The sequence below is a fragment of the Gouania willdenowi genome, chromosome 6 (assembly GCF_900634775.1).
Source record: "Gouania willdenowi chromosome 6, fGouWil2.1, whole genome shotgun sequence".
NCBI classification, from domain to species: domain Eukaryota; kingdom Metazoa; phylum Chordata; class Actinopteri; order Blenniiformes; family Gobiesocidae; genus Gouania; species Gouania willdenowi.
The window spans coordinates 20,787,864-21,076,221 of NC_041049.1; the positions used below are offsets into that span (position 1 = coordinate 20,787,864).

At 38.6% G+C, this 288,358-nt stretch overlaps 5 protein-coding genes across 11 annotated transcripts in view; 2 read left to right on the forward strand and 3 right to left on the reverse strand.

The window, feature by feature from the left end:
• Positions 1-2,163: 2,163 nt before the first annotated feature.
• On the reverse strand, positions 2,164-54,508 carry etv6 (ETS variant transcription factor 6). Of its 5 annotated transcripts, none has more exons than XM_028449820.1 (8): positions 54,160-54,508; positions 43,351-43,400; positions 19,037-19,201; positions 12,599-12,733; positions 7,789-8,364; positions 5,078-5,220; positions 2,784-2,884; positions 2,164-2,681 (listed from the first exon to the last, which is right to left on the reverse strand). In XM_028449820.1, exons 2-8 carry the CDS (start codon positions 43,385-43,387, stop codon positions 2,576-2,578), a joined length of 1,263 nt encoding a protein of 420 aa, XP_028305621.1. In that variant the 5' UTR covers positions 43,388-43,400; positions 54,160-54,508; the 3' UTR covers positions 2,164-2,575. The 5 variants fall into 5 exon arrangements, with proteins under 5 accessions (XP_028305621.1, XP_028305620.1, XP_028305619.1 ...); XM_028449819.1 differs by having other exon boundaries at positions 43,351-43,477; XM_028449818.1 differs by having other exon boundaries at positions 43,351-43,480.
• Positions 54,509-58,677: 4,169 nt separating this feature from the next.
• On the forward strand, positions 58,678-82,679 carry LOC114466033 (protein mono-ADP-ribosyltransferase PARP12). Its single transcript, XM_028451467.1, has 12 exons — positions 58,678-59,070; positions 62,648-62,783; positions 66,570-67,266; positions 67,349-67,399; positions 67,498-67,624; positions 68,376-68,541; positions 76,923-77,040; positions 77,115-77,205; positions 77,760-77,832; positions 79,153-79,280; positions 80,399-80,550; positions 80,785-82,679. Exons 1-12 carry the CDS (start codon positions 58,793-58,795, stop codon positions 81,327-81,329), a joined length of 2,562 nt encoding a protein of 853 aa, XP_028307268.1. The 5' UTR covers positions 58,678-58,792; the 3' UTR covers positions 81,330-82,679.
• Positions 82,680-92,383: 9,704 nt separating this feature from the next.
• Positions 92,384-228,500, forward strand: syn3 (synapsin III). Its single transcript, XM_028449245.1, has 14 exons — positions 92,384-92,519; positions 115,424-115,879; positions 132,969-133,026; positions 145,177-145,268; positions 161,224-161,380; positions 163,230-163,319; positions 205,497-205,559; positions 212,083-212,225; positions 213,721-213,795; positions 213,885-213,987; positions 223,519-223,650; positions 225,601-225,619; positions 226,241-226,397; positions 227,232-228,500. Exons 2-14 carry the CDS (start codon positions 115,482-115,484, stop codon positions 227,353-227,355), a joined length of 1,611 nt encoding a protein of 536 aa, XP_028305046.1. The 5' UTR covers positions 92,384-92,519; positions 115,424-115,481; the 3' UTR covers positions 227,356-228,500.
• Positions 165,785-187,948, reverse strand: LOC114464744 (metalloproteinase inhibitor 3). Its single transcript, XM_028449246.1, has 5 exons — positions 187,715-187,948; positions 177,432-177,514; positions 173,783-173,894; positions 169,061-169,182; positions 165,785-166,150 (listed from the first exon to the last, which is right to left on the reverse strand). The coding sequence occupies exons 1-5, from the start codon at positions 187,833-187,835 to the stop codon at positions 165,953-165,955; spliced, it is 636 nt and encodes a 211-aa protein (XP_028305047.1). The 5' UTR covers positions 187,836-187,948; the 3' UTR covers positions 165,785-165,952.
• Positions 228,501-259,109: 30,609 nt separating the features above from the next.
• The window catches only part of rerg (RAS-like, estrogen-regulated, growth inhibitor), a 53,229-nt gene continuing 23,980 nt past the window's right edge, over positions 259,110-288,358 (reverse strand). For all 3 annotated transcript variants that reach the window (XM_028451538.1, XM_028451539.1, XM_028451540.1), the window contains exons 3-5: positions 274,280-274,336; positions 264,250-264,323; positions 259,110-260,012 (exon numbers count right to left, since the gene is read on the reverse strand). In XM_028451538.1, the coding sequence (XP_028307339.1) occupies positions 259,602-260,012; positions 264,250-264,323; positions 274,280-274,336 (542 nt within the window). In that variant the 3' untranslated portion in view covers positions 259,110-259,601. The remainder of the gene's footprint in view (positions 260,013-264,249; positions 264,324-274,279; positions 274,337-288,358) is intronic.

The following is a 288,358-nucleotide window of genomic DNA, read 5'->3' on the forward strand; positions in this document are numbered from 1 at the left end:
GATTTAACATAAGGTTAACTTTTATTAGGTTATTTATTTCAGGCTCAGTATTTGTGATTATTGTAATTGAGCTTTAGTAATTGAGAATGTAATTGTAATTGGCTTTCTGAGGATAAGAAATAATAGAAAATGTTATTGTAATTGGAGAAAAAAAATTGTGGTAACTGTAAGCGTAATTGAATTGTAATTGAAAACATAGTTGTAAGTGAAAAATGTAATTGACCCCAACCCTGAACTGAGGACTATAGCATACAGTGTTTAAACAGACAGTAGGTGGTGATTGAGCACATGTAAATATCAATATTAAGATGTGAATAGGTTTTTACCCTGATATTGTCATGTAAAAGCCTTATGAAAAGTGGTCCACTTACGCCATCTAGTGGTTGAGTGAAGTACGAGACAAAACATCTGAACCATCTCCTTATACTGGTGGTTCTCCTCAAACCATGCACCTTCATGGACCACCAACGGTGTTTATTAATGGGTTGTGTCACTTTTTCATGCTTTGTAATATATTAGATGATCCAATGCTAAAACTTCCACCTTCTTTTTAGTTTTTTTTCTTTTTTGAAGATAAAATTAAAGCTGCTGTAGACGAGGCAGTGTTTCTCAAATGGGGGTACGCGATGGCCATAAGGGGGATGTACTTGAGATAGAGTGGAAAATTAACAATTAAAAGCATTTCAAATATGGGGATTTTAAAATGTGTATTTTTTGGCTAAAAATTATCATCATAATAATGATGATGAAAATGATCTTGATTAGAACATCATCTATAATAATATAATTCATATATAATACATCTATACAGGAGCCATTAAATACTGTTTTACTAATTTACAACGTTAGATTCTTTAAAACGAGTGTTAAGACTACATCATTTTGCTCATTAGCTGTTGTTTTTTTAATAGTATTTTGAGGAGGATGTATATTGACAAAGGGGGTACTTAGATTCAGAAATCAGAAAATGGAATACTTGAGCCAAAAAAAAAAAAAAGAACCACAGCTGTAGACGATACTGAAAAAAAAATATTGACAAAGACATACTAAAGGCCTCACAGATCAATATATCAAACATCATTTGCTATAAAACATAAAATAAAACAAAGATGTAAGAGGTTTGTTTTGGTCGCCTCTGTTAACATTCCGTTTGACATTTTCAGAAAAGTTGTACGCTTTGTATTGTGGGTAATGGAGTCCCTTAGATGGATGCGCAGAAGTGTTTTTACATCATTCTTACGTTGATTTCTTGAGTTTTCCCCCAAAATCTCTGCCAAAGTGTTTCACGAACTGAAAGTTGAAATGTTTATTTTTGTGTTTAAACAGAAACATCTGATTTCAGCTCAAAATTGAATGTGTGGTGGAGTGACGTGATGTCAACACGGGGGACAATCTAGAAGAAAAACGGCGTGAAGGGAATCACTTTCCTCTTTGTCTGGTGAAGAAACACAAGTAATCACCGTAAGAATAAAGTAAAAACAATTATATGCATTGGTTTATGGGACTCTACGTCAACAAACAACTTTTTACATCTTTTTTCAAGCAAATCATGTTTGGTTTGATGATTTAAGGCAGGGTGTCAAACTCATTTTAGTTCAGGGGCCAAATACAGATTAGTTTGAGCTTAAGGGCCACAGATTTTTCTGTGGGGAAAAAGAGCAAATTCAACATTAATGTGCCCTGGTTTGCACTTCCACGTATAAATGATAAAGTATGTGAGTATATCAGTCCTCAAGGGATCTTACGTTTTCAAAATTTTGAGAATTTGTGGAAGTTTCGTGGAATAATTTGAAGAAAATTTGCCAGACTTTGAAAAAAAATATTTAGAGTTCTTTCAACAATTTGATATTAAAACTGACAGCTGTCCTGTGATGTAAGAACTGGAAAACTGAGCTCTGCAAATATTGTGGATTATTTTTTTTTGTAGTTGGAGGGGCTGAGAAATCTATTATTAGTTGGTAACATACAAGTAGTTTTTTATTCTATCATTTTTAGTTTCTCGAGCGGGCCGAATATGATGCTCTAAAGGGGCGGATTAGGGCCCCCGGGCCTTTTGTTTAACACGTGATCTAAAGCCTACACTGTCTTTATCTGATTTTTAAACAGTCGTCTCCAGCAGCTTATGTTCCCCAACATGACTAAACACTAAACCTTGCAAACAGAGAGTTTAAACAAAACTATTTATTCCATTGTGAAAACCCTTCTGTCACACACACACACACACATGCACGCGCACACACACACACACACACAATTTACAGACAACTAAACTCCAAAGCGTAATGAATGTGAAAAGGCCAAAAAATCATAACAATGACACAAACAGAGTGATTGGCAGCAGAGAAATAACGATATCGCGTCCGAGTCCTTTCAGCAGTGTCCGTCAGAAGAACCAAAGCATTTCATTCGTCGTCAGAAAATTATTGTCCTAAGGCAACGTTGGGAGAAGCTGGATTTCACACTCCTCCCTGTGAGACTGGTAGCAGTGGGAGTCCCACTGGGACGTTTCCAGCTGTTCCTGAAAGGCATCAGTGACTGCAGTAGTAGTCCATGGACTCCTCCTCCTCAGGGTTCCTCAGCATTCCTCCTTTATGTAGATTTGTTCGTCTGTCTCGTCGGCCTCCAGGTGCTCCAGCCGGTCTGTCTGTCCATTCATGATCTCATCAGGCGTTTTCATGAACCTAGAGAAAGCAGCGGTTTTTGATCCATTATTCAGGACAAAGACATTTCTATGCATTATCTAAAATGATAACTGATGATGTGTTATTAGGGCGCTGACGTACCTGAACAGAAGCCTTTGTCCTGGCTCTTTCCTGATAATGTTCAGCTTGTAGTAGTGTCTCAGTGCTCGTGACATCTTTTCGTACGTCATGTTGGTCCGATTCTGTTAGTTAGAAACAAAGAAATCTTCAATACGAGAGCAGTGAAAGTCACGCGTAAAACTACAACTAGATTATTTTCCTCTTTTTACAAGACAACATCCAGGGCGACAAAACCTTCTCTTAAAGCAAGAGGCTGGGCGTTATGGACCAAAAATCATGTATCGACGTTTTTCCTCAAAATGGTGATGTACGATATAAATTGTATGAATAGTTTTTCTCAATGCAGTCCTACTGGAAAGAAAATGTTGGGTCAAAGTCACTTGTGTGTTTATTAACAAACAGCTGCACAACGAGCACTGTTGGCTTTTTCTCTCATAGGGGTGTCTGTGTGTGTGTCTCTCTGTGTGTGTGTGTGTGGGTCGGTCTGTGTGTGTGTGTGTGTGTGTGTGTGTGTGTGTGTGTGTGTGTGTGTGTAAGAGACAGACGGTGAGAAAATTATTATTTTAAAATAAATACAACAAAATAAACTATTTTTTTGTTATATAGTTAAAGATAATGTAATTTTCTATATCGCCTAAACCGTAACTCTTGATATATCGTACAGGCAGGGTCGGCTTTGGGTCATTCAGTGCACTAGGCAAGAGTAAAATAAAATAAATATAAACATGGGCAGAAGATTAGCAAGCATAGTTACAGACTTTTAATATTAATATTCAATTAAGAGAAAACATGTACAGTGATTGTAAAGGGTGTGTTTCATGTTTCATGTTTAATTTACCTTTTTAAAATTATTATTTCAAAAAAATAAAATTGATTGGTGCAATTTGGCACCCCTCCAGCAGATGCCCCCCCAGACGGCCACCTGGGTTGCCAGGCAGGAAGGCCGGCCCTGCGTACAAGCCTCCCCACAGCATATCTACTAACAGGAGAGTGGATGGAGAGAAAACTGTTACCTTTACTTCATAGATGTCAAACACATTTTAGTTTGGACCAGTTTGAGTTTAACTTGGTTACAAATTTTAGGTGGGAAAAAGAGCAAATTCAACGTGAATTTTGCATATAAGTTTGCACTTCCACGTATAAGTGATGTATAAATAATAAAGTATGTGAGTATATCAGTCCCTGCAGGATTTTTACTTACATTTCCCCGATTTTGGGGAAATTTTGTTGAATATTTTGGGGAATCTTTACCAGATTTTGAAAACATTGAGAGTTCTTTAAAAAAAATGAGATAAAATAATCAATGCTGTCATGTGATATAAAAACTGGAAAACTGAGGTCTTTGATTGAATATTTGTATTTGGAGGGACTGAGGTATCTACACCTGAATTAGTTGGTAATCTAAACAAAATGTTTCATGTTTTTTTCTATCATTTTTACTTTCTCAAGTGGGCCAAATTTGATGCTCTAAGGCAGGGGTGAAGAACTAATTTTAGTTCACGGGCCAAATAAGGAGCAGTTTGATCTCAAGTGGGCCACAGATTTTATGTGGGAAAACGAGTAATTTCTACATTATTGTGCCTTAGTCAACACTTCAAAGTATACATAAAATACAAAATATGTAAGAAACAGACAATATCCAAGCAATAAGTGATAAATATCAGTCCTGATAGAATCTTCACTTTAAATTTCCTAGATTTTGTGACCAATCTCTATTTAATTACGGGAAATATTGTGTAATATTTTGAGAAAAATTCAAGGACTTTGTAAAAATGTTGAATTTTTTCCAACTGTTTAACATTAAAAAAAACAAAAATAATAATAACTTTATTTGTATAGCACTTTTCAATATAAATAAAAAAGTGCTTTACAGCATAAAATATCAGCACACAGTCAAAATACATACAAATTAAACCATTCTATTAACTGCATGATTACAGTCATGATTACAGTCAATCTAAACAATTGGCAAACAGTGAGCCCCTGTATATATTGTTGAGTTTCATTTATTCATGTATTCTCTGCCATTTTTGCTTTCTACTGGGGGCTGAATTGGATTCTGGCCCCCGGGCCATGAGTTGGACACATGTTCTTTACCTGATTGGATTTTTTTAATTTACCACTAGGTGTCAGCAGAGCTTAACAACACATCAAAATGCACCTGAAGGGCTCATTAATGCCCATATCATTTTTATTGTTGTATAGATTGGAATGTTATGAATTATGATCATGTTTTATTAACTAAATAATAATGTGTTTCAGGTTTAGTCATGCACAACTTTTCATAAGAACGTAGCTCCTTCCTGCTAGTCTACCTTATGGTTTCCCCAAAGCCTGGCCAGGCCGTTTGGGTCCATGATGCGGAAGACTTTGCTCTCGGGATCCTCCCAGCGGATGTAGTTCTCGTACCTGCTGTCTGAGAGGAGCTGGTAGACGTAGTCCCAGAGAAGTCTGCAGTCTGGGAGGAGAGCAGGGAAACACATTAACTCAGGTGCAGCAGGATGTGTGTGTGATAAACGGCGCCTCTGTTGCTCATTGATATGTAATTCCAGGATTCTCTCCAGGTCAGTCCTGGTCAGACTGCCCTAAGCAGGCCAGATACCATCACACACTGATATCATTCACCAAGGCCTCTGCCTGAGGAGGCTCCACTATGTTATGACCAGAGGTGTAAAGAGTACTGACATACAGTATACTACTCAAGTAGAAGTTCTGTCACTTGATTGAAATTTTACTCAAGTACAAGTACAAATAAGTCATACACAAATTCCTCAAGTACAAGCAAAAAGTAGCTCAATTAAATAGTACTCAAAGTAAAAGTTACTAGTTACTTTCACTCCCCATGTTTATTTTTGGTAATAAATCTTGCCACGTTCCCTTGCATACAGTAAACATCTCATGTATAAACTTAACTCCTTCAATGCCAGCCATTCTCAGATTTTCTACCCCCCTCAGTGCCAGCCGTTTTTGAGCATTTTGACTAATTTTAAAGACCCACAGAATATTTTCTACTATGACTATCTGAAATCTGATACCAGATTCTGAAAGATTGAAGCCTCTACTTTCAAAACTCTCATTCTTTTGTAATCAGCCATTGAATAGAGCAAGTTTTACACAAATCTTCAGTTTCAGAGCATAAAGCTGAGAAAAAAGCAGTTTTGTAAAAAAAACCCTTTCAGTGACTTTAAAGCTTTTTTTGTTTTCGTGACAGCTCTAACATCAGAACATCGTTTCCTTATGTAAAACTAAAAAAAAAAAAACACACAGACCGGGCTTTTGATGGCAAAATTATTTTTATTTATCTATCTGGGTCAGAGTTGAATAGATTTCTTACTGTATTTTGGCGTCCTCCACCTTTCTCTCCCATCAGTCTGCACACACATAACTTCCTCTTCCTCCCGGACATGCAGAGGGTCACTGCTTACCCCGTTTTTTTATGGTTTTATCTCACAATCGCCACATTATCCATGAGTTCCACACTTGCTCTGGTCGGAGTGTGCGCTGCTGTGCGCTGCTGGGAACGTCAGCTCTGCACGTAGCGCCATTTTCTGTCTTGTAAACTACTTTCCTCTCTCCCTCTTAGCTCTGCTGAGCATGGATGATCTCTCATCCAAAGGTGCGCTGCTACCTCCTACATGTCACCTATTATTTTGCTATCTGGCTCACAGGCTGGGGGTATTTCTGAAATCAGTACCATACTGTGGTTTAAGGTACCAATTTTATTAAAGGAGCAAAATTCATTTTAAGTAATTTAATTGATGATGAAGCGCTCTAAACCAAAGAGAATGAGTCCACACATATTGCCTTGGACAGATTGTGATACATTTTGCGCTGCTGTTCTGGGCGTGAATTTCCGGCACAGTTCTGTGGACGTGAAGTCAAATGATGCTGGTGCGCATTCTCGACGGCTTGGAAATAAAGAAGAATGAGAAGAAGACGGTTTGGAGACTGAAAGAAGACAAGCACGGTGGACTAAACTACTGTTTGGTTGAACAGATGTACGCAGAGGCATGTGCACAGGTCTTGCAGTAAACAGTCACATGAACGGCGAGTAAATAAATAACCGTGTCACAGTTGCTGTGCGGATCGGGCCGCATTTTCCCGTCTGAGTCCAACCCAACAGCGAAAACCTCATTTTTTCTCAAAGAAATGACATATTTGTGTTTGTTAATAAAATCGGTGCTTACCACTAAAACAAACAACTGTTAATATCAACATCAGATCAGAGCACTGGTAACAAGTAAAACTATAACAAACGGGCGCAGTGCACGCAAGAGACCCATCGGATCTATTAACATAATCCATGTATCAAAGATACGGATAATCCATGTTATTGTGCAGAAAAAGGAATGTTTCATCTGTGTATACCTTTATAATTGTCCTCTGCTCCATCCTCCCTGCCCAGTGGATCACTGCTCTCACTGTTAAACAGTTTAAGATGCATTCTTTAGGGCTAAAATCAGCTGTGGTAGGAAAGGAAGAACGCTGCGTGCAAATGACACTATGTGACCGAACCCGAACACCACTTCTAAATATCTGTCCGAACCCGGCCCGTCCGTGCCGTCAGTTCCCGTCAGGGTTTGGTCGGGTATCCATCCTCTTGTATCAGCTGTAAACAGCTGATGTGCACCCCCCATCATGCATCACGCAATTACACTAACCACCGTGGTGTCACTACAAAGTCTGATTTCTAGATCCTGCCCTCGGCCGCTTTCAATAATTTACTCGGTAACGGTTGGGTGTAAAAATGTAACAAATTACTTTATACTCAAAAAAGTACAAGTACCCATAAAAGCAACTTAATTACAGTACCGTGAGTACGTGTTATGACTATTGCTATCAGCAACATACATAACCCTGAGAGCACTGAACAGCAGCAGATTCACTGAGGCACACACACTGAAAACTTGTTTACCTCTGAATCCCAGATCAGTCTGTTCCCCAAAACCACATCTGACCAGCAACCCTAAAGCTTGACTCCGTCTCATTCATCTAAACCACCACGACACTCATCACTATGTCTCACCTGCGATGCGTCCGATGGGCATTTGCTGCTCCTCAGGAGGAGACACGGGCATGGTGACGTGATTCCTGTAGAGAGCCTCTTCTTGCTGCTGCAGTAGATGCTGACTCAGCTGAAGGTGGGCGTGGACTTTTCCCTCTCGCCCGTTCTCCAGTGTGGCCTGAGACAGGGCCCCGCCGCGGCCATGCCTGAAGTCCAAGCCGGCGCCGCCCCTGCTGGGGCTGAGTAGCAGAGGGTTCATGATGGTGCTGGGCATAAGCTGGATGACACGAGGAGGGCCCGTCTCCTGGCCCAAGGGGCTGCCCGGACACAGGGCCTCTCTGGGTGTGGCGCACCGCCCGTTGGGGGCCGTAGGTGACACTGACAGTGAGTACATGTCATCAGGAAGGTGGTGGTTGCTGTCAGGTAGCTGGGAGAAGCTTTGGTGTGGGTCCTCGTTGTTGGGGTGAGGGTGGGTGGGCTCGGGTGGAGAGCGCCGAGGCGTGGAGTGGTGAGGGGAGCGGGGCCGGTGCCGCAGCTCAATGGTTGGTGGATGCTGGGGGGTGGGGTCTGTACCGCGTGGGCCCCGTCGTACCGTATCTAAGGAGAAAGAAGATATTACAGTTACATCAGTAAGACATCAGACTTATTACAATAGGCTGAGTGGAGCATGAGGAGTTTACGGGTCATGTGATGGACTGACCATCACATGAAACCAACACATATTCTACATTAACTCATTGACTGCCAATGACGTCTATAGACGTCAATTATGTTTTTCAGTGGGAACGGGTGCAGTAAAGCCTTATGCAACTTCCATGTAAAGATCTTACATGTAGACAATATTTTATATTACACAGAAATGTATTTATCTATTATAAATTATAACCTTTATTATCATCTACTTTTTCCACTCAAAATAAAAACAAACAAAAACTAGAATTTTTAAAAACCAAAACAATTTCTTTTTAAAACAGACAGATTGATTTTCTCTCTTACAATTACCTGATTACAGGTAAAAAAAAATTTAAATATAATATTTTATCATCATTATTATAAGGATGTGATCATCTGGGTGCAGCTTTATAAGAGAAAAGAAAAATGAGTTTTTATCTCAAACATTTCTTAACAGGAGAACTAAAAACTGCAAAGAATTCAATATAAAATAAGAAATTGGCTCTGAAGAAAAATCAGCGCTAGACTTTATGGCTCTATTTGTACAAATAATTAATTAAAAGCTAATAATTGTCCATTAAATTAACAGAGGGGTTCATGTATTCATTGTTTTGTTTTGAAATTGTACTTTGACTGAGTAGGACAGCAGCACTTAAAAATGCATGAAGTGAAGTGAACCCAAACAATTAATACATACACTGTAAAAAAAAAATAAAATAAAAAAAAAATCTAATATAAAAGCTTTACATTATAATTTCTAATATTCAAACCTAACATGCACATTTTTTAACCAACGTGCCACCATGAATCCTTAAGTGACCTGCAGATGGCAGCGAGAGGTGAACTCCTACATCAGTGAGATGTTTGACTCTGGAGGAAGTTTTCAGGCTAAAATATTAGATGAAGATTGAAGTGCAGAGGTTCTCAACCTGTGGGTTGGGCCCAAGAAGTGAGTCTTAGGCATGTTTTCATTAGCCTTGGCAATACAAAAAGTGAAAAATAGCTTGTGTGTTATTTAAAAGTGGATTTGCAGCCAACTATCATCTCTTTACACCTAATGGTTACTATTTTCCCCAAACCCATCCAACTTCAGAATCAGAAAATAAGTCGATTGTATTTGTTTTGTTTTTTAATTGAGTTTTTTTTAACTGCTTGTAAGTTGTAGATGAAGATGGCGGCTTATGCTCTGTTACTGTGTCCTTTAAAAGCTCATTTTTGGTCACAGTTTGCTAATAAGAGACAACAGTGAGTCCTGGAGTCAAACCAATTTAAAAACATTCGAGTGCTTTTGACATCTTTCTCCTGTGGTCACAAAATATACTGTAACGTCTGATTACAAATGAAACACCGTCTGACCTCAGTTCTCCATCCACTATAATATGTGGGACTAATTGGAATGGGATTGAAAGGCACATTGAGTGCAGAATGCATTAGGGAACCGAAATAAAGGAAATGAGCAGTCAATGTTTCTTTCAGTGAGAACAATTCAGCCAATCACGAACAAGTGTTGGGTCTCAACAAAGCACCGGAATTCACCTTCAGGGAATTGTAGTATCCATAACATGGGAAACATGGTATAACTGGAAATGTCTGACTAAAGCCACAACCCAATAAGTAATAAGTACATTTATCCTTTTTAATGAATGAATTCTATGGAATTGAATGTCACAAAGAAAATGTGGCCTAACAAGTGATTAGTGTTAAAGAAGTGATAATTATAAGGCTGCTGTGACACTGGTTTACCATCATGATTATTTGCACAATACATAACTAAAGGTGACAAAGCAGGACGCGGCTTCCATATTATCACACGCACACACACTAGTTTTCCTGCTGTTACATTGACGGAAGTTTAAAAAAAAAAAAAAAAAAAACACTGATACCCTGAAGTAAAATAGTGAGAGCTGCTTTACCTAAAACTACACTTTAGAATCTTCAAACAGATTCCTTTTATTCAAAGTATGCAGAAATAAAATTGGCAGAGGAACAGCAGAACAACGAAGGCGGCGATTTAAAATGCATTGTCTGGTTTGAATAAAGCAGCCGTTTCCTTGTGGAGCAGGTTCTGCCGTCGATATTTGAAGGCTGCGCGGTTAGCGCTGCGTCTCATCTGACGGCCGCTGCCTTAGATCAGAGCCAGGAATCAGTCTCAGGTATTTCCCCGAGCTTTATCACTACTTCCTGGATCACAACAAACACGGAGAGAGCTGAGCTGAGTAAACACATCAGCGCATCAGGGAGAACGCAGAGAGGCAGGAGAGGCTCCAGGGCTCATGGCACTCAGCACCCACAAACAAAGCAGCATTTCAACCTCCCAACAACCCTGTTCATACAGGTTTCATTGGATTACTGGGAGGGATTTTGCACTGCAAAATAACAGCAATTTTTTATTTTCACTGTTGCCACTTTTTCTGTCAGTCGGCACAAGCAACTACTTTCATTATTTTATCAGTTTTATTAATGTATTGTAATTTATTTAATAGCATTATTATATTTCATTATAATATCACTTACAAAATAAATGAATCAAACTTTATTGACAAAGCATCCCAGATAGCAGATAGCACGCATACGTCTCGCCGATGTCGGCCTAAGATCGTGCGCCAGCATTCTACTCCTAATGTGTCTTTTGTGTGTTTTTTCCTTCCAAATCGGTGATATCACTTATAAAATAGTAGAACTGTAAAATGTCACTTCCATGAAGCTGTTTTTGTGCTGGGGCTCTTTTGGCTATGCTGCTGAAAATACATTTTTTATCATGAACTGTGTGTCTCTTTATTTTGTTCACACATAATAAGCTATTTAGTGGTAGTATATTGTTTTTTGTTGTTGTTGTTGGTGCGATTTTGCCTAATAAAAAAAAAATTTGAGTTTCGATTCTATTTTCGATTTTTTTTTTCCCATTGCACTTAAAATGACTGCAGACATCAGATATATTGTCAAAAGTGCAACTTTATTGCAGGTTTAAGCAAAAGTGCAACAGCAACTTCACAGTAGCTTAAATTTTCTGATTAAGAAATCAGATAACTACATATTATATAACATTACAATAAAAAAAAATTTAAAAAAAACTCTTCCCCTAGCTGCTCAGCATAGTGTGAATAAAAAAATTAAACATGCCTATGGCACACATATAGCCTACTCAAAGGGTAAACACATGTAAACAAGGAGGGGGCTGGCTCACATCGCGCTACGGTAACCCACAAGGATGCAAGGACGGAACGCGAAAATGACATGACATTTAACATATGTATCTTGCAGAGTGACCATAAATAAAAGACAAGTGTCTAGTAGATGTAATTACATAATTATAGCGCAACATGAATTTGAAATTGCAAAAAACTTCTTCAAGAATATTGTGTATTAAAGCTGCTGGAGATAAACATTTTCTAATCAGATAAAGACAAAGTGTCGGCCTCATAGATCAATAATTAGAAGATCATTCGCTCAAAAAGTCGGTAATTCTTGCACACTTGGACTTGTTTAAACTCTCTTTTTAATCTGCATAACCATGAAACACATATATCAGCTTCTATTTAATACAGGTAGCCAATAGATAACGTTACAAGCTGTTCGTTAACAATTTATAAATTATGTGTTAACTGTATGTTAATGATTTATAACTATACCTTATAAATTAGTAATAGATCATCAAGAAACTATTAGTAAACTACTTATCATGAGTTAAGTATCAGTTTAAACTTTAAATATGTCATTGGGATGTTATTCTAAAGTTGCAGCTATTCCTCATTTATGAGGAATAGTTATAAACACTTAAACTGTAAATATTCAAGAAGCAATTTATAACTAATTAACAAACAGTTTATTCATGATCCATTACCTACTTATAACATATCGTTATTATAAAGTGTTAGCAAAGTTACTAGTGAGATGGATGGAGGGATGGATGGTGGGGTGGATGGATGGATGATATTGGATGGATGGGTGGGTGGATGGATGATGGATGGATGGATGGATGGATGGATGGGTGGGTGGGTGGATGGAGGGATGGATGGATGGATGGATGGATGGATGGGTGGGTGGTTGGTTGGATGGATGGATGATGGATGGGTGGGTGGATGGATGGAGGGATGGATAGATGGATGGGTGGGTGGTTGGATGGATGGGCGGATGGATGGATGGAGGGATGTGGACTAACCTTCGAGCTTCAGGTGCTGGGCGGCTCCTTCAGGCAGGGAGTGGAAGGAGTTCCCGGGGTAGTAACTGGACGAGTAAAGGACGTGGGACTTCCTCTGCTTTAGGATGTGCTGCAGCAGCTCGTACAGGACGTCTCCTGTTGAGACACAAAGGTCAGACATTAGCATAGGGCTTCTTTTTTTTTATGCAGTAGCATTTTTTTCCACATCTGTCTTTGGTAGGAAATAAGCTTTGGCTTTGTGGAGAATCTGCTTCATGTTATGTTCCTTTATGCTCTCCAGGCAGAGGGCAGCTTAGGCAGGAGTGGAAGACTCTGCATGGAAAGCACCAGGGACAGGGAGGCCGAGGTGTTTCTGTCACAACTCTTTGATTAGCATAAAGAAAGCAAAATGATCTAAATGCCTTTGTTCTCCTGTTGGCAGGAGTCAATGGGCTGTGGTGTGTGTCTCAATCATCCATTAAGTGCTTCTGCTGTTGTGTTGACACCCGACATAAAAGCCGAGCAGGAAGTCCACTCAATGATTCACAGCAGTTTGTTTTGCCTCGACTCTCAGACACGGGCTGCTGACAAACACATGCACGGGTAACGAGTGGCCACATGACGGAGCACCTGTGATGTCACCTGAGGCCGACAGCGCGCATTATGAGAAAAACTCTTTTACCAACTCCTGTTTGTTCTTAAATCTGTGGCACAGAGGAGAAACAGGTCCTGCCTCTTTAAGCTTTGGTGTTGATTCTGTGTTCATCAGTTCCCCCAAATACTGACATCGCTGCACAAAGAATCCAACAATAATGTTAGGTTTAGAAATACAAGTGACAGAAACAAAGCTGACATGATCACAATCTCAGACTTTCCCCTGGACTTTTCTGGGCAGGATGTGAAAATGTGAGGACGGAAACATATCCTCCTCCACGTGAGCGTGAACACTTAGTAGCAGCTACACATCATTCCTGACAAACGGAACAGAATCTACCAGCATAGAGAAAATTCATTTAGCTAAACGGAAGCGAAGGAGGAAACCGCTAGCTGATTTATGGAGAAGTGACTCACTGGGTTAATTACAGTTTATTCTGAAAGTGCATGAAAGGCTGAGAAACTGAATCACAGCAATTTAGAACATTAATAATCACATAATAAATGTTATTGTTGGTAATTACTCCTTAAATCATTCAAAAGTGGAAAACATAGAAGCGATGAGGTAATTAGAGACAGAGAAAATCAGCTACAACATCATGAGCTGGAAGAGTTTTTCAAACTAAAAAGCTCCAGCACGTCAGAGAACAAAATCTGTCAGACCTCTTAGGTGTGCTGTGGTATCTGTCATTAAATCATTAGATCCTGGTGTCTTTTTTTATTATTTTATTTTCTAAAATGAAAATAAATGAAAAAAATGATGAATAGGAAAATAATTAAATGTGTTCAGGTTTTTTTTCTTTAAATCTTCTAAAATTGAATAATTAATCATATGAAATGATTAAAAAAAAAAAGAGAGAGAGAGAGAGAGAGAGAGAGAGAGAGAGAGATGGGGCAAAAGAAAAGTGTCTTTTTTTCTCATTTTTAAAAATGAAACAGTCGATAAAAAAAAAATAAGAATAGGAAAAAATAAGTGGTCTTCTTCATTTCCTAAAATAAAAAAATTAAAATAAAAAATAAAAGTGTTAAGGTCATATTTTTTTCATTTTCTTAAATAAATGTAAAGAATTTTTTTTTTTTAAATCTAAGAGAAGGAAACAAAGTGTTTAAGTCTTTTATTTTCTAAAAAGAAAAAAAGAAGAAAAATAGTGGGGGAAAAAAATAAAAGGTCTTTTGTTTTCTGAATTTTTTTTAGACATATTTAAAATTAAAAAAAGACAATTAAAGGTAATTAAAGTGTTTAGGTCTGACCCCGTTAATCTGATACGTGTGATGAGATGTGAAACTTCAGCCAGCTTGTTGTTGTGTTTCCTGAAACCAGTAACACTTTACCCTCACAGTGGTAAAGTTCAGAATTAGTTATTCTGAATGAATCATTCGGAATTAAAGTGTTCTGCTTCGTGTTTACATGGAAATAGTCAATCCCAAACTGAGGTTTACATGGAAAGCCAGTTTATTCGGCTTTAGGTCTGGGGATTGGGAAAGCTCTGATTGGACAGGGGGAGAACATGACGCATTACGTCTATCAGGAGAAACACACAACAAACCTGGAACACAGACGACCACATGAGAACTGCTCTCACCTTTAGTTTGATTATAGTTTTGACAACACACTTTGGTCCATGGAGCAGAAAGGAGAACTAATCACCAGTAAATAAATAGTTGCTCCCTGGTAAAGACAGCAGCTCTAACAACTGCTACAATGATAAACTGGTGATATTACAGCCTGTGCAGCAGTACAGGGTCTTAGTATCACCCGTCTGATGAAGCCTGTTCCGTTTGTTGACTTGTGTGTTTAATAAGTCCATGTGTCCGTGTTAATGTCTGCATGTCTATGCCTCCGTCCATCCCCTTTTTTCATTATATCCATGTCTTTTAAGGCTCTCATTAAATAGTGTCGACTCTATTCCGGGCTGCCGCCATGTTGGATCATGTCATCACCCAGCGCGTCATTGCTGCAAGTCGCACATACAATAACCTGAATTAACTTAAAGTGGAATTAAGTGTTGCTAAGGGTATACAAGAAATTCGGGATTAAAAACAGAATAAACCAGCAACCTAAATCAGAATTAAGTTTAATTCGGAATTAAACTAGCATTAGGAATGAAGTGTTTACAAGGTCAGGTTAAAGAGGAATTAACTTTTATTCCGCTTTAAAGAGGTATTAAAGCTTTAATTAATACCTTGCTTTTTCTAAGGGTAACAAACTCAAAAACCTACTGAAGTGCAGCACACCTTTCACATATTTAACTCTAGACAATTGTATTTGTGATGCATTTACTGTCTTAAGAATAAGATTGGTCATGTAACATATCTACTTGTGAGACTTTTGGCATTCCCTGTCAGAAAAAAGTTGTGCTCGTTTCCCAAACATAGTGTTTTTTATCTAAAACGTCCAACTGCAGCTGAGCAACAACACACTAACATCTCACAGCATCAAACTCTTTCATCAGACACATGAGAAATCTTACATTTCTGTATGAAATGTAGTTTGCTCCACTAACGGAAAACAATTAGTAAATGTAAATAAAGGGATGATGTCATCGGCAGAAATGACAAACACTACACATTTAAAATTGCAGCTCCCTTTTCCATGATGGGGTGTAAAAAGCATTCAATTTAGCATCAACCTTCACTTTTCCTTTGGTTTAAATAGATCTGACACAGATTAAACCATGTTTTAAGCAGGATATGAACATTAAAAATCCCTAAAACTGAAAAAGAAAACGTTGAAGATCTGAAAACTGATGAAATCAACAGTAGCTCATGACCTTACTACATTTCAATGACACCTTTCAGCCCAGCTTACACAGCTCCGTCTCTTTTGACTTTGTTTGATGAATGTGCGCCTGGCCACTGGTGTTGCCGTGGTGACAGCTGTGGTTGCTTTGTACTTCCTGATCAACCGTCACCAACTTCCTCCCCCGGCAGCGTCGCTGTAAAGGCTTCCTCCCTCCACTGTCGCCTCACACCACCACCTTCCTTCCTCTGCTCTAGATACCGTTAACCATTTCAAGCCTGGATCTCTTCAGCATCGTTTAGGGCAGTCGGTGGTTCCAAAATTTTTAGACGTCCCGTGTACCTCCCCCCACTTTCATATCATAAGTACCCTCTCTATAATTTCACCTGTTTTTTTTCATTTGTGGAACAGCAGTCTCTACTAAACCTCTACATGTGTCTGTAACATTGGTTCCCTTAGGTTTAATCTACAAATTCAAAACAATGAGTGTAATTTAGAGTGTCATTTATTTATGTTTTTAAATTACCAACGCAACATTTATGTAATTACTTCACTAGTCAGTAAATATGGCCTCCAATGTAAAATGTGGCAAATTATTGTCTCCTATTGTCAGAAATGTGATAAAATAAATTACAAGGAAATATATTATTGAGCAATAGTACTGTTAATTTGTCAAAAAAAAAAAAAAAAAGCCTATACTAAACTAAAAAAAAATGAATTGTTAAATCTTCCTGAGTACCCCCTGCAATTTGCTCATGTACCCCTAGGGGTATGCGTACCCCTGTTTGGGAACCACTGGTTTAGGACAAAATACTTTATATTTATACTTGTAACACATTTATAATTTATCATCATATCGGTTGCGCCCCGATGTGGTTCACCTACCCATCTTCAGTGACCATTTACAAAGTTAGGATAATTAATATATACAGTATGTATATATTTCAGATGTAGAATTTTTAAATCTATATAATTTTTCACTCTTCAGCTGTTTAATTCCTCTCTAGGATAACCAACTTTTAGTCAATCAAATGATGCCTCATTATCGGAAAGTGATAGTGATTCCCAGGATCAGACTGGTCTTCAACCCAGAATGGGGTTATTTAGTTTGAAACGTTCACTCAAGATAAACTTTGAGGTAAATTGAGGTCATAGATTTTTTTTATAATGTCTTCTCCTTTTTTTAATGTTTATGTGACAACAGGAGGAGTTTCTGGGCTGAGGTGCATCCATTCACTCTGATTTTCCATGCTCTACTTCCATCTTTCCAATAATACAGCTCCTTAACTGTCCTAGTTTTCAAGTGTTCCCAGGTTCCACTCTGCTCTTGTTGGAACTATGAAATGAAACCAATGAATTGCAGACTGAAGATGTTGGTTCCATAGCAATAAATCAGTGATGTAAAGCAGTTGTTCTCAACCTTTGCAGCCCGTGACCCCCAAAATAAAGGTTACAGAAACCAGGGACCCCCACTGTACCTGAAGGTGGTTGAACACAGACATGAACATTGAAGAACAGTAATGTGAATACAGGGCCATCTATAAAGGGGAATAAAGGGAGGAGCTTTTTGGGGTTCATCCATAAAGTCAGCAAAATGATGGTCCATTGTTCTATGAATCTGTGATAAACACATTCATTTATTCGTCTGAATAATATCCACTGTTATCCAAGAAGTTTATTATTATTTGCACCATAGCATATAGTCATCTTAAAGATGTAACTCAGTTTAATCAGAAATAAAATGGGTTCAAACTGACCAAAAATGGTGGAAAAAGTGGTGAAATGGGATTTTAAAAATCACAGAATTTGGTTAAAAGTTTCAATTAGAGCGACAAAAAAACGAGCAGAAAAAGTACAAAAGTGTTCAAAGTGTCAATATTGGAAGAAATAGTAGCAACAATTAGTTTAAACTGGCAAATAATAGGCATGACACGTTGTGCATGTGGTTAAATTGACAAACAAAAGCATGAAACATGGTGAGGCTAAGAGGTTAAAAGTGACAAAAATAGGTCAGCATGTGTGACATCAGGTGGGAAATGTGGTGGAAAGGGTTTATACGTGTTTAAATGTCTTGAAAGTGGAGAAAATGTGCAGAAAAGGCATTGAAATTTGATGGAAAAGTGGCAGAAATGGGAGTAATGTAATAAAATGCATTAAAAGGAGCCAAAATATGGCAAGAAAAAGTGATGAAAATAGGGAATATATATCAAGTTTGGCGTTGTTGCTGAAAAATGGTAAAAATAATCAAAAATGGGCTCAAATTATGAAATAAAATTCTTAGTTTCCCTAAGGCCCAGGTTCCCAAAGTGGGATACTGGGTACACAAATTGTCATGGGGGTACTTTAATATAAAAATGAAAATTGTAAACTTGAATTAAATTACACAATAGCCGACTACCCATGGTTACAGATTATTATTCTTTTTTTTTTAATTATTATATGCTGTTCCTCAACAGGATAGGTTCAATTCAGAGACAAATTTCATTGTATGTGACATTACATCAGTGGTTCCTTTTTTGGGTTGTGACCCCATTTTAATATCACCAATTTTTGAGACTTTTTTTTTTCTTTCTAGAATTAGCTTTTGATAATGTTTGTTGCTAGCAGGAATAGTGTACAAAGGGATGCGCCAACTCCGATATTTTCTATACTACATTTTATTTGAACTACATTTATATTTCAAAGAGTGAAAGTATAGAATACAGTTTTGTTTTGTGTGTGGTGTTATAATTTGAAAAATAATATTAATTAAAACATTTTAAAATTAGATTTTTGATCAGTATTCCTTTATTATTACAAATTATTAAACATTTCAGGGGATCGCATTCGAATTCCAGGCGACCGCACATGGGGTCACGATCCCATGGTTGAAAAACGCTGCATTACATTCATATGTTTTATAAGTGTGCAGCAGTAGGCTGCACACTTATAAAAGTAGCCATGTACCGCCTTCAGGTTAAATGTCTGAAGGGGTACAGGACTGGGAAAAGTTTGGAAACCACTGCTCTAAGGCATCTGGCGACCCCAAGGTTGAGAACCCCTAATCTAGAGAAAGAGATGAGTACCCGAGTGAGGGGATCGGTAACGGAAGTCCTCCTTGGTGAGCAGCAGCAGAGCTTTGCCATTCATCTGGAATGAGCCGCTAGTAATGGGCCGCAGGGCGAACTCTTTCTCTGCCCATCGCAGCCACTGGGAAACGTCCTCCCTGCTCCAAAAGACTGGCTGCAGACCTGCAGGTGACGAGAAGAAGAAGAGGTTCTGTCAACAAAATGGAGAAAGTAGAAGGACGAGCAGAAGGACGGGGGTGGAGAGGAAGGAAGACAGAAGGAAAGACAGGAAGGAGAGGAGGGGGAGGAGGAGGGGGTGGAGAGGAAGGAAGGAGGTGCAGGCGGTAAAAAGGATATTGAGGAAGTGCAGATAAAAGCCAAAAGGAGGGAGTGATTACGGGAACGGCAGCAGCGATAAAGGAAAGAAGAGGAAGGGGGAGAGGGAGAGGAGGGAGGTTGGAATCAAAGATTACAGCATGATAAGTTTGAGGAAAGAATACTAAACGTATACGAGCTTAGGCCAGAGCGACTGCTCGCTCAGTTTGACGTGTTCTACTCTTTGCTCTCTGAGATCCACACGCACACACCCAAAGTCCCAGCATGTGTTGGTTTGTGTGTGAAACAGAGAGGGGGAAAAAACCACCAGTGTCACTATGCGTTTCCCTCCCTATCAAACACTTTAGAAATGTGCTGTTCACTGCCGTGGGAACATAAGTGCAAAACATCTGCACTGATGAGCGAAAAACACTCGGAGGCAGCCAACAAGTCACATGGGAATGAAAGACAGCTCAGTCTCTTTTAAATGTACGCTGATCGTTTCTGGTCAGAGAAATAATATCCTCAGCTGCTCCTGCTCCAGTTATTTGGCTGAATGTTGGAATATAAAAGTGTAACAATCTGAAAACGGTACAGAATGAGACTGTAACACCAGGCCTTATATATCAGAGTGACACATCTGTAGCTCACACACATTTAAAGGAGATCATGGTGGTTTAGAATTAGCATTTTTATTATAGAACTTGAGCGATTAATGTCTGTCCATGTTTACCACTTTATTTTTGATTGGCTTTTCTTATTTATCAGTGGTTCTAAATTCCTCATAATGACGGTGTTACGAGGTCATTAAAGTTCCTTATTTTTACGTTAGTAGTGTTTTGCTTTTTTTGTCATGAATCATTAGGTATAATAAGAAAACTCACCTGTTCAAACTAGCTTTTCCTTTCCTTTTCTTTTATTTGTATTGTTATTTATTTCTGTATTTGTGTTTGTCCGATGTAAAGCAGCTTTGACTTCCCAAAAAAGCACTACATAAATTTGATGCAATATTTTTATTATTTTTATAGGATGTACATCAATGTTCTTCTTTCATCCAATGGCTGATACATCAGATATTGTTTTTTAAAGCCTCTAATATCAGGTTGGCATTGGCCTCAAAAATCCCATATTAGTTGGGCTCTAATTCTACTATTGTGAACGTTCACTTAAAGTTTGTTTAATAGCACATATAAGCAAACATTAGAGCGTACGTGTTTTTGTTCATAGGGGTATGACATGTAAAATGCAACAATAAAGAGCATAACGCGCCATTTGTTCATCCTTATAATGTTAAATACAACATGTGGGACCTTTTTGAAAGCTTTAGAAATGGCATTAAACTTTGGATTTTCTTGTCAAATGGTTTAGCTCAGTGTTTCTCAAATGGGGGTACGCCAAAAGAACTACAGGGGGTACTTGAAAAAGAGAGAGAGAGTGGAAAATGAACAAAATAAAGTGACCGGAAGTATAAAAAAAAACTATCAAAATAAATCTATTCAGGCACCATTAAATCAGTGTTTTTCGACCTTGGGGTCGGGACCCCATGTGGGGTCGCCTGTAGTTTAAATTAATTAATATAGATTTTTGAATTGTTTAAATTTTTTTATTTTATTAAAACAATCTTGTATTTCTATACTTTCACTTTGTCAAACTAAAATGCAGTAGGGGAAAAAAATATATATACATATATATATATGGGGTCACCTGAAACTCTTGATATCAAAATGGAGTCACGATCCAAAAAAACAAACAAACTGTTTCTTTCCACTTACTTACAATATGAGATTCTTTAAAATGTGTTCATTCGTTCATTCCATCAATATGCTCTATAGTTGTTTTTAAATAGTTTTCTAAGCAAAATGTTGGAGTCAGACAAAGGGGGAGCTTGAATTAAAAAAAAGAGAAATGGGGTACTTAAGCCTAAACATTTTAAGAACCACTGGTTTAGCTAATTGTTACAGATGTTATCATTTAATAAGACTGAAGTAGCATCAATACTTAAAATCAAGTCCACATTGTTTGGTGAGGCTGTAATGAAGAAATGCCACCATGGGACTAATAAAGTATATTTCTATTTATCTATATCTATCTGAAAAATAATCCAACCTAAAGCAGCACATCAGAACATCCCTGGGAGCCGCTACACAGCACATCTACTCATTTCTTACATCTTACTTATCGCTCAGCCTCAAACACTTCCTCGGGGAGTTGGACAGCTGTTATCTTTCTCCGCCAATGTCACTGTCAGACCAGTAATAGGAACCTTGTGCCTGCTGTCAGGTCCCCCGTCCCTATTCCTCTTCTAGCCCCCCCTCCCCGTCCGTCAAACAAAGCACGTTTTCACCGAGTGCAATCAATATAAAATGAAACCCTGTCTAGATTGTCAGTTTCCCATTTTGCCTCTTCCCTTCTGGTGCTCTGTATGTGCTGTGCAGTGGAAGCGCCACCGATAAGCCTTGGAAGGCCGAGGTTATCTGGAGCATGGCTCATGGCCTGTCAAACACTGACCCTCAGCTTGTCAACAGATATCTGAAGAAAGTGTCAAGGAATAGCATCCCAGTGTTTCACAACCAGAGGAACAGATAAGGAGCAGAAAGTTCTACATCAGGGTTTACCAATATGGTGCCCACAGACACCAGGTAGCCCTCATGGACCATGTGAGGGCCCCTCAGGACCTCTCGTCACCAATGAGCTCCATCTAAAATCTGATTTACTTTCCAGGATTGAAACTCACAAAGATAAAAACATTTAAGAGACGTGTTTAGTGAAGTTAAATACTGCTGATACATTTTCAGTATTAAATCAACCATCTTTAAATGGTTATTTTCACTAAAAGATTGTGACAAATGGTTTAAAATGTTGCAGGTCTAGTGTATGGTCAGTGGCATGTTATATATAATATGATGTATAAGATCTGTTTAAAAACGGAAGGTGAATTTTCTATTTCTATTTTATGAAAATGAAACAATGGCATAAATTAGGAAAAATAAAGTGCTTCATGTGAAAATCTCGACATTTTCTACCTTTAATATGCTATGGTTTGATTTATTCAGACAACTGTTTTTCAGGAAATTTACTTTGATTTCCTGACATGTTTCGACTGTCAACTGCCAGTCCTCTTCAGAGGTGTCTGCTAATCGCTTTGATGTTTCCTTGACTTCCGCGTAATAATTCCAGCAAGTTCTTTTTGTCTTCTTTTGAACAATTTTAAGGTTTCATTTAATCAGACAACTGTTTTTCAGGAAACGTACTTTGATCTCCTGACGTGTTTCGACTGTCAACTGCCAGTCCTCTTCAGAGGCGTCTGCTGATTGCTTTGAGGTTTCCTTGACTTAGGCGTAATAATTCCAGCAAGTTCTTTTTGTCTTCTTTTTGAATAACATTTTAATATTTCATTTATTCAGACAATTATTTTTCAGGAAATTTACTTTGATCTGACATTTTTGGACTGTCAACTGCCAGTCATCTTCAGAGGGGTCTTCTGATCGCAGTGATGTGAAAAACAGTACTCTGAATAAATTAAAACTTTCATATTATTGAAAAAGAAGACGAAAAGAACTTGCTGGAATTATTTCCTACCTTTTTAATTTACTGCTAGCCTTCCTTATTATTATCCTACCCTCTAATTAAAGTGAAAGCGTGAAAATTTAATATTTAAGAAGTTATTTCCTAACTGGTAGCCCGTCGGACTATACAGTACCAAGAAGTAGCTCACAGTTTCAGAAAAGACCCCTGTCCGACATAATGTAACATAAAAAAGAATAAGTAATAATAATAATAATAATAATAATAGATCTACAAGTTGCTGGGTTGTGTTCCATTTTTAACTCAAACAATGTCTTTATTCTTTAATGAAATTACACAAAACAACAGGATGGGATCCAGGATTCACCGGAGATCATCAATATTGAATAAAGCTGCTGTTTCCAATGCCTCACCAGCTGCTTATGGTTTTGTTTTTGGCAGTTTTGTGAGAAATCTAATGCCATGGTGGGCAACAGTGCAGCCCGGGTCGTGCTCTCCGGGGCCGGAGAGAGGTGCTGCTCTGTAAAACCCCCTCTGAGATCCGGTCTGATGGCCTCAGCCATCTGTACAGGGCCCAGAGGAGGAAGCAACAAGGGGAGAAGGAGGAGGCGGAGGAGGCAAAGGAAGAAGGAGACCCAAACAAATGTGTCCCCCAACGCACTTTGGCAGGAAGCAATCCAGCATGGGCTCCGTTTCAACACAGGAAACTTCCCGCTGTAAGGTTAGCGAGCAATGCTGGGAGGTTTATTAACCAAGAGCAGCATAACAGAGAAAGAAAAAGGAAGAGTGGGAACAGAGGAATGACTGGTGAGCATGGTAACAGAGAGTATAGCCAAAAGCAGAGGATAGATTAAGTCGAATGGAAAGTGAAAAAACTAGAAATGGAAAATACCAGGAAGTAAAATTGCAGCCAAGTACAAAATTCTGCTTTATATTAGATTGTATTGTCTATTTGAGTATAAATCTTTCAGTTTCAATAGTTATTATCGGTTTTCATCCGGTTTTCATTATTGTTTCAAATTCATTGAAACTTCAGCTTTTTTTTTTTTTGCCAAATACTAGTAAACCAAGTCTGGTGTTTGGCTTGTGTAAAGATGGTTTGAATAATTAACTGTATTTTTCAGAGTAGTTTTATTCCACGTCTCTTTTCTCCCGGCCCTGGAGTTTCCTGAATCATCTGCCGTGAGCTTTTGTGGAATTTAGGTTGTGTTAAAGATCCTCAATCCAAAGTAAAACAAAAATGATCCCATAATATCACCTTTACTAGTTGGAATGAGAGGTGATATAGAAGCTGCATATGCAATAAAACATACTTCAAACACACGCTTGTGGAGGTCGACGTGTTTGACAAACTGTGACATAGTGATTACTCAAGGAAATGCTCCATTCATGAAACTGGATTGATGAGCTTACAGACATCTAATGGTGTCAATGGTAGCATACACTTCCCTGTTTTAAAGTGTTTTCCCTGTTCAGCCGGAAGGCATGCGTAGCAAGCAAGATGACTGAGTGGCATCCAAAAGCTGCACCCAATGGCATTTTCAAAGTCATATTTTTGGTTTCCTGGTGATTGCAACGACAAAATCCTTCCACCGTAATATTCCTGATCTTCTGAGATATGACATCATAACATCCAAGGACTTGAATGACACGGAGCTAAGCAGAAAATACTTTCTCTGGTAGCGGAAATACAAATACACCTGATGAGACGTCACAATATGCAAACTGCTGATTGGCTGAAATCTCTAAATTACGTGTATTTGATGCGCAAAGTTGATATAATTGAGTCCAAAGACACTTCTGACACAAATTAGTAGCAATGTTTTATTATTCATCTTCAAACTGATCATCTGAAGTGCATTCATGTGATGGGTTGAGTATCGCTCTGTCATTCTTCTGTTCTTCTATCCTAGCAACCCCCATTAATCAAATGATTCCTGTTCTTTACCTTTGGTTCATTGAAATGCTTTAAGTGTTTGTTTATACATCACCCCCACTTTGTGCTGTAATGTGTGTTTTTAATCAGTCATAGTAGAACGATCATATACATACACCGTGTGTTGACAGACGGTGATTTAAACATTTAAATAAGCCTGTGAATACTGGAAGGATGGAAAGCAGCAAACTAAAACCAGAAAGCAAAGTTTGGTGAAGAACAATTAAAATAAAACGATTGATTTTATTTCACACTATAAGCAGAAATCTATGCTAATGCTCACAGGCCAAGTCTGATGGGCACTCCCCTTGTAAATGTACCCTGTAACCTATTTAACAAAATGCACCTTAAGCAGGGTATCCGCAATAATCGGGTTGTTTGTCCCAATTTTCCCCCTTACCGACAAGGTCCAGTGAACACCAGATTATCGTGTGTTTTATAGGATTATCCTATTAGATTATCCGGTGCTCTGACGAGTGTTAAAGCTGATATCCAGAGTTTCTGACAAATCTACATTTATGCATCATTTTGTTGAAATGCGAAAAAAATACCTAACTAGTCTTTTACTAAAGTCTACTGCCGGTGGTCATTCATTTTTATTAATGTATATAAGTCCCTCCTTCATCTTAAAGACCCCTATAAAAATGGAAACAATCGCCGAGCGCTCCCAGCCAATAGGCTTCGACTTCCTGTTTTTGAGACTGTCAATCAAAGTGAATGTGGAACTGTGCACGGAAACAAGGCCGCGCGTCACAACAGCAAACAGGTAAATATGATTTTGGCTCTGACCTGACCCATAGACATATATCAATGCGACCCGATGTGACCTTATTATGTTCTGCGATGTGCGTGCAGAAAAGTAGAGGCGTGGCTTCTGGTAGATTGGCAGAGGCAGTGGGAGGAAGTGAGGCTGATTAGGGCGGGATATCTAGACGTTTCTCAGAAACTCCGGATATCAGCTTTAAGAATGAATTTGTACTAATAACTGGCTCTGAAATGGGTTGGGAGCCATAATCGTAAATATTAATCTTGTTCTACTACCATAAATCTATGTGGGGAAAACCGGTGACTTGGGACTCATGACCGTGTGATTAGTAACGTGGAAAGGAAAGTAGCCAATCAGGAAGCAAGATTATTAGCAAACAAGGAAAGTGGTGTAAAGTTTAGTTTGGTTTTCGGAGCACACACACACACACACACACACACACACACACACACACACACACACACACACACACACACACACACACACACACACACACACACACACACACACACACACACACACACACACACACACACACACACACACACACAGTACTATCAAAATTGTTATATGTCTGATTTTCTTTAATCTTCATCAGTGGGGTCTGTAATAGATAATTTATCTCTTCAGATTTAGAAAATATTTACGTGTGTACCCTGTGTGTACCCTGCTCTGTGTTGGCTCCAAAATGAAACTAGTGTCATACATTTACACGTTACAGTCTTATGATAAGTAGCTGAACTATCAACTGGCATGCAGTAATAAACAGTCATCAACGCTAAAGGGAGGTTATTAATATTTTATGTTATCCAGTTAAATTTTACAGTTGCTCCACTATGACAGAAAAACGACTGTCGTAAAGTAAAGTTTACTGACAAACACTACCAAAAAGCTTCACTCAAACATTGATTTCAGTTTGGCTTTCCCGTTTCCTTTCCACGCATGTTAAGCTGAAAAAAGGCCTACCTCTGCTCATCTGTCAGTGTAAAACCTTTCTAAATTGGATTCAAGTTGCCATTTTAGGGTTTCTGTACATTTCCTATCAGTGTGATGCAGACAAATCCCAACTGTGAACCTGACAGCAAACTCTTTGTTTCATGAATGTTGGTGCACATCCTTAGCTTACTCAGAGGACGGACGGTAAATGAATGTCACGGATAGGAAGTGAAAGACGAATGGGCTCCAACACGCTTCCTTCAACACACTCGCAGTGTCCAGAGATGATAAATTTGTCCTTCCTGAACGCTTTCTGTCATTCCCTCAGAGCATCTGCCACCGATATGTTAGAGGAAGAAAATCAATTCCAGTCTTCCTCTTCATCTGCCTGCTTTTATAGAAGCATCTCAGGTTCTTGGTGTTAATGAGAGAGACAGCGGTTTTTTACGTGTGCGTATTTTTACATTAACTAAAAACCTGAACCACAGCAGCAGCCGGATCCCACCCAACCCTTGACTAAACCGTGGGCTTCCTAATCCTGACACATAATTGACACATAATTTTCACTCTGAGGTTTCCCGAGCCCCCGCTAATGCTCACCAACACACACACACGCACAAAGCGCTACTGGTTGCCATGGCAACACATAAGCGCCAGGGATGAATGAAGGGAAGAGGAGGATGAGATCACCGGTGTCGTGTTTCGTTGTTGCGGTACAGAAGGCCGTAACTTCCCATCTCAGCCAGACGAGCTAATGAGGTTTGTCCTGCTGAGGCGCTGAAAGGCCAGACCAGAATCACACTTCCAGACTTCCAAGCTTATCCCATCTATGCTTTCCTGACCTCACTCTTAACCAATTAGTGATTCTAGTGAACCTCTTTTTAAAGCAGGTGCTCTGCTTTTTAAGATCAAATACAAACCCCAAATTGTGATTATGCCAATTCTTGCAGATTAATGACCGTCCGTCGAGGATTTTAGGCCTTATCCTAGATTATCTATCAGTGAAAGTGGTGCAAAACATGACCAATGGCCATTTATCGATTGCAAGCTAAATACTTAAATTTATCACACTATTGTTTAATGAATTTTAGAGGGTTCAAAGATTCAGTTGAATTTATTCCATCCATTTTCAGACCCGCTTGTTCCTGTTTTTTAGGGTCGCGGGGGTCTGCCAGTGCCTATCTCCGGCTCACACTGGGCACTAGGCGGGGGTACACCCTGGACAGGGCGCCAGTCCATCACAGGGCAACACACAGACAGGCACTCGCATTCACTCCTACGTGCAATTTAGAGACTCCAATCAACCCTTTGATTAGTCCAAAATCTGCTCTTTATAGAAGCACAGAGTCAAAAATATCACCGCAGGAACGCACGCAGCTTTAGACTTCCTTAGTGAGGCTGTCAATCAATGCTCAAGTGAGGGCTGTGATTGGAGGAAACCCTCTCTCTCCTCTCAACTTTTATAGGAGGGGCGGGCCAACAGTGAAAGTTGATGACGCAGGGGAATCTTAAAGAATCCGTTTCAGCTAATAGCAAAATTCACTTGTAATAGCCGGCGTCCAACCCTTAGTGGCCAGTATATCTGACATTTCGCAACTAAATACGCAAAATTAAAATACTTACTTTTACTAAAATGTGAAAAGTGGGACTAGGATCAATCAACAGCACTACTTAATACCCAAATACATCTATATATATATTCATAAAGAAAAAGTTGGTTTGGGGTGTACTTATTCTTTAAATCTGTTGTATCTCTCCAACTTTTTCTTTATCTTTTTTGCTTTGTGACATTGGTTATCTTAGAAAGGCCAACACTATTCCAATGCCCATATGGCCATTGCTGGTGTTTTGTAACCCTATAAAATCTGTTTTATTTTTTTTCCAAATTCAGTTTTTTCCACTTTGATCTTTTAAATTCCGTTTTTTTTTTTAGAAATATTTATCATTTTTTAAAGAAAATACTAGTTTTTAACTCCTGTGAGGAAACAAACAAATACTAATAAAATTTTTTTTAAAAAAAGCTCATAATTAAACAAAAATGTATGTCAAACATACAGCAAAATACAATAAAAGTCATAGTGACGTGGATTATTCTGACTGCTCCTTTTTAATGATTTATATGTCATATAAAGATGTATGAGAACAGCATTAATGTCACCATATTTCCTCTCAGGGATCAATGATTTACTGAATCTGAGCAGGTTTAATGATTAAGTTTTGATCAACTTAGTTTAAATTAACCTAATTTAAATTATCCTAACTTCTGTAGCTCTGATGAGATGTTCGAATGTAACATTCTAATAGCGTTGCTCCAACTGACTTTTATTTTTTAAACCGAAAGTTCCCACTCAAACGGCTGCACTTGAAGGAGCTTGCTGACTGTGAATGTGTACCTACGAAGCACGGACAAAATAAAGAACTAAATTATGTATCACACGAACTGAGTTATTCTTAGTTAACCAGGCGCAACAGTTCAAACACGTTCTCACGGAGCACCGCTGCGCTACACAAAAAACGGGTTGAGCTTTAATTACAGGCACAGCAAAGTTAAACGGGGACTGATGGCTCTGTTTAGGAGTCAGTGATGATTTGCATTGTTTCAGAGGGTGTTTGTGGTGGTTTAATATGAGTTTAATGCAACCAGGACAGGAGGGGGGAGGGCAGTGCACCTAATAAGCGGTCCCTGGAAACATTTCCCCATTAAAAAAAAACATCCCTTGCCCCACAGTGACGGTGTTTCTTGCCGATTTTGTCCATTTCCACGTTTAACCGTTTTCATTGGTCGATTCCGTCCGTGATTCTGTTAACGTGGATTTCATAGGGCCCTATTTTTGGATAGTGGACAAAGTTCTGCATTGGGAGACTAATAGCTTCTTGCTATATCCAAGTTTCTGTGTAGTTTTGCAGGTTCTGCTTGTGCTTGCATGGGTGCTCTCTTCTCAGGCCTTAGTCATGGTTGTCTAAACGTGTGCACAACTTTAATGAGAGCAGCTCTGTGCATCAATGAACCTTGGCCAACAACCCTGCTGTTCCGGCTCCTTTCACTGATGGTATAACTGGTGATAGTTACTGACCACTGTGAGCTGGAGACACCCCACACAAGCTGAGTTTCTGACTTAGTCATTGAATGTCGTTTTCAATTAGCATATGGTTAAAGAAACATCACAGAAAAATCTCCACACCTTTTCCATAATCAATCTGGTAATATCAGAACTATAGTTCACCACAGGTCACTTGTGTCTAACTATTTCCAAACAGCAGCCATCCAAAGTAGCTCAGTGGTTGTAGTGTGTCATACATTTCTGAGCAGTCGGTTTCCTTTCTCTTTGGTTTGTAAAAAGTATGCATGTTGAATTTTGACTCATACTGGGATCTGAAAGTCAAATCAGATGATTTCTGTCAGAGACCTCACAATCCAAATATACTCAGTTATTACTGAATTAAGTACTGTTCAAATAAAGGATTTCAACTTGTACTGACCTAAGTACAGTTAAAACAACAATAATTCACTGCAGCTTCAGGAGGATGGGACTTTGCTCTGAAACCTCAGAAGCTCCTTAGTCACCCAGTCCCTCAGTAAATGTTTGCCTTTTCTCTCAAAGCAGATGTAGGCGGATATGGCTTTTGCTATCTCACCAGAGAAAAGGTTTTTCTTTTTCCCGAAAGAGGAGGAGGAAGAAGAAGGAAAGAGGAGGAGGGCTCATTTTGACCTTCTGACATTCTGACTCAGAAACATGTGGGTACAAGAGCGACACATTTCCACATCTAGTCCATGCCGCACACTTTAAATCTCCCTTTTCCTTTGTCTCTCTCTGCACATTGATTCCCTGTCAGGCAGAGGAAAATGCACCACCACACTTTTACTTTCCAGTTAAAACCTCCCCTCTTCCACCACCTCCCTCTCATATTCATCCACTAACTTCCTCCACCAACATGCACGTGCCTGTCCCCAGCCGCCAAAACTGGACTCCATCCAGTCAAAACAAACATAAAACAGATCATCAATCACAGAGGGGGTTTATGGCCAGGAAGTAGCGCGACCTGTTTTTGTGCCGGAACGAGCCAGCTCTTGTAGGTTAGTTCCTGAATCCGGCATCAACTGCCACTCTTCCTTTTGTTTGGGAGCCTTTTTTAATTTCCCCTTTTTAAAACAGCAACTTCAAAGGCATTTGTTACGCGGCCCGTGCTTGTCAAAAACCTCTCCGGAAATTTTTGTGCAATCGTAACCTGGTTCATCTTAGTCTTTTTTCTCCTTAGGATAGCTCTCTTTTTCCATCAAGGGTTATTACTATAGAAATGATCACCTCATTTACCTGCCTTGATGGCTTTTTGCCCACTAAATGAAGTCATATTTTGTCGCAAGTAGGCAAATTGCACAATCAGGCCACGCTGGTACAAGAATTTTGGAATCTGACCCAATGATAATGCTATAAATTTCATCTCACCAAACTGTGATCATTTTTTTTAATACTGTCAGCCTAATGTCACCTCAGTGGTTTGTCAGTTTAACAATTTATTATAGAAAACTTTGAGTCTATAGCCTTTGTAGGAAAATCCTGTTTTTGTTTCTGTGCATCTCTAAAATACCGACACACACTCATCAAGTACGACAAGAAAACAACAAAACAATTAGGGGGGAAAAAAAACGAAACTCGACAAAACAAGTGAAGTTTAAGAGAAAACCTCCAGCAAGATCAATTGTATATATTTTGCTTTCTCAATAAATCTGCAACATTGTAGTGTCTAAACATTACACTGGAATGTTCATCGTCAAACACAATATTATTGATGAATTCAAACTAATTACAGCACATAATGACTCCTAGCCAGATCGTATCTCTCTTGGTAAGTACAAGCCAGGACTGGCAAAATGTGATATTATTTGGGTGCTTTCAAAACACGTCTACACAGCATTACATTAAAAACTATAAAGACAAAGAGGATAAAGACTCCCTACTACACAGTAAAAACAGTTGAGGAAGTTTGAAATGCTGCACATGACTTCAGCAGTTTTAATACAAATCTATCAGTTACATGTGTACAAATAGGCACCATACATGAGTGTAAAAAGCTATAGGAAGGTTGGATAAAATGCTAATAACCAAGTGATTCAAAGCTGCTGGGGACAAAACAAACATTTTCAAAAGACAGATAAAAACATAGTGTAGGCCATATATCAATAAATAAAAAAAATCTTCCAAAATACAGGATAATTTACTCACATAAGTTGAAATTGACACTCACAAAATTGTTTTTGACTCAATTACAAACATTGGGTTTATTTACAAATGCTCATGTGGCTTGAACTTCGGAAAGGTTTTACACATTGCATTGTGGGATTGGGAATCCTGTAGACAATTGCAAAGAAAGCTCAGAAAGATTCTTTAAGAAGTGTTTTTTCTCCTTCATTATTACCGGCATTTTTTGTGTTTCCTCACCAAACAAGAAAGACAGTTATACCCTTGACGCCATTTTTGATCTGGTTTTCTTTATGGTGTTCCGTGTGTTATGACGTCACTCTGTGAAACATTAAATCTGGTTTTCTTTATGGTGTTCCGTGTGTTATGACGTCACTCTGTGAAACATTAAATCTGGTCGTATTCAGCTACTTCAATTAAGAGCCACAATATTTGGCTAACTTTTAATCCACGAAAGCACCAGAAATGTCACTTTGACCGTGTTTTCTGTGGAAACACTGGCATCAGCAGAACAACTTTTGAAACTAAACTAAAGTTCAAAGTCAAATACAGTGTAGCCAAAAAACAATTGTTCATGATTTTGCTTTGATTAAAGCAAGGTGCACGATCATCAAATTCTGCTACTATGGTGATGTCACAGGGCATGCACCATGGCAGGGTAATTTGCTCAGTAACAAGACACAAAGGAGTTTAGCTGCATCAGCCAGGTCTCTGTTCGACAAACATTTGAAAGCAGATAAGGAGTTCTTGATATTTGGGCAATATGGACCAAAACTCATGTCTCGATATTTTTCCTCAAAATGGCGATGTACAATATTAATCTCAATATTTTTAACTCAACAAAGTCTGATCAGTAGGACAATTCTGGGTTAAATTTGCTGATGCAAAATGTCTCACAGACACATTTATTAACAAACAGCTGCACAATACAGCGCCACTTTTGCCTTTTTCTCCTATAAGGGACAGCATGTGTGAGTGAGTTTAGTAGTGTGGCTTGTTTAGAGGAAAGTTTGGGTAAAGACGCACTCGGAAATCCATCTAAGTGTGCTTTTAATGCTGCTCTGAGAAGTAGCAAAAGAGGCGACTACTAAAACGAGTGTCGTGTCTATGTATCTCCAAACTATGGAACAACTGGTAAGGACACAGTTTGAACTCTATGAATAATAGTAAGTACTTGTATGATGTGATTTGTCCTGTTTGATCGTATATAAATAAAAACCAGTTCAAAAAGATAGATATATCTTGATATACTGTAGGAGATATTGTCATTTTCGTTATCGCCAAAATAGTAAACTTGATATATCTTGAATCACAATGTACAGTATTGCCCATCCATGTTTGGAAGCAACACAACAATTTTGTGACATTGAAGATTGTGGACAAGCAGTTTCTGACCTGACGAGGTCTTATCGTGAGAAGTCCTAAAGGAAGTGAAGCATGTGGTCAGCATAAATGGCCTCCTGAAATACAGGCAAATACTATCCATCTATATCATAAGGGAGAAGTCTGACTGGTCCCAAATTCACTTTACAGCAGGGGAATAATCCAAGCCATGCAGCCAACAGTTATTGAGAACCATATTTAGCTAAAAGAGCAGGGAGATCTGATGACACAGGTCCCAAAGGCAGATTGTTCCTAAAAAGATGGACACTGTTGAGGATTACATAAATTATGGAGTTAGAGCACAAAAGTTATTGAAAAGAACGTTGCATCAGATATTTTCCCTGTATTCTCTATAGGTCACTAATTGGGGAAAAAACGGAATTAACAAATAAAGTGACTTGAGTCTAAGCATTTTTGTCACATTCCCAAAAAACCTGCAGTACCAGCCCACAACCTTAAAGTATCCCCTTTAAAAACCAGGTCTGGACCAGCCTCAGGGTCTCTATTCATGTCTCGTTGGTTCAACCACACACACAAAAGAACATCCTGAAATGCACATGAAGAGCTTTGAAATTCCTTTCCATTTTTCCAGACCGCATTAGTGTCCCTCTGTCTAAAAAGCCATGCAGAGTGTGTTGTCAGCAGGAAGAGGAGAAGGCAGAACTCTGATGGCATGTGAAAACAGTTTCCCTTTTAACTCACACAACTTCATTTATTCAGGAAGCACTGTCTGCCCACTCAGGAAATGCCTGAGGACAAGAGCAGCTTCCAGGGGCAGGAAATTTCCCTTCAAAAGGGCCAAACACCAAACGCACACAGACAGGAACAACCCCCACCCCGATAAAAACCAGTAACAGAGAGAGAAAGCGACAAAAAGAAAAGAAAAAACACACGCTGCACACCTACAGCACATCTGGCAGCTATGCACAAAGCCACCACATTCATCCGCCTACTTTTGTAAGCTGGTTCACGTCTCTTACCATCTTTATATTAAAGCAGATGATCACCATTGTTTAGTTCAATAATCTACTTCTGTTAAGACCCTTTCATTAATCTCACAACTTTCACTCACCTGTAGGAAGTGATAGAAACAACAGTGACGCTGCAGATTGTGTTCATCTGTTTAGAACTGCATTGTTGACAACAGTGATTCTTAACTGATGGGTTGGGACCCAAAAGAGGGTCGCGGACCTGTACTGGGTGGGTCGCGGATGGCTGGTCAAAAATAAATGGCTGCCACCTTTGAGTCCGGTTCTGCTGGAGATTTCTTCCTGTTAAAAGGAGTTGTTTCTTCCCACTGTTGCTGATGCTTGTTCATGTGGTTTTGTTGGGTTTTTTTCTTAACGTTTTATGTTTTAATAGCGCTTCGAGATGACTATTGTATTGTATAAATAAAGTTGAGTTGAAATGAATTAAATTGAATTACATTAGTAAGTAAATACTTAATGTCTCTCATGTTGGTCTTTTATTTTGAAAGAAATGCATGTTGCACAGGAAAATATATACATTTATGCTTTAAAAACGATTAAAGGCATTGTGGACAACGTTATTTTGGCTTCAACTTCCACGTGGATCATTTTAACTATTGGTCCTCCTAATTGTCAATCCTTCTGACGGTGTGTTTACGTAAGGTCGTCGTACGTGCTCATGCCCAGTGCACACCGGGTCCTTTGAAAATGGATTTTCACTTACTGGTGGCGAGTCTAATATAGTGGGAAAAGTGCAAGGTAAGCTGAACCAGCAGCTTGTATGAGCGATGCCGACTCCAACGTGTAAACAGAGCTGTGCACGAGGAAAACTGGGTTCGTGCACGCTCTTTGGCACACATAGGCATTCCCTCTTGGAAGCAGGTGGAGGGTTGCGCATGTGCAAGAGGGCGTTTCTTTTCAAAACTTGGGGAAAATCAACCTCTATACCTTTAAATATGTGTTTTCATCAGCTATTTTTGAAAACCCAAATTTGGTTGGTTGAATTCTAAAAAAAGTGGGTCACGATTTAATGACAGTGGCAAAATGTGGGTCCCAGCAGGGTGAGTCCAGGTGAGAACTCCTGATTTTGCTTTTTACAAATAGAAGTTGAAAACAAAACTAAACATGTGTAAGTGACAGCACTTCTTTGCTGGCTGTCAGGCTCATATTAGCCCACAATAAGCGGATTAGACAGAACAGATATGTCGGGGTGTTCCGATACAACTTATTCACTTTCGATACGATAATGATTTTACAGCTTTGCATTTCGGCCAATCCGATATCAGCACAAATCATGCACTTTTATTGCTTATTTTATGGTGTAAAATGTTAGAAAAGCCTCGATCAAGTGATATTATTTAAACAGAAAACAATAGTCAGCAACAGTAGGTATAAGAAAAACTGACCCATTTATTAATAACCAACGATGCAGCAAAATTACGGCCACCAAAAAATTTCGGCCAAAACTAAACACTTCTCTTCGTGGGAAAAAAAACAGACCGAAACAGGATGCTGTGATGACGCACTGCATTGTTGGAATGTCAGTTCTAAATAAATGTTTTCTTATTTTTAATTGATTTATTCTTTAAAGAATGTATATTAATTCCTACCATTGCAATGTTCTAATTTTAGTAAAGTTAGTACACATTCAAAGCCATAATGCAATGCGACTAATAATTTGCACAATAATTGATTTTGGTGTTTCGGTTTTCGGCTTTTGTTTTTGGTCAAGAATTTTAATTTTGGTGCATCCATTTCACCTTAACATAATAATATTCTGCATTTAAATTAAACAAGATCCCCCGCCAGATTGGTTGTCATTATAACTCTTAACCTTTTCCTAAATGTCATAAATCTAAGAACTTAGATGTATACATAAGAAAATATTATCACATCAGAATATAAAATTACTAACTATCTTAAGATGCCTCGAACAGAGTAAAAAAATGTAACAAGGGCAATAACTCCGGAAAAAATTATTGCGCGCTTCTCATTTTCGAACTCCATTAAGGTATTGATATCCTGAAGCCACACACCGAATTATCCTATCTTAAACAGTTTCTGAGAAAAGTTGTCCTCTTTCGGACAGACTAACGCACTTAACTATAAGAATATTCTACAATTGAATAGAACAAAAAAATTGAAAGACCCTGGGAAATAAAACCTCAAAAACTATTTTAAAAAAATTATACTTTTAAAGTGCAAAACAACAATTCAAGTTCACTACAGTTATTTTCTTTACTGTCAGTATTTAGTTCTGTCTGCTGCTGGATAGAAGTACTGGAGCAAAGTCTAGAATATGCTGTACTTGCTTGTAGTAGAGTGCTTATATTTGAAATGCAGGCTAATATAATAATGTTTGCCCATATCGGACCGATATGTGATCGGGACACCCCTATTTTACTTTATTTTTAAAGGCTTTGAATATTCTCTAATAATGGGCCTCTTACATAAACTATTGCATTTCTGGAAGAAGTTGTAGGAGGAACTTTCAGGTCAGCACCTCAAACAGAGCCCCATAAACAAGTTGCCATGCCTTCCTTTCACACAGGCCAACTTCTTCTCTGAGTGCATCAGCAGCCTTCACCCTTGAGTTTACTGTAAACTAAATTGGACAACATGTCATTTGTTTGATAGCTTCCCCATTGTCCACGAGCATTGAAGTTATTGAGTGGATAAATGTATGTCACCTACTGAAAGTAGAGGAAAGCGTGTCAAAACTAAGGTAGATGGAGGATTACAGATGTGTCCATAGAGAATGACACACTTTCAGGGAGTGAGTGGCTGCAGTGTGTCATGAAGGCTTCAGTCTAAAAGGGTTAAAAATGGAGCCCGGTGGCATTCTTTAGTGCGAGGAGCAGGCGGTGACTCTCCCCGATCTAATCCACTTCCTCCCCAGGAAATGGAGAAGGTGGATTTCTGCCCACATTGCAATTTCCTCCCTCATTCTTTTTCTTTCTGTGCTTTTTTTTTTTCTCTTCCCCTCCTCCACCTCCCCCCCCACTCCCCCTTTGTGTCTCTTCTTTCTCTCTCTCTCTCTCTAGAACAATTTTGTGTGTGTGCGTATGCGTAGTTAATGGACAGTTTGTTTGCAACACATGTGTCTGAACAGTGCTAAAGTGTGTTTAAGGGTCCTGAGAAAGATATGTAGCAGTTTATGAGAAGAGTGCAGGTTCTCCTCCAAACACTGAAGAACAAGAAGAGAAGAAAGCCACCAAGTCTTCCTGCAGATGTGAGAGTAAATGTCTGGCAGGGGAACTGTGCTTGACATTCGATTAAAAAACAAACAAACTGGGACTTCCACATGTGTGCGGATGTAAACTAACCGGCCTGTTGCTTTTTCTGCTCGACAGGAAACCAAACGCGGACCTCGCGAGTGTTCTTCCTTTTTTCTGCAACAATGAAAAAGAGGAAGCGGGCTGAGGGAGTTTCCTGTCCTCTTCTCCTCCGACTTCAACCAACACCCGCGCAAAAGCCCTGAACTTCACACTGCCTGGAAACAACACGTACTGTATCTAAACCCTGGTTAAAGTGAGATTGCTGAGGGTTAATGTTTAAACTGGGAGCCTCACCATTCTGGCACAGGTTTAAACCCCGCCCTCTGTGATTGGGCAACTGTTGGGTAGACAACCAGAGGTGTAAAGAACACTGACACATACTACTCAAGTAGAAGTACTGCTACGTCATTGATATTGTACTCAAGTACAAGTAAGTCAAACATAAAAATACTTAAGTACAAGTAAAAAGTAGCTCAACTAAATTTTACTCAAAGTAAAAATTACTAGCTACTTTCACCAACCATGTTTATTTTTGGCTATAAATCTTGACACAGTTCCCTTGTATACAGTAAACATCTCATATATAAACTTTAAAAGGAAAAGATGAAATATTTTCACAATTTCACAAATTTCAACACTTAATTTATTTTCAATCAAGGCATCTGTATTAAAATGTTTTTAAAAATGTACAATGTACAAAACAAATGAATTCAATTCAATTCAAAAAAAAAAAAAAATTATAGCAAAATTTATGAACTCTAAAACTGAAAAAAATACCCAGCATTCAACGTTGTTTCGGCACCGTGCATTACATTTAATCTGATTGGTCGGCTATGATGTGACGCATTTGATTGTTGTCTGGTCTTTTTGTAGTTTCACAATGTACGCTGATCATTTTAAAACCAAAGATTTGAATTTACTCAGTAACGGTTGGGTGTAGAAATGTAACAAAGTACTTCACTTCTTTTAAAACGCACTTTTTTGTGTATATTTCTAAATCAGTAATTTTACAGGTACTTAAGTACAAGTACCCATAAAGCAACTCAGTTACAGTAACGTGTTACTGTTACCTCTGAAAGCAACAATCAGTTCCTCACAGATATGGAGGCTGGTCATTTAACCATAACCCACTGTGATTTCACTGCTTCTTCTTACCTATGTCCTTTATGAGGAGTTGGAAGGGAAATAATACAAACTATGCAGCATCAAGTAGATCCACCTCAATTTGCATAACATTTGTGAAAACTGATTTAAAACAAAACTAAAGTTGGTCAATTGGATTGGTGAACTGTTGTGGGTGTACTGCCCCATCACTGCCCTCTGATGATCGATGTAAAACCTTAAAAACCGTCATGCAGACCACCTAAACCCTAATAATAAGGTGCATGTATGAATATACTGTAATTCAGCCAACAGTGGCTTAGTTAGGCATGTTAAATGTTATTATGCAAACACCTGTTCAGTCTGTGGTATTGATGGGAGTTGCCAATGCTTTTGTCTCGTTACGCACGCAATCTCTCATATAGTCAGGCTGGAACTTATTCTTAGCACAGCTCTGGAACCGAAAAAAATCATCGACACAATTAAAATACACTGAATTTTATATAAACTGCAGCAAGTAAATCACATTAAAAAAAGTAAATGGAACTAAATTTCTCGGCGTTATACTAGACAACCAAATTAGTTGGCAACCGCATATTAAATATGTTCAAAAAAAAAAAGATTTCAAAAAGAATAGCTATAATCAACAGAGCAAGACGTGTTAAATTATAGCACATACCATACACTTCACTGTTCAATAGTATTACTGTATCTCACATACTGTGCAGACGTTTAGGGAATGTAACTACAAAACAAGATTACAGCTATTAGTTTCACTTCAAATACGTTATGTTCATAACACAGGACATTTGGACCACACTGAGCCACTTTTCAATACATCAAAATTGGAGCTTTTCATTCAAATAAAAGAGCATTAAAAGCACAACAAACACTTCTCCCTAAAAACCTTCAGAAACTATTTACTAATAACTTAAGAGACTAAATGAACTCTGTCACTACACGCACGGACAACAAAAAACAAGCTTTTGTGTGTCCGTAAATTTGTGTGTTGAAATAAAAAAAATGTCTGAATTTAAAGCAATTTAAACATAAATACATAACGTTTATCTTCTCAAAGCATAAGTGTTAAAGGGAAACAGGTGTGTATGTGGACAGATAAATGTATTGTGGATTAAATTAATTGTATAATGATATAGTCATAAATCAATGAATTATGTATATATATATATATATATATATATATATATATATATATATATATATATATATAGTCTTTGTATATTGTATAATATAAAAAGACTAAATGTATAGTAGTAGATATTATAAGGGGTAGGATCATATAAGTTTATACTTCTTCCTACTCCTTTTCAAACACGTACACGCTTCACGAGCAGGATTTTGTAGCCATTTGTTCTCACTTTGTTCTGTTTGATTTATTTATTTTTTTGATTAATATTATTATGGTCTGAAGACCATTATTATTACTCTAAAATCCCCTTTGCTAATTTGACCCCCTGAGAATGCCCGAAGTCTCACCAAAATTTGCACGCACCTCAGGCCTGCTGAAAATTTTGATAGTTCGGTACAATGGAAAAAAAATAAAATAAATTAAATAAATAAATAAATAAAAAATCTGTAAAAAAATTATATCATAGACGCCAAAAATGCAATGGAACCGCACAACAGGCAGGTTTGTCCGATTCATACAAAATTCACCACATATATCCGTAACCCCAAGATGATCAAAAAGTTACATTATGACCACGCCCAAAGCCAAACAGGAAGTCAGCAATCTTGAGTCAAATGTCAAAAATGGCGTTTCGCCCTGGAAACGCATTTGCGCAAACTAGTCTGAGGGGATTCATCTGATTGGCTTCAAACTCAGCCAGAACACTTAGGACCCACTGAAGGTTAAAAACATTCAAAGGAATTTCCGTATCTCTAACGGTTTAGTTGTGGCGCATCCGCAAAGTTGTAATGCTAATTTTCAATAGCATGCCACAATTTCAAAATCTCTATAACTCTGACACACAAAGTTCAGTCAGCCTCACATTTCACACAAAGGACATTTGCCAAAGCCTCATGACTGCTTTGATACATTTCCCATCATCATTTGCGTTTTTGACTGGCGCCATTTACGGTCTTGTTCACTGTGAACAACTAGAGCACGCCATAATAGAAAAATGCATATAACTCTAATATACAAAGGTCAAACTGCCTCATATTTGACACACATGGTGGTTGTCCAGCCCTAAACAAGAATCAATGTAAAAATTACCCATCAAGCTTTGCGTTCTCAGATGGCGCCACTATTAGTGGCGTCTGACGCTAACAGCTCTAGCGGAAAGACGATTTGTCGTGTTGACCTCTAAATACTGTTGGATGAACCTAGACAGATGGGAGCAGGTCGCTGATGGAGAAGAAACTGGCTGTGATCAGTGGGAGGGGCCTATGATGTCACCGGAAAATCCTTCGCCATTTCCTTGCCATCACATTCATCAAATTTGCTGAGAGTGATTTTTAACTGGTTTTCTCTTTATACTGGGTTTATAACTAATATTGCTGGGTAAACGGGTCTTTTATTTGGTTTTACTGGTTATACTGTTTTTTCGTGTTCTACTGCAATATCATTGCTATTGATAGGATAATGCTAGGTTTATGCCAATGCTAAGCTGTTGCTAGCTAATGCTAGTGTCAAGCTAATGCTATTGCTAGGCAAATCTATTAAAATGCTATGCCATTTTAAATGAAATATCTCAGCTGTTTTTCCACCAATTTGTAATAAATTCAATCAGACCGAACCTCGATCCCAACATACGGATACACGACCTTGGGTTACCGACCCCGGCCACTTTAATTATCATTATTTTTTTCATTGTGGTAGATACACTGCTGTTGTGTTCATGTTCAAAGTCAAATTAAATCAATCAATAGTCCCTACTCTGCTAACATGCAAGGAAAATGCCCTATTAATGCAACTTTAGTATGGTATCTTTAACACAGATGAACAAATGTAATATAAATCCCAGTCGATACATTAATTACATCACTGTTCAATCGTTTTCAACAGTCTTAAAGAAACTGAAACAAACTCCACTTTCCTACTAAGGGGTTGGGATTTTCTTACAGATTCATAATTCGTAACAAACAAAATAGGATGAGCTTAAACTTTCGTGATAGTTGTTAGAAATCCAAAGCAGTTATATATAATAATATTACACAGTAAATGAATACCAAGCATAGGACCAATGGTCACAGTAAACCCAAAAGCTGAGTATTTTTTCTTCTTATTAGATAAACTTCTATATAATGAGAAATAAAATGTGTTAATGTTTGAAAAAGTTAAAAGTAATTTCTTCCATAACTGTTACAGTTTAGATTATCCATGCAGGTGTAAATATGTTACATTACTGGCTGATGACATTTTTCTAATGGTTTGAAAAATATTTGTTTTGAGCTTTTTATTCTTCTTTATCAATCTGACTCACACTGTCTATCCTTTGCTTCATTCTAAACAGCCCTGTAATAAGCACTCACTGCTGAAATGATTGGACCAGTTCTCCCTAATAATACCTCACAACATTAAACTTTTTATTTTTTTTCTCCCAAAAAATTCCACAATCTGTATTTAGTTACGACTCGACTCATCTCTACGGTTCATGCAAATACACGAAAGGACTTTATTTTGTTAAATATTAAGAAGAAAGAAAGAAATGAAAAATTATTATATTATAAGACCTTTTATATAAGTACTGAGCATGTCAGGGTTCTACAGCTTTAGTCAAATTAAATTAAACACTTTTTAATACTTTTTATTGCTATTTGAAATTAAATTTAAGACCAACTACACAGTAAACATATTTGGGGGGAAAAATGCCACATCAATTCCATAGCGGGTTAGGGTAATTTTTTCTAGTATCTAGTGCAGACGTGTAAATGGCGGCCCCCAAAGTAAACACACAAAAATACAACAAATGAGCGTAAAATACACACCAAAAAAAAAAAAATTCAAAATCACTCCAAAAACACAAGATGACTACAAAAATAGCCCGAAATCTATAAAACAACAACAAAAATACAAAAAATAAAAACAATTTAGAAAAACCCTTGAGAATAAATTTTGTTGGACAGGCAATATATGTTAAATTTACATTTTCCCATGTTGTTTATACATTTTTTAAAAAACAACTGTTATTATTTATTTTGATATGTGAGACTGATTACAATCAAAAAAACATACTTGTGTGTTAAAATTTAAGGCTTTCGAAACATTGATTTAAGATGAATGAATTTAATGCCTTTTAAGGATCCGTGGGAACCCTGCATGTACTGAGCCTCCAGTCACAGATAAGGATAATGCAATTTTACTGATTATAGATTTGATCTTAAAGATCTGTCTTCTATACCAGATTATCTAGCACCTGACTAGAAGAACTTTAGAACCAATCCTGATTTTAGCAGATGAAATTTCAATTATATTGCGTTTCACACTAAATTTGGAAAAAGAAAGAATTATTCTATCTTTAGAAAATTCTGCTTGTCTAACAAAACAATTATTGCAGAGTTAACCAAGTAGAAATAGATGGTAGGACTTTATCCAAATCAATAAATTAATAATCAGTTAAAGTGGGGAGGATACAGTGCACTCCACGCTGAGAGTCAGTGTGTGTGTTTGTGTGTGTGTGTTTTTTAACAGTCAAAGTAGCATCGAGCAGTGTTTTGATTCATTCAGGTTCACATTTTGTTTGCTCTTCTCCACTAACAGGAGCTCACGTGTGTCAACAGGCAGGAAAACCAACAATTCACTGTCCCGCCCACCAGATGACCAGATAAACAGTGGATTTCCCAGATCAACATTGACACAAAGATTCATGGCTGAAAACACTGTAAAGATCCATCAGTAGAGTTCAGATGACTGAATTCTCCGTGTGTGTGTGTGCGTGCGTGTGTGTGTGCATGACTCACGCAGGTGTGCAGGCTGCCTGGCAGGCTCGTCCTCCATTCTGCTGGCTGGCCTGGCGGCGGGAGCATGGACGGGGGAGGAAGTGGAGTTTGGCAGTGAGTTCACGGAAGGACTGAAAGAGCTCCTCTCCTGCTATGAATAGACAGAGACACAAAGCGTGGCTCACAAAGCTCCACCATGGCCCCGAACCCTAACTGCCCTGAATCCCCCCCCCATCCCATCCTACCCCCGGCTACACCTGGTAACAGCACAAGAGGAAAACTGATGCAGGGCAAGCTTTGACCTCGCCCTCTGGCGTGAGCCAAATATAATGGATGCCATGCAGGCTTTGAACGTGTTACTAGGCAGCTCAGCGTAGCCCCAAACCAAGCCAGGAGAATCCAGAGACTGAATTACATGTGTGGGTGTCATAACATTCTGAGATGTAACCTTTTACTTCTCCAGCTTGATATGAAGAGTACTCCAAAAAAACATTTTGCAATAATAAAGGGAAATCATTCACCATTAAAACAAAAGTGACATAAAACAGATATGAAAAGCTGAAAATCCTATGATTGGATGTTCATGACAAATAACAAAAACACTTAACTCAAACATTGAAGAACCCACTGAGGTTTAGTGTAATACAATAAAACTGTCACAAAATCAGAAACATGCCTTATCTCCATCTTCTACCTACAGAGCATGAACTAACTGGAATGGTCTACTTTACTATCTGCATCATATTGAAGGTAAACAGGAATTTAAATCAAATTTCAGAATGGCTGTATGTTGAGTGGCTCTGTTTTGTTTTTAGAAAATCATTTTTATCCATTTTTTTTATTATATTCATGAGGATTATTTAATGTGTGTTTTAAAGTTTCTTATTAGGTAAGTTAACTGTATTTGTAACTGAAATATTGAAGTTACTACAGTATCAGCTAATGGGGATCCTTAATAAAAACAAAAACATACTACTGTGATGTTAATAAATGTTTCCTATAACAGAATCCTTTTCATTATTTTCACAAATTCTGATCATTTTTCTTGAATTTTTGTCTTTAGGTATCTGTACAGAACTTTCTGGACTATAAGTCGCTCTGCAACATAGGTCGATTTCAACTATTAAACCAAAAGTGGCATAAAATAGATGTAAAAAGCTGGAAAAACCCATGACTTGATGTTCATGACAAACAACTAAAACATTTAACCTAAAAATTGAAGAACCCACTGAGGTTCAAGGCTGTGTAAAGCAATTTCAGCCATTTTCATCTAAACACATTAAATAGGTCATAAATATATTCCCTAAAACATGTAAAAAGCCATTCAACCATTTATAATGTAATTGTGGAGCTAGGCTTCACAAACTGTGTTTCAAATTTCTGTGTTCAGGATTTAGTCGCGTTGCGTAATGGAGCCGTCATTAGCATAAACACGCCCCTGCTGCTGAAGCACACCAAACTTCTGCGGCCTCCAGCGGGTGCAATTCAGCCCCTAGCCAAAAACAAACCACGTATTCGGACTCGGAGGAATAAAACGCGTCCGCTGGTGCCACATTTTCCATGACATGAACACATTTTTTTGCACTGCAATTATGTGTTTCACCTCGAGCGGGCGCAGTTCTGACTCTACCCGGGAGAGATGCACATATTCGGACGGACTCGGGCCGAGCAGACCTTTCCACCCGATCCGAGCACTTCTGGAAGCACTATCGACGCTGAAGCCACTTTCACACTGCTCTCTCCCATAGACACAACACAGAGGTGGAGCTCTTCCTGCGCATGGCGTGGTTCCAGCGCCTCTAACTGACACGCCCCCAGCGTCTCAGAACAGAGCGAAGTGCTTGTTTTCCCATGATTTTTAAATAGTTAACGATTTTTTTCATCTTTTAAATTTGGCTCAGTGGTCAGTGACACGTTTCTGTGGCGTGACAAACTCATAACAAAAATTATTTCTGCTTTACACAAACTTTAAGTCTATGTAATATGATAAAACTGTCACAAAATCAGAAGGATGCTGACATCTACTGCTGTGATATGTTAAATGTTTCCTTCTCTGCCGCAAATGTATGAAAATGGTAAAGACTTATTACAGAATCCTATATGGTAATCACGCTGTGCTTTGTGTGTTGGAATTGTGATAGATCAGCTGCATTCTGTAATTAATTTGACCCAAATCTAGAGCTAAGATGGAATCAATCAGTCAACGATTAAAATAATAAGCTTTCCCACACTCAAGTTTTATTTTCACAAATTCTGATCATTTTTCTTGAATTTTTGTCTTCAGTTATGAGTACAGTACTTTCTGGACAATAAGTTGCTCTGTTACATAGGTCCATTTCAACAAAATTTTGCAGAAAAATACATAGTTAAGTCTCTCCGGCCAATAAGCAGCATGACTGAATGTTCAATCACACCTGTACAAATTAATGTCATCATTCAGGCCATTTATCAATATATTTTTTAAACCTTATTCTGTTTTCTATTTATCTGTAAATGTGTAAGAGGTGTGACGCATGTTTAGAATGTATTGTTAACCGTCCACTCACACCTGTGCTCGAGAAGCCACTACGCATTTCCAGGGACATGCAATTCACCCTTTGCTCAATAGATGGTGCTGTTGGAGAGAAAAACCCTAGCTATAGTATTCTAGAGTAGCGATATATAGAGTTTTTCACCTAAAAAACTAACCTAAAAGCAGCTAAAATGAGAGGTATAGCAGACATGTGACATATCTACCTTATTTCCTGTAGTTTTTGCTTGCCAATTATGGGTGCAAATTCCTGAGATGAAGCAATAAATACAAAATGGCTACATTACACTAAACAGATGGCTGAAGTATCTGTATCGGTGTACACAAAGCCATATTAAAGGCCCTGAAAGATGGATATGACATTTGTAATCAACAGGACACTAAATATGACCTGTTATGACGCTGTAGATTAGCTTCCATTTGAACTAAAGTGTAAAGAAATCAGTTGAAACCTAATGGAAACATCAACAACTTGACGTCACATCTGGCCAAACATGGCTGCTTCCCATGGATTGTGTTCTAAGGTATGAAATTGTGCACTAAATTACTTTAAATGTGTTTTAAAATGTACATATTTACTTTATTGTCAATACATTTAAAATGATTTATATCATATATATATGACTAGTACAGGCACCCTTTAATATAAGGGATAATTGAAAAGGTTCCAGGTTTGCACAGACCAGCTAATTAGCATGTCCTTTTTTTTTATTTCTTTGCCAGTTGATATCCTGGAGCACTTAATCACACTTAGGTAGCTTCATGCCTTGAGGCCCCATCCACACAGAGACCAAACGAAAGCGTTTCCCTCTAAAATGGGTAATTATGTGTGCGTCGAGACGAAAAGGCAGAGAATGCTGCAGTAAACTTTAGAGCCCTCTATGTGGCGCTGTAACGCAGCATCTATTTGCAAGCATGTCTGGATTAGGAGTGGAGTTTTTTTTTTCCCATTTTTTTTATTTATTTGGTCATAAAGAGAACCATGCATGACACTGGGACATAGGGAGGATCTAGTCGTTACAATAAAGACCAGTGGAGGGCAGTAATATGCCTTGTGGTATCCACTCGGCCGTAAATACAGAGGAAGAAGAAGAAGACACTGGAGGATGCTCATAAAACTTGTGTTGTGAAAAAACAGGACATATAAAAGAGGAAAGAGATGGAGACAAAGACATGACAGGAGATTTACTTGTGGACCGACGTAGAGCTGCTGCTTTGTTGTTACGGTTGTTGTTGTGGGGGGTCGTGCGTGCGGGTTAAGAGAGAGGTGGGGCTATGGCATCATCATTTGCAGAGTATGCATATACCTCGTCCGTGGGTGGCGTTCACAAACTTTCCCACTCTCGGACCGGTTTTCAGAAGTTATCGTATTCGGCTTCCAAATCCTCGTTGCCGCGTGGACGCAAGGCGTCACTGATAAAAAAAACTTGACCGTTTAAACTACAACCCGTCTCCGTGTGGATGGGGCCTGAGGCTTAGCTTCAACAGCTGATGGAAACATTTCTCAGAGATCTCAGAGGAACAGACTGGATGAAAGCACATCATTAACGTAGATTACTCATGTCCCAGAAACCAGTTCTAGAATAGATGATCAATCAGAAGATGGTTCCACTTTGGCCATAAAGAGTTCACCAATGGAGAATGTGTGTGTGTGTGTTTAAAGGTTAATACATATTCAGGCCATCTGCCTCCACCTCTGCATGTGACTCTTGAAAGCAAACACTAACAATCCTCATTTCCTCTTTCACTACTTCCAAATCCTTCATTGTGTTCTTCCTTTTTTTTCATTTTGCTCTTGCCCGTCACCTCAATCACACACGTGTATTAGTCCAGTAAACCAGTGTTTGTACGTGGAATCCTAAATTGGTATTCAAATCAACTAGATATCAGCTTTTTCTGATATTGTCCGATACTTCCTTTCCGCTATTAACATCAACCCCATTAACTACAAGTTCATACGATGAATAAGGCGTCTTTGTATGATCACTTGAAAAAAAGTTCAGTGATGACCCGCTGGGTTTAAAAACGCATCTGCACACAACAACGTCAACAGCAAATCCTAATATGGCAGCCATTCAGTTTACAGTAGCAGCTGCAGCTTTCACCCCTACATGATATTCTCAAAAACAGGAGGAAAAACTTGCTCTTAAATTATGTTTTTAATAAAAAATGATTAAAACAAAAACAGGACAGTAGTCCTAAAGGTGCAATAATTTTCCAAACCTGAGAACAATTCACACAAATTACATTTTAGTCCATAGCAGCTGGATGCTTTAACTTAATGTGGGAAAATGCCAGGATTATGGCACTTTTTCATTTTCGATATGATACCGATACTGCAGCCTTGCGTATCGGCCGAGACCGATATTAGCATGAATCATACATACGCACTTTTTTTTTTTAATAAAAATCATACATACTTTGACTACTTATTTTGTAGTGTGGAATGTTAGAAAAGGCTTGGTAAAGTGACGTTACTTTAACAGAGAACAATGGGCAGCAACAGTAGGGATGAGAAAAACTGACCCATTTATTATTAACCAATTGGTTACATAATTTTTACCTTCAACATAACATCTACAGTATTCTACAACTGAATAAAATAGACTAAAAGAAATGAATTGGGAAAAAATAATAATAATAATCAGAGAATTTGGAGATTTTAATCAGTTATCTGATATTCATTTTAAGGCTAATATCGGATTGAGACACCCCTAGTTTGAACTAGTTTGTGTAAAAAAGAGCACAAAAAAACTACCCTGACTTTTAAGGTATTTTCCCTTAAAAAATGAATAAATAAAAAAATATATTGGCAAAAAAACATTACTCATGGCAAATGTCGGCTAATAATATTGCCCAATGCTAAAGTCTACTAATATCAATGTCTATAATGTATATTTAGGACTTGTGCTGCTTCTTTATGTTCCTGTTGCCATATCATCTCTAACCAGTCTATCCATTCTCCTGACATTAACAAGATGACTGCACCACTCACTGGATAGCGAACATTTTTCTGCCCATTCTCTCCAAACACTGGGCATTTGTGTGAAATTCCCAAATGACCTTTAGTCAACAAATATCAGCAGGACCTTCAATTTTCCATTTCAAAATTTGCCAAATTCCGTCTCAGGATCTACCCATTTCACTTTACACTTTTTTGTTTAATTTTGCTTCATCTTTTCTCTGTTTAGATGACTTTACTAGATATTACACCTCTCAAAATTGTAACAAATATGCTAAATAGGTTTAATAGATTCTGCTAATTTTACAGGTTTCAGATGATTGGGTGACCATGGCTCAGTGGTAGGGTGGGTCGTCCAATAACCAAAGGGTTGTGGGTTTGAATCCTCTATCCAAGTCATTGTCGTTGTGTCCTTGGGCAAGGCACTTCAACCACATGAATGGGTATGAATTGTTCATTAAGGCCGCAAGATTCATTGATGTTGAATCGCAATCAAGGTTTTGATGAGGGCAATAACGTAACCTCATAAGGCTGAGGTTTTTTTCTTCTGTCTCTGGCGTCTCAGCGATGTCCATCAATCAGAACGGTGGAGCCTTGAAATCTCGGGTTCAGCTGGAACAGATAAAAGGTCTGAGTTTCCATAAAGCAGATCCTAAAGTGTTTATACAGACGCTCTGTATTTCCTCCAGAAGAGGGCGCTGTCCACATAAAACCAAATAGTTTATAGTAGATTAATGTGTTTTGTTCTAATTTGGGGCAATTTGAGCAAGAATACGTTGTTTGACAGTCTACAAGTAACATGACTTCCTTCACTCGTCATTTTAGCAGTTTATGCATTTCAATGTATCAAATATAAAAATCGCAAATCGAATCGCAATATTAGTCCAAAAAAATCTCAGATAGGTTTTTAGTCAAAATCGTCAAAACTAAAAGGGGAATCACACTCACATTTAGCACAACATTACATAGCGCCGTTTAATTGGAGGAGCAGCGCTTCTGCCATGTCAGGTCACTAGGTAAACTTATAACCAGTTCAACTAATACACCAACAGCTAAATCACAGGATAGCATGTCAACGAGAAGAACCGTTACACATAGCTCAGGATTTTGAACGGGATTATGATAATTGAGCATTTTTTTCACATTCAATCACTAGTTGGTAAAAAAGAGCATTTACTGGTAAATACAATTGTCCAAAACATGTTTGTGAGACATTTACGTTTGTCATGTTAGGGTTGGATTTTAAATAAAGAGAGAAAAAAAAAAACAGTCAGATTGCTTTATTCGTTTTAGAACGTGAATTCCGTTTTTACTGCCTCATTTTCTGCAATCACAGAAAACCGGAGGCCCTATACCAGACACATAACTCACCTTTCCTCCCAATTCTGAAGCTCAGCTTGGACTTCAGCAGCTGATCTTAACATGCCTACATGCATGTCGTTGACCCATTGATATTTGCACTGACGATCAGCAAACAAGTGCTCCAATAAGTATCAAGTCTGTGTAAAAAGGATTTATAGACCTAGTTTAGCACTAACTTTTTCCACATTAGTCAGTTTAATTAATATTTAGTTGGCTGTAAAATTTACAAGCATGCTTTTCTAGGGGTGTCCCAATCTAATATTAATATCGGATATCGGCCCAATATCAGCCAGAAAACGAACATCAGATTTTATCGGAGTGCATCTAAAATCTCTTGTTTTTGTCCCCGCCCTCAGTTCTTCCAGTCATATACTGACAGTAAAAAAATAATTGAAGTGCTTGAATTGCTGACTATTGTTCTCTGTTTGAGTAACATCACTTGATCAAGCCTTGTCTAACATTCCACACTACAAAATAAGTAATTAAAGTATGTATGATTTGTGCTGATATCGGATCAATATCAGCCAATACTCAAGGCTGCAATATCGGTATCGTATCGGAAGTGAAAAAGTTGCATCGGGACATTCCTATGCTTTTCTATTAAAAACACTTTACACGTGTGCCTCTGAAATGTGCTTGAGAAAAAGTAACATGGTTTCCAGTATATGTGCACACATACTTGTGCACACATACTGCGTGCGCCTCCTGTCACCACCCAGCCGCCCTCAGACTCGCACAACAACTGCATGTGGCAGGAATTTCCTGGGGAAGCCAGGCAATAATCTCTCAGTCTTCTATTTCCTCAGAGGCAAAGCCCTCCTTCCTCTCCGCTGATACCCACATGTGCTCTTCAAAACCTGTGAGCTGAACAGTAGAGCTACATATTCAGACACAATGAAGAGACTTAGTCGGACTGCAAAGGTGCACTAGGAGTGTTCCTTTAACTCCACTCTGTATTAAGCAGTCGGCAGCTGAGGTGGTAAAAGTCCTCTGAGCAGGGTGCTGATTGCTCCTCACTAATCATGCCTTGACATCAGACTCAGTAATGAACCAAGCAAACACCACAACATCCCGACAGCCACTGGCTTGCAATATTGTCAGGTGTGTTTTATTTAGATTTAAATGAATCAGTTAGTTAAACTATAGAAATGTTAGTTTTTTAAAGTAAAATATTACAGTATGAACAATAATTAAACGTACGAGCATTAATCCCCTGGGGTTGTTTGCTAAGGCTAAATCTAGTTGCGTAAAAATATATTAGTTCACTGATTTATTTAAGTTAAGTCAACCTTTAAGAACAAATGCTGAGAGGAAAAGTACATTTAAAGAGTAACTAAACCCAAAACCCTTTTTTCTGCTGAATACATGTTTATTTGGGTATTAAGTAGTGCTGTTTATTAATCCTAGTCCCACCCCACTAGACATCAGACGTCCACGGACCTCCAGATCACATTCGTATCATGTCGGTCGGTCTGGACCAAATCTGTATGTCTATATGACGTCCAAAATAGGTTTGCATCTGAACGTCGTGACCGTGACCACATCTGGACCTTGATATGACGTTCAATGTTTGAAGCGTTTTCACTTCTCATATGAAATTTAAACAGCATTTCAATTCCACACTCAGTCAGACACATGCGTGTGTGTATGTGCTTCTGTTTATTAAAAATCATTAATCAGTATTATCCACAGTCACTAAGTATATATGGTGTACTTCATTAACATTTATTATACTCTGCAATCTTCTTAAGAAATAATTAATGTTGAGCTCCCATTCAGCAAGTCAATGTTGAAACAATATTTTGAAGCTTTACGCGCAGCGTTGGCCGGGCATTATGATATTTCAAGCGTTGTCCAGCACGTCCAACGCGGCTGACGCTAGAGTTGGGATTGTTGAACTTTAGGGGCATATTGCATAATGCGGCGCGTCGACCAATCAGGAGCTTTCCCCAATCGTGAGGTATTCATAATAATGAGGGGAAAAAAAATCACTAACTGGAGACGGATGGACAGGTGCTCTTCTGCTGGAATAGAGGGCCTGTAGTTGGTATCCTGGTAGGAGTTGCAAGCGCCGATGCGGGTCAGCAGATCGTCAAACAGGGCCCGGAAGTGACGGAAGTAGCGCTGAAAGCGACTCTGTCTGAGCGCAGCTCTAGTGAATCCCGCCGAGGCGCACTTCGACAGCGTTGTCTAGCTTTATTTATCAAATAAAGCCAAGCCACTCTCTCGATAATGTAGAGTCAACGAAGGGGAGTTCATTGCAAGGAACACCAAACTTTATTCACCATTCACCCACACTTCTCTATAGCCCTCTAACATCACAGTGCACACACTGAGTCACACCAAAATACATCCGACCGGAAACTCCGCCTTCTCAACACAATAATGTTCTCCACCACTTCACAGTAACTGGGTGAGTTATGAACGTAAATGATCGCCACAATATCATCCATTGTATGAACACCACCAGCAACAGAGAAGCCCCTCCCCAAAACGCGCTCTCTTCTCAACTTGTTTGGACGCACGTCCAGAGCGTCTTCGACACTGGTGACATGCGTCTGATTCATTGAGCACAAGCGCCCAACTTGGGGCGTAAAAAACGATTTTGACGCCCGAAACGCGTTTGGTGTGAACGCAGCAACAGTCAAGTGTAAGGCAGAGAAAAAAATTAAATATTTTATTTTTCTTTTTAAGTTAATGCTAGTACCAGTAAATATAGTGTGTAATCACAATGATCACAATTGGATTAAAAACAAAGATAAATAGATATTATTTAACAGTTGAAAAGGGATTCTTGTGTATCAACTAAAATCTAAGTTAAAATAAAATGCTAAGCGAAGCAACAAAAAAAATTAAATTAATATTAACATAATTCCAAAATGACACTGCAGAGTAATAATCACTTCGACTTCATCATGGACAGTGCTGTGCTGAGTGAACATATCTTTTTTTGTTTGTTTTTTTAATGAGGTTGTTATTCATCTATTGTACCTGCTTTCTTCTGTATGGCAAACATTTGCAACTGGCGGCCTGGGGGCCACTTGCAGGCCTCAGTCTAATTTTTTGTGCGGCCCCCAAGGTAAATGCAAAAAGACTCAAAAATGACAGAAAATACACAAAATGCCAAAAACACACTAAATGAAAGAGGAGGAAAAAAAATCACAATATAAATTACTTTAAAAACAATATAATGGGGAAAATGAACAAATTATAGAAAAAATATACAGAACAAAAAAATACACAAAAGTTACTCAAAAAATAAATAAAATAAAAAATACTACAGTACAAACACACAGAGAATGAGATCAATATATATATATGCAACAATATAAAAAGCATAACAACAAAAATACTCAATATGGCAGAAAACAGCAATTAAAAAAATTAAAAATTTTTAAAATGACTCCAAAAACAAACAAAAGGACATGAAAAAATTCCTGCACATTAACAACAAGCACACACAAAATGACAGAAAAACACACACAATGACAAGAATAACTTTTTTCTTTCCTGTGATAGAAGTTGCGTGTGTGGGATTTGCAATGTTCTAACATATCTGCTTTGCACACTTACTTAAATCATTCTCCTCTCGGATCAGTCCAAAAAACACAACTCTCACTGAGGAAGGTCCCAAGTGCTCCTTCAGGAATAAAACTTAGTAGAACCTTAAGATGTTCAAGTAAAGTCCATATTTTTAATTTCCTGAAATTAATCATTGTTATTTGTATGAAAATAATTTTATTATTATTATTATTACGGTGACGATGGCCGTCCCAGCCTCAGCAGAGCCAAAGCGTGCAGCAACAGATGAGCAGCAAAACAAACGCGCCTCTACTGTGAGTGAACAGCGCTGCTGCCGCTTCACGTCTGCCGGGGCTGCGAGGGGACTAACGACGGCCGCGCCGTGCGGGCGGACACTCTGGGGAAAGCGTCTCCTACAGGCGGGGTCGAGGTGCACAGAGATAAGATAGCCTACCTTGGTAATGGCAGAGGAGGTTTCGGACATTATCTTCTGTCAAACTTTTCGGTGTTCGTCCACTTTTCCTGGCCTTCACGTTCTCGTGTGTGCGGGCTGCGGCGGACCCTCTTCTCGGCTTGTGCTTGTGGGAGAAGTTGTTTGGCTCATGTAGCTGCCTGCCTTGGGCTGCACTAGGTGCTGGCCGGCTCCATGGCGAGGCTGTCGGTGTGAAAACTTCTTTGTCTCCGTGTGTTTCCTCTCACATGTCTGTCGGCAGCGCGCTGGTTAAAAACGCTTTCCTGGAAGAGCGAAAGAGCGAGACGCAACACCGGGAGTCTCTCTCTCTCTCTCTGTGTGTGTGTGTGTGTGCGTCTCTCTCTCTCTCTCTCTCTCTCTGTGGGTGTGTGTGTGTGTCTCTCTCTCTCTCTCTCTCTCTCTCTCTCTCTCTCTCTGTGGGTGTGTGTCTCTCTCTCTCTCTCTCTCTCTCTCTCATTGATCTGAGTGTGTGTAAAACTGCGAAATGACGTGAATTCCCAGCACTGAGCCTTGCCCCCTTTTAAAGGGAAACCCAAAGCAGGAAATATCAGGCGGTCGCTCAACTAACAAACACACACACACACACACACACACACACACACCAATTTCCAAATCAATCAAAATTCTAAAACACCCAGGCTAAAGATTTAAATGAGCCAAAAACAACAAAAGTATGAAAAGAAAGGGGAGTGGTGTCCAAGATGCAGCCCACGGGCTAAATCCAGCTCATCCGTGTGTCCTGTTTGGGCCTGTTTGTTTAGTATTGGAGTTTGCATGTTCACCCACTACTTGCATAGGTTTTCCGCTGGTACTCTAGCTTCCTCTCACAATCAAAAATCATGATTGTAACTGCTGCGTGACAGCAACGGAGCTGATAAGATTCCATTGAAGTCAATGTGTCAACTTCCACCGCATGCGTATACGGTCTGTCAGTGCTGCGTAACTACTCCATCATGCCAGAGACCTCCGCAACAGATACGCAGACCTTCTTTTTTTGCAGTCACCCCAGAGCAACAACGGATAAATTCAACAAAGATAAGCTCGTGTGGGACAGGAAGTAGTGCACAGACAGAAAAAAACATGCAGTGTATTTTCTAAATAAATTACTCCGTGTTCAAGGCGGATACAGTTCAAAAAATAGCCATGCTTTTATTTGACTTTAACTTTGGGCATACTTACACTTACTGTGAGTATAACCTTTTCAACTCAAGAAGAATATAAAAAATAAACAATAATATAATAAATAACATTTAAAATTCTACTTTGCAAGCAAAACTCAAAAACAGAGAATAACAATTCATGCCAGTCTCCATCCATCCATCCATCCATCCATCCATCCATCCATCCATCTTCTGCCGCTTATTCGTAGTCGAGTCGCAGGGGCAGCATCCTTATCAGGGAAGCCCAGACTTCCCTCTCCCCGGCCACTTCGTCCAGCTCTCCTGGGAAGATTCCCGAGGCATTCCCCTTCCTGCCGTGAGACATAGAGTTTCCAGCTCGTCCTGGGTCTTCCAAAGAGATGTGCCCTCAACACATCACCAGGGAGGCATCCGGGGGGCATCCTAATTAGGTGCCCAAGCCACCTCATCTGGCTCTTATCATTGCAGAGGAGTAGCGGCTCTACTTCGAGCTGAGGTGCTGGATGGTGGTCCAGAACCTCTTTGAAGCCATCCGCAAGTCCTCCTATGTCCTGGTTTTTGGCGACCGCTATGCCTGCACGCCGCTTGGCCTGTCGGTACCTGTTTGCTTTCCCACAGGCCAAGAAGGCTCGATAGGACTCTCTCAGCTTGACGACATCCCTCACCCCCGGTGTCCACCAATGGGTTTGGGTGTTTCCACCATGACAGGCATCGACTACCTTATGGCCACACACAGCACCGGTCTGCTGCCTCAACAACAGAGGCACAGAACATGGCCCACTTGGACTCAATGTCCCCTGCCTCCTCTGAGACATGGTTCAAGCTTTCCCGGAGGTGAGAATTGAAGCTTTTTCTGACGGGAGACTTTGCCAGGCGTTCCCAACAGACCCTCGCAATACATTTGGGTCTGCCAGGTCTGACCGGCATTTTCCCCTGCAATCAGAGCCAACTCACCACCAGGTGGTGATTGGTTGACAGCTCTGTCCGTCTCTTCCCGCGAGTGTCCAAGACATGCGGCCGCAAGACATGACGACATGACTACAAAGTCGATCATCAAACTGCAGCCTAGGGTGTCCAGGGGGCAAGTGTACATATGGATACCCTTATGCTTGAACATAGTGTTTGTTATGGATAATCTGTGATGTGTGCAGATATCCAATAAAAAAAGCACTTACTCGGGTATATCGACCTGGGGGCCGTTCCTCCCAATCACGCCCCTTCAAGTCTCACTGTCATTTCCAACATGAGTGGTTCCAGAGCCCTTGCTATATGTTGAGGTGAGGCTGACTAAATCTCGTCAAAACGTCTTAACCTCACACACAGCTCGGACTCCTTCCCTGCCAGAGAGATGATATTCCACATCGCTAAAGCCAGCTTCTGTAGCCGGGGATTGGATCTCCAAGCCTCCTTCCTTGGACTGCTGCCCGATTTGCATCGCACCGGCCCCACACGATCCATTCTATGGTTTCTGAGTCTACGGGAGGGCAGGCCCATGTCATCGTTTTGGGTTGTGCTGGGTCGGGGCTCGTGGGCAGAGACCCGGCCACCAGGTGCTCGCTCCCTCGAGCCCCAAGCCCATGCCTGGCTGCAGGGTGAGGCCAATCCAGGCAACGTTTGCACTTCCTTCGCTGTTTTCTCATCATATGTGGCTTTCAAACCACCTTTGGTCTGACCCATCACCTGGGACCTGTTTGCCTTGGGAGAACCTACTGAGGGCATTAAGCCCCTGAAAACATAGTTCCTAGGATCATTTGGGCACTCAAACCCTTCTACCACAGGAAGGTGGCAATCCATGGAGGAGTCTAAAATTGAAAAATGTAAAACATATCATGTCAACATCATGATATTCTTCAGAAAATTATTCCTATCTGTATATGAACTATCAAACTAGAACAAACAACCCAGATTTAAGACACAGTTGTGTTCTTTTTCAATAATAGCATGTCTACATTTTCTTGGAGCAAGTGAGACCTTTGGACATCGACTATGTCGCCTTCAGCTGAAAAGTCACGCCCAAGTACCTCTGCCAAGGAGGTCATATTTTCTCTGCCCTTTATTTGTTTATGTGCCTGTTCGCTGGATTACATAAAAAGTAGTAAACAGATTTTAACAAAATTTGAACCACAGTTAGACCTTAGGCCATGGAAGATTTCAGAGTGGCTCCAGATCAATACACTGATTCTGAAGTAGTTTAAAAAAAAAAAAAAAAAATCTCTATCTCTCATTTGCAAATAACAGATCTAGATTATATTTTGAAATGCTATTGATTACACGAGTACACCCAAAATGCCATGTTATGGATATGGATTTTAATTAAAGATGTTAAAATTGACTTCATCCCTGGGTTTGCTACTGCAGTCCTAATAAGACAAATAGCTTACAGTAGAAAATAGAGATTTCGGAGGACAATAACATGCACTGTGATTACAACAAAAGAATGAAAGTATACCAAAACAATTTCAATCTATTAATGTGTAACAGCTGTGTTTAATGTTGAGAATTGTGTTCATAGCAAAAAGCCTTTACCACAATTAGTTTACACAATACAATAAAATCATTATTTGGGATTTTTTTTCCCTACTGAATTTTATTAAACTCAAACAGTGGCTGAACCCCAACCAGTCCTGTGACCATTGACTTCTAACTTGTGTACGACATTGTAATGCGTTTTTACTGTGAGCTATTGTCCTATTGACCTTTACATTTTCTGTGTCCTGTTTTATAATGTGTTTCTTGTGATCTATTGTTTCACTGACTTTTAACACTTATTTGTGTACTGTCCTGTAATGTGTTTTCATTGTGATTTATTGTCCCCCCCCCCCCCCCCCCTCTTCTTATTGCTAACTACCATCCTAGGGACCGGGGATGCAAATTAGCATTGTGTGCTATTATTTGGCATCTATATTCCTGATAAAATACACATTTAATTAATGTGCACTGTCCCTAACAGAATCACAAATAAATAAATAAATAAATCCAAAAAGACCATTTGTCAATAATTAATATAATATAATATACCCCCAATTTATAATGTACACGTTTAGATTGAAAGGGAAAACCTTTTTCTCGCTCCTATGTGCAATTTGTACGTTCAACTCAGGTTATGTTTATTTATTTATCTTTTTGTAGAGTATAATTCTGTTATTTCCTTGTTTTGCACCTTCTACTCTTATACTGTCTTGTCTGGTTTGTTGTGTTGTAATTGTTTTATTCTGACTCTGGGCCATATCCACAAGAATTCTATTGTACCTGTACTTTTTTAACTTGTACATATGGCAATAAATTCTCTTCTATTCTATTCTATTCTTTATAACACGACACTGCCCTCAGGTGGACAGTAGTAGAATTACAAAACAAACAAACAAACATGAGTTTCGGTTTCCAATCATCAGAAATGAAACAGAGTCATCCATGTTTCCTGTTCCTGTCTCCACTACAGCACAGACAGCGGTTAAGGGAGTGAAGAAGTGGACACCATGGAGGACGAGATCTTTAAAATAATCTGCTCCAACAATGGCGCTGTGACCACCGCGGATCTGCTGCTTAACCTGTATCCCGGTGAAAGCGCCAATGTGACGGAGGTGATCAGAAACCAGGAGAAGTTTTTGCTGAGTTCCCAGTCAGGGGAGCCCAAAGTGTTGGCCAGGAGCAGACTGAGGCTGTGCAGACTTAAAGAATGTCCGCAAACCTGTGGGATGTTACACCTGTGTAAAAACTACCTGCTCAATGGATCCTGTCAGTTCGCCCAGCAAAGGTACGCGTGTTTTATTCCCTTTTCCGCTTTTCTACGCGTTAATTCAATACTACAAAACATTTACCGATAATTAAGTAGCAAATTGCACACAATTGATATGTTTTACAGTAAAAGACAAGTCAATTAAACTTCATTTCTTTGTGTTTTTGGACCGTGTCGGCCTACTGTTTTTAGTTAATGCCGTGCTGCGTTCAGGGAGCGTCGGACGATCCAGGTGTGTCGTGTTAGAGCAGTCACGTGATAACTGGTGTTTGTGTGCTGCCCCCCAAAGTAAACTCACAGATATGACAGAAAAATACACGAAACAAAAGCAAGAATACATTAAGAAATACTAAGAATTACAATTTAGCAGGAAAATACAGTTAGACATGAGGGAAAAACACCGAAAATATTCCAAAAACACACAGAAGTACTCAATTAAAAAAAAAGAACAAAACGACAACAGTAAAACACAAAGTTACTTCGAAAAATATACAAAATTACAGAAAATGACAACAAAAGCACACATAAAGACAAGGAAAAAACGTGACAAATGACTCTGCAAGCCCACAGTATAACAGACAAGCAAAACGACAACAGAAATACACACAAAAACAGTAAATGACAGCACAAATACACAATATGGCTCCAAAAAACATACAAGAAAATTACACAAAAAAAAAAAAAAAACAGAAATTTACAAAATGCCTCATAGCAAGTGACAAAACATCAAACATACACATAATGACAGAAAAACACACAAAATCCCTATTTAAAAAAACTCCTTGTTAAAGCTCAGATTACTCATTATTGTTAATGCCGATATGAATGTTGATAATGTGGCATTCCGATCAAACAGACACATTTTTGTGGCCCCTGTGATGAAAGTAGCCTACCTCTGTGTTAGAGCCTAACATGTACGGTAACAGAGGTGGAACAAGTACTGATCTTCAGTACTCAAGTGAAAGTATAGATGCTTGAATAAAAAATGAAGTAAAAGTATTGAAGTTGCTCTCTTACTTGAGTAAAATTAAAAAAAAAAAAAAAAGTACATGCTACTAAATGTACTTAAGTAAAAAGTAAAAGAAATGTCCCTTCAATAATAAGACAGGGTTTTTAAACCAGCAAATTCCATATATATATATATATATATATATATATATATATATATATATATATAATTTTTTTTTATTGATGACATTGACGTCATGCTGACAGGAGCCTTGACAAAAGCGTGGTTCTGTGCAAACTGTGTAAAAAAGAGTTTGCATACCACCAAAGCTATTCAATCCTTCAGTACCATCTCAATGCAGAGCATGTCGGAGCGAGCACCGAAACCACTGGAGCTACTAGCGCTTGCAGCTGTGTGGAAGCCCTGTGTGACTGACTTTGTACAAAGCTGAATCCACCATCAGCAAACAGACCTCCCACTGCAGCGACCCACCCACAGCTGCCTGCGCTGGCCCACACGTTTCTGACTAGCCCTGCCACTTCTGTCCCATGTGAGAGGCTGTTTACACTTGCAGGTCTCAAAGTGACAAAAAAGCGCTTCCTTGAGCTTTGAGAATGTTAACCAGCGAGTTTGTCTGAGCAACTGGCTGAAGGAGAAGAAATAGGCCTCAAGGTGTTGTGAGGCTGATGGGTGTACTAAGTACTATTATTTAGTACTTAGAGTTCCAAAGAGATTTAGGCAACGAGTTTTTATGTTTTGGGCTCAGCATCTTGTTACATTATTGACCAGTTGTAACATTTTGGGTTTTATTACATTTTTATTATTCTTATTACCGGTACATTTCGGGCTCAGAACTTTTGTTACATTAAAAGCCTTTTCACTAGGGATGTAACGATTCACCCAACTCCCGATACGATTCGATTCACGATACTGGGTTCACGATCCGATTCTCTCATGATTTATTTTACAAAATGGGACTGTATATAAATGACTGAAAAATATTCCTTTATTTTTTTTGGGAAAATACTGTACAATTTTTCATTGTCAAAAGAATCCCTTGATAAACTATTCAAAACAATGCAATTCAACTAAAAGTAAATCTTGAATGAAATAAATAAAGGAATAATACAAATGAAGAAGAAGCTTATTTTTTAAATTCTGGTTCTATAATAAACAATGCAAAACTGCATGATAGTTCTTTTTCTTTTTAAAAGTGCAACTGAAAATGTATTTTGTGCCTTAACAATTGGACTTACAAAAAAAAAAAAACAGTCATTTTACTGTATTTAGGTCAGATATTTGTTTGAACCAGCAGAGGGCGCTGGTAACGCAGTGGTCGGTTGGCATGCAGATATCTTGCAGTGAAGAAGAGATGCTATGCTAGCAGACAGAGCTAATAGAAAAACGTGACTTTTACAGAGATATTCGTGTAATATTACAGAAATTCTTTCGGTGCTAAAGGGGTAAGTAATCATTTATGAATATGTTTAAGAGTAGAAGGCGGCCAGAAAGAAAGTATTAGCAGATTTCGCCCGCCGCCAACACTCGCCCTCTGCTGGTTAAAAAAAGTACTGCGATTCATTTTTCACAGCATCGATGTGAACCTTGATACCTATGAATCGATTTTTAACTGCCTTACGATTAATCGTTACATCCCTACTTTTCACACTCTCAGAAGTCTCATTCTCGTCCAGATCTGGCGCGTGAGGTCAAGGGTCAAGAGGTGTAAACTCGAAAAACATTAGAAACATTAAACACTGGAGAATGAAATCTTTGTGCTGAATCAGAACACACAAATGCTTTGTCTGCTTTAACCCAAATCTTGTGAGTTCTGCTGCTGTTCATACAAGGGAGAAGTGAAATCGGGAAAACTCACCAAAAGCCAAATTAAACAAAGGAAAACACTGGGGAATCAAATGATCCTGGAAACGGAATTGACAGACCCATGATGGTGACGGACTACATGGCTTATTAACCTTTTCACACTCTCGGAAATCTCGCTTGTCCCATCAATGGGAGAAGGAGTGTTGTTCCCAGGCAGAGTCCAAAACTAAATCAGATTCTAGGGGTGTCCTGATCTAATGTTTTCACTTCTGATACGATACTGATATTACAGCCTTGTATTGGCTGCAATATCAGTAAAGTATTAGGTCAGTGTTATTAATAGGTTGCATTATTTCAGTGCTCTAAAAATACTTTCAGCAAATCAGACCTGCCCTGAAAGAAGATACACTACAGAATTTACTCACACATTTCATCCCTAATGAGAGAAAAAGCCAAAAGTGGCACAAAATATTGATATTGTGCTACTGCTGATTCATTATAAAAATTAAAAAAAAAATCTTGTATTTATTCAAACAGGTTAAAATACAAACAAATCTAAATTAAATATATATAAAAGCTCAGGCGAAAAATGAAAGAGACAACGGCATGACAACATAGATAATCATACCTTGTTTGTAAAGGGTGCAGATTAATGCAGTTAATGAAACAAATGAAAGGGTTTTTGTGGTTTTCTTCTCCAGTGACTTTGACCCAGTATTGTTTTTCTTGTAAAAAATATCCAGATATGAATTTTGGTCCATATTGCCCAGCCCTAACACCTGTGACAGCCGTCGCTAATCGATGTTTTTTCTTTGATAACAGGAGAGTTTGCAGGTTCCCTCATGATCTGAACTCTGCCTACAATGCAAGTTTACTGAGCAACAATGGTGTAGAAAACCTGAACAGAGCAGAGCTGTGCACGCTGCTGCTGATGAATGACGACTTTCTACTGCCTTCCGTAAGTCCAGCAGTTAATAGAGACATTAAAGTGGATATTGACTTCCAATCATAGACTAAATCAATCAATTACATGTCTTTTGGAGGAGATTAAATGTGTTCTTATGCTGCAAATACTGGAATAGTTCAACTTCTGATCTAGAATAAAACGAGAGGAAAAAAAAGTAGGATGACGCTTTTGAAGGAAATTATTCAGAAGAATCCCACAATCTAAGACAAACATCCTAATCTGACTACTGAAGAAAATATAATATATATTATAATAATATAAAATGGCTCTTATTGTGATATAATTTAGAAAAGTTTGCTCACAGCGAATAGGTCTGTCATACTTGGAAGTAGAGCTGGGCGATATATCGAATATACTCGATATATCGCAGCTTGTAGTCTGTGCGGTGTTGAAAATGACCATACCGTTAAACTCGCGGACTTTTTTTTTTTTTTTTTTTTGATTTTTTTTATTTTTTTATTTTTTTATTTTTTTAAATATCTTAGTGGCATTATGCACAAAAGGTGCACTTAAATTTAGTGTTGTTTTGAAATGTCATCTTAATGACAACATGCACAAAAGGGCACTATTTGTTTTAAAATATTGTAGTGGCATTATGTACAAAAAGTGCACTTTAATTTTGTGTTTTGAAATGCCATGTGAGTTGCATCCTGCACTAATGTCTTGTTTTGAAATGTCTCTTTGACAGTTTTGCACAGAACGTGCACTTTCTGTTGACAATTTTATGTTTGAGCCACTCACTGTTTAATAAATACAGTTATGTCAACTTTGACTTAGTTGTGATATCCCCTTTTTTGCATGAAAGTTTAAAATTGGCATATATTATGCAGTATGATCAAGAATGTTTTAATGTAGACATATAGAATCATCATACTGGTGTGAGTTTGTGCATCAAAGTGTTAATTCAAGGGTAATGCAAAATATCGAGATATATATCGTGTATCGTGACATGGCCTAAAAATATCGCGGTATTTATAAAAGGCCATATCGCCCAGCCCTACTTGGAAGCACATCATCTCCCCCCGCTCCCTTTTATCTTTCCAGTATTTGAGCATTGGGATGGTTTTCCTGATCATTCTCTCTACATGTCCTCACATTGACACAGCAGACTACTCCACAGCACAATAGGAGCATCAGATATTACCAACTGTACAACAAACAGCCTCAGAATAGACTTTAAAGTTCTGCTGCTTATGGTGTATAACTGTGTGAATGGGTTTGGTCCAGAATCCATTGGTGAGATGTTAGTCAGATATGAACCCAGCATCTGAGGTAAAAGAGAAACTGGTCTGGCCTTCTTTACAAAAGTGGTTATGTGAGGTGACCAAGACGGATGCTGTGCGATTGTAACATCAAGGTCTTTGAAGAGGTCCTCTCTTTCCACCTCAGACCCGCTGATGTGGAGTGGTTGGAAGAATCTCTGCTGTTTCCAGCTGAAATCCACACTCAGCTCTTTAGTTTTGCTGACATTCAGCAGGCAGTTGATTCCTACTGTAGGCCTGCTCGTCATTGTGGGAGATCAGCACCACAGCAGCCGTGTCGTCCACAAACTAAATTATGATGTTACTGTCTGATGTGGATACGCAGTCATGGGTGTATAATGAGTACAGCAGAAGGCTCAGCTCGCAGCCCTGAAGAGATCTTTGGCTACGGCATCATTTGTTGAACGTCCTGGACGGTATGCAAATTGTAGCGGGTCCAGGGTGGCAGTTAGAGTGGATGTGATGAAAGTTTTAATCAGTCTCTCGAAGCATTTCATGGATGTGAGCGCTAAGGGCAGTAGTCATTGCGGCTGTTGGGCTGGGTTTTCTTAGGGACAGGCGCTGTGTGAGCGAGAGGTTAAATATTACTGTAAACACTGGGGCCAGTTGTTCATCACAGGCTGTAAGGACACGTTCACTGATGCCATCTGGTCCTACTGCCTTCTTTGTGTTTACCCTTTTTAAACATCCTTTAAAGAGTTATAAAACAGCAAATGTTATGTATTTTTCAGACAGCATAAAATCCACAGCCATTTTTTTAAAATTTTTTGCTGTGCGTTGGCATTTGTAACGTTATCGTAATTTACTCGATCGGCCCGTATGTGATCAACTTTAATGAGAGTTCCTATCAATCTGTTTTTAAGGTGATAGATCTGAGAGTGTTCTAACCGGAAATAAACTCACGGGGTTCAAAGCTGAAATGGATGTTTCTCCATGAAAAGTTGCTGGGATGGGAATAAAGCTAATGCACGCTTTGAAACACCATTACTGTCAATCCAGTCTGAAAATGTGGTTTGTCTGAAAGCAGACCTTATCTGAAAGCAGACCTTAATCACTAAACAGGAATCCAAGCTTGAATCTGCCATCAAACAGCATGTGCTGTAAAATCACAGCAACATATTATAACAACCAGACATTCGTCGTTTATTGCTGAGAGCAGATACAACTGACTACTCGGGCTGTGGCCTACCCCACAACAACTAACCTGAGTCTCAGTGAATCATGCACAACATGAGTCATCGAAACATATTTACAAACATTGTCATCGGCAGGAGGCATGAGTAACAACTCGAAAACACTTGTGATGCATTCAAAAACAGACAATTGCAAACTCTTTCTGATCTCTACATCGACATTTAGAAGAATAAATAAAACGTGAACTTCAAACATGGCAAACTCTTCATTTTATGTCAAGTCACATTATGTCACTTTCAATTTATGGTTATATGGAGTAGGACAAATAAGTACAAGGCGTAAAGTTAGCTTCGATAATTTGTTAATTTAATGTCCTTTTACCACCCTCACCTAAAAGTACATTCTTGTTGGGTGTGAAAAACAATGTGACTGTCCTAGATTTGAATTTTTTTTTAAATTATTTATTTCATTCATTAAAAAAATGCAACAACAGCATTTACACGAATGAAATTGAGCAGAAAGAAGTAAAAACTTGTAATGTCTGCCCCCTATCAACACACAATTATTTACAGTTCCAGTTCCTTTGAGCTGTCTCATGCAGCCGTCTTATCAATTACAAGACATCGAAACACAAAATACAAAATAAAGTTAATCAAAACACAAAATAAAGTTAATCAAACACAAAATACAAAATAAAGTTGATCTGCTACTCTGCAGTGTTATATTTCTGTAACATTGATAATTTAACATACTTGTTAAACACATAAATGGACTTAGAAGTTTTAATTTTACAATCAAGACTGTTCCACAGGGCGATTCCTTTGATTGAGATGCATCTTTCCTTTACAGCTGATTGAAACCTGGGTTTTGTAAAAACCTCAGTACCTTTTAGTTCATATCTACTTTTTCTCTTGGTGAATCTGTTTTGCAAATTGTTTGGTAAACTTTCCAGATGAGCTTTATAGATGGTTTTTAGAAGATTATACTCTACTAGTTCATTAAATGTCAGTGTTTTTAGTTGTATGAATAAGGGATTAGTGTGGTCTCTGTATCCACTTCCACTGGCGACTCTAATCGCTCTTTTCTGTAAAAGAAAAATTGGATTGATGTATGTTTTGCAGGCACTTCCCCTCACTTCAATGCAATAGGTCAGATGTGGAACAATCAATGAGTTATACAACAGAAACAATGCATTCTTATTTAGAGAATCTTTGACTTTATGCAGTGCAGCTATTATTTGGGAGACCTTTACTTTGACATTATCAATATGTGATTTCCATGTCAAGTGTTAACTCAAAGACAAAGTTTGTTTCTTGTTTCTTTTCTCTTTTGTAGATTACTTTTCACTTTCTTTTTTTGTGTCTCTTTCTCACTCTACCAGATATGTTATGATTATAACAATGGCCCTGGAGAGTTTGGCAAATGTGAAGCTGGCAACGCTTGCAAGAGGCTTCACGTTTGTGAGAGGCACCTACGGCAGAGCTGCAGCTGCCCTAAAAACCATGACTTTAATGCTCCACAGGCATTAAAAGTCCTATGGGAGAAGGGTGTTCCTGACACACTTTTTCTAACCTTGAAATCTGCTTATGCCAATAAAGAGGCTTTGAGGTCTGCTGGCAAGTGCTCGGCTGGCAGAGGCCGCAGAGGTACAACACAGCCAAACCAGGGGAGAAGCGGCAGAGATGGTGCAAGTTGGAAAATGAGTGAGGAGTTTAGAGGGAGAGGAAGAGGTGTCTACCTTGGTAACAGAGGCCGAGGCAGGGGAGGAAACAGAGGTAGACGTGGCAGCCAACCACATCTTTCTCCAGCAGGCTCTGTCGGTGACTTCTTTGCTGATGCTGCTTTTTCAAATCTGAGTGTCATTGGTCAGCCCAACGAGTCTAATTTGAACCAGGATTTAATTAAAACATGGGACCAGCCAAATCCACTGGATAAATCTTCCACTGCAAGTAGAGGGAAAGACAGCAACTTGGGAATCTCAGAGACCGACCAATTACAACAAAAAACTTCCAATTCCAATGATAATCTGGATGGAGAAAGTGGCCAAAAAAGACCTCAGAGACAGAGACCAGTCAGAGGTAAGTTCAGTTCAACTTCAGCTTCTATTCACGCAAAGACAAAATACTCACTTTTACCTTTTGTTGGTTGTTCTTTTTCTAGACAAAACTGAAATATGCATGTTCTTCATTAAAGGAAACTGTATTCACGAAGGTGAGCTACAAATGTTGGTTTTATGTTTTTCATTTACTTTATGTGCTTCAATTTTAATCCAATCTATCATTTACAATTGTGATTATTTGTGTTCTCAGAACGATGCTTTAAAGCTCACGACAAGATGCCGTACAGATGGGAAGTCAAGGAGGGCAATCAGTGGGTCGCGATGCCTGATAATGAGAGTATTGAGAAGGACTACTGTGACCCCCAAAACTCCTACAGGTACTTCAGATACAGAACTAGCTGATAATGTCAACTTGCCTCCCCAAGTCCAGAGATATTTCAGCAACAGAGGTCAACTTTAGGGCGCACTTACATTAGAGCCTGCTGTTCCAAGCACCACTTCCCCACATACATCATCACGTTGACAAACGACATACTGTAAGCATGGCCGCAGATTTTACATTTTCATTTTTACATTTTCATCAAGGACTCAGTGTCCCCTAGGTTTGCCATTTAACACCCTAGTGGTTTACCGTTTTTATGAATGTGCAAGCCAGGCAGTAAAAAAGGTCTTACTACACATATTGATTCCCAACCATGAGAGAGAAAACTTTACCTTGGTAGAAACACCAACATATTTTCAGCCGCTGTTGCTTAGTGCACACCCATTACATAAAAACAAGTCGAGAATGTGTCTCGGTTCACGAGCTAACCACCGCTAACATCTCTACTAAAAGCCTCAAGCCCAGGCTGCCGGACCCCCTCAAAGAATATCACTAGTTAGCCAGTGAGGTTATCCTAACAACAGAGTAACCATCCTTATTCATGTACCGTCTCTGCTTGCAGAATATTATCATATTTAGAGAAAAATGAGCAATGTGTAATGACAATCCTGTGCTGAATATTATGGCCAAAAGAAGTCAAGCTACTCTATCAGCAGTTAATCGTTATTTCAAGCTAATTAGCCATTAGCTGAGTTATCACTAAAGCATTTATATGGAGGTTACTTTTCTCATTATTTTGCTTGCAGTTCGAGCAGCCCACCTGTACATTTTGACACGATGACCTGTGGATCAAACAACGTGCGGCGACTGTCAACCCTTAACTCTGTGGCTGAACCGACTTTTATTCACACCACCGAATGGCTCTGGTACTGGCAGGATGAGGTTGGAAACTGGAACCTGTACTCTACAGATGTGAGTGACTGTGCTCATGAATAAGTGACAAGCAATGTAGATTTCCAATCACACTGACACATACCTGAACCCATTCCAATGCGTAGTGACTCATGTTTATTAATACTTATGTCAGGTTGTTCTCTTTAGAGACATTCCCTGGGTGTGGCGAAATATGGATTTTTAAAAGCTGTTGGCAGGTTTATTTTAAACAGAAGTTACAATAAATAACTTTATTAGCAGATGATTTGTACACAAGACAAGGTGCAGCGGGATCAAAATATCATGGTTTTCAACAGGTGATTGTGGCATCCTGCTGATTGTTAGACATATGCAGAGCTCTTATTGGTTCACTGGAAAGGTGTGGTTCAGTTTACACTGTGAGCACTTTTTATCAGAGTTCACAAGCAGGCAAACTTACTCCCAGTTTTCTGGCATTAATTTATCCGCACCAGATTTCATTGGTGCTGTCCCGCCTCTATTGTCAACTTCACACAAAGATAACAAACCTATTTCATTTTTCCCCCCTTGTCTGCATTTGTCTTCTTAAGTTGACAGTACATTTAGTGCAGATAAATTGAGGTAGTGGTTGGCACTTAATCAGTGAGAGTAGAATTTACTCAATATTTTCAGTTCAAACCACATAGTTCTGTTGAATTTAAAGTATTACTTTAGTAAAGTGTATCCAGTATTTTGCCTGTAGCAATTGATGGATTTCTGCTAGGGGTGAGCCGATCCGATATCAGATATCAGTCCGATATTAGCCTGAAAACGAATATCGGATTCAAGTTTTTTTTTTTCTTTTGTTTTTTTCTTTTCTTTTCTTTTTGAATGTAGAATACATGCATAGATTTTTCATTTGAGATTTTATAGTATAGATTATATATATATATATATATATATATATATATATATATATATATATATATATATTTACACATTCCCCTCCAAAAGTATTAGAACGGCATGGTCAATTCCTTTGTTTTTTTTTTGTATACTGAAGTAATTTGGGTTTCAGATCCAAACATGAATGTGAGACAAAAGTTCAAAATTCCATCTTTTATTTTATGGTTAATTACATCTAGATGTGTTAAACAACTCAGGACAGAGCACCTTTTGTGTGATCAGTCACCTGTGAAAACTGCATGTGCTGTTAAGCAAACATGAAGACCAGAGAGCTGTCTATGGGAGAAAAGCAAACAATTTCTGAAGCTGAGAGAAGAGGGAAAATCGATCAGAGCTATTGCACAAACATTGGGCATAGCCAATACAAAAATGTCATATGTCTTGAAAAAGAAAGAAACTACTGATGTACTGAGCAACAGACATCGAACAGGTTGGCCAAGGGTATCAACAGCATTTGATGACAGAAACGCCCAAAGACAAGTCAGTGACATCACTGCCAACCTCCATAGGGCAGGGTTGAAGGTATTACAATCCACTGTTCGAAGAAGACTTTGAGAGAATAAATATAGAGGCCATACCACAAGATGCAAACCACTCATCAGCAAAAATGTTGGAAGGCCAAATTGAATTTTGCAAACAAGTACAGAAGATGAGCCACAAAAGTTTTGGAACAAAGTTTTATGAACTGATGAGACCAAGATGATCCTCTACCAAAGTGATGGAAAGGCCACAGTATAAAGAAAGAAAGGATCTGCTTATGATCCACACAAGCTCATCTGTGAAGCATGGTGGAGGTAATGTTATGGCTGCTTATGGAATAGGGATGGGAATTGATAAGAATTTAGCGATTCCGATTCCATTATCGATAAATCTTATCAATTCGATTCTTTACCGATTCTCTTATCGATTTTCATTGGGTGAGGGAATTAAATAATACAAATGGATTTGTTTGCTTTAACTCTTTATTATATTATCTTTGTCTCTTTAATTTCCTGCAGGAATATCCGCTCTCTTTTAATACACCAGTTATAGATTGTTTTCACTGGATAATAATATATATAAAAGCACTAGATAAAGTTGTTGTTGTTTTCAGAAAAAAAGTCTGTGCAAGAAGCAGCTTTTGCCCGAGTGTACAGAACCCGGAAGTGAGTAGCGTAGCAACAGAGACGCTACAAACACAGCACAGAGGACAGCACAACTGTGGGTGGAGGAGGTGGATTCTCCACGGTGGACAGCAAACAACTATATGGTGGAAGGAGCTTCACTTGGCGCTAGCATAAACACAATAGACAGGACAGATAAATTATTATTTTATTTATCAAAATGTAAAATATTACCCATATGTGGCTGTAGGTGATTTTGGAAGGTCTTAATATAGCATGACATAAGACCATTAAATGTTATTCACTGTAAGTTAATTTAGTAATGTCTGTTTCAATACTTTTGCTCACTTGAAAGGGTTCAAACAAAAGATGCTCTGTCCTGAGTTGTTTGACACATCTAGTTGTAAATACCATGAAATAAAAGCTGGAGTTTTGAACATTTGTTTCATATTCATGTTTTGATATGAAACCCAAATGTCTTCAGTATACAACAAAAACAAAGGAATTGACCATGCCGTTCCTTACCATTGGAAGGGACTATAATATATATACTGTATATATAGAATCAAGGCATTTTTTTTAATTTCCCCCCTAGTGGCAGGTCAGGAGAAAGCACGGGTTTAGTTACTCTTTAAATTGCAGGAAAGTCCTGCAAATAGGGAAAGACAACGAAACAGGAATGAAACAGAAATGAATGAAGTGTACATTTTGAAATGGGAAATAAGAGTCCCTATGTTTGCTCCTGCAACACAGTGTACAAATGCACAAGTGCTTACTATTGTGTTTCATCATAACACAAGAAACAGCAGGAGGAACACAAGGTGAATTTCATTTGTAATAAATGAAGCCTGGAACCTGTAATCATCCATTGTGTTAATATCTAGTTTGAAACCGTTTGGGCAAAACTGCAATCTGGATGTTGCAATGAAATAGGTAAATTGATTGATTCTCTTACCGCCTGTCTCAATGATTTTTCTTTATCGTCAAATAAGCCTTTTTTCCAATTCACTTAATTTTCATAATCCCAAATATGCTCCTAACGTATTAAGTCCTTTAACCTGTGTGACTGAGTTAGCTACTGGCCCAGCAGCACGGTGAAGTGGCTGCAGCAGCAGCTGGGTGTTGTTGAAGTTATCCACTCTAACAGCGTGCCTGAGCCAGCAGAGCTGATCTGGGCTAAAACTGGCCTCCGTGCGGCTGTTTCGGTGATATTTGGGAAACAGATGATATTGGGAGACCTTGTGACATCACGAACAGCCTTCCTGAAGAACACAAGCTGACTGAATATGAATAGTGGTGTATTGTACTTTTACCTTTTTCTTTTTGACATTTATTTAGTGTTGGACTGAGAGGAAATGTAGCTTTCAGTGACTGATGCATAGATGTATACATCTTTTGTTCATAATGTCTAGATACTGGTTATTCTTTTGCTAATTACCTGGGTTGAAACTGGCTGTACTTCTTCTTGTCATCCATACCTACTTATGTCAATGTCAATGTCAACTTTATTTATATAGCACATTTCAAAACAGCTACAACTGCCCAAAGTGCTGTACAGCAAACATTATAAAATACAATGTAAAAGCAGTCACAAGATATACAGCATAAAACAATAATAATAAAATACATGGGATCTGCTCAACTTGTGTTGAAAGCCACAGCAAAAAGATGGGTTTTCAACAATGACTTACAAACATGAATGGACTGGGCCATTTTGACATTCAGAGGAAGGCTGTTCCAGAGACTCGGAGCCGCTACGGCAAAAGCCCGGTCACCTCTGGTTTTGCGCTTAGCTATAGGCACCACCAGAGTCAATTGATTGGAGGATGTCAGTGTTCGACCTGGATCACGAAACAACAAAAGCTCCGAAAGGTAGGATGGAGCCAACCCATTCAGACATTTAAAAACCATCAACAGTATCTGGAACTGAATCCTAAAACTGACTGGAAGCCAGTGCAGAGAGGCCAACACAGGAGTTATGTGCTCACGTTTCCTCGTTCCCGTGAGCAAACGCGCAGCTGCGTTTTGAACCAACTGCATACGCTGGATGGAAGTTTGATCGAGCCCACAGTACAGAGAGTTACAATAATCTAAGCGACACGTAATAAAAGCATGAATGACACGCTCCAGGTCGGCGTGAGGCAAATGGGATTTGATTTTGCTGAGCAAACGCAGCTGAAAAAAGCTATTTTTGACGACTGAACTTATTTGTCTGTCAAACTTAAATGAACTGTCCAAAACAACCCCAAGATTCCTAGCAGAGTCGTGGAAATAGATACTCAAAGGGCCCAGAGCAGTGACATCACATGAGTTACCAAATACAACAATTTCAGTTTTAGAGTCATTAAGCTTTAGGCAATTTTGAGCCATCCAGTCCTTTACTTCCTGTAAACAGTCAAAAAAAACTTGAGCATTGTCTGTGCCTGGCTTCAAAGGCAGATAAATTTGCAGGTCGTCTGCAAAACAATGAAAGTCCATTTTATATTTTCTGAAAATTGACCCAATGGGCAACATATACATTGAAAACAATAAGGGGCCCAAAACGGAGCCCTGCGGCACACCACAGCTGAGTGGGGCAACTCCAGAAACGTAAGGACCAAGGTGGACGGCAAAAGATCCATTTTCAAGATACGATCTAAACCAACTTAAGGCAGTACCTTTAATGCCAACATGATTTTTGAGGCGTGACAGCAATATTTCATGATTGACAGTGTCAAATGCTGCCGTTAAATCTAAAAGTACCAAAACAGTAGAGCAGCCTAAATCAACAGACTTATCCCAGACAGGATCGCAGAGATCTGCTTAAATCTACTTTAGCGTAGAAACTGTGATGGTTGATATTGTCTGAATGTTTAGGGCTTAAACATAAATTCATTTGATGAATGACTCGATCCTGCTGTATATCTCAGACGTTGTTAGTGTTCTGGTCTTTCTTGGGGTTTGCATGTTTTTGTTAAACCCTCAAATTAAAATTGGCAAACACACACACACACAAATCTGTTTGTGTCTTTAAATCCGGCCCAGAGTGTATTCATGGTATGCTGAGAGATCTGAGCTGATGAAATCTCACACAGGATGCCACACAGCCTGTACACATTGCTCCGACGTCTCTGAGGATTTTTATTCGAGACATTATGTGTGGTTGAATAGCACAAAATTGAATCAGTCAAAGTCCTAAAGGACTGTAGTACTAAGAAAGCTGAAGCCTTGTTTACATTCTACAAAGCTGAACAACAGGTTTTGTGTGTCAAAGTAGAATTTGGACTTTTTGAGTTTCAAAATAAAGGAAGAAATGAGATTTTAGGAGACAGACTTACAGATGTGCATCGAAATTTAAAGGTGGAAAGAATGTAGGTCACAGTCAGGAAACAAAAACAAAAGTAAACTAAAGGCACAAAAAAATGTGTTGAATATTTAGAAAAATACAAGTTGGTTGGATTTATTGTGGAGACTAGGGTTTCTGTATTTTGTATTCTAAAAGGGACATGTTTATAAAATGGTGAATATCATAATTTTCTGGAATATGGCCACAAAATAATTTGCATATGATTTGAAATGATTGTACAGTAGTTTATTAATTCCCCTGCATGTATTTGTACTTTTTATAGCCTTGAATGTGGTGCACCAGTAACTGAAACTCCCTAGTTCCTTTAAATGTTTTCCTCTAATCTTTTTTTCTCGCAAAAAATGACACTCTTTGACAATTTTTTATTTCTAACTTTATTCTCCCAGCAAAAAAAACACTGCTAGAAATCACCACATGCACAGATGAGGATTCCAATGTAAATCTATGCTACAATTTAGTTCCTGGAATATAAAGTGTAGTGTCTCACTGGATACCTGAGGTTACAAATAGCACTAAGAGAGCTGCTCAGGTATAAACACATGTCTGCAGGGCAGCTGTGGCTACAGTAGTAGATTACCACGACTGTGTGTGGTGTGAGTGTAAAGCGCTTTGAGGGGCGGAGTCACTAAGATCTGAAATAAAGGGATGTAAACCTGATGTGTCCCTAAATCCTTTGGTGGCGCTGTTTGCTCTCCTGCTGTGGGAAATTCACTAACATTGCGGCACTTATAGCTGCGCGTATAGACGTGGTTGAGACCGCCCTATTTAAATGAACATTTTGCACATTCAATGTGGAGAGGTGAGTGCATAGAAGCACTTTTTTTTTTTTTTTTTTTAAACAACAACTTTAAAACCTAATGATATTTTTCCCCCCTAATTTATTGTGGCTGTTCCATCAGGTCCTGTAACTTTACTCTTATCAGTCCATGAAAAACAGGCAGATTTGGACAGAAACCATCCTATTGATCTGTTAATGCCATTGATCGAAGTTAATACAGCAACACAGTCTGTCAATCAGTCGATCAGCACTATTTGAGGATGGTCTACTGATCATCATCCAGCAGGTCTGAGCTCCTGAGCAGCGCTTAGCTGATTCTGGCCTGACGAGTTTTACAGTCAAAACACAGAGAGGAACATAGACACAGGAGCTCACTGGAGCGGAGCGTTCGTAGCGACATCCATGGATCTTTGCGCACAGCATCCTCTCTGCACCGCAGCCACACTGGACTCCACACGCGCGGCCGCGGGTGTCCAGCTTTTTCTCTCCCTCACGCACACTTGTCTTTACTCTGCATTTTCTTATTTAGACGCCGTTAATATTGACAATTGACCTTTCGCAAAATCCCGCCCACAAACAGCCATTGTCCATACTTCCGAGCAACCGTTACTATGTAAACACGGTCCAACATGCACAGTGTGTACAATGGTGAAGCAGTGTGCTCATGGCTTGTGCATGTCGGATACCAGGCACCCCAAGAGTTTGGCTGGGGGAGTCGTGTTCATTCCATTCCCAAAACCGAAAACACAAGGGGAGTGATGTCTACAATGGACTATAAAACTATAAAAACGTCTCAGGGATGTGTGTGTGTGTCAGTATGGGAGATGTGTATGTTTTTAACATTATCTCATCTAGTCTGCACTAATGTCTATGATCAGCAAAATGACAATAATGCTTGATTTGATTTGATTTGATTTGATTTTCATTAAATAAGGTGACATGACATTCACGTCCCTAGTGAAGTCCCTGAATGCCAGGTTAGCGCCGCTAGCTCGTCCATCTTATTGGAGAAAGATCTAACATTCCCCATGATGACGGATGGGAGGACGGGCTGATATCTTCTCCCTCTTGCTCGGCACTTTGCCCCCACGCGACATCCCTGTCCTTTTCGGGTCGCATTAGCACAGAGCGCTAACAGCTGATTTCGGGTGTAATCAATAGGGCCGTGGCTCTGAGCAATATCTCCCGACACGATTGGAAAAATTGCAGACACAAGTAGCAGAAAAATAAGTGCAGTTTGGGCGTCCATGTTTGAAAGAACTAAAGGAACACACTAAGAATAAAAAATCTAGGTAAACAAGGTAAAAAGAAAGGAAAAAGGTCAGCTGTGAGCTGGAGCTGCTGCTGTGTCCATTTGGTGGATCGCTTCGGTAGTTGTAATATCCCTTTCGTGTGTTTTTTTAATATGTTGAATATATCCCTCCACAGCATATTGTAACTCCTTGGTCTGGATCTGGAGGATATTGTCCAGGTATTGCTCCAAAAAGAGTCGCTAACACACAGGTTATTCCAGCCATTCCAAATGAGACCAACTCAGGAAAATGTCGGACATCGCAAAAGTAAAAAAGGGGGGCGGGGCTTTTGCGAAAGGCCAATTGTGTTATTTTCATTATTTCTTTGAACTAGAAAGGTTCACTGGAGTCTTTTTGTTTCATCTCCGCTGTGTTTTGTGTCAACATTTACTGCAGCTGATCTCTGCGTGTGCGCATGCACCTGCTTGTCAGTCGTACTTTTCTTCCGGTGCTAAAACAATCACCGCAAACAGTTCCAGGTTTGATGAATTGCATTGCGCCTACTGCATTCATTTATTTGCATTTCCTCCTCCAATTTTTTTGCGCCCTTCATGAGATCCACCTACTTTACATATTCATCAGAGGAAAACACATTTATTTATTTTATTTATTTATTTATTCAGTTCATTTCCGACATGGTTGCAATCACAGAAATTCATTTTGACATTCAGAGCAGAATCACATTTTTTTTTTTTTTTTTTTTTTTGTCCTTTTGCATGCCGGAAAGGGCGACGGAAAAAAGCATTATGCTTATCCAGATCCGTCCCCTGATTTGAACACAGATAATTTTACATCAAACTCATAAATGGATTGTGGGCGCAGTCCTGACTCCCAGGGGTTTTTACCCCTAATTAGCGCATGGAGTGACATTTGCACACGTTGTAACACCCCTAAACCTTTAGTGCATCCACCCCTCAGTGTCCAAAAAAGGGCTAAATAAATTAAATGTATTATTATTATTATGTGTTGCAATGCAGATCAATGGACACAATCCTGCAGACATCAGCAGTGCAGCCCTGGAGCAAAAGTTTTTGGATGACGAAAAAGATGTGGAGTTCAGCGCCGGGTCACAGTCCTATACCCTCAGTTTAAAGGGTAAACAAGGAAAAAAAAAACAATGAGATGAATTTTTGGAAAATGTGCTAAAATTATCTTTGTTTTTCTCTCAGACATGGTACAGACAAACAAGCGGTATGGTACAATCAGAGTTGTGAGTAGACGGCCTCGATTCGTCTCTGCTGAAGATGTGAAGAAAAGGAGGTACGGCATCACAAATAGCATTAACACCTTCACCAATGGGTTAATAAAGGATTCATGTCGTGGTTAATGGAATTTAAAGATTTCAATAGGAAGTTAGGTTTTTCTTGTGGAAAATAAATTAAGTTCCAATTGTGCATGATTTGGTCTTTTCTTTTTAAGTTTATACATGAGATGTTTACTGTATGCAAGGGAGCCGTGGCAAGATATATTACCAAAAATAAACATGGGGGGTGAAAGTAACAAGTAACTTTTACTTTGAGTACTGTTTAATTGAGCTACTTTTTACTTGTATTTGAGTGTTTTATGTATGACTTACTTAATAAAGTAAAATTTCAATTAAGTAACAGTACTACTTGAGTATGATACATCAGTACTCTGTTGATTTATACTGCATTGCAGATTAATTCCTCTTACCTGAAGTTTGCTTGACCTGGCTTTCACCTCAACAAACATCTCATAAAACTAAACTACGTAATGGAAAAACCTCTCTCTCTCTCTCTCTCTCTCTCTCTCTCTCTCTCTCTCTCTCTCTCCCCCTCCCCCTCTCCCTGCAGAAAGCCTCGGCCAAATGTTTCATCTGTACCAGACCATTGGGACAAGTCAAAGATTACAGACGCAGGATTCATTGTACAGTGAAGACACATCATGTTCAAACTGCATGCAATAACACCGACGCCGAAGTTTAGACTTTTCTGGCTAAGCTTTTGATTCAGCTTTTAAAAAAAAAAACATTTTACTTAATATTCTGATCATACTCACTTGCAATATTAATGGTCTTTCAATTTTTGATTGAGATTTTTTTCTCTAAAATAAATAATTGCCACTACTGTAAAATGATGGGGCCTCATTTATCAACCATTGGTGTGCTCAAATCTGAGTGTACAGCAATATTCACGCAAGCTTTGGGATTTATCAGTTCCTACGTGAGCGTACGCTACGATCAGTTCTCACGCCAAGTCTGAGCTCGTGTACGCAAATCTGAGTTGGTGGATTTGTGGAAAAAAAATATATATATAAAACAAAACAAACAAAATAAAACAATTTTTTAAAAAAAGGACACGTTATTGCTGATACTACTTTTTGAGAAAGTGTAAGATGTTGTTTTAGCCTGTTGAGTTTTTCACAACATGGCATTGGTAAATGGAGCTTCTTTTGATGAGCCTGAGGGGCCACAGCGCAGGAACCCTGTTCAGCACTGCCTCCACTGGGGGGCCTCATTCATCACTTTAAAAATGTAAAATATACATTAAACCTTTGCAAATGCACTGCAGGGTTTACGTGATGAAGTATCGTTGGTGTAATTGGATAAATGCATAATAAACACAGACAAGGGACAACATTTAATCATTTAAACATTGATTTTAAGGCTTTTTTTAGCGTTTCGTTAACTTCTTTTAATGTGTTATTTATTGCCTCACGGACAACTGAGGCTGATAAATGGCATAATTCTGTCCACTTGTTCTTGACCGAAATGTAAAGAATTGTCTTGATCATATATTAGGCATACGCTTTAAGGCTGTGAAAGAATACAATTTAATTTAAACCATCATTAGGCATTAGTTAAGTTGAATTAATTCCAGTTTTCACACGTTAGAAAAGCACATCTTTGTTTTGCTCCACCCCAGATGTGAGGATCCTGATTTTTATCTTGGAGAACTTTATTTTCTTGCCAGAGTTTGTTTGACCTCAGTGGGCGGGGCCTCCGAAACAGGAATATTCAAGGGTGTAAAATGCTTCTGACAATCGAATTCAGTCGCCGCACTCATCAATATGTGATCATTCGTAAGCTATGATTGGTCTGATGAATCACACGTGTTCTGTTGTACGACCATTCAAATTTGCACCCGTTTTCACCCAAGGTTGATGAATGAGGCCCGTGGTCTTTAATCAGATTAAAATGTTCCAGGTAGCAGAGACTAAAATGTTTGTCATGTCAATGTTTTGCAGAGAATCCCCCTTCAGTGCACCTCAGCCGAGTTTAAGGAAGTTGAAGCCCTTTTCTCAAAGACCATGACAGGCTTTGACGTCCAAATTGAGAGGATTCAGAACAAAGCCCTTTGGGAGAAATATCAGTTGTACGTATGAGTGTTTGAGGACGTTTTCAAATCAATGTTTACTTTGACAGAAGAATGTGGGGTCCGTGCTGTTCTCAGTTATCTATAAAATCTTACGAGCTTAGGGCAGGATCAAGAAATAAGACTCAGTAGTGACACGACGGCTGCCGGGGTAACCGCTACCATCAGCCAAGCAGGCTCGGAAGCGTTGAAGCGTGACGACTGCGCGGGAAATTCAGACCATGGATTGCAGTACATAATGCAGCACACAGCCTGTTCAAGGCAATAGGGACATATGTGTGTGGGCTCATTCTTTTTGTTTTTGAACCCTTCATCACCCATTAGTATTAAAAGACTTAAAATTAATGTTTATATTTTGACAATTCATGCCCTATGCTCCTTTAAGTTATTCCCTTTAAAGCTGCAGTATGCAAAATCATGAGACGTTCCACATTCCTCCCTCCCCTGCCTGTTTTGAAATTGAAACTTAAACTTCCTTTACCGGTGTCAGATCATGAACTCTGGGAGCCCTTTGCTACGTTTTTCTCCATAGACACTAGTGACAAATGTAGGGACTTTGTCTTGTGAAATGCTGCACTCGGACTGAAAGTGGATTGCGCGCAGTCCTCCCAACATACTGAATCAGAGGGACCTCCGTAAGTCTGTTCGTCCTGAGTATATTTGAGCCTTTAAACTGTTGATTCTCCACGTCAGTTGTCCTGTTTCCTCTTGCTTTGCCGTATAACTGCTCTGATTTACACTGCGATGGAGACTTCTGCTGGAACGTCCGCCATTACACTTTTACTATTGATGGTACGGGGCGCGCTTGACTTCAGTTGAGAAACCAATAGTAATGCCCAAAACAGCTCATGGATCACTCCGTTTGTTAAAAGATCTCTGATTGGCTGAAATCCAGCATCACACTCCTGGATTTCAAAAGTATAAATATAAAGCCAAGAGAAGGTCCAGAGATTCACTGTCCACTCAGAACACTTTGAATTGAAATATGCTCAAAGGTGATTATGGATATTTGACCAAATGATGCCAAAAAAACTTACATACTGCAGCTTTAAATGTACTGTACATCTAAATGTTAAATCCTAATGAATGCGCTGTTACATGGTTTCTCTGAATTGAAGGCAGAAGAATCAGATGAAAACCAGCAACGGTGGTCGCAATGTGACAGAGAAACAACTTTTCCACGGCACTGACTCCTCACACGTGGACACCATCTGCCGCGAAAACTTAGACTGGAGAATCTGTGGAACTCATGGCACTGCGTATGGCAAAGGTACGTTCAGAAATAGCCTATTGGGAACCCACTTTTTGACGCAAGACTTCTAGTGGATGTAAGTGTTTGGAAATATAAAGATACAGTTTAAAAGGTAGATAAATATACAATCATGTTTAGCTTCACAGAAAAATATTTGGACTTTTTAATTTTTCAAAATAAAGTGATAAAATTGCAGGCGCTGCTCTTCTCTCTTGTGTATTGGAGGTTTTTCTCTCTGTCCCTTTTTTCCAGGTAGTTACTTTGCCAGAGATGCTACATACTCTCACAACTACACTGGGGGCACTGGTGTCAATACCATGTTCCTGTCTCGGGTGCTGGTAGGTACCTACTGCAGGGGTTCCTCTGAATACAAGCGACCTCCTCCCAAAAAATGTGGAGACGGTACTTTCTACGATAGCTGTGTGAACGATCATAACGACCCCTCCATTTTTGTTGTGTTTAAAGAGCAACAGATCTATCCGGAGTACCTACTAAAATACAAAAAATTGCACCCGCTTGTTGAGATGTATGGTGCTGTACCTGCACAAAAACCTGCTGTAGCACCAACACCTATAAATATATCACAATCAACTCCAGCACCAACACCTGCTGTAGCACCAAGACCTACACTTAGATTACAACCAACTGCATCACCAAGACCAGCCATCCCATCATCTTACCACACCGTGCCCTCTCAACAGCCCAGCACACCTTACTACAACTCTTCCACAACACGCATCGAACCAGTTCAACCTTCCACACCCAGCACAAAGTCTGATTCCTGCCTCATTATGTAATGCAGTAATGGAATTGGAAGATCATGGGACGTGGAAGGTGTTTCTGCAAATTTGATCTAGTTTAGCAAGTCTTTCAAACACACAGAGTATCTATCTTATTAGTTTCCTAAGTGCTAATTTCAACATTGTTATATACACTACATACAGCATTACAGCACATTACATACATTGTATGCACACATGGATGTTTATTATTATTATTTTTTTATCAGACCTTCCCATTACTGTCTCTTTACCATATTAATACCAAAGTCATATAAAAGAGTAGAGGGCAGGTCTGTGGGTTTTTTAACGACCCTCCCTCATATGCTGATTAGCTATAAATCATTTAAGACAATTTTATATGTTTACATTTTAAAAAGGCCGCACATACACTACCACATTGCCCTTCCCCTCAAATGCTTATTAATGTTTATAAATTTGCAACAAAAATATGGAGTTTTCTTTACCATATTACAAGCAAATTACTTGATCTCCATAGCTTCAGTTTTGACACAAATTCTGTTTTTTTTTTTTTTTTTTTTTAAAGGTTTATATTCAAACTTGTAAACAACATTTTCTAAATGTAAGCTTTTTACTTCCTCCTGTCATTTTAGTAGTTGGCCTGTGATGGTAACACTGGACTTAGCGACACTATCCTATCACTTCCTTTAACAGCCAGTAGATGGCGACAGATACGCCTATGTATATTAATAATTAGCCTGATTACAGTAGGAGTCAGGCTACTAATTAATCACAGATGTGAGCTCTGGCTGATGACTTGTTTCACGCCTCGTTTAAGATATTTAACGTGTTCAAGGTTCACTAGGTGCTATTTTTAGTCGTGTTTTGCTCACTCAGAATTATTGATACGAGCACCGTTTATTTGACTTTACAGTAACAGAGCTCCATTTAATGATGTATACATGAAAGATCAGCTTGATGTTCAGTTTCCAGCTTCGTTATGAGCCCGATCTGTGCATTTTTCTAAATGCTGCTGAAATATAGTGAAAACGTATGTATATCGGGCCTCTTAGCAAAAGGAAGTGGTCATAAAAATGATCAATAGTGCTGCTGTGGTTTTTCTGTCGCGTCATAAGCCATTATGCAGGTCTTTTCATGCACGCACACAAATGCACAGAGTACACTTCCACTGTGTTTCTAGATTAGAAACGATTATATTTAGATCTTAAAATGGGGTTTAAGTGTTGCACACCCTCATGTTTTGTTTTTTCTTTCTTTATGATTTACCTTTTAACGTTAATTAGAGAAATGTATTGTTTAACCAAATGTTTGTAAAATACCAACCCAGGACTTTTATGGTTTGTACACACGTGATCATATTGAAATGAATAAACATCCTGGAAATCAGCAGTTTTTCTGTGTTTTAATTTGTGGTATTGATAGTATTGTTTGCTAATAGAGCTCACACCAACAGGCACATTAACAGATCCCCAAAACCATCTACGTTTGATAGACTAAGAGATGATGTAGTTGCTGAAAATACAGTGTGAGGCGCTCGAAGAAGGATTGCAATGCACTGGCAAGATGTCAAAGCTCTGTTGACTGTGTGCACTCAGGCAATGGCCGTGCGCACACCAAGGATTTGCCTGGCAATGTTTCCAGGATGGCTGTGTCTATCAATGCCCAGTCTAGAGGGAAAGGTGAAGGGGTCCAGGCCGATGAGAGGTCAGTGATTCCTCGTCTGTGCAGCTAAGATATTGAGTCCGTGGGCAGAGTGCAAAAGGAGAAAAGTGCACGGTTGCAGGTGGACAGCATCAAATAAAACCTAAGAAAAAGGAAAGCACCCTTAGTGTGACTACATGATCAAAGTAGCATCACACAGGCTATTTAATTTTTGAAAGTGTCTATTTGCACGGTTGCCATATGGACAACCCCCGGTGCTATAAACCCATGCCACTTGACCCCACAGGTCACGTGATGTACAGCCCTCCGCCATGATGGAAACGTTTTAGCGAAGCAGAGAGCCCACAGCGATGGTAAACTTTTGCGCTGTGTTTGGGTGTTTTAACACAAGTCTTTCTTCAGGAAATTAAACGTAACTAAATTAACTAAATTGTTTTATTTGCATTGATCCAAGTGTGCAGATCTTTTTTTCACACAGATGTACAGTATGACATCAATAAAATAGCTCGGATTCTGTAAAACCAGCATTGCACACTCATATTACAGATTAATTATGAAAAAAATGTGCCTTCTTACCCTGGATTTAACCACATGGAGTCCATTATGAATAAAAGCAGCAACTTCACAAATCCAGCCACAAACAAACTGGTTGTAAGCTTCCAGTTCCTTGAAACTTCTCATGTGGTCCATTGTGTATGAGCTACTGTAGATGTAAAGACGAGGTCATTCACAATGTCAGGATAAGTCACTCCCGGGAAATAAGAGACATCTTCATTCCATTTGTCAACAGGAACTTTGTCGTGGTCATTCCCACCGGTCAGACCCAGTTTCTCCTTGTACGGACTTCTCTCAGCTTTTGGTAGAGTGTCAACATAATCCGTGGCCTCCGACATATTGAGGTCAAACAGTGAAAAACTTCGACAATCGTTGAGCACATGGGCTGCTTTCTATAAGGAAAAAAAATAACACTATTATTCAAGTAAACACACCTACGCAGGTGCATCCGTATAAGGCCGTCATCTTCCAAGATGGCGCTGAGTCAATGTGCCGTGATGTCAGTCGCAAGGGTCTTTTGGTACTTTTACCAAAGTACTCGTACGTAGCGTCTTAGGTTTAGTGTGAGGGTAGGTTATAACCCTATATCGCAACAATTTTTAGGGTTAGGTTATGGTTAGGTTTAGTCTTAGTCATGCAACCTAAACTGGCCAATGACTGACCTTATCACATGACGTAAACTGGCCAATGAGGGGCGCTGCGTACGGATAGAATGTCGGTATACTGATACAGCAACCGTATGTACCTCAAACATAATTTGCCCTGCTCTTTTTGTCAGGTGGCTGTTACTGTTTAGTTTTGTTTGTTTGAAAGTCATTTTCTCACAGGGGGATAAATATGGCAGTTTAATCTCAAGCAGAGTGCAGATTTTTGGCGGGAAAAAAGGAACTTGACAAATTTGACATCAGTTTGCACTTCCATGTATAAATGATATATACAGACTAAGTCACGACAATATCTAAGCAATAAATGATAGATGCAGGATCTATCCATCTTCATTTGTCCTATTCCAGGGTCGCAGGGTCCCTGCAGAATATTCACTTAAAAAAAAACATTTTGATTCTGATTGTGATACATTTTTTTATAATTTCGGGACATTTAATGGTATGAAAAATTGCGGTATTTTGGAAAATTTAGAGAAATAGAAAAAGAAATTTTATGATTAAAGATGACTGCAGTTGTGTAATGAGATGTATGAGAATATTGTGAGCCCCTGCAAATATTACAGAGTTTCATTGACTTTGTGAATTTGGAAGGACTGAGATATCTAAAACTACATTATTTGATCATTTACACAATTAGTAGTGGTGTTTTATTTTTTTATTTTTTTTATTTTTTCTCCTCAGGGCCACATTGGACGCTCTGAAAAGCCAGATTTGGCCCCTGGGCCTTGAGTTTGACACAGAGAACATGTAACATTTCACAACAAAACACCAAACAACCAATACTGACAAAAAGACAACTTTGCTCACAACTCTCAATCTCCCACCACCACACATCTCAGGGTTAATATATACACATAGATCTACACCCAAGTGTGTACAGTATATAGATCCACATGCATCATACAACCAAATATAGTAGACATACTGTACATGCACATATTTACATACACAGCACTACATATGGGTTGATGTGTGCTTCCTCTGCAGGCTGTAAAAAAAATTGGCCACAAAATATCAGTTTCATTTACATATTTTCTGTATGGAAAGCAAAATAAATACATATTTCTGAAATTGCTGTGAAAGAGATTGGTCCGTGTTTGCTGTCCCTCTACATTAGGTTGTACCACATGACGAGGGCTGTATACTGTATGCTCTTCTAAGACATCATGCGCCATTTGTGAATCAGGTCCAAAATCCAACAGGAGCCTCTCTCTGCGTCTCATCTAAAACTGAAATCATGGAATTGATTATTTGGTCTTTCAATGCAAAACGACCAGATTTTTTTGACAAAAAAGAATGGGGAGTGGTGAACTCGCAAGCGGGACGTTTGCGGGTGGATATGCACTGGACCCTTGGAATAAGTGGCAAGTTGTGTGTCTGTCGATCCATTCCGTTTAAGACGAGGAGGACGTCTACATGGTAACAGGCATGCTGCTGATTGAAGCTGGCCACTTCCTGACCTATTGCAAAGTCCGTATTACGCTGGCGACTGTTTGGGAAGGCTGCCAGTGATTTCTGAAGGAAAGGCCAGAGCTCTCAACACTCAGACTCATGTGATGAATGAACTCAAAAGCAAGCAGGAGCTGCTTCTGAATCGTCTACGCAAAATCGAAACCAACTTGGAGAAGCTGAGTGCCTGGCTCGCAAGTTAAGGCCACTTTATTGGATTATTGCAAAGAGACCAGGACAGAAGGCTATTTAAAAATTGGACATAGCCTGTATTGAAAACACATTGCTTATCTCCTCTGTGGCTCCCATTGCCAGCTTCAAGGCTGTCTCATTCATATCACCAGAAAGTTTCAACAGACCCCCTCCCCCCTCCCCCGCCAACTGGAACTCTTGTTGCTGAACTGAACTGTTAAAGTTCCTCTTCTCTTACCCGCCCTGACCCCCTCCCTCAGCCAACCACCAACCCAACTCTACCTACGTGCCATGTCTCCTGTTCTTTGACTGTGTTTTTGCTTAAGTACATGTTGCCAAGGTGGTTTTTATTTTCTGTTTAACACTGTTAATTTCAAATTTGCCTTTTCCCCATTACCTCTCCTCCTGTTTTTGTCCCACCTTTTCATCTAAATATGTGGGTGCCGCAAATGGCGCCCGAGTGTGTTGATGTGTGTCTTTCGCTCCAACTACCTAGTTAAATTCCTTGTACTGTTTTTTATCTGTACCTGGCGAATAAAATCCTTTCTGATTCTGATTCTAGAGTTTACACTGTCGATCAGATCTTTTTTTTTCACACATTCTAAAAATCACTTAAACTGTACAAATAAGGGAATCACAATTTAAACACCTTTATGTCATTCAGACTGTGGTTGAACTTTTATATCATGGGGAGAGACGAACAAACAGGGAAAAAAGCTCCAGTGTTTTAATTCCCTTATATTTACCACTTTAACGCTTTATGGTGAGCTTATGAAGTGACTTCGGACGATCTCATAATCCGCACTAATCGATGTTAAGTGCATTCTTCAGAATGAGCTGTAGTCAGGTGCACTGTCAGTACTTTGGGATCAAGAGCACTTATTAAGAATTAATACCATGGTGGGTGCTTTTTTTTGCCCTCTCGTATGAAGTTGGACTTGTTCTCAGTTGCAACTCTCAGCTATTGCCATTGCTGTCAAACTACATGTGAAGCAGCTATGAACTGAAACACCCTCCCAGATGTTATCATTGAAATGACAACAGCAGATTGTCTACCTACAGTACGGTGAGCGAACACTCCAATAATGCAGGGTGGTTACTGAGATGTTACACTGTAGCTTTAACAAAGTACATCAATGAACAAAGTGAATATAGGTACCATTACGTTCACATACATGGAGAATATTGGAAAGTATAGAATATCATGATCAGCACAAATGACTGGGGCTAACATTAGATTGCAATTAGCTGATACCCAGGGGAGGAAATAGACTTGGGTGTCTCCCACTGCATCTGTTTATCCTCTGCCCACGCTTCATTATGCATTTGCTGCCTGTGAGATGGAGCAGTCCGATGGGAAATGCAGCTGTTCCCTGCAGGATGCTACAGTACATAACCAATGACATTAACCAGCCTGAGCAGCCACTTCCTGGCTGATGTGAACATGTGGCATCCACTATACCTAGCCCTAGCTGTGACTTCATTGTAGGCTGAACATATCCCTGAACCACTGTGTAGTTTGCTCCCTATAGAGAAACTGAGTTGTCCTGTTTGTTTTTTTGGTTTTTTTTAAAGCAGTCTTTTCGAGTGAGTTCTCCATCTTAGGCAGATTAGCTATAAGCTAAACTAGGCCCAACAGAGTCCGATACTTTGTTTTGAACAAATCAACATGTCCTATTACATGCATATTGTAGTTTTTAAAACATAGGATATGATGTTTTTGATCCAAAGTACATTGGACTCTGCGTGGCAGGGCTGTTCAGCATACCTAATTCTCTTGCGCTCATAGGCCTACAGTGTCTTCCTAGGGCACTGTCAGTTCTATGATGTAAACGCTTTGTAGTGAAGGAGACCAAAGCACAAGGTCAGGTCTGAGGTTGGCGGTGGCAATTTCCAATGGGAAGCAGTGTCTCTGTTCAAAGTCAGCTAGGAGTTTCCTGTCTCTCACAGCACCCAAGTGCCTAGCCTCTGGCATTGGTATCCTTGGTTGATTTCTCTGCTGCACGGACAAAATGTCCTGAGGACAGTGGAGGAAGGGCATTGACAAGACGCCATCCATCACCTTTCCAGTGTAGCTGCAGTGAGACTTCAGCACCTGATTGTGTTTTGGCCTTGTGTACTGGCCTTGTGTCAGGCTTGTCATTCAGCCAACCTAGATCTGCTTTAGGTTAGCTGGAGAAGGACAGCTGGGGCATGTAAGGTCTTTTCCATACCACTGGCTGAGACGTCATAGGTCCATGTCATGTCCCATAGCTCCTTCCAAGAGATTTTTCACTTCTCAATATCTTCCCAGCTCATCCATAAGAGACAGGCTTTGCAGACCTTGCAGCCTATTCTTGCTGGAGCATCTCCTTGGTCATGTCGCTGAACAGGGGTCGCTCTGTTCCAGAGTGGATTGGTCTCACCAAAGCCAAGGCCTCCGCTCCCTTTTAGCACTTCACCATTAATCTCCCAGTCCTTGAGGACTCATTTGGTCACCTCCGTCGCTGCAGCTGGAGTCCACTTCCTCTCGGACACCAAGGTGGGAGCCTTTTTAGCTAAAATATGGTAGCTGGACTCTGTTAGCATCATCTCAATCTCACTTTGGTGGTCTTATACTCCTCTGTGCGGCTGGACACGGGTAGGACCAGGATGTTGCTGAGACACCTAGGAACTGACTAAAGGATCTGACTAACCTTTCAAGCTTGTCAACTTTTGAGATTGGCACCCCATAGATTGTGGGGGATCACATCAGCTGGGGTAGAAGACCAAACTGAGGGCATTATAACATTAACCAGCCAGGCCCCATGGTTTTGTTGATGCATTTGAGGCCTCTGGTGGTGTCTTGCCTAAGCTGCTCCACTCAGTCCTTGTTACTCAGGGTGTAAATAAATTAGCACATCTAAATGGTCCTGTTATACCTATTACAATATCATTATATGTTCTGTGGCACAATGTTTTTATTGTCACTGTTTTTGTGACAGTGGTTTGAAGCCCTACATGTGTGCAGAGATGCTTTGTCTGAGGTCATTTACAGGGAGAAAATGGAAATAGGAGCATTTCCTGATTATTTTTCAAGTAATTGCTACATCTTTCAGACTGCCCCCTGTGATTTGCTCCTGTACTCCTATGGGTACGTGTTCCTGTTTGGAAACCACTGAACTAACAGATTTGGTTCTTAGATTGTGGGCTCTTCTCTTTATTTACATCAAATTGATCACTTTGTCTTATTGTAAACAAGTGGCACTTTGGTTAAAAGCATCCTCTCCTCTGGGAGGATCAGACAGGAAATCATCAGGACAATGGGAGCTGTGGTCCTGATGTAATTATGTGAAACCTGCACTAGTTTTTCAGTAGTATGAGTGAGACAGAGACTTATTGCGGTGTATTATTTGTGTGCATCCATGGTCGGATCACAGTGTTAGTGCTGTACTTTAGTAGCTTTTAGTTTCAGCTCTCCTCTTGTTGTTTTGGTTGTTTATTACACAGATGGGTGTAACAGATGTTTGACTGATGCAATACAGAGCTCTGGGACTCTTTCAGCGGGACACAAGAGAAGCCTTAAGCTGAGACGGCATCAGGAAGACGTGGAAAAATAGAAGCATGTGCTCATAGATAAATACCATCACACTGATGAAGGATTTCATCCCTGGCAATGGAAAAAGTGGAATAATTTATGCTTTCTAAACTTTTATTTTACTTCCAAAAGGCTAAACAAGGGACCAGAGTATTTTCTAACACAGGGATGGGAAACTTTTCCCTCTTGCAAATGTGTGATTGTTTTATCCAAGGGCCATAATATCAACATTCATGTCAGTATTTAGAATAATGACCGGTTAGTACATTAATACAAGGTGGGGTGGGGTACAAAGGGTATGTGTTTCCTTTTGCTTTCTGTACATTTATTCCTGTACTTTTTTTAAATCTATTTTTGGTTATAGTTCCCTCAATTTGCATATTTTTGCTTTCATTTTGTGTGTTTTTTTTAGACATTTTGTGTATTTATGTTGTGACTGTTTATCATTCCTCATTTTGTGTGTGTTTCTTTTTGTCAGCTTGATTTTGGTGTAATTTTTTTACATTTTTGTTTTGATTTTGTGTATTTTCTCTCTTTTTTTTGTTTTGTCATTTTGTGTGTTTTTTAATCGTATGTATTTGTTTTAGTTTGTAAATATTTGTTGTCATGTGTGTTTTTCTAGTCATTACATGAACATTTGTTGTCACTTTGTATATTTATCTCTTATTTTGTGTAATTTCTGGTCATTTTGTGTCTTTTTGGAGTTTTTTTGTGTGTTTTCATTGTCTTTTGTATATATTTCTGATAATTTGTGTATTTCTATCTTCCTTTTGTGTATTTTTTTTGCAATTTCATGTATATTTGTTGTCACTTTGTATATTTCTCTCTTATTTTGTGTCATTTTTGGACATTTTGTGTGTTCTTGGAGTTATTTTGTGTGTTTTCATTGTCAGAGAGCCTGGTCTCTGAATATAGTTATTTGCACTCACCTGTGAGTGTATTAAATAATCAATTCATCAAGTATGAGCACATCAAACACAAAGTATTGTGCAGGTCATTGCTGGATTAATAACCAAGATAATTATGGGGTGCCAAGTGTAAACATTTAGTATAAAAGTTATAGCTAACACATTTTCCTTATTTATCTCACTTTTTTCAAATTTAGCACATTTTCCTACATTTAACACAACATTTAACCACATACATAGAGGTTAAAAAAAAGCATTAAATCTAAACATTTAAATCTAAATTTAGATTTAAATATTTGCACTGAAGTGCAGCTCGTACACCTGCCATGACCGCGCGCTCGATCTCCGCCGCCGGGAGAGAACCAGCCATACATATCACCCAGGCAGACATTGGTGAAGAGGTGGGTGGGAGCGGCTGAGTGTGTCTCTGCTTGTGTATTGGTTGAGGTTACAAGGGGCGGGGGTCAATTAGCATATGTGCAAAACATTTAAGTTCAAAATTTAAATTTAGATTTAACATTTAACATTTAGATTTAATATTTAGATTTATATTTAACATTTAGATTTTGATTTAAATATTTAGATTTAACATTTAGATTTTGACTTAAACATTTAGATTTAACATTTAGATTTTGACTTAAACATTTAGATTTAACATTTAGATATAAGATTAAGCATTTAGATATGATATATAACATTTAGATATAGATTTAAATATTTAGATTTAACATATATTTACATTTAGATTTAAACATTTAGATTTAGATTAAATATTTAGATATAGATTTAACATTTAGATATAACGTATAACATTTAGATTTAGATTTAAAATTTTCATTTAGATTATATATTTAGATATAGATTTAACATTTAGATATAACATATACCATTTAGATTTAAATATCTAAATGTAATGCTTTTAATTTTTTTACTTCTATATATGTGGTTAAATGTTGTGTTAAATGTAGGAAAATGTGCTGAATGTGAGAAAAGTGAGATAAATAATGAAAAAGTTTTACACTTGGCACCCCATAGATAATTGCAGACAGAGCAAATGTTCATTATTTGTTTTCGAATTTGCCCACAATTAGGATTCCATCATGTCTTCTTTCCCCCCATATCATGTCTCAGAGTCGAGCAATTCACCATAAAAAAAGAAACTGAAATTTCCTGTTTTAGTTTCTGCAGAAGAAGCATCTATGTACTTGCATGAGGCCCCAAGAGCCACTAGGGGCCTCTAAAGCAGAGTCCTTGGGCTCATGTGAAGAAAAAAAGAACCTGTCTTTATTTCAAATATGCTAGAAAATAAATGTAGAGTATTAAAAAGAAACACAATCAAAACATGTGTCCAACGATTTTGAAATGATTCTTGATCGCAATTTTTTGAAGGAACGTTTTAAAACACGCAATATCTAAAAAAAGAATTCAACATTGTCTTTCTTGAGCGTCTGAACTTATGATGTTTAGATAAATTGTGATCACTGTGTGTGTGTTTTTTATTTTTTTTAATGAAGTATTTCATTCTCTTCAGCTATTTACAAAATAATTTTATCTTCTTGTATTCTCACTATAAACGTGTGTTGTGTTGTCTATTTATCCTTATTGAATATTTCTTCATATGCTTTATCAGGTGTTAGGATTAGGTCTAATGGTTTTTGACTATTGTTGTAATAATGTTGCCATTGCCACACTTGTTGTTTAACTACTTAAATCGAAGAAAAAGGAAAATAATTTAAAAAACAACAACTGAGAAACGTAAATAAAATTAATTAGAAATTCGGATGTAATGTATGCATTAATGTGGTAATGTAATAATATATTAATGATTAAAACAAATGAGCCTTAATGAATCCCTTTTATATGTCAGGAGTCATTAATATTGTGAACACATTATGTTAAACAGTTAAACAGTTTATTTTTGTATTTTAATTCATTTGAATGAATTGATTAAAAGTTCAGCAGAATCCTGATTACATTTTAGACCAATGAGCTTCTACAAGTGACAGTGGTGACGATTCATTACACCCCTCACGTTCCCAGCATGCATTGGGGGGAGAGAGAGAGAGAGAGAGAGAGAGAGAGAGAGAAGGGGTGGGGATTGGGGGCGTGGTTGGGATGCAGAGAAGGACCAGCACACAGAACGGGAAAGAGCATCATCATCATTATCATCAACATCATCATCATCATCACAGGAAAGAGGAAGATCAAGGGTCCTCGTGCTCCGACACATCACTGTCAGGTAAAAGCTTTGCTGTGATTCTCTCCTCCATCAGACCCACGTTTTTATTCAACACGCTTCTTGTCGGTGTGTGTTTGTGCGCGCGCACGTGTGAGTTTTTCCACCGTGCCGTTCTGACGCGCACGCGCATCCCTGTGCTCTGCTGTGTGGGTTATTGTTCGTGCTCCGGTGCTGCTGCTGTCTCACTGTGTGCAGGGATTCCCTCAGCCTTTCCCTGGAGCCCACAGGGGCGAAGCGGCCTGCGGTGGTGGGGGGGACACCCTGGGGCACCCCGTCATTAAGTCCCTCTACCAGGGCCTTTAACTACAATTGAGCCATTTTTCATGTGACATGCTTTCTTTTCTTTTTTTTTGGCCGTGGCTATGGATACGTTAAACGTACCCATAGACTGCCACTCTATGCATACAAAGCGTCCCTCATTGGCCAGTTTAGGTCACGCGATAGTTGCACCACGTGACTTAAAGTTCCATCATTTGTGTTTTAGCTCATATTTATTTTTAGCTCCCCCGCTAACCCTTTTATTTTAGCCCTAACCGTAACTCTAACTCTATCCCTAATCCAAAATTTATTATTTTTGTTGGATATGTATTTTTAAATGTGGAATTTAAATATGTTAAAATGAAAAACATTATTTGTCAAATGTGGGATGCAAACGTAAATCTACGTTAGCGATGAGTGCGGCACCTTAGACCACTCGGCTAGTCCTGGCACGGTGGTAACACAGGCACATTGCGCTTATGTAGAAAAGGTCCGGAAATGTAGCTATGGTCCTGGGGGCTATTGCTACGTTTAACGTACCTCCAGACACTTTCTTTTTTTTTTTTTTAAATAATGTATATCTGTAAATACATAAGTAGTCTGTTGTGTGACTAATATCTATCTAAAATAATGCAATACACCTTTTCGCGGTGACATCATCATCCGGGACACTTGACCTCGCAACGCCCGCTGCTATTTTAAGAGGGGTAAACTATTGCTTGACAACCATTATTTACACTATTTACCGCGAACAACCCAAAGCTTTTACTCAATGTCTTACGAATATTTCAGCAGATTAGAGCCAAAGGCTGAGCATCGATATGAAGAAAAGTTACATCTGGTTGGTTGGCACGACTTCTTTGTTTTTTTGCCTCTCTTCTGAGTTGTTTCCTGGTTTGTTTCTGCTGTCGGCACTAATTTCGTGAGAACTGCCACTCGGGTCATCTCAGGTGGCAGTTCTCGCGAGGCTAGTGACAGCGTTCAGTTTAGAGAGGCAGAGGAATGTTTTTATTTATTTCTCTTTTATTTATTATTACATTAAAATACGGGACATTTACGGGAAAATACTAATACGGGACGATGGTGGGTAAGAGGGGTAAAATACGGGAGTTTCCCAGCCAAAACGTGATACTTTACAGGTTTTTTTTATTCTCCTTCTCTTTTTCTCTTTCTCATGGCCCGACCCAGCGGCCTGACGGCGGCCCGGCCCACTGGGGAAATCCCCGGTGTCCCCGTACGCCAGTCTGCCCTTGCCTACCATTAACGAAATGTCTACTGCAAACATATGACCACTTTGATTTTGGGCTCTGTGTAGTTCTGTCGTCGTTTGTTCGCATCAGTGCTTGGATCCATAATGTCCGTTTCTGGCCTTTTTCTGTAGGTATTCTGTAAAATTGTGTTTTTTCCTTCAGCCAGGCATGGGTGTGACAGCAAAATGTTATGTAGGATTTGGGCATTTGACGGTAAAAATCTGCCAGACTGCAAGATCTCCACCTGTGTTGTCAATGGCGTTAAGTGAAAGCATAGGTGTTTACCCTTTTTAAAATGGAGGCGTGCGTTGCTAGGTCAAGTGCTGACGTCACTCGAAAATGTGTATTCGAGAAGTCGGGCCTACGTCGATAGTAAATAAACGGGCGTCATTTATGTAAACCTGTTCATTTTATATGGCAAATTCTATATTCACAAATGTAAGTTCAACAAATCTTCCCCCCTCTTTGTAAGCTTTCTGTGTGAATTCAAAGAATATATGAAAACTATATCCCTTATTCATGCGAAAATAAAACAATGAACGAGTATATGATCTGTCTCATAAAAATAAATAAACACTTGAGTCGCTTCCACTGGGAATTGATCCTGCGTCAATGAGAAAAACCAAATCCATACATCCGCTGCATTAATCGCTCAGACACTGATCAGCTGTCAGCTCACTATTCTAATCTCTACATACCGTTTTTACTGGAGGTCGCAGGAGAAACGCAGTGTTTCCATGTTAACTTGTGACCGCGTTTACCTGAATTTACACACGGAGAAGCTATGTCCATGATTCTTTTTGTTCACAAATGACTCTAAGAACATTTTTTAAACAATCTGTGCAGCCAAACTTCAGCGCGGTGCCTTCACAGTCCAGAACATTGTTTCAGATCAATTGGCAACCTACTTCCGACAGTCGCAACATACCACAGGTTACATCTGGTCAGTAGGGTACAGACAAGAATATAATCCAAGCTTATTTATTGTCACTGTAGAGAGAATGACATGTACATCTGACTAAACATGATGATGAGATGTGATTTCATTGCTTGTACATCGACTAGAATGTGTCGGTGGTAAAAGATAAGCAAGTGAAATGACATAAACACACTTGAACATCATGCAGAAGACATGTCTTACACATAGACAGTTATGCTGCACACTTTCATTGACCTCCTATTATATGTCCCACGAGTGTCCAACACCTTATAAATTAGCTATTCCATCAGTTTTAATCATAGCACACGTATGTATTTTATTCAGCAAAATAGACGCTATGAGCTCATTAACTTGCGATGGAATTAATATACAGTATAGTGATGTATATATATATATTTATTTTAATTTTTTAATTTTTAATTATTTTTCTTAATTATTATTATTATTATTATTATTTATTTATTTATTTTTGTTTTTAACCAAACAAAGTATTATTTCTCGTCAATGTCAACTCGTGACCTACTTCTGACAGTCGCAACATCCCACAGGTTATAGCTGCTCACAGGTAGCCTGGGCACGAATAAAATATAAACCTATTTAAAGACACTAAATGATAAATAACAGCTGGCTAAACATGATTATGGGGTGCATTATACACTTCTGTATCATATAGAATTTTCAACTTGAATGTAAAGTTACGTGGGAAGTCGGTCGCCAGTTAAGTCGCCACTTCACCAACACCGGTACTGTATAAAAAGACAAACAAACAAAACAATATAATATGTTGCTATTGTTATTTTAACTATTTTGATTTTAAAACCAGAATCAGAAATACACCGTTTTTTGGTATCTGGTTTTTACGTTTTCCTGTTTCTGGTTAAATGAATAAAACTAAAAAATCAATCCGTTTTTTTCCGATTTTTAATTTGGCTTTGAAACAAAATAACCAAAGAACAAATGGTACATGCATTGTATTGCCATCTAGAATGAAATCTAAAGCCACGGAGATGCCCCTAAAATTCTCAATCCTCATTTCAGATCTTAACTGTTCACTTACAGGTTATGAAATGTAGAGACACATGTAGGAACGGGACATTTTTGGAGAATAGTTTTTACCCATCTGTCCTATGAAGGAAAGCCAATGTTTTTTTTTTTGTTTTTTTCTTTTGGGATGATATCAAAAATTATATCTGTATTATTTTTACATTGGACAATCAGCCTAACACACAATAGCTCTCTGACATGGTGAAACTTTTTCTGTTACAGTGGGAGTCAATTCGTTGTTAATGTTGTTTTACCTCCAAACAGATATGGGGAATGGCGTTGCTAGGCAAAAACATCACAACTTACCCGGATTCCCGACTTCCTGAATTGTTAAATAGGATGCAAACATACTGGTTACATCAAAGAGTAGGGATGTAACGATTAATCGTAACGCAGTTAAAATTTGATTCATAGGTATCACGATTCACATCAATACTGTGAAAATTGAATCGCAGTACTTTTTTTAACCAGCAGAGGCCAGAAGTGTTGGCGGCGGGCGGAATCTGCTAATACTTTCTTTCTGGCCGCCTTCTACTTTTAAACATGTTCATAAATGATTCCTTACCCCTTTAGCACCAAAAAATATCTGTAATATTACGTGAATACAGTATATACACATACATATGTATCCCACACCCAACATGAATTCATCATGGCGGCAAGGAAAACCTTCTGTTAAGCAGCAGGAACCTTGTGTGGATCCCATTCCTATGATGAACATCCATCCACGTTATGCTGTGTTGGGTGTGTGCAGAGGAAAGGGTGGAGACAGAGTTGTTGAGTCTCTGTAACTCCACACTGAGGATCCCACGGACCTGCAAGACAAAAGCCAGAAGGAGTACAGGAGCAAACACACAAGGGAAGAAGCAGACATAGAGGGAGTGTTTGAGAGAGGAATGGGACCCTCTGCGGTCCCTCTCTAACCTAAATGACCTCTCTCTTAACGCCCTCTCCAACCTCTCTCCAACCGAGCATGCCAGACCCCCCCACCGGCAGTCTATGCCTATTGCATCTTAACTATGAGCTATGAGCTGGTTCCTAACTAAAAGCTTTACCAAAGAGGAACGTTTTGAGCCTAACCTTAAAGGTAGAGAGGGTGTCTGCCCCCCGAACCGTGGTTGGTAGATGGTTCCAGAGAAGTGGGGCCTGATAACTGAAAGCTCTTCCTCCTATACTACTTCTAGAGACAAATGGAACAACGAGTAGGCCAGCATTTTGAGAGCGTAGTGTTCTGGGGGGATTGTATGGCACTACAAGCTCCTTGAGATAGACTGGTGCCTGTCCATTTAGGGCTTTATAAGTGAGAAGAAGAATCTTGAATTCTATTCTATATTTTATGGGAAGCCAATGTAGAGAGGCTAATACAGGAGTAATGTGATCTCTTCTCCTAGTTTTAGTCAGTACACGTGCTGCAGCATTTTGAACCAGCTGAAGTGTCTTAAGCGACTTGCTCGGGCAGCCTGCTAAAAGAGAATTACAATAATCCAGTCGAGAGGTAACAAAATTATGGACTAGCTTTTCGGCGTCGCCCTGAGACAGGATAGATCTGATTTTAGCAATGTTACGGAGATGAAAGAAGGCAGTTCTTGAAGTTTGTTTTATGTGAGAGTTGAAGGATAAATCCTGATCAAATAGAACCCCAAGGTTTCTAACAGTTGTGCTTCGTGCCAGAGTAATGCCATCTCGGGCAGTTAGGCTAGCATAGGTTTCTCTAAGGTGTCGTGGGCCCAGTACAATGACCTCAGTCTTGTCTGAGTTAAGAAGAAGAAAATTTTGGTCCATCCAGGCCCTAATGTCCTTTAGACAGACCTCAAGTTTAGATAGCTGATTTGTCTCACCTGGCTTCATTGATACATAAAGTTGGGTATCATCAGCATAGCAGTGAAAGTTAACAGAGTATTTTCTCATAACATTACCAAGGGGGAGCATATAGATACAGAAGAGGATTGGACCTAGCACAGAGCCCTGAGGAACCCCGTAGCTTACTTTAGTGTACACAGAAGACTTATTATTCACGTGTACAAACTGGTACCTATCAGATAGGTAGGACTTAAACCAGTTTAGGGCAGTCCCTGTGATTCCAAGTAATTCCTCTAATCTCGCTAGTAGAATATAGTGATCTATAGTGTCAAAAGCTGCACTAAGATCTAATAAAACCAGCACTGAGAGTCGTCCTTCATCTGAAGCCCAGAGTAGATCATTAGTTACTTTAACTAAAGCAGTCTCTGTGCTGGGTTGAGCTCCAAAACCTGACTGGAAGTCCTCGAACAGGCTGTTGTTTTGAAGGAAGTCACAGAGCTGAGCCGCCACAACTTTCTCAAGAATCTTTGAAATAAAAGGAAGATTAGATATAGGCCTGTAGTTTGCTAAAGTGGTGGAATCAAGAGTAGGTTTTTTGAAAAGGGGTTTGATTACAGCTACTTTAAAGGACTGTGGCACGTAGCCTATTGATAGGGATATATTTATTGTCTCCAACAAAGATGGGCAGACTAGGGGAACAACTTCTTTAAACAGCTTAGTTGGGATCGGATCTGAAAGGCTGGTCGATGGTTTGGAGATTGAAATTTTGAAGCAACAGCTCGACAATAACACACGGTTTCAGAAAGGGAGACAGGAACTAATCACCGGTAAAAAGCCCAGTAAACCTGTGGAAAACAATCACCAGGAATAAATAGTTGCTCCCTGATAAAGCTAGTAGCTCTAACAACAAGTAAAATAATAAACTAATGATATTACAGCCTGTGAATCCAGTACGGGGACTCACTTACTCCGCCTCTGGGTCCTAGTGCCAGCCGTCCGGTGAAGCCTGTTCTGTTTACAGAGGTCCGTGTGTGTTTAATGAGTCTGTGTGTTTCTTTTAAACCTCTTATTAAATAATCTAGGCTGGATATACCTGCCACCTTTAATTAACTTTAATTAACTTTAATGCCAAATTAAATTAGCATTAAGAATTATGTGTTTACAAGGTCAGGTTAAAGAGGAATAACTTTTATTCCTGCTTTAAAGAGGAATTAAATCTCCCATGTAAACGTGGCCATTGTTGCTTAAAAGGTGTCCTACTGCCATCCAAAGACTATCAAGTATTAATGAAGAGGCTGGTACAAGCTTTCCATCCATAACCAGTTTTCTACTTGTCCTCCAACAGATGCTCCTCAGCTTGGAAGGCTAACAGCAGCCACTAATAATCCCACTTTTTTCTGCCCTGAATTGTAAAGTAACACTGACCTTTTGGTTCTTAATGAGCTGCTTCCACTCGGCATGAGACCATCAGACCTCATGCTGTAAACAGGTCGGCTTGTAAAAGGAAAAGTTGAGTGTAGAAACAAGTTGTAGTAAAGCGGGGGATGTTTTCTCCTGAATGAATCAATAAGATGCTGTTTATATGGAAATGATTCATCAACACATAGCTAGCTGCTAGTCACCAAGATATGATGTATCTCAGTTGTAATTGTGTTTGAAATATTGACAGCTAAGTGGTACAGAATGCATTGTGCGTCCCCTAAACACATCATACGGAACAACAAAAGTGGCTGGTATTATTTAACTTAGATACCTAGAGTGTGTTTTATTTGTAAACTGATTCATTAAGAATAAATTAAAACATTGGATGTGCCCTTGTGTTGACTAATAATCCTGAGATATTCTCACCTTAAAAATACTAGCCTAAGCAAAAACCGGACAACTGCAGTCCCCAGATGGATCATTGTGGAGATTTCTGTGTGCACTTTATTGCCACCTTATGGCATGGATGTGTGTTTAGAATGACTGCCCGTCAGGAAGGTGAGGTGTAGATGGAGGACCAGGTGCAGTGAGGGTGGCAGGCAAGGAAGCAGGCTGGAGTAACATTTGAAAAGTAAAAATCCAGTAAAGGAAACAATAAACAGTCCGTAAAAACACAAATAGGTAAAAAAAAAAAAGAACTCATCAAAAAGGAGTGACATTCAGGCCATCAAAAACTCATCAAATCCACCAGCAAACACAATGGCCACTTTTACATGGGAGCTTTAATTTCTCTTTAAAGCCGAATAAAAGTTTATTCCTCTTTAAATTGACCTTGTACACACTTAGAGGCGGATTCACTAAAATATGAAATACAGGGTGGTAAACCAGTTGCGTCCCTAAATCCTCACCTGCTGCGAGGAATTAACTGAGATTGCAGCAATGATTAGTGCACATGCAGAAGTGGCGCAGACCACCCTATTTAAATGAGCGTTTTGCTCGTTCAATGTGGAGAGGTGAGGGCACAGAAGCACACAATGACATTTGAGGAAGTTACATTGGAGGCAGATGGACTTCTCTGTCTGCTTCACAAATTAATAATGTAGAAAACTAAATAATCCCCCTAATTTAATGTGGCTGCTCCGTCAGGTCCTGTAACTTTGCTCTGATCAGTCCATGAAAAACAGGCAGATTTGGACAGAAACCATCCTATTGATCTGTTGATGCCACTGATCTGAGTTAATACAGCAGCACAGTCTGTCAATTAGTCAGCACCATTTGAAGATGATCTCCTGATCATCATCCAGCAGGTCTGACCTCCTGAGTAGCGCTGTGACAAAAGATTTCTAGAAACAGGAACATCAAATAGGGCCCTTTAATTTCCCTTTTAACAGAATTGCAGAAGCAATCACGGAATCGACCAATGGAAACGGAATCATCCACTGTTGAACGTGGAAATTGACAGAATGTGAATGAAACGCCGTCATCGTGAGGCGAAGGATGCTTTTCTTGGGAAATTTATCCGGGGACCGCTCATTCGCCCGAACCCCTCCCACCCTGAGCTAAACAACATGTGAAAGCTTTCAACTGAAACACAGTTTAAGCTGCCAAAAAACTACGCAACTCATCACTTACTCCAAAATACAGAGCCGGCCAGTTGCCGCGTAACTTTTATGTGTCTGTGAAGCTCCGCCCATTTCTCGTGAAGCGCTGCTAACAGGAAAGGAGGGGCTTATCCTTCATAAGCTTCACCTGCTCAGAATGTTCCAGTCCCCCCATGTTATATGTGATTGTTTTTTCATGTTTCTTGGTCGGGATGTAACTGAAACTGAATTTCCCCTCGGGGATTAATAAAGTAATATCAGTTAATCAGTCAGTCAATCAGTGCTACAGAAGATCTGTGGGGGCAAGTTGTTTGTTTTTGTGGACGAGATCACTGATGCCAGGGATTGTAGCGTCTTAAACATCGTAGGTTCATGATAATTTGATAGTTTCTAATACTGTAAAATATTCTGGCCACTAGGGGTGAAATTACTGTTTGCATCCTTCTGTCCATTTATTTTTGTTTAATAATTATGGTCTGGAATTATGTCAAATTAAGTTTATCAAAACTTAATCAATAAACCTGCTCAGATTCAATAAGCCATTGATCCCTGAGGGGAAATTGGGTGACATTATACTGCTTGCATACATCTTTATATGACATGTGATTATGAATAATTAAAAAGGAGCAGTAAGAAATTATCCATATGAGTACAACTTATATCTACACTTTAATTGTTTGTTGTTGTCGATTGGTTTTAAATTTCATTTCTATTTTGACATACATTTTTGTTTAATTATGTGGAAATACGTAATTTGGAAAAATATAAAATTGATTTTATAGGACTCTAATCAAATACGGAACTAAAATAAGAAAAAAAAGGGGCTCCACAGGGGCATGTACCCATCATCATCAGAGCACCATGACGAATAAACAGAAGCTCAACTCAGAACACCACAAAATGATTTATACATACTGTACATATAGACAATATACACCAAATCTACCCACAGATCCTAATCCTGATTACTGAGGGATTGACAGCATTCTATTTCTGAGTTGTTGCCAATATTACTGCAACTTTCTTATCTTTGAATCAACAAAGTCTCATTAGACTCATTAGACATTTTAGGACTTCAGTCTCAGCAAAAACCTATGTCAAATCTAATGGCCTCACTTGCCAAACCAAGCGCCATCAAATGGCATGGTTTTAGGCTTCAAAATATAAGTCATCACACTCGGCCTCAGGCCATAAAACACGACATGGCATTTTATTTTGAAGGAGTCGAAAGTACACAAGACGATTTTGAAGGAACAGAAAGTATTCATGATGAAGTAAGTTGAAAAGCCGTTTTTCCTTTTATTTTTTAAAAGTTAAGATATATCTACATATTGTTTGATTAATAACTACATTGTTAAATGAAACGTTGCTGTAGCTTAACCTTTAAAATAAATAAATCAATTAACAGCTTTCAACTTACTCTAGTGTCTGAAGCAGCACGTTGATGCTGTCATGCGTATTTCCGTTTTTTTCAACATACAACGTTGCCGTTGAGTCTGATGACTTTTATTTTGAAGCCTGAGGCGTTTGTTTTGATAGGTGACGCCGTTAGCTTTGACAGAGGTTTTGCTGAGACATGAGTCCTTTCGGTCTTAAAAATGATAGAGGTTTTCCTGAGAACTGAAATGTACACCGTAGTGAGGTTGAAATGTGAGCTTTAAAATCAGAGTTCATACATAAACATACAAAAAGAAACCAGAAGGCAAAAAGAATGTCAAATATCGTTTGTTTTTCAAGAGGCAAAGTTTTAAGATGGTTACTTAGATTCTTTCAAAAAATGCCAGCCCTTCCTGTTCTCATCTGTCTTCCTTTATGACTTATTGTAGCGTCTGCGGCGCAGTGAGGTCACCTCATGGTGACTAGAATGAGACTCTCAGTCTGATGCACGCACGCTGCAGCAGACAGTCACAGACTATGGTGACACTCGGTGTGTCCTGACTCTGCAGTCGCCAAGGTTTGCAGAGAAGAGAAAACTGTGTCATGCTAGCTATTCCATAAGAAGAAATAATAAATCACCAGCTCTTCAGCTTCAAGGTTTTTAAGTTTTGCAGTCACCATTATGTAACTCTGTCAGTTCTGTTTTGAAAATGGCTGTGTACCAGAACAAAAGAGAAGCAGTGAGCTGAAACCATTTCACGGCTCTCTGAAAAAGAAATCTAGCCTATTTTGTCTTCCAATCTGGCATTTTTACAAGTTTTGTAACGCAAAGACGCTGCACAACTCTCATTCACCATCACATCAAAGCATCTCATGCATGTTTGTGGAGGGATATTGACCCTAATTAAATATTATGTCACAGGATATATATATATTTTTAAGTTAGGCACAATAATTTGTAATATATTACTGTATCTACGGGTGTTTTGGCTTTCTTTGATTGTGGAAAAAACAGAATTCACTGCCTAAAATGGAAATTGTCATTTTGTTATTATATTTTTGTTATTATTTATAAACAAAATCAAGCGGACATTGCTATGTGACACTGAATATAACCTCACCTGCATGTTTTGAGACAATATTACTCATTTACACACAATTTGTCTTCATGAACAAGTGATCAGAGAGACTGGAATGTCTATTCATGTATAAAATATGATGTAATATGACATGGCATAGACTAAACCCACATCGACATAGTTTGGAGCAATATCATGCATTTTTCCAGCGTAAAATGGTTGGCCTAATGTGTAGCAACTGTAGCAAATGGACAGACATCAAATCTCAAGCAAAATCTTGCGTAATTTAAGTGCGGTCATTCCGCTCATATACTGTACAACGTAGAAATAGGAAAAAAAGATGTTAACTCAATTCATTTACAATGACTACCTGGACATCTGATCAGGGAAACAGATAAAATGGAAACAAAGAGCGGGACAAGAGGGAAATATAGCACCATTTTTGCTGACCATCAAAAGAAACTTGATGTCGATTATGTTAGCTTTCAATCGTAAATAGCTAAATATTTAACTTTTGTATTGATCAATATCTGACAATGCACTGGCCCTCAGAACTACACAATCTACAAGTATTAGGCCTGATTCATGACCTAGCTGAGAGGCAATATAGCCTACTTAGCTAGCAAATTGCTGGTACAACTGTTAAAAAAACACCTTCAAGATAAGTCCACATCCAGTTTCTATCACTAAACCATGCTCTCTTATAAACAAATATATGAATGCTTAAAAGTAGAAGTGAAGGTAACAGAATCAACAAAGTGTGGTATTGAAACTGGAGTGCATTTGTTGCAGCAAAATGCTAACCTGAATTATTAACAATAATAACGAATACCAGTATATACTTTTGTTATGATGTGAAATTTTAATATACCGCCGTACCGGTGTATTGATTACACAACTTTTGGAACGCTGCGCTGCGGCGTGTGTCAGACCGGACCTTTTTCAACGTTGCACTTCTAAATATGAAGATAAACAGTAGCGCTCTGGTGTTAGTTGTGGTGTAAATCATACGTGTAAATGGATAAGAAAGCTGCATGTGAGCATGTGCCTGCGTGCACATGCCTCTGCTACTGGAGAATACCACTCACGGACACGGAGGCACGGTTAGCTTAGCATGTCGGCAGTTCGGCTGTAATATACAAAAAAAGAAAGCAAAGAATCGCAATTTGTAATTCCTATAATGCGGAAATATGTTCCTGGTGGAGCTGCAAACAAAACTCTACCTCATTCACCATAAGAAACCACCACACCACTGAGTATGCAGCATTTAAAGCTAGAAATCAAGCTAATGCTAAACTAAGTAATTAGTTATAGTTACTCACTACTTGATCTAAAAAGTAACTGAGTTAGTAATTGAATTACTCTATAATAAAAGTAACTCATTACTGAGGAAACTGTTGGAAAAAAAAAGGTGGTATATGTCAAATAATTCAGAATTTTTAGATGCGTGTGTCGTTGTGAGGTGCTTCATTAAATTTGAGTTGCTTATAACGGATGTCGACAAAGTCTTCACTCCTGGATGTAATGAACACTTCACATGCACGTTCTTGCCTTTGACCACAATTAATTTAAAGTAGTGTTTGTATCACCACCTTAAAAATGTCAACTTTTCATCAGACTGCTCCACGCTCACCATCTCTGCTGCTTCATCCAATCTGCAGTGTGTGTGTATGTGTGTGTGTGTGCGTGTGTGTGTGTGCTGGCACATGTGTAAAAACACTGGCTCTGATTGGCTACCATGAAACATGACGCCGTCTTAGCCAATCATAGTCGCTCACCTTGTTTTTAACCCGCCTCCTCACTACAGCTGCGTATGAAGCCAGGGGTGCTTTCGGATTAACAGTTTATTCAATCGATGCATGTAACGCACCGCATTTAACGTTCAGTAACGTTAACGGCGTAAAAAGTAATTAGTTAGATTAACTCGTTACTGAAAAAAGAAATGCCGTTACCTAACGCCGTTTTTTTAAACGCCGTTATTCCAAACACTGCTCATCATGACAGTAAAATAGGCCGTCCTAAGTCAATCTATTGCAGTAATTCCTCTCTCAACCAGTAGAAAATGCTGTGAACACCTGATTAGGCATGAAAAAAAAATACTGTCATATAACGTGAAACTGTTAGAATTTTGTAGGGATTTGGATTAGGAGCCAGAGGGTTGCTGGTTCAAGTCCCAGTGCAAACCAAGAATACGGAAGTTGTTCTGGTAGCTCAAGTACTGCGAGGTACTGCTGAGACACAAAACCCCCAACTCTGGTGCACTCCCTACATAGTCTGACATCTGTCCATTAATGCATGTCCACAAGCATGTCCCTAAAAAATAACAGAATGTAAAAACCTACATTTTCCCCTGAAGGATTAATAAAGTATTCAAAATAAACAAATAAGAACCTGTCAGACTGATCAATAGTGTATGTCAGCGTTCTGGCTTATAATTTTGAAACAATGATTCTGCCAAAAGATGGAACCTGTAAAAAAATTTGGAAACAAGCCTTAAATGATATTCATTATTGAATTGCAATTACTTAAATTTAAAGCGTTACATCAATTACAATGCTCAGGGGATTAATTGCACATTGCATTAATTGTGACTAGCATGGGAATATGTTAGTATTAATGTGTATTTTATTGTTTTGTGTAGTAGTTTTTTTGGTTTATTTGTGTGCCGCTTATTCTCGGGACTAAGTATTTTTATACATACAGTACCTCATGTTTTGCTTTATGTCTTTTTGTCTTAAATGTGTGACGTGATAAATGTTAACATTGATGAATGAAGTTTTAAAAAAAGATGCAACTTGTTGCAGTATTAATATGTAATTTATTACCATTTTAAGATTGGGCTCATTCCTGCGTTTATTAAGGGCTAGTCTGTACAGGTAAACCAATGCCGATCTATACTATGAATACTACACGTTCTTACAGCTTATTGCTGGTAAGAACAATGCCTTATATATGATTCATGCAGTTTTACCCAAAACTCTATTTGTAGATCTGGCCTTTTTTTCCACTTCAGTTTAACCAACAAGTATAAAGAAGACATTCACCCTGTAGCTCAACACAAGAATATTCAAATTCAGATGAAGAAATGTAAAAAGCATCTGACCAAAGAAAACAGTGATCTCAGTCCAAGAAGAAGGAGGCAGAATGACTGAGATCAAACGTTTAGAAATGGATCTGATAAAATGAAATGAATAGGCTATTATCCATAGGGTTTACATATTTGACTTGCTGTTGACTGTTGTGAAGAAACACAACCACAGCTCCGTAGATAGGCCTAACATCTCATTCATGGTAACCATGACAACAGCCACCATCTGACAAGCAAGCCTCACACGTATTAATAATTTCCCAGAATGCTTCAGGGCTTCCGGTTTGTGCCACCTTTTAATCGCAGAATCACGCTGAACCTTATAAAATAGGCTACAAAATAAATTGTAACAAAACCCAAACCCACTTTTTTTCTGCTGAATATATAGGTATTAAGTAGTGCTGTTGGTTGATCCTAGTGCAACATTTAACATTTTAGTAAAAGCATTTTAATTGTGCATATTTAGTTGTAAAATGTCAGAGTTACTGCCCTCTATGGGTTGAACGCCGGCTATTACAATTGAATTTTGTTATTTGCTAAGTAATTTTTTGGTGTCATTTTGACCATTGTGTGTTACTCACTGTCATAGTTGCCCCGTCCCTCCTAGGAGGGACTAGTTTTCCCCCTATCAGAGCCCTCAGCCCTACTCCTTTTTCTGCGTGTGTATAATAATTATTAGTAGTGTTGTTTATAATATGCCGTTCTAATTACCCCTCAGGTTCATTAAAGTATTTTCTGGTTCTGATTCTCAGTGAGCATTTATTAACGCTCCAATGTGGAACTCTTTTCTGCTGCGGTGATGTTTTTGACTCTGTGCTTCTATAAAGAGCAAATTCTGGTCTAATCAGAGGGTTCATCGAGCTCTGTGTGTATGTACAGACACACCGTGTGTGTATTCCCGTCTGTCTCTGTGTGTGCATGGACGTGCTTGTACTTTTTGTCACTGTGTGTGCATCTTGTTGGTTTATTAGAATGGAGTAGAGTATTCTTTATTCATCTGGCAGTGGGGAAATTTACTGACATGACAGCACAATAAAAAGTGCACATTAACTTTCAAAGGTTACCTGTCATGTAGGGAAAGTAGAGCGTATAATCCAGTTGCCACATGGCAAGCTATATTTTGTATTTAAAAGTTAACTTGAGCCTACATCACTGTAAATTTGTGTGATATGGCAAACTATTCTGTTCGATCAGAAAGCACCTAACATGTACTTGTGTACACTGCCTTGGAAACATGTCAAGTGTTTGGTAGTTTTGGTGATTTGCGATGTTTGATTCACTTTTTATGTGTCCATAGCAAGTGTTTAGTATTTATTTATTTATTTATAGTGGTATCCTGACATTTTTGCTTTAAGAGTAAAGAAAATTCAAGTATGTTTTTTTTAAAGGTTCTTGTGTCCTCATTGGCCTTATGTAAAAATTATTAGAAAAAAAAAGAGAGAAAAGTTGTCCTTGTAAATTGATTGATAATAGAACCAAATAACCTAATAATATAATCAATTTTTTGATGTTTTCCTGACATTTCGTATGATCAGTTTAGATACCCTATTTACTTACACAAATTCATGCAAATCTATGCATGCTCAGGGAGAACTTGCAATCATCTAAATTGAAGACAGCTGAGCTTTTGGGCATGACTCAGCTTAGCTAGCCACAATTTCACTGCAAAGCTAGCCTACCTAGCATAAAACAAAGTTCTTAAAAAGACCAAACACATACTGTGTCTGGGTTTAGGAGCTCAGTTATTCACAACTTCTAACGAAAGTGTCAACGAAAGAATTATGCTATTATTGTCACTTTTAAGAAGGTGTCGGCTGTTGGCAAGTTATTGAATGCTAAAAATAGCAACACTATGCTAACAGGTTTATATGCCGGTACTATAACTTGTAGATTTATGACTATATGCTAATGTTTTGCTTGTGTTGAACAACAAATTATACAACTAATTACATGTCAAAATGGAGTACATATTTCTGAGCCACAGAGAGACTGCGCTGCCACATTTAGCAAACATCAGCCAACAACCCTTGCATGCACCAGCGCATACAGAATTAGCCCACACAAGCAGTGGGATTCAAACAAACTCCACAGAAAAAGGTCCTAGGTTCAAGAAAGCTGGTGCTTTAGTTTAAATGTGAAAACTCGAGGATTATCACAAATCTTCTTGGGTTAAATGTGAGCTTGCATAGCTTACAGATCTTTTTAAGATGAATGGATGGATGACTTTATTTGTGTCAGGCATTCACAAACAGTTGCACAACATGAGCTTAGTACTCAAAGAAGACGACTACATAACACCACTATGTGTGCTGCAATAGTCAGCTGAGATTTCTCCCAGGCTTTGAGGCGTGACTTCACACCACAGCCTTCAGTGTTTGAGACATCTAACAAATTCACAGAATAGGATGAGAGCAGAGCGAGAACAGGAAGGAGTCGGCATCTTCCCTGAGCTCAGTCTCTCTTAATTACAAGATCCATAAATAGAGAAATAAGTCATAGACCCCTGCTGTCCTCCGACAGGGGTCTATGTTCTTGTGCATTGTCTGTCTCTTCCCCATCATTACTGAGCTAAGCCTGTGATTACCGCAGAACCAAAGTCCTTCTACTTTAAGGAATTCTCCAATATGTTTTTCATGTTATTAAATGTTTTGCTCATTAGCTTATATTCATTTTATTCTGCATGGAAGTAAAGTATCCAAAATGATTTTATTTTTGAATCAGACCACATTAAAATACATGTAGTCATTTCATGTTTTCTACTAGCGCTCCCTCTGTGAACACACTCTTATCTGCAGTGTTTGTCACCAGCTCTCGATTCCTTGCAGTTAAGGTACACCATACTCTCAGAGAACTAAAAAGCAAAGCCTTTAAGGAGTTTACAGCTTCAGGCATGACGAGAAAGCAGCTTATGTGGTGTTAAGAAAGTGGAGGATGTGATAGGGGTGTGAAGACTGTGATCATTGGTTCCTATCTATTACAGAGAGGAACTGTAAATAGCACTGTTTGATGGGTGACTTTAGTCACTTTGTTTAAAAGAAGAAAAAAAAAATCCTTGTAATTTGACATAAAATCTGCTTTGTTCATGAGGCCACACTTTAGTACAATTCTAATTAGGAATTAGCTTCAGTCTTATTTTTGTTGTTGTTTTTTTTTAAATTATTTCCTTTTTTTTTAAAACATCTTTTTGGTTGCAACTTTTAAGGCCTGCTCGTCGCTCACACATCAAAATTTAACATCCAACAATTGATAAATATGAAGTAAACTGGAAAAATGATTTTAATTGTGCCCCGTATCTCCAAGTACAACAAATGCATGGCCACCAGAAGTGGGTAGTAACACTTACACTTACTTAAGTAACTCTCTTAAGTAATTCTACTTGTAAGAGTAGTTTTGATGCAAGATACTTTTTACTTTTACTTGAGTATATTTGTGTAGAAGAAACGGTCCTTTTACTCCGTTACATTAGACGACATTCCGCTCGTTACTTGGCAACACACAAACTCAATTTGTTCTTTAGAGGGCTGGACCTTTATCTCAATAATGTTTAAGATTAAAGATTAAATCGGGGCTTTCGCCTTTAATTGGCCATGTAATGTATTACATTAATGGAATTCCTCCTCTGCATTTAACCCATCCCTGGGGAGCAGTGGGCAGCCATATTTGCGGCGCCTGGGGAGCAGTTCGGGGTTAAGGGACTTGCTCAACATCCCACAGTGACGGCCCAGGTGAGGCTTGAACCGGCAACCCTCAGATTACATACAAGCCCAGCGTCCTTAACCACTAGGCCACCACTCCCCTTATTATGTTACTTATTAATAACCTAATAAATGTATGTAAACCAAAACCTATTCCTATTTTTTTTGTGTAACAAATGTTATACTAAATCACCTCAAGCAAGTACTTTGTTGGAAAATGTATTTTTAACAAGAAAAACATACTTTTGGAAACGATAGTTGCTGATTTGAAGCCACTGACCACAGTACGGTAAGTCCCTTACATCTGAATAAGTCTTACAGATATACAGTAGCTCCTACTACACCACTTATGCCAGGTACTGTATAGATCTAATGTGATCAAAATACCGTATGAAAAAATAAACCATATTTCTTATTTCAAGCCAGGAAACAATAAGTAACTACATGTTTTCCCCTCAACATGTGATGTTTTCTAGAAGGTTCAAAAACAAATTTGATCTTATAAACAAAGTATTCAATTTTTCTGGTTTATGTGGTGGTGTCATGTGTTTCAAAGAAAAATGACACATTCCCAATGCCATCCATCATGAATCATTCTTGGCACCTTCTTCAAACGCTTTTCAACGGATCTTATGTTAGCTCTGACTCTCTGCCACGGTGGTGGTTTTCAGCAGGGAACAAGGACAGATTATAGTTGCTTTTACTGCAGTGACATACTGACTAAATAGATCTCTAAAAACTGTATTTTAACAGTTGCTGAAGCAACGCAAATTTATGAGGGGGTTTCATTCAGATTTCTACAACCTGCTATTTTCATTGGAGTGAACCTGCATCGATTAGGTTTCTCGTGATGCTTTGCATCTGACGTCTTCACATTCTCTAGAATGTTTCTAGAAAACCTCTGGGGGAAAAAAAAGAAGATTTTATATTTAGTTTCTTGACAACTTTTGTTGTAATCTTAGTTAAGGTTGAGGTCACAACAAAAAGTCATTTTCATTAAACCATAGTGTCAGCTTAGAAGTGGAGTGCATGGTGGCCTAATGGTTACAGAAGCAGACTTGTAACCGAATTGTTGCTGGTTTGAACCACACGATGGGTCATTTCTATGGACCTTCGAGCAAGGACCTTTACCCTAATACCTTCTCCTTGGTGCTGCAGCCTCAAAAGGAAAAGGAAAGAAGAAGTTAGTATCAGGGTAGAAAGGATCAGTATTTTTACTTTTGGGTTATAACAATTATTGAGTAGGAAAAACTTAAAACTTCAAGTTGACTTGACTTTATTCTAAGTTGGACTAATGCAAAATTGATTTGAGAACTACTCATTTAGTCCATGTCTAACTTATTTTCAAAGATCTTAACTCATTTAGGTGTTACAAACTGACAATTCAATTAAAAGAGCATAGGGCAGGCTCAAGAAATAAGACTCCATAGTGACACGACGGCCGTTGGCAATAGTATCCAGCTGCAGCCACGGAGTGGAAGCCCTTGACGGGACACAAGCCTCTGGCTGGACGGAAATGCCCCTGACGTGACAGCGGAAGCTATTTTTCAATTCGGCAAACTTCAAATTTAGCCAGGAAGTTAAACCTCGAATTCAGCCAGGAATTGGAGGCGGTAGTGGTTTGGGTTAGTAAAAAAGAATGGTAAGTATTGCAAATTTGCCAGAACATTGGATAGGGCTACTGGTATTCTACGTCACTTCCGTGTGTGTGTGTTTCCTCATCTGTAAACACCGCTGTCTGTGCGCGTCTCCCTATTGTTTCATGTCTCCCGGTTCGTTTTTGGTCTGTGTCCAAGCTGTTGAGAATGCGCACCAGTAATTTTAACCACATGGATATTTGGCAGAGCAGCTTTCATGTGTAGTTTATATAGCTCAATTGATTAACAAACTATACACTGGGATGCAAAATCAATTCAAACAGATCACTCTGATATCCGGAGTTTCTGAGAAACCTCTCAATGTCCCGCCCTAAACAGCTAACACAAACACAAACTTATTTCTGAATAAAGATCTTTGGAAGATGACAAGCATCCATTTCCTCTTATACTGGCTTGTAATACTCCACCTTCACGTTTAGCTCCAAAAAGAGCTGCAAACACTGGCTACATCCTCCACAGACATGACACCTCAATAGAAAAAGGCACTTTTATCACCTCAAAGCTCCATTTCCTATAAAAGCGACCTATTTTTATTCAGTTTTAGGGTTTTCTTCTCCTCCCTCTGCAGGCTGTTAGCTTCATCGTGGTTTGATAGCTAATCTCTAAATTTCTCCTTTCTGCCACTCTAGGTTTCATGTGTTATATAACCGTTTCCTTTCCCATAATGCTCGTTTTGATGCACATCGAAACAAGCTACGAAACTCAGTGTCAACTTTGCATCTTTACTTCATTATTTCCCAGCAGTTTTGGAACGCTAATGTAATCTTATGCAAAGCAGATGCAGCAGTATTGAATCTAAATAATGCAGCAGTATGCTACACCAGATATTTGATGATTTCTGAGTGGTGCATGTGTTCAATTTGACAGCAAATGTTGTCTTATGTTTAAGTGTTTGGACACAAATTGTAATCTATTTTGTTCTTATTTGAGTCACATGGGTTATTGCAAACTAACTATTTACCTTGTCATTACACTGTTTTTTCCTTATTGATTAGTCGACGAGTCTATAATACATGTTTTTTTTCTAAAACCGCAGTTAAATTTTAGTTCAAAAAATTCTACAAATTCAAAACATTGTCATTAACAATATTTAGTGCATTTGATTACTTTTTGAAAACATCCTCTGCATTATTAGTCTAATTCCTACTGAGATACAGACAACCAATGCTGAACATCTCGATGTGTAGCATTCCAAAGCATTTTGTTTAGTTCAAAGCAATGAACAAAAAAAACTTTTTGACAATAAACAGTTATACATGAAAAGGAAGTACTAATATTGTCTGACACTCCACCGTAGGACAATTAATATTATTACTGTGACATTAAAAATAAATAAACAGAAGACAAGATATTTGTAATTCTAAACATATTTGGTGTGTTTTTATTTTTTACATGTTTTTTTTTTTGTCCCTCCCACATCCAACGTCTTAAAACGTGATTCCTCTCTGCTACAGCCTTCATATATGCGCTACATGCAAATGATCAAATAGTCAAATGAGGCAATGACATCATCTAACAACTTTCTGCCACCTTTGGGACAGTCAATGGCAACTTTCCTTACTGGGGAATTGGCAACAGTGGTTCCTTCAACGGCGATTTACAGTGTAGCAGCTATGTTAGCGGAAAAACACAACCTTCCAATAAGAATTCATTGTGTCATCAATCATAATTGCATTGTGTTTGCTTCCTTTCCTCAGAATTCACCTCTAAGAAAGGACCACGGACTTGAAATGACTTAAAGTTTAGTATTATCTATTGAAAAAGTTGCTAGCTATAATGCAAGCTCAAGTCCAGCTGATTTGCTTCTTCTTTGTCATTCATTAGTAGATATCTTAGCTTTCTTAGATAGTGTATATTTATCTGGGTTTGCTATCTTAGTAGTTGACTTGTGCTAGCTAGCAAGACTTTACTGAGCAGCATTTTTCTGCTTTCGAGTAGTTTTGGAAGACTTTAAAGCACATTATTGAGAGTTTATTTTTCTTATTTTCTCAGTCCCAAGTGTTCCTAACATAAGTTAAAGGGCCCATGTTAAGCTTAATTGACTTTTCTGTGCTTTAAACATGATAAAAGTGCTATGTGGGCTTCATACACATGCCCAAAGTGATTCCCTCAATCATTAGTGAGAGGATGATTTGCTCCTTTCTTACTGCAGGGTGAGCCCAAACACCTCGCTCCAATTTGATGACGCGTTCCCACTTTGAGGACGAATTTGACGCACTGAGCTGGAGAAGCCACGCCTCCAGGAAGCTCTCTGCCATGATTGACATGTAAACAGACACGGCCACTAAGGTGCGCATTGAGCACAAGCTCGGTTACGGAGTGGGCGGGCCATCCTCTGGCCCTACGTTACCGTGCGGGGAGGAGGGAGTCAGTGTCCCGTCTATAGACACTCCAACTCATGAATATGCATAAGTAGACCGCAAACCAGCCTATTTGTGTAGAGTTGCTCAGAAAGTGAGATTAAAACTCTGGAAAACAGGTGAGTTTGGGAAAAAAAACCTCCAATACTATGTTTTTGGGGTTCTTAGAACAAATTGAGATGGGTGAAAAATAGCATGGCATTGGACCTTTAATAGTTTTGCATGAGAATGAGTTCTCACATTACTGTAATTGAGTTGCTTTTATGGGTACTTGTACTTGAGCATATTTCTTAATCAGTAATTTTACTTGTACTTTATGGTATAGAGGAGGATTTTCCCAAAGTTTAGAAAAGAAACGCCCTCTCCACTTGTTGAAAAAATGCACATGCGCAACACTATCTGCTCCCAAGAGGGAACGCCTATTAAACGTTTGCGAGGGAGCGTGCACGAGCCCAGTTTTTCTCGCGCACAGGCTCTGTTTACAAGTTGGTGTCGGCATCGCTCATACAACTTACTTTCCAAAAGAAGATTTGCACCCGATGAGAAAACCGAGCTTCAATGAATAGCTCACTAGGCATATAAACACTTGAAAGTGCGCATGCGCAGCAAGCGCAAACTAGCTAGAGACGAGTGCGTACATTTCTCTACAAAACCTTTAAGTAAGTTTTAAGTAATAAGTTACATTTCTACACCCAACCATGACTGAGTAAATTATTATTTTTTCTTTTAAAATAATCCACGGACATTGTGAAACTACAAAAAATAAAATGACCAGACAACAATGAAATCACATCATAGCCCACAACCAGATTAAACACAACGGCAAAACAACACTGAATGCTTTTTGAATGCTGGTTATTTTCTCAGTTTTAGAGTTCATAAATGTAGCTATACTTAGAGCCTGATCATTTTTTTTTTCATTTTTAATTGAATTAATTGGTGTTATTAATTTATTTTTTAATTGTACATTTTAACAAACCTTTTATTTTATATAGATGCCTTTGCGGAAAATAAATTAAGTTCCACTTGTGCAAGATTTGGTCTCTTCCTATACATTAGATGTTTACTGTATGCAAGGGAACCGTGGTGAGATTTATTACCAAGAATAAACATGGAGGCGGGGTGAAAGTAGCTTTTACTTTGAGTACTATTTAATTACGTTACTTTTTACTTCTACTTGAAAATCTTATTCCTGACTTACTTGTACTTGTATTTGAGTACAATTTTAATCAAGTAACATTACTTCTATTTGAGTAGCATGAATCAGTACTCTTTACACCTCTGTTTGCATGTAACATAGCTAATTAAAGTGTCTTGTTGTCTTCACTTTAGGACCTCAGGTATTCTCCCTTCTCATCTTCTGGCCTGACTGACCCACCAGCCTGACACCATGAACTATCTTCGCCGGCGCCTGTCAGACAGCAGCTTTGTAGCTAACCTCCCCAACGGCTACATGATGGATCTGCAGAGGCCGACCCCTCCTGGTTCTTCTACCTCCTCTCCTGCCTCCCCAGCCACGGAGAGACGACCGCCTCCAAGTGCCACAAGCCCAAACCAGGGCTCTGGCTGGGCCCCAGGTTCGGCCCCAGGTCCCGGGGGCTTCCTTAGCTCTTTTTCCAGTGTGGTTAAAAGTGCGCAAATGGCTCAGAACGTGGCTGCGGCTGCACACGCTAAATCTGCAGCGGCTGCGGCAACTGAAGGTTCTTCTGCAGCTAGCAGTCAGTCAGCTAAGCCTGCAATACGCAAGCCCAAGATTCTGTTGGTGATTGACGACCAGCACACAGATTGGTGAGTGGAAAATGTTGAAAAGTAGAATTTAGAAAATTATTTACCTTATTTATCTTTTTTTTTTTTTATCTCTATATTGTTAATGAAAAACGTGCACATTTTATGCACCCTGATAAAGATAGTAGCTCTAACAACCAGTACAATGATAAACTTGGTGATATTACAGCCTGTGCATGCAGTACGTGGTAGAATTTACTCTGTCTTTAGCCTATGCCTCCAAAATGTTTCCGGATGTTTCCAGGTTTTAGTATCTCCCCAATCTCGTTATACACACCACCTCACAGGTGTGGCATATAAAGATACTGATTAGACAGCATGATTATTGCACAGGTGTGCCATAGGCTATATAGAGTTGATCAGGTTGTTGGTTGTGATCTGTGGAATGTTGGTCCACTCCTCTTCAATGGCTGTGTGAAGTTGCTGGATATTGGCAGGAAGTGGGACACGCTGTCTTATACGCCGATCCAGAGCATCCCAAACATGCTCAATGGGTGACATGTCCGGTGAGTATGCTGGCCATTCAAGAACTGGGATGTTTTCATCTTCCAGGAATTGTGTACAGATTATATTCTGGCTCCTCACCGATCACTGATTTTTTTTTTTTTTTTTTTTAAAGCCTGACCGTCCGATACCAATTTTGGTACCAATCCCGAAGTTTTTTTTATAACTGACATCATAGACCTTGAATGGTTCCAATCTTATTTTATTGTAAAACATTGAACGATACCTGTGAAACAATACAAACGTGTTGTTTTAGCTGCACATGAGGTAGTTATTTCAAATATAAAAACTTTGAACATTGCTGTCCAAAATACGAAATTATATCACTTCCTTTAGTCTTTCATTTTTCACATTTTAAAAACAAAATAAACGTGTCCAACACGTTACACTGCAGACCTGTTTGGAGCTCTTTGACTAAAATAAAGTGCACAGCAGTATTTTGGTTTTACAAATAAAGAAAATCACTGGGTGTGGGGTAGGTGATCAAATCTTAAACGACCAATAAAGTGCCCTGAGTTTTAAGTTTCCTTGTAGTGCAAAAATAAATGTGCAAATGCAGCAGCTTTGTGGATATTTAAATGTAAAAATATTAATCTAAAAATAACTTGCAACAGCTGACAGGACAAAAGCTAAAAGTCAAACATTCTACAGAAATAATAAAGTGCATCATGTGTAGCATTTTCATAAGTCAAATAAGGGTATAAACAGAATGAATGGCACAGGTTAGTTGTTCTCACACTTATTACAGTCACTCATACATTAGTGGAAGGTTTTTCTTCAACTCCAAAGCCATGAACTCCATCATTTTTCTCGTAATAGCTTAGCTCTTTTCACTGATAAGCGTTCTCAGTGGACAACTGGCTCTTTGCTCTGCTAGCTTTAGCATTAGCTTGATTTTGAGCCTCAAATGCTGGATACTCAGCGATGTGGCGATTTCTTAGATGGTGAATGAGGAAGCGTTTTCTTTGTAGCTCCACCAGGACTTATTTCTGCGTTACAGGAATTACAAATTGGGATCATTTGCTCTCTTTTTTTGTGTAGAACTGCCTACATGCTAAGCTAAGGGCTGCTCCGGCTGTTATTATCCTGTGTAGTAGTGGCATCTATGCACAACATAGACTGTCCGTGTCAACATGAGCTGGTGGGTGGGCCTGTCAGTCAACTCACAGCAGAGGACAGTGGCTGACTTTATGACTGACTTGAACACTTTTGTGGAGGTAAAAAAGATCGGTTTCATATACAAGGATTCGGCGTTTGCCGATCACCCAAAATAAGGAAATCAGCATCGATCGATCAGGTGCATCCTTAGTACAGATCCTTGCAACATGGGGCTGTGCATTATTATGCTGCAACATAATAGCACCAAATGCCATCAATGAAATGCACCTGTGTTTGTTATCCATAACATACGCCTGCCCATACCATAACCCCACCGCCACCATGGGCCACGTGATCCACAACGTTGACATCAGCAATCTGCTCACCCATACAACGCCACACACGCTGTCTGCCATCTGCCCAGAACAGTGAAAACCGTGATTCATCTGTGAAGAGAAAAACCACTCCAACGTGCTAGACGCCATCGAATGTGAGCATTTAACCACTCAAGTCGGTTACGATGACGCACTGCAGTCAGGTCGAGACCCCGGTGAGGACAACGAGCATGCAGATGAACTTCCCTGAGACGGTTTCTGACAGTTTGTGAAGAAATTCTTTGGTTATGCAGACCATCATAGAGGTGAACATGCTGGATGTGGAGGTCCTGGACTGGTGTAGTTATACGTGGTCTGCGGTTGTGAGGCCGGTTAGATGTACTGCCAAATTCTCTGAAACGCCTTTGGAGATGGCTTATGGTAGAGAAACGAACTTTTAATTCACGGGCACCAGCTCTGGTGGACATTCCTGCATTCAGCATGCCAATTACACGCTCCCTCAGAACTTGTAACATCTGTGGCATTGTGCTGTGTGATTAAACTGAACATTTTTTGAGTGGCCTTTTATTGTGGCCACCCTGAGGCACACCTGTGCAATAATCATGCTGTCTAATTAGCATCTTGATATGCCACACCTGTGAGGTGTGATGGATTATCTCTGCAAAGGAGAAGTGCTCACTAGCACATTTAGACACATCTGTGAACAATATTTGTGATAAATTGGTATTTTTTATATATAGAAAATATTTTACATCTTTGAGTTTAGCTCATGAAAAATGGAAGCAGTAGTAGTGCAAGTAGGTAGGGACATACAATCCAAACTTTATTTCATGACCACATTTATTTTAAACGAGTAAGAGCCGTGCTTCGCTATTCTTAGGCGATGGGAAAGTAACACTGAAGAATAAGAAAACACTTTATCTTAACCAAGGTGGGTAATTGGGAAAGGCAGAAGACAGGAGGGGAACAGGAGTTGTACTTGGCCCATTAAGACAACTGGGAGTTGGAAGAAGCCTGATGTGGATTGTATTAACTGAACTGATTGGATTATTCTCATTTAAACCATATTGCTCTCAGCCGCAATGAAATGACTCAGGCTATTAATTCATTCAAGCTTGCAATTCAACTAAGAAGAAGCATTGCTATCCTTGTTTTACAAACTACTCTGTTTTTTTTTTTTTTTTTTTTTTTTTTTTTTTCTTGTGCATTTAGATTCACTGATTAAAGGTTTACAAGGCTTCAAAACAATTTCCAAGCACAACATTGGAAATGGACTTTCTGTAGAAAAAGGTTTAGATGGAATTCTAATGACTGGAATGAAGTGTGCACTAAGAGCAGTTTTGGGAATCAGGTTCTCTGATAGTTTTTTTTGCTTTTTTGCCTACATTTCAGTGTCATAGAATCAACTTTATGCGTAACAGTTCTGTAGTTAGCCACGGGGTGGCAATAATTATCTGTTGAATGATAAGATGCAAACTGTCCTTTGTTCCTGGTAGAATTGATATTTCAGAGAAGTATTGAGGTGCTTTGACCAGCAGAGGGAGATGTCTACTAATAATTAGAGTTTCTCTGTTGCATTACAAAGAAAATAATTCAAGTCAAAAGTAAAATGAGTGAGTAAAATGTTTGTTTTTTTTTTTTCTTCTATATTATATTAAAAGTGTTCTGAACATGTTTTGCTAAAGATGATGGTAGCATTGATAGCATTTGTGCGCAAAAGTTTTTGTGGTTGCTCTAGTTCAGACATGTGCAACTAGTGGACTGGGGGCCACATGTGGCCCTTCTAGTTTTGTGCAGACCCCAAAGTACATCCACAAAATAACAAAATTACAAAAAATGATGTAGAAATGCACAAAAAAGCAGAAAAAACTAAATTATTATGAAGAAAATAAAAGATTAGAAAAATACACAAAAGGAAAACAAAAATGCACAAAATTACTCATATAGACACAAGACGATTACATTAAAGTAACTGAAAAATATGCCAACAACAAAATCAAAGAAAACAACAAAAATACACTAAATAACTCCAAAAACACAACAACAACAACAAAATGAGAGGAAAACATGATACATTGCACAAAATGGATACAAAAACAACAAACAACCACCAAATTACACAGAACCCATGTTAATTCCTTAATGGATGATTAGATTGGTCATCATTCTAAATGCTGACATTAATATTGATAATGTGACCAACGGACTGGACAGTTTTGTGGCCCACGCTTTAATAAAAGTTGCCCATCTCCAGACTTCCTTCTTTAGATTGATGATGGTCAATGTCATTTGAGGATATGAATTTACATACTATTAAAAACAAAATTCACTTTTGTCTGGTATATTGGCAGTACAGTACATATGTAATGTTCTCCTCCCTCCTCGTTTTCACATTAATTTGCATTTACGTTCGTGTCATTGGAAAAGCAGTTAAGTCACTACTTTATCAAAACAAGATAAGAAAATTATTATGTTGTATCATGATGTGATTGTGTTGTTGAAAGACAGTTTGTTCCCAGTACATGTAGCAGGTTGGATATAGGTTTGGTTTGTACATTTTCAGATCAATTATAAAATGATGACCCTCTAAGCCCCGTAATTGCCACTCAATGCTTGCTTGTTTCATAGGCGTCGACTCTCATGCTGTTTAAGTATGCAAAAGAAAATCTATCACAAATCAAATCAAAAATGCAAAACAAAAACTGATGACAATGAAAATGAAGTAAGAAATGAAACTCAAATCTGCCTAAAGTGTAGCAGGTGGAGAAAACAGTGACTCTGCAATTATTCCAGTGTCCAAGCATTCCTTTAAACCAGACGTGGGCAACTGGCAGACTGGGGGCCACATGTGGCCCTCAGTCTGATTTTTTTGCTGTCCCCAAAGCAAAACCCCAAAAATTGTATTTCAAGAAGATGGAACGAATATAAAGCCCGACATACTACATACAATACATACATTAAACAAAATTATTACAAAAAAATTAACACATTACATAATAGTTCCAAAGACACAAACTGTGAACAAAATTATGCAAAATGACAGGAAAATACATAAAACAACAACAAGAATACAAAAAATAGCACAAACCACACATAATCACTATCAGTAAGAACTGACAAAACCACAGACAAAGACAAAATAAAGACAAAACCTTCTGTTATAATGCTCTTTTTTTCTGAATGCTGACATGAATGTTGAATATGTGGCTCTCGGATCAGATACATTCAAATTTCTGTGGCCCTCGCTGTGTTAGAATTATCCACTCCTGCTTTAAACAGTGCTGGTGTTGTTCTGATATCCTTTTTTTTTTCTGCCCGATACCTAGTTGCATTGTATCAGCCGATACCGCATCGTGTAAAAAAAAAAAGATATGACCTGTTTTTCACAGAAAATTAGGTCCTCGAAATTGCCAACATTTTCCCTCACGTTTGTTTTTTGGCAACATGAAAACGCGGCCCCGCGATTGGTTTCGAGTGGTGCTCCGGACCAATAGCGATAGCTTGCCTCGGCATACACTGAACACATAACCATATCAGGGCAGCAATGAGTGTCAGGAGAGAAACACAAGGCGCTGTGTTTGAAGAAGAGTTTGATGCTATAAATGGCATGGGCGTGTTAATAGTTAGTACTTGCCGATACCGATTCTAGCCTTTTAGTGCCATATCGGGGCCCCTCCCGATACTAGTATCGGTATTGATTATATGAAAATTAGGCACACCTGGGTGGAGACAGGAAGCATCAGAGATAAAACGCTATGTTCACGCTGCAAGCAAATGTGACCCAAATCTGATCTCTTTGCCCTTTTGTGACCTGTCTCTGATCTTTTAAAGACAGTCAGAACAGCACAATACGTGTTTTTTTCAAAGGTTACTTTCATAAGTGTTTTTTTGCAATGCGACTGCAGTCTGGATGGCCGAGGCGCTTTCTATCTGACTCCTACGTCATCACCATTCAAAAACCTAATTCTGAGTCCCAGGAGAAAGCGCATGGAAAAACAACAGCCATGGCGGATGATGCAGCAGAGAGCGGACAATGTGCTGACTTCTGTTGGATAGAAAATTTCTCAGCACGACACGCAGTCCTACACTGGACTTCTTTTTTCCGTATTCTGCTGGAATATGATGCCATGGGACTCTCACTACTCTCAGATCGTGACCGCGCATAGACTTTTGATGAGCAGCCAACAGTAATGCTTGAAACAACTCATGGGATCGCCCTTTTGGTGGAAAGATCTCTGGCTGAAGTCCAGCGTCACGCTCCTGTATTTCTAAAGCTCATTTACAGAACCAGGAGAAGGAGCTGAAATTCACTGTCCACACACTTTATATTACAATATGCTCAAAGATCATTATGGATTGTTGACCAATAACACAAACATTGTTTTACAAACTGCAGCTTTAAGACTTGCAGCGTGAACGTAGTGCAAGACTGGTAGTGTAGAGACACATACGGAAACCTTGACCCACAAACAGAGACAGGGAAAACAAACATAGATTGACAACAAAATCACTAAGAACACAATCAACCTAGTGGACCAAAGTAAAACTCCATTGAAAATGGATTAGCTACACACACGGCTCCAATTGACCACCTTTGGTTTTGTAAAAACAGTAACCAAGTAGCATTCTTTGTGAACATGAAAGTACCTGAAATACCAACATGGCGACATAACCAAAAAGACAAACTAAAAACATAACCAGGCACATAATTAACCCCCCAAAACTCGGGGTTATGACACAAGTTGATTAAAGAATTGTTTATTAAGGCAAATGTTTATGCAGCCAGGAGTGGCCACTATCAATAGAATAACAGATTGGTTATTAGTTCTTTCTGCTTGGTTCTGGTGATGGGGAGGGTCAGTCCATCTATCTTGGGGCTGGATTTTCCTCCTGAGCATTCCAGTAGCGAGGCTGTGGTCGCCACGGTAACCCTGCCCTGTCCTGACAGGCTTGGCTTCCGTCAATGAGTGACGCACAATAGCAGTACACAGGACTGAGAGCATCACTGCAACCACCAACAATCCCTTCTTTTCTACTTCTACATCTCCCTTCTTCCCTTTTTCCAGGCTGGCACATTGGACACTTTGCCAAGGAGCTGTCAGTCTGTTTACTCTGTGCTGAACATGATATTAGCATCTGATTGCTCATTTCAGTCTTACTACTCAAGTGTTTCCGTCTATATGTGTATTGCAGAGCTGGTGGCCATATACATCAAGGTTTTAAGCATAGAACGAGGACAAGCTTAAAGTCCTCCTCATTCAGTAATCCATGTCGTACCTCAGAAAGAGGACAAAAGTGCTTTAACAATAAAGTGCAGTGGCGGGCCAACAATGCAAGTCACTTAGTGTACAGGTAATTTATTTGGAGGAAAACGACATGTAGGAACAACTAATGGTTGGAAAAATATCGATTTACAATATGCCACCATTTTTTTTCTGACAATATTAAAACATGATATTCCTCCCCAGTATCCTTTGTTTTTTTTTAAAAAATGTCTGCATATGTAGTCATAGGTTAACACTAGTGCATGTTCATGTTTTTTTTTTTTGGGACCTTTGACTATATATTATTGTTTCTGATTCAACTTTTGTTTTTGGACTGTTACATTTGTAATAATTGTAATTATCAAATCTCAACTCTTGTAGAATCGCAATACATATCAAATCTGCACCCAAGTATTGTAATAAAATGTATTATGTCTCATCTCTAGCAAAAACATTGAATTATATTGTAATATATCAAACATGAACATCCAAGAAGTGCTGTTTTGGGATTATTTTTCAGCTGTATTTGGATTGAAGCATACTTTAGTCTACTATGCCCAATTCTACAGCCTGTTTGTGTAGAATTGCTCAGAAAGTGACTTTTCAGAGGCTAAAACTCTGGAAAACAGGCAAGTTTGGGAAAATAAACCTCAAATACTATGTTTTTGGGGTTCTTAGAACAAATGGAGATGGGTGAAAAATAGCATGACATGGGACCTTTAATTAAATGCAAAACATGTAGTTAAAATATGTTTCATATTAAGTTTTCCCACTATCTGTCAGTGAATTTTCACACTCATACAGGTGGTAAGTAAGGGTTAGGGGATAGTGGGTTAGAGTTATGATATAGTGATATTACAATACAATTTTACAAAGTTACAATACTGTGAATGTAACTGATGTTTTGTACAAAGTTCATAACTATTGCTTAATTCCAACTCTTGTCCCTATTTGGCTTTTCCATAAGATATTACAATCAATGCACTAAAATATAAATTTAAAGATGATAAAAAACAAAATTGTACAAAAACAAAACCTGCATACAATCATCGCAACGCTACATAAATAAAAGTGAGTAAAATTGTAATTTAACTTTAGTAATTGAGAATGTAATTGTTGTTGACTTTCAGGGGAAAAATTATAATTGTAATTTATTTGTAATTGGACAAAATTCTGGTTGTCGAAATCATAATTGAACATGGATAATTGAAAACATAATTGTAATAAAAAATTCAATTGACCCCAACCCTGGTGTATACTATTGTATTATTATAGTAGTGGAAATGTAGCATTTTTGTAAGGCAAATGCACAAACACAGCACAGGACTGTGCTGCATCAACATAATGAAAACAATGGCCTTGTTTAGCTCAGCCCCGCCCAGATTTCTCTTTTAGTATGGAGAAGTTTTAAGATGGAAACATCCTGTGGCCCATTCTGTCGGAAGTCAGTTCTCTAGGTGAGGCCATATAACTCCTGTCATCAGGAGAGGCAGAAGCATATATATCTCACTGTTCTAACACCTAAAGTGAGGTACAAACATGAGGATTTTTTATCAGTTTCAAACGTCACACACGAAGATAAAAACTCAGGTTTGATCGTACTGTGTGTGTGCTCCAATAACCTCACCACGGTGCACCACACACGTAAAGATTCTGTCCAATCACCGATCTATAACTCCAAGACAGAATTATTGTGTGATCAAACATGACCCAACAAAAAACAAAGACAAAACATAGCAACAACCAAAAAACATAACACACAATAGTGGAAGTGGACGTACAAGAGGAGGGTATGATGGTGGTCTTGGGAATATTTTTGATGGGAAAAAAAATTCAATCTAAAAAAAAAGAAGGATGTTATCACCGTTTTGTTGATTGTCTACATTCCATTCCACAACACAAATCATTGGGTCAGGAGTTGTTGCCTTTACACACACACACACACACACACACACACACACACACACACACACACACACACACACACACACACACACACACACACACACACACACACACACACAATTAGCTTTGATCGTAAATATTGAACAGTTTGATATTTACGATTGTCAGCCCCAAGCTGTTCAGAGCTAATTATCAGGACAAATTTACTCTGAACTCAACTCAGACCACACAATAATTTTCTAGGATAATCCTATAAAATGCCATTTTATGGCCATTTGCCATCCTTGGTTGAAATGGGACAAATTGGGACAAAAACAGCCCTATTGTCTTTATATGTGTGTAGCTTTAAAGCCAGGCGTGTTTAGTTAGGATACCTAGAGATTTGCAGAGTAAGTAAAGAGATTTAATTATATGGAGGACTGTGGAAGTGTTTCCATGCCCCAGTACCAACAATCCCATGACTTTTTAATGGGTTGCATTCGGGGGTTTGGACACCATAGCTTTAGCTTTTGCTGTTTTCAAGTGGCCAACATTTCACTTGACTGGAAACCAAAGAAGCCTCTTGAAAATGTAGAACTGTCCAGTTAACACAGATGAATATGAACCTTCACTGATATACATGAAACCTTACAGTGAACTTAAAACAATGTAAGAACTAAAATAACATGGATAATGTAGTTTTCTCGTGAAGATAAGTGGCTGTAATAATAAATGCATGTGGGATGGATGTATATAAATCCAGTGATTGCTGCGAGGAAGGGGTTGGTTCTGTCAACATATGAGTCATGCTCTTTAAAGAACATCTTCTCAGGGTTCACTCCAACTCCTCAAACCCCCACTCTCTATTTTCCACATTTGCTAAACAGACCAAACCCAAGGACAATATCACTTTTATATTCACATCAGACAAATGCAACAACTTCCTGTCATCCTTCCACACAAAAATACAAACCATACATCAGTCCCTGGCATCCACTCCCTCTGCTTCTTTATCATCAGACCTTGAACTCACTCCACTCGCCTCTCATAACTTTCCCTCATTTTCCCCTCTGACCCCAGCAAACTCCTCTCCACCATGACCTTCTCCAGCTTCCATCTTGACCCCATCCCATCTCACCTGCTTAAAACCTGCATTCCCACTCTCATTCCTCTCAGCACTCGCATCATGAACACTTCTCTTACCACTGGTTCTGTGCCTTTTCCGCTCAAACTCGCCATCATCACCCCCCTCCTGAAAAAACCTGGTCTCAACCCTGACAGCCTGGACAATTTTAGACCCATCTCCCGCTGCTGTCAAAAATCCAGGAACGCTCGGTCATCACCCAACTCCAACAACATGTTCACTCCTCTCAGCTCTTCGAAACATTCCAGTCCAGATTCCACTCCCACCACAGCACAAAGACGGCCCACCTCAAAGTCACTAACGATCTCCTCCTCTCCGCTGACACTGGTTCATTATCAATCCTAAAACAGAAATGGGCAAAAATGCGATTGTCTGATCCCAGAGCCACATTACGAGAATACACGTCAGTATTTATTTACCAATATGAACATAATTGTTGTCATTTTGGCATATTTATGTTGTTGTTTTGTGTTTTTTTGTTGTCGTTTTATGTTTTAACTGTCATTGTGTGTGTTCTTCTCCCATTTTTTGTGTTTCTGTTGTCATTTTGTGTATTTATTTCATTGTTTGTGTTCTTGGTAGGGTTAGGTATTGGTTGGGTTTTATCCAATACAGGTGTCTACTCTGTATTTTTTAAACTGTTTTGGTGCTTAAACCGGTACTTTTAAAAAAAAATCAAACCGCATACACTTTGTCAAAATACAATACCCTTTTATTTTCAGGGCCAAATTGAATATATCTTAAATAATATATACTGTATACGTATAAGTAAAATATGGATATAACCAAAACATTTAAATAATATCCAATAAAACAATATTATATTAAACTATATAATACTGGAGATAAATATTGTTATCATGATTTTATTTGTCAATAATCATTAAAAGCCTTTGTAAAAAAAAAAAAAGTAACTCTTTTGCTTGGCTCCGGGTCACGTAGGTTATCAAACATTGTTGGCTTTTAAGTAAACTCCATATGGTCTTTTATCCTCTCGCTATCAGTTTTGACAGGTGTGCTGAATCTAATGAGTAGCGGCACTGACGTCACGATCAACAACTGGGGGGGTGGCAGGGCACCGAAATGTTCGTTCTTTTTTGGTCTGGTTACTACCGTTTACTTGGGAACTGGTGCCATATTGGTACCGCGTTTTGGTACCCAACCCTAGTTCTTGGAGCCATTTAATATTTTTTCTTCTATCGTGTGTTTTTGTTGTAATTTTGTCTATTTTTGCTTCTTATTGTAGTCATCTTGTGTATTTTTATATCATTTTGTGCATTTTGGAGCTATTTTTTTGCGTTTAATGTTTGGGCTGCCAAAATTAGCCCGAGGGTCGCATGTGGGCCTGAGGCCACCAGTTACCATGTCTGGTAGAGGTGGACAAAACTCTTACATCCCATCCACTCCTCTTTCCTTCCTCTGGGCTCCTGTGGAAGCACTGGATCAGAGTGATGGCATCAGAAATGTAGGTCAGATTCACAACTTCACAAAATGACAGAGAACGAGACAACAAGGGACCAAATGTTTCAAGTCCAACAGCTGGGAGATGTTAATCACAAGATCCTCTTTAGCAGCTGTAACAAGGACTAATGAAGAGCCCTTAAAGGGCAGATGTGGGCAGATGAAAAACAGTGAGAGGCTGAAGGCAGCGGAGGAAAAAGCCTCTGAGGAGTGTTTGAGTATGGAGGTTGAGAGGCACTCAAAGTCCTAAACAGCCTGTCCCACTAACCCAAGGCCTTTAGTGTGTAGCTTAGATTGTAGCCTGAAGCCCTCCACAGATTGTTAACCATCCCACGTCTGTTAGGAGTGAGGGTTCAACTCTCACTCCCATAGTGCACTGGGACACTGAGCTCAGGACTCCAGTCTCATTGAATTTCATTGTTGTTTTCAGTATTTAATTTAGGCTGAACTTCAAACAAGCCACAAATTCAATTTGGAAAATATATTTTTAAGATTTATTTTTTAAGCTGTAATCATCAGTAAAATAGTACTAAATTATAACCACTTATTGTTAGAAGAGTGAACCCTTTCACAACAAAGAATCTTTTCCTTTTTCTATTTTTATTTAAATTTTTGCCCACTTTGAGATGTAAACATTTAAACTTGTTCAACATTTGATCCGTTTAAGGGATCAGTGTTTAGCCGGTTATAACTCCAACTGTACTTGTGCTCCACTTGTGCTAAAACACCTTCAAATTAAAATGGAAATATTAGCTACATTTCAATGTATGCTAATTCTAAGCATCAAGACTAGAAATTGGAAATTAGGATTGTTCGATAACGCAGCCCAGTTTTGTGGGGATTGTAAACGAAAAAGACTTGATGTAATTCTTTGTCCGTGGCGACATGATTTCCTCATATTTTTCATGCTGCGTGACATGATTTATTTTTATGCTCCACGACACAAATTTGTGCAAACTGATGTATGTCAATGAGATTTATCGGTATAAAATTATTTATAAACTTTACCCTAACCCTGTGTAAAATGTTCTAAGAAAATGTAACCGCACGAAAACAGAAACATTTATTTTCGTGACCATATCACGTTTCTTCATGATATCGTTCCACCGATCTTAACGGCCCACTGCCGATCATGGTAAAATAATGAATGGAGATCCAAATGTGATGTGCCTTGATTTGTATTGGTTTACAAAAAAAGCTAATGTCGGACATCCCCCATTTACAAGACTTTCTTGTCCTTTTGAAGTTTCTTGCTCAAAATATAAACTTACCTGCACACTAAAGGCAGACATACACTGAGCAATTTTTTCAATCATCGTATTGAGCTCCAGCTCAAATTGTGTGACTCAATTGCACAAGAATCCAAATGTTAGCAACTCACGATTCATGTTCTCACACTATACGGACCGACACTCTGACTAGACCTGACTGCTCATACTGTATGTCCATACACAACATGTCGGGGTCTTGTTTGTGCAACGTCAAAGAGCAGAAGACCCGGAAGTGGATAGACACTCGCAAATTTCAGCAAAAAGAGCTTTAAAAAAGGAAAGGCGTCGATGTGATGGACCAGAAACTGGCTGAACAGACGTGGGTAGTACGGTCCGTCCATTTTACAGCGGTCCTACGGTGTTCGCGCATGCGCAGTGTGAGAGTTTGAGGTAAGCCGGTCCATGGCACTGCTTCAACAGTGTGATACCCTCACGAGGAGCGCTTCTCGTGACCCCATACTACATGATGCAGACACATGATTTAGCCGAGACTCATCTCGATCCCAAAAAAAGAGATGCATGAATGAAAATTGGCTCAAAATGAGCCAGAAATCGCACAGTGTGCTGTATTCCTTGCCCGCCTTAATGCCATACGAGTGTACATGAAAATATAGACATGCACACTCTCGTACCCCCCCCCAACACCACACAGAGCCAAATCATCACATTACATGTCCCATGGTTGGCCAAGAACGTTGTGGCACCACCAATGACCTTACTGTATGTCCACACCACAGAACCATACAGCACACTTAAAATCGAATCACAATTTATACTAGTATTTACTGTGCAAATAAGAATGCTTGAGTTTATATGGGTGGCTGCCGATAGAGCACAAACAGCAGATGAAGTTAGCCTGCTCTGATAAGTTCATGGTTTTATCTTCCTCACAATAATGGCAGATTTTGCACATGTTGCCTACAAAGTTTCTGCTGATATTCCTGCTGACAATAGACTTTAAAGGTGTTGTGGTAGAGTCCATATATGGAAAGAACCAGGATGTTTATGCTGCTAAAGTGGACCAATACAATAACTGGCAGTACCTGGGAATGTTGGGGTTGATTAAGGGTTACTCCCTGTACTTCCAGTGTGTGTCATGTCTTTCCTTATGTCATGCAGAACCGTCTCTTTTCCTGTATAAAACCTTTCCAAAAATCTTTTTTTTCATTTATTCAATTGTAGCAGAGCTGAACCATCACCAGAGCCTGAAAAATACCTTGCAAGGAAGCAAAAATAATGACTCACATTTTCCACAAATACAGAATCTGCCCTGGCTGAGGTCCACATAAATAGAGTACCAAGGAAGAGTGAAAGTGGTGAAATACACACAGCGCTCTGAAGACAAGAAAATAAGTGAAATATTCCTTGGCTTTGTGTGTATGGAGGACAGCAGTTTGTAGTCAACAAGTTGCATTTGCATACATTAATGCGTCCATTTGGTTTATGATAGAAAGTATTGCATTGCTGTGTTGTTTTACTAACAATCACATTGCATTTGTTTAAGATAGATTTCACAATTGCCTTGGTTATGATTGACCAAAATCCATTGAGTCCTATTTGAACATATGGTAGATGGAAGCTTGTTTCTCTGTTTACTCCTTCAAATTACCTACAGGATGCCAGTGTCGATCAGTCATATTTTGTCTTCACTTTTGTTCTGTGGGCGGAAGCTGACACATCATTTATCTTCAGTCTACAGAACACAGCGGTGCTTTATACTCAATGCTAATCAGTGTTTCCCACAGAGTTTTGTGACACTATAGTGAGGAACGTGGGAAACAGGGTGATGGGGGGAGAGGGGGAGTCATTTCAGGTAAAGGCAAACTATTATCAGACTGCTAATATATATTAAGTTGTATGTTGTTATTGTATGTCATACACTGCAGTACACACAGAAATTGGTGTGTGGGTAGAGAAACACTTGAGCAGCTGCTTGAAACATCTAATGGAAAAAAATGACATTAATTATTATCTCTGTAATGAACTTTTGACGAAATCCCAAGTTACAAAATCCCAGTTTTCATCCATTTCTGTAACCATAAATCTAATTGTAATGACATGTTTGTTATAGAAAGTGTCTATTTGTACGGTTGGCGTTGGTACGTTTACCGAAGTACACGTACGTAGCGTCTTATGGTTAAGATTAGGATTAGGTTGTAACCCTATATCGCAACAATTTTTAGGGTTAGGTTTACGGTTAGGTTTCATCTTAGTCACGTGACCTAAACTGGCCAATGACTGACCTATCATGTGAGCTAAACTGGCCAATGAGGGGCGCTTCGTATGGATAGAATGTCGGTATATTGATAGCCACTGCCTTTGTTATTACATTGTATGCTGGAATTGTGTCTTTTGGGATTTTGTCCTGTCCCCATCTAAATCATAGGTTTGTAGGATCTCTGTTAGAGTATTAATTTTAATAGTATTTTATAATTTATTGTCAGTATAAGGCTCCTTTCACATCAGGATAGTTGCTTTAAGATCACAATGGGCTTTTTGAATAGCTCCGAATTGACAAAAAAAACTGTCAATACCCTGTTTCTCAAACCGTACAGTTTTAATGTATAAGAAGCCTTTCCCTTCTCCTCAGCGCCTCACTGAGCTGTGTGTATATTCCTGCTAATTGTAGTTAAAGGCATGATCTGCTCGAGACTTCGTTGTGTAGTTACACAGGGCCATATTGAAGCTTTTGAATGCTCTTGCTTGGGATCTCGATGAGAAGTGCATTGCAGTAGTCCAGCCTGGAGGAGACAAAGGCATGTACGAGTTTCTCTGCATCTTGGATGGTGAGAAATGGTCGGATTTTGGCAATATTTCTGAGGTGGAAGTAAGAGCTTTAGCAGAGTTGTTTGATGTGGGAGTCGAAGGTGAGTTGTGGGTCAAATATGACACCTTGGTTGGTGATCAGAGGGTAAAGTGAGAAGTTTTTGCCAGAGGAGATACCAGTAATGGGGGATGACTGGACCGGATGAGTGGTGCCAACGAGGATGATTTCAGTTTTTGAGCTGTTGTAAAGTTTTGACTCATCCAAATCTTTATCTCCTCCACGTAGGTTGTGAGTGCGGATGGAGATAGGGGGTAGAGACGGAGGTGAGGGGGTCCGTTTTCAGATAGAGTTGTGTATCGTCAGCATAGCAGTAGAAAAATATTCCATGTCTGCGTATGACGTGGCCGAGGGGAAACATGTAGAGTGTGAAGAGGGTTGGGCCAAGGACTGATCCCTATGGGATCCCACAGGTGGAATAATGGGTATGGGATCAAGTTTTTCCGAGGACTATATATTCTGACCTGTCATTGAGGAAGGATCTGAACCATTCCAGGGTGTGGTCAGACAGACCAGCAGTGAGGTGTAGGCATTGGAGCAGGATGTTATGGTCAACAGTATCAAATGCAGTGGTCAGGTCAAGGAGGACGAGGAGAGAAGGGAAACCGTTATCAGCTGCCAGAAGTCGGTCATTTGAGTCTCTAACTAAGAGAGTCTCTGTACTGGGTGCTGATTGGAAGCCATACTGGAATTTTCCACATAGTTGGTTGTTGAACTGAGACAGGAACGGGACGCTGGATATGGGCCTGTAATGTGTGAGGATATTTGGGTCTAAAGTAGTTTTTTTGAGATGGGGTCTGATGATCGCCATTTTTTTTTTAATTTTTTTTTTTTAAGGATTTTTTGGGCTCTAGTGGCCTTTATATGACAGTTGCTTGACAGGAAAGGGAGAACAGGGAATGACACGCAGCAAAGGGTCCCAAGCCGGGAATCGAACCTGGGACCGGCTGCAGGTGAGGAACTACAGCCTCCATTTATGGGGCGGGCGCTCAACCCACTGAGCTAAACACCACCCCATGATCGCCATTTTAAGGGGTGATGGGACATGTCCGGATTGAAGAGACTGGTTAATGATTCTGGTGTTCAAGGGGCTGATGGCAGAGAGATTTGACTTTAACAGGGCAGTGGGAAAGGGGTCCAGGGTGCATGTGAAGGGTTTCATTCTGCGTATGATGACCTCAACATGATTTTGGGAAATTTCCTTACCCATTAGACTACCACTGCTCCAATTAATCTCTGCTCCTATTAACCTATGTGAAATGTTTTTAATGTGCTGTTTCTTCATTGGCTGTCTTTCTGTCATGCAGGGCAAAGTATTTCAGAGGGAAGAAGTTGAATGGAGAGTATGAGATCCGAGTGGAGCAGGTAAGAGTGCCTTTGATAATCTATATTTTTTTTTTTTTTTTTTTTTTTAAAGGATTTTTTGGGCTCTAGTGGCCTTTATATGACAGTTGCTTGACAAGAAGGGGGTTAGAGAGAGCAGGGAATGACACGCAGGAAAGGGTCCCAGGCCGGGAATCGAACCTGGACCCGCTGCAGGTGAGGAACTATAGCCTCTGTACATGGGGCGGGCGCTCAACCCACTGAGCTACACACCACCCCGATAATCTATATTTTACAACATTTCTAATAAGTAGAAAGTAGGAATAAGGGCTGCGCGATTTTGACAAAAAACCTAATTGCAATTTTTCTGACAGATATTGCATTTGCAATTCGATTTACAATTTTTTTAAATAGTTTATACATTTAAATGCATATGCATTTTTTTTCTTCCAAATTCCGTGTTTTCCACATAAAGGTTTTCTTTAATTCAGTTTTTTTTTTAGAAATGTTAATCAATTTTTTCAGAAAATATTAGTTTTTAGCTCATGTGAGGAAACAACATAAATACTGATAAATAAAAAATCCATAATTATACTAAAATGTAAGTAAAAAATAAATTAAGATACAAATAAGTAAGATACAATTATAAGGTATATATAAGTTGTACTGACATGGATTGTTCTGACTGCTCATTTTTAATTATTCATTGTCATACAAAGATGTATGAGAGCAGCATTAATGTCACCCAATTTCCTCTCAATTGTTTACTGAATATGAGCAGGTTTATTGATTAATTTTTGATCAACTTAATTCAAATTAACCTAATTTGACAACAGGCGGGTTAGACTGTGTTTGAAGCGGCCAGGACGGGGGGGTGGCTGATGGTGCGCCATAATAAGCGGTCCCCGAAACATTTCCTCATAAAAAAAACTTCCTTTTCTTCAACTGAGACTCACAGCAGCGCATACAAGCTGATTGTTACGGGACACAATCAGAGATGGTGTCCTGTAACCATCTCTGATTGGCCAGCAGCCCAGGAAGGCGGTTCTCGGCATTTCTGATTGGTGAACATACAGTATATATCACACAAATGATGGAGACGGAAGAAAAACCCTCATCATCTGAGGTTTCGTTATCGCAGTTGTGAAATTTCAAAGACATTAAATGTGCTTTTAATCATAAAACAAAAGTTCTCAGGTTCTTACTAACCCGCCCCCCCCCAATCCCCCGCTGGTCGATGTTGAACCTTAATACAGGTGCAATGAAATTGCATACAGTTTTAAGAGAATATATAAGCGACCGTCTAGACGTGTCGTATTTACAGTGTGAACATTGAGCCGATTATACATGTGCAAGTCATTGTTGGACTTGGGTCGCCTTTGAAAAGCAGTTGTGGGTTTTTATGGGGGAAAGTAAAGGAACCACAAAAAGCAGCAGCAGTAATTTTATGGTCTGTTCAGTTCACTCTGCACTGTTGTGGTCAACTCCAGCATGTCTTGAAAAGGAGAAGAAATAAGAAAGAATGAGGGCCCATTCTGAATACAAGTTTATTATTTAATCTTTTGGCGTCACATTGAACTTCAACAAAGGCTTAAAACTGCTTAAAAACAATAAAATGACTTTTTGTTGCTGGATGGTGTGAAGAACAAAAAACAAACAAACCAGTAACACTATAATAATAATAAATTCTAATTAACCAGCAACATTAACTTGGGAGCACAATATATAAAACACATTAACGCATTCAGTGCCAGCCATTTTCAGAATTTCTACACCCCTCAGCCGTTTTTGAGCATTTTGACTGATTTTAAAGATCCACAGAATATTTTGTTGAAATCTGACACCAGATTCTGAAAGATTGAAGCCTCTACTTTCATCAGAATTTTTTTTTTTGTTTCTGGCTCGTTTCATTCTTTTGTAATCAGCAGTTGAATACAGCAAGTTTGACACAAATCTTCAGTTTCAGAGCAAAATGCTGAGAAAACAGGCTTTTTCTAAAAAAAAAAACCCTTTCGGTGACTTTAAAGCTATTTTTTTTTTTTTTTTTGCTTTAGTGAAAACTCTAACATCTGAACATTGTTTCCTTATATATATGGTGGAGTGCTTCAAGAGTCTACATATTGCAGCTTTAACAGACTCAGATGAAGTCCTTTCTGGGATCAGCATTAACTTGGCATTTTGCTGAGTTGTAGTTTGGGTGCAAAGGTGATTTCTGTGTGGTTTGTGACGTTAGACTTTATCCTGATCACCTTAATGCCATTTATAGGGACATGTAATTTTTTTTCATTATTTCTAACTTTGCTTTGAGAAAATCAAGCAGAAATTGCAATATGATGCAGAATATACCCCCACATGCATGTTTTGGGACAATATCATGCTTTAAAATGTACTTTTGTAGGCGTATACAGGTAGGCAAAGAGAGGGTATTTTAAAATCTGTGGCAAAATGTTCCTACAAAATCCCTCACCTTCATGTTTTGGGACAATAACATGCATTTCTATGATATTTTTCATCATAAAACTGGTGACCTAATCTCCACAAGTGTAGCAAACACAGCCGGACATGTCTAATCTAGTGCTACATTAGTGCACTTCTAGAGTGTAGAGTTACAAATATAGTAACATTAGTAACTCGATTAACCATATTAAGCATGTTTGGCACGATTTAGTTCAGTTTAATAGCCAGTAATGATATATAACAGGGGAAAGTCACTGAAATAGAAACAAAATTAAAATGTGTAAAACGACCCGGAAAGGACACATAAATGGTTAACTAAAATGCAATTGGGTAAAATCTGAGGCTCTACATTTATTAGTTCCTGGCAAGTCCATTTTTTCCCTTGGATTTTATTTTATCATTTACTATAAACCAGAATTTATGATGGCAGCACTTGTGAAACTTGTGGCATTCATCCTTATTTATGGTTGGGAAAATGTAGCATACGGTGCAATTTTGATTTTGATGACATTTCATTCCACTTGCAAATTGTGTAAAGTTTGAAAATTGGTGATTATTTGAGTGGTTTTAAAGTTCAAAAACAGTCCAAAAAATCTTTTATCTTCTTTATCTTATCTCGGACCTGTAGTTTGTAGGTACTGTTTGGGTCTGTTTCTTTATTGGTAAGGTTCTCTAAAGCTTACAATCCAGATATTACTAATAACTTTTATTTACTTTCTTTACTTTACTAATGCAACTCTGTAAAATAGAATAAGAGACCTAAACTCTGAATCTTAGAAGTGACCCTCTTCACTTTTAACTTCACTGTGTGCTTTTTATTTTGAAGGATTGCTTTTTATTTACATGACCCACTTTTAAGTTTGATTTGGCCGGAGCCTCAGGTCCTGTGTCCAATTGGTACTTTTTTATTTAACCATCAAACAGATGCTTGTGGGGGTTCTGCTGGTGGTTTAAAGAGGATATTAAAAATGTCACTTTTCCACAAACCTGTTCACAGCTCATTGTGTGCTGGCACATTTTTGGGATTCGTAAAGAAAATTCATCACACATGGAAGGTGGGTTTTCCCTACAAGTGTCTATCCTTTTTTTTTTTTTTTTTTAACGATGCACTTTGTGACTCTGTGTCTATGCTAATAAAGGTTACTTTACAATAAAGCTTTAGACACATGTTTAAAGCTCGGAGTTTAATTCGAGGCTTCTCGCGACAGCTTACTTTGTCAGATCTTTAACATTAAAAACAAAAAAGGTAAGTTACTGCCCTAGTTGCACCAACTTCTATGCAAAGTGGCACAATCGAAACGAAACCCTAATTTATGTAGAACTGAGTGAAATGATATGAAACTTGTAAGCCTTTAAATAGCCACTGTTAGCAATATATCATTCATGTCATTTGACTTTGATAGTGTGACATGCTGCAGGTATGTGCTTGTTTTTTCCTCTTGGATATCTGACTAGTTAGCTCAAGATAGGGCATCCCAGTGACTAAGCTGATTTGTTATCCGCTCATATCTTTACATTTGCGCTCTGGGTTGATGCGTTCATTCAGTGGCGTGACGCATTCTTCAGGTCTTTCAGAGCTTAGAGGATAAGACATCAGACTATGATGCCTTTTTGTGTTTCTTTGAAGTACTTTTCAGCCAAGCTTCAGCCGACTTTCACACTGACTGAGCTTTTAGCGACACATGGCTGTGTTTGGTTGCAAAACATCAATAATTCCGAGCAGCTGCAGTCAGATTTGATCAGAGACACTCAAGAGAAAGCCAGCAGACAAACTGCCTGTTTACTGCCCTCCCCTCCCCCAGTAGTAAACACTTTAGTTTACACTATTTGGCATATTAAACTGAAGAGGCCTGTTGTTTGTAAAAGTACAAGGAGCGGTTCTTTGGGGTTTGTGTCATTCTGGCAACATCTGGTTTGCAGGCCTATGACCTCAGCACTGTTTACGCTCCTTTCGGCAACACACTGCCATTCAGCCGTGTGTTATCTCTAATTTCTTTGTGTTTACCTGTGACTGAAGGCATCTGGGCAGATCTGCAGACGGTAGCTCCCAGGCCTGTTGTTGCATTTCACATCTGTGGTACATTTCAGCCAGTAGAGTTAAACAAGGTGGGAGCGATTTGTTGCAAATACTTCTCTGTGGTGCAAATGAATAGTCCACTGTTCCTCAGAAGTCTTGATTGCATCAGCGTTTGTTTCCAGAAAGTTTATCGGCAGGCAGAAAATATTCACATGTATAGTGAACAAGAAGTCCAACTACTGAAATACTGGCATGCATGACTATAGCTTGCTTTTTTAGGTTGACATTTCGAAAAGTTTTTTTTTTGGGTTCTGATTTTTAGTTAGGCTATTTTTGCACTATTTTTGATATGTGTATTTGTAGTTTTGAACATCAGTGTGCTTGGACAGCCCCAACACATCAGCTTCCTTTAGGTATTCAAAGTTCATTTCTCCTTCCTCTCGTACTTGAAGTTTGATTCTTGTTGCAAAGATTTTTTCAATATATATATTTTTAGGTGCAAAATCTGTGGTATTAAATCTGTGGTATTTAATCACTAATTTGTGACTAAATTCCACCACAAGCATTGAGGTATTATAATGAGGTCATTTTTAAGGAAACATCTGAACATTCCGTTGGCCTAGGATAGTAGTTTCCAACTGCAGTACACTAATGTGTATCTCCAGCTTTCTTCGGGCAATAGGCAGGAGTACACGCTTTGACAGGTATTGTATTTCACATATAGATATTGCACTTACCCATGATTTAATTACAATAATATCTACAGAAGCGGAATATCTACAGGGCAGGAGCGAGTCGATTTCTTTCTGCTCCTATGGAAGGACACAAAGAACTGTTTATTTAGTTCAGTCAGGACCGCTTTAGTCAAAAGAAATTATTTATTTTCAATAAATGTACATTAGGATTTATATAGCACCTTTGAGCGCTTTACATGGATTTGCATGCAATCGTATATTTGGCGGTATGGGTCTGTTCCGGGACCTCTTTGCCCTTTCCCGAGCTTAAGTGGAATGCCGGAAGTAGGGAGAGCACTCCTCCCTGACCTTCCATAAGCCCTAGCTAAAGGCTAAAGCAAGGAGAGCGATTAGCAGAAACCCCTTGGAACAGATCAGAGCATACGTTAATTTAAAAAAATGACACCCAGTTAATTGGATACATACTGACCTGGAGGAGTTGGGACAGAGGTGGGTTGCGAGATGCTTGCTCAGGAGGTAAGAGGCAGCTGTCGCGGTTTAAGTAGTGCTTCCTGTATGCTTTGACCAATAGGGAGCCAATCTGGGCCGTTGGTTGATTGGAGGTGTGGCTGGTTTGACGTCCGAGGCCTGTCTGAACTAACGCTATGCTCAATTTCTGTGCATCACAGACACAGGCGGTACTGCAACTGTTACACATTTTGGTGGAAATCCAACATTACTCTTGTAAGATATTTTGTCTGGAGCTGCCGACCGCTAATGTACCGTACAACTGGCTGTGAAATGACTGAGGGTCTTCTACTTTTTATTGGAGCTTGCAAATCAACAGATTGGTGCACTAGCCTGGCCACACCCACTTCCTTACTTTTTGTAAGAAAGTGGGTATGGTAGTGTGCTTCTGCTCACTTCCAAGGTTCGAAAGGAACCGAGCCAATCAGAGATGTACAGAAAGAACGTCATATCTCCTGTGCCAAGCAGTGTCAAAACAAACATGGCACCCAACACAGAGAAGATGTTCGGAGCTGCGCTCTCCTCTTTTTTAAAAGACCTGGTTATATCGTTGAAACCACAACAAGATGAGGCTTTAAAACAATAACTATACGCCATTTTCCACCTAGCTTGTTGCGCTATGGTCATTACATCCACTTTTCATTTGATTGATTAATCTGCGGATGTTTGTACCGCCCTGCTCAGCCCCCCAGAACACAAATGCCTTGTGAGAGCTTCCGGACTTATTGCCTGTATCAAACATTGAATAATACAAGGAAATTAGGATGGATTCCAGGCTACACTAGCACCCCACCACACTTTTGTGGTGAAAAGTTGAACTATTACGTTTTATTTCAGGTAAGCGAGACTGTGCCGTTTTCATTCATTTATGAAGTCTCTCGGAAGCGGACATATGATCACCAAAGACAATCACAAAATATCCTGAATTATTAGTTTTCCCACACTAACTTTATAGTACTTTATAGTGGTAAGTTCCTTCTGATTGAAACAGAAATTGTCAAGCAAAATAAAATCAACAAGCATTAATGGCTGCCATCAAACTGAGTTGAATGTGATCACAAGTTTTGGCATTTTTTTGGGGGGGCTTGAATGCAAGTCAACAGATCAGAAGAAACAGCCCAGAGAGCAGTTGTCTCATGCATCACTTCCTGTTTTCCTTTCCCAGGACAACTAATGCTCCTGGACAAGCGTCTTAATGTGTTACCCTGAAGGTAACCATGGCGCTGTGAAAAGCCTCCTCTCCTGGCTTCTGGGCCGCTGCCCGGCACCAGCCACTTCATCCATTAGGGCCAAATTACAGTGGTTATTAGCACTCCTCGGCTAGAGCCAGCCAATCAGAGGTAGCGTGGTATGAGAGGGCTTTTTACACTCTTGAGTTCATCAGGCCGCACAAAAGTCATCGTTGGCTACTTCAGATGGGATGAGTGTACATTCACACCAAGACCTATTTTCTGGCGATGTGCTGCAATGCACACAGATGTTTCTTTCAGAGCTGGTGTCAGTGGAGACGAGCTGTAAAAGTGCTCGTCATGGATGTGCCCTGAGTCTATTAAATACGATTATGCATCTCCTCCCCCCCTGCTCTTCCTCTGAGAGTGCAAAACAACAAATAAAAGAGGTGGGAGGTGGTTTTTATCCCTCAGTTTTGAACATGAGTGACATTGGCACATCCTTTTCAGAGCCGACTCACTCCCACATACAGGGATTACATGGGCCACAGTGCGGGATGAGCGGGAAACGTGTCTCTGGTGAACACTGCTGATAATTTTCTGTCTTTATGTAGATGAAAGCTTGTTTAAATAAGGCTTAAAGTCTCCAATGACCATGGCAGAATGAGAGTGGGAATATAGCGATTGATTTTACTGTCTATGCACAGAGGCATAGTGAGGGTGAGCAGTGGGTCAGTGGAAGGATTTATTTCCATGCTGGCATTTATGTAGACGTCATACTATATACAGTAGGAGCTTAATTTTCCCTTGTGTGGCTATTGCATGACTCTATATTATATAACAATTACATTATTTGATGTTTAAACTTGGATGAAGAATCATTGACTTCAGAGCATCTGACACAATTATAGGGGAAAAAAACAGAAGCAATGGATCTTTTTAACCTGGTGCATTATGTAATTACAGTATATGTGCATTTAAAGTCATTGAAAATGATTATATCCTCACATTGATTTTCATGCTATTTAGCTGTCAACAAGCTCTCATACAAAATGCAATGTTTGTTTCAGTTTTTAAAGTCATTGGGCGCCAGTACACAGTGCGGTTACAAAGCAGTGTTAAAAGTTTTTTTTTTTTTTTTTTTTTTTTAAATAATGTTTTGCAGTTGAAGGTCCCATATTATACTTTTGTCTATTTCACACAGCTGTCAAAGGTCCAACAACACTGTATTCAATATGTTTTGCCCCAAACCCATCCGTGACCCTGAATTTCAGTTGTCTAAAAGTTCTGCTGAGAACAGGGGGTTTCTGTGTCTGATAATGAGAGCCTACTTCTGTAGCTGGAATAGAATATAGGCATTTATGTTGATTTGTTCAACCAACAACAGAGCAATTTGTGTGTCTAGCTCTGAGCGACGACATTGCGAAACACTACTGCTATCTCACCGTTGGACACACCAAACTTCACCTCGGGGATGAACGCCCCCGTTGGGATGTCTCCTATCACCGCCCAGAGGAGGTCGGCCTATGAAAATGACTCCTTTGGTTACGTAACAACAGGAGCTGAATCTGAGCAGCCTATAGGAGGGTGGGTGGGCTGCAGAGACCGTGCAGGAATCTCTTGTTTTCCTCATTCTAGGAGTTGGCAGGCTCAGGGAGGACCAGTTTATAGATGCAAAGACCATAAAAAGTTAGTTTTTCATAATATGGGACCTTTAAAAAGTCCTGCGCTTTTCTTGGATGAATAAAAACTGCTGTAGGTGGCATCGTAAAAATAATGCATGGTCAACCTGATTTCTCAGTAAAGAATAGGACACCCGACTTTTTTTGGTTTTAGGGTATTTGATCCCAAAATGATGCAACTGCTATCTGCTTTTGTCCCAAGCCTGCAAACCAAACACAATTCAGCTATCAATTTACACACTGGCAAGCTTTCTAACTATCACAGACAAATGAGAGCTCCCACAGTGCGGTGCCATATTGATGCAGCTGAAATGACTAACAGGCCAGGCAAACACCCACTAAACAAGAGCATTCAGAGCACCATATATGATCTTTGCCAGATATTGGCAGTTATCTGGATCATTGATCTTGGTCATGGTACCATGATGATTCTCATTGTAAGGCTGGGTTTTTTAACCTTGGGGTTGTGACCCCATATGAGGTCGCCCGGATATCAAATGGGGTGGTTTGAAATGTCTAGTAATTGATTAATAATTTGTACTTTTTAAATCTTTTATTATTTTTCCAAATTTAAACACCATCCATTATCTCAAACAACTGTATTATTTACTTTCACTTTCTCAAATGTAAATGTGGTTTAGAAAGACAATTGTGTATAAGAATATCTGAGCTGGTGCATTTTGTCACTTTGTATACTAATCCTGGCTAATCTGTATTTGTAACACACTATAATAAACTTGTTTACCATATCTCATTTGAAGGTGTATCATAATTCCTGTCACATTGGCCTATTCCTGAATGCATCATTGAATGTTCATATTAAACTTAAATTTGCAGCACATTTCACTGTTGTCCTTTCTCTCCTCCCTTGTTTATGTAAACTGTATGTCATTGTCTCTCTCTACCTTAAATAAAGTTGACCTAGAAGCCAAATCGATGAGATGTTTAAAGCAGTTTGGTTGACTGACCACATCTGTTGTCAAGCTACTTCAAACAAGCAGCAAATCATTTCTTGCTTTTGCACGTTGCTTCTTATCTATCTGTTTTGGTTCTGAAACCAGTGACCCAGTCACAAACCCATTATCCTGATTGCCTGACAGCTACATGCCAATTGCCATGTGCAGCACATGTGGGCAGACAATACATTCCTGTGAAAGGCTTTGGGACCTGTGACTGTGAGTCCTCTTAGGGCACTGATTTCTAAAGCCTTGTGACATGTGCAGCGGAGATGAAGAACAAACTAGAGAAGAGTCAAACAGAGAGCTACAAGTCGAGACAGAAAATAACTATCAAAGGCAAAGACTAAGAGGAAGGCTTCATTGTTATGATATGCAGGGTTCACATACAGTGAGCTGCTGTTTGTCCACAGTTTACCAAGGATTCATTCTATCATTGAAGTGTGCAATGTTCTGTACCTGGTGCAGTGTTTGGTAGTTGTCAAATAAAACTTAAGTTATGAGTATGGTACTTTAATCATTATTGTGCTCTAGTTTGCACTTCCACGTAAAGATAATTTAGAAAATATGTACGGCACTGATAATACCAAAGCAACAAGTGACATAGATAATCATAGATGACATAGATGATCCCTGCAGGATCTTCCCTTTAAATCTTTTTAATTATGTGCCCAATTTTTATGTACATTTTCTGGAATTATTTGAAGAAAATTGCAGGATTTTTGAAAATTTCTTTTAACAATTTGAGATAAAAAAAAATAAAAAATGATTGCCATCATGTAATATAAGCATGGGAAAAATGTGAGCCCTGCAGATATTGTGAAGTTTCATTGAATTTGTGTATTATTTTGAGAGATATCTAGTTGAGATATTGACAACTGAATTTGTTTGGTAATTTTTTACTTTCTGCTGTGGGCCAATTTGGAGGCTCTGAAGGGCCCCCGAGCCTTGAGTTTTACACGTGTGACTTAAAGTCTGAGGTATATCTCCACACGTCATCTGAGGAAACTGAAAACGGCATAAGCTTTGCAACAGTTGTTTGAATACAACTTTGACTGTTAGTCCATTCAGGTTCAGTGGACTTTGTCTGTTGCAAAAAAAAAAGTCTTTATTCTCTATAGATAGAAGTTATGTCTCAAGTATAAACGTGAGGCGTAGAATTTGACCTAATATCTGTCATTATAGAATAGAATACACCTTTACATTTGCAACAACGCAGTTTAATAGCGAAGAGTAAAAACGAAAATAAATACTAACATGGGATAGTAGTGCAAAATGTAGGACATACTGTACATAAATTAGAAAAACAACACAAACAGCACAAAAAAACAAACAAATGTGCAAATGACAATTGAGTAATTGGGTTGGGGGGTGTCATTGTGGTTACAGTTATTTTGTTAAAGAGTCTGATGGCAGTGGGCACAAATGAATGCCTGATTATGTAAAATGTATTGTTCCACTGTAAGGGTAAATCCCAAAGTTGGATACAAAAAGAGAATGTGGTCACAACCTGACTTACCTACCGGCTTTGATATCGTGTTTCAGAATTTAACATTTTTAGCATTTCCGATTCATCAATGTGTTTAACAACTTGGTTAAACCTCTTCACACTCACCCAGCAAAAAGGGCTGCCTGGTGAGACATCTCACTCATATTACTCAGGAGAACCGAGGTTATGCAAATAACTTCACGGTATTGACGATATCGCGATACCGCGGTATTCAAAGTGTCTGGATTGGCGTAATGAGATTGGGCTTCTGAGATATGATACGGAGGCGTATATCCCATAGTGAGACATCGAAATAACCAAACTCAAGGGAACATTAGGTGTCCATCAAGGCATGACTCACGCAGCTCCTTCAATGCCACATGTGAATAAACAATGACTGCTGTGTATAAATAATCTACAACTTTGAAGTTATGAATAAAAACTGTACAACTAAGTCAAACAATCCTGCCTGTTTAACATACTGTACTGTTCCAGCTAAACAAGTCATTTCAAGAGCTGACTTACTAAGTCATAGTCAATTACAGTTTTTTCTCGATTGTTTACACACAATTTCTGAAAGCATGCGTCGTACTCTCAGAACTCTACACACAAATCAAAAAACATGCAATGGGCAAAACGCCTTAATTCTTTTGCAAAATAAAGCTTCACATTCAAAACAATGTTATTTGTTCTCATAATGGTGTTTTGTTTTCAAATGACACACACAAACCACTATATACATAGACTTTTATAAGAACTAGTTGAACGCTGATGTGCTCGATGTGAAACACTTCTTCTCCATTCATCATAATGACTTGGGCCTTTTTTGGTTCAGTGTTACACTAACTATAGACAGAAAATACACTGTTATTATTATTGTGAAATATTTTAGGATATTGTTTTTATAATACACAAATGCATGGCAACATATATATTTTATTTTTCCAACAAAAACAATGTACAGTGTACATCCAATCTAACACAAAGTTGCACATACAGTAATTTATACACCAAAAACTGTGTACAACTGATATATAAGGGTAAAGCAGGAATTGTGCTTGTTGTTTAGCAGAATTGGTGCAGGGGGATGGTGCATGAATTACACGTTGTGGTCACTGTGTCACACGTACCAGTATTTGTGTGTTTTATACGACAAGAGATTGTAAGCTAGATCCTTTAAACTATGTTTTCAATGTTTGTTTTTAATGTTGTTTCTGCAGGCAGAATTCTCTGAGGTCAATTTAGCCTCGTACGTCAGCTCTGGATGTATGGTGGACATGCAAGTCAACAAAGGCGGCACTAAAGTGATCAGGTAGGACTAATATTATTATTAAATATACAGTATATCTTATTAAACAGTGAACCAATCTCAATATTTCACTGCTTAATAGTTGAATTAAAGCACATAACACTGTTTCTGTTGTATTGGGTGTGTGCGTGTGCGTGTGCGTGCTTACCGTATGGTGTCAGGCCATAACCATTGGCGCCAATGTTGAATAGTCAACTAATCTGTGTTTTTGGCTCCTGTTTGTCATCTATTATGAGAAATTGCCCAAACATGTTACATAAACCTCGTGAGAATAATCACTGTGAACACTAATATGGCCCCTCCTACAATGCAACTCGTTGCCAAAGTAAAATTAAGGTTATTGTATAAGGGGGATGATGCTTTAATGATAAATGCTAACAAATGGTGATATGTTGAATGTCAGATCATCATTTATTATTCTAGTTTTGGATCTCAGTCATTGTGATCGCTGAAGGTTTCTTTTAATACAATAATGGAGTTGATAGGGATTCAAAGAGCTAAATTATCCATGTCTAATTCTCTGCTTTTGACATTCATGAAGACTTAGATTTTAAAGTTTCACAATGTGTCTTTTTTATTTAAGAAACACATTCAAGCAAAGAATTCCAAAAATACTCAGAATTTTCATGGGAATTTTTTTATTGGAATTAACCAGCACTGATATATTAATACTAGGGATGTAACGATTCACTCAACTCCCGATACGATTCGATTCACGATACTGGGTTCACGATACGATTTTCTCACGATTTATTTTACAAAATGGGAATGTTGACAAATGACTGAAAAATAATCCTTTATTTTTTGGGGGAAAATACTATACTATTTTCCTTTTATTTTTCATTGTCAAAAGAATCCCTTGATAAACTATGCAAAATGATGCAATTTAACTAAAAATAAATCTTGAATGAAATACAGGTACATAAAGGAATAATACAAATGAAGGAGAAACCTATTAATTTAAATTCTGGTTCTATAGTAAACAATTCAAAACTGCATAATAGTTCTTTTTCTTTTTAAAAGTGCAACTGAAAATGTATTTTGTGCCTTAACAATTGGACTTTAAAAAAAAAACATTCATTTTACTGTATTTACGTCAGATATTTGTTTGAACCAGCAGAGGGCGCTGGTAACCCAGTGGTCGGTTGGCATGCAGATATTCCGCCAGTGAAGAAGAGAAGCTATGCTAGCAGACAGAGCTAATAGAAAAACGTGACTTTTACAGATATTCACGTAATATTACAGACATTCTTTCGGTGCTAAAGGAGTTAAGAATCATTTATGAGCATGTTTAACAGTAAATGACGGCCAGAAAAAAAATAGTAGCAGATTCCGCCCGTCACGTCCGCTTCTGGAAGGATTAATATATTAATTCATTAAAAAAAGTACTGCGATTCAATTTTCAGTGCATCGATGTGAACCGTGATACCTATGAATCGATTTTTAACTGCCTTACGATTAATCGTTACATCCCTAATTAATACTGCTCTTTGAGCACAAATAGTGCAATGTTTGTTTTTTTTCATTAGCCTTCATTTAGTCAGGAGGAGAACCACATTGAGACTAATAATCTCTTTTACAAGTGTGTCCTGGGAGCAGTACATAAAACAAGTTTACATTGTCAAATGTTATTAAATCAAATAAATAACATAGAAGACAAGCACTCAGAGTCGGCGCCAGGCAGCATTAACTGGGGGGGCATTAAGAAAACTGCGGGGGGCACAAAAATACTCCGTTCCGAGTAGCGTCTAACCCCCCCGGAAAAATTTAAATAATGTGATATTTGGATATTTAAGGGAAACTAGGACGACAGCTTGATGTTTTAATCTCACCACACAGAACGACCAACAGACGGACTTTTATTCTGCTGCTTTTGATAAAATGATCTTGTATCATGTGGTCCACCTCACACTTATGGCAGAGGTGTCATTTGTTAAAATGTTATTGATGCTGGAAATCTGAATCTGTGAATATCTGCCAACTTTACCGAACAGTGTTATGGTCCAAATAGTATCCAGATAAACTGATTACTTTTGCTCCCAGTCCGTACATAAAAAGAAGCAACACATAAGTCACATTACTGGTGAATTGAAATGTTATTAATACATAAATAAATCAAAACCAAAGAATGGATGTTACGTAAAGGATGCACATATGTGGTGTAATAAATCTACAAGTGCGTCTCATTTCTTATGATCAACTTCCGTGTGTTGACGGCTGCTGTTAGCGGTATTTATAACGTACAAAATATTATTTTTTACTACCCTAAAGAAAGCTGTAACTTTTTTTGTAAAAAGTGTCAAATGGAAGAAGTTCTAACACCTATTGTTCCTCACACCAGCCTCACAGTTAATAACCAGTCACCAGTTTATCTGGATACTATTTGGACCGTAACACCGCGAAACAAAACTACAGCGTGAGTAGCTTTTTACTAAAACATCCACACTTAAAACTGCTGAAATAAATCCTAAACAGTCCTATTGTGTGAGGAGACCTGGTCCAGGACCTGGGGAAGGAAACGAGGTGCAGCGGACTTCAGTTCTCGCTCTAATTTCTCCATCAATATCACACAAACCGAACAAGTTAAAAAAAAAAACAGAAAAACACTGTTCTGGTTTTTGTTTTTTTTCCTGTATTTCTGTTTTGGTTTTAAATCAGAAAAACAAAACAATCAACAGAGCAGGCCATAGACATATACACATTACAACAGCTCTAGGGTACGTTCAATAGTATATTATATATATATGGAGCAGACTCCCGTCCGCTGTCAGTGAATGGACACATTAAGTTGATAGCCAATCAGATCTCTTTGATTAGAAGTGTGTGTGTGTGTGTGTGTGTGTGTGTGTGTGTGTGTGGTGTGTGTGTGTGTGTGTGTGTGTGTGTGTGTGTGTGTGTGTGTGTGTGTGTGTGTGTGTGTGTGTGTGTGTGTGTGCGTGCGTGCGTGCGTGCGTGCGTGCGTGCGTGGGGGCACAGTAGGTCTGCAGGAGGGGCACTGCCCACGAATGCCCCCCCATGACGCCGACACTGACAAGCACATAAAAAAACAGTGAAAAGTGCAGTCACAGATTAAGAGCCTATGATATGATCCCAGTGAGACCCACTCTGTGAGTTTAAAGTCTTTCTTGTTAAATTATTTCATCAAACAATTGATTCTTTCATACACAAAAAAAACCCATCAAATTAAAATGTACTCATCTGTCTGAGCCCTTACTTAAAAATGTGATAAAATGACACAATCCCCTCTAAAAAACAACAACAAACTGTTCAAAACCCTTTCAGGCAATAGCCTCTTTTTATTCTCAAGTATACTTGCAATTATAGTGTATTGTAAAATATACCCAAACTATATTTAATCCCGCTTATGGGTTAACCCTCAATCTTGGAAATGTCCTGTTATTTTCCATTAATTCCAGATAATTCCCATGGAAATCTTCCAACTTCAAATATTCTTAAAATGTTGCAACCCTAGTTACAACAAAAATATAATCTGCCAAACACACATTTCTGTACTTTTTGTTCTAATTTTACATCCTCAAGCTTCTTAGCATAGCAAATTAATTTTGGAGAACACACATTATGTGAAAGTCAATGATTTACAACACCATTATCTTCATTTGGCATGACACAGCTTAAATAAAGCAATACGTTTGGTTTCTTCTTTCCTCTATCGAGAATCTTTGGTCATTTTATATCAAAAGAACATTTTTCTTCCACAAGAATCAGGAGGAAAAAAAAGTCATTATATGCACAAAGCTTGACGTGGCACACATGAAGCTGTATTTATGCCTTGTTGTTTCCCACTGCATTGCTGTAGTCAGCCCTTTGGATTCTCCATCCTCGCCTGCCAAAACCTCCACTGATCCTATTCCTATTGGGCTTGAGCGGAAACATTGATGTGGATGAAGGACGAATCATGGCTGCAGTAGAACTATGATGAGCCTCAGGGCAGCAGTTACCCTACAATCTACTGTGGTTCATAAAAGCCAATGATTGATGATCATTGAATATATTGGAATAAGAGATGGAGGAGTTTATTTAGCGTGTATTAAAGCTGTCTGTAACAGTATGTGAATATGAAATTAATTGGAGGTGCTGGGTTTACCCTGTAGGGAGATTGTAGTAGGAATAGCATTTCATTAAATAGTATTTACTGCTCTTAGAGGGCCTAATTAACACTGGTGCTCACATTATTGGAGCCTCAAACACAACAAAACATCCACACTCTCAAAAATAGTCTTAAAAAATAAAATCCCCTACAAGTAATTTATATTAAGTAAAGCTTTGGTTAGAATAGCAATGGCCTTCATCCTTGGGCTTAACTGTGAACCATTGTAGCCACAGTTGGAATTTATATTCATTAAAAATAATAAAAAAAGAGCCTATAACTGCAGCTCAGAGGCATGTCAAGCTCATGAAAGTTTCCAGTACTACAGTCAAGAGGCAACTATAATGTCTGGAAATGTTATGTAAGGAAAAAAAAAGGTACAAGAAGTTCAGATTTAAAGACTAAATACCAGGACACAAGAAGTGGCTGATTCAAGAAGAATAAAACAAAACTTCAAGTTTATTGAGGCATTTTGTTAATTTGTTTAAAAAGGACACAAGTGGATCAATCCATGACAGGACAAAATCTTAACAGACAAAATCCCAACCACTTATCAGAAAAAATATCGACAAAATCTGTCATGGATAAATGTAAAATTCAGATTTTTTTTTTTTAACAACAAACATTTTATTTACAATTATGGTTAGTATGGGATCAAATTATGGTCATAAATTGCGCAAAAAAAAAAAATCTCTGTGCGCAAAAAATTATTTGTATCTATAAAAGATATTTTGTGTATGCAAAAAAAATCTGTGTAAAAAAGAATATGTATTTGTAAAAGACACATTGTGTCTGCAAAATTTCTTTTGTGTGCGTGTGAGAACTTTTCTCTTACAAGTACAAAACCAAACACACAGACAAAATGTAACCATGTTTTGACTGCGTTTGGGGTCAACACACCATCAGAAGACCTTTTTTTTTTCCCTGAGACAAAATGTCACACAAAATCTTTATGAACCTGATTTGATCACATAGGTTAGAGTTTGGTATTTTATGAATAGAGTTAATAAAGAAATGGTATTGTGTCATGAAAAAGAAACCACAACGCAAAGAGGTGCACAAAAAAATGCTTTTATTTTATTTTATTTATTTTATTATTTATTTTTATTGGTTATTCACAAATGTTGTCGACGATAACAAATGGCCAATAACATATACATCTGTATTTTAGACCGAAAACTGGATGGATGGATGGATGGATGGATGGATGCATAGATGCATAGATGGATTGATGAGCATTATCATAAACAAGTATATCCTCAAATATAAATATTGTTTTTTAGATGATGTGTTTTGCTTTTTCAATGAAACCTGATCATGTTAAGCTTTTCTTAATTGTTTAAAACACACTTGTTCAACTGCAGCAATGTCATTGTGTTTTACACAAGCTTAGAAATGACTAACCTTACTGTTGATCAATATCCAACACAATTTCACTTTTTTCCAACTCCTTGTTCAAGAGTAGTTAAACTGGTCACACTTTACTTGAAGTTTTATACATAAGGCTGACATTATGCTGTCATTGTCTGTCATTAACATGAAAAAGGTGTCCGGAAGGCTGTCATTAAGTGTTGTTCGCTAAATTATGACACTTTTGGAGCTATGTTGGCATTATTTGGGTTAGCTGGAGGGATCTAGCGGGGTTAGGGAGGGTATGTGTAATGTAGGGTTAGGGTAACGAACGACACTTAATGACAACCTTCATGACACCTTATTCATGCTAACGACAGGTGTCATGTCATAATAATGACAGCGTAATATCAGCCTTATATATGAAGCTTCAGATAAAGTGTTACCAAAGGCCTTGATTATGGGCGGGGCTTCTAGAGCTGTTAAAGGGATCCTACACTGTTTTTACAAATGTGGCCTAAAACCTTTGAAATGTCCTAGAAGATCTATGCTTAACTAAATGCATTAATTTGCACCATATTTGTTTCATAAACTTTTAGAGCTAGGACTACTTAACACTGTGCGCCGCCATGTTGAAATGATGTAATTGGTGACGTGATTAGCCCCTTTTAGTCCATTGAGTTCTATAGGAGTTCAAGCATTCAGGATCATTTAGTTGCTCTAAAAATCTGTAAAACTTAAAAAAAATGTATGTAAAACTCTTTTGTTTACTGAGAGATGATAAATTAAAACCGTGACCACAGGGGGCGACAGTTCCCACTCTGCTGTTTCATAGACTCCATTAAGGAGAGAAGAAGAGTTTTGTGCGCATGTAAATAAACCAGAATCCGCAGGACATGGATGCTAAATGATCCTGAACTCCTATGGAACTCAATGGTCTAAAAGGGCCAAATCACTTCACCAATGACGTCATTTCAATATGGCGGCACATAGGGTAAAGTAGTCCCAGTTCTAAAAGTTGATAAAACAAATATGATGCAAAATAATGCGTTTTGTTAGGCATAGATCTTCTAATTTGGACATTTCAAAGGTTTTAGGCCACATTTGTAAAAACAGTGAAGGCTTTAAGAAATGTCCAGTCTTTACTATAAAATTTCCAAAGATGCTATGCTATGCTATGCTATGCTATGCTATGCTATGCTATGCTATGCTATGCCGCTTTATACGCAATTCTCTCAATCAAACCTACTCGCCACAGAGTGCAGAGTCTACAGGTGAGTGTTTTTATGGGAGGGGCGGGGCCAACAGTGGCTATTCTCAGCAAATGACAAACTTTGATTGTAATAACCAGGTTTCAACCCATAGAGGGCAGTCACTCTTACATTTTGACAACAAAATACACCAAATTGATATACTCTCACATAAATGTCAAGAGTTGGACTAAAATCTATCCTCAGAACCACTTCATTACCAACATTTGTTTTCAGCAGATATAAGTGGTTTTGGAGTTGAGTGACTCTTTAAAATATCCACAGAGTGTTCTACCCTCTGCACTGATGTTCTCTGTATGTCAAAAACTACATTTAAAACCAGTAGAAATCACCTATTTAGCCATCTGCTGGCTTCCCGTGGGCAACCCCCAGATTGCTTCCTCACATTCCTTACAATTCAAAGGCAGAGCCAGGGAGAGGGGAAGCCAGATTACATTAGCAGACCCTTGTGTGATTTCAACCCCCCCATGTATTTAGTTTTCTGTGCTGAAAGCCAAAGGGCTCAGCTGAGAGGGCCACCCTCCATCCATCCTTTTTAAACCATTCAGGGCTCACATCAACACTCCTCTGGTTACCTCAGGTGACAGTTTACCAGTCGGACCACACAGAGGCATTTCACATTTACACGCCGACAACAATCCCGAAGCTACCTCCTTCTTTCCTTTGACGCTCTTTGAAAGCCCATTTTAATCAGGAAAAGGTGTGTGTGTGTGTGTGTGTGTGTGTGTGTGTGTGTGTGTGTGTGTGTGTGTGTGTGGTTGGAGTGACTTCGACAAATAATACCTCAGACAGGTTCATCTTGTTACCGAACAAATGAATCCCACTCACAGACATGCTGAGTTCAGACATGGCTTTAGGATGGTTTCCGTTGGGAGGTAATAAAAGCTCTCTGTGGCTGTGCGGCTAATGCTAGCCCCTCCATCTCTGATTGTTGTAATACAACCACCAATACTAACGGCCTCGCTAATTCACTCAGACTCCCAACTACGCCTATTTCTCTTCCTGCCAGAGGTCATTTGGTGCTCTATTGCTCTCGCAGCTCTTTTTCTCATTATCTGCCTCCCAAGGGGCTCATCTACAAATCCTCAACATAATCACCACTAAGCAACTAAACATTTACTTATTTGTTTTGCTTGTTGATGAGGCAAAAGCCTTCCATCTTGTTGCAATTTCACACATCTGATTAAACGATTGTGTCTTTGTTAGTCTTTTTTTTTTTTAACTTGACCTTTGATGCATTCCTTGTAAGGTGGGATTGAGTCCTGCGATGTGATCTGAAATGAAACCAATCCAGAGCTGCGGACAGGCTGGATTAGACCACCATGAATTATATCAATTTAGCCACTATGGAGAGATTTAGATCCTGACCAAGGCTACACTGCATTGAGCCTTGTCACAAAATTTAAATATATTTTGTGCATATTTTGATGGACAGATGGATGACTTGTATTATCCCAATATGGAAATTGTGTTAAAAGCAACAGTGGAACTATTCCCCAAAAGCCAATGTAAACATCAGCATGAATAGACAAGAATATCCCCACTACAAAATAGCCAATATGTGCATTTAGGGCCTGTACTACGACGATGGATTCCCTCCTCGTGATTTAATCGGTGTGCTGTTCTACAAAGCTGGCTAATGTCTTACCGGGCTAAATCACCATGGTAACTTAGGCTGAACACCTAACCTGGTCGGGACCAGGTGTTGTTCTCTGAGAAACAACCTGTTCAATAAAAGGAGGCTCATTGTCAACACTTCGCTATGTGGATCTGATCTGACAGCTGACAGGAGAGAGAATACTTAGACATTGATGCAAACCTTTCATTTACCCAATGACATCCTTTAGGAAATATATATATTTTTACCTGATGGACTGACCTACATCAGTCAGCTGATAAAGCCTGCGTGCATCGGGCGCTTTCAGACCAATTAATTCATGTATTAATTCATTCATGTATTATGCTGTAATGCAAAGAGCCTCAGTCCTGTAAGATAATGTAAAATATAAATGTCTTCTACCTTATGATGTAAGCTGAGCTGTATGAACGCAGCATCAGAGCCACAGACAAGGTAAAAGTGAAAGTGAAACTTATCAGAATGTCTGTTTATTCTCTGTTTATAATCTCACTAATTTGTACATTAACACTCATCAATTCCCGTATGATTTTTTGCTGATTTTACTGTAGCAACAGTGTTGTTTTTGGTCTAAATTATTGATTTTAATTCTTCATATTTTTAAAGAATTATTTCTCAATTGTGACGTAAGGTGCTCTACACAGTTCCTCTGTGATTGATCTGACGCTGCAATCTCCACCTCTGTCACTAGAGTGCACACGTAGCCAGGCTGAAATCAACACACTTAATTTAGCGTGTTGTAATCAAAATTCGTAGGACAGCTTCTGTCTGACAGAGAATGTTTGGTTAGGTGAAGCCCGCTAACGGCGATTAATCCAGGATATAATTATCTAGCTTTGTAATACAAGCCCTTAAAGGCATGTTATCAGGCTAACATTAGCTGCACTACACTATATGTTGTAAATTTATATCATTTTATTGGACACGTTATACACAATATATCATAATTTATAAATAAGTAAAGTTTTGTAAATTAGTATTCTGAGATAGAGCTCAGTTCTAATTAAACAAAGAAGTGACGGACGAGAAAAAATTCAAATAAATAAATAAATATATTCTCGGGAGAGATATCTATTTTCAATATTGTAAGAAAAAAGTTTATATTGATATACTGGTATATATATCGTAAATTTATATTTTTTCCCACCCCTACTATCTAAGGCACATCTGTCAAACTCAAGGCCCGAGGGACCGAATCTGGCCCTTTGGAGCATCCAATTTGGCCTGCAGGAGAAAGTAAAAATGACAGAGAAAACATGAATCATTGTATAAATGAAATTCAACAATATTTGCAGATTGCAGACATTTTTATTGTTAAACTTAAATCCTTTAATTTTCCTCAAATTATTACATGACATTTTCCTTAATTAAATATAAACTGGTCACAAATCTAGAAAATTTAAAATGAAGACCCTGTTGGGACTGATATCTGTCACTTGTTGCTTGGATATTGTCGGTTTCCGACATATTTTGTATTTTATGTACTAGTGCAAGTGCCAACTAGAGCACAATAATGTTGAAATTACTCATTTTCTTGGATAAAACCTGTGGCCGTCTTGAGATCAAACTGCTCCGTATTTGGCCCCTGAACTAAAATGGAGTTTGACACCCCTGATCAAGGGATACACAGATACCAAGGTTGGAGTTTTATTTTCATTTTAACATATTTTATTATTCAAACCCTTCTGGTTTTTGGTGGGTTTCTTTTATGGGTGACGATGCCTCTGCTGGGATTTTTTTTAAACTTGTTTCCATAAGCCAAACAAACCAGTCTCACTGATTTTATACTATTTTCAAAAGCACAAGATCTTGCTGATTACTTTGTCACTTATTTCTTACAGGCATACAATAAAAGTTCAGATATTTTGGGTACCTTTGTAAATTTGTGGCGCGGCCCAGGGATTTGTTTTCCGTCCTGTGTCTGTCCTTCTAACTGGAAAGGCCAGACTTTTCTCCCTGGTGTGCATTTCTCGCTAATGACGGAGAACCAGCCTGGCACAATGCACCATTGTGCACCAGTTCATTGGGCTGAAGCTTGGTATGTACTGTTTGACATTTGTGGCATTCCCATCAAGTTCTTCCATGATTATCCTTATCAATGACAGACAGGCAGATTGGGATAGATAAGGCCTACGTCTGCCTCCCAGACAGAAGAAAACTGTTACCCATATTACTGAAATTTATAAAAAATTTTATATTGTTAATAATTATAAAGGTGTTGTAATTATAGTATACAGTATAGTTTGGACAAATCTACCGTGTGTCTACATTCTGATGACAATGTTGTTCAGTGTAGTGGATCCTAAACTTGAGGCTCCGATTTTCTGTGATCATGGAAAACAGATGGAAAAAACGTTGTCATTATTATTATTATTTTTCAAATTCATTTTAAGCGACTGAAATGTCAATTCTCGTGCAAAATATGATATAACATGCGGGACATGAGAGAGTTCACCTCCTGAAATGGAAAAAGCAATATAACGCGGACGGAACCGTCACTGATATGTTTTGGGACAATATTAGACATTTACCAGAAATGTTCCACCATAAATGCCTAATTTTTAGCAACTTTAGCAAACTGACTGATGTCAAATCACGTGCAAAATCTTTCTGGATTTGTTTCAGTGTGTGCATTTGGGGCAAATGCAGCAGAGAAACATGAAATTAATAACTATAGTTAACTCACTTAACTGTATTAATCATGTTTGGCATGATTTCAGGAAGTTTAAAGCGACTACTAACGTCCGATAAGGCCACGTGTGTCAAACTCAAGGCCCGGGGACCAAATACGGCCCTTTAAAGCATCCAAATCGGCCCGCAGGGGAAAGTAAAAATGACTGAGAAAACATGAATCATTGTTTAAATGACCAAATAATGTAGTTGTGGATATCTCAGTAGGGTTGCAAAGAGGCGTAAAATATCTTGAAAATTTCCACGGGAACTTAAGGTCTGGAATTTTGGCAATATTAAAAAAAAATCACTGTATCATATCCACACATAAATATTGGCATACATGCCAAATAATACACTTTAAAAAAACACAACATTTCAACAGATTTTTTGGAAGTAGAATTTTTCCAAAATCCTGCTCAATCCTGAAATTATTTGACAAAATTTACTTAAATTGAATCAATAAAATCACTGCCTGTCACCTATTGGTTTATATAATATCAGTTATACATGGAAATGCAAAGTGACAGTAATGTTGAAATTTGATTCTGTACCTCTTGAGATCAAACTTACCCATATTTGGCCCCTGAACTAAAATGAGTTCGATCCCCTGGATTAGGCAAAGCCTAAACAGAAAAGATAAATTCATGTAAAAATGGGTTCACCCTTGAATGGAATTCGGGAAATTTTGAAATGGAAAATCTGTGCTAGGCAAGATCTAGATCGGCAAGCTTCAGACTAACTTTTCTCTATTAAAAGAAAACTTATTAAACACCCTGTGATTGGTTAGCGACTAAAGTGTCTCATTTAACTAATTATGGTGATTATTAGTTGTCTGCAGAACTAATGAACATTTTTTAAAAAGTAGCACTTAAAAAATCATAATGAGTACCACACACTAAGCTAAATGATGTCTAACTAAGCATGCCATGCTGATCTACGGCCTTGTTGTCCCCTCATCAGTGCCTCTTAGCAGCCTTATTGTACCACTGATAATAACCCATTCAAAGGGCACATTAACATATTGCCCATGAAGTATGGCCTCATGGGCCAGAGCAAATCCAATCGTAAAACACAAATGTGCTGCTTTACTGTTATTTCTATAGTCTATGGGGCGCCTGCTTTGTCCTATCAACTCTGAGAGAAAGGACAAAACTAAAGTTAATGGGTGACAAACCTCAGCCATGTTCTGCTGCTATAGGCCACAACCTTTACTCACTGTATCCCAGTAAATACCACCCCGGCTTGTTTATCTGTTAAACTTTTGAAAGGAGTGAAGAACCACAGACTTTCTGCTTTAATGATGTCTAATCAGCTCAAGGTCTGTGTAACTTGGAGATAATTTGTAATTGTGTAGTGAACATAAAACATCTGGTCAGAAGAACAATAAACTCACCTTCATAAGACGAGCTAGGTTTCCCTGAATTTACAAAAATACCTCTGAAAAATAAAGTTTTAAAAGGACCACACATGTCCCGACCTTGACTTAGCAGACTTGGACCTAAAGCAAAGACTCCAGCAGACACAAATACTGGATCTGGCAGTTAGTGATCTCACAGAGTCCAGCATAAATGGAGACTATAGAAGCTAGGGTTCTCCTGTGGGTCTTTTACCCGTACAACTTCCTTGAGTCTTTCACCAGCTTCTCTCACAGCCTCTGGAGCAACACCATGACAAACAAAACACTTTTAACATATTCAGCAAGCTTTAAGTATTGCATCCACCCTGCCTTTTTTTGTCATTGTTTTTTCAATTGTCAGAAGGCTGCTGTTTCAGTCGACCTAAAGGTGGGCATACACTGTGCGATTTTTTTCAATCGTTGTACTCAGCTCCAGCTGAAATTGGGCGACTCATTTGCAGTGTCTGAATGTTTGCTGCTCACGATTCACGTTCACACACTACACGGACCTGCCTGCTCACACTGAAGGTCCATACACGAAACGTTGGGGTCTTGTTTCTGGAAATGCAACATAAAAATTAGAAGAAGAAGATCTCTGAAGCCTCGCCTTTACAACAGAAGAAGAAGAAGAACCTAGAAGTGGATAGACACTCGCAATGCTAAGCAAAAAGAGCTTCAAAAAAGAAAAGGCAGCAATGTGATGGACCAGGAACTGGCTGGGCAGATGAGGACAGTGGAGGGGGTGAGTAGATTGGAACAGCACTGCTTAATCCACAGCTATCCATACAAGCGCACACTGATCGCAGTGTTTGCACGTTCGCTGTTTCAGCTGGCTTGTTTTCTCAGTACATGAATCTACGGAGTGCCCGCGGTGTCTGCCATGTTGTAAACAAAGCACTGAGCTGCTACGGGAAGCAGGAGGGTCAAATGTCATGGAAGTGTGGGTTTCCTCTGGGTACTCAGGCTTCCTCCCACAATCCAAAAACATGACTGTTAGGTTGATTGCCCATAGGAGTGTGAGTGGTTTTCTGTCTGTGTGGTGCTCTGGAATGGATTGGCACCCTGTCCAGGATGTACCCTCTCCTAACGCAAAATGAGAGCTGGTGATAGGCACCAGCAGATCCTGCGACCCTGAAAACAGGAACAAGCGGATCTGCTGGACTTCAGTGACATGACTATCATCCACCGTAGCTTCTTTAATTCTTGCAAGACCGTAATCATTTTTGTTGGGTCTGTTGTGCCAAAGTTGTGTTTCAGCAGCTGACCCAAAACTTAAGTAAGCTTGACCATCTTGTTGGCAGTTAAAAAAAAAAAAACTCCAGATGGTTTGTTGTTCTCACAAGACTCCAGTTCTTCTCAAATACTCCTCAGAATTGATACATGACTTCTGTTTGCAGCTGTTTCCCACTGAGAGAACACTAATAGAGCCTTTGTTGGCAACTTTTCCACCTTCAGACTCGATGTTTTTTAAAGGAAAAATTTTGAGGAATTTTCAGAAGCATTGAACTAGTGTGTTTGTGTAAAAAGAAATGACTGCTATCACATACCGTACATTATTCACTGTTTTTAGCTTTCAACTGCAGTCAAAGTACCCTCTCTGGGCCGCTGTGAATAGTGGGGCTGTAGGTGCTTGATAGGCCATTTGGCCTGGCTCCCAGAACCCTTTGTAAAGAAAGGGATTACCTTGTTTTTAATTGCATAGATGGTCCAAAAAGGATTAGGTGCTTTGAGGAGCATTTCTTCACCCCCTGAGCTAACATGGATGGGGAATAATGAGTTGTTCACTGTAAACACAAGACCCATATACTGTATACGTAGCATGTAAAAGCAATTACAGGGCTGTCAATCTGTGAGGAGGAGGAGTTTGATTTGACCTTTTAGGTCAAGGGTGGAACAACATCCCCGCCAAAATAAAAAAAACGGAACAAGAGCAATAACTCCGGAAAAAATAATTGCGCACTTCTCATTTTAGAACTCCATCAAGCTATTAATACCCTGAAGCCACACACCGAATTAGATTAAACTATCTTAATCAGTTTCTGAGAAAAACTGTCCCCTTTAACTCGGAATGATGGACGGACGGACAGAACCCAAACCTATATCCCTCTTCCACTTTGTGGCGGGGGATAATAACTGGTATGATACCCAAACATGAAGGATGTCAGGAGGTGCGGCCAAAAAAGGGGTAACATTTTTGGGGTAACAATTTTGCAGAATGTGATGTTTCCAACTTTGTGGAGCAATTTAGGTAAAGCTCTTCTTTTTTCCAACATGACTGTTCCCCAGTGCATAAAGACAAGACGATAAAGACATCCTTTGATGACTTTGGAGTAAAAGAACATGACTCGCCTGCACAGATCTCTGACCTCAACACCATCAAGCACCTTTGGGATGAACTGGCTGTTATAGCTGCTGCTATACCCTGCTGCTGAAGCACACCAAACTTCCGCGGCCTCCAGTGGGCGCAATTCGGCCCCTAGCTGAAAACAAACCACATATTCGGACTCGGGGATTAAAACGCTTCCGCTGGTGCCACATTTTACATGAAATTAGCCCTTTTTTTGCACCGCGATTGTGTGTTTCGCCTCTACCCGGGAGAGATGCACACATTCGGACTCAGGCGAAGCAGACCTTTCCGCTGACACCTCGTTTGGCCAAATCCAAGCACTTTTGGAAAACCAATGGGAGAAGCACTATCGACACTGGAGCCACTTTCACACTGCTCTCTCCCATAGACACAGTACACGTAGGCGGTGTGGTTCCAGCGCCTCGAACTGACACGCTCCCAGCGTTTGAGAGCAGAGAGAAGTGCTTGTTTTTCCATTATTTTAAGACCTAATTTTATTTTTCATCTTTTAAATTTGGCTCAGTGTGACAACACAAATTTATTTCTGCTTTACACGGACTTTGAAGTCCAAACTCTTTTGACCATATAGTTCAGGGGTGTCAAACTCATTTTAGTTTAGTGGCCAAATATAGACAAGTTTGATCTCAAGTGGACCGCAAATTTTAGGCGGGAAAAAGAAGAATTTTAGAATTTTATCAGCTGTGCCCTAGTTTTTAATATCAGTCCCGGTCGGATCTTCACTTCAAAAATTATTGATTTTGTAGCTAATTTTTGTAGAATTTAGAGGAATCTTGGGGAATAGTTTGTAAGAAATAGCAAGATTTGTGAGAAAAATTGAGAGTTCTTTCTGCAATTTGCATATAAAAATGACTGCATTCATGTGATATAAACAAAGGAAAACCACAAGCCCCTAAAATATTGCAGTTTCATTAAATTTGTGAATGACAAAGGCATTATTTGGTAATTTACACAATAATTCATGTTTCTCTATCATTTTTACAGTTTCCTGTGGGCCGAATTGGTGCTCAAAAAAGCCGGATTTGGCCCCCGGGCCTTGAGTTTGACACATGATATAGTGTATATCAATGTCTATAACACTGACTAGATTGTTTTGGGATTTTGCTGAAGAATTTTCGCTCTTCCATCATGGTTTCCTCTTCCGTCTTCCTTACTGCAGGTCTTTCAAACCAGACTTTGTCCTGATCCGCCAGCACGCCTACAGCATGGTTCCTGGGGAGGACTTCAGGAACCTTGTGATCGGCCTACACTTTGGTGGCGTCCACAGCATCAACTCTCTCTTTTCCATCTACAACTTCTGCAGCAAGCCCTGGGTGGTAAGTAATGTTCAATGGCCCTCCTGCTCCGCTGTAGCCCACACAGCGGTGCTGCAATGCTCTCCTGCAGCTGCCGCGGACTGATTTATTTCAACCATTAAACCCAGCTGTAGCACCTTTGTCTGGAGCAGGACTCCATAACTATATGTTATTAGCCACTTTGTAAAGCATGCTGCACACCTGCACCTGAGCTCATGGTTGTATCGCTATCAGCTACAGAGAGAGTGTAAAGTACACACATTGTTTTATAATTTGGTGGGAAAATGGATCTTTACTTCAGTTTACACGCATCCAATAAATAACTCAATCAGTGTTATTGCAGTCTCCTGACCACCTCTGATGCTGCGTACATTTTGGTAGCTCATTTTTATTTTAGTTTTCTGTCAAATTGAGTTTTATTTGTCATCTGGATTTCAGAAGTCAACATTTTAGTTGACAAAATTGACAATGATGAAATCGGCAGATACTTTATTTAAATAACACGTTCTGATTAACTACGACCGGGCCCGCAGAACGTCGCAGCGCAAAATAGCATGTACCAAGTGCCTGAGAATTCAATGAAAAGAATCGTAATGTGCAACGTGAAATTGTAATCTACGTTGAATTGCCTTTGAAACAACATATCACACGACTATGTTCCGATAAATTTAGAAATTACCGGAAAAATTTCAAAAAGGTTTCCGAAAGGCTCTTGACATCCGCTCATAGAATATCCATGTCGAATTATAGCCCGATTCAACGAGCATTAACGAAGGAGTAGTCATTTGAAAAATGGGGCCCCCTGGCGCCCCCGAGACACGGACGGGTTAATGGGCGCCATTTATATACAGTATTGGTATGTGCCAATGATTCGGTTCCACCAACCTTCGTAATATTTGACTCGCAAATAAATGAGTAGCGATTTTAACTAGTTTACACAACAACAACAACATGAGTGGCATTTTGAGTCTGGTAGCCCGGCCTAAAAATGACGTGTTTTCTTTCATTAACCGTTCCTGCACTTTAACACTTACTCACCTCACCTTGAAAAAGGAATAGGTTGACAGCAAATTTTCAATCCAGATTATAAAATCAATATTAAGAAAAATCTTCACAGAAGTACATTCAGAATCAGAATCAGAATCAACTTTATTGACCAAGTAATGTATTGAATACACACAAGCAATTTGTCTTGGTGAACTGTGCTCTCTGATAGTGTAAACATTAAATAATAACAAAAAATAAATAAAAAAGAAGTACAACATAAATATAAAGAGTAGTTAGACTAATAATAACAATCAACTAGAAAAAAGAAAAATAAATAAAAAAAGAAGTATAAATATAAAGAGTAGTTAGACTAATATGTGCAAACTAAATAAAATAACAAGATAATAATAATAATAATAGTAATAATAATAATAATGAAATGAAATAAAAATACAATAATAATAATAAGGTAATGAAATGAAATAAAAATACAATAATAATAATAAGATAATGAAATGAAATAAAAATACAATAATAATAATAAGATAATAGTGCAGTTGAATGCCTAAGTTGAGCAGGTTACATTTAATTAGCATTTCAAAGGGTTAGATCAGAGATCAGTCTTTTTGTGTATTTTCTGTCTTTCTTTATAGATGTTTATTGCTGTTTTGTGTATTATCTGTCATTTTGTGCATTTGTTTTGGGGGCTGCACAGTACTAGATCGAGCACCAGTCGTGCATTTCTGGGTTAAATGTTAAAAAGCTTCTCAATGTTTGATGTTTGGTTGTAGATGACCCATCCCAGTAACGTAAACTCTTGACTACAAGCTCCCCTTTGCTCCTTTGCAAAGATAATGATGTTGGATTGTTTATTTCTGCTCAGTTTTCTCAGATGATTAAGCTCTACCACACCCTCGGTCCAGAGAAGTTCCCACTGAATGAACAGAGCTTCTACCCCAACCACACACTGATGGTGAGTGCCTGTCATTGAAACACACACACACACACACACACAAACGACTCTGTGTGCTCATTTTTCATTAAATCTTTATTATAAAAATATAAAACACAGAAATTAAGTCCAACATTTCCATTCCCCCTTCAAGGAAACATGCCCCACCCACACCCACTCAGGAATCCACTTTCACACAGACTGTACACAGCTTCCTTGATTGTGTTCTTTTTCTTTTTATAGATCAAAATCGACCCAATTGTTTCTGTGTTTAGCAGACAGAATATTTACACAAATATGAGACACAGAAATACTGGCACAGAAAAGCCTAAACTCCAGGAAGGGCCTCATCATGTTTACATATACTGGTTACAAGCCAGCATCACATTCAAGCACAATTTTTTTTTAGCTTTCTTGCTATTTCTTGCTATAAAAGAAAATACATTATTTTAAGTTGGCGGTTTAATTACCAAACAAAAGATAAACCCTTTCTATTCTGTTACACCAGAGATTAATGGACAAACTTAAGCCAATACAGTGCCATTTATTTCATTTAAAAGTTGATCTCTTCTTACAAAGTTGGGTTTTTAACTAGACCTACTGATCTTTGTGTTGTATTTTAATAATGTCGCTAAAATTGAGCCTACTTTAGATTTTTCAAAAACAGTGTTTATTAGCTAGCTTAAATACCTCTACTTTATTCAATTTATTTCCATTTTACTGATTTTGTGAACACAGTTGTGAACTTATGGCACTTATGAGTTTTGTTACCATCTTACTTTAAAAATCATTACAAGTCACAAATCACCCTTGAAGTATAAAAAAAAAGTATAAAAATTGAGACTGATGCTTAGCATTAGCATTAGCCTAGCTGTAACCTTTGTTATTAGATGTCTTTTCCCATTTTAACTTACCTAAACCTTTGGAAATTTATGTAAACTTGGTAATTATTGAACGAAGAAAAATTTTATTACAATGGAGCGTTCATTTAAGCTAAACAACTTCTGCTGCTAGCCATTTAGTTAGCATTCAAATAGGGCAAGGACTTGTTAGCATAACAATTAGCTACAAAAGGATTTTTCCATATTAATATCTCTTCAGGACTTTACAATAACTGTCACACACTATCTTTTGTTAGCAATTATCTTTTTTTTAACATAAAATGAAGAGGCTCTTTCTGTTGTTGAGGCTACTCTGTCTTTTAAGGAATGAACTGAAGCTAAAATAAACATAAGAAAGAATTTTCATGAAAACAGCTGGAGGAAAATGAATTCAGTGACAATTTCAATACTTTCAGTCATATAAAATGTTCTTTTCAAATAGTTAAATACAAAAGATTGAATATACACTTACAAAATAAGTAATTCTCTGAAACCTCTGCTAACACAGCACTTAAAGTGTACCAGTCTAAAAAAAAAAAAGCAACTAAAAGTACCATAATATATGACTTACAGATGGTCCTTCATTCTAGATGGTTACTCATGATATGGGTATTTTTACACTGTACTTTTGGCCTGTTTATTGTTTTTATTTTCTTCTCTGCACGTTTGACACCACATGTTTACTGTGTAATAATTCAAAAGACATAAATAAATGTATTACAGAGGTTTCAGCTGATTCAACCTGTAGCTTATGCTATATACATCAAAAATTAAATATCACTATCCCTGCAAAAAAAACAAGCCTTGGCACTGCAGTGTTTGTCTTTCTTTCTTTCTTTTTTTTTTTTTTTTAGCATTATCTGATATTCATCAGTGCACAAACAAAAGGATTGCTGGTTGGGATGCAACTGCAAAATGAGTTACAAGATACTACCATCATAAAAACACATGAGGGAAAATAAACTCAAGCTTCACTGTAAAACAGTTTGTGAAGTTCAACAAGAGGTACAGATGACACCTCACAGGTTGGCTCTGGATCGGTGCTAAAAAAAAGAAGCTTTTTGAAGGTTTTTAATGAAGGTATTGCTTTTTACTGATTTACAGTCGTCAAACATATATTTTCTCATTTTATTTTGTTTTATTGCGCACTTTGTTTTTTTTTACCTTCTTGCTTTCTAAAGAGAGAAGTACGGAAGAGGATTAGGGCCACTGGAAAAAAAAAAAAAAAATCACAATCGTAATCTTTTTTTTTGGTCTTGATTCCTTTTTTTTGTCTTAATTTTTTGTTTGTTTGTTTTTTCACATTTTCATCGATACTATTTCGGGGAAAATGGGGAAAAAAGCAGGACTGTAAAAAAAAAATTGAGACCCCTCCCCAAAAGAAGGAAGACAAAAAATAATATTAATAATAATTTTAAAAAAAATCGAGACAAAAAAAATAAAAAATAAGACAAAAAAACAAAAACAAAATTAGGATAACATTTGTGATTTTTTTTTTTTTTTTTTTTTTTTTTACTTCCACTACTGGTTCTTTTTTTTTTTTTTAACAATGTCCCTAATTCTCTTCTGTAGAGAAGTCTGTACATTTCATGGGAGATGTTTATGAAAAATGTGCAATGGACAGGCACTGTTAGGGATTTTCTCTTTTTTTTAATGTTGCTCTTTTACCAATGAGAGCTGTCACCCAGGCCAGTGAGCCTAAAGAGTCCTTCTATACTCAAATGTGGTCAGGGATGATGTGGGGGTGGTTTTCTGGGCATGGTGCGTTTGGGCTCACGGGTCAGTGGTGTTGATGATGGTTTTATCCCGAGAGGTCATGCCTCGGTACCAGCTACAGTAGCCTTCTTTCTGCTGGATACAGGCGTAGTGTCGGGACTGGTAGCCAGGGTAGCCGAAGTGGGACAGCATGTCCGTCCATAGGCACTCGTTCTTTGATGTCACGAAGCAGGGCAGGTAGTGGCACGGCTTAATCTGGAGAGACAGACACAACCCTGACAATGAAGTATGGAGTACCACAAACATAACTGCACTCATTTACATTTTTCTATTACAATTACATATTCAATTATTCATGTTCAATTACAACTCAATTATGGTTATATTGACTGGCATTTTTTCCAATTACAATTAAAATTACTAGGGACGTCCCGACACAACTTTTTCATTTCCGATATGATACCGATATTGCAGCCTTGCGTATCGGCCGAGACCGATATTGATCTGATACGATATCAGCATGAATCATACACATTTTTATAACTTTTTTTTTCTTTATTAAATGAAAAAAAAAAAATTACTTATTTTGTAGTGTGGAATGTTAGAAAAGCTTGATCAAGAAAAACTGACCCATTTATTAATAACCAATTGGTTACTTACGTTTTAACCTTCAACATTATATCTACAGTATTCTACAATTGAATAAAAGAAATAAAAAATGAATTGCAAAAAAAGAAGAAAAAAAAATCGAAAATTTGAATCTAATATTTGTTTTCAGGTTGATATCGGACCAATATCCGATATCGATATCGGATCGGGACACCCCTAAAAATTACAGCTAATGTTTTCCCCCTGAAAATCAATTACATTTACGTTCTCAGTTACTAAAGTTCTATTACAAGTAATCACAATTACTGAGCCTGAAATAAATATTAACCCTCAACAAACGTAACCTTCCTCGTGTGTTAGCTTTTTGTTAGCATCTCTTAGACTAACGGGTCATGTCTTCAGAGGTGGCAAAAGTACTAGTCTTCAGTACTCAAGTAAAAGTATAGATATTTGAATAAAAAATGACTCTGGTAAAAGTATAGAAGTTGCTATCTTACAGTAGTAAAAGTAAAAAAGTAGATGTTACTAAATGTACAAATGTCCCTTCAATAATAAGATTTTTAAACCAGCAAATTACATATCTTTTATTTTTTAAAGAACTTGTAGAATACTGGTACATGGAAATACATTTAATCTGTTACCTTTGAACACCTGGAGAATTTAGCGCTCATTAGAGATATAAAATGAGTGCTATTGCAAATAAAATGTGTCAAGAAAAAAAAATGCAAATGCTCAAATAAACCCAGAGTAGCTTTGAGTTTAACATTTTTTAAAAACTGGAAGATGTTAACCATAAAACTAAGGGACCTGCCTAACCGGGAAAAAAAACGGTTCTTGGTTTTCATCGTTTTACGTCGTGACGTCATCTTTGAAGGTCTTGAAAGTAACAAGCTCATTTTTAAAATGTGAGGAATAGAAAGTACATATATTTGTTTCAAAAAGTAAGGAGTAAAAGTAAAAAGTCATCCAAAAAAATGGATGCTCAAGTAAAGAACAGTACCAAAAAAGTATTTGTACTTTGTTACTTTTCACCTTTGCATGTCTTAAATCAGTTGTAAATCTGCACTGCACTGTAAAGTGCAAGTTTGAAGGACAATAAAGAAAGTCTAAGTCTAAAATACACAAAACAAATATGATTATGGTATTAGGTATATTAGATATTAATATTGTGAAGAGTAATTTTCGAGCCACGCTTCCTGCTTTCTAATGCAGTGAATCATTTTATTTTTCTGGTATGCAGAGGATGGCAGAGTAGATTAAGTAAGCAGTGTGAAGTGTTTACACTGAGGCCTTGGTTGATAAATGACTTTTTGTGACTTTCTGCCTCTGGGCTTCTGCCTTGAATACAGTTTACAGGTTCTGGTCTGTGTTGGGAATAAATAGGTCTCTCTGCTAATCCACTTATACTGATAGGGGTCGATGGTATTAGCAGATGTCTAGGACCAGGCTCTACAGTAGGACGGCTAACAGCTGCACCACACGTTGGAGTCATCTGAAACTGGCCTGAAGACCTGAGCCGTGTCCAAAACTGTTGCCTAACAATTTCCTCTGATGGTAGTAAAACTTGTTTTTCTTTACTTATTTTTCTGAATTAATATCTCAGTATTTATGATATTAATATGATTCTGAACTGGCCCTTGACACAGATGGCCCCACTGGCAAGCCTTTTGTACTTTACATACGCAAGTTTCACCAGCAGTTTTACAATTAAAGTTGCTAGAGACGATAGTGTTTTTATTAGATATAGACATAGTGTAGGCCTCATAGATCAATAAATCAAAGATCATTAGCTTGAAAAAAAAGATGTAAAGATTGTTTTCATCTCCACCGTAAACACTTTGTTGACTTTTTTTTTAACGTCATAATAGTTTTGTGCATTGTAAAGTTGCACATGCTAAAATAAACAGCAACTTTTCGCAACGTTTAGCAACAAACCTTGTTTAAAAAATGTATGTGATTTTTTTTATACATTACTTTTGACCAGATTTACAGCAATATTTGTGAAATGTTAAATGAGCTTTTATTTTTAGTAGTTCTGGTGAAATTTAACATTTAAATTTAATATTTAGATTTAACAATTAGATTTAATATTTAGATTTAACATTTAGATTTAAATTTAACAATTAAATTTAACAATTAAATTTAAATTTAACATTTAGGTTTAACATTTAATATTTAAGTTTATCATTGACATTATTCTAGCAGAAAAGTAAATATCACATTTTACAAATATTGCTGTAAATCTGGTCAAAAGTAACATAAAAGAATTCACATACATTTTTTAAGTGTGGTTTGTTGCTGCTAAATGTTTATTTTTCAGTTTGTGAAAACGCCAGAAATGTTTTGGAATGTCACTTTGGTGATGTTCATAGGTGCAAACACAATAAATCACAGTATGAATGAAGTAAAATCACTTCTTAAGTCTTGTGAGCAGCAATGCCAACCTTCTACTTTCTTTGGAGTAAATCATCTCTGATTTATACATTGATGAGGACTACACTATGTCTCTATCTGTTAAACGATGTTGGTTTCCTGCAGCCTTTAGGCAACACTCACCCTGCAGTTGCATCCAAGCTGGTACCGATGGTTGATGCCTTTCTTCTGAGCCAATGACAGGCGCTCCCATCGTTCATTGAAGTTGCACAGCCCAGTGTACACCTTTCCCTCATACACACGACCTACACATGTGAAAGACAGAGACAGTTAAAGGGTGAACGTTAACTTCAAAGTGAGCAAGTTGGCTTTAATTTGGTTCTGTACTTTAGTAATTACTCAGTATTTGGTCGGGTCACATCAAAGGCATATGCTGTGATGTTTGTGGTTAAAAAGGACATACTGTATTATACCTTTTAAAACTGTTCCCTCTGGTCTAAATGACATATCTGTGCTGAGGTTTGGTCAAAACATAACATGAATCAAGCAAAAGAGGGGGTTTAACTCTTAAACCGTTTAACCGTTTTTAACAGCGCTTTCAAAGCGCAAAGTTTTTCGATCCTTTGGAAGTTATGCGCGGAGCATGGGTCTCATAAATTTGTGAACGTCCTGTGTGAACGCAGCATTGGACTTCCTTATCCTTGAAAATATTGGTATTAATATTTTGGTTTTAAATGGTAGAATGATCCTCAAGAGAACTTCATCTGAAACATATTTTAATAAATGTTAACTACATATGTGTAAGACATGGAACTGTAACATGGTTCCACAGTTTTGTGTTTAATTAAATTGTAAATTCAAGTTTTTCTAGAATTTTCACACCAATTACAAAGTAGATTACTCAATTACAATTACAACAGCAATTGTATTTTTCCCCATTACAATTACAATAACATTTAGGCGCAATTGTAATTAATTACAATTACGCAATTACAATTATTATTGACAACAACCCTGACTGGTATATTGATTTGAGCTACAAGGATCTCCATTATAAAATCACTACATGAATGCGCTCACAACGTAAACACGCCAACTTGGATTGTCTTTGCCAAGACAACATCATACTGTAATCCGTTATTAAACCAACAGTCCTATATTTGAATTCCCTAAGGTCACCAAAGTTCTATTTTTAGTGTGAGGCCATTTGCAGCTAAGGACTCCTGAGACAGGTGCCACACGGGGGGCCACGAATGCTCGAGACTGTCACGATTTGTCACCGTGTGTTTCCTTCAAAGTGTTGTCACCATGTGGGAATTTCACAGCCTGTGAATATATCAGTCTACCCGTTTTGTTTGCATCACTGGGCTAAGATTACCTGAGTTACTCACAGACCAAGTACATGGTGGTGAGTGTTGAGTGTGACTGGAGGGGGAAATACTAATCAGGGCATTTGAGGGTTGATCGGAGGACTTTGACGTTGTATGTCATGTAAACAGTGCTCTGTCACAATGACTTCAAATGCTCTGATCATCAGAGGTGAAAGTAATGAATTACAAGTACTCACATGACTGTAATTAAGTAGCTTTTACATGTACTTGTACTTTCTTGACTTCATTTAAAAATCAGTAATTTTACTTGGACTTAAGTATGTTTTAAAAGAAGTAAAGTCATTAGTTAGATTTCTACACCCAACCGTTACTGAGTAAAATATTAATTTATTATATTTGATTCATTGGTGTTATTTTATTTAAAAAAAATATTTTGTTTTTCTACACATGCCTTTGTGGAAAATAAATTAAGATCCATTTGTGCAAGATTTGGTTTCTTCCTTTTTAAGTTCATACATTAGATGTTTACTGTATGTAAGGGAGCCGTGGCAAGAAACTTTTACTTTGAGTACTATTTAATTGAGCTACTTTTTACTTGTATTTGAGTATTTTATGTATGACTTACTTGTACTTGAGTACAATTTCAATCAAGTAACAGTAATAATAATGCTTTGGATTTATATAGCGCTTTTTTCGAGGAGACTCAAAGCGCGTACAGAAACCATTATTCATTCACTCACATCAGTCATACCGGTGGTGGTAAGCTACAATGTAGCTACAGCTGCCCTGGGGCACACTGACAGAAGCGTGGCTGACCACCACCAACATTCAGGCACAATTCTATACCCATTTATAAGAGGCAAAGTAGGTAAAGTGCCTTGCCCAAGGACACAACGACAATGACTTAGTTAGAGCGGGATTCGAACCCCGAATCCTTCAGTTATTGGATGACCCACTCTACAACTGAGCCACAGTCGCCCCAGTACTTCTACTTGAGTAGGATATATCAGTACTCTTTACAGCTGCCATGAAAGCAGTAAATCACGTTACATCACTCTCTCCTGATAATGATGTAAACACCACCATGGTTGCCTGGCAACACTGCCTAGTTTGGCTTAAACAACGCAATGCAGTTACAGTATTTACAGGTCGGGACCTAGCGACAGCTACATACACCACAGCAGGCTCCAAAGTAAATTGCACCTAAAGTTGGTAATGGCCACTCGTAAAAATCCTCGTGGTGGAAAACATCAGTCGCTTCCTGTTAGCTGTTAAGTACAAGTTGTGTTTCCAACCTGAGACTTGAAGGGGAATGAGTACACAACATTTTAAAAAAAGACTTCTCCTTTGACTTCTTACACATTTGCAAATGGTTGGTTATAAATAGTGAGGAAGTTTGTGTCACAAGACAAATGAAGAAGTCGTCGGGGAGGAGTGGTGGGTGGAGGACAGGGAGAGGTGGAGGAGGTCCCTGACGCCAAACAAACTTGGAATGCCGCTGGTCAGACTGTGAAAAGCCTCAGAGAGGGAACACGGACTCAAATGTCTTTAACATCTACGAATCATTTCTCCACAGGGAGACATATTCACATTATTTCTGCTTGGAATATAGTTTTAAGTATACATTCATGTCAACCTGATGCTTCATTTATTTCAGAAATTGACAACTTATCAGAGCAGCGGAATGAAAAACGTTATTATCTAACCTGAGTGACACATTATCAACATTCATGTCAGCATTTTGAATAATGACATTTTAAGTCATTTTGTGTGTTTTTGTTGTTGTTTTTTGTATATTTTACTCAAATGTTTTGTTTTTGTATTCATTTTGTACATTTTCTCTCCTTTTGTACATATTTTTATGTTGTTTTGTGTGGTTTTGTTGTAGTTTTGTGCTTTCTATATGTTTTTGTTGTCATTTTGTATATTTTTCTCTCATTTTGTATTTTTTTTTATGTTGTTTTGTGTGGTTTTGTTGTCGTGTGCTTTTGGAGAAACTTCTATGTGTTTTTGTTGTCATTTTGTACATTTTTCTTTCCTTTTGTATAGTTTTTCAGGTTGTTTTGTGTGGTTTTGTTGTAGTTTTGTGCTTTCTATATGTTTTTGTTGTCATTTTGTACATTTTTCTCTCATTTTGTATATTTTAAACCGCTGCTAATTCTACCATTCATTTAATACCACAGAATATTTTTACTCTACAGTAGATATACAAAAATAAACTGAAAGTTTAACTAAGTAGCTTAGCTAGGTGAAGCATGCTTGTAACTGCCCATCAATAAAATGAGCACTTCAATGTTAAGATTGTCCACCTCAAGGCTAATTCATGAATCTAAAAGATTATTTTATGTTTTCACGAAAATAATATTTATATTGAATACCTGAAAAATGACCTATGCTATGACTAGCTTTAGAGATGGTAATACACTACTTTAACAACATAAAGTATATTACAAAAAGGCATTTTATGTAGTACAAGCAGATAACAGTACAGAGATTAAAAAGAATCTACACATTATTCAAAATACTTTGAGCTGTCACATTAGTATTTTTTACCCCAAACCTCCACATTATGGAAGCCACTGTGATGAAAAGCCATAATCTGTAATGTCTTGTGTTTTAAATGCCTAAATTAAGACTCACATTTGAAATTCTGTAACAAATCTTGACTTTAAACATAAAACCTTCCAGTAGTATAAATAATGTCATTTATAAGCTAATTCTAATGTTTCAAAATGAAAGATTATGCTTCTAAACTTCAAAATTCTGTCTTTTTTTGTTTATGAGCTGATATTTTACGTCAGTGGGATATTTTATTCAAGATTTAAGAAGTTATTTTTAAGACTTCATGAGACACAACGGTCATAGTACAGTGGGAATTATACTGGCTATCGTTGAGTAAATCTTTAAACTGTAGAAATGTATGACGAAGTCAATCCACAATCTACTTGATGTAGACCAGGGGTGTCAAACTCATTTTAGTTCAGTGGCCAAATATGGAGCAGTTTATCTTAAGTGGGCCTCAGATTTTAGGCAGGAAAATGAGTTATTTAATCATTATTGTGCTCTAGTTTACACTTCCACAATTAAATAAATTATAAAGTATGTAAGACATTGATAATATCAGAGCAATAAGTGACATACCTGTACATCAGTTCCTGCAGGATGTTCACTTTTTTTGATTTTGTGGCAATTTTTTTTTAATTTGGTGAAATTTTGTGAAACAATGTAATGAAAATAGCAGGATTTTTTTTAATTTTTTATTAGAGGAATTGAGAGTTCTTTTAACAATTTGAGGTTAGAAATGACTTCCAACATGTGATATAAGCATGTGGAAAATGTGAGCTCTGCTAATATTGTGAAGGTTCATTGAATTTGTGTATTATTTTGGAGATATCAAAATCTGAATTAGTTGGTAATTTACACAAATGATTCATGGTATTTCTGACTTTTTTTTTTTGTTTACTGCTGCGGACCAAAATGGATGCTCAAAAGGGCCGGATTTGGCCCCGGGGCCTTGAGTTTGACACATGTGATGTAGACAAAAGCCTATGGTTTTTAAGGTCCGGCTGCTTACCTGTGATCAGGTACTGGTACTTGTTGATGTCAAACTTGACGCCACACAAACTTTCGGAGGCATCAGTGTAAATGTGCTGCACATGCTGAACTTTGTCAAATCCTTTGTACATCTGGAAAATATGAAGATTGAACAAAAATGAACATTTGGAAGAGTAAAGCCTTCATGAGAGAATACCAAATGTACAGTGAGTTCATCTGATGCCACTGGCACGGGGAGTCATAGGGCTCTACCCTTAAAGGTGCAGTCCGTGACTCTTATATTGTCATATTTGCTAAAGCTGTCACTGTGTAATGACAGCCTTACATCAAACTAGTAGCTTGTGTGAAAAAACAGACTCATTGAGTCCCCCCTGCTGCTCCTGCAGCCTTTGGCAGATTGCCAGAATGCTCCGCGATCGAGCAAGAACCAATCAGAGCCAGAATTGTGTTTGGTGGGCTGTTGCTCACAGTCCCCGCCCCCTTACCGGTCCTGGAGCGTGATCTTTTTTTACTGTGTATGGTCTGGAGGAGTAGAAGATGGAATTAGTGACTTTTCTGCTTGAAAGGTAATTACTGCTGCTTGATTTACATTATGTTTGATTTGTAATTGTTACACTAGAACTCTGTAGTGCATGTTTTGTTTGTTCATGTGCGCGCAGCAGCTTCTGTGTTGTTGCTGCTGCTGCTGAGGTGTGTGCACATTTAGAGAGAGAAGCACTGCAGTAATATGCTTTTAATAGAGCATGTTATATTACTGTGATGTTGCTGTTGTGATGCTAACATTAGCTTGTTTGCTCCTCTGAGGGAAGGACTTTGGGAAGTTTGGAGGCAGGGCAAGAGAGCAGCGGGGAGGCAGGGATCTGAGACTTGCGGACTGCACCTTTAACCAAGTTGTAGATAACATGGTTACACAGCGTGTTGGGCTTTGACTTTGATGTTGTTTTGTCATTGACGTTGGAAAGTCATGGACCTTGGCTTCAGCTCAGCTATGCAGAGATCGGAATGAATATTTTTACTGCGGACTGTGGTGTTTTGGTTCTCTGTGTAATTTATTTGACAGGGAACATCAGGAAATCCCTGTTTAGACTTGTTGCCTGCAGAAAAGAACATCATCCAAGTCTCGCTGGGGCTGAGGGAAACCAAAAGGCATGCATCTCTTGTAGGATTTGTTGAATTTCCAATAAATTCTTTAAAAAAATAAAAATAAACAAAACCCATGATTTACAATTTAATCAAGATGCACTTAAGGACAAAATAACACGAGTCCCATCAAATTCTAATGGATAATCCTTCATCTGACAGTGGCTATGCTTTTCCAACACAAGGCCACTTAATACTTTTGTTGTAAAATGAAATCGAACAGATGTATTGCATGACACGATTGAAATGTTTGCATTAGGAGCGAGGAGTTTGTTGGAACGGTAATGCCTGTGAGCTTGCTAATCCTCCGGCCTGGCTCCTGTCTGAGCAGCAGGACCATGTCAGCATCTGCCACAAATTTGTAGCATTATGTAAGTATTGAGAGGAATTCAAGAACGGGCTTTCAGTCTTCCTCACTACTTTTCAGATTGGTCCCTTACAATGCAGAGTTGAAATGGTGCATCATTTACATTGAACCAAAAAGTCAAGACTATAGTGTGCTTTACACTGTGTGGAGAGATCAAAAACTGAAAGAATCAAAATATAAACCCATTTAAAAAGTTCATTGCTATTATTTTCCACAAACCTATTAACAGCAGATACATTTCATCATGTAATGCATTATATAATTTATGTAACCTTCATAAAAGATCATTAGAAAAGGTTTAATAATTGATAACCATTGTACGAGAAATGAAACTGAATTCATTATGAAGTAGATTAGCTTAGACAAAGAATTCAGATGTTTTAAAATATTTTGAATATTCCACAATAAATGCTTTTGAATGCAAACTGTAGGCCTATAGTCACTAAATGACCTGCACTTGTAAGTTAAAGCTAAATATAAAGCTAGCTTACAGTTAGCGTTGATGATTGTGGGCACAGAGCAGGTGGGAACATACTTATCTTAGTTTGTTTAAAAGGAAACAAAAATATTATTAATGTCGACCAATTAGCAGTATCATATGGGGCGCCAATTGTAAAGCTGCACATGCTAAAATAAACAGCAACTTTTTGTAACATTTAGTAACAAACCACATTTAAAAAACTTATGTGATTTTTTTTTTTTTTTTTCATGTTACTTTTGACCATATTTACAGCAGTTATTGTGAAATTTGTGATATTTTTTTCATGAAAATATAATGTCAATGTAAATGCAAATGTTAAATCTAAATGTCATGGGTGAAACTAAATATTTAGCTATTATGCACATTCACTGAAATAGGTTTTTATGTTGGTACTTTCTGTAAATTTGCATATTAGCTAAATATTCAGTTTCCCCCACAACATTTAAATTTAACATATAGATTTACCATTTATATTTAATGTTCACATTTAGAATTCATATTTAATATTTAGATTTAACATTGACATATTTTTACGAGATATGAAATGTCACAAATATTGCTGTAAATCTGGTCAAATGTAACATTTGAAAAAATAACTGGTTTTTTTAAACGTGGTTTGTTGCTAAATTTAGCAAAAAGTTGTTTATTTTAGCATGTGCAACTTTACAATCAGCACCCCATACTATCAATTTTAATCAGGAACTTGGTTCCTTGTTTTCTGTAACATGTCATTTAAAAGCTCACTATCATAGCTGAAGGTAGTTATTCCTCCAAATGTAAATCACACCACCATAAATATTTACCTTGTTTTACATTAAGTCTTTTTTTACTCAGGAAGCATTACAGTAGAATTACTCATACTAGTAAAATTAGCCTTTAGTGATAATGACGGTTATAATAACTTAGCCTGTCCTTAAAAGGGTCAAAGGGGATGTTACCATACTATTTACAGACCCTCTAAAAATACACTGGATTTGCTTTGGCCTAGGGTAAGCAACTCTAACCCTATTTTTCCTCCTAACCTAACTGTTATCCATGTACGTAATAGACATAGTATGATACTAGACTGGCAGTTGACAGTCGAAACATATCAGGGGATGAAAATGTCCTGAAAAACCTTGTCTGAATAAACAAAACCTCAACTTAACAGACTGTTAAATAAGAAGACAAAAATAATCTCGCTGGAACTATTACATGGAAGTCAAAGGAAACTTCAAAGGAAACTTCAAAGGCGATTAGCAGAACTCCTCTGACGAACACTGGCAGTTGACAGTCAAAAAATATCTTGAGATAAAAAATTCCTGAAAAACCTTGTCTGTATAAACAAAACCTCAACTTAACATACATAGTATGATATAATAAAAGTTGCATAAGGATCATTTGATGGTAGAATAAGGTAGATGCAAACAGCATTAATTGTAATAGTATTCATGTTATAATAATCCAGGTTATACAACTACTAATCTAATGGCTTGACTACTACCTATTGTCAAACAAGTAGCAGTGTATGATTTGTGTGGCTATAATGATATATAAAGTTACTCATAGGAAATGTATTGTCTTACTTGGTCACTCTAGACCAGAACCTAAATATTTGAAAACAACCAGATGAAAGAAATCATCTTAAATTTAGTTTTAGTCCTTCAGAAAGTTTTGAAACACTGGAGTACTTGGTCTCACCTTCATTTGCTTGATTGTGTAGCGCATGGTTCCAAAAGGTCCATCTCTCAGGAGCTTCTTGCCCACCACTTTAGCTCGAATCACTGAAAGGAAAGGATACATTGGTTTTAACATACATTCATCAAACAGCAAAAATGCCTCAGCCAGTAGGAGGCATTAGCAAACGCCTGACAAAATACCATTTCAGAACCAGGTTGGCACCACAGTTAATCCGTTTATCCGATTTTCTGCATTGCTGCCGTTTGGCAAATGGGACCAATGAGGAAAAACACTGAAGGGACTTATGAGTTTGATACAGAATCTAGGTGCCATTCTCACATCCCGTAAGCCATGCTTATTACTCAGATTTATGTTTACCTAACTGACCCAACAGATTTAATCACAGCAGATAAAACTAAGTCACAATTTCTTCTCTCACTTTTTTGGTTTTTGGCATTTGGTATTGAGGTCATTACAGAAATAGGAAAAAAACGTGATCTACAAGCGGATTTTTGCTGATCAAAACCCACCATCACGGAATCACGTGTGTCTGTTTAAACAAGCCTCTCTCTATATGAGAATCAGATTTTGGAGGAGATCTTATCTGCATGCAAAGCTCCTCATGTAAACATCGGCAAAGTAAAAATACTCTGCAGCGGCCTCGATTTATTTGCTTTCACTCCTCTTGGTGTGAGGAGGCTCATAGTTGAATAGCCAGCAGCAGGGTGCGTAGAGCTGAGGGTCTAACCAAAGCTGCGGGTCCTGCATAAGCCTCGGTGAGGTTCACCTGTTGTCCAAAGCTGAATAATCGTAGACAAAACTAACACTAAGCATGTTTGTTATCTTCTGCCCATGGAATTTCTCTGTCGTATTCTTCTGGGGTTCACGTTCCCCAAGAGAAAGAGAGAAAATGTCTGAGCGTTTCTTCCTTTGACCTGTAAAAGAAATGAGGCATGTCACACCTTCAGTTTGTCAAGCTCTCCTGCGTAGAGGCAGGTGTAAATTGGATACTAGAATAAAACATGAACATAAAGTAGTTATCAGGGCTGGTTAATCAGCCCAGTTTTCTGATTTGACTCCGATTATTGAGGTCTCCATTCGATTACAAACCAATTTTTAATTATTACAAATTATCAAATCGATTTTCAATCATTACTGATTATTGATTGTCCATTTAACATAAATAACATATGAAAATTAGGAGGATGAGCCTGGTTTGTATTACAGTACAATGTAAATAATCGCTTTTTTTATTTTAAGAATCGATGAATTATTGTCATCAATAAAATCATGATTAATCAACCTTTTTCACCACGCCTAGTAGTCACATTAGCTTTTTTGCAAGAATAGTCATAGATAGATTAAAAACATATATTTAAAGTTGTGGGAAACAAAGAATACCCAAAGCAATCTTGAATTGTAACATATCAAACTCTAAAAAAAAAAGCTTTTAAAAGATGTGCAGACTGTTTGCATTGAACAGAAATTGTATGGAACATTGCTGCGTTTAACTAAGGGTGTACATATTTCTTCAACTTGAAATATCAACACATCTGCGTCATCTGACGTGAACATACTCTTTCATCTATTTTCATCTATCACAGCCATTGCCCGGCCGCACAAAGCAGACCTCTGAGACGGAAACAGTTTCACTAGTTAATATTGCAAATTTGATTAAGCAAAGCTGGAACAAAATACCAAAACAAAGTTCTACAGGATCTTGGAGAGACTGATCAAAGATTTAGACCTAGAACATTTTATATTGATTATTCCAACAAGTATTCGGGTAATTAAACCTTAATTTTAAATATAGAAGAGAAAATAAGACCAACCACTTAAAAATACCAACCTTTTTTTTTCTTGGGAAAAATATCACTTTCTTACCATTGTCAAGCAGCCAGAACATAATGCATTACTTTTGACATGGATCTTAAATGAAAAGGTGCTGTTTAATTGTGATGTACTTTATATGCTTACAATGACCAAAAATTAAGTTATTTTTAGGCACAAATATATATACAAGAAAACAAGTAGAATGTACTACTTCAACTGCCCTCTTAAAATGCTCCAAAACCAAAAAATAGCTTCCACTCAGTGGCACTAGCAGAGATCACAGGTGATATTTGTCCTCAACTGCCATTATCGCGTTTTCACTCTCTCACATTTCAGTTTCAGATCAAAAGTCGGGTCATTTCAGTCCATACTTGTTAGGGACCCTGTCTGCCCTTTGTTTTCCAGGCTTTTATAATGCCAAGCTGCAGAACATTTGATCCATTAATCTGACAGCTCTTCTGTTATGAATCCAGGAGTGCTATTACGTGATCAACCTTAGCTGAGCGCAACCAAACGCTATTTGACAGACGTCCGCCTCTGCAATTACACCAGAAGTGCGGCGCCATTAAGCAGGAATGTGTGGCGATAACGAGCTACTTTTGCCTCCGCTAAATACACTGCTGTCCTTCTTTTCAAGCATTACCCCAAAACCCAGTTTTCTGCCCTGCCCTGACCGCAAAACCAACCCTCAGGAAGACCAAATGTTCATGTTTGAAGCACCACGGGTCCAACTGAAGCCCATCCAGATAGGAGCCTTCTTGTTGGATGGCGGCCACTAATTGCTCGGTGATGGTGGCATCACTCAGAGGAATGTGTGAGGGCCTCAGCCGCTCCAGAGACAGAGGATTTGTCTCATTACCCTGCAGTGACCCTTTGACCTACACTGCACTGAGTGGTTATATTTACATACGAGCAAGCAGCTGTATGGTCACGTAAAAAAGTCTACATTACGAGTGTTTATGTAACCCATTTCTTCACATCACACCACTCAGCCTAGAGACTGTGAAAGGACTGTGTTGGGAGAGCTCTTGTCTCTCCTCTGCCATACAAACACATGACTTCACACACTACCGTCAAACACTTTAGAAACACTAGTTCATACTTTTGCCAGTTGAGACCTACATTTTGTTTTTGCCGGGAAAGAATTTTAAAAGTTTGGATAGCACAAGTGTGTTAAACGATGCTAACTTTAACCTGGAGGGTCATGACTTTAAACACAGGTATTGGTCTTGTGAGGAATAGTTTACATTTCTCTCCAGTTGCTCCAGTATCCACCCATGTCAAAATAAATGAAAAATGACACAGATGTAGGGCTGCTTGATTATAGAAAATATGATAATCACATTTATTTTAGTCATAATTGAAATCACGATTATTCAAACAATTGTTTGTCAACCAAAAAGTTATTTACTTTATGTACAAAAAAAAAAAAAAACATAAAATGTATTCTTTAAACATACATAAAATCCTTCAAACACTAAAATCAAGTATGTTCACTTTTGCACTTCTTGCACGTGATGTCTGTCTTTGCTCTAGGTCGTCATCATCAAACCCAAAGTATTCCCATATAAGAGAATTTGACTTGCCTTGCTTGTTTACCAAGTGTTTTTGCTGCGTTTCTCCTGCCATGTTTCAAGACCACTAGCAACAATTTTCCTCGTGTTGGCCTGCAGGTTGGCTTTGGCTTTGAGAGGGGTGGGGCAGAGGGGAGGAGCTTGCAACAACTCAAAGTTAGTATTAATAACGTGTGTGCCAAGCTTTATTATTTGTAGGTGTCTGAAATAGTGGGTTGGTTTTATTTAGCAAACAAAACATATGTAATATGTATATGTATATGTATATATATATATATATATATATATATATTTTTTTTTTTTTTTTTTTTTTTTTTTATTTCAAATAATTGTTTTTTTTTATTATGTTTTGCTTGTTGGGTGTAATAATAATAATTGTAATCGAATTTCGATTGAGAGGTAATCATTGGGAGGCTCACTTGGATGGTTTAAGAAGAACCTCAAGTGCAAACAGCTAACGCTAATAATAATGCTAACACTTGAATACATTGAATGTATATGAAACACACTCTATGTAAAAGGTTTAAATATAGGGTTTAGCACTCATCATGGCACCACAGTTTCTACAGTGATTTCATTTTATCATTATCATCATTTCTACCACTTGAAATTGACATAGAAAGAGACAATAATGCCCATTTTGTTTCATAATCCATCAAACCAATGTACTAAAAAAATAACCGTGGATACAGAAATCCTGACCATACAAACTTTCAAAGTACCTTTACCTGGATATTTTCCCACACACTATTATTACACAAACGGTGTCAGACTGCACTTTTTTCACAATATAATTGAAATGTTAAATTCCCAGTTAAAGGAAGTCCCTTTACAACTATGATGACAAATAAGTTGATATTTTAAGATTGTGTCAAAAAAACAGCACAGGCATCCAAAACAATCAGACAAACGTAAAGAAATGTCGTATAATACAGGTCTGATGCACCCTATAGAAACCTACTGCTAATATTGTCATATTAATATAATACAAAGCCAAATACGCCTCCTACACAAGGCAAACCTTAAATGATGTTATGGTGAATGTTTGTTTACATCTTGGATGGATTTGACGATATTTGACATTGAATCTGCTACCCAAACAAACACTACATATTTTTTTCATTTATGGAAATGCATGCTGGCACAAAGCATTTGTTTATGATCTCTGCCAAAGTGCATGATTTGTGTGCTTTAAGAAAAAAGGGATAGACACAAGATGTATTTGGGTGTCAACCACAAAAGTAACTTGTATTTCTTGGCCAAAGGTTATGTAGTGTAGGTGCGCAGTTGAGTTGAAGTATCGATTAGCTGATGTTGTCTACCTCTGTATTCTGTTGAACATATCTTATTTGTGATGCTCCAGAATTCGTCTTATACAGAAGCTTTCAGCCAGACACACATTTGAAAGAGTGGGAAGGTGTTTGTGATAAGAGAGTCAAAAACACTAATTCATTTTTTACTCCTTCTGCCTAAAGCCGAGGATTACACAGGCGCGAATGCAAATGCGCCATCTGAAGTTGAGCATGTAATTTTGTTTTACGTTAATGTCAGCCTACGTCAAATGTGTCAGACTGCAGGCATGCCTGAAAAAGGGTCACTCACGTATGTGTGTGTGTGAAACAGAGATAGAGAGTGAGATGCAAGGCAAGTGACAACGATTTTAGTATGCAGAAAGTTGTCTAAGCTTGAGGAGGCGAGTGGGAGGGAGAGGAATTCTCAGGATGACACTCTGCCATGCTCAAGAATAAACAGTGAAACTGAATCCCTGCTGTTGAGCTCTGCGTCACACGGAATACACGGGAAGGCCTAAAACGTGGGCTTACGGGTGGTGCAATGCAAAGGTCGTTTGCAACACTAAACCAATGAAGTTAAAAGACACCAAAAGAGCATTTCTTTACGATCCTGGCACATTTTAAATCCAGTATCGATGGTCCTAAATTACAGTCGAGACACACAATCGTTACACACAATGACACACTACAGGCACACAAATACACTGCAACATTAATAGAAAAACCTAACAGTCTGTTTTTCTAAGGTACTGACTTGTTCACAAGAAGTCTTGATTGACTAAAGTTTCCTGAAATAGTCCACATTCTGCCTAAAGAACTATTGTTTGAAGTAAGTACTGCTAAATGTTTGTGTTGGTAGCTTTAATTCCACTGTATTTTCATAGCTAATCAAATTTATGCTGAAAAGTGAGTGGCATCAATTGACTGTCCTTGACCGATTGCCAGTTCAGTCTTGCTAAAAGCAAAAGTTCTCTAAGTGTAATATTTTTGCAATTTTTGTCTATATCTTGCTGTGGTTGGCTCTATATTTCTTATTTTTGGATAACTCTGACAGAGGTCAGAAAATGCAAGTATATTACTCTTGAGTACTCCCACTTTGTCAGCATGAAGAAAAAGGTTCCAGATTTGTCCAACTCATTCTACAATCTTACTGCAACAACATTTCCTTTTCATTATAAACCCTCATTGTGTTTTCCAAGAGTTTGATTATTGTCCACCCCCTGTGGTGGCCCCTTGTTTGAAACAGCAAAGCGACGGCCAGGCTGGACCCTCGAGACACTTATCCATGACTCAGAGGATGGTCATCACAAGCCTGCGTGGAATCCAGACCTTTTGACACCTTGTAGTAATTTAACACATTTTTGGGAGCAAACTCGCATAAAGCTTTCTAATCACAAGAATCCAGGCTGGCTCAGGTTGTTGTGTGCCACCTGTTGACCTGCTGGATGAGGGAGTAGCGATTAAACTGCTACATAACTCATGAGCAGGAGTAGCAGTACTAGGAGAATGCCGTTACCAGTCCCAGGCCTTGCATCACTCTTGACCCCACTCTGTTGCCCTGTCTTGAGAAATCTCTCAGAAGTATTACAAAACAGTGGAATCTAATCTGGTCCTTACTGAGCATATCACACACCTCTTTTTAATCCTTCACTATGAAAGCAGGTATAAGTTTGTTCCTGTCACCCCTAGCACTCAGGAGCAATTGGCGTTACATGGAGATATTACATTTCAGGGTCAAAGCTTACTGCCAGGCCTCTAATCTTGCTTTGGAAAACAAGCTCTGCTCATTTCCCCTCATGAATGGACTGCTTTAAGCCAGCTGCCCAACAGCAGCCAACCAGGTCTCTGCTTTAGGCAGGAGCCAGGTCACTGCTCCACGCTCAGACATACGTCCGGAAAGACTCAAAGATCACGATCGATGACCACAGAATCGTAAGCAAACAAGAGAAAAAGGCTTATGCAGATATCAGATATCCTATAAGATATCATCCTTTAGTGTTACAGGGTTCTGCATTAGGATTTCATCAAATCAAAGCATTTTGTTTTTTTTGGGGGGGTTTTTTGGGGGGGGGGTTAAGCTGGATGGTGAAACCAGAAGAGAAAGTTACAGTTTAAGGATAAAGGTAAGAATGGGAACAAAGACAATGTAGATAAGATGCAGACATTGACCAAAAATGTCCAATCCAGGCAGGTTTTAGATGTCCCCTTCTTCCCTCTACACCTAACTGATGAATGTATCACGCTCGAAAGAAAGCCATACTTTACAATTACAGATGGGCGATATCATCAGTCGACATTGGTTTTCCCACTGATATTGAAAAACTGTTTTGTGCTGTTTTTTGAGAAAACCCATTAAGCATAAATATGGCACTATATCCATTACTGCAGTTCAAAGTATTCTTACTTTGCACAGATGTTGTTTATTTGTGGAATAAATCCAGTACGGTATCACATTAAAACTATAGGCTTAACCTGTCATTTCCATGGAGTTATATATAATTTGACATAAAATTAGGGGTTTGTGTATATCAGAAATTGGACATTCAGTGTTGGACAATATTGGATATCACAAAAAACTAATATTGAACACCCCTGCTTATAATAGGTGTGTTGGAGCAGGAAAACCTCTTAAACATGCAGGACTGACTTTGACATAATCGTAAATGGAAGAAAAATGCAACTCACACCTCAAGCTAAGCCCGGGCCTTAGAAACAAGATTTATGGAGCTTTCAACTGGTCTAGTTTGGTTAGCCTATCTTAAAAAACCCAGATTTAGTTTAGCTATAAAAGAAAAACAGCAGACCACAGAACAAACTAACCCTAACCCTACAAAATATGACAAAAACTATTTCATACTTGATTCCAGACTAAATTCAAACCAAAAACATGACACCACAATATAAGTTAAGCACTTTATTGTTCCTGAATTCAATCAACTCTCACTATCAGCCTCTACTGGTCAGCAGTGGTAACGGTATTATCATTAAAAATGAGATCATGGTAAGTTTATGAAGTGCGTGTTGGGTACTGAGACCACAGAGCTACTTATCTGCTTATGAAAACACATGCTCGCAAACGCATGAGCTGTGTGTGTGTGTGTGTGTCCACTTCAGACTGAGACATTATTGTTCAGTTTTGTGTAACCATGTTAGAGTGCTCTATGGTTTCCCACAGGTCAAATGCCTCTGAACAGAATGTCAGCTCCACTCAGAAAAACACAATCAGCTTTTAAACGTTCTAAATTTAAATGTGTGAGAGCTAAAACCACACATCCCTCTGTTTCATCTGAAACCCCACAGCCGAGCTCCTCCACCTGCTAGCCTATAACCATAATATTGGATACTCCTAAGGAGCAGATCACATAATCCTTCAGTCTTTACCAGTGTTATCCATAAACAGTAGCCTGTTTGACTCACGCGCCAGTCTAAACAAGACCTCCAGTCTATAATATTATTCAAGGGGGGAGTAAAGAAAGCATTAGTAGGTGATAACACAACTGACCGCTCAGCTTGTGTTTAACAATCAAGCACAAGCATATCAGTATGTGGGACTAGTGTGAGCATAAAGCAGGATTTAGGATATATGAGCTGAATGAGACCTATTCATATGCCATCCTAAGAATAGTAGTAAAAAAACACTTGTAGCTTACTGCTGAAAACGTGATCAAAAAAAGACAGATCACCCTAAATTTGTGTAGAATCAAGAATTTTGGGTGAACATATAAGTGCGTATGTGAATATATATGTGTTATTATGTGTGTGTGCATATATACAGTATATCAGTGCACACACAATTCTCTATATATATCCTTTGCTGTTTGTTTGTTTATCTGTTTGCCTAACTGTATCCTTATACTCTATTCACTTCACTTCAACTTTAATTTATATATCGCAAATTACAACAACTAGTGCAGTGCCCATGGGAAGTATGTCTTGCTATAGAAAAGTGGGATGTTAAGTAGCTTTTTCATGGATGGTTTACATGGGAGCTTTAATTCCTCTTTAATTCAGAATAAAAGTTAAATCCTCTTTAAACTGACCTTGTAAAAACTCAATTCCTAATGCAAATTTAATTCTAAATTACCGATCCTGAGTTACCATGACTACCTGTCAACAGTGAGCTATTCTAACTTATCCTGAGTTACCATGACTACCTGTCAACACTGAGCTGTTCTAACCTATCCTGAGTTACCATGACTATCTGTCAACATTGAGCTGTTCCAACTTATCCTGAGTTACCATGACTATCTGTCAACATTGAGCTGTTCCAAGTTATCCTGAGTTACCATGACTGTCAACATTGACTGAGTTACCATGACTACCTGTCAACATGAACTGTTCTATCTTATCCTGAGTTACCATGACTACCTGTCAACGTTGTGCTGTTCCAACTTATCCTGTTACCATGATTACCTGTCAACATTGAGCTGTTCCAACTTATCCTGAATTACCATGACTATCTGTCAATATTGAGCTGTTCTAACTTATCCTGAGTAACCATGACTACCTGTCAACATTGAGCTGTTCTAACGTGTCTTGAGTTATCATGACTACCTTTCAACATTGAGCTGTTCTAACTTATCCTGCGTTACCATGATTACCTGTCTACTTTGTGCTTTTCTAACTTATCCTGAGCTACCAGACTACCTGTAAACATTGAGCTTTTCTAACTTATCCTGAGTTACCATGACTACCTGTCAATATTGAGCTGTTCTGCAAAGCTACATTTACCACAATTTTATGAAGTAATTCATGAATGTTATCATTGCAGTCCAAACAAGTCCGACGTTACACACCCTTGAACCAAGCAGCAGCCATGTTGAAAGTCTCAGGCCAATCTGAGCCTGATTCCAGAGATATTTGAGGAACACACACACACACACACACACACACACACACACACACACACACACACACACACACACACACACGCACACACACACACACACACACACACACACACACACACACACAGAGAGAGAGAGAGAGAGGTTCCTTGCTTTATATCAAAATATACAATTCTTAAGAAAAATTTAAAAAAAGACAGCAAATTGTATATAACAAATAAAAATGTTACATAACAGAGTTTTTCTCTACCCTTTATATTAATTACTGCAAAAGAAATAACGTTGTTTTTTTTTTGAAAGAAAGAAAGAAAAGAAAGTTGGGAACGAAGTGAGAAAAAACCCATCAAGTTAACAAGTTTAGAAAAAAAATTATGCATTGATTGCAACTTCTTCTGAACAAAACTGCTGCAAACCGTTAATTTTGCCTCAAAATTATGTGCAATAATTCAAAAAAAATGATAACAATAATTCGTCTCAAAGTTCGTCCTCTCTGGTACAAATACATGGGGTCACACGCACCCCACTTTGCAAACCACTATTTTAAGAGCATCAACGATGTCCTTCTGTGACCCAAAAGCTTAGAAAGCCACTGGCTATCAGACATGTTGGACATTTAACACCGCAACAATCCACTGCTTGTATAACATGTGTTGAAGGAAATGGTGTGATGAATCAGAGGCGTTCTCAGCCTGTCTGTGTGCGCACATCAGTCCTCCTGCACATAAGCAGCAGGTTCCAGTATAAACTGGATCACTCACCTATGTCGGAGTTGCAGAATGCGTCCTGTGGATGCGTCAGAGCGCAGGAGCAGCCCTCGGTCAGCTGGTTCACCTGCAGGCTGCTGAACACTAACAGCAGACTCACCAGATGCTGCTGCATCGCTACAAACTTTGATGCTGGATCGAAGAGTATACGGAGTCCTGGTGGATGTGTGGCTGGATAAGCTCCGGCTCGGTGCGTTCTCTTCAGAAAGAGCGTCTCTCCTGGTTCTCACCGCGCGCACGGCCGCAAATATAGCGCGCTCCGGAGCCACGGCTACGCCCCCACGTCCCCGCCCACCTCCGTATTACTGCTGATTCAGCCAATCAGAGGCAAGGAGGAATCACAGGCACCATTACGTAGTGCAGCGACTAGAAGTATTACATAGGAGAGAAACTGAAATGCAACTGGTGTTCTTTTCACTACACAGAGGGAAATACAGGCAAACATGAAGGTAATAGGATAAGATGAATCACATATAGATAGATAGATAGATCTGGTTTCACACTGTAACCTTGGGTAACATTGTTTAACACTGTATCAGACAGTGTTTAGCATTATTGTCACTTAAAAATAAAAAGGTGAGTCTATCAGTTAAAAAATAAACACAAATCATCTGTAAAAGCAACAAAAGAAAAAGAAAAATCCATTCAGGCATTTTAAACATTGTGTTAAGAAGTTTTGAAAAACACATGTAATGGTAGAACTTGTTGTTTTTGTTTTGTTTTGTTTTGTTTGTTTGTTTTTTTCTGACTTCTTTTCTGTAACTCTTAAAATGTTATGTTTTAAATTCTTCATTTGTTGGCCAAAACAGACCTTCCTTGTAAATGAGACCATGTTTCTTCATATGGGACTTACCTGCATAAATATTAAATGTAAAAAAATAAAAAATATCAATGTATTGAATAAAGGTAAAATAAAGCACAATAGCTGCACTTCTGTCACCTCAATCTATGATATGTTGCTGCACACTCAATACCAACTTATTTCCAGTTTATTATGCTCATAAATCCATTCTTCAACCTTTAACACATTGACTTATCAGACAAATTCAGTTGCCATTTACGTGACTTTGTTGCACAAGCTTATCAGCACCTCCCTTACTATAAAATAATGGTCCATAGCTGTTTATTTAGTCAGAGAAACAGGTTAATTATGGTGTATTAAGGGTCTGAGATCCCTGTCCTGATCATTTCTGACCTGCTTATGTAACGGTGAGTAGCCTGGACTCCTAACATAGCTCCCTCGGTCTCTCAGCAGATAAGCCTGCGCAGCAATAACACTGCTGTGCTGGGATCCAGGAACACTGGCAGGACGGAGCCAGAAGAGGGTTTAATTAGTTAATATGACTGTTTGTGTCTTACCAGGAGCTCGAGGGAAGCTCCTTTGGAATGAATTAAAAGCAGCCACAGGTACTCAGGGTATACAGAGTCAGTATATAAACACACACACACAATAAATGATCATTGTAAGATGAATCTAAGCTTATCTTTCTCTTAAGTGTAAAATATTTTGAAATAAATTGAAGGTCATTTGTTCCATGACTGGTGAGAGAACATGCAAACTTTACACAGAAATATCACAGGCCTTCCCCTGTCAGGATTCCTGCTGTGATAAAAATGCGTGTGGTTATAATATTGGGACTGATCATTAAACATAGATACAAGTAAACACTGTAGACCAGATATAGACAACTGGTGGCCCAGGGGCCACATGCGGTCCTTTGTCTTATTTTGTGAGGCCCCTAAAATAAATACACAAAATGACAAAAAAAAAATACTCAAAAATGTGTCCAAAAATATGAAATGGCAACCAAAAAACCCACCCACAAAATGAGAGGAAAATATACACAAGAGCACGCGGAGCTCATGCCTCCAGTAAGTGACAAATATCCAGTTTTCCAGGTAATTAACCAGTGGGGTAAAATTCCATCATCCTGTTAACAGACAAACAAGTAAACATCACTCCTTTGCTATGGTAATAAACTGACTCCCAAAAACACACAAAACAGCAACAAAAACACACAAAGAGTCTTCAAAAAAAACACACAAATAAGTAAAGAATAAGAAATAGCATTCTTGTGGCCCCCGCTGTGATAAATGTTGCCCATCTTTACTGTAGACACACATTTATACACTTGTTACTACTGTTCATCATAAAAATGATCTTCTCTCAACTTTCCATTTTAGCTTTTATGCATTAATCACTGTTATTTTAGGAACTCATCCTTCCTCAAAAATGCGTTGTTTTCCCAGTACTTAGAAACCACGCCTGTGTTATAATGGGTCATCAGGTTACTGGTTCCAGACCAGCTGATGGGAACATCCGATGCTAATAGCGGTTGTTAGCATCATCGGAGTGTTCGGCGTGATGACCACAGCTACAATAACATGCAGGTCAGTCGTTAACCAATGATAAGACCCAGTTAGGAATTATTCCAGCAGCCAGTCTTTGGATCCAAACCACATGTTCTTCCGCATTCCTTAGTTAAGCATGTGCCACTGATGATTTTACACTTCCTACGCCCAGCGGAGGCCATGGAAACAGGAAGACTTTAAGAAAGCATAGGGAGGGATTTACCAATGACTTCACTCATACATCAGGAGGTAAAACTGGCCAGCATTCCAAACACGTGTCCCAAAGATAACAGCCTTAATCTGGACATGAGTAGGAACAAGCCTAATAAGGGCATCATATGATAGACAGCTGAGAATAAGACAGAGGATTTGTTTTCCAAACCACGTTTCTGGACCCATGTCCACAGAGTTCACCTTGTTTGAACTCTATAGTATGTTTCTTTATGTTTATGTTTTATATTTACTCACAGTTTGTTTTCGTAGCTGAAGTTTGAAAAACAACATTATACTAAAAGTAAGCTAACAGAGTGTGCTCATAAGGCATGGTGTATTTCCTCTACATGAAGTCCATTTATAAAATCGTTTGGTCCATGGGGTCTCAGAGCACAGTGTGGTTTTGCTTAACAAAAGACAACAGAGCGGTGACTCAGAGGAAATACCTTTCATCCAACTGACAAGACTTTAAAGAGAAACAGGAAGAATCCAAATGTCAAAGATAGCACCACCGGGAGCCACGGCCGCTGAGAGAGTGTCCAGCCCTGACTCACTCACTCACCCCTGGAAGAGTGATCCAGTGCACAGCTACAGTATATGCTGTCAGTGGAGGTCACTGGTTGAAAATATTGACAGAAATGTATCTGTTGCACCAATATAAGGGGTCTCCGATTCTCTGTTTCAAAATTTCCCAAATTCTGTTTCAGGGTTTACCCATTTCAACGTCATGTTACGCTTTTTCGTTTTGTTTCTTTTTCATCATCTTTTTCTATTTAGTCGACTTTACTGGCTAATATGCTTCCTAAAACTGTACTTACACTAAATAGGGTTAATAGAGTCAACTACTGTTATTCATTTTACATTTTATATGCTTTCGAGAATTTACGTAAACAGGATGGTTATGCTGAAATAACACAAGATCACACCGCGAGGGTGATGTTAGCAACAATGCTAGACCCTAAGCCACCCATTTAACTAGAAAAATATAATGAAAATACTAGATATGCTCCCTAAACATTATCTGTGAAACAGTTATTCACTGCCAACCTGTGGATAATCCTAACAAAACCCGAACAGCCTTGTGCTTGGAAATGCTTCAGCCGTGACGTGTCACCAGGTAAAATGATCACCAGTTGAACTAATACACCAACAGCTGAACCTGTTTTTGTACCAGAACCTTTTCAGATTTGAATGCAGTCATAGTGGTCTGAACTGCTTGTTCATCACTACATATTAAAAACATCCTTCAGATGAAGCTCTGCCTAGTGCGGCCATTTTCAATCACAGGATAACAAGATCACTGGAACTGTAACATGTGGTGCAAGGATTTGAGCAGGATTTAGGGGAGGAATTGACCATATTGGCGTGTAAATGTGTGATATTGTCCCAAGACGTGCATGTGAGGCTTTTCCGTGTCATTGTTAGGGCCCGATTTTGGATAAAGAAAGAAGAAACATGTCAGAGTGCCTTTTCCTTTTCAGAACGTTCATTTATTTTTCTTCCGTCCATTTTCCGCGGTCACGAAAAATCAGTGCAAATTAGATGATTAGAGCATTTTCTGAAGATGGACGTTTTTGCCAATCAGTCATTGCTATAACTAATTCAGCACTAAAAGTCATCAGCCATCTGTTTTTGTTGCAGTTATTTGGTTTGAAGTGAATATCAGACCCAGGTATCTGAGAACAGTCCTATCCAACACTGGCTGTTGTTTGCATTCTCACCTGTTTTTGCTGATTAGGACAGAATGTCCAAAACTGGTCCCAAGAGTTGAGTTTACTAAACATTCCCCCAGATGCTTACTAGTGTCGAGGACGTTTGTCTTTCATGTACATTTAGGAAACACAAATACAGCCCTGACCCATGATCCCAGTCACAATTGGACTCCCTCTCTGGAACAGAATCTGAAAAACAGTCGGTAACTTCCGACTGAGACGAGCCGAACGAGACCACAGCGCTGCCTGCGGAGCCGCACGTTCCCCGGCTGCACCACGCGGAGCATATTTGGTGTGTGCGTGGTCAGGAAACCCCACAAAATGACTACGTTGGATTACAGCATGAGACAATGAGACACCAGGCTTGACCATAAGTGATGAAGTATGACAGCATGGAAATAGGTTTGAAGAATTCCTTCAAACTGAGGGAATGCCTGAAGAGGGTCTTATGCTGAGCAAAGCAAAAAATTCTTGGTTTTAGCTTTGTGGTATTTTTATGGCACAATGCTTCAAAAATAGGTCACTGCAGCTTAACTCAATCTGTGATGTATTTATTTCCATTAAAATAGAAATCAGAACTGTTTATTTTCTCATTTAACCTCAGCCTTTGCTTCCTTATGAAGCAAAGTTTCATTATTTTTAAAGGGGACATATTATGCTATTTTTTACCCATCTCTATTTGTTCTAAGAACCCCAAAAACCTAGTATTTGAGGTTTATTTTCCCAAACTCACCTGTTTTTCAGAGTTTTAGCCCTTTGAAAAATGACTTTCTGAGCAGTTCTAAAATCAGGCTGTTTCGGGGCCTACTTATGCATATTCATGAGAGCTGAATAGAATAGATGCTGACTTTATGCATCGCTCTTTTACAAGGAGGATCAGTGATCAGGAATCACCAAAGCAATTTTATTGTGTTATCTACAAACTGTTGTTTTCAGCCAAAATATTGCACATTACAGTAAAAAACATGACTATTTAAGCGGCTATTGTGATTACGAGTCCGTCTCAGCGCTTCAGGGTCCGTGTTTATTTCAGCAGCACCAGTCATTCAAACTCTCACCGGACTGTTAAGCTGTCATTTTCTTCTCCTCCTCTGCTCTTTTAACTATAGGAATAATGGCGCATTCACATTCACGGCGCGTTGTGAAGCTTTTCGTGCGGCGGATGCTTTTGACGTGTTGTCGACACTGGAGTTGGGATTGTTGAACTTTTGGGGCATATCGCGGTGCATCGACCAATCAGGAGTGTTCCCCAACCGTGACGTATTCAAAATAGAGAGAAGGAAAAAACACTAACCGGAGGCAGAGACAGATGGACAGGCGCTCTTCTGCTGGCATAGAGCGCCTGTAATTTGTGTCCTGGTAAGAGATGTGAGCGCTGATGCTGGTCAGCAGATCACCAAACTGGGCACGGGTGAGACGGAGGTAGCGCTGAAAGCGACTCTCGTCCGAGCGCAGCTCTGGTGAATCCAGACTTGGCTCAAAGGCGCACTTTGACGAAGCCCCTTCCCTTGACGCACTCCCTTCCCAACTTGTTTGGACGCGCGTCCCGAGCATCTTTGACGCTGATGAGTAGTACAGTGTACAGATTCAATGAGCACAAGCGTCCAACTACGTGCATGAGGCACGACTTTGACGCCCGAAACGCGTTTGGTGTGAACGCAGCATAATGCATTTAAGGTGATAATCATTTGTTTTGTCCAACCACTGCATCGCATTGTGTGACAAACACGTCAGATCAGCAATACGAGATGATAAAACAGGTACTAAAAATATGTCTGTTCCAGTTACACCGTGGCTGCCCAGTGCTCTTCAGGGCGAGGTTCAATGCAGAGAACACATTTTGTGTATGTAGCTTTACATATATGACAATAAAGTATAATATATATTCCTTTTTACTAGAACGACACAGAAGTGCCTGAACACATATCACTGCGCCCAACCACAAGACTGGAGTACACCTCCGCATCAACAAATACTGCTACAAATACTACAGTGTATGTTCTCTGTGGAGGCGCGGCACCGGCTCCAGGCAAGTTCTGTATTTAGTTTTACCGATAGCCATCACTCCTTTGCTAGCGAGAAAAACAATGGCAGGCTTTCGCAAAACTTTTCACCAGGTTGGGGGTGGAGTCCATGGGTGGAGATACCAGAGGAGGGGAGGGTAATTTCTATCTCGATTTCACTTGTGATGTCACAAATGTAGAGCATTTGAAACATAGCAGTTTTCTCTGTGTTGTTAGACTTACACAGACCACAAACAAAGGATGTCATGGATTTATTTCACATTTTGTGTGCCGTGTGGACACTCAAGTTACAGTACCTCATTTTCATAATATGTCCCTTTTGAAGTCAATACCAAAATAGTAACAGAATAATGTTTCCCTGTGTGTGTGCATGTGTGTGAGAATGAGATGGAGTTAAAACTCATTCAGAGAGGATGGTTCAGTGAGTCATCAGCAGGTCAGAGGTCAGGAGTGTCATGGAGGCTCACAGGAAGCTGACGTTATACCCACAGAGGGTGGGGAGACTTCGGCCTGGTTAAATATAGAAATGACACAACAATATTAGAATGCCCCTGGTATCCTTGTAACCTTGTGTTTTTTTCCACTGTGCAAAGTGTCATTTCCAAACTATTTAATTTTCTCCCAACTCAAGCCCTCGTGTTTAACAGGAAACCGAGACAGTGGATGAGTTAGTGTTTTGGAAACAAAATTTTGAACCTTTGCCTGAAGAAGAGACATTAAATGAGCTACAGTATCACTTAACATTTGGATAGAAATAAATTATTTCCATGAATGAAGGAATACATTTAAACCATATCAAATACTGTATGTCATTGGATAGAAGGCTGATTACAAAAACGTGTTCAAGGCTTTATGGTTTTCTCTTTCTAACTTGGAGTCTAATAGAGATTGCACATAAAACCAAATGAGTTCAACATAATAATGGAAATTACCAGGAAAGTCTCAAGCAAACAATGTTAGCATTACAGGGTCTGTGAATGCTCATTTGTTAAGTCCTTGTTTGCTAGAAAATGGTGAAACACTTAATTCAACAGTGGGCATCAGGTAGAATGGAATCCGCACCAGTGGTCTGTGTAATGATGTGGTTAAAACTGCTTGTCTGGAGCTTTAAGAGCCAATCCTCTGTCTTTCCTGGTGTAATTAGATAAATAGTTACCCATCTCATTGATTTTCTGCAACCCAACCCCCCCACCCTATGTCAACATGGTAAATCATGATGACACGTCTTTTGAAGAAAGTATCTTTAGAACTGAAGAAGTGTATATCAAAACAAACTAATCTAGTGAACAGTGCCTCTCATTAAGCCCTATCCAGTTTATCAGCAACATCCTGTAAAGCACAGAGCACACAGAGCAGACCTCGACAGATTTTGTTTCCGGGACAAAAAATTCTGACCTGGTTTACTTCTGTGTGCGATGTCAGCAGATAGGATTTATTGGTCCCGTCTGATCAAGTCTGAGGCGATCATGGCCATATCAAAATATAATATCCTGGATGGCCCCTGACTGATCCTGCCTGTTTCCTGTGATGTAGGACCACTCTGGGCTGATTTGTGTTGTAGATTGTATACACAAATCAAAATAAACTTACTTTACTTTTTTTTTTATTTTTACAAAGGCTATTAATGATTATTGACACATAAAATCATGATAACAAGGTCAAGTTTTGTAGATCTGTGATGCATCCAAAAACACCTTCATTGGAAAAAACACATGCCTATAATGGTTACCGGTGTTTTAGCCCGTGGACCTCCTGTACCATCAGGATAAGTTTCCCAGTGGAAAACAAAGGACTATAAGGGCATCTTGAGAGTTTGACAATTGTTAGTTGTTGGGAGACTTTACTTTTAAAGGGGACATATCATGCTAAATCCACTTTTTTAGCCCTTAAATGCATTTTGTTGTATATTTAGAGTGTTTAGAAGTACAGAAAAGTTCAAATTAGTCTCTTCAGGTGCTCCGTTGTTATCTTTATATTCTGTTTTGGTCATATTTTTCAATCTGTTTCGATTTTTTGATTCTCTATTCCGTTTTTTGAACAATAGTCACAGTATTTGCAGCGGAACTGCCAAATTAGGACATCGACTCCAGGCCCAACACTTCGAGCAATCCGCCATTTTTATTTCTCGCTTTTATTTTGTAGTCCAAGCTCAAGGATGCAGAAGTTACGAGAGGATAAGTCAAAATGTTTGGTTGTTGGATGTAGTAACCCACACGCTTCATTACACCGTCTCCCAGCATCAGAACCTTTTCAAAGTGCCTGGTTGAGTTTTATTTTTCACAGAAATGTACCCACATCTGTGGGTAAGGTCATTTTTGTGTGCGCGAAGCACTTCAAGGATGACTGCTTCAGCAACCTCTGCCAGTATAAAGAAGGATTTGCAGAAAGACTTCGTCTGATCGAGGGGTCAATTCCTTCTATCTTTGGAGACGACAAACAGAGCACTTCGGTAAGCTGTAAATAACGCTAAAAAGTGTGATGATAAGACGTCCCTGTCATTGTTCTGTTGCACCGTCTTCAGACTTGATATGTTAGCGCTGTGTACTCGTTTAGATCCTTGATGATATGGCCTACGTGATTTAATTTAAGTCTAAAGTTTTCGTTAGTCATTTCATTTTGCCGTTTTTGTCTCCGAAAAGACTGTATTAAAATGTGTTTCGTGACGTTAGCTTGGCGCTAGCGTTAGCTCGGTGCTTGTGTTAGCTCACTTGTTAGGGTTCTGCAGGTTCATCATCTTCATTTTCATCTCGCTCCGCTGGGTCCGACTCTGGCTTGAACATGTAAGGCTGGATGGACAAGTCTTCTGTTGTTGACATTTTGTAAATAACCTCTGAATAAAAAGTTTATGACCCTAAATAAAACTACAAAAATGGCCGAACAGGGTTGAGATGAACCGAGTGTCACCTCTGCAACCTGAAGAGGGGGCGGGGTTTGAAGAGTCTCATTTGCATTTAAAGAGACCACACCAAAGTTGCTCTTAGAAGCACATCAGAAAAGGGGCCTGTTTAGCTATAATAATGAGGAATTCAGACCCAAGCATTTTAGTTCCGCTTTATATAGATCACAACTGTATGATTTATATGTAAAAAGGAAGGATTTAAAAGCATGATATGTCTCCTTTAAACATGGCCTTACAGAGGCTCAGTCTATCTGTGACTAGAGACAAACCATGTCCTGGTGGGTGTGACGCTTTCCGCTGTCCTTACCACGATTTGCAATATAAACCACAGCAGGAGATCAGCTGTCCCACTTCGGATTTTATGACTGGAATCCCCCATTAAACACACAGACTAACCAAAAACATTTATACTGTCTAAGGGATCACACTGTGCTTTTATCTGTACGGCTGTTGGGAAACACAAGAATGTTTGGATAGACAACTTGTTATCTAAGACAGAGCTTTCCCAACACATGGAATAAGGGTTTGTCTTTTAATCTGAAGTATTTATTTTTCTTTTTTACAAAATTCAATCAAGCAAAGTGTCTTGCTCCCACATCTGCCAGGTAAAAGCACCAAAACAAATAGAAAAATGCAGCAAAAATGGCCTGAAAGATAAATAAATAAAACACCTACTGTCCAATTTCTGTTATTATATGATTAGGTTATTGTCTTATGTCTTCACATTACCAATTAAAATGGTATAACAGTGTAAATACATAAATGCAGCAGAAAATGGCTTTGACGAAGACCAACCGCTGACAGCAACATGCCATGGTGACCTTTGACCTTTCTGTGTTAAAGCAATAACAGATACAAGCTAGTCAGTCACAATACTTACTGGTGCAGCATTTAGTCAGACTGTTTTGACCAGATTCAGGAAGCTGAAAGGATTGTCTAAATGATCCCATTCCTGTTTTCATCATGGGAATGTGCCTTCAAAACCAAAGTACAACCACCTCTATTCTGCCCAGTCTTTTCCGAGACGTAATGTCTTAGAAGAGCCTGGAAATGAGACAGAAACATGGCTTTCCCCTTTAGACTGAGAGGAATGTGGCACAGCCTTGATGGTTTTTGCAGTATTGGCCCGCCGAAGCCTGTCTGTTGTTTTTCTTCATCTAAAAAGCAGGAATGTGGGTTAGAGAATTCATTTTTGTTAATACTGTCTGCCTAGATCCCATTAACGATCTAGACTTCAGAGGCTAAACTTCAGAACAATATAGACTTGTGCTGATTACAGACTTGTGTTGTGTTTGTAAAACTGAATGGTTAAAAATCTAAAACATCATCCACCACTTCAATGAAGATCACTGAGATATTACTGATGTTTCTTTGGGTTCTTTTTTAAAATGTCTATTTCTCTATGTTCTAAGGAGCAGTCATCATTCTTATGATTTTGGTTCTAGTTTCGAAGCGTTCTCTTGGTGTTATTCTTTACAACATTTGTGCACTGTATACGTGCCATGCCACCAGCCCAGAAGAGGTCAATTGGAAATCCAAAAATACACAAATTACAGCATGGAGATGTTGGTGATTTGTTTTAACAAAGATCTTTTGGGTCCATAAGTGAAAAACTGATGTTTAAAAATATAATTTTTGCATTGACTCCAATTATTCACATGAGAGCGAAATTCAAAATGCTGTAAAATATTCAGTTTTTCAAATAAAAGTGTGATATTTTCCAAACATCATCTACCATGAGTCCCAGATTTTCTCAATTTAATTATGAACATTGAAAATGTATTTAGCAAAAATGTACAAGTCTATGTTACCAACACCATTTAGAGTTAAACATTGCACTGTAGGCTCAATTTTTGATAAATCAAAAATCTGTGTGGTTTGTTTGTGTAGGACAGTCTGGAGATGAGCAGAAATTGTGGGTTTAGTTTTACGGTTTTTGATTACAAAAAAAATAGAGTGATGGACTTCATATTTTGCAGTAGGTTTGAATGTGCAAAAGTTTCTTGAGTATTGGTGTTACATGTTGGATAAAGATGCAAATCTGTAGCATAAAAGGTTGATGTGAATTTTCAACATTTTAAACTTTAGAGGTTTGCTGTAACTCCACCTTTTGGACGATTGGCCTGTTTGTGCAGCTGAGGCATTCTGGCGTGGGACTGGACCTTTGTGCAAAATTTCATAATAATTTGCATACGGGAAGTATGATGAACATTGGAAGCTTGCAGGATAACATTAAGTTCCCCTAATAAGAAACTAACATGCTTTTTTTTAAATAATTTTAATTTAAGAATGCCACTTAGTGAGGGATTATGTTTCCTTTTTGTTAGCTGACCTAGCTAACCTCTGGAAAATGGTAAGCCCATAATAAACAAAGGAAGAGTGATGCAAAATTAGCAGTTTGTAACAAAACCTGGTCTTTCAAGTATGCACTGAAGTCAAAATGAAAGCTGTGTGTGTAGTTTGTGGAAAATGTCATATATCAGTAAAAATCAACAAACATGCTGCACTTGTTCTGATATTAGTGTCACAGCAGGTCTACATTAATACTAACATAAATACCTGATATAGCCAAATTAACACTATTACATGTTGGCAGAAATTGTAATGCAGTAAGAGGTATAAGTAGGCACAACTTCTCAACGATGATTGTGACATGGTTGATGTGTCAGTCCTGGTACCCAAAGGCAGTCTTCCTTACATCCTTTTCTCAAAGAAGATGTGATTACAAAGTAGGTGGTTTGACCACATGAAAACTGCACAAAACCACCTCTGTCATGTTTCAATTAGCACCAAAGGGTTGTGAGTTAGCATCCGTTCTGGAAACTTCTACCCTGCAACTAAATAGTGTTTTCCAGACATCTGCCTACCTAATGTATATGTGCTAAAATGATCTTGATAGAAGCCAGATGAGCCAATATTCCACAATAGTTATCACGCAACGTTGGACAGCGTTTCCTGTGTGCACGTGAACACAATGAGCACCTGCTGTAGCTTTGGCGCATGTTTGCCCACAGGGTTACTGACAACACTTTAATATCTTTTAAAGATGGTGTGTCCAGGAACTACTGTATGTGTCATGATTATGTCATGTTGGGTTTGCGGCATTTGTAAACATTATTTGGAAAGTGTACAGTCATCGCAGCTTGTTGTGGTTTTTCTCTTATGCTTCAGGTCCGGTTAGGGTTGCCACCCATCCCTTAAAATACGGAATCCTTCCATATTTGACCATTGAATGGTGCGTCCCGTACTGAGCCAAAACGGAAGGTTATTTGTTCCGCATTTGCATAAGTCATGTGTGTCAGAACGTCACACACACACACACACACAACAACAACAACTAAATCTGAGAATAATGAACAAAATAAAATGCAGGAAATGCCAAGGGCAGCAACATCATCATGGTGGGATCTTCTCTGTGGTGTGTCCTGTGTACCTGGCTGTGTGCTGTGGTGCTTTCAGGGTGTTGTGGCGGTTTTGAATGAAATGAGAAGGAGTCATGTTGAAGGGTTAAAGGTCAAATGTGGACACAGGGTTTATTTGGTCAAAGGGTTTTGGGGGCAGACCGGTCTAACATTCAAAGGTTTCAGTGTGTGTGTCCAATGAATCTGTAGCTGTTCTGTGCTCTCTGGGTTTTGTATGCTGCTGATAGCACTAAGCATAACAATAACATAGTCTCTGAGAAAAGACCTTGGTAAATGTTATCAGTACAATAGTATCTTGCCTGCTTAGGGCAGTTTGACCAGAACTGACCAGGAAAGATTCTTAAATCATCAAGTATGAATGTAGTGCACGAGTGAGTGTTGGTGATGGTCGGAGGGGCTGATGGCGCACTATGGCAGCCTTGCTTCCGTCAGTCTGCCGCAGGGCAGCTGTGGCTACAGTAGTAGCTTACCGCCACTAAGTGTGGAGTGAAAGAATAATCCTTTAATTATGTAAAGTGACTCTGAATGTCTATAATAAAGCGCTATATAAAATTGATGCATTATTATTATTGTTATTATTATTAATAATAATCTGAGAAGTTCTTCATACATCCATTATCTCCTGAGGCTGATACAGTAAGACACATCATGGCTGGATTGATTTGATAGACAACTGGGATGTTACCTTAACTCACAAGACACAAAAAAAAAATGTTGTACTGTCTATGAATTCAGTTAGTAACTTTACGGGGACTCATGGGATCAACATTACTGCTCTCTTGAGGCTCACTTAATTTGCCAGCTGGGTTTGATGTGGGCACGCTGCCTTTGGTCCTGCGGCAGGCGGGCTCTTAAAGGGTTCTGGGTCAGGGTCGCTCTGCTCCCACCGTCTGCCTAAACCATCATGACTTGTGTCTTCTCCTTGATGTGGCAGGTGGCAGGATAAATGCAGGATGGATGCACCATGTGTTTCAATGGGCTTCAGTGGTATACTCCTTTATATTTGCCAATTCAACAATGGCAAATCATGTTGTATAACATACTAAAATAACGCACGTTGTTTGTCTCTTGGATGCCTAATCACGTTATTTATCATATCTAACATTTAATCTAAGATTTAAATTTTCCACACCAATATTTTAATAATTTTCAGTGCCGAATTTTATCAACATTTTTCAAATTGCATTTGTTAAATCAAAACTTATGAAATTTTAAAATATATATAATTTTTTTTTTTTTTATTAAATAATGTGCAAAGCCAAAATAAATGCTCTTCGTTCAAAAACGCTACCATCTACAGACCAGCAAATACAGCCTAAGAGATCAATTTATGTTTATTTTACCAAAAGCAAGATTAGAAGTAAAGCAAAGAGGTCTGTCTGTTCTAGGGGAAAATTTGTGGAATAATGTAATTAGAGACACTATTTAATTCCAAAAATAAAATGTTACAATATATTTTCGAGAACACAAAAGAATGCTTGCATTTGAGTAAGTTGACTTAAATGTCATATGTCGGGCATATAAGCATTTTTACTTCTGCCTGTTTCAGTCTTGTTTTTTTTTTTTTGTTTTTTTTTTTTAATTGTGATTTATGTTTGAATTTTTTTTTTTTTGTTAGACTGAAACAAACAAATAAACTGAAAATGAAACAAACTAGCACCAAAATGGTTGTCTTATCTCCAAAAGGGGAAGCCTGTTCTACAGCTTAGAATATAGAACACTAGAACATGTTCTAGTTGAAAAAGGGAGTTGAGAAGCTGTAATAATAAACTTCCTATTGAGGGCCACTCATAAGGCGTTGTTTCGGTTATGGCCTTGGGTTTACATGACTGGAATATCACACTGAGATGGGAAAGCATGATTCACGTCAAACACATCAGGACAGTTACTGTATGTTGTGTGCATGCCGCCAGAGGGAGGGGTAATGGAAGGGTCTCCCTCAAGTATTTCCACCACGTGCCAGATCTCATGACGGACTCAGTTGTTACTGTAAATGTGGGGAGCCATTGAGTTTTGCGCGAAAAGCCTAGACCGGTAAAATCACCCACCAATATATAATTATCTTTTTTACCATCTGACTTCTTCAAATCTTCACCACACTGGATGCTTTTTACAGATTTCTCTGCTGGGAACAAAAGGTTAAGAACAGAGCTTGAAATGGAAAGGAAACAGAAAGCTGAAGTTTCAAAAAAGAATTTCCACATCTGAGAGTATATGATCGTTCATGGTCATTGAGGTTTTCTGTAGGGGCAACAAGTTCAGTTACAGTCACATATTGAAGCATATCATCATCATATACAGTAGGTTTAGATCCAAAAACAGACACAGTTCATACGACGGACACAGAAAGTATGAGCCAGCTCTCAAGGTAAAGTTAAAGTTATAACATCCAAAAAATCTTCTTCTTAAGTTAAACCAGTGTTTCCTGAATGGGGGTACGTGTACCCCTAAGAGTACGCGATGGCACTACAGGGGGTACTTGAGAAAAGTGTGGAAAATTAACAAATAAAGTGTCAGTCTTGGTCCCACCCCAAGTGTGATATGACTGAAAATGATAAAAACTATAAATGAACCTATTCAGGAGCCACTAAATCAGTGTTTTTCAACCTTGGAGTCGAGACCCCATGTGGTCGCCTGTCGTTTAAATGGGATCGTCTGAAATTTCTGAAAAATTTAAATAGATTTTCGAAATTATCAAATTATCCTATTTTTTTTTTCATTTTAACTAAAACCACACATAATCTTTAATAACTGTATTTCTATACTTTCACTTTGTGAATCGAGTTCAACTAAAATGCACTAAAAAAAAGATAAATATCTGAGCTCACACATGATAAAAAAAAAAAAAAAATCTAGAAAATATTGTCTTTGGGGTCACCAGGAATTCTTGATATCAAAATGGGGTCACGATCCAAAAAAGGTTGGGAACCACTGCACTAAATACTGTTTCTTTCCACTCATTTACAAAATAAGACTCTAAAATATGTGTTATCACTCCATCATTATGCTCTATAGTTGTTTTTAAATAGTTTTCTAAGCTAAATGTGGTTGTCGGACAAAGGGGGTATACTTGGATTCAGAAATAAGAGAAAGGGCGGGGGTACTTTGAGACAAATGACCACCTAGTTCTGTAATACATGGAACGATCAAATGTTCCTGGTCATGAATATAGCTAGACAGCACTCGTGAGCGCATGCTTTTGATGATGGTAGTAGAGGATGTGGTCGTCTCCCCTCCACAAGTCTGTCGTCATTACCGTGCTGATGGGAATGAGTGGAAGGAACATGTCCAGACAGAGTGGGTGTGGCTGTAGCCCCTTCCCACCCTAAACACTGCACGCACACTCCCGCACTGTGCGACTCCACTGTTTGTCACACATACGTGCTAAAAGCCATTTAAATCGTCATGGTGACGCAAATGCTTTCTCACTGAGAAGATGTTAACATTTCTTGAGTCTTTATTACACAAACACACAAATAGTAGCATGAATGTTTCATCGCCTTTGCTATCATTTAATAGTGTTTTAACCTATAAAGAGAGCTCCGCTTACACCCTTTCAACCCTTTTCAAAAAGAAAATGTCACAATATATTTTAGAGAGTTATGTGAAGCAGTAGAAATATGTTTGTAAGAGTACAAAGTGGTCAATTCAATTCAACTTTATTTATATTAATTACAACAAAGTCATCTCAAAGCGCTTAACAAAAAAATAAATAAAAATAGACAGTGTTCTTTGTTATTATTTGACAAAAGCAACTCAAATGTATTTTATTGAATGCTTGCATTCATTTTGTGCTTATTATCTGATAAAGGTAACTTGAATGTTATCATTTATGTTGGTTGTGATTTATGTTTGAATGTTTTTTTTTTTTTTGTTACACTGAAACAAACAAATATAAACTAAAACTGATATTAGCTGACCATGGCTGGGGCTCTTACTGTGCACTAAAATAGGGGCTACAATATTATATTTGTGTATAATTTTTAGAATGAGCATATTAAATACAAACCTTCCTTATTATTTAGATGACCTAATCTGTCAGTATTAACACAGCTTTTCGGCTCAGTTAAACGTGGTCTCATGGACATGAGACTGGTTTACAGAAAGCTCTGCATTCATTAATGTGTTTTACTGTGAGTTATTGTCCTATCAACCTTTACATTCTTTGTGTACTGTTTGAATTTTGAGTTTTTTTACTGTTACAATGACTTTTAACGTCTTTCATCTCATATTTTCTGTTGAAATAGATGTTCATCATCCTCATCAATTAAAATTAATAAATACATAAATAAATAAACAGGTGGAGAGCCAGGTTTCCCTCCTGATATCATGTAGCCTAGCATTAGCATATTAGCCTTTTAGCTTATACCATTTAGCATAAGCCTATTAAAAGTTTAGCAAACACTGTTCTGGGATGTCACCAAGTCAAATTGTTATCCTCCGCCACAAAATGTGGAAGGGGGATATAGGTTTGAGCTTCATCCGTCCGTCCGTCCGTCTGTCTGTCCATCCGAAATAAAGGGGACAGCTTTTCTCAGAAACTGTTTAAGATAGAATAACCTAATTCGGTGTGTGGCTTCAGGGTATCACTACATTGATGGAGTTCGAAAATGAGAAGCGCACAATTATTTTTTCCGGAGTTATTGCCCTTGTTCCATTTTTTTTACTCTGTTCGAGGTATCTTCAGAGGGCATAGCTTTTCTCAGAAACTGTTTAAGATAGAATAACCAAATTTGGTGTGTGGCTTAAGGGTATCAATACCTTGATGGAATTCGAAAATGAGAAGCGTGCAATTATTTTTTTCTGGAGTTATTGCCCTTGGGCCGTTTTTTTTTTTACTGTGTTCGAGGTATCTTCAAAGGGGACATCTTTTCTTAGAAAACTTTTAAGATAGTAAGTATTTTTATATTTTGATGTGATAATATTTTGTTATGTATACATCTAAGTTCGATTTAGGACATTTAAGAACCATTCTGGCGGGGGATGTTGATGACTGTCTTCTTGTTCTTATTAAGCCTCTGATAGTAAAAGCTGTGACATAGACTGTTTGATTTTACGTTTTTGTTACGTTTATGGCCTTTCTCTGCTGTTGTGTTTTAAACTGTAACATTTAGTGCAACACAATTAATATTGCTCTTCTGTCCATTTGTGTAGGTTGCCACGCCCTCCTACCCTGTGGTGGTGAAGATGGGACACGCCTACGCTGGCATGGGAAAGGTGAGTCCTAAAGTCACACTGACGTAAAAATGCATTTTTATTTTATTCTATCTTTAAAAATTGTAAACAGCACTGCACAAGAATGCTTATTCATAAGAAAACACAACTTCTTACTTGATTGTTCAGCAAAAATATTGTTTTTTTATTCCTTCTTTGCCTTAACCTCTCCCCTATAGCATGTGAAACTCACAGACTCACAAAGTTTTGTCTACCTCAGCTGCAGAATAAACATGATGTTATCACAAACATTTTGACTGAAGCAAAGATATGTGTTAAACTCCATCTGCCAGTAGGTTTACTTTGGGTATTTGGTTTACAGTAGTCTGGAAACCCTGTCCTTATTTTGTCTTCTCATATTATCTGTTCTTAGAATGATGTTTTTCATAGTGGTTTTTCAATCCTGCTTATGTTCCTTCACCACATCTGTCTGAAAGGGTTTCGTTTCCTCTCCATGAGTTATTCATTCTATAGAGATTCCCGTAAGGCTTAAGGAAAGTTTGGAAGGGTCGTGTAAGGCCGGACCTTGTTTAACCCCTCTGAGTTCACGGGATTATGTCAATGGACTACAAAGAGTTGTTTACATTAAAATCCTGATATAATATTTAAATACAGGCTAATTGTAAAGATTATAAAGATGTAAGCCTATCATTCTTCATCAAAAGATGTTCATGTTACCAATACATAGACCAGGAATCTGCAACCTGTGGCTCTGGATCCTTATGTGGCTCTTTGACTCTTTTGCAATGGCTTTCCATAACTTTAAAATAAATATTGAAGGAAAGAATTGTTATTTTCTTACAGAGGGTATTAATGATTAATGGCATTGACACCAAATAAAATCATGATATAACAAATTGTCAACCTATAAATAGGGCCCTATTAAATCTGCGTTAACGGAATCGCTTACTGAATCACGGCGAACGGTTTAACACCGAAATGGACAGAATCGGCATGAAACGACATCACCGTGGGGCAAGGGACGTTTTTTATGGGGAAATGTTTCCGGGGACCACTTATTAGGTGCACCGCCCTCTCTCCTCCTGTCCTGGCTCCATTAAACTCATCTTAAACCACCACAAACACCGTCTAAAAACAACACAAATTATCACTGACTCCTAATACAGAGACACCAGTGCCCGTTTAACTTTGCTGTGCCTGTAAAGCTCTGTCCGTTTTGTGTGTAGCGCAGCAGTACTCCGTGAAAACGTCAAGAGCTTTAATCATCTTCCCCTCTCAATGTTCAATCTCTTATGCCTGGCTAACTAAGAGTAACTAGAAGTAACTTAATGAGGTAGGAAATGTTGAGGCACTTTTTTTCTCCAATTGTTAAATTTTCATAAAATTTTATAGAAAATCCACCTTGCTTTTTAAACTATATAAATATCATATTATATATAACATACCACTGACCAAACACCAGATCTGCAACATTTGTCACAATGTTTCAGTGAAAATAAACATTTAAAGATGGTTAATTTAATACCAAACCTTTATCAGCAGTATGTTCCTCTGATATTAGTACTACATATATCATCTGTATTTATCTTTGTCAGTTTGTAAATCAGATTTTAGATGGCACTCATTGGTAGAGCTCCTGAGGGCCCCTCACTTGGTCCAATGCGGGCCAGCTGGTGCCAGTGGGCACCGTGTTGGTGACCCCTGGCGTAAGGTCTATCATTGGTAAAAATGTGTGACATTATTCTGTGAACAGACTAAAAAACATACAAATAAATAAACACAGGTGAAAATATGACCTCCTTGGTGGAGGTATAAATCTGTATAATCCAGTTTACTGTAATTCCCAAAAGGATTTTTATAAATTTCAGGTAAAAAACAATTGCACAGAGAAATAATTGTCTTGTTTATTATATAATTTTTTTGAATGATTTAACTTTGTGAACTTTAGCAACAACACTTTGTTCACATACAAACCATGACATAACTTTTTCCAACCCTGCACACCTAATTTTGTGTTTGGGACACATTTTGTTAGTTTTTATAAAAAAAAAGCCTCTGTAATGAAATATCATACTTATTCCAAGACCTGTTTCGCTGCCCTCGTCTCTCTCTGATCATCTCCCATTCATCTTGTATAATGGTTTAAACTCCAGTCTGGTAACAGTTTGGGATTAGCACTTTGAAAATGTAGTGGAATCATTTGATTTCACTGTTTTCACTTGAACACAGAGTGGAAAAAGCCACTGTGTGAAACGTGACTCATATCAATTTGAGTCTGCTTATTTTAAATTATATGAATTATCTTGTAGCACAACACATGTTAAATGCCAAACAAGTTAACTCTGTATTTACTGTCTGCCTGCTGAGATCATTTTCATTTCATTTAGTCATGAAGTAATGTGGGTTTCAGAGGCACGTTCATTGTCATAGCCACTCAAAGTGACATCGCTGTTTACGAGAGCACAAAAACCATCAAAGGTGCCCAAATTTCTTATAAAAACGTTAGTCTATTTTTTTTTTTTCCTTTTACTCTCCACATTTGTACGCCTGTTAATTCTTTGCATCATTTTTAAAAGCCTTTCGGGATTTCTTTGTTCCACCCAGACAATTTGTCTTTCTTTTTCAGTGGTTTTGCGTTGGTGTGTGAGAGTGCACTTACATTCAAACTCTTGTAAACACTCAGTTAAACTGTTTCCCAAGACCCCACAAACTGTCACGTGTAGAGACGTGTTTCGCAGATGGATCTGCTTTCAATCCAAGAATATCCCGAGCAATACAGCTTCTGCAGTGTGACTATATGATGACCAATGCACACGGACAAAGGCCTGAGGTTTTAATCTCTATAAAATCACATCCACACTTGCAGAAGTAGAGGATCTAAATGTGACACTTGTTCACATCTTTGCTAAATATAATCTGGTAGAGCTTTCAGTTTGTCAAATGGATTTGTTTGCATTTTTAGGGCCACAGGGTGTCAGATTAAACAATACTTAGAAGCAGATTATAGCACGTAGCATCTGAGTTAGCTTTCAAGTCTGTAGCTTACATTGGGCCTCATAACTAGCCATAGCCAAATGTTGCGTTGATACCACTAATCCCGAATAATATGCAATAAACTTTATTATCCCTCTCACGCTTTGTTTTAACAGTGAAAGCTACGTTTGTCAATACTTCAAGCTTCAAACATTGGATCTGATTTCAGGTGCTAGCCAGGGCTGCCAAGTTTCAGAAAATGACAAGAGTGAGACTTTAGTGACATGGTGCGTTCCGGCAAAAAAAAAAAAAAAAAAGTGTCCTTTTTTAACATGGCTTTGGCCTGTTTTAACATCGATTTCTACCTTAAGACTGATGTCATCACCTCCATGGCCTCCTAATGCTAGTTTTAATCAACCAGAAATTAGAAATGAAAACTAACAAGAATTTTGACAAAATACATTTATTTGTCAATATTTCATTTCAACCAACTCTTCATCATTTTGCTGGGGACATGTATGATGTTGTAGATGTTTGGCACAGATTTTGAGGCCATGATGACAGAGGCAGGGGGCTCCCACTTAAAACACTGTGGCCCAAGGCAGTGCTACCTTTACCTCAGCTCTCCATGTCTGCAACAGCAATGAGGTCATTAAAAAGCAAATCATGTAAAAAACATTAAAACATCAAGTGACTTTTGATTGAATGAATGTCTTAGCAGCGGACTCAACGTCCATAGAAATACACTATTACACACAAAAATAATCATAGAACAGTTCAAATGAACATTTGATTAGACAAGGCATTTGTTTCATTTACTATGTATTTATGCTGATATAACCAACAAGTGCAATTCAGCTACTAGCAGTGTTCATAACACTGCTAGTAGCTGAATGAGAGTTTTAATTAATTTAAGTTGATGTCTAGCACAGACACACACGTAGGAGTGGGCGATATAGGGAATAAAAAAAATCACATCACGATTTTTTCTGTGTAAAATAACGATCACAATACGATTTTTTTCATTCAAATCATTTATACTATTTTAAAGTTATTTACCAATGAAACAAACCAATTCATCTACTTAAAATCATCACCCGAAATGGAAAAAAGGAATAAAGGATCATTTAGGACAAGGTAATTTTCAAATATTTTTTTTAATTTTATCTAAGCAATTTATCAAACTGGTTCCAAGTACAATTAACATCAAACAAGTTCTTATACCCTTGTATATGTATTCTACTCAGTAACAAATACAATGATTATACAGTTAGGCCTAATGCAGTGAGATGTCTATTGTCCAAACAACATTTAAAATCTAGAAAATCCTGCTGGTGTGTTACCATAACAATCAGGTTATTGACATTTTCAGTTACAATTATGTTTTCAATTATCCATGTTCAATTACAATGCAATTATGACTACAGTTTCCACCTTTTTTTAAAAAAATAAGCCTTTTACACTCTCAGAAATCTTGCTCTCGTTCAGTTTTTGTGCATGAGGTCAAAGGTCAAAAGGGATATACTGGCGAGTCTGACAGAGATTTAGATTATTTTACCCGTTGGAGTGTTGATTGCAGAAATGCAGAGTTAGCTGCTAAAGCTAATGCTGCACATGAGCTAAATTCAGGTTTTTCCTGACTTTTCAAACTGTTTCACTTATCGGCCTGTTTAGTGTCCATCTTGTGCACTTCCTTCAAATTTGTAAATGGCATTAAAATAATAGCTTAATAAAAATAATCATGGACTCATACTGTCCTTTTCACACTCGGAAATCTCACTTGTCCCATTAATAATAATAATACATTTTATTTATAAGCGCTTTTCAAAAACTCAAAGACACTTTACAGTCAAAAAAAGAAACTAACAACAATAAAGGTAAATACAGAAAAAAAAAAGTTGGGAGGAGTTTGGAAGCAAGGGAGGTCTGTCGCTTTGATACTGTTTCTCACATCGGTTTTCAAAAGTGCTCAGATCAGTGGAAAGCCAAGGCCCAAAAGAGTCCGAATATGTTCGTCGTTCCTGGGTAGAGTCCAAATTCCGCCCGCTGGACACCCAGGTAGTCTGTGTTTTCGTCCACCAGGAGTCACCTGCGTGGAAGCGAGAGGACTGCCCTTGCTTTGATACTGCTGCTGAGCTGCTCCCGTCGGTTTTTACTATAAGTGCTCGGATCATGCATGCGATCATGCATGCAGTTCCAGAGTATGAAAAGGCTTATTACAATTATATGACAATTATTTTTTATCCTCAGAATGTCAATTACAATTATGTTTTCAATTACTAAAATTCAGTTACAATTAATCACAATTACTGAGCCTGAAATAAATAACCTAAAAAAAGTTAACCTTCCTTTTGTGTTAGCTTTCTGTTAGCATCTCTTATGATAACTGGTCCTAAATCAGCTGTAAAATACACTAAAAACAATTATATATCATGTATTTTATTTCCTATCTATCTTGCTAGGCCTCCTAATCAATGAAAATATAGATTTTAATATTTTGGTGTGGACACCTGAGCCTTATTTGTGTCAGTATAGCCCTCAATTTCAATTTTTTAAAATGGTAAAATGTGGGAAAGCTATAGATGGAACAAATTTTAATACTTGTTAACTATATATTGTATTTTTTATAGAATTTTCGTGGCAATTACAATTACAAAGTCAATCATGTAAAACTATTTAAATAACAATTACAATTACGCCATATTTGAGATTTATATTTAAGAGGCTGATCTACTAAAGGTCGCTACGTGCACGCTGATAAACATTACAGGGGCATCTTCTAACCCCACCTTATCAGAATTGCGTGTGTCATAACGCGCACCGTCCATTTAGTGTGTTTGCTTCTGATAAATATGCAATGCGGGTGAATCAGCTGTTGTTTGCACAATATTGTGAGGAGGAAATGCAATTACATTATTGTATCACGCTCAATATAATTTTCCAAACCTGGAACCGTTGGCCCGCCCTAATTTTATGTGTTTATTTAGTGCATTTGACAGGCAGGACTTAATTTTCAATACATTACACAGTGTGATGGCTGCTATGACAACAAAGGAATGAAAAGAACAGATGTTTAATTCTTGGGTTCACCTATATATAAAAAAATATATATATATTATTTGAATCCAGCTGTAGTCTATATCAACAACCACCCAACAAAAGAGCGGTGTATATTTGGTGTGAGGTATAATGAAAAGTAAATAGCCCGTGTGGACCTGTTCCTTTCTTTTAGTCAAATGTACCTAAACGTCACTTTATTTCCTCGCAAATAGTTTCTTTCTCCTCAGTTTGAATGTCACACCTCATTGTTGCTGAATGATTTGAACGTTAAGGTGAAAAACAACCAATGGATTTTATGTGGCATGTTATGTGTTGCCATTGCATCATTTCCCTTCAGTCTGGGCCTTACAGTCTAATAACTTTATGGGGGTGAGGTTATGCTTCTGGCAGTGTTTCCATCCAAGTACCCTTCATTATCCTCCTTGTGTACAACAACTGTGAAATAACTGTGGGATTCTAAGCTGTCACTACAGGCGTTGACGCTATGCTTTGTAATCAGCCGCTTGCTAACAAGTAGCACCTCTTTTTACAGATTAAAATTGAAAACCAGCAGGACTTCCAGGACATCACCAGCGTGGTGGCTCTCACTGGGACTTATGCCACCACCGAGCCCTTCGTCCAATCTAAGTATGACATCCGTATCCAGAAGATCGGCACCAACTACAAGGCTTATATGTAAGAAATTAAGACGTTAAAAACTGAATATGTTAGTGTTCTGGGTTAGAGTTGGACCTATTTCACATAAGGAACATTATTTTTGTCAAAAGAATAAATAAACGTCAGACAACAGTATTTGAACTCCTTTAATTCAAATAGGAAAGCACAAAAAAATACTATTTTCTGAAACAACCTGTACATTCCTGAGCAGGTACAATGATAACTATCCCATCCATGCATCCATCCTCTAGTCCAGACATAGGCCGCTGGTGGCCACCAGTTGCCCCCGGTCTAATTTTGTGTGGCCCCTGAACAAAATTGTAATTTATGAAGTTGGAAGTTAAATGAAGAACATCATCATACACAAAACTCCAGGAACACAGGAAACGACAGCAAAATACACAAAATGTCAAGAAAAGTACAAAAAGTAACAGAAACACAAAGAGATTAAAAAAATAAAAAATATTCATAAAACACAACATGACACACTAAGCAACCACTTAAATACACAGAATTGTTAGGGTTCAGTGTTGGTGTGGACCCAAATGCAGGGAAAGAAGGAGGCAGGATCGTAGCATATCGTTCCTGGAACCACTCCATGTTTTTATTCCAAAATCAAAACTTAAATCCAAAACAGGGGAGTAGGAACAGGGAGCAAGACCAGACACGAGGAAGGAGACAACGAACCTGACATCACACAATGATCCCGCAGTCATACTGTGTCCAAGCACTCAGCTACATAGTGGAGGAGGCCTGATTGGGAATGGGCCACACCTGGGTGAAAACACGAGGGAGTTAATCAATCACCACCCAAGCACACAGACATCACTGAGGGGAGGAGCCACAAACAGGAATCCCTGAAACACAGACAAGAGTTAACACAAACCAAATAAACAAAGACAGAACAAAAAGAGGACCCAAGGGTTAAAATAAACAGAACCGAACAAAAATGACTATAAAAACAATAACATATGCAAAAGGATGTAAAAAACACAGAATTTCAGTTCACTATTTTCCCCTGTGTACATCACATGACTGCAGTATTTTTCTAAAATCCCAAAATTGTCACAAAATCAAGGAAAAAAATCTGTCATTTATTCCTTGGATATTGCTGTATTTACTGTTTATATCAGTTATACGTGTAAGTGCAAACTACTGCACAATATTACAGATGTTTTTTTTTTTCTTTCTGTGGCCCACTTGAGATCAAACTGCTCCATTTTTGGCCCCTGAGTAGAAATAAGTTAGCCCTGCTCTATTAGCCACCTCATTCTTAGCAGGGCTATGGATGTCCATGTTTTTCAAGTGGATGACTGGCTCCTCAAAGTGTTTAAAGTTTAGCAGTTTTGGTGTTAATAAATGGTGGAACCCAGCACTCCAAATGAAAAAAAAAAATTTCAATTTTGGAGTGCCATTTTTTTGACTTTTTTCTGTTTGTATTATCATTCTTTGTCTATCGTACACCACAGGCAGTTGACCAGTTTGACCAGTTTCCTGATCACTCTGTTCACAGGAGAACATCCATATCAGGCAACTGGAAGGCTAATACAGGTTCAGCCATGTTGGAACAGGTTGCAATGACTGACAGGTGAGATGAGCTTGAATTGTTGGGCTTTATTTGAGTGCTTTTTTAAGACACACAGAGAGTGAGACTGTGTTGCTTTCAATCTGTTCCAGATATCGGATGTGGGTGGACTCGTGCGCTGAGATGTTTGGTGGCCTCGACATCTGTGCTGTGAAGGCCGTGCACGGAAAAGACGGCAACGACTATATCATCGAGGTCAGTGTGTTTTTCAGTGCAACACCCGTCTTGAAGGATGGTTTAATAGAAACATGACCTTGACAGAGTGTTGTGTGTAGTTCAACAGCGATTGGAGTCACACTAAGTATAGCGACGTTGAAGGGTCTGTTTCTTTCCCTGCTAATCATCTTCCTCACATTGTGGAGAAAGCTGCCAGGAAATGCTACAGCCAGCATTGATAGAACGCACTGTGAGAGCCTTGAAAGAATGATTAGTCTGCAGACCAAACACAGGCAGCCCAATGAAAACACCAGCATTCATCTGTACTTGGTAAATGGAGACTGGTCACAGCCTGACATGGAACTGTTTAGCTTGATGTCTAGTGGTTTCATATCCAGTATAATGATTAATGGAACTATTAATCAAAGTCAAATTAAATGTTAAATGACCCTTCAGCTCCACTCAACATTCTCTGTAGTTCTTCCACTATCTGAACAATGGCATGGCTGACAGATCTGTTTCTGGTTGGTTCTTTAGTGTATTACGTTCAATAATCAGGAACATGGAAATAAGTCAAAAGAAGTGGATTTAGTGATCATGTAGTTCCTGATAATGCAGCAGAGAGATGCACATGCCATCGAAGGTCAACACTACATGTGATGTAATAATTTTGCGACAGCGATGCACGGTTTATTATGGCAGTGAAATACATTTATTTTATAGCTTAGTTGTGGCTATCACCAGCCTTCCCTAAGGAAGGGTAAGAAAAACTTTATTAGAGGGAAAAACATAAAAAAAGAGTGCAGTGTTATACATAGGTGAGGGGGAAAGGAACAGGGGAGAGGGAGTTAGGGTGGGACATTAGAAGAGGTGACAGACATTAAGCTATTTTGGTTATACTGAAAGTATAATGTGATGCTATACTATTGAGCATATTGTGTTGTGGGGTGTAATCTATTAAACTAGTCTGGTAACAAATGGGTGCAGTTTCTTTCTTAGGCCGAAGATAAGTCAGCGACTCGGAAGATTCTACTTAATGATCACTAACAAGCTCTTCATTAACCATTTATTTTAAAGTTCTTGTCATGTAGTGTAAAGTTCGAGGTCTCCAGTAGCTAATGTTCCCTTATATGAAGCTCATTGGCATGAAAGGATGTCCATTTGCTTCTGGAATATTTGGGGATCGATGCTTTGAGAATTCATTCATTTATTTTTAGGGATGGGAATCAAAAAACGGTTCTTTCTGAGATCGCAAATACGTAACGATAAACTCCTCCAGGTCCTATATATTGTGTTTATACTAGCACCAAGTGAAGCTCCTTCCACCATGTAGTTGTTTGCTCTCCACTGGAGAATCCACCTCCTCCACCCGCAGTTGTGCTGTCCTCCATGCTGTGTTTGTAGCGTCTCTGTTGCTACGCTACTCACTTCCGGGTTCTGTACTCTCGCGCTAATGTTGCTTCTTGCATGGACTTTTCTTCCAAAAACAACAAACTTCCACAAGAACACACCTCATCGTCAGTTTATGTCCTCATAACAAATAATCAGACACAGGAGACGGACTGGTACTGATCATTGTCTTTAGTTTGCTCTTTCACATGTTCACACACACGGCTGATGACGTCACGTGTAACAACCAGGGGACGGCGTCTCTGAAGGTCCATTTATAGAAATGTAAACAAAGGCTAAACTAAAGCTTTACCGTTTAAATACATAACAAGTGCAGCTGTACTTTTGGTTAATATGTTCTTTTTTTACAGAAGAATTATTTGTTTTTACGTCTGAATTAGTTTTGGATCAAGTTGTTCAAGTTGAAAAGGAGCACTGTAAATATTCTCAAATGTTTGTAGCCAAAATGTGTCATAATTTGTAATAATAATCCTAAAAAATAATTCATCAATTTTATATAGCGCTTTTGTATATATTATTATCCAGTGAAAACAATCTATAACTGGTGGATTAAAAGAAAGCTGATACCCCTGCAGGAAATTAAAGAGACAAAGATAATATAATAAAAAGTTAAAGCAAATAAATCCAATTGCATTATTTAATTCCCTCACCCAATGAGAATCAATAAGAGAATCGGTAAGAAATCGAATCGATAAGAAGTATCAGTAATGGAATTGAAATCTCTAAATTCTTGTCAGATCCCATCCCTATTTATTTTATTTGTAGTCATTTATTTATTACACTTAGTGATTGTTTGAAATAAAATAATCCCTCATAGTCTGACTTCTCCAGCCCATGTCAGTGCTCATAGTTCATCACAGCCATCAAGAAAATAACCATTTATGAGGACCTCTAGTGGTCATAAGTCAATATTGTTCCTTTTTATGTCAGCAATATCCACCTTATTCTAGGTACCACTACTTCCTGAAAAAAAGTGCAACTTCCTGTGTGATAAAAAGGATTAAATACAGATAAACAAAACGTCTTTAACCCGCTGTTTTTTAATTAAATTCAAAGACACATTTATTTACCCTTTGCTTTTAAGACTTTTGAAATGTTACCTTACACACATCGTGTTATAGGTACAGTCAAACTATAAAAGATCTTTTAAATTACTCAAGACCAGTTTTTTGCAAACATGTTGATATGGTTGTTTACAGACACACAGGACGATTTCTGTTCTAACCGCTCATTGTTAAAAAACAAACATAAAACTAACAACAAAACAGAAATGCTTTGTTACCAAACAATAGAAACATTTCCATTTGCCAAAGTGTTTCCATTCTCCTTTAAATCTAACAAATGTTCTGTAAGTATTTAACAGAACATGACGCAGGAAAGAAAACAATGGTTTATTATTCATATTATTATCAACATTTCAAATGAAAAACAAATTCAAGTGTGAATTATAGAAACAACTTAGCCTGTGAGAGGGTAGAGCACATGCGCTGGTATTTTTTTAATCTCTGGATAACAACTATGGGATCAACCTCCCTCCGCCTGTCGCTGTTCCTCACTGCCCCATAATTTTCACTGAGCACGTTTTCCATGTTCTGCTGTGTGAACTTTCCCATGCAGCAGGGCACAATGTCCAGACAGAAGGCAGCGCTGCTCAGTAAAAACGTGCACAACAACACTGGAGTTCTTCAACGTTGTAAAAGCCAGGGGTAGCTCTCCAGTCTCCAGCTGGATAGCTGTGTGCTCTCATAAATCAGCAGGGAGGATCCCGGCCCTGCTTGCTACCACAGCCTTTGAAGTAGAGCCTTGTAGTTGTTTGACTCTACTCAGTGTGCTGTGGTAATGACTCACATGGCCAACACGCCGTGCCACACCCGTCCCACTGCCAAGTCTTTGCCAAGAAGGTAGGCACGGCCTTTAGAGTATTTTCAGAGCAGTATGAACATCAGGGTTGGGGTCAATTTATTTTTCAGTTACAATTACATTTTCAATGAACCATGTTCAATTATAATTCAATTACGATTAGAGTTACCAGCATTTTTTTCAATTCCAATTAAATTCCAATTATTTTTTTATTCTCAGGAAGTCAATTACAATTACGTTCTCAGTTACTAAAGTTCAATTACAATTAATCACAATTACTGAGCCTGAAATCAGCTGTAAAATACACTAAAAACAAATATCAATCATCTCATTTTTCTGTGGGCATCTGAGCCTTTTTTATGTCGATTTAAAAAAAATCAAAAATTAAATGATAAAATGTGGGAAAGCTTGATATGAAACATATTTTAGTAATTGTTGACTACAAATGTGTAGAACTGTACATTGAACTGTAACATGGTTTCCCAGTTTTGTGTTAAATTGCAATTTTTATAGAATTTTCATCGTATGTACAATTACAAATTCAATTATCGACTCTCAATTAAAATTTAATTACAAGTACAACAGCGACAAATTTTTAAAATTACATTTACAATTATAATTCAGATTAATTATCAATTACTCAATTACAATTATAATTCACCCCAACCCTGATGAACATCAACGGTTAGTGAGATCTTTAGCAGCTTCATCATGAAAAATGTAAAGTGATCGTGTGACTTGAAACACAAAATTTTAAAAAAATGGCAGTTGTAATTTGCTACACATAAAAAGGCAAGGCAAATGTTTTTGTATAGCGCATTTCATACACAAGACAATTCAATGTGCTTTACATGATTAAAAACAACAGAAAACATGCATTCAACAGTTTGAAAATCAATAAAAACATTCAAAAGGCAAAACAATATAGAGCATAACCAGTGACGTGCCGTGAGCACTAGGGTTGGATAGGCAGGGCGTGGCAAATCGAATCTATGAAAAGCACAAAATGCTGACACTTTCAAACTTATTTGTACTGTAGGCTGTCAGAAATTGAAAAAAAAAAATCATTTATATTGATATTATTTATATTATAATTAAAACAAATAATCAAAATATCAATTCATCCTTGGGTAAGCACTGCCAACCTTGCCTCTGTAGCTGGTATTCAGGTCAATGACGCCAAAGGACTTTCCCCGCATCATATTTCATGAAATGGACATCATCGGACAAAGTTTGCATGAATATTATGATGGAAATAGAAATAGAAATACTAAGATTTTTTATATAGGACTACACCACATTTAGGAAATAATGGGGAAGAAAATACATTTAGATTTAAAGTCATTTTAAAGTTGTTTTTGAATCGGCAGTCGTGGCCAGACAGTTGCATTACATGATATTTTATCTTTTTAACACTTTAAATACCAGAACAAAGAAAAGATTCAATGTGAGTTAATTCATGCATAGGAGAAGTGTTACAAATATGGTATCTTTTTATACATACTGGGGCAGATTCACTAAAGGTTTAGGGGTATTAAAACATGTGCAAAGATCACTCCACGCGCTAATAAGGGGTACAAACTCCAGGAAATCAGGACTGCGCATGTTCAGGGTGTCACAATGCACCCACAATCCATTTAGCGCGTATCCGTCTGATTAATATGTAAAGTAGGAGGATCTCACAAGTGGAGCAAAGCAATGGGAGGGAGAAATGCAAGTAAGATATGGCAGTGGATGCGATGCACTTCATTAAATCTGGAACTGTTTGCGGTGACTGTTTCTGCACCGAAAATAGTACGACCCACAGGCAGGTGCAAACACACACAGAGATCATGGCTGCACTCAATTTTGACGCAAAACACAGCACAGGTGGAAAAAATATTCCAGTTAACCTTTCTAGTATAATAAAATAATTTAAATAAAACAATAATCAATATTAACGCTACTGAATAAGGACATGCAGAGTACAGTGTGTGTGAGGGAGAGAAACAGCTGATCATTAGGCTGCCTGTGTGGAGTCTGGTGATGCAGAGAGGATGTGTGCGGAGATCCATGGATGTCGCTCTGGACTCCCCGCTCCAATGAGCTCCTGTGTCAGTGTTCCTCTCCATGTTTTGACCGTCAAACTCTCGTGTCGCGTTGATGGCAAGAAGCTTCAGGCCAGAATCAGATGACCAGCTGCGTAATTTACACAGTGATGGCACAAGGTTCACATCTCAGGAGCTCAGACCTGATGATGATGCTCAGTAGATCATCTTCAAATGGTGCTGATCGACTGATTGACATACTGTGTTGCTGTATTAACTCAGATCAATGGCATTAACAGATCAATAGGACGGTTTCTGTCCAAATCTGCCTGTTTTCCCAAGACTTATCAGAGCAAAGTTACACGACCTGACGGAGCAGCCACATTAAATTAAGGGGGAAAAATAACATTAGGTTTTAAAGTTTATTAAACAGGATTGTTATTTGTTTATTTAGTTTTCTACATTATGGAATGTTTGTGCAGCAGACAGAGAAGTCCACCTGCCTCCAATGTAACTTCTTCAAATGTCACTTTGTGTTTGTGTGCACTCACCTCTCCACGTTGAACAAGCAACATGTTCATTTAAATAGGGCGGTCTCAACCACGTCTATACGTGCAAAGATTTGCGCTGCAATGTTAGTGAATTCCCCACAGCAGGTGAGGAAACAGTGCCAATTAAAGGATTTAGGGAAACATCAGGTTTACCACCCTTTATTTCAGTTCTTAGCGACTCCGCCCATTAAACTCTTAGTTAATTGAAAGAATTTGCAGTTGAAGAGAAAATCAGAATCAGAATCAGAATCAACTTTATTGGCCAGGAGTGAATGAATACACACGAGGAATTTCTTTTGGTGACCTGTGCTCTCTCAGGTTGTTTAACATTAAATAATAACAATCAACTAGAATAAAGAAAAATAAATAAAATAAAGAAAAATAAATGAAAAAAGAAGTATAAACATAAATATAAGAGTAGTTAGACTAATATGTGCAAACTAAATAAAAATAACAAGATAATAATAATAGTAATAATAATAATAATAATAATAATAATAATAATAATGAAATAAAATAAAAATACAATAATAGTAATAATAAGATAATAGTGCAGTAGTGCATTGATGAGTAGTGCAAATAGGTGAACATTTAAATGAAAAAATTATGTCCATGAACATTTCGCAGTGACAGGTTGTTCCAGGGTTGATATGTTTAGTTCCAGGTTATTTCACAGTAACAGAAACAGGTCTGACACTCTTTGACTGTTTAGCGTTGATCAGAGTGACAGCCTGAGGGAAGAAACTGTTTTTATGGTGGGTAGTTTTGGCGTACAGTGATCTGTAGCGTCTGCCTGAGGGGAGGAGTTTAAACAGATTGTGTGCAGGGTGTGAGGGATCTGCAGTGATGCTACCTGCCCGTTTCCTGACCCTGGACAGGTATAGGTCTTGGATGGAGGGCAGATCAACACCAATGATCTTTTCTGCAGTCCTGACTATCCGTTGTAGTCTGTGTCTGTCTAGTTTGGTTGTAGATCCAAACCAGACAGTGATGGAGGTGCACAGAACAGACTGAATGATGGAGGTGTAGAACATTATCAGCAGCTCCCGGGGCAGGTTGAACTTCCTCAGCTGTCGCAGGAAGTACATCCTCTGCTGTGCCTTTTTCCTGGTTGTGTCTATGTGGGAGGTCCACTTCAGGTCCTGTGAGATTGTGGATCCCAGGAACCTGAAGGAGTCCACGGTAGTCACTTGGTAGTCAAAATGTAGGCGTCTCGACATTGACCCATGAACAAACATACACTACATTGCCAAAAGTACCATATTCACACATCAAAAACACAAATTCATATTGTTATCCCGCGCAGGGAACAGCTGTTCAGTGGTCATATTTCTCCATCACAGTTTAGCGCCTGTTCAGCCCAAAATTATGCCTAAAAAAACAATGTTAAATTAATGAAGTGGTTAGATGAGGTTGTTAATGAGGAAGTACATCATCTTCACCCGAGGCTGAGTGCAAATATGTAAGTTTTCCTTGATGAGAGCACAACTGTATCTGGTAACAAATTAGATAATTATAAATCAGTCTTCAACAACATTACATCATATGAATGAAAAGTAATGAACTAAAAAACAGACTCGGTGAGCCTCTTCCCGGGCATGTTGAAATCCAATAATAGTCACTGACCAAAAACCAAACACTTGCCTGGAATTGTTTGTTCCCGTATTTAGCATTTTGTATTTATTCATAAAAGGGACTTTGTACTGAAACCCAACCACGTGACTGGCCTTGACCAACATCCCACACTGCACACTGGTGTTTTCAGCCAACGACCACACCGTTTCTTCCACTGCATGGAAGCCAGAAGCCACACTTCTCCACTACTGTGTGTTTAGGTCCTTAGGGATGACGGCAGTGGGACTCTGAGCCCCGTGTGGCTCTGCAGTCCACGTGAGGATCCACGTGAGCTGAAGTGGTGGGAAAGACCGTTTTTTGGCTATGTTTCTTCTTTTAACAGTGTGTTATGTGTGGATTTCGCTTCATCCATGTCATGCCCTAGCAACATAATATTTTCAGATGAAGGCACATTCTTTAAGCTGCTGGAAGCTGGAGTCCTTCTCTCACATCGTGCTGTAGACTAGTCCTAAATCCAACACAAGGTTAAAGTGCTTCCATTCAAAGACCTCCAGTTTAACAAATCCCAGACTTGTCTAAGTGATCTACTCAAAATGACATCATCATTTTTGGCTTAAAACCAGTAAAGCCATTATCATGTGTTGCTGTAGCTGAGTGATCCCTCCTAATAATATGTGCACTACCACCATCTAGTGGATGCATTTGCTTTAGTACATGGGTCACCAACATTTAAGGTGCTCTAATTTACTTTCCAGGCTTCAAACTTAACAAAGATAAATACAGATGACAGATGTAGTCAAAACCTTAGTAGAGTTACATACTGCTGATACATCAGTTTTGTATTAAATTCACCATTTCAAAATATTTTTTTTTGCTGAAACATTATGACAAATCTTTTTAAATAACCCAGATTTGATGTATGGGTTTTGACAAGATATATAAAAAAAAAGAAGAAAAAAAAGAAAAACTAAGTGGATTTTTTGTTAAATATTACACTACTGATAAACTCTGGCATCAGCTAAGGGAGTCAGTGACATCCATTCACTGTCAGTGTACCCATCGTGCGCTCAGTTTTTCCCATGCAATGTGAGGATGGTCTTGAAGCCCAACCCAGCCTTTGTAACAAAGGCGCGGTGTGCGCTTACATGGGCATGACAGGGAGCTTCAGGAGGAGCGATCAGCTGTTCGTCTCCTTGGCTCCGCCCCATAAAGGAAGCCTGTCACAAAGCAACGCCTGTCCCACTGAGTGGTGGAGGCCATCGCTTTGGCTTATGTGAGTCAGGGTCTTCAGCTGCCTGTGGGTTTGCTTTCACACTCAACTCTGAGTTTAGCCACATCCTTGGGCCTTGTTTAGGGGAGTGTCTGTTCAGGACATTTGTGCTGCAGCGAGCTTGTTCTTGCCCCTCACTTTTGTCCAGTTTTACAAGCTGGATGTCTCCGCTCTGTGTGTGGCGCGGGCGTTTTCCTGTCCTGATCGGATCAGTGCTTGCCCTGCGGGCTGGTGTACGCTCGATAAGCTTGTCTGCAATACGGGAGCTACCGCATCCCATAGTGAGACATCGAAACGAGTATTATGAAAGAGAACTTTAGGTTATTCCCATAACCCCGGTTCTCTGAGTAATATGAGTGAAATGTCTCACCAGACAACCCTTCTTGCTGGGCGAGTAAAAAGAGGTGCTTATTTTGAATGACCGAGTAGCCTCCACCCACGCTACTTATAGTAGGTGGGTCTATCTGCGGTGGATGGACACAGTTCACCAGCCAATCAGGATTGGCGTAATGAGATTGAGCTTCTGAGGGATGACGCAGGGGTGTGTACCCCACAGTGAGATATCTCACTCATATTGCTCAGAGAACCGTGGTTATGTAAATAACCTAAAGTTTTATTTCACTTGTTTATAAAATTACATTATTTAAAATGTCTTATCACTCATTCATTCACTCCATCATTATGCTCTACAGTGGTTATTCACATTATCTCTGTGTGTGTGTGTGTTATGTTGTGGGGACAATAACATTAATACACAATCTGGTCCTGGGGACACAAAAATTTATAGGAACATAAATTGTGTCCCTGCTAAGTTTAAGCCGTAAAACATGTAGTAGAGGTGCAGACGAGTGTGTGTGTGTGTGTGTGTGCTCTACAGGTGATGGACAGCTCCATGCCTCTGATTGGTGAGCATGTGGAGGAGGATAAACAGCTGATCACAGAGCTGATCATCAATAAGATGGCTCAGGTGCTGCTGGGAGTTTCCACACCTCAGTCTTCCTTTGTTAAGGTACGCTTCAATTCAGCCTCTGTGACCAAATATACTGATTATTAGTAGATTTATCTAACAAACACTACCCCGTTAATAAAAACATGTGTAATCTCAACTGAATATTTATATACTAAAGTGATTACATACTTGCCTTTTTTTTCCATGAACATGACCAGTTTGAGGTATTCATGTTTTTTGGATGCCAGGTAATTATTTAAAGGTGAACCATTAACTGTAACAGAGCTTTTCTAATGTTTTAACACAGAGCCCAGTAACATTTGCAGTGCTTTGATGTCATAGTAATGTAAAGTTATGTGGTCAAATCTAACCTGGTTCTCTTATTAATGGGGATGGGATAGGTTTTCAAGATATGCTTTATATTTATATAATATGTTGTCTAATGTCATATACCTACATGGGAGCAGAGGGGTGTTCCATAAAGTGGATTATGTTCAAACTCTGAGTATGTTCAGGCTCAAATGAGGGAAACTCTGAGTGTCCCATTTCTAAACGCGAGGTATGTTCTTCTCTTAGTATGTTACCATGGCAACATTGTCCGTGAACTAAACCTGGTCGCTGGCAGGTTTTATCAAAGAAACTCTGGGTTTCTACCTGGCTCCGCCCACCTGAACACCGTTTCTGAACACTTTAATGAACCTTAACACTTTTCTCTGAAACACATTAGTAACATCACACACCACAGACGTGTTCACATCATTACTAATGTGTTGCTTTACGTTTTATTTTGGGTTTTTTTTGTGCAAACGGTAGTTTTCTTTCTAACATTGTGGATACAGATCATTAAGTGAAAGTCACTGAGAGGTTGATCTGCATTAAAACATCTGACGTCTGTAGTGAAGTTCCCTGAATACAAACCTGTGGATAATATAAAGGAGGAGATGATAATTTAAATGAATCCACTTTTAAGGCTCGATTGTTGTTTTATATTGTTATACAGTTAAATCTGTAGATCGTGCATCTGAAGATATGATGGTGCAGAGAATTGTGACGCTGCTCTTGAAAGTGATGGGTCGTGGGTTTGCGTCCCGCTTCAGTGTTTTTTAATGACATTTTTTAGGACGTCGAGATGACTCTGGTGACAATATTACATTAAAAATCAATATAAATGATGCGATATCAAGCGGCATTTACTGTCTTTATATCCAGTGTAACGGGAGGGCTCTCTATGCAGACATCCTATGCTGCTGACACGTCTCCTCAGACACATTTTATTCATATTATTCACCGCTCGTCACGTCACTGAAGCAATAAAGTGATGAAACGACCAAAAAGTGTGACTAATTACGGGTGATTTAAGCCACTATAGTCACTGAAGACTGAACGCACATTTAGAACAGGCTCATATTCCTCAAACACCGGCTTATTTCACCCATTACGGTGAATAAATCACTATTTTCCGGGTGGTTGTCATGGCAGCTCAACTCATCTTCGATCCATTGATGATGGCTTTTTATCGCGCACGTGCACAAAAGTAACCCAAGGTTTACATACTCAGGGTTGATTGACCCACTTCATACCAGCTGTAATGGAATCCGATACCCAGAGTTTCCCATCGTGGGGTATGTTGACCCAGAGTTTATGGATAGATTCAGAGTTTGTTAACCCTTCTTTATGGAATATCCCTCTGCTCAGTAGACAACTGACTGAATTTAGTTTGTGTCCATCTCCAAAACAGAGAACAAGACATCACAGGAATGTAGATCAGACATGGGCAACTGGTCAATGCGCTAACAAAGTAAAAACTAAAATCGACTAAAAACACACATTCTGACAGAAAAGAACAACATAAACACCCAAAACGACAACAAAATGAACAAAAATGACTCCAAAAACTCCCAAAAAGAAGGGAAAAGAATCTTATTGGGGGGAAGTTATTATGATAATATGTGATTGTGATAATGATAATCCTATTTTCTTTGTTTTCTTTCTCTGAACTGCTTCATACAGACTACACAGCCCCGACGAGGTAAGAATTGATTCTGATAATTAAACATTAAGCAGTAAAATTCCACTAAAGTAATTCAGTTCTTCATTTCAAGGCACTGTAGATGTTTATTGGCTTTCAAATGTATTAAAGACAGACTTCAATTACATGTGTTGTCTGACATTATCTATTCCAGTTGCTAAGATACAGCGCTATACACAGGCCTGGAATGTATCAATGTGGTGGTTTTTGGCTTTCTGTTTGGGTTTATGTTGGGGTTTTATTTTTTTTTTTTTTTCTTTTTTATTTTTATTACTTTTTCTTTCTTTCTTTCTGCTCTTTTTTTTTTTTGTTAATCTCTAACTTTGTATTTCTTCTGCTTCTTCTTCTTCTTCTTGTTCTTCTTCTTCTTCTTCTTCTTCTGCTGCTTCTTCTTCTTCTTCTTCTTCTTCTTCTTATTATTATTATTTATTTTCCCTTTTTCTCTTGTTTTTTTCTTTTTCTTTTTTCTGTCTTTTTATCGTTTTCTCTCTTCTTGCTTTGTCTTTTCTATTAACTTTTTTTAGGTTTAGGTTTAGGTTTAAAAAATGCTTTTTTACCAGCCTGTAACATATGTATGTTATATACATATATCTATGACTGAAATATATGTAAACGTTGCAGGAGGACACCGCTCTGCCTCTGCCTCTCCTTCCCAGTCGGCCCACGGCTCCCCTCAGAGAGCACGCTCAGCCACCACCTCTCCCAGCCAGGCCTTCCAGCCCGGTCCCATCCCTGCCGTCTCTGGGCCTGGAGCGCAGAAACAGTCACCACAGCTCAAGTAAGACACACTGCTCTCAGTGCAGATATACTACATCAGCAATTATCTGACAGGGTGGAGCCTTCATCAATAATTAATTATTTCAGTAAATCCCAGTTTAAATTCTCCTCAGCTCAAGCTTAAGTGAATCTCACTGGTCTTAATGTTGCAAAGAATGAATGAAATCACACATTCTATACCTCTCCATAATCCTAAGAAACTCAACTAAAACTGTAGCCGACCCACATTAAAAACAAAGGACCACAGCAAACACACCAGGCCATTATGTTCAAAGAGGGGAAAGTCGAGAACTCCACAAACTCGGCCTTTTTCCAGTCCTATGCTTCACAAAATAAACACAGAACTCTATAACAAGAACCTACAGGCCGAGCTGAATCTACAAAAATAGCATTACGCATGGCACAGCAGAAACCTGAATAAAAATGGATATGTTTTTTTTATTTCAAGCCAAATTACAACACCTAGTGGTCAAACTAATAAACTAGACTAATAATTATTGGAATCAATTTCAATTTAAACTTGCTGCAGTTGGTGTCCATACATTAGTTCAATTATTTCTCTTTTTGTAGCCTTCTATATTGAGAATTGGCTTTATATTTGATATACATCTCTAGGTTTTTTTTGGCGAACTACAGATTTATGTTTTTAAAACATGATTTATTGTCACTCTGTATCATATATTTCCAAAATTTCACATCATCTTTAACCGCTAAGAGTCCTACTTCAATCTGAACAAAAATTTCCCATGTAGGTCATGTAGAAGCTTAGAAAATGTTATTTTCTTATGGGTATGTGAATAAGAGTTTAACTGATCTATTGTCCTCTCCTGTGCAGTAAATCCCAGTCACTGACCAACACCTTCACAGAGACGTTAAAAGGAAACCAGACGGACGACGAGGCCAAAGCTGAGACCATCCGCTCCCTGCGACAGTCCTTCGCCAGCCTCTTCTCCGACTGATACTAAAGCTTCCTGACAGTAATCAGGTTAAAGCAGTGATCACAGATTCCTCTTCTATTAACCTCACTTTCCTTCTTCATGTTTGCCACTGATCAATAATTACATCTATTCCTACAGAGGCTCAGAGATGTGCTGCCCTGTGGTTTTAAAACATGACATCAGTCGGTTTATGAGCAAAACAAAAAACATTTTTATTTTGATGAAAGTTTCTGTTAAGTGAGCTCTAGACTGTATATAGCCATATACTCATTATAATACAACCCTATTTGTGCCAGTCTGTTTGGTTGCATCTACAGCAATATTTCTATTCAGTATGGCTCCACTAAGTTAATAACAAACGTCCTCACCAGCGACCCGTCCTCTGAGTGCTGTAGAAAGTCTTTGGCTTGTTTCTTTAGGCCCATCACTCCCAAAGTGCTTTCAAATGAAATGTCCCACTAAAGCATCCAACATTGGGTGAGGATGACAGTCACACAGCTGGTAAAACCTTTGTGACACGCTCACAGCCACTGTCTTCCACCACAGCTCAGATCTTCCCCTGCAGTTCTTTTTCATAGACTTTGTGCTTTGTGATTAGTAAGTGCTTGTTGTGGGGGAATCGTACTATAAATGCAAAACAAAGCGGATGTTTGAACATTGTGAGACTTAAACGGAGAAGAAAATGTTTGTTTTGTATGGTGAGGTCTTATTTTATCTCATTTTAACAGTAATCAGTGTGCAACAAATAGCAGAGCGCATTGTTCCTTATGATGTATTTGAACTGCATGTAAATATTGTATTGACTAACAACAACAAAAAACACACATTGGTTCATATTTTAGTGGTAACGCTTTATGTTGGGGTCCTTCATCAGTATTACAAGAACAGGGAGTTGTTCAAAATTGAAATTATGATAAAGTATTGATGGCTGCTGTAGTATGGGAAGTGATATTTGTGATATAAGCCATAGTTAAGTTCTACTAGTGCTCAAAGTTGAAGTACATGTACTCAATTTTGGTTAACTAGTGCCCAAGTACACTTTACACTGAAGTAAAAAAAGTGTCACTAGTAGTAGAAAAGCAAATTCAGGCTTGCCATTGACGTGAAAATATTTTAACCAATCAGGGAGCTGGATTTGTTTGCAATCCCTCCTACTTCATTTGCATTAGGTCTACTAGTACTACAAGTGAACCTTTTGGCTTTACTAGTACTACTATTAGGCAAAAAAAAAGTTACTAGGTACTGTGTAGTGTAGTAGTACTAGTAAACTAAAATTTTGTTCCAGTTCAGTGGTTCCCAAACTTTTCACAGTCCTGTACCTCTTCAGACATTTAACCTTAAACATGTACCCCTTACTCCTGCACACTTAAAAATATAATAATGTAATGTCATATACAACGTAGCCCAACAGCACAAATCTGGCCTTTTAGACTGCAGGAGAAAGTGAAAAAGACAGAAAAATATAAACTATTGTCCAGATTACCGAATAATTCAGATATCTAAATATACAAATTCATTGTATATTCCACAATATTTGGAGAATTGCATTTTTTCCATGTCTGCAGTCATTTTAAATGCAGTTATTTAACATAATTTCCACAAATTAAATGAAAATTGGTCTCAAACTTAATAAAAATTTGAAAGAGACTTCATGTATGAGTTATGTGTCATGTAAAGTACAAACTTACATTAATCAATGTTTTTCCATTTCTTTTCACGTACCCCCTATGACAATTTGCATACCCCTGGGGGTACCCGTACCCCACTTGGCAAAGCTAGGTTCTAGTACACCTTACTAGTGAATCAAAAAGTGTCACTACTAGACTTAAAATGTGTTACTAGCAAAAACTTTACTCGTACCGCTAGTGACACAAAATTGTCTACAAGACGAATTAGCTTTATTAGTTAGCGTTAGCTTTATTAGTGCGCCAAAAAACTTTACTGGTAAAACACAAATTTTGTTTACTATTACTGCTAGTACACACAAAATCTCACTAGTAGCACTAGTAGACTGTTTTTAGTTTACTTGTTGTACTAGTTAAGCCAAAGGATTCACTAGTAGTACTAGTAGATCTACTGCAAATGAAGTAGGAGGGATTATCACTAAATCCAGCTTCCTGATTGGTTGAAATATTTTAAAAAAGCCAACGACAAACCTGAATTAGCTTTGCCCGCCCCCTCATTAGCATATAAGGCTTCACTAGTGCCGTACTAGTAAAGTGTGCACTAGTAAACCTAAATTGAGTACATGCACTCCAGATTTGAGCACCAGTAGAGCTTAACTATGGTTGATATCACTGATATAAAATGTATGCTCACATGGCTTTCCATAGCTATAGAGAGACAAATATCAGATATCCAGAAGAATCTTCTCAAAAACACACACCACAGACTCAGCAATAACACACAAGTCAGCTAGACAATAAAGCACCTGGTGACAAACTTCAAAAAAAGTTTTATTTTTTCCCAAACTACCATTGGAAAATCCTACTTTTACTTTGAAAATCCCCAAAGTCTGAGTGTTTGTCCTGGCTGTGTTTTCAGTTGGAGATCATCATCAAACAGTTATCAGAAGGAGATCATTCATACCATGTTGTTTATATGCAGAGCACAATCACAATCCAATGAGTCATAAACTGGTCAATATGCAGGAAATACAGACGCCTGGTATTTGGGTTCATGGAAATAATGACTAAATGTGTATCTATGGGTTTTTAATAATAATCACAACTAAAGTCTGTTTGGTAAATATCATTCAAACGCTATGTGTTCAGTGTTTAGGTGGAGATTTAGTTCCGAAAATGCCTTTATTCTTTGCAATAATGACTTTAATAAAATGTGGTTATTTTCATTTAACCAAATAAATTTGACACTTTCATAAAAACATGAGGTTTTTATAGACAGAGATCACCAATGGATGGAGCTGCAGAATGATCGTTATTAAGTATTGGTAGGTCCTCCATTTGTGACCATGATGGACTCCACTTGACCTGTAATATTGTGCCGTGGTATCCGGAACAAGGACATCATCAGTAAATCGCCCTAATGTTGGAAGTTGTGACTAACATTAGTGCTGTTGTTTTCCTAAAACTATTCCTGAATCATTATTAGTTTTTGGCCCTATTTTCTGACGGAGGTCCCCATCCTCAGAGAATACTCGTCTAATGAAAGGTTGCACATGATTACAAACTGTGCCTGATTAGTCGGTTGGTATTAAAATAAAGATCTACTTGAATGATGAGAACATTTCTAGGCACAACAACATTAAATGAGATTAAATGGGCTCTGTAAGGTTGCCCTTTTCCCATATTCCCATAATACATCCTGCTCCCAAAGTACAGGAAGTGACATACATGCACTGAGCCATCAACGTGATCTATAAGAAAACATGATATATTGTTAAACTAAGTCCTAGGCTTCCATTAATGCATGGTCCAGTTCCCACACTTACAGTTTGAGTGCACTGTCACCATGAACGAATAAAGAAAATCTATAGCTCTATGATTACGTTGATGAAAGAGTTCCAAGCATGCTTGTTCTTTTCATTTATTTATTTAAAAATTGCTAAAAAGTGTGAATGATGAGAAAATATTTTATTTTAGGCCTTTAAAAAGTTACTTAAAAATGCAACCCAGTGCACTGAACTGCAAACTAAAATCAAGCGTAATGCTAATATTATAGATTATATTCAGCTTTTCTGCTCAGTCACTGCTTGTCTCTGCCTAATCTGTTTGAATAAAAAAAACACACATAGCTCTCGATTAGCCACAGGCTAACAACAAATATCTTTACTATGACATGATGACATCACTGCTCTCACTCGCTAATGCTAAGGCTCTCTGTTTCCACATTAACACAAATCTGAGACTAATTAATAACTTTAACATAAAGTCAAACCACTTCTGTTAAAAATAAGATTAGCATTATAATTAGTCAGGATGTATTGCATCCTCACTATTGTATTCCTTGTACCTTATTATTATAGAACACATTTACAGAACACCCCAAATTTAATCAGATTTTACCAACCAGGCTACCCCAGCGTACAATCCTTTGCGCTCGTAAGTTTACCTGTTATTTATTAATCATAAAAAAATAGATTAAAATACTCCCATTCAAACCTATTGGATCAGTGACGTCATAGGACATTTCCTTTGAATGGAAAGCATTTTGAATGCCTGCTGTGAGTCATGATTAATGCATTGCCCCCTGCTGTTAGTCACGACTCAGCAGGGATGCAGCAAACTGACTCCGAGGGGTTCAGTTTATGCATCCTGAGTTGAATGTTTTTGGAAAATGCAATTATTAGTGAGGATGCAGTAGGCATCCTCACTATTGTTTTCCCTATACTTTATTATAGTTATTATTATTATTATTCTTCTTCCGTCTTACTCTAACTACTCCCGCATTTTTCAACCAATTTCAACGATTTTTGTCTCAAACTGTTCAACTATTTTCTGGACATTATGCTATGTTCTGATTTTTTTTAAACTTTTCAACTTTTTGAATTATTTCCGGTGAAATTTTTGGCTCTAATCCACTAACATTGGAAACTATGGTATACTTGGCACTCCTTCGGCGGCCATTTTGCTAAACCTTTGACATGATCAGCTACTACAACCCATCACAACTTTTTCAACCTGTTTCAACTTCTTTCAACTTTTTTCAACTTCTACAACAGATTTCACCTTTTTTCAACAAATTTAAATTTTTTTCAACATTTTCAACATTTTCCACTTTTTCAAATTTTTCAAATTTTTCAAATTTTTCAACTTTTTCAACCCATTTCAACTTCTTTCAACTTTCTTCAAGTTTTTTTCAACCAAAACCAACTTCTTTCAACTTTTTCAACCCCATTGCTAATGTTAATATTCTGCTCTTCATCATCACTCCTCCTCTTCATCACAAATTCACCTTCAGTGTGGAGTTTGCAGGTTCTCATTTCTCACCTACAACTTTAAACTTTAACTGTTTGGCCATTTCTCAACCAATTTTCACCATTCAAACTTTGAAATTTGTCAAAAATTCTGCTCTTCATCATCAACCATCCTCTTCATCACAAATTCACCTTCAGTGTGGAGTTTGCAGGTTCTCATTTCTCACCTACAACTTTAAACTTTAACTGTTTGGCCATTTCTCAACCAATTTTCACCATTCAAACGTTGAAATGTGTCAAAAATTCTGCTGTTCATCATCACCCATCCTCTTCATCACAAATTCACCTTTAGTGTGGGGTTTGCATGTTCTCATTCAGACTCAGAACTTAGTTCTTTCACAGCTCAGCCATTTTCCAACGGATTTCAACATTTCAAACTTTGACATGTTCAGCTGTTTGTTCACTTTCAGCTCATACTGGGATTTTTAAACACACTACTGTATGAACTGGACTTCTAACTGGTTTAACTGGTTTTCCCCTTCAAACTGGGATTTATACACATACTGCTGTCTAAACTGGACTTCTAACTGGTTACACTGCTTTTTCCCTTCATACTGGGGTTTGTACTCATACTACTGTATAAACTGGACTTCTAACTGGTGGTACTGGTTTTTCAAGGTTTACTGGTTTTACTGTTTACTGGGCTAATGTTAATGGTAGTGTAATGCTAATGTTAGGATAATGGTAATACAAGGCTATTGCTAATGCTAGGCTTATGTTAATGCTAGGCTATTGCTGATACTAGGCTAATGCTAATGCTAGGACAATGTTAAAGCTAGCACATTGCTAATGCTAGCACAATGCTAATGCTAGCACAATGCTAATGCCAGCGCAATGCTAATGCTAGCGCAATGCCAATGCTAGCGCAATGCTATTAGTAGCGCAATGCTAATGCTAGCGCAATGCTAGCGCAATGCTATTGCTAGCGCAATGCTATTGCTAGCGCAATGCTAATGCTTGCACAATGCTAATGCTTGCACAATGCTAATGCTAGCGCAATGCTAATGCTAGCGCAATGCTAATGCTAGCGCAATGTTAATGCTAGCGCAATGTTAATGCTAGCGCAATGCTAATGCTAGCACAAAGCTAATGTTAGCGCAAAGCTAAAGTTAGCGCAATGTTAAAGTTAGCGCAATGCTAATGTTAGCGCAATGCTAATGCTAGCGCAATGCTAATGCTAGCGCAATGCTAATGCTAGCGCAATGCTAATGTTTGCGTAATGCTAGCGCAATTTTAATGCTAGCGCAATGCTAATGCTAGCACAATGCCAATGTTAGCGCAATGCTAATGCTAGCACAAAGTTAATGCTAGCGCAATGGTACTGCTAGCACAATGCTAATGCTAGCGCAATGCTAAGGTTCAAATTTTTCAACCCATTCCAACTTCTTTCAACTTTTTTAACTTTCTTCAATTTTTTTCAACTAAAACCAACTTCTTTCAACTTTTTCAACCAAAGCGTACTGCATCCTCACTTGCATTTCCTTCAGGAAATGCAAATATTCTAGTTATTAGTTTGAATTTGAATCTACATTGTCTTTGTTCCATTTCTAGCAAATAAAGGTTGGTTGTATCATTAGGATTATGCAGTGTTTTACCATTTTACATTACTCTAATAGTTAGCACTGTGTCAACATTTATCCTTTCAACTTTTTATTGTCAGACCCTTTAAGAAGGGTCTAGCTGCAGCCGCAGTCGCTCCGTACTAACCACCCCCCCCTTAACAAAATACGCCCTATCAATCCCCCTGAGACAATACCTTTCCACTAACCTCAACCACCTTCTTCTTCTTCTTCTTCTTCTTCTTCTTCTTCTTCTTCTTCTTCTTGGATTTCCGGCAGACTGTCTGTCACTAATATTTTTACAGACCAAATTCTTTCTGATCCTGCGCATAGATTACGTCACTTCCTTCACTCGCAACCCTCACAACAGAGCTGCTGGGACGTGATATGTGAATGTAAACCGACCATACAACGTTTGTTGAATATTTTAATAGTACACATTTAAATATGTGACTGTTTTGTGGCGTTTTTAATTGTTAATAAAAAAATAAATGAATGGATAAAAACATGGATAAAATCCACAACATTGACAAGCAAAAACTAAACAGAAAATAAGATAAAAACCAAAATAAATTGGAATTCACTCAAAACATAAATTTCCATTTATTTTTTAAAGGGCCCATGTTAAGCTAAATCAACTTCTCTGTGCTTTAAACATGATAAAAGTGTTATTAGGGCTTCATACACATTCACAAAGTGTTTTTTCATTGATTCCCTCAATCGTTATTTAGAGGGTGATTTGCTCCTTTCTTACTGCAGGGTGAGCCCAAACACCTCGCTACAATTTGATGACGCGTTCCCACTTTGATGACAAATTTGACGCGGCACTGAGCTGGAAAAGCCGCGCCTCCAGGAAGCTCTCTGTCGTGATTGACATGTAAACAGACACGCCCACGAAGGTGAGCATTTCAGCTCAGCTACAGAGTGGGTGGGAGGGGGGCGGACCGTTCTCTGGCCCTACGTCACTGTACGGGGAGGAGGAAGTCAGTGTCCCGTCTATAGACACGCCCACTCATGAATATGCATAAGTAGGCCGCAAATCAGCCTGTTTGTTTAGAGTTGCTCAGAAAGTGACTTTTCAGAGGCTAAAACTCTGGAAAACAGGAGAGTTTGGGAAAATAAACCTCAAATACTATGTTTTGGGGTTCTTAGAACAAATGGAGATGGGTGAAAAATAGCATGATATGGGACCTTTAAATAGCAGGGTTTCAACCTTTTAAATAGTGCACGAATTGCCGTAAAATAAGCCGACTGGATGTAGACGCGTTTCGCGCATGAAAGGATCTGAAAAGATCTCTCCACAGTCATTCTTCTTCTTCTTTGAGCTTTTAAGGCGGTTGGCAAACTACGATTGCTACCGCTTCCACCTCCACTGTTCTGGCAAATTTGGAACTGCAATACTTGCCGTACCTTTCTTTTTTACTAACCCTAACTTTAACACTAATCCTAACCGCTACCGCACAGCTCAGCGTATTGAAAAATTGCTTGCGTGGGCGTGGTTTGTAGGAGGGGCTGGTTTGTAGGGGGCGTGCTTCTACTGTACGCACGGCTGCAGTTGGATATACTTGGACCCTTTGTCTTTCCTATGAGGATCATTACTATAATCAGTATGTGATGATAAGCCATAACCAAACCTGAAGGATTGAATTCCCCTCATGTGCCACGCAATACCAGCAGTGAGGCCGCTGAGCAGCTGACAAAACTAGCTGTGATCACTGTGTCTGCACACACACACACACACACACACACACACACACACACACACACACACACACAAGCACAGGGTTGGGGTCAATTCAATTTTTCAATTACAATTAAATTACAGTTACGGTGACTGACATTTTTGACAATTACAAATAAATTACAATTATTATTATTTCCCTGAAAGTCAATTACAATTAAGTTCTCAATAGCTAAAGTTCAATTACAATTTTACTAACTTTTATTCATATAGCGTTGTGATGATTGTATGTGCATGTATGGTGTCGTATTAGCGTCTTAACATTTAGCATTAGCTATAAACTCTTTGTGCAAAACATCAGTTACATTCACAGTAATGTTATAATGGCATCGTCCCTATTAAAAGAAAATTGCATTCTATCCTAACTAACCCCACTAACCTCTAACTCTTCTAATCCTTACCACCTGTATGGGTGTGAACATTCACTAACAGCAAGTGGGAAAACTTGATATTAAAGATATTTCAGTAATTAACTACATATGTGTAAGTACGGAAGAGGATTAGGGTCAATCATGATGGAGAAAATAATTTTAATCAAGTCGAAATTTTAAGAATAATGTCAAAATATAATGTTTATTCTTGGAATTTAGACTTTAATCTCAAAATGTTGACTTCACTACAATTCTTTTTTCCATCAAAATTGGCCCTAATCCTCTTCCGTAGTGTAAGCCATAGAACTGTTTTGCGTTTAATTTAATTTTAATTGACCATTTCCATGTAATTACAATTACAGAGTAAATTATCTGAACTCAATTACAGTTACAACAGCAAGACATTGCAATTAATTATCAATTACATGGTTATAATTATAATTGACTCCAACCCTGCACACAGCAGTAACACACACTTCTCACAGCTCTAGTGGTTCAGGCTCTTGCTGATGTCATGTTACCCAGTATAAGCTAATGGGCCGTGCTACTTTGTCTCTGCTGCTGTGGTTTGGGAAACATCTGTCATTAGATGACTTTAACTCAACACACCTCTGGGTTTTTTTAATCACCCTCGTTATTTATTTCTCCTCCTGTTACAAGCTCAGGTTCAGCTCTGGATTTAACCCACTACAGAGTGTTTTTGTGAAATGAGCATCGGTTCAGTGTTTCACATCATTATCCACACATCCATTGCAAAAAAAAATGATAACCAAGTGTATCTGTGTGTGATATGTGTGCAGAGACTCATGTTCTTGCCTTTCCGTGGGGAATTTGCATGTTCTCCCTGCGGATGCAGGTTTTTCGTGTGGGGGGGGTTCAACTTCTGAGGTCTCTAATCCATCCTTATCCAGCAAAATGTGTGTCTGTTTTTTTGTCAGTGGACCCTGCCTTGCATGCTGAGTCAGCTGGGATTGGTACCAGCACCCTATGACCGCAGAACACTGATGTGCTGTGTTATGTGTCGTCCTATGTTAGCTAATCAGTTGATATTGCAACTACGTTTAGCTGGTGTCGCGTGTTTATTAGTTCTCATCTCACAAAAAATAATCATCACATTAATTGACTTTTATTCGGGAAGTCGGGCTTACGTCACAGATGACGTTAGTGGTAGTAAATAAACGGGCGCCATTTTGAACTGGGGGAAAACAACTCGTCCGACTCCTGTTTGTCCGATAACAAAAACGACTTTATTTCAATACAGGAGTGATTTATATCCCGATGTGGCATACAACTATGTATAAACACTACAAGTACAGGCCAGGGGACGATATAATGCTGCGTTCACACCAAATGTGTCTTCTACGGCACCAGACGCATCTGATCTGCAGGATCAAAAAATGTCCCCATTTGCTTGATACGCACGTCTGAAGCGAAGCCCCGCCCACCAGCGACACGTCCAACTGGGTGAGTTTCACTGCCTGCTGAAGCGAGGAGCTGCGCTCCTTTTTCTCCTCTCAGAAATATAAACCATCAGTGAAAAAACCCGGTGTGATTAGCAGCTAATGCTATCCTAGCTCAGTGCCGACTTTCAAAGATGAAAACTACAGAGAGAACTTTTACCTGCTACTACCACCTCCTCGCTGATTCTCCTCCACGCCATATCCTTCCTAGTCCGGTCCCAGTTATAAAGGCTGTGTCATACAGCTCCAGGTGGTCACACACAGCTTCTACTCCATGGGTGAATGGGTGAACAGACCGGTGTCCATGTTGACGGCCTGACGTCATCGTCAACAAAGACTCTGATTGGCTTTCGTCATGCGAAACAGTCGCAGGAATTCAATATTTTCAACTCTTGCGGATGTGTGGATATGCGTAAAATGGGGAGCGTGCTCGCACGGCCAACGCACTTAACGTGCGGATCGGACCGCACCGCCGCACTGGAAAGATTTCGCATCTTTGACTTTGTATGTAATCTGGACGTACGGACATTTCCTGACGCATCCGGTGTGAACGCAGCATAAGGCTGAGTTATCAGGGCTAGGGATATCTGAGTGTCCATACAAAGTCCCATCCAACACTTGGATGAACAATGCAAAACGATGGCCAAATGACCCCTTCCCAGATCTTTACAGTTAGCTAATAAATGAGCCACGCGAGTAACACGCATGGTAAAAATCCTGCAGTAAAATCCTCACATGCCATTAATCACAGTGTACTTCATAACGGAGCTACAAAGGATATAAATACAACATATTGCCATCTAGAATGAAAACTAAAGCCACTGAGATGCCCCTAAAATCATCAATCCTCATTTCAGATCTTAACGGTTCACTTACCAGTTATGAAATGTAGAGACACATGTAGGAATGGGTCATTTCTGGAGACCGGTTTTTTTACCCATCTGTCCTATGGAGGATAACCAGCGTTTTCTTTGGTTTTTTTTCTTTTGGGATGATATAAAATATTACACTGGCATTATGTTTTATATTGGACGAACAGCCAAACAAACAACAGCTGTTTGTCATGATGAAACATTTTCTGTTACAATACGTTAACGTTGTTTTACCTCCAAACAAATATGGCGACTGGCATTGCTAGGCAGAAACGTCAGGACTCAACCGGATGCCCGACTTCCTGAATGGAGAAAAAGGCAATATGGCACGACCTAATCAGACAATACAAGCTTTTAAGTGGTGTGTTGAGGATAAACCCAGCCTAGTGAGGAATTCATTTGCAGCCTCAGAGACATTTTGCCATAAAATACAACTAATTGGTGTATGTGAGAGATTTCCTGTCATTGCACGAGTTGTTTTGCTGCTCTCAGTCCACTGTGTCCCTCCCTCCCTCCCTCCCGCTGAATGCTGGGTGATATTGTACGGTACTAATGTTCTGTGTATTGGTGTAAAACGTGGCATGAAATCCAACCGCTCTTGTGTGCCTCAGGTGGGTAACGTGATCCCAATGTCAGGCTGCCTCTTTATAAGAAGTGTGACGATGCCTCTCATGTGTTTGTGTCATTTCTTCGTATTGAAATAATTTATGTATATTTGTTTTTTTTTTCTCTGAAAATCATAATGAGTTCTGTTAATAATAAAGTAACAACTTTTATTACACCTGTGGCTCTGCGTTCCCGTCTCTATCAGTCGTTCGCTGGACAGCACAGCATTAAGAAGGTTTTTTTTCTTTCCATTTATGGTCTCCACAGGAGAAGGCTCTTTCAAAATTCCCGTTTGAAATTGTTCGGAATATGTGCTGATAATCCCTGAAATCCTTTCATCGTGGTTCACTGCCCCATTTCAATCTTCTTGGCAGGAAAGTGAGGCTGTTAAAAGCTGACTGGCAACACGAGAGCACAGAGCAAGGAAACCTGCTGCCTTTCATCTGCTGCCCACTTCCTGTCGGAGCTGGAAATCCTTCACGCTCAGCGATAATAGGAAATACATTCAGTTGGACGCACAGTGTCACGCACACAAAACATCCAGAAATGTCTTCATTACTGAGATTTAACTCAATCTACTTGTACTAGATGTTTGTGAAGATTTCTCAGACATTTTTATCACGTCGATCTTAAACTAAACTTATCACATATTAAAATGTATCTTAAGTGAGCAACACATTTAAATACAACAACTTACTCAATTATTAAACTATAATATATGACATGCACACTCATCAGCCTCTACCTCCTCCGAGCCCACAATAGGATTTTATTAATTATCGTACACATTATGTTTCTAAAAATTACAACTAAAAAATCATTCATGTAAATAATTATATAGTTTACCACCAGATTTCTCAGTCTCTCCATATAAAAAACAATAACTTTTTTTTTTAATTAAATGCAGACATTTATTCCATACCTTCATACACAGATTACAGGGCACTTTTTTAGCCCTTAAATGCATTTTGTTGTATATTTAGAGTGTTTAGAAGTAAAGAAAAGTTCAAATTAGTCTCTTCAGGTGCTCCGTAGATACCTTTATATTCTGTTTTGGTCATATTTTTCAATCTGTTTCGATTTTTCTATTCTCTATTACGTTTTTTGAACTATTACATCACAGTATTTGCAGCAGAACTGCCAAATTAAGACATCAACTCCAGGTCCAACACTTCGAGCAATCCGCCATTTTTATTTCTCGCTTTTATTTTGTAGTCCAAGCTCCAGGATGCAGAAGTTACGAGAGGATAAGTCAAAATGCTGGGTTGTTGGATGTAGTAACCCACATGCTTCATTACACCGTCTCCCAGCATCAGAACCTTTTCAAAGTGCCTGGTTGAGTTTTATTTTTCACAGAAATGTACCCACATCTGTGGGTAAGGTCATTTTTGTGTGTGCGAAGCACTTCAAGGATGACTGCTTCTGCAACCTCTATAAAGAAGGATTTGCAGAAAGACTTTGTCTGATTGAGGGTTCAATTCCTTCTATCTTTGGAGACGACGAACAGAGCACTTCGGTAAGCTGTAAATAACGCTAAAAAGTGTGATGATAAGACGTCCCTGTCATTGTTTTGTTAGCATTAGCAGTTGCACCGTCTTCATATGTTAGCGCTGTGTGCTCATTTTAGATCCTTGATGATATGGCCTACGTTATTTAATTTAAGTCTAAAGTTTTCATTAGTCATTTCATTTTGCCATTTTTGTCTTTGAAAAGACTGTATTAAAATGCATTTCGTGACGTTAGTTTGGCGCTGGCGCTAGCGTTAGCTCGGTGCTTGTGTTAGCTCACTTGTTAGGGTTCTGCAGGTTCATTATCTTCATTTTCCTCTCGCTCCGCTGGGTCAGACTCTGGCTGGAACATGTAAGGCTGGATGGACAAGTCTTCTGTTGTTGACATTTTGTAAATAACCTCTGAATAAAAAGTTTATGCGCCGCTACATAGCCGTATCTCTTCTATCAAACTACAAAAATGGCCGAGCAGGGTGGAGTTGAACCTGGAGAGGGGGCGGGGTATGGAGTGTCTCATTTACATTTAAAGAGACCAAAACGAGTTGCTCTTAGAAGCACATCAGAAAAGGGGTAGAAAAGGGGCCTGTGGAGCTATAATAATGAGGAATTCAGACCCAAGCATTGCAGTTCCACTTTATATAGACCACAACTGTATGATTTATATGTAAAAAGGAAGGATTTAAAACCATGATATGTCCCCTTTAAACAAAAAATGGAGATGTTCAAATTGAATATATATATATATATCACTCCCAATATTTACATTGATTTGTTATTTATCCTTCCTTATAGTTACCCAATTTCTGTCATTTTTAATCACAAATTGTTTGCCAGAACTTTTGGTTTTCAAAAGAAAAAAAACTCTGCAATTTCTCTGAAATGATCCCTTAAATTACATTACAAATTTAAAATTCTAGGACTTCTAGGTACCAGATCCTTAAGTTACTGACAGTGCCTTCATGTTTTACACCTAGAATTTTCTAAATGAATAATAAACTTTTTCAAACACACGAAAATATAAACTTGAGTACAAAAGTTTGGAAATTGCTATTTTTACAGAAAAAACTGGATGGATGGGTAAAACACTTTTAGGGGTAAAAGTTTTTTTCTGCACTGGCTATTGAGATTAAAGTAGGTCATATGTCGCCCCGACCTCTGATCTACAGATTCCCATCCCAGTGATCCTCAGTTTCTACCATTTTGAGATCCTGACATTCCACGTTTAACTAAAGAGATATAATCTTTCCAATGAGTTCAGGGCCAGCACCACCAGTCCAACAAATTCTCTGAGAAAATTTGCAAATATATGCTCTGCCCTGTGTTGCAGGACGAGATACATGCAACATAATAAATGTACTCTAACATAGACCACAGATGAAATATGGTTTATTTTAAAGCTTTTACAATTCTGTATAAGAAAACACTCATTTCAAGTGGGATGCATCAAAAATATCGAAATAAACATGTTTCTAAAGAAAAAAAAAGATGTACAATATTGTGCAATAGTGATACAGTAAATGGCTTACACATGTATCCTAATCCTGACAGATCTCATTGGATGTAACTGATTATTTAGTTACAAAAAGTGAATCTATATATACAATCGCTTTAATATTCATTTTTTGATATATTTGAAATGTCCCAATAAAAATGCTGATACACAAATGATTTGAACTCACGTTGGTATGAGCACGCAGTGCAATGACGCGCTGATTGTGGCAGAAACACCTGCGTTGGTCTGCTGAGAGAAACAGTAACAGACAAAACAACAGCTGAGATGCTATCGGTGAGTCCTGTGGTTCATTTTTAAACTCTTAACTTCTTTTCTTTTTCAAAAATGCGTTGGAGTGCGAACTTTAAAAGAGTCTGTTTGGTGCTGCGTTCAATGTCACAATAGGTAAGTTATTGTCTGTTTGATTCACTTTAGGTTCATTTTAAACCGAGTTGCGCTTCGATAAATATGCAATGCTGGAATTTGCTTTTAAATGCTAACTATTGTTGTCATATTCACTGTCGGTTAAGCACACTTAGTGTAGGCTGAATGATGTGTGTATATTCATGTTGTGGATCAGATATTGACTTTATTCTTAGAAATATTTGACCACAAGAGTAAGAAAAAGATAAATTGCATCAAAGGGCTTTAAATGAAGATAATGTGTGGATCCTAAAAAAATAATATGGCAGTGGCTATTCATACGGAAACTTATGAATAGACTTTTAGTCTATTCATTCGGAACACCCCTCATTGGCCAGGTTAGGTGACGCAATAGGTGCACCACGTGACTTAAAATACAGTTTTATTTGAGCTCATATTTATTTTTAGCTGCCCTGCTAACCTTTTTATTTTAGCCCTATCTCTAACCCTAATCCTAAACCAAAAAATACCCTAAAATGTTCATTTTGTTTTGTTTGTGCATTTTTAACCGTAACCCTAACTCTAACGCAGGAAATCCCCTAAAATGTAAATTTTTTTGTATATGTATTTTTAAAGGTGGAATTTGCCGTGTTAAATATGTTAAAATGAAAAACTACATATGACAAAAGTGCCGGATTCGAATCGACCGCAGTGAAAGGAAGAATTCATGAGTCAGGCGCCTTAGAACACTCTGCCATCCGAGCTCGGTGATGACACGGGCACATTATGCTTCTGTAGAAAAGGTTGTTGTTATAGTTGTGCTTATTGTGTTGTGAAGCCATTCAACCTGTCTGGTGACAAGTGTGAATTTTAGGTATAATGGTGGTGGCTGTGGACAGAGGGAAGGAGTGAGTGATTATACAGTATTTAGGATCAACGGGTCTATGGTTAAGCCCAGTACGAGTTTATCCCACAGCCCAAGACATGCCAGTGCATCCATGACCAATGTTTGTGCAAGAACCGCTTTTGCGAACCCAAGCACTGCCCCGGACCCCAAGACGCACCCAGGCCAGCAGAAAAAGAGGGGGCCAAGGAGCTCCCCATGACCGAGCAGCCCCCCAGAAGCCCCCGAGATCCCAAGCCGAGAGGCAATCACCAACCTCCACATACACACCCGAAAAAGCCCCAAAGAGCCGAGGACCCAGCGCACCCCACCACCGACCCCAACTCCCAACTCCAAGACTCCCACCAACAAGCACCCCCACACCCCAGCACCAAACCCCCAAGGGGAGGGCCCAGAGACCCCCTGCCTGAGACACTGGCAAAGGCCCATGCCCAGAAGACAGCCAGAGCTATGGCGAACAGGCAGCCAGCGGGCCCAGAGGCAGCAAACACTGGTAGTAGCTGCCAAAGGATGACGACCGCACCTCCAGCCGCCAGGGACACCAAGGGAACGCTGCAAGTCACCCCACCAGCCCTCAGACGCACCGGCCGAGCCCCCCAGATCACCCCCCACCGACACTGCCAGCATGATGAGCCTTAGTTATTGTCAAAGTCAATAACCCCCTTGGGGGGGAGGGGGCCCTGACCGGTATGCGGCGCGCACAGCACACCCTGGCCCCGCAGAGCACCGTCCAAGCAGGGGTCACCCCACGCTGCACCCGCAAGCATGCAAGGGCACGGCCCGCAGAGAGACCGGCACAGCTAGCAGGCCAAGCCCGCCGGACCCCCCCTGGGACCGGGAACCCCCCAAGGGATAGCCTTCCCACCCCAGCCCACCAACGAGCAACCATCCAGTAGGACACATGGCACAAGGACAGCCCCCCCAAGAACCCCAGTGATATTTATAAAAGTCAACAAAGTGCACTTTGAACGTGTTTCCATTGAAGACTGTTTCGGGCTCCCCTACTGTAGCAAAAATGAAGCAGAAAGCAGCATGCGGTTTGATTTTATCATGAAATGACAACATTAAACGATGTTGATACAAATTTTTGTTATTAATAATTTTTGCATTATTATTTATGTTACACACATTGTGGTTGGCGCTAATCTCCAGACGGTCTATATATTTTTTTCTTTTGCCCCCCTGGCAAGAAATACAAACTCCACCGATGCCAATGCCTGCAACTTCTGTTAGAATCTGTTGGTGTTGAAAGATGAAAAATGTGCATGTTGTGACTTTCCAAAGCTACAGGTGTATAACTTCCTCTGTTTAATTCCATAAAATGAAGTGATGACAAATTAAAACACACAAAACGATGTTATCAGCATTCCTCACATTTCTCAGTGTGCTGCGATAACATCCACCACCAGCAGCTGTTTCCAGATGTGTCCCTCTGTTACACAACATCCCGTCATAATATGTTCAGATTTGTCTGGAGACAAGTTTGATTAGATCCCCTCTGTCACCCTCTGAGCCCCCATGGCCTTCCATCCACACCCTAAAATCTACCTGAGCTCCTTCCTGCTCTTCATGCTAGTATGTGGGGCCTTGTTGGGGACACGTGTTGCATACCTCAGCACCTTCTGTCTGATGCTAATCTGTGTGATTTCTCACATTCTTAGAGTGGAATGCCTGATGTGTTATCAGACACAGGTTACTGCCTGCCTGTGCTGACACCACTGGACCACAGACAAAACATTAGACACTGATGAGGAGTGTAGATGCACATTTAAAGACATTATCAACCATTTTTAGTATTTTTTAATTACTATATACAGCCAGTAGAGGGCGTTGTCTTACCAAATAAAATCAGCACCATGTCCCTAACAACTGTTCAACATTTTTTCATATTTCTCTCCATTTCCCCTGTATTTCAAATATTTTCACACTGTATTGTAGACTTATGAGTGTTAACGTTGCACTATTTTAACACTATTGTGACCTCTTCATGTTTTGTCACTCACTGTACCAGCTGATGATGTGCTGCCTTCAAATGGAGAAAATCATTGTTACTGGCTTTAAAAAAACATTAATACATTTTTTTTTTTTTTTTTAAATGTAAATGACATACCAGCCTTGGACAGTAGAATGTCAAATCCTCTGAACATACCACTGATGCTCGACTCCTCACGCTTGTGTTCATCGAATCATTTCTACAGAAATCAGTAATATATCACTAATAAAAATGACAGCGATGATTCACTCTGTAAATATTTGATTGCATGTGTTTGTGGGAGGTTGCCCATGTACTCATACACTTTACAGTGTGTGTGTGTGAGAGAGAGAGAGAGAAAAAAACCTTTTTGCACAACAGTGTGTCAGTCACCATAGTGAGTATCTCTAAAACAAGGAGAGGCCTTGGTCGTCATGGTAACTGCAAAGCTTCAAGGAACAAATGGACAAAGTAAGGCGGGAATCCTCCAAGACGGTTTGAACATGTACCATAAATCTAATGAAAGTCACATTTTAAAAGAAGGATTTCTTTAAGAATCACTTCAACATTAATCAGAGCATTGATACATCAATACAAAAAACTATAAGTTTGCCTTTGTTAGATTTTCCAAATACAAGAAATTATTAAAAAAAAATAAAATAAATAAATGTTATCATAAAATGTAAACCAAACTTATCAATATGGTAAAGCTGGAGAAGAAATGTAAAGCTATGCATGCTAAAATAAACAGCAACCATTACTTTTACTTTTGACCAGATTTACAGCAGTATTTGTGAAATTTGCTTTTCTTGTAAAAATATAATGTAAATGTTACATTTTAAATGTTGAATCTAAATGTGAAATATAAATATCAATGTTAAATCTAAATGTCACAGGTAAAACTAAATATTTGGCTATATGCAAATTCACTGAAAGAACCAAAATAAAAGCTCATTAATGGAACAGATAGACATAATAGATTTAAGGGTTCCATTTAACATATAGAATTAATATTTAGCATCTAGATTTAACAATTATAATTTAATGTAGCATTTAGATTTACCATTTTCCATTTACATTTATTTTAAAAATTTCAGAAAAATTGTGGTAAATCTGATCAAAAGTAATGTGAATAAATTCACGTATGTTTTTTTAAATGTGTTTTGTTGCTAAATGTTGGGGGAAACGTTGCTGTTTATTTTAGCATGGGCAACTTTACAATCATAACGTATTAATCTATGCTACTGGAGCTCCATTATTGGTCTGAAAAGCAGTGAAGAGTTTGTTTACAGAGAGAACATGTTACCTTGCTGTGTGTGCCTTTCATTTCCTCTGAACATCCTGCTCTTCTTACCTGTTTTCAAGAGGCTCAGAAAGTGCCTTGTGTTAGATAAGTGTATAAGTAAAACACACACAGCAACATCTATTGGCCTTCGTGTTGTTTTCAGTTGGATATGATGTGCTTTTATACAATTTTATGTTTTATTACTTACAGGCAATATCTAAATGGTTTCTCTAACATTTTGACAGGTTTGTATAAGAACAGCTGATAAAAGCTCGGACACGTCGGTGGAAGTTTCTAGTCATGTCAAGGTATGTTAGAAAAACATCATATTATAGTTGTAAAACTAGTGACTGTATAATGCTGGTGGATAAGGTAAAATCACTGTGGTGAGGTCCGGTCAGAACTCAAAAAGCAGTCCTTAGTTGATTCAGATGGGTTTTAATGCAGACTTGAATTTGTAGTTTGTCCTTTACACTTTGATGCTAATGTGTGGTTCTAAAACAGAAATAATATGTCAATCTCTAATGAATACAAATACTACTGCAATAAACTTACTGGTACAGCAATATTCACACTTTAAATAAACAACAGCAGAAGTAGCTCCTCATTAAATGTTCATGTGAACTGAGAAGAGCACCAACTAACCGTGGAAATGGCACATTTCACTACAAACTCGGGTTATAGCAATAAACACAACTTACTTGTAGTTCACGCACGAACACCATCAAAGTAGGGTGACTGACAAACAAACAAACTTAAAGTACTTAAGAACTAACAACTGTAAACTCTGATGTGTCTCCTTCCTCGTTTCTCCTTTTCTCTCTTCCTGCATCCTACACACTGGTGGGCTAGGCTCCGCCCTTTAAAGGGCCAGCATGCCAGTCTTTAGACAACCTTTTCTACAGCCGCCCCTGTATTCACCTGTGAATACAAACAACTAAAAAGGCTGAAAGAATAGGTAATTAATCGTCTTTAGGTAGGGCAGGTAGGCTGACCAGTCTTGCCACTGGTCGGACGTAGGTTCTTCCTTTCACAGTCACTTCAGCCGATCTGATCCGGGTGTCTGGTCCAGGAAAAACTTGAGAGACTTTGCCCACAGGCCACAGGGCCCGTGGCAGCTGGTTGTCTATCATGACTACGTCTCCTACTTGAAGATTGACTGATTCAGTCTTCCACTTCTGGCGAACTTGGAGTCCTGGCTGGTAGTGCTTCAGGAAATGTTGCCAGAAATGGTCGGCCAGTATTTGGGAGTGCCTCCATCTTCTTCGCCCAAGAATCTCTGGGCCTTCGTAGACAACTAGCGGCAGCGAAGCATCCCGCCGTCCCATGAGGAGACAGTTGGGAATAACGGGCACAGGAACTTTGATGGCGGCGTACTGCTTCACGTCCACGTAACACCCAGTATCTCCTTCTGATCTCTGCAAACACCCTTTCTGGCCCGGGATGTTGGAGCTTATCATCATAGTCCTGTATGATGAGTCGTGTAAGAGCGTGTCTGGGGTCGAGAACAATAGGGTGCACTTCATCTACTGTCAGGTCAGGATTACAGCGAAGACAGCCTCCTACTCTGATGAGTCCAGTCTTCTCATCAAACTCAGGCACAAGTAGAAGAAGGCGACTAGATTTAGCAATTGGTTTGCCGGTCTTCAACTGGTTGACTTCCTCGGGGAATGACTCTTGTTGAGCTTGTTGCAGGGCTTCTAGCTCAGCAGCAGTATATGAGCATGCGGTGAGAGGGTTGTTGGAGTCAGCCGCCCCATGAAGCTGACGTGCTGTAGCCTCTAGGAAGCTGTTCCACTTCTGGTACTGGAGTGGATCTGGAACACTAGAACTGGACATGGTTAGCACAACGAGTCATTTCAGCTCACCTTCAGGATCGCTCTAAGGTGGAGGTGGCAGGCCAGGCCAGTCATTCGGAGCTTGTTTCAGGAACACCGGCCCGTCTGTCCATGTCTTGGAGGGTCAGACCACAAGTTATGTCGTCTGCTGGGTTGTCTCGTGAGTGCACATACCTCCATGCGGCAGCTTCAGTCAGCTCTTGTATTTCCGCCACACGGGTGCCCACGAAGACCTTATATCTGTATGAATATGAGCCCAACCAGGCCAAGACGGTGGCTGAGTCAGACCATAAGGTGCTGCTGCGAATGGGAAGGGTTAACTCGGTGCTGATAACCTTGTAGAGCTGGGCACTGCTTAGAGCAGCGCACAACTCTAACTGAGGGACAGATTGCTGCTTCTTGGGGGCAACACGAGAAAATGCTGCGAGGAAGGCAACCTCAACTTCTCCCTCTGGACTCTCTGTCCTCAGATAAGCCACTGATCCGTATGCCTGTTCAGAGGCATCACAGAACACATGGATGTCTCTCATGCAGGTGGATTGGTTAAGACTGGGACTGTAGCACCTGGGCAGTGTTATCTCGGAAATGTGTGTGAGCTCCGCTTCCCATGCTTGCCACTTCTCTAACAACTCCTCTGGGAGTTGGGAGTCATCCCAATCCCTCTTCTTTTCCCACAGGTGGCGAACAATGACTTTGGCTCGGGTGGCATAAGGCACTATGTAGCCTAGAGGATCATACTGGCTAGCTAAAACCCTATAGATGTTCCTCATTGTAGCCACTGAGCAGTCAATATGTCTGTGTTTGTAGTTGAGGGTGTCAGACTTACAGTTCCAGTGAAGTCCGAGGGCTGGCTCCTGGATGTCGGGCTGACCTTGATTGAGGCACAACTCACAGCTGGATGATCTGAGGTCTGGAGGGAGATGGTTGATGACATTTGGGTCGTTGCTTGCCCACTGCCTCAGCTCGAATCCCCCATCAGCTAAAAGGTGGTGCAGTTTATCCACAAGAATCATGGCAGCTGCTGGACAAATGAGGCTCTGTAAACAGTTGTCCACGTAGAAAGACTTGTTAATTGCAACACGCACGTCTTCTTCTGGATGACTGTGGTCAGTGACATGTTTCTGCAATGCAAACGTTGCACAACAAGGGCTGCAAGTAGTCCCAAAAGGAAGTACCTGCCACTCATACACATCAGGGGGACTGTCTCGCTTCATGTCCCGCCATAGAAACCGCAGCAGTGGTCGATCTACAGGCAGGAGCCTCACCTGGTGGAACATACCACGGATATTGCTGCTAAAGGCAACAGCATGCTCTCTGAAGCGTAATAGCACCGCCAGCAAAGCATTGCCGAGAGTTGGACCGGGTAGGAGAAGCTGGTTGAGGGTGTGACCTTGGTACTGGAATCAGCAGTTGTACACCACCCGGTTCTTCTCATTATGTTGGACCATATGGTGGGGTATGTACCGAGCTTCTTCACTGCTCTCCACTTGTTGTTCTGTCAACTTCACTGCATAACCACCTTCTACAAGCTTCTCAATCTCTCTCTGATAGGCAGCAGCTTGTTCCGGCGATTTTTTGGCTAAGCGCTTCTCGGTGCCTCTGAGGAGTGGTAACACTGCTTCGGGAGTGGCTTTGAGGGCAGGCATGCTCTTGACTCGCAGAAAAGGTGTAGCGTAACGGTCAATGCCATTACCATTAACTCTCACTGTCTGGTCTTGGAGGAGCTTGACTGCCTCTTGGTCTTGTCGTGACCTAACCGCCAACTTCTCATTGCGGTAAGGGAGCCCATCCATCTGCCATAACTTTTCTACACATGAGAACAGCTCTGTGGGTGATGCTGCAGATGTGAAGAGGCAGTGACTTACATGAGGGCTGGATTTGAGTTTGTGAGCTGGTCCCTGTAGCGTCCATCCGAGTAGCGTCTTCACAGCTGCAGGCCCACCTGGTGGTCCTAGTCGGACTGGCTCTATAGGAGTTATAAGGTGCGTATAGTCTGCACCAATCATCAGCATGGGAAAAACTCTGTCAAGAGGTGGGAGGGGCAAACCTGACAAATGTTTATACTTCTGTTGGAGCGAGGCAACTGGATGGAAATGCTCTGCTAAACTCAGTTCCTCAGCAGTGAAGGCATTCTGGATGCTGTACATCTTGTCAGGACTGGCTGCTGGAGAAATTGTGAAAGACACAGCCGCCCCGTGAAGCTTCTCCACTTCTTGTCATACTGTACGGAGAGCCATCACCTCTTTACTCTTTTTGAGACCCAACTGTTTGGCGGCAGACTGGAGCAGTATCGTCCGTTCAGATCCATCATCTAAGACGGCATACGTCTCCAAGGACTTCTCACCATTCCTCAGAATTACTTTACTGATCTTCAGCAACACCTTGCAGTTGTAGACTGGGCGGTCAATGTACATCACTTTGTTGGCAGTGTATACCAGGCAGCTCTCTGTAGGAGTCGGAGCCTGTTCGTCCTCTCCCCTCTCATTCATCTCGTGCAGCACGAGCAGATGTCTCCTACCACAGGTCTTGCAGGGAGCTTTAAGTGTGCATTTAGCAGCTTGGTGATTACGTCCGCAACGCCAGGACTTATTGTTTGTTTTGATCCATGTCACCTTTTGTTCCCTACTTAGGTCCTTAAAGTTAGAGCAGTTGTTCAGAAAATTGTTGTCTCCACTCTCTTAGACTTGTTGGCTGACTGTTCAGGGGGAAGTGGTGCCGCTGCAGTGCATGATCCCGAAGCCTTCTCAGTGCCTAGGAGGATAGTAGCAGACTTAATTGAGGGATTTTGAGTGCGTCTGGTTTCAGGCTTCTTCTTAAACGACTCCTCTCTCTTGGTAGGCCTAATTCTTTCTTCCTGAATTTTCAGCTCGTATTCTAGCCAATCAGCAAAGTTAATGAGGGTGGGAATTTCCAATCTTAGGGGATGAATGAATCTCTTAAAGCTGACGTTGAGATCATAGGGGAGTTTACTTAACAGCCTCGAAACGTGGGAGCCACAGGTTAACTCTACTTGGCCTCTTTGCCCCAATTGTTCCAACGTGCCTACTAATGACCGCACGTTGAGGGCGAACAGACGGAAACTCTTCACATCACCGCTTCGTATATTCGGACTGTCCATTAACTCTGCGATCCATTGCACTGCAAGATTGTGGGGCTGTCCATACATCTTGGTAAGAGCCACCAGTGTATCTGTGTAGGGCTGCCAATAGGAGTCTGCCACGAGTGAAGCTTCCTCACACTTCAGGTGATCTGTGAGGATCTGGTACTTATACCTCTCAGTAGCATCGTCCAGTAACAGATTCTCTAAGGCGATCTTCATGTGTGCAAAATCTCTGGGGTCTGGCGATGTGAAGCTGGGAATGGTGGGCTTTGGTCCCCTATATGTGGTCTCTCTCTGCTGCGTGTTAGAGTTGGGCGCTTGGAAGAAGGAAGGATCTCTACCTGCATATGAAGGTGCACTCTGCTGGGGCGTGGCTGCATAGTATGGCTTATAAGGTAGGCCTCCCGATGGCTGGGAAACTATGAGTTGAGAAAAATCCTGAACCAAGTATCCTTGGGAGCTGAGAGTCGGATATTGTTGCAGTTGTTGGGATGGAGTATTGAGTGGCGGGTGGTAAGGTCCATAACCACCACTGCACACACCTGGTGGTGGAGGAGACATGAGTGGAGGCTGGTGTGCTGCTAGCTGGGGCTGTAAAGCAACCATCAGACTCTGGAACTGTTGGCGGAGCTTGGCATTCTCTAGGCGTATCTCTTTTAGGGCAGCACTAAACTCAGAGAGCTGGTTGGTCTGTAGCCCCCTGGTGGCTTGCCCCATAGACTGGCTAAACTCCTGTGTTTGCTCCTCAAAATCCCTCAAGTTTACTGTGTCAAAGCTCTGACTAACAGGTGGTGATGGAGTTCTTGTGGTGGTTAGATGCGGTAACATTGATAAATCCACTGGTGCCACCCTTTCATCTGCAACTGGTATTCGGAATTTCCTCTGAGCTCCTGGCCCCCTCAGGTTTTGGGTCGAGTGTCTGTTACTGCTGACTGCTCCATCTTGAAACAGCAATTTGCTTATCCGGCACAGCCTTTTCTACAATAGTTGTTGTAAAAAGGAATGAAAATATTATAAAATCTGAGGACAGAATAAATCCATAGATTTGCATTATTGTTCCAGTCAAAGCCATTGCACAGCTCATTTTCCCCCTGACTGCATATCTAAACAGGATGTATGGAGACGTCTTCATCTCAGAGGATATGGAATTAGTTTCGCTCTGGAGAGGTTTTATTTTTCTTCATATACCAAATATAAGTGACATCAACAGGAAGAATAGCATTGTTTTTATAATCAGATATAAAGTAGCGTTTTTTGTTGTGTGTTTCATAAAATCTGTACTAAAAGTGAAAACCAATTATTTTTGCTCATTCAATGAAACAGAACCAGAACAGAATCCTAATTTTGTGATTATTGTTCTTATTTCTAAATATTCCAATCTTTAATTGCTTTACTGTATATTTCCTTTAAATTGCACCCAATAAAAATGAACTTTGCAGATATCTATAACATCATGCACCTTGGACCAATTACGCCACTTTTCCCATTCACATCTATGGGGAAAATCATTAAAGTACAGTATTCACAGTGCTTCACTTTTTCCATGTTTTGTTTTGTTACTGCCTTATTCCAAATCATATTAAATTGATCTTTTTCCTCAAAATTCTACACAAAATACCCCTTAATGACAATGTAAACAAGTTTGAGTTTTCTTTTTTTTTTAGTTTTTTGCAAATTTATGAAAAACAGAAAACTAAGAAATCAAATTTATATTAAGTATTCACAGCCTTTGCCATGAGCTCAGGTGCATCTTGTTTCCACTGATCATCATTGAGAGGTTTCTACAGCTTACCTGGTCTCCACCTGTGGAAAGATGTCACAGTGCAAACACCAAGCATGAAGTCAAAGGATTTGTCTGTAGAGACGGGATTGTTTTGAGGCACAAATGTGGATCTGGATACAGAAACATTTGTGCTGCTTTGAAGGTCCCCATGAGCACAGTGGCCTCCATCATTTAAACCAGTGGTTCCCAACCTTTCTTGTCTTGTGTACCCCTTGAGACTTTTTGTCATACCATGAGTACCCCCGCACTCATACGTGTTCATGATTCTCCAAAAGTAGAACATAACACAACTGAATATTCAACGCAAGTCATTTTATTTCATCTTCTTAAATTGAACAATTAATATTATCTTCTTATTTAACTCAAATTAAACATACAACTTTGTTGCCTTCAAGGCAAAAGAAATGATAAATATAAGAATGAAATTATAGTTTGTATTATTAATACTGATGCATTATGATTATATTGTTATGAAAGAAAAAATAAAAAGAATAAATAAAAATGATAATTGTTGTGTTCTGAAAGTTCATCCTTCTCCGGCCAGTAGGGGGCATAGTGGGAAGTAAAGAGGAGACGAAGAAGTGTGTGTAAGAAAGTTGGGCGCCGACATTAAAGAAGGTAGCAACGTAAACCTCTCTCCAGTGGTCCTTTAAGTGTTTTATGTTCTACAAACACAACAATAATATGAATAAATAAATACAAAACAAATAATTAACCTGCCTGTGTTATGTATAACTTTTACTACAAAAGAGCTTTTTTGAAAATGTCCGCTTTAAATAGGCATTTAAATTTTATAAAACAGCGCACATGTACCATTTTATTGACAGACTTATGAAATGACTGAGAACATTTTTTATTATCTTGGAAATAAATTCGTAATTTTTCCACGTACCCCCTGCAATGTGCTCACGTACCCCTAGGGGTACGCATACCCCTGGTTGGGAATCACTGATTTAAACAATGGAGGAAGTTAGTATGAAGGTAGAGCTTGTAGAATGGCAGTGGCTATCTGTACGGTTGCCGTATCAATATACCAAAATTCTATCAGTACTCAGCCCAGCGGACTATTGCCCAGTTTAGGTCATGTGACTAAGACTAAACCTAACCCTAACCCTAGCAATTGTTGCGATATAGGGTTATAACCTAAACCTAAGACGCTACGTGTACTTTGGTAAACGTACCAATAGCACCGGGGGTTGTCCGTTCAGCAACTGTACGAGTAAACACTTTATTTTAGAATATGATGTGAGAACTTGAAGGAACAAATATATATATGTATATAAAGCTAAAGGTAGTTTCACCATGATTTAAGATTTTTGCTATAATTTATAAAAACTCCTAACCTTAACGTTATTGACAGAGCCACGTGCAGCTAACAGCTAATCATAGACACTGGGATGTGTTCAGGTGTACCTCAGTGTGATGGGAAATCTGACACACCTACTTTAAGGTTGTCTTTACCAACTATTTTTGCTTTGTTAAACTTAGATTTATATTAATCACTTAGTATTGCAGAAAATTATAGATGGTAATTATTAACTTTGTTAATGTAACTAAACAGCAGAGGTGAAAGTAACAGATTACAAGTACTCACATTACTGTAATTGAGTTGCTTTTATGGGTACTTGTATTTTTTTTTGTACATTTCTAAATCAGTTATTTTACTTGCACTTAAGTACTTGTAACTTTTACTTTGAGTACTATTTAATCTGACTACTTTTTACTTGTACTTGAGTATTTTATGTATGACTTGCTTGTACTTGTACTTGAGTACAATTTCAACAGTACTTCTACTTGGGGAGTATATATCAGTACTCTACACCTCTGGTAAACAGCACAGTCTTATTTACATGTGCACATACTTTAAACATTGAACATTAGTTTATGGACTGAAAGGAATTTATTAAACTTGCAACAAAAAAAACAAAAAAAAAACTGATATTTTTAGATGTATTCCAGAAATTGGGCTTTTTTCAACATGTTTGACTCTAGTAAGTACATTTTTAACATAGCATCCGCTGTGTATAAACGTTGAGGCATTAAGACGATTGCTATTTTCATCTATAAGGAAGTTGAGATGTATTATGCAGAATTGTCCTTGACCATACTGCAAAATATTAAAGATTGATATATTTACACTCCACCTCTGTGAAAGAAGTCACAGAAGATTAATGCATTATTGTTGGTCTTCAGGGGAGACGTTAGACACAACTGTGCAGAAAACAGATGAAAACAGTTATGTCATTTAACACTCAGTTAAAAGACAAGAAATGCCCAGAATGCTAAATTACGCTGGGTTGTGTTCACCCTGACGTAAATGAGTGATGGGATGTGCATGGGATCACTCCTCTGGACTACAGGGATACTGGTTCTCTTTTCTCTGCTCCTTCATCTTCATTTACAGCATGTTCTCACTGTCATGGTGGGTTAACAACTCCCTGACCTCTCAGATCTGTGTTCATCACAGTGACAGGACACAGAAAACACTCACACATCCACTCACATTCATAGTCTCTCCCTTCTGGGGTGTTTTTACCAGTCACGTTTGGATTGCTACAGAGACTTTTATGTGATCAAAACTCTGAATTAAAATCAACATTTAACAGCACTCGTCACTTTTTTTTTTTTTTTTTTACATCTAAATTACAGGGATTTATAACATTTTTCATTTAATGCTCTTTGGAAAATCTTTTTTTAAACTAAATTTAGTTAGATTTACAATAAACATTATCAATGATTAATCTTAATTAATAAAACTTGAAATGAAATAAACGTAGAAATGAAATTAAATGACATTTAAACAAATCAAGGAAACATACAGTAATACAATAATTACAAGATTTAGATTTTTTTTAAATTGCATGTTCATAAATGAATACAATCCAACAATTTGACAGTGGTGTAGAAAGTACTTAAAAAGTACAGCTTTGGTACCTGGAGATGTATACCTGTATAAAATGTGTTTCAAATTATTAATAAACTGTGTGCAGATTTATTTATTAAAACACACTGGTTTTATAACTTAATACATCTATGGGGAACAGCCATGTTGGGCCGAATGTGACGTGAAGCTATTGGTTTCCGTGCAGTATTTCCATTAGGTCCACCTGATTTCTCTGCTTTTTCTCCTTATTTACATTTTTGTGGTGCCTTTCTCCACATTTTCTTTAACAGATTGTATTACTACATCCAACACCAGAATGTGTGTTAGAGCTTTTTTAGACGTGTATGAAGCTTTTATTATGAGCTCTTGTTGTGCATTAGAGCAGCCACAGCCGGAAGTAACGTTAGCATCGTAGATCGCGCTGCGCGACACAAGTGAGTAGGAGAACGAGTGGACTTACTAGGGGACGGGTCTGGGAGGACCTTGAAGTGATTTAGTGGAGGAAAATCTTCTAAAGAAGTGCACGTTGCAACTCAGACTAATAACATTTTGATATGAGCAAAAAAAAAATTTTATGATCTGAATCAGGCAATTATGTCTCCAAAAAAAGCAAAAACGGAGGAAATCTATAACATGGAAGATGTTTGTACAGCACTAAAACAACTCTAAAAGAAATTCACATTTTCAATAATCTGTAAAAGCCTTACAACACTCACTGCTGCCGTGCTTGGTTGAAATGTGTCACCATGTAAATGTGGCATTTGATGGTCCGCCCACTGACATTTATTGGTGCAGTTGAAATCTAACACATTGCTTTCAGTGCAGGTTATTATCTAAAAGTTATTGTGCGGTAAAGTGCTTTTGTTGATTGCTGTGTTCCTAGAGATGGCATTTATATTCAGACCAACCAATCACATGGACCCATTAAGAGGAGCAATGTTGCATTGTTTCAGTTTTTAATTACAAGGGAATCACTGATTGCGTTTGATCACAGACGGCTGTCAAAAACATCACATCTACATGATAACGGGAACAGTTCTTCTTCTGTTCCACGTCCAAGCAGAGCTGGAACTGTTCCGTTCTGACATGTTCTGTCTCTGTACCATGAGGAGATACACAGTGATGATTATCCAAGCAAACAGTTTGTCAGTTGAACATTAAAAGAGTCATGACACGGTTTGCATTAATGAAAGACACGGAGATCAAAGGGTTTGTCAATTATTACCGTGAATCCACCTTTACACACAGCCTTGTCCACTCTTACCCAGAAGTTTCATAAAACAGAAGGTTTATCTCTCGTTTGGTCAAGTGATAAAAACCAAGTACCAGTATACACAGACCAGTTTGTTTAAGAGGTTCAATACATGTGAAGGAACTCATTTGTCTGGTCAGTCAAAGGTTATAAAGCCTAAAGTACTAGCCCAAATATACAATCTGCATGCACTCGTACATTATAGTTACAGTATATTGTATAGATGCTGGTGTGCATGGTGAACTGGGCTACATTTGAACTGGTGAGTTTGATTGGCTTACATTACAATCTTTATACATCGTTTAAAAGTTATTGATTATATTTTGCTTAATGCGTAGACAGGAATGCATTTAACAATAAGCAATGATTTTGAAACAGTGTTTATTGTATTTTCTCAAATTGTCAAAACATGCATATTATTTCAATTAAGTATATTAAACATTTTGGACCACATGATATCTACTATAAAATAGATCATAATAATAGTATATATAGTTTTATTTATATTGTTATAGTAAAATATTAAATATTTGGAGGAAAAACGAAATCAAAAGCAGTGATAATCACTGATTATCTGTAACCAGATCAAAATGAAGCCTCACTAACACATAAAGGATGCTGGACTGTTTAATAATTATATATTAAATTATAATTTAGGGGTAAATCGTGTCCCTATAATACTATTGTACAACACAAAACATATTATAACAAAAAATATTGTATTATCTGCTATATAGGTGAACACCACTGCTTTTGATGCCATTTTTTTTGCAACATAAAATAAAGGTTAGACTATAATAATGTTAATAAAACTACTAGACACTTGTCTCGTTAGTCCCAGATAGTATCGCACCTGTAGTGGAGCCGTTTTCACAGGCGGTCATGTCCATTTTCCTGTATAATTCTGTGTACAGTAGCTAGCATATTAATGATGGTTTCATCATGTTCTGGGGCAAAAGTAACACGTAAAGGTCACTCTCAATTACAAAAGTAACATTAAAGCTAACAGATTTGTGGAAATAATAATAATAATAATAATAATAATAATAATAAACTGCCTATTTATTAACAATGACAAAACTAAGAGACAAGTTATTTTCAGCACAAAAATTTATACCAGAGAGAGAAAAAAAGATTGGAGCACAGAAGCACTTTGTCAGTGCATGTGGACAAGGCCTGCCTGAACACGTCTGATATCGGTAATATTTCAATTCAGCTGACAGAGGCCAGACAAGTGTGACCTAAAGCAGACAACATCCCTCAACTGACAGTGACAGAGAGAGAGAGGACTATAAATCCTCCTCCTATATTGAAAATCAATTCATGAGTCTCCCGCCTGCTAAAATGGGAGCAAGCAGGCTGCTCCCTGGCACATTTATTAGCTTAAAGCAGAACTAAGTAACTTGTGCTTAGCGCTCCCCCTAAAGTTCCCTTTTGGTTTTGCCACTGTCGTAAAAACTCTGCACCCCCCGCCGCCTGCCCCACCCCACAGCTCCCAAGACGGTAGCAACTGATCACTGAAAAATCCTAATACAACAGTGACACTAAGGGTGCTTTCACACATATAGTCCCATGTGACCATGTGAACAGTATGAGGAAGAGAGACAAGTACAATAAATGATGTGGGAGTGTGGAAATGTGTGTGATGTTTGTGTGCTGACAAAGTGGCTCTGAAATGGATGGATAGATGGATGGATGGATATTTGTGTGTGTGCTGCCTGATGGAGCGCTGGGTGAGTGTGTGTGCGTGCCTGTTGCCGTGACGACAGTGTGTGTGATTGCTGTGTGTTGCTGCTGAGCTGTGACTGCATGGAGTTGCTCCGTTCCTCAGACAAACGGTTTATCTGCCTTTTTTTTTTTTTGCTGGTTCTGCCATGATATAAGTTTGAGAAAAGTGAATTTGTAGACAACCGTGTGCAGCCTAGCATCAGTTTTTATTGGGGCTGCCGTAAAGCAGTACGTCAGAGGCAGGGGAAGTTGCAAGTGAGATTTTTCTGGCCAGAAACACCAGGAAGAGATGAAAGACCCCCCAATCACCCCATAAACGCATGTATTACCCTCACAGGGACTACGAGAAGGATTTATTAAGGAGAAAAAGTTACTTAGTTCTGCTTTAAAGGAAGCTAGATGTTGCTGTATTACTGACATTATGTCAGCATCCAGAATACATTCAAGACATTCAATTTTAAATAATCTTTGAAAGCTAAAGGAATATCATTGTTTCAAATAGAGCGACACTCAAGAGAAAGCTAAGGAGTACAGTCCACATGACAATCACAGTTCTGTCATTTTGGTACAGGACTGGCTCAGGCTAGTCTCAGAGAACCAGTGTAGCTCAGCTCTAGCTGCTGATCTTAGTCAGCATCTTGTTGATGGCCTGTTTGACGTGCGTGGTGGAGCTGCGGCGTCTGGCTTTGCCCTGCACAGCTTTACGTCTTCTCACTTCTCGGCACAGCTCGTGGAAAGCCTCTGCCACGGCTCCTCCCTCGTCGGCACACGCTGAACATTCGTAAAAAGCACACGCCATTTCTGCCGCCAGGCGCTCTCCTTCCTCTGTGCTCACCTGCCGGATGTGATCTAGGTCAGACTTGTTGCCAACCAGGACCAGGGGGACGTTCTTTGGCTTTTTTACTTCCTCCAAAAGAGTTCGCAGAGGTGCCACTTCCTCAAAGCTTCCTCTGTCGGTGATGTCGTATACAATGATGAAGCCATCACCCCAACGCATATGTCCCTCTTTCAGCTGGAGGTCGTCCTAGGATAAAGAACGAGAAATGGAAGGTTTCATGTTAGGACCTTCCTAGGGAATCATTGGCTTTTTTCTGCAAATCATAGTTGTGTGATGTGGAAAAATTTACATAAAGACATACATACATACATATTTCTGAAAGTCGGTGGTGAACAACTATTTGTATTTTCTGTACATAGCAAAACAATTCTTTAGTCAGAATACATAAGTCTGAGCAGGCGTACTGGGTGGTCAGGGGTGCCCTGGAATCTTATTAGTCCAGTTAGCAATCCACTATTAAGATCCATTTTTTTGTTTTTCTTCTGACCATATTTTGACCTGCTACTACTCTGCCAATTCATAACCGATCTACACCATTCAAATAACAAAATGGTATGCTCCTCAGTGACAATGCTGCTATGTAATTTTTAAAATGCTAATTTTTTTACTTTTATTGTAATAAGTTTTATGATTTTACTGTAAACTTGTATAAATCTCTGTCAATTTTTAACTCAATGACACAATTTTAGCTCCATAATGTTGTCCACTGACTAATCTACAATTCTGTGTACTTTGTGGAGCTTGTCACTCTGACAAAATAAATATAAATAAAAATATAAACATATACATATTTTTAATTGACCCTGTTTGTTCATGCTGCATGCAAATCTTATTTTTTACACCATTCGAAGATCATCAGCTTAGTGACAATGATCAAATCTAATTCGTGCAAACTCTTACTTTTAATGTAATTTAAGGTTTTATGCTAAGTAGGCTGCTTTTGCAAGTCTTAGAGTGCTTGATTACTTCGAGGAAAAACTGCTATTAAAGCTTTAATTCTGCAGCTACAACCACAATTTATAGCTTAAGATGTTGCTACAATCTTCCTTTTTCTTATAATTATACTTTTAGTGGGAATGCTTAGTATTGAACCAGGAGGACTTTTACCCTGAGGCTTCTATGGGCAGCTTCAGTTCAGTGTGATCAGTGCCTGCTTCTGCCTTCCTTTGAGCAATCACCAAGGAGAGTCTGGTTTGAATATTGCCCATCACAATGTCTGTAACCCTGACTCTAAATAACTGTTTGTTAAATCCTCAATGACTTAGCGTAAAGCTGTTAGTTCACTGTGAGTACTGCCTACAAATATCTAAGCTTTTGGTAATGTGTACAAACTTGTGTTTTTTGACAATTAACACATACAGCCAAAGAAGTTGGCAATTCCCACTTGCATTGTCGTGGCAATGCAAATTTGTCTAGTTATTATTTATTAAAAACATCCATGGATCTCCAACAACCAAGACAAAAAAAACTCACTTTACAACTTGGAAAAAAACTTGATTATTGTTGGATGTTACCATAGTTACTGAACATGATGAGAGTTGAACTATTTCTAACATCTAAACAGCATAAACAGCATTTTCTTAGTCTTTAATTGCTTTTAATCATATTTTTCTTGATTATCGGCTAGAAAGTCGGTCCAGGTACTTAATATGGCTCATTTAAAACTCATCTCACCTGACACTTGGGAAATTTAACTACGGAAATTAAACCAAAAACTTTGGTTGCTGCTCCAATCTGTTTCTAATTTTCTCCCATTTCCTCCTCAGCCAGTAAATCAAATTCTGCATCAGAGTGACGCAGAGAGTTGAGCTTGAGCTCCTTATTTGATCATGTTTAGGTCAAATGTCTGTCTCACAGGAAGGAGGCACACAGGTTCTCATCTCTGAGTGGTTTTTAAAGAAAGCTTAGAAGGCACATTCCTGCTGAGGACAAAGTTTGACATTTGTGTACCTGACTGTCTTTTCAACCTGGAAATTGAGCCACAACCCTAACTTCACCACTACAAATCCTGAGAGAGAACCCTGTGCTTGGACACATGGGACAACATCCATTACAGCAGGAAACATTGAGGCCTAATGTTGGCTGAAAATAGACTAGAACGTAATGAGAGGAAGATGACATGGCTGAAGGGTCGCTGGGGAAATCAGGTCCTGGCAGAACATCTACACAGGACAGTGTGGCATATTTATATCCGGTCTGAGGACTTGCACAAGCTCTCTGTCATAGTCTGAGTGGGAGCGCTTCTGTCAGAAAACAGAACAATTATCCTCAACCTATTCACCCACAACTATTGCCAGAAAAGACAAACAGGAGCAGGACGCTGATGCATCAGACATATTCCCCATTTATTACACTATATGTTGTTTTCTTTTAATCAGACATTATTTATTATATAAGTGATACTTATTTTGTGATTGTAGTATTTCATAAGGTTCGAATAGACAGTAAATATGCAGTCAAATCTGTTTTAAAATACAACCCTTTCCAACAAACTCTCCCATAATAAACCAAATAAAATTAGTTGTTAAAATAATAACCACTGTAATGTAATAATGCTGTCTGAAAACTCTAATATGCTGCACAAATATGGCATCTTTAACCAGAGGTGAGCAAAGGCAGCAGTGTGTTTTTTCAAGATTGTTATTTAACTACTTGTCTGTGCAAACAATAAGGTACCAGTCTAAAAGGCTTGTTATACTTTCGCGGTACGCGCGCGTACTCCAAAGGAGCGCATTGGTGTTGAGTCAGCACATTCGCCATTGCAATAGCTGCAGCCAAGACAGTGGGCGGTAGAGAAAATTCTACAGGAAGTAGTAGCAGTACGGCTCTGCACTAAAGAAGAAAAGCCTGCAGAAGGAAGAAAACAAACAACGGAGGAGGGAGCAGAAATTGCTATGTTTGTGGTTATTGACCAGACAAAAGCCCCGTCGTAAAAGATGGTCTGTGCGCCCATCACATGCAACGAGGCATCTGCACGGAGAGCACAGCCAGCTCGTGAGACCAATGCGGGCTGGACATGACGAAATGCCCCTGCGGACTGCTCTTGCAGTGAGACATGACCTGAAATTTTATTTACAAAACTAAGAAACAAGCAAAATCAATAAAAAAAAAAGCAATAAAAGAAACACGCATCATGTCACAAACAGAATACACAACTGCTATTAGGAATCTTCGGATGTGTTTTGAGTGCCTCTAAGAGCACCCTGTGCACTTGAAATTGCACCTCAGGAATCTGCAATGAATGACTGAAATAAGTGAGCACCACATGCGACAAGTTTCAAAATCCTGGAGCTGCGCGACCAGGTGACATGACAGCGGGGTGCGCACCTCAAGACGTCCCGCGCCCGTCAATCATGAACCAGACTTAACAGTCACATATAGAGAGAGACAGGGGAGGGAGGTTTAGGAAGCGACTCCGATGTCTGTAATTAGTCACAACTGTAGCTAGGTGGCTAATTACCCCATGACCCTGTATATGATAGACCAGTGGTTCTCAAACTTTTTTGACTCAAGTTCCCCCTTTCTCTTATTTCTAAATCTAAGTACCCTCTTTGCCTGACTACAACATTTTGTGTAAAACATTTTTTAAAAACAACTATAGATTATAATGATGAAATGAACGAGTGATAACACATTTTAAAGACTCTCATTTTGTAAATAAGAGGAAAGAAACAGTATTTAGTGGTTCCCGAACCTTTTTTGGATCGTGACCCCATTTTGATATCAAGAATTTCTGCGGACCACAAAGAATTTTTTTTTAATAGAATTAGTTTTTGATCATGTTCTAGCTCATATATATATATATATATGAGCTAGAACATGATCAAAAACTAATTCTATTAAAAAAAAAAATATGTATAAAAATATATATATATATATATATATATACTATATATTTTACTCCATTTTAGTTAAACTACATTTATATTTCACAAAGTGAAGTATAGAAATACAGTTGTTTAAGATTGTGTTTTAATTTAAAAAAATAAAAATTAACCCAAGGTTGAAAAATACTGATTTAGTTTCTCCTGAATAGATTTATTTCTGTAGGTTTTATCCTTTCAGGTCATCTCATGCTTGGGGTGAGACCAAGGCTGACTCTTTATTTGTTAATTTTCCACTCTTTTCTCTCTCTCAAGTACCCCCTGTAGTGCCATCGCGTACCCCCATTTGAGAAACCCAGTGACAGGGTATGGGTGCAGTAGAAGGTCAATCGATGGATAAGAAAGTTTGAATCAAATCTAAACCAATTAACATTTTTCTCTTTTTTCCCTCACATTTCAACTCTGATCAAAGAGGTTTATTTCCTTCTGAAACGGACCAGTCGGACTGGGATATATGTTGTGGAAGAAATGAGCTCGTTGTCTGGATCAATGGCCTCACAAAAGGTGATTTAGAAAAATGGAAATTTAATTTGTCTCACCTGACCCGCGGTGTCCAAAATCTCCATGGTGACAGCCTCATCATCAATATTGGCCTGATGCCGGTACGTTGATTCTAAGACAAATAACAGAAGAATATTTATCCATTAAAGATTCAGTCGGATGTGAATCAGCCTTTAGCAATTAAATGACACCTCCTCTCTTATGTCATCCACATTCACTGAATCACTGATCACTACATAAGTACGCACATCTTCAGTCTGCTCATCGTGACAAATGAATCATTAAAATGAATGTGAATTGAATCTTACTCGTCCTTGTCTTGAATAATGAGAAATTCACACATTAAAGTTTATCACTCAATAAAGTGGTTGTTGGTTTAGTTGGTTATGTAGATATTTGAATGGACTGTGTTGTTCTTAATGTTTGAGATTAAAGAAAATATTATTCCCAGTGACTTTGATAAGTATTTGTTAGGAAAAGTCTTTAATATTGTTTATTCACTATAGAAAGTGTAAAGGAATACCTAACCTTAATACATTTATGTAACCTTTTGGTAACACTTTCCTTCAAGTTTTATACATAAGGCTGACATTACACTGTCATTATCTGTCATTAGCATGAATAAGGTGTAAGAAGGTCATCATTGAGTGTTGTTCGCTAAATTATGACACTTTTGGAGCTATGTTGGCATTTTTTGGGTTAGGTGGAGGGATCTAGTGGGGTTAGGTAGGGTTAGTTATGGTTAACAGCCTTCATGAATCCTTATTCATGCCATAATGGCAGGTGTCATGTCATAATGACAGCATAATGTCATCTTTTATGTTTAAAACTTCAAATAAAGTGTTGCCAAATGAAGAATACCGTTCCTCTCTAAACGTCTATACAGTAAAGGGCGGATTCACAAAAGGTTTAGGGGTATTAAAACGTGTGCAAATGTCACTCCACGCGCCAAATGAGTACAAAGCCTAAGGAATCAGGTGTGCGCCGCCGCTGCGCTTCCAAATGTGCCCTCATTCATTTAGCGTGTTTCTCTCTGATGAATATGCATAGTAGGCGGATCTCCCAGGGGGAGGAGGAAATGAAATAATGCAGGGGACGCAATGCGATTCATGAAATCTGGAACTGTTTGCGGTGATAGTTTTAGTGCCAGAAAAAACCACGACTGAGAAGGAGGTGCAAACACACGCAGAGATGATCACTGCCGTAACTGTGGACAGAAAACACAGCGGAGATGGGGAAAAAAGGCTCCAGTAAGTATATGCGCGTGTGTGTTTACAACAGCAGATGAGATGTTATTTCCACATGATCACTGATGGCCCAATGGTGACATATGAGAGTGTGCGTGACACAGTGCGGTTCAGTCCTGTGCTGGATGATGGTCAGTAGTTCATCTTCAAAGAATATAGACTGATTGACAGACTGTGTAGCTGTATTAACTCAGATCAATGGTAGATCAATAGGATGGTTTCAATCTGGATGCTGGCGGGGGGCCTTGGGGTTGGGGTCGGTGGGGGGATGCGCTGGGTGCTCGGCTGCTTGGGGCTTCCTCGGATGTGTGTGTGGGGGGCGGTGGCTGCCTCTCGGCCTGGGATCTTGGGGGCATCTGGGGGGTTGCTCGGCCGCGGGGGGGTTGCCTGGGGCTCCCTGGCCTCCGCTCTTTCTGCTGGCCTGGCTGCATCTGCGTGCCCAGGGCAGTTCCTGGGCTTGCGGTAGCGTTTTTTTTTTTTTTTTTTGCACATATGCTGGTTTACGAAGAACAGTCTATTCTTCCTTCTATTCTTTCCTGCCTTGAGTCTCTCCTCCCTGCTCCCTTTCCCCTCCCCTTCCCCCTCCCCCTCCACATAGGTGTAACACTGCTCTCCCTTTTTATATCCTCCCTATAATAAAAGATTTCTTACCCTTCCTTAGGGAGGGCTGGTGATGGTCACAATTAAGCAATAAAATAAATCAATGTATTTTATTGCAATAACAAAATATTGCTGTCTCATAATGATTGCACTTCCTGTGGTGTTGACCTTTGACAGCATGTGCAGACAAGATGAAAGAAATTTAAAAAAAAAAAAAAAGGGAAGCAACTGAAATGCCACCCTTTATTTCAGATTTTTGTGAATCTGGCCCTCAGGGTACTATAGGCATTGCCGTATTTTTGGCAATAAGGAAACCTTTGGGCCTATGTTACGAATCTAGATTGGATTAATCTTCGTTAGCTGGCGTCGACTAACCAAGCATTCCCTGTTGGACAAGAGCTTTCTTACGACTGTCGATCAAAACACGCTACATTAAGCCAAGTGATTTCACCCTTGGTACGTGCGCGTGCACATCTTTGGATGTCAGCGTCTGACCAATCACTGGAGAAAACTGGCAGAGCGAGCGTCTTTACACTGAATAAAGGAACAGCTTATGATCTTAAACAAACATGAATATAAATCCATGATGACAGCAAAAAGCAACAGTGTCAGTGCAGCACACAGCAGGAGGCGGAGCTTTTATACTCGTTCAGATCTGATCCACTTCATAACTTGGTTTTGAGTAGGGTAAGGTGTTGCTTAAGTTTAAAATGATGAATGTTAATGAGTAAAAGCTGGTGATTATTTACGATATTAGTCCATTAGATGATACGGACAGCACTCTAATCAGTTAAACTTTATTACAGCGCATACGTTTTTCTTTTAAGTACACCTATTTATCAAACACACTGGAATGAGAGATGGGAGCACATTGTTTAACTGTAGCATATTCATGCTGAGGCGGTCAGCGTATGAATGAATGAATGAATGAATTCATTATTTCAGCCATCCACGCATACAATCAAGACACAAGCTTCATTAGCTGACTGTAGATCAGTCCATCAGATATAGACCTACAGTATATATTTCCTAAAGAATGTCATCGGTAAATGAAAGGATTGCATTTATCATTAATAATATTCTTTCCTAAACGCAGCTGTCAGATGTGCACCAACCAGGATCTTCTATCAATGGGCTGGTCGTTTTCTAAGAGATCTGATTGGTCAGGAGGCGGGGATTTAGCAACCGCTAAGATCCAAGCCAGAGAAAAACGTGCTCGTGCGCAGGTTAGTTGTTCAGCAATAATTGCCATTGTGATTAAGCTCCAGCGAGGTTTGTAGTCCATCATACACTGATTAAATCCCAGAAGTTAGTGCTTCGTAAAATAACCCCTTGAGGTCACGAAAGAAAAAATATGTTGTTACTGCTTTATTTTGAGGTTTTGGGTCGACTCTCCATATCTACTGACAGGTTTTTGGTTTTATGTGATGTGTTTTTATTTGGTTTCACATTGTGTGCGTGTGTGTGTGTGTGCGTGTGTGTGTGTGTGTGTGTGTGTGTGTGTGCGCGTGTGTGTGTGTGTGTGTGTGTGTGTGTGTGTGTGTGTTGCTTTTTATGTAATGTTGTAAATATTTGTAATGAAAATGAAGCAGACTCCAGGCAGAAAAACTCATGCTAGGTCAGGAGCTAATGGTTCGCTCAATAAACTGAAATTAAATGTCAGCCTTTTATTCTTTAGATGGGATCTGACAGCCCAATTATGATAATATGATGTTGTTGCTGTGCTATTAGAGCAGGGGTCTATGGTTGCTATGTTGTCAATTTTCCAGCCTTTTCAATTTGTTTGAAGCAGCTAAGCTGAATACATCCTCTCAGTTGCTTTAGCTATTTATGAAATTGGTATCAGTGATATCTACAGCTTTGATTTGGCCTTTTATTTCTAAAGTTGTACTTGTTTTTTTTCAATTTCTTCTTTCTAATGAACACTTTGTTTCTTCTGTAAAGCCAACTGTCAAGGCAAGGCAAATTTATTTGTATAGCGCATTTCATACACAAGGCAACTCAATGTGCTTTACATGATAAAACATTCAATTGTTTAAACTCAATAAGAACATTTAAAATCATCCGTAAAATCAATTCAAATCGTCAACAAACACATTACATCAACAACATGATCAAAAATCTCTCTCTCAATCATATGCAGTAGAGAAAAAAAGTGCCTTTAACTTTGTTTAAACATGTTCACATTGGATGCTGACTTCAGCTCTGCTGGCAGTTTGTTCCACTAATTTGCAGCATAACAACTAAAAGCAGCATCACCATGTTTACTGTGAGCTCTGGGCTCCACTATCTGACCTGTGTCCATAGATCTAAGAGACCTGCTGGGTTCATACCTGACTAACATGTCAACCTGAGCTCTGTGGCAGACAGTGGCAGCTGGCCTGAACTTCCCTGAGGGCAGATGTTAAGAAGAGGTCAACCAACACCTCTAGCTCCTGATCACAGGTGTGAGCTTTGCACACAACCATTCTTTTCATTCTGGTCAGCAAAGAGTGATGTGCCTGACCAGATGTGTTCTAAAGATTCCCATCTGTGCAAACATCTACAGAATGTCCTCAAGTTCTCTGAATCTACCCCACCTCATCTGGATTCTGTTAGATTTTACACCCTTTTTTTTTTTTTTTACCAGAGAGCTAAACCAAAGCATTGGGCAAAGCTTTTAAACCAACCCTTCTGCTATTTCCATTTTATAATGTGCATTGGTTACATATAGAGTAGATTATCATAACTTTTTACATTCAGGATGTCCCAGTAAACGAATCATTAAAAAGTATCCAGTTGATCCAGAATGATGCAGGTAGAGTACCATTAGATAGAAGCAAAATAAAGCAGACTTGTTAAGTATTTACTTCCATTTAATGGCTTCCAGTAAAATCTAGAATAGAATTGAAAATTCTCCTGTTAGCAAACAAAACTCCTAATAATAAAGCTGTTATTGCCCTACTGTACGAGCAGAACACGTTGACCCCACTCTGCTGGTTTACTGGATGTTCCAAGGTAAACCTAGGGAAGTAAAATGGAAAGCAAAGTGCTTTCAGCTATCAGGCTCCTCACTCATGGAACCAGCTCTCAGTTCAGTTTACGGGAGGCGGTACTTTCCATTGTCACTGATGCCTTGCTTGCACTGATGATTTTTAATGCATCTAGAACAAAAAGGCTTAACCACTGGACCAAAATGTTTCTTTTTTAATTTACTTGAGCATTCTGGAGGCAACTGATCTTCACTATTAAGGTGCTTTCACACCGAACGCGACTGAATTGACTGATGCAAAGCGATTACATTAAAATCAATGTAAATGACACGACCTCAAGTTATCTCCCCTAAAGCGACGTGACATGTGTAATTTGTGTAAATTAAAGCAGTTAACTTCTGGAAAACCATAGTAACTACTGATCATAACACATTCTGAGTGAACTCATCCTTTAATATTTCCGTAAGTTGATAATTTAAACCATAAAAGCGGAGCAACAAGGAAAAGAAGTGATAAATCCTCTCTCTCGTTCTCTCTACCCTGTCACCGGCTCAACACACACACACACATGCACACACGCAAACACATTGTTCCCTGGTGATCGCGTCACTGGAGTGATGAAGTGATGGAGTGACCAAAAAGCACCACCATGCGCAAGCGACACATCAAGGGAAATGGAAGCTACTGCAGTGCTGTGGTCGCGTGAACGCACCTTTAGAGCTAAGATTATCGAAGTGGACCATGGTCTGTTTTTAAAACTAACAATGTATTTCTTTTCTTATATTTTAATCGTCCATAGCTGAACATGCTTTGGCACTGGATGCTTTATCACTGCCTGGAACAACAACACAGTTGTACAGTACAGTGATGCTTTGTAGTGTAAAAGAGGACAGAGCAGTTGGTGTCATCCGTCATTTATGACGCAGTGGTCCATTGGGCAGCTGCAATCATGAAAAGTACAAAAGAATTGTAGATGCATGTTCAGATTGAAAATCCCAGCAGGGTTTCAAATGACTGATTCAGACCTACAGTACGATTGTGTCTCAGGTGCTTTCACATTCCAGAAATAAACACGTCCTCTGATGTAAATTAAATGTCACACAGAGCCAGAGGTGTCAGTAGCCACCAATAGCTTTGATGCTAAAGGTACAATTAGCAACTCAACGGGGTAACTTAAAAATCTCACACTGAGGCTCATGAGATTGCCTTTTTCTAAATTTGTCACTCTGTCAACTCTCACTGTGACCATGTCTGTTCACATCCACCTCCTGGTGTGTTTGTCGCTCATCCTCACAGTGGTGCAAAGCTAGCATGACTTTAACAGCCCCATCAGCCATTTAAAATGCAGCAATAACATATTCTTCATAAACAAATACCCGCCTCAAGTCTGAGACCAATCACCCAAACAGAAATATTGTCTGCTTTGACAATGAAAGCTGTTATGACATTTGATGCTTTCCTACAGCAATTTTTGACTTCTGCCAACATGTTTACCTGCAGTGCATGTTTATGTGGTGGTCTAAGAATTGGGTGGGTGCGTTTTCAGTCCAGGTAGTAGTTTGTGCATCAAAAAGGCAAATGCACTTAGGACCTACCCATAGATGATCTACGGCAAATTCATCTAAAGCCAAGAGATTTCTTTGACGGTCAATAAACTCTCACAAGCTTTTAAAAACAATGTCAAGTGTACAGGAAAACTTTAGAAAGAACAGAGATTATTTTTCTCAGTCATGTCCATGTGGAGAAAACGGCTTGGTTGATGCGATTGCAGTTTAAATTTAAAAACATCTGCTTTGCAAGTGCATTCTTTACCGTGAGAATAGGGCCTTGACTTAGAAAGGACAGTCTTTTAATAAAACTTTACTTATAACCCATAAAACATTCACACTCTAGGATTTAGTAAAGTATAAAGTAAGATAAAGAAGATGAAATTCTCTATCAAACACACTGCTAAATTGAAGCCATCTGTTTGCTGAACAGCTACAAGGAATCGTATCGTACTCATCTATCCTTGTTTATTTGCAGAGTTGTATGAAACAAAACTTAGGAAAAAAGAGGGAAAATCATTGGGTGTAGCTACTCTATATGTATACTATTGCATAGTGCTCACATTAAAGCCTAAACCATAATCTCAAACACTTTATGTGCAATTTTAGTCAGGCTGCCTGATTAGTGTGCCCCTACAGAGTTGTTCTTCCCATTCTGGTTGTCAAGCAGGGATTTGATGGTTAAGACGTCCACCCCTCTGTTAACCAAGAAAGCAATCCTACTGTTTTGTCAGACTCAAACTTATGTGCATGCTTGTTGGTATGAATGCTGAGGTTTGTATTTGGAGTTTCAGTACAATACATCACAGCATGACAGTGACCATAAATGGAAAGAAGGAATACAATTGACAGTTTTTATGATAGTGTTAACAAATGTCATTTCTGGGTTTTTCCTGCATGCAGTTAAAAAGCAGAAACAGGGTTTGTTCTGCTTTTAATATTAAGATGTGCTGCCCCCGCCTTACGTGGTGACGCTTCCGCCTCTTGTGTACTATAACCTTTACTGACAAATTGTGGTATGGTTTTACACGAGAAACATCTCAATCATTTTTTGGAGCTGAGCAGAAATGTCACATGATAATTTTCAGACATAATCATCACAGCTCTTTTAACTTCTTTTAAAATGGTTCCCATAAAGCAGGACTTCCTATGCAATAAATTTCATGTTATGAGCCGTGGGAACTGTAAAGTACTGTTGATGCATATCAGACAGATTAAGGCCTGCAGTATTCTCTTTACAAAGTAGCAGTTATTGAAAAACTGAAAAAGGTGAAATATACAAGTCCGTTCACCGATGACATTAGTGTCCTAGGCTGACCACTAACTGTCCTCCTTTCTGTGTGTTTGTCGTTGGTCTCTCTCCACAGAGCCTCACAACCACCTGACCACATCAGTCCTGGATCAATCCAGTACCAATTAATACTGTATACATTATCATAGTGCATTCTAATATGTTTTATATCTTAGATCAGGATTGTCAAACTCAAGGCCTGCATGCAACATCCGGCCTGTTGGAGCATTTATTTCATCTTTCTGTGCTCGTCATTAGATTGCAGCAATTTCATAATCTCTTAAATTTCTCTCAAATCACACAAAAGTTACATAATTGCATTTTAAAATTTTGTGCAATTTGAGGTCGGGATTTTAGAGTGATCAATATTTGTCAGTTATTGCTTTACACTTTGTAAGTATAAGTGAATTATATGTATTGTTTAATGCATGAAAGTCCAAAATTGTGCACAGTGTTGAATTTGCTCCTCTACCTAATCCCACTAGACCTCAAACTGGTTTGACACCCCTGTTTAGATGTTGGTGTGGAGAACCATTAGAGTTATCAATTGGTTTTCATGAGCAATGGGGACTACTGGGTTTGTCTTCCATCTCTTAAAGGCTTTAGGCAACTTTGAGTCACTGGCCACGATTACATGACGTTTCTCAATTGGCAATTAGTAATTCCAAATTAAATCTTTCGGAATTAAAGTGTTCTGCTTCGTGTTTACATGGAAATAGTCATTCCGAATTGAGGTTTACATGGAAAACCGGTTTATTTGGCTTTATTCAATTCGGCTTTAGGTCTGCAGGTTGGGAAGGCTCGGATTGGACAGTGGGTGAACGTGACGTATCACGTCTATTGGGAAAAAACACACAACAAACCTTTTATTGTCGGCTATTAACACAGACGACCACACATGAGAACTGTTTTCACCTTTATTTTTATTGTAGGTTTGAAGCAGAAGCTCGACAGTAACATAATGTTTCAGTTTGAGCAGAGGGAGATAGGAACTAATCACTAGTAAATAAAGACCAGTAAAACTGGAAAACAATCACCAGGAATAAATATTTGCTCCCTGGTAAAGATAGTAGCTCTAACAACTGGTACAATGATAAACTGGTGATATTGCAACCTGTGAATGCAGTACGGGGACACATTTACTCCATCTATGGGTCTTAGTATCAGCTGTCCGATGAAGCCTGTTCCGTTTGCTGAGGTCCATGTGTGTTTAATAAGTCCGTGTGAATGTCTCGCGTTCATTCTTCCACTCTTTTCATAATATCCATGTCTTCTAAGGCTTTTATGAACTGCCAGCCATTTTAGAGCATTTTGACTGATTTATAAAGACTATTTTGTACTATTACAATCTAAATTCTAAACCATTCTGAAAGAATAGACTGTACTTTTTTTTTGTTTCTAGCTTGTTTCATTCTTCCATAATCAGCAGTTGAATATAGGTAAGTTTCACACAAATTGCCAGTTTCTGATAAAAAGCTGAGAAAACAGGCTTTTTCTGAAAAGAACTGTCAGTGACTTTGAAGCTATTTTTTTTGCATTTGGGACACCTCAACATTGGTTTCCACTATAAAACTACAAAAACAACACTGAGGCCGAGCTTTTGATGGCAAAAATCTGGGTCAGAGATGAATGGTTTGCTTAGTGTATTTTGGCATTCCTCTTAGTCTCTCCCCCCGTCCTCACGGACATGCCGAGTGTCACTGCTTGCCCCTGTTTGTTGATTGTTTTCTCTCACGATCAAGACACTCTCCATAGTCCAGTTCGTTCCACACATGCTCTGGTGGAATGTGAGCTGCTGGCCATCACGGCTAATCTCTCATCCAAAGGTGCGCTGCTGCCACCTACATGGCACACGTTGGTCACTACATCATAGTGCAAGCCTGATATTCATGGGAGAACTCCGTCACACTGTCTCCTAGCAACCCCAGTTGAAAAACACAATTGACGTACATATACGCCAATGGCTGTGAACGTTCGGATTTGAAATGACTTGAGATTGAATATATACGTCAATGGCAGTGAATGAGGAAAATAAATAGTCTCGGCACTAGTTCGGGCAGCCATCCTGGACTAGGTCATCACCAGCGCGTCATGGCGGCAAATCGCGCATGCGTAGAACGTCCGGAATTAACTCAAAGCGGAATTACTGTAAGTGTTTACAAGATAGAGGATATTATTTATTTTGGAATTAAATTTGCATTAGCAATTAAGTGTTTTTACAAGGTCAGCTTAAAGAGTTTTTAACTTTTGTTCTGCTTTAAAGGGGAATCAAAGCTCCCATGTAAACGTGGCCACTCAATCTTCATTTCTGGGGACAGCACATCCAAAATGGGAGCTGTCCACGGAAACCGGAAAGTTCAGGTCATCCTATGATGTAATCATGTTTTGGATGGATGGATGGTGCATCTTACCCAGTGTTGGATCATACTCCCAGATGAAGCGTCTCGTCAGAAATCTCACCACCAAAGCTGAAAACAGAAAAACATAATTTAGCGTTTGATGCTGCACAGACTCATGTGTATACTACATCTAACTAAAGTAGGAATTAGGTTTGTTGTGTAATTATTGTTAATTATTGTTGTTGGCTCAGTTAGGGTATCCATCATGTTATTAGTAGTATTTGTCCTCCTTTTTGAAACACTGGGACTGAAGAGCTGTATTGTGAGAAGCACAAAAGCAACAGACGTACGGGAGGTACCCTCTTCACTGAAGACTATTTTTTGACAGGAAAGACCAGAAGTATTGCAGATGATCAAATATCTTAGTGAGTACACTAGTCTTGTTATTCCACATAACAGAAATACATATGATAATTTTGTGTCACTGGCATCCACTTGATATGTTTGTTTGCAGTGTATTTAACTCTGCAAATATAGGCTACTATAGGCTCTTAAAGGGGACAAATCATGGTTTTAAATCCTTCCTTTTTACATATAAATCATACAGTTGTGGTCTATATAAAGCGGAACTGCAATGCTTGGGTCTGAATTCCTCATTATTATAGCTCCACAGGCCCCTTTTCTACCCCTTTTCTGATGTGCTTCTAAGAGCAACTCGTTTTGGTCTCTTTAAATGCAAATGAGACACTCCATACCCCGCCCCTTCTTCAGGTGACACTCGGTTCAACTCCACCCTGCTTGGCCATTTTTGTAGTTTGATAGAAGAGATACGGCTATGTAGCGGCGCATAAACTTTTTATTCACACGTTATTTACAAAATGTCAACAACAGAAGACTTGTCCATCCAGCCTTACATGTTCCAGCCAGAGTCGGACCCAGCGGAGCGAGATGAAAATGAAGATGATGAACCTGCAGAACCCTAACAAGTGAGCTAACACAAGCACCGAGCTAACGCTAGCGCCAAGCTAACGTCACGAAATGCATTTTAATACAGTCTTTTCGGAGACAAAAATGGCAAAATGAAATGACTAATGAAAACTTTAGACTTAAATTAAATCACGTAGGCCATATCATCAAGGAGCTAAAACGAGCACACAGCGCTAACATATGAAGACGGTGCAACTGCTAATGCTAACAAAACAATGACAGGGACGTCTTATCATCACACTTTTTAGCGTTATTTACAGCTTACCGAAGTGCTCTGTTCGTCGTCTCCAAAGATAGAAGGAATTGACCCCTCAATCAGACAAAGTCTTTCTGCAAATCCTTCTTTATACTGGCGGAGGTTGCTGAAGCGGTCATCCTTGAAGTGCTTCGTGCACACAAAAATGACCTTACCCACAGATGTGGGTACATTTCTGTGAAAAATAAAACTCAACCAGGCACTTCGAAAATGTTCTGATGCTGGGAGATGGTGTAATGAAGCGTGTGGGTTACTACATCCAACAACCCAACATTTTGACTTATCCTCTCGTAACTTCGGCATCCTGGAGCTTGGACTACAAAATCGCAGCGAGAAATAAAAATGGTGGATTGCTCGAAGTGTTGGGCCTGGAGTCGATGTCTTAATTTGGCAGTTCCGCTGCAAATACTGTGATGTAATAGTTCAAAAAACGTAATAGAGAATTGAAAAATCGAAACAGATTGAAAAATATGACCAAAACAGAATATAAAGATATCTACGGAGCACCTGAAGAGACTAATTTTATTTTTTCTGTACTTCTAAACACTCTAAATATACAACAAAATGCATTTAAGGGCTAAAAAAGTGGATTTAGCATGATATGTCCCCTTTAAGCCAAAATGATTTGTAATGCAACAATATTATTTTACTGATGGGCTACATGACATATTTGTATTAATTGGGTGAAAAACAAAACTGATCTATTTAAGGATGATAACAGTTATGTTATCTGTACCACTCCCTGCCCTGGGGCAGCGGGGGCTTAGAAACCATAATGAAAAAAGTGTTTGAGCACCCCAGTATATTAAAACACAAATTCTGTTAAACACTTTTTGACTTTTTATTAATAATTTTTCTCGTGCAGTTACACAGACGTCTATAAACTACACAAACTTGTATTGCAGAAGGGAATACAACAAAGGCCTGTGTAATTATTCTTGTCGTATAATGTCCTCCTTTTTGGATTTATGGAAATGTTCACCCTAGAGCTTGAGAGCTTGAGCTCCTTACATCCTCATCGACTAACGCAGATACTACTTCAGCTGTGGATGACCCATTAATAGGCCTTCAGTGCAAAACCACTTGAATGCATGTCTTTTTTCAATATGCTAATAACAGTAAATTAGCATGTAAAAGTATGGAGACTGGGTTCAAACCGCTGCATATCTAGAAAATAAATGCTTTCCATTAACAATGAAGAGGTGATTTGCTCTATGGAGACGTTGATCCTCTTTAGACATATTTAGCATGCTATTAGCTATGCATAGCCTGCTGCTGGAAGCTACAAACCAGTCTGTCTCGCTTGCTAACGATAAGTTAATGTTGTGTTGATATTGTTATATTAACTACTAATATATGTATCATTATCCTTTTGTTATCATTGTAGCCTACTTTCTGAGTCATCTCTCCTCCAAAAGCTGACTCACTTTTGTTTGGACGTGCTCGTATTTGTTACTAAGCAGTACAATGAAGAGTCTCCAGTGAAATCCTACACCTAATCTTTAAACTTTCCCATCGTCCAACTGTTTCATGACCAAGCCTTATGGGATTCCTCATTCAGAATGAGGCAGATGGTATTTGTTCTCAGCTTTCTGGCATAGGCGGGGGAAAGTACGAGTGGAGTTGGTGAACCAATCATGTGAGGAATTGGACTTTTACAGAAATCTAAGTGAAACTAAACTAAGAGTTTTGCTCCCAGTAACAGTAAAAAAAAAATGTCAACTTGAAATGCATGACCACTGCCATGTTGCCATATATATTGCATGAGGTAAAACAAACTGATTTAAGTGTCCTGTTCACACTTTAAATCAGCTTCTCTGTTGGAAATACAGTGTTCCTGATTGACGTCCAATAACACTGAGTGCTCCCCTGGGGTCCGTCTGTAGCCTCTAATATCTGAGCCGCTGCCTGATGTGAACACTCTATTCTTTGAACTCCAAGAGAAGAAAAAAATGTTGCTGGCCTGTTTTCCAATCACCCCTGCAATGAGCGAGAAGACGGCCTGTCACGTCGGTTTCTGCCACGTACAAAGCCAATCGTACAAAGAGAGATCAAAAACATCAGGCATCTGCAGATCAGCTTCTATAATTACCAGTTTAGATAGTTACTGATGATAATAGCAGTGAAGTTAGACATCAAGGACAGCAGATAAATTCATCAACATTTGTCAATATTAAACTGAATCCTGTGGTTTTTTTTTTTCTTTTGCAGTCAAGACAATAAAAGGTCAGACTGACCTAAGAGTTTCAACATGGCTGCTGCTTGGTTCAAGGGTGTTTAAACGCCTGATTTGTTTAGACTGCAATGATACCGTTAATAAATTATTTTATAAATGCTTTACAAATTCTATGTGCATCTAAACTGTTGTGGATTAACGATACTAAACGAGTCCGGACCGAGTCTCTTCCGTTCTGAGGAGATCCGGATCCGCAAAAACAAACTAGAATCAGAATAGATGGGGTTCAACTCCCTACAGTGTCCTTGCTAAAAGCCAAAATATAGGAAAACACAATAGTTATCACATATTTCACAACAAAACTAAATGTCCATGACGTCCCACCTTTAAACAAGCAATACATACTTCATACGGGGACTGCACTAGTGATAATAATATAATAATAATAAGTATAAGCCGTTAGCGTTTAATAAATCACTATTATTAAACATACAGAGAATATCTTGCTGTCCTCTCTGTCTTTCTGTTTGTTTAAGACACTTTTAGGCTTCTTAAAAGTCCTCCTCACTAATAAACAGTTTTTCACCTTAGGAGCTCGCTTAGGTCCTAAGATGCTTTGTCAATTACTTTCAGTGTTTGGAATAACGGCATTTAAAATAACGGCGTTGTGTAACGGCGTTTGTTTTTCAGTAACGGCGTAATCTAACTAATTACGTTTTACGCCATTACAACGCCGTTATCGCTACTGAACGTTAAATGCGGTGCGTTACATGCATTGATTGAATAAAATGTTATCCGAAAGCATCCCCGGCTTCTGACTCAGCTGTTGTGAGGAGGTGGGTTAAAAACAAGGTGAGTGATTATGATTGGCTAAGGCGACGCATCTAAAAAATATGAATTATTTGACATAGAGCAACTTTTTTTTTTTTTTCATAGTAACGCAAATAGTTACTTTCCTTGGTAATGAGTTACTTTTATTATAGAGTAATTTAGTTACTAATGAAGTTACTTTTTTGAACAAGTAGTGAGTAACTATACCTAATTACTTTTTAAAGTAATGTTCCCAACACTGATTACTTTTAACCTAACAAGGAAAAATTCGAAGAAAAATCTTAAAACTCGAGGAATTCTAAGATTTTTGTAAAAGTGACATCACTAAGAGCTACTTTTAGCCTTAGGACACTTTGTGAATACAGGCACTGGACTTTAGATTGACAGAAAACCCAATGAGGTGTGAAGTTCCTTCCTCATTAGAGCAAACTATCTGCTGCCTCTCACTCCCACTCACATTGCAGAGAGCAGTCTTTTGTTAATGTTTGACAAACTGGCCATTACAGTAAAGACATACAAAACAAACTATGAAGGTAATATTGTGTTACATTATCAACAATGTGAGTGCACTACAAATTTTTCCAAAATTCTGCACAATCCTCCAATTATTTGAAAAAATGTCCCCAAATTAAACGAATATAGTCACTACCTGTCAGACGCTTGGATACTATCCGTGCCTCATATGTTACATATTCACACATGGAAATGTAAAGTAGCACCTCTGCGGTCCACTTGAGATCAAACCTATTCATATTTGGCCTGTAATCTGTAATCATTTGCTATTTCTCATACCTACTAACAAAAAGTACAGTATATTGTTCAAAGTTAGTTCTAAATATATTGCTTGTGAAGAAAAACATAGGTTAGCAACCAGCATAAACACTCCAAAGTAGAAGTCATTATTTTTAGTCCAATGACGGCTGTACTGGTAGTTATGCTCACTCCATCGAAAGATGACAAAGGGCGGTGAAAACATTACCTCCATGGTGGAGATAAAACTGTCGGCTGATGTCACACAATGTCCTGACTTAATTATGCCTCAAACACAAACCACAGTTTATGATTAAAGTTAATTTTATACTTATAACTTACATTTATTTTCAAGCATATTAGAGATAAAGACAGGCCAATTGAATTTTTCTCAGATGAGACCAAGGACTCCTCTCATACAGTGGCTTATAGGACCCTAATGCATCGTCCTCATATAGCCAGAATGCGTGGAATGTAGGGGAAGTAAAATGTTGTAAAATGTCAGAAACACCTTGGACAAATTCTGTTTTATATCTTTAGGTTTACGCAGAGGCATGCCAAATTTAGTTTTAAAAAGATTGACCTTAATAACACAAAGGAATCCTCTTTTATGCAGACAGCATTACATTTGGATATCTTTTAGTAATTAGCAAACATGATGCTGATTTGCTGCTCTGCTGACAGGAAAACACAGTTGCCTCTTGTTTTATGAAAAATGGGTAAAACAACCAGAGAAGCTTCTTTTGGGGATGACTGTATGTTGTCTTTTTGCCCAGAGCAGACAGACGACTGCTGTCCTGCTGCTCTGCTGGCAGACAGGACTGTGATTTACAGATGGCACCCTGTGAGCTAAATGCTTGCAAATAAACAAAAACAAAGCAAAATTGAATAGAAAAACAGTTTAGTCTCTGATCTTTTGAGGTAATGCTCAATCTACAGTTAAATCAACACACTGCAGGGTCATAATTTTGTGTCATGATGTTTGTTTTAAAACCTTGAAACCTAAATTTATAAAACAAACTAAAACAAAAACATGCACCTTTACATGATGCATTTGTTTTATAACAAGGACAACTTATTTGTATTTTAAATTTATCTTTGTTGGTCATTTTCTATTAAATGAAAGACTGTAATGGTTTCAGAGTGCATCAGAGGACAGACAGTATAAAGAGAGATTTACAAGAGCTTAAAATGAGTAAGAATGGTGGGGAGAAAAGGCCTCCAAGAATTCCCTATAAATTTTTAGTTAACAATTTTATTAGTGCCCTGGATCACAGTCAGCTATGAATCTGCTGATGGTGTTTTTATGTGCATCTCCAGGGTCCAGCCTGAACCAGAAAGGGAGCATTGAGTCTGAATACTTACTGAATACTGCTCAGACAGTCAAAGGCTGGGAACCAAACTCGCAACCTTTTGGGATGCAAACAAACAACTTTAGCTGACAAAGTGGTGCTTTTAATTGGTCGTGTGTGGTTGCTGTGTGGCCGATTTGTAATGCATGACCTTTTCTTCATAAACACCACAGAATGATGGTTCTGATTGTTGAAATGAGCAACAGGCCAGGCCACCACTCAGAGCTTTCCCAGAGTTCCTTCCACCATCTCTCTCTTCCTCCCTGGAGCATTGATTCATCCCATTAAGATTAAATCCTTTTCTTTTTCTGAGAAAGTACGTGCCTGTTAATATCGAGGTTGAGCTTTTGAGAGGTTCACTGATTCTAGAGGAAGTATTAAATCTATTGCTAATGTCCTCACGTCAGACATCTCATCATCTCACTCGTTCTCCATATCAGATAAACACTCACCAACCAGATCCAGGTTTCCCCTTTAAGAACTCAACCAATGACCTCTAAGAACAAATGTGGGAAAGTAATCAGAGTAACAATAACACACAGGGCATCAGTACACACGCTCATGCATACGATTTATAGCATTCCTGTCTGGAGCAAATATTCCAAGCCAAACATGAGTTTAGAATGTACTGGTATATGCCATACAGTAATGGTTACATAAGGCAGTGCAAGTAGGAGTCATGTTTGTACACAGAGGGATGATGTGTATACAAAATATTTAATTTAAGGTTACCAAATGTGTACAAAGCTGAAACTTTTGAAACAGCTTCACAGTCATGTTTACGAAAAGTTTAGTAGGTCTGAGTTAGCAGGTTTCATGTGCAGCCCTTATAGGCCAATTGATACATTTGTACATGTCAAAAAACTCCTATTCAAGCCTGATTTTGCTTAACAATCATTGGGAAAATTATTTCATTAATTGAGTTGTGTGACGAAATGTAAACACCAAAGGAAACAGAAAATAAATGCACCAACAAATGTTGTCATTTATATATTATCGAGATTCAAATTCATCTGAAGTTCATATTTTTTGGTTTAAGGAAACTGAAGTGTGTGGAGAAAACACCTAATCCTGCATAGAAATAAATCCTAGACATACAGTTACAGATAGGCACACTATTCCTGCTTACTATATGCTTTAATTTATTGTGACTAAGAAAAAAAATAGCTCTCCTGGAAACTAGTTGAAATATTTTGTTTATCTTTTCAAAGTTGTCATAATTTTTGGCCTGCAAGAGACTTTAATAACATATCCATTAACTAGAGTCTAAAGAAGTTTTGTAAAATGTACTAAAGAAACACTAAACGTATGACGCTGATAAGCAGTGCTGGCGTGTCATTTGCCACCATTACTTCTGACAGTAACTAGTACTCTAACACAATATGGTGCGTTTGTCCGTTACCTTGCTAGCTGCAGTGTACTTCCTGTTTAGAGGTGCTACATATTTTTGCAGGATGCTGTGCCAACCAATGTAAGACAGAAGAAGTAGCAGCATTGTGGGCGTGTCTCTGTTTACTATAACGTGTGCTAATAATAGCGAGTCAATGCGAGAGCAGGGCGAGCTCCTCAAAGTGGAAATACGTGCATTATTTTAACAATCTGCCTCCAAAAGATACATTAGTTGGTGAAGCTCTAAGCTAACCCTGCATTAGTGGACGCACTGGACGTGAGGGAAACTAGATTTTAACAGGACTGTGACTGTTAGACAGGGACAGATCAACAAAGCTATTGCTTGGTATGTTGTCAAAATATGCAGCCTGTCACTACTGTGGAGTCACCTGCGTTCAGCAGCTCGTTAGCCTGATACCATGTCCTATGCATTGCATTGTGTAGCTCAGAAAAATGCTGTGATTTTTTTTTCTCATAAATTATTTTTATAAGCATACACAACAGCAGAATCTGCGCTTGGAATACAAACAGCTTACTTAACTTTCAATTTTTGAGCAGCTGTTTTGTGCTTTATATGCACATCATTTATGGTTGTTTTATAGCAGTTTTCGCAAAGCAGAGGTGGTCAAAATTTATTCCGAATGTTAATTTAGATTGCTTTACTTTATTTTAGAAGGTTTTTTGTGTTTATGTTGTACGTTGTTGCTAGTATTTGTACTTAAGCTGTAAAAGAACATTCTAAGGACTAAACACAAACATTTTTATAATGCTAAAGCCACTTTAATTTTTGATCTTTGATTCTGAATAATATTCAGGTTGTTTTGTTATTTATTTCAGAATTCCTGATAACATTTTCAATTACTGCTCATCTCAGGTAAATAAACTGGCATTGAAAAAATACTTTTCAGTCAGATTGGTGTGCCAAAAGCCGCCTCCATCTTCTGAGACGGCTGAGGTCCTTCAACATCTGCAGGAAAATGCTGAGGATGTTTTATGAGTCAGTGGTGGCGAGTGCGATCCTCTACGCTGTTGTTTGCTGGGGGAGCAGACTGAGGGTCGCAGACGCCAACAGACTCATCCACAAGGCCAGTGACGTTGTGGGGATTAAACTGGACTCTCTGACAGTGGTGACAGAGAGGACGAGCCTTTCCAAGGTGAAATCCATCTTGGTCAATGTGTTCCACCCACTCCATGATGTGCTGGTCAGTCACAGGAGCACTTTCAGCACCAGGCTGATCCAACCACAGTGCTGGTGTGGAGATCAAACTTTACAATTCATCACTGTAACCTCACAGCTTTGATTGTTGTAAATATCTGTATTATATTTGTATACTTGTATTTTTATTATTATTTATCTTATATTTTACTACTGTAATGTGTGTATATTTAATGAACAGTCTTACTGAAGTATGTACATTTTTTCTTCTCTTTCTTTCTTTCTATGTGTAATGTTTATTCTTTTTATTTGTAATATTTCTTGCTGTAAGGCCAGTAATTTCCCCCTGGGATAAATAAAGCATTTCTGATTCTGATTAAAGATTAATACTGAGCAGAGTTTAGGACTGTGAATGCAAATGATTAGAAACTGTAGGGTTAGTAGAGGCTTTTATCCAAAGCAATGTTAATTCAGGAGCGGATGAGGAAGGAGGGATTCAAACCACTGACTCTGATTACAAGCCAGCTTCCTTAACCACTATTCCTCCACCACAGAATTGATCAACAGTGTATTATTTTCTTATACAGCACTGATGTGAAGCTGTACGGACACTAATGACCGAAAAAATAATACATTCTTTAATTCTAAGTAACTTAAAAGTTACTAATTCCATTTTTTGGTGTAAGTAATCAAAATAGTAACTGAGTTACTTTGTGAATGAAGTAACTAGTAATGGTAACTACTGTAGTTACTTTTTGTCAGTAACTAGCACAACACTGCTAAGTCATCATTAACTTTCCCCTTTTATCTTTCCTGTCACCATTACAAATGAATAAACTCGAGAAATCGCTCAAAATAATCAAAAAATGCCATTAATCAGCACCAGCAATAAGATCAATCTGGCTCTGTAGCCTCAGTGTTGCCTTTCATTTAATTAAGACTTTCTGACACCTTTTCATCCCCACATGACGACACTGCTCTCCCTGGCCTATAAAAATGTAATAAAGAATTGAAGTTTATTTTTGTATATATTATGTTTCGAGTTAACCTTGCTGTTTTTATATTACACAGAGAGCCAGCCAGTGATGGTTACAAACACAAAGACACGTTGGTGTTTAGCTGCAAGATTAAAAATGCCTACATCCTTTTAATGTTTGATTCTGGCAGCTAAATTGTTGCCTCCAGCCTTGGTTTTATAAGAATATCTAACTTTAATTAAAATCCTGAGTTTCCATTCTGAGCTAATACATATTTATTGTGTGAGTGTGATGGTACGAGATGTGTGCTGTATATCTACAGTGTACGGTAATTATAGTCACCAGGAATTCAATAAATGTCAGTTTTGTGATGAAGACATTACATTTCTGCAAACAAATTCAGTCTGTCAGCTGTATTAAGCTTCGTGATCTATTACCATTTTAATATTTGATTCATAGCACCATCTGCTCTCATTCATCTCTTCACTGAGTTGGAGGTTTAAAGGGCCCATGTTAAGCTATATCAACTTTTCTGTGCGCTAAACGTCATAAAGTGTTATTAGGGCTTCATACACATGCCCAAAGTGTTTTTTTTTCATTGATTCCCTCAATCGTTAGACGGTGATTTGCTCCTTTCTTACTGCAGGGTGAGCCCAAACACCTCGCTCCAATTTGATGACGAATTTGATGTGGCACTGAGCTGGAGAAGCCACGCCTCCAGGAAGCTCTCTGTCGTGATTGACATGTAAACAGACACGCCCACGAAGGTGAGCATTTCAGCATCCTTCGCGAAAGTGCTCTGTATGTATTTTCTACAGTCTATGAATGTACCGTAAGCGCCCCGCCCCCACGCTCTGTCTCATGTTTATAAAGCAGCATGAGCTTGGCTACGGAGTGGGTGGGAGGAGGGCGGGCCGTCCTCTGGCCCTAAGTCACCGTGTGGGGAGGATGAGGTCAGTGGTCCGTCTATAGACACGCCCACTCATGAATATGCATAAGTAGACCGCAAATCAGCCTGTTTGTGTAGAGTTAATCAGAAAGTGACTTTTCGGAGGCTAAAACTCTGGAAAACAGGCGAGTTTGTTGAAAAAAACCTCAAATACTATGTTTTTGGGGTTCTTAGAACAAATGGAGATGGGTGAAAAATAGCATGACATATGGGACCTTTAAATGTAAAAAAAAAAAAAGAAGCCACATAGTTTAAAGCAGTGTTTCTCAAATGGGGGCTCGCAATGGCACTACAGGGGGTATTTGAGGAGAGAGAAAGAGAGGAAAATTTACAAAAATAATTAAAAAATATGGGGTTTATGTTTACTTTTAGTTAAACATGATAATCATAATATTGATGAGGAAAATGATCTAGATTAGAACACAAACTGAAAATACAAAGGTCAGTCTTTGTCCCACACCAAGAAGACCGGAAATGATAAAAACTATAGAAACAAATCTACTATTGAGACACTAACAAGTGTTTTATTCCACTAAGTTTCTTTAAAATGTGTGCTATCACTGATTCATTCATCATTGTGCTTTATAGTTGTTTTTCATAGAATTCTTAGTGAAATGTTGTAGTTGGACAATGAGGCTACTTAGATTCAGAATTAAGATAAAGGGGGTACTTGAGCTAAACAAGTTTGAGAACCACTGGTTTAGAGGTTCAAACCTGGTAGTTTGGGTAGGGACCCAAAAGTGGGATGCAGACCTACATACAGTGAGTTGTGATGCAATGCCAAAAAACATTAAAAAAAAGATTCTATCTTATTTTATGGAGTTTTACTTACTATATGTAGTTATGCAATATCCGTGCATACCGATTATGGGTTTTAAAGATGAAAAACTGATATTAAAAAATGAGTTCTAGGGCCTCTGATTTTACATGATCACGGAAAAGGAACGGAAATTATGAAATGAATTTTCAGAAATGGAAATGGCCTTTACTAAACCTCCTGTTACCTTGTCTCATATGATTTCAGAATGACAGACCTTTGCACGTTTGAAACAGAAATATAAAATACAAAGAAATAGGCAACTACATTTTCTGTAATTAGAAAAGCAGATGTAACAAAATGTGGAAATTGAAACTGAGAATAAATGGAAGGGGCGTACCATGAAACACAATTGTGAAAAATCTTAAATGGAAAAGCTTGGTCGGTATCTGTTCGAAATCGGAAATTGGCACATCGGAAGTAAAAAAAAAAATATATATATATACAGTATATATATATATGTATATTGGAAATGCCTAGTTTTTCTTTTTTGAATTCAATTACTTTTGAAATATTAATCTTTCTGGAACATGTGTTTAATGAATGGTCAAAAACATATACCATTTCATTCTACAGCTACGTATGAGCTAAACAGTAATGTTATCATACATGTGACTAAATCATCCCAAAATTATAAACAACCAACTCTCCTAACGTAACGCTGTGGGTTCAGGACGGGATCTTAATATTTTACACAAACAAAATACAGGCATAACATTGGACTGTTAAATGCTTCTGAACAAAGCAAAGTCCCAGTGAGGTTTGACTGTCTTATTTTACTCAAAATGAATATCATGAAACACAATACATAAGTAACACAGAACAGAAACTTGCACTTAGCCTTTCACAATAAGAGCCCTGATGTAGCCTCTAGTAATCAAGATATACTTTAAACTAATATTTATTTTTAGAAAATAATATAGAGCTTTATGTTAAGTTGAGGTTTTGTGTATTCATAGAAGGTTTTTCAGGAAATGTTTCGACTGTCACCTGCCAGTCTTCATCAGAGGAGTTCTGCTGATCGCCTTTGATGATTCCTTTGAAGTTTCACTTGACTTCCAAGTAACATTTTGAACAGTATGTTGAGTTGAGGTTTCTACCGACATACTGTTCAAAAGGACAACATTTATCTAGCTGAAACTAATATATATATATATATATATATATATATATATATATATATATATATTAAAGCAAGCATAACCCCACACTAAAATAAAATATTGTTATCATTAATAAATAATCACTTTGCATTCACACCGCAAGTTGTGCTCATAACCATAAATACAATAGTAGCATGAAAATAGTTTATACAAATGAGTATTTACATATAGCATACATTTTTTTTGTTTCACATAACAATGATTTTGTGTCCCTCACTAATAAAGACTTCAAACTAAACACATCTTTTTCTATTCCTCCAGAGCTGTGTTTATTTCTTCTTTTAAAATGCTTTCCTTTCTTTCCTTGCAGACCAATGTGTGTGTATTTAAACACAACAAACCCAACTGAGTTGGGATGTTGAGCAAGTCCCTTTACCCCGAACTGCTCCCCAGGCGCCGCAAAATGGCTGCCCACTGCTCCTCAGGGATGGGTTAAATGCAGAGGACAAATTCCATTAATGTAATAACATTACATGGCCAATTAAAGGCGAAAGCCCCGATTAAAAATTTTAAACTTAGCGGTGTTGGAGCTCTGTAATCACACAACGACAGAAAGGGAAAGACAGGCTGTCATTCATTCTGTGCTCAGTGCTGGGAAAAAGCCATCAGTGAGGGTTTGATTTGTGAGGACAGAGGCTGATGCTTGTGTGGCTGGAGCAGCAAGGGCGTGAGTATCCCATGGACCACATTCAACCCTTTAATTTGGACTAACAATTGCACTGCAGCCCCATTCATTTGTAGACATGAGTGAGGGCTGTGCTGCCAGTAACTGCACCTTAGAGTGATAGATCACAGGTGAGAAAGTGTATACAAAGAGCAGTTTAAAGGCCTTAAGTATCTGTTGAGTGACAACCATGTTAACCTGGGTGTTACTGCATCTTTAAAAGAGAAAAACCTGCTTACATTTGACAGAGCAGGCCATGCAAGAACAGTTTGTCCCTCGTTCCTTTAGAAATGTGCTGACAAAAACACAAAGTGCTACGTGCCATTAAAAGACTGTTGTATTTTGTGCTCAGCAAATAAAACTGAATTCAGCTGAATTCAATCGGCAAACATTTTAACAAATTATGCAAAAATGTCACTCTACTCCTGATAAGACGGTCACACATTTGTCTCAAACTTCACATTGGACAGATTTGTGGTTAAAACCAGCTTAGGATTTGAGCTGAAGTTTGAATACAGTGTCTTAGTTTGTTCATAGAAAGCTTGTGAGGTTTAACTTCCTATGACGTCATTTTCCCTGGATACTAATTGAAACGACATCCTAAATAGTGCTTCTGCCAAGTATTTTTCATCACTATGTTTATCACAAGACAGGGTTGTTTTTTAGCAGTGGTTTTGTCTGTGT

What these genes read in the sequence shown, in the direction of transcription:
- etv6 (XM_028449818.1), bottom strand. Translation starts at nt 54,189, where the DNA reads ATGTCCGAAACCTCCTCTGCCATTACCAAG. An exon ending in CAGGCAGCCTGCACACCTGC is followed by an intron (nt 19,202 to 43,350) that starts GTGAGTCATGCA and finishes CGTCACCTGCAG; the next exon opens with GTCTGCAGCCAGTCTTTTGG. An exon ending in GGCTTTGGGGAAACCATAAG is followed by an intron (nt 2,885 to 5,077) that starts GTAGACTAGCAG and finishes TCTAACTAACAG; the next exon opens with AATCGGACCAACATGACGTA.
- LOC114466033 (XM_028451467.1), top strand. Translation starts at nt 58,793, where the DNA reads ATGGAGGACGAGATCTTTAAAATAATCTGCTCCAACAATGGCGCTGTG. An exon ending in GAGACAGAGACCAGTCAGAG is followed by an intron (nt 67,267 to 67,348) that starts GTAAGTTCAGTT and finishes TTCTTTTTCTAG; the next exon opens with ACAAAACTGAAATATGCATG. An exon ending in CTTTGGGAGAAATATCAGTT is followed by an intron (nt 79,281 to 80,398) that starts GTACGTATGAGT and finishes TCTGAATTGAAG; the next exon opens with GCAGAAGAATCAGATGAAAA.
- syn3 (XM_028449245.1), top strand. Translation starts at nt 115,482, where the DNA reads ATGAACTATCTTCGCCGGCGCCTGTCAGACAGCAGCTTTGTAGCTAAC. An exon ending in GACGACCAGCACACAGATTG is followed by an intron (nt 115,880 to 132,968) that starts GTGAGTGGAAAA and finishes TCTGTCATGCAG; the next exon opens with GGCAAAGTATTTCAGAGGGA. An exon ending in ATGAGATCCGAGTGGAGCAG is followed by an intron (nt 133,027 to 145,176) that starts GTAAGAGTGCCT and finishes TTGTTTCTGCAG; the next exon opens with GCAGAATTCTCTGAGGTCAA.
- LOC114464744 (XM_028449246.1), bottom strand. Translation starts at nt 187,835, where the DNA reads ATGCAGCAGCATCTGGTGAGTCTGCTGTTAGTGTTCAGCAGCCTGCAG. An exon ending in ATTCTGCAACTCCGACATAG is followed by an intron (nt 177,515 to 187,714) that starts GTGAGTGATCCA and finishes CTTTCCTTTCAG; the next exon opens with TGATTCGAGCTAAAGTGGTG. An exon ending in ACACAATCAAGCAAATGAAG is followed by an intron (nt 173,895 to 177,431) that starts GTGAGACCAAGT and finishes CATATTTTCCAG; the next exon opens with ATGTACAAAGGATTTGACAA.